Source organism: Clavelina lepadiformis, chromosome 1 (assembly GCF_947623445.1).
Source record: "Clavelina lepadiformis chromosome 1, kaClaLepa1.1, whole genome shotgun sequence".
NCBI classification, from domain to species: Eukaryota; Metazoa; Chordata; class Ascidiacea; order Aplousobranchia; family Clavelinidae; genus Clavelina; species Clavelina lepadiformis.
Window position 1 is genome coordinate 25,400,024 of NC_135240.1, and position 272,952 is coordinate 25,672,975.

Here is a 272,952-nt window from a genome sequence, read left to right on the forward strand (position 1 = left end):
TACCTTACAGCTTGACCACTTTGTTGAAGGTCCTCCTCAGAGACACTGAGTAAGTTTCCAATTGTGGCCACAACAGCAGATGAAATCTGAAAACAAAAATGAAAGTTAAATAAACACATGTGCTTAGAGAAACCGACATTTCAGATCACCTATTTTGTGAACAAAGAATGTCATAAAATGCCAAACCTCAGCATTCAATGTCCCGACATTAACAACATTATTTAAAACTTCCACAGTTAAAGAAATCTCATTTGAGGTTATACTGTCTGGATTTGAAGTTAAAACTTCAAGATTATCAGCAGCCTCTTGTTGTTCCATCGTTGAAATGAAAATTGCATTGATATAATTCTAAAAGTATATTTTGAAACAGACTGTAATATTTACCTTTGTTGGATTTTAGAAATTATAGCTTTAGTTGCATATGTAATGTTACCTCAGCAGTTGTGTTACATGAGGAAAGCCATTTTGGTTGATTCCATGTTCCACTTACACTGCATGACCTAGTTCCATATGGTTTTCCCGCTGGGACAAAATCATTTTTATTGTTGTTATCTAAAATATTTAATTCTGGCTTTTCGCTTATATTGAGTTTACATTAAACTTTATCAATTTTTCTCATTTCAAAATATATTTACAATTTGATGTATTTATGGGACATTTCTCTGCAGAAGAATTTCGAAATCCAGATTGAGTTTGAGGAAATGTCACATTTATGAGATATGAATCGTTGGGATACATCATAGTGCTTTGTGGACAGAAAACTAAAATAATAGTCGAAGACATGAACATGAGTCTCACAATAAGCTAAATGCTGTTACACTTTTACTTATGGCAAAGTTTTTGTTATCATACAAAATTTTGCAAAAACAGCATTTTATGCAACTATTACAAGAATTGAAAACACTCACCAGGATCACACTTTCCGTCTGTCGTAGGCTGGTATCCAACAATACATTCACAAGCACATTCACTTATGTTGTTATAATCACAACCGGCACAACCATCACAGCTTTGGTCACATGGTTCTTAAAAAAAATAAGAAATTTGTTTCTTCAGACACAAGATATATCACCTATTGATTAATCTAGGGCATCATAAATTAATAATAATCAACACATGCAATGTATGATATTAAAACAAATTACAAATGCTTACCAGTAAGTGTTGCTTGTGTTGACAAAGTTATGGAAGTTGTTAAGTTATCTTTAATTGCAATTTGCATAATTAACTGTACCACTTAGTACTTTTAAAATAACAAATATAAATATTACAAATTTTAGGGATGCTGAAGTTCATTTAATTCATATATTAATTATTATCAAAGCCTGCTGCATGTTTAATATCATATCCAGTCATAAGACCATGCAATGTGACTTAATAAATAACATAGCAATTAGTGTAATCAATCAGATGAATATACTTTCAGTTAAATGTTAAATGCTGTAAAGAAAAAAATTTTCTAAAAATACTTTGAGTGCCAGCACAAAAGTACATATGACATGGCAATACTACTTAATAAACATTCTTGAAATTAAACTTACATCAACATAAGCATTAGAAAATCATCCCACCTGTTTCAGTTGTGGCACCAATAGTGGTCGCATTTATAGTGTTTGAATCTAAAAACAGTGATAATAGGTTTTACAAAACCAACCAGCGTAATAAATTAAGTTTCTAGTCAAACCAGCAAAAACTTATAATAGTCAAATCGGTAGTTAAGTTTTCGGAAATAGTAGATTCTGTATTATGTGCAGTACATAAGAAACAAATAACATGGAAAAGTGCATGGACAAATTGCAACAAAATACAAATAAATGGTCACTGTTTTGTAAAAGATGTCAAGTATTGGTAAGAGCGATCAGATTTGTAGTGTTTAGACATAAAATCAGTGAAAAATGAAATTTATGAAACTAATACAAAAAATAAAAATTTTACCAGCAGATGTTGAGATTACAGTTGTAAATTCTTGAGTTGTTGTATCTGAAAAATAATACACAAAAAGTAAACTATTCTGTAAAATTTGTCAAGTATTGGCAAGAGTGGTCATAATTGTAGTGGTTAGACTTTCAAACAGTAGTGATTTTTCAGACACAATATTGCTACTATTTTTTTATTTTTAAGCAAACCAGTCCATACTTAATGTGGTCACATCGGTAGTTAAGTCTTCGGAAACACTGGGTTCTGTATTATATTCTGGAGAAAAATGCAAATAATAAGGTAAAGTTAATGTGTAAAATTCAAAATGACCATAAAGTAACACATTGTTGAAGAAATGCTGTCCACAAGCAAAGTATTAAAACACTTTTATTTTGAAGTAGTATATCTTGTAATTTAGATTACAAAACCCATTTGTAACAGAAGTTTCAATAAAGTAAAAGTTTATTTGAACTTTTAAGTAACTTCATCACGTGCAAATTGACGACTACTGGTATATAAACAGATATGAACAAATATGAGAAAACTGAACTAAATATCAATGTTTGTCAGTCATTAATTTAATCTATATTGTAATATAAAATATGAAGCTCCTACCAGCAGATGTTGAAGTAACAGTTGTATATTCCTGAGTTGTTGTATCTTAAAAAGAATACAAAAAAATGTACACTGTTTTGTAAAATTTGTAAATTGTTGGTAAGAGTGGTCAGGTTTGTAGTGTTTAGACATAAAATCAGTTGAAAAATGTATTTACGAAAAGACATTGCTACAATTTTTAAGGAAACCAGTACATACTGATAATGGTCAAACCTGTGCTTGAGCCTTCAAAAACATTGGATTCTGTATTATAGGCTGTACATGAAAATCAAATAACATGGTAAAGTTAATGTGTAAAATTCAATACGATCTTAAAGTAGCACAAACTTGAAGAAGTGTTGCTCAAATTCGAAATAATAAAAGTGTTTTAATTTGGAATGGTTCATTTTGCAATTTGGATTACAGACACAGTTGCAGCAGTAATTGAAACAAAGTGAAAGTTTATTTGAAATTTGAGTAAGTTTTCCTATCGCAGGTTTTTGACTGTATAAACAGATATGAAAATTTGAAATCAAGCAGTAAATTAATCTGAATTATAATATAAAAAATAACATATTTACCAGCAGATGTTGAGATTACAGTTGTAAATTCTTGAGTTGTTGTATCTGAAAAATAATACACAAAAAGTAAACTAATCTGTAAAATTTGTCAAGTATTGGCAAGAGTGGTCATAATTGAAGTGGTTAGACTTTCAAACAGTAGTGATTTTACAGACACAATATTGCTACTATTTTTTTATTTTTCAGCAAACCAGTCCATACTTAATGTGGTCAAATCGGTAGTTAAGTCTTCGGAAACACTGGGTTCTGTATTATATGCTGGAGAAAAATGCAAATAATAAGGTAAAGTTAATGTGTAAAATTCAAGATGACCATAAAGTAACACATTGTTGAAGAAATGCTGTCCACAAGCAAAGTATTAAAACACTTTTTTTTGAAGTAGTATATCTTGTAATTTAGATTAGCAAACTCATTTGTAACAGAAGTTTCAATAAAGTAAAAGTTTATTTGAAATTTTGAGTAACTTCATCACGTGCAAATTGACGACTACTGGTATATAAACAGATATGAACAAATATGAGAAAACTGAACTAAATATCAATGTTTGTCAGTCATTAATTTAATCTATATTGTAATATAAAATATGAAGCTCCTACCAGCAGATGTTGAAGTAACAGTTGTATATTCCTGAGTTGTTGTATCTTAAAAAGAATACAAAAAAATGTACACTGTTTTGTAAAATTTGTAAATTGTTGGTAAGAGTGGTCAGGTTTGTAGTGTTTAGACATAAAATCAGTTGAAAAATGTATTTACGAAAAGACATTGCTACAATTTTTAAGGAAACCAGTACATACTGATAATGGTCAAACCTGTGCTTGAGCCTTCAAAAACATTGGATTCTGTATTATAGGCTGTACATGAAAATCAAATAACATGGTAAAGTAAATGTGTAAAATTCAATACGATCTTAAAGTAGCACAAACTTGAGGAAGTGTTGCTCAAATTCGAAACAATAAAAGTGTTTTAATTTGGAATGGTTCATTTTGCAATTTGGATTACAGACACAGTTGCAGCAGTAATTGAAACAAAGTGAAAGTTTATTTGAAATTTGAGTAAGTTTTCCTATCGCAGGTTTTTGACTGTATAAACAGATATGAAAAATTGAAATCAAGCAGTAAATTAATCTGAATTATAATATAAAAAATAACATATTTACCAGCAGATGTTGAGATTACAGTTGTAAATTCTTGAGTTGTTGTATCTGAAAAATAATACACAAAAAGTAAACTAATCTGTAAAATTTGTCAAGTATTGGCAAGAGTGGTCATAATTGAAGTGGTTAGACTTTCAAACAGTAGTGATTTTACAGACACAATATTGCTACTATTTTTTTATTTTTCAGCAAACCAGTCCATACTTAATGTGGTCAAATCGGTAGTTAAGTCTTCGGAAACACTGGGTTCTGTATTATATGCTGGAGAAAAATGCAAATAATAAGGTAAAGTTAATGTGTAAAATTCAAGATGACCATAAAGTAACACATTGTTGAAGAAATGCTGTCCACAAGCAAAGTATTAAAACACTTTTTTTTGAAGTAGTATATCTTGTAATTTAGATTACCAAACTCATTTGTAACAGAAGTTTCAATAAAGTAAAAGTTTATTTGAAATTTTGAGTAACTTCATCACGTGCAAATTGACGACTACTGGTATATAAACAGATATGAACAAATATGAGAAAACTGAACTAAATATCAATGTTTGTCAGTCATTAATTTAATCTATATTGTAATATAAAATATGAAGCTCCTACCAGCAGATGTTGAAGTAACAGTTGTATATTCCTGAGTTGTTGTATCTTAAAAAGAATACAAAAAAATGTACACTGTTTTGTAAAATTTGTAAATTGTTGGTAAGAGTGGTCAGGTTGTAGTGTTTAGACATAAAATCAGTTGAAAAATGTATTTACGAAAAGATATTGCTACAATTTTTAAGAAAACCAGGACATACTGATAATGGTCAAACCTGTACTTGAGCCTTCAAAAACATTGGATTCTGTATTATAGGCTGTACATGAAAATCAAATAACATGGTAAAGTTAATGTGTAAAAGTCAATACGATCTTAAAGTAGCACAAACTTGAGGAAGTGTTGCTCAAATTCGAAATAATAAAAGTGTTTTAATTTGGAATGGTTCATTTTGCAATTTGGATTACAGACACAGTTGCAGCAGTAATTGAAACAAAGTGAAAGTTTATTTGAAGTTTTGAGTAAGTTTTCCTATCGCAGGTTTTTGACTGTATAAACAGATATGAAAATTTGAAATCAAGCAGTAAATTAATCTGAATTATAATATAAAAAATAACATATTTACCAGCAGATGTTGAGATTACAGTTGTAAATTCTTGAGTTGTTGTATCTGAAAAATAATACACAAAAAGTAAACTAATCTGTAAAATTTGTCAAGTATTGGCAAGAGTGGTCATAATTGAAGTGGTTAGACTTAAAAACAGTAGTAAATGATTTTACAGACACAATATTGCTACTATTTTTTTATTTTTAAGCAAACCAGTCCATACTTAATGTGGTCAAATCAGTAGTTAAGTCTTCGGAAACACTGGGTTCTGTATTATATTCTGGAGAACAATGCAAATAATAATGTAAAGTTAATGTGTAAAATTCAAAATGACCATAAAGTAACACATTGTTGAAGAAATGCTGACCACAAGCAAAGCATTAAAACACTTTTATTTTGAAGTAGTATAGGCTATTTTGTAATTTAGATTACAAAACCCATTTGTAACAGAAGTTTCAATAAAGTAAAAGTTTATTTGAAATTTTGAATAACTTCATCACGTGCAAATTGACGACTACTGGTATATAAACAGATATGAACAAATATGAGAAAAATGAACTAAATATCAGTCTTTGTCAGTCATTAATTTAATCTATATTGTAATATAAAATATGAAGCTCCTACCAGCAGATGTTGAAGTAACAGTTGTATATTCCTGAGTTGTTGTATCTTAAAAAGAATACAAAAAAATGTACACTGTTTTGTAAAATTTGTTAATTGTTGGTAAAAGTGGTCAGATTTTTAGTGTTTAGACATAAAATCAGTGGGAAAATGTATTTACGAAAAGACATTGCTACAATTTTTAAGAAAACCAGTACATACTGATAATGGTCAAACCTGTGCTTGAGCCTTCAAAAACATTGGATTCTGTATTATAGGCTGTACATGAAAATCAAATAACATGGTAAAGTTAATGTGTAAAATTCAATACGATCTTAAAGTAGCACAAACTTGAGGAAGTGTTGCTCAAATTTGAAATAATAAAAGTGTTCTAATTTGGAATGGTTCATTTTGCAATTTGGATTACAGACACAGTTGCAGCAGTAATTGTAACAAAATGAAAGTTTATTTGAAATTTGAGTAAGTTTTCCTATCGCAGGTTTTTGACTGTATAAACAGATATGAAATTTTGAAATCAAGCAGTAAATTAATCTGAAATATAATATAAAAAATAACATATTTACCAGCAGATGTTGAGATTACAGTTGTAAATTCTTGAGTTGTTGTATCTGAAAAATAATACACAAAAAGTAAACTAATCTGTAAAATTTGTCAAGTATTGGCAAGAGTGGTCATAATTGTAGTGTTTAGACTTAAAAACAGTAGTAAATGATTTTACAGACACAATATTGCTACTATTTTTTTATTTTTAAGCAAACCAGTCCATACTTAATGTGGTCAAATCGGTAGTTAAGTCTTCGGAAACACTGGGTTCTGTATTATATTTTGGAGAAAAATGCAAATAATAAGGTAAAGTTAATGTGTAAAATTCAAGATGACCATAAAGTAACACATTGTTGAAGAAATGCTGTCCACAAGCAAAGTATTAAAACACTTTTATTTTGAAGTAGTATATCTTGTAATTTAGATTACAAAACTCATTTGTAACAGAAGTTTCAATAAAGTAAAAGTTTATTTGAAATTTTGAGTAACTTCATCACGTGCAAATTGACGACTACCGGTATATAAACAGATATGAACAGATATGAGAAAAATGAACTAAATATCAATCTTTGTCAGTCATTAATTTAATCTATATTGTAATATAAAAAATGAAGCTCCTACCAGCAGATGTTGAAGTAACAGTTGTATATTCCTGAGTTGTTGTATCTTAAAAAGAATACAAAAAAATGTACACTGTTTTGTAAAATTTGTAAATTGTTGGTAAGAGTGGTCAGGTTTGTAGTGTTTAGACAAAAAATCAGTTGAAAAATGTATTTACGAAAAGACATTGCTACAATTTTTAAGGAAACCAGTACATACTGATAATGGTCAAACCTGTGCTTGAGCCTTCAAAAACATTGGATTCTGTATTATAGGCTGTACATGAAAATCAAATAACATGGTAAAGTTAATGTGTAAAATTCAATACGATCTTAAAGTAGCACAAACTTGAGGAAGTGTTGCTCAAATTCGAAATAATAAAAGTGTTCTAATTTGGAATGGTTCATTTTGCAATTTGGATTACAGACACAGTTGCAGCAGTAATTGTAACAAAGTGAAAGTTTATTTGAAGTTTTGAGTAAGTTTTCCTATCGCAGGTTTTTGACTGTATAAACAGATATGAAAAATTGAAATCAAGCAGTAAATCAATCTGAATTATAATACAAAAAATTATTTTTTTACCAGCAGATGTTGAGATTACAGTTGTAAATTCTTGAGTTGTTGTATCTGAAAAATAATAAGCAAAAAGTAAACTAATCTGTAAAATTTGTCAAGTATTGGCAAGAGTGGTCATAATTGAAGTGGTTAGACTTAAAAACAGTAGTAAATTATTTTACAGACACAATATTGCTACTATTTTTTTATTTTTCAGCAAACCAGTCCATACTTAATGTGGTCAAATCAGTAGTTAAGTCTTCGGAAACACTGGGTTCTGTATTATATTCTGGAGAACAATGCAAATAATAATGTAAAGTTAATGTGTAAAATTCAAATTGACCATAAAGTAACACATTGTTGAAGAAATGCTGACCACAAGCAAAGTATTAAAACACTTTTATTTTGAAGTAGTATAGGCTATTTTGTAATTTAGATTACAAAACCCATTTGTAACAGAAGTTTCAATAAAGTAAAAGTTTATTTGAAATTTTGAGTAACTTCATCACGTGCAAATTGACGACTACTGGTATATAAACAGATATGAACAAATATGAGAAAAATGAACTAAATATCAGTCTTTGTCAGTCATTAATTTAATCTATATTGTAATATAAAATATGAAGCTCCTACCAGCAGATGTTGAAGTAACAGTTGTATATTCCTGAGTTGTTGTATCTTAAAAAGAATACAAAAAAATGTACACTGTTTTGTAAAATTTGTTAATTGTTGGTAAAAGTGTTCAGATTTTTAGTGTTTAGACATAAAATCAGTGGGAAAATGTATTTACGAAAAGACATTGCTACAATTTTTAAAAAAACCAGTACATACTGATAATGGTCAAACCTGTGCTTGAGCCTTCAAAAACATTGGATTCTGTATTATAGGCTGTACATGAAAATCAAATAACATGGTAAAGTTAATGTGTAAAATTCAATACGATCTTAAAGTAGCACAAACTTGAGGAAGTGTTGCTCAAATTTGAAATAATAAAAGTGTTCTAATTTGGAATGGTTCATTTTGCAATTTGGATTACAGACACAGTTGCAGCAGTAATTGTAACAAAATGAAAGTTTATTTGAAATTTGAGTAAGTTTTCCTATCGCAGGTTTTTGACTGTATAAACAGATATGAAATTTTGAAATCAAGCAGTAAATTAATCTGAAATATAATATAAAAAATAACATATTTACCAGCAGATGTTGAGATTACAGTTGTAAATTCTTGAGTTGTTGTATCTGAAAAATAATACACAAAAAGTAAACTAATCTGTAAAATTTGTCAAGTATTGGCAAGAGTGGTCATAATTGTAGTGTTTAGACTTAAAAACAGTAGTAAATGATTTTACAGACACAATATTGCTACTAATTTTTTATTTTTAAGCAAACCAGTCCATACTTAATGTGGTCAAATCGGTAGTTAAGTCTTCGGAAACACTGGGTTCTGTATTATATTTTGGAGAAAAATGCAAATAATAAGGTAAAGTTAATGTGTAAAATTCAAGATGACCATAAAGTAACACATTGTTGAAGAAATGCTGTCCACAAGCAAAGTATTAAAACACTTTTATTTTGAAGTAGTATATCTTGTAATTTAGATTACAAAACTCATTTGTAACAGAAGTTTCAATAAAGTAAAAGTTTATTTGAAATTTTGAGTAACTTCATCACGTGCAAATTGACGACTACCGGTATATAAACAGATATGAACAGATATGAGAAAAATGAACTAAATATCAATCTTTGTCAGTCATTAATTTAATCTATATTGTAATATAAAAAATGAAGCTCCTACCAGCAGATGTTGAAGTAACAGTTGTATATTCCTGAGTTGTTGTATCTTAAAAAGAATACAAAAAAATGTACACTGTTTTGTAAAATTTGTAAATTGTTGGTAAGAGTGGTCAGGTTTGTAGTGTTTAGACAAAAAATCAGTTGAAAAATGTATTTACGAAAAGACATTGCTACAATTTTTAAGGAAACCAGTACATACTGATAATGGTCAAACCTGTGCTTGAGCCTTCAAAAACATTGGATTCTGTATTATAGGCTGTACATGAAAATCAAATAACATGGTAAAGTTAATGTGTAAAATTCAATACGATCTTAAAGTAGCACAAACTTGAGGAAGTGTTGCTCAAATTCGAAATAATAAAAGTGTTCTAATTTGGAATGGTTCATTTTGCAATTTGGATTACAGACACAGTTGCAGCAGTAATTGTAACAAAGTGAAAGTTTATTTGAAGTTTTGAGTAAGTTTTCCTATCGCAGGTTTTTGACTGTATAAACAGATATGAAAAATTGAAATCAAGCAGTAAATCAATCTGAATTATAATACAAAAAATTATTTTTTTACCAGCAGATGTTGAGATTACAGTTGTAAATTCTTGAGTTGTTGTATCTGAAAAATAATAAGCAAAAAGTAAACTAATCTGTAAAATTTGTCAAGTATTGGCAAGAGTGGTCATAATTGAAGTGGTTAGACTTAAAAACAGTAGTAAATGATTTTACAGACACAATATTGCTACTATTTTTTTATTTTTCAGCAAACCAGTCCATACTTAATGTGGTCAAATCGGTAGTTAAGTCTTCGGAAACACTGGGTTCTGTATTATATTCTGGAGAACAATGCAAATAATAATGTAAAGTTAATGTGTAAAATTCAAATTGACCATAAAGTAACACATTGTTGAAGAAATGCTGACCACAAGCAAAGTATTAAAACACTTTTATTTTGAAGTAGTATAGGCTATTTTGTAATTTAGATTACAAAACCCATTTGTAACAGAAGTTTCAATAAAGTAAAAGTTTATTTGAAATTTTGAGTAACTTCATCACGTGCAAATTGACGACTACTGGTATATAAACAGATATGAACAAATATGAGAAAAATGAACTAAATATCAGTCTTTGTCAGTCATTAATTTAATCTATATTGTAATATAAAATATGAAGCTCCTACCAGCAGATGTTGAAGTAACAGTTGTATATTCCTGAGTTGTTGTATCTTAAAAAGAATACAAAAAAATGTACACTGTTTTGTAAAATTTGTTAATTGTTGGTAAAAGTGTTCAGATTTTTAGTGTTTAGACATAAAATCAGTGGGAAAATGTATTTACGAAAAGACATTGCTACAATTTTTAAAAAAACCAGTACATACTGATAATGGTCAAACCTGTGCTTGAGCCTTCAAAAACATTGGATTCTGTATTATAGGCTGTACATGAAAATCAAATAACATGGTAAAGTTAATGTGTAAAATTCAATACGATCTTAAAGTAGCACAAACTTGAGGAAGTGTTGCTCAAATTTGAAATAATAAAAGTGTTCTAATTTGGAATGGTTCATTTTGCAATTTGGATTACAGACACAGTTGCAGCAGTAATTGTAACAAAATGAAAGTTTATTTGAAATTTGAGTAAGTTTTCCTATCGCAGGTTTTTGACTCTATAAACAGATATGAAATTTTGAAATCAAGCAGTAAATTAATCTGAAATATAATATAAAAAATAACATATTTACCAGCAGATGTTGAGATTACAGTTGTAAATTCTTGAGTTGTTGTATCTGAAAAATATTACACAAAAAGTAAACTAATCTGTAAAATTTGTCAAGTATTGGCAAGAGTGGTCATAATTGTAGTGTTTAGACTTAAAAACAGTAGTAAATGATTTTACAGACACAATATTGCTACTATTTTTTTATTTTTAAGCAAACCAGTCCATACTTAATGTGGTCAAATCGGTAGTTAAGTCTTCGGAAACACTGGGTTCTGTATTATATTTTGGAGAAAAATGCAAATAATAAGGTAAAGTTAATGTGTTAATTTCAAGATGACCATAAAGTAACACATTGTTGAAGAAATGCTGTCCACAAGCAAAGTATTAAAACACTTTTTTTTGAAGTAGTATATCTTGTAATTTAGATTACAAAACTCATTTGTAACAGAAGTTTCAAAAAAGTAAAAGTTTATTTGAAATTTTGAGTAACTTCATCACGTGCAAATTGACGACTACCGGTATATAAACAGATATGAACAGATATGAGTAAAATGAACTAAATATCAATCTTTGTCAGTCATTAATTTAATCTATATTGTAATATAAAAAATGAAGCTCCTACCAGCAGATGTTGAAGTAACAGTTGTATATTCCTGAGTTGTTGTATCTTAAAAAGAATACAAAAAAATGTACACTGTTTTGTAAAATTTGTAAATTGTTGGTAAGAGTGGTCAGGTTTGTAGTGTTTAGACATAAAATCAGTTGAAAAATGTATTTACGAAAACATATTGCTACAATTTTTAAGGAAACCAGTACATACTGATAATGGTCAAACCTGTGCTTGAGCCTTCAAAAACATTGGATTCTGTATTATAGGCTGTACATGAAAATCAAATAACATGGTAAAGTTAATGTGTAAAATTCAATACGATCTTAAAGTAGCACAAACTTGAGGAAGTGTTGCTCAAATTCGAAATAATAAAAGTGTTTTAATTTGGAATGGTTCATTTTGCAATTTGGATTACAGACACAGTTGCAGCAGTAATTTAAACAAAGTGAAAGTTTATTTGAAGTTTTGAGTAAGTTTTCCTATCGCAGGTTTTTGACTGTATAAACAGATATGAAAAATTGAAATCAAGCAGTAAATCAATCTGAATTATAATACAAAAAATTATTTTTTTACCAGCAGATGTTGAGATTACAGTTGTAAATTCTTGAGTTGTTGTATCTGAAAAATAATAAGCAAAAAGTAAACTAATCTGTAAAATTTGTCAAGTATTGGCAAGAGTGGTCATAATTGAAGTGGTTAGACTTAAAAACAGTAGTAAATGATTTTACAGACACAATATTGCTACTTTTTTTTTATTTTTAAGCAAACCAGTCCATACTTAATGTGGTCAAGTCAGTAGTTAAGTCTTCGGAAACACTGGGTTCTGTATTATATTCTGGAGAACAATACAAATAATAATGTAAAGTTAATGTGTAAAATTCAAAATGACCATAAAGTAACACATTGTTGAAGAAATGCTGACCACAAGCAAAATATTAAAACACTTTTATTTTGAAGTAGTATAGGCTATTTTGTAATTTAGATTACAAAACCCATTTGTAACAGAAGTTTCAATAAAGTAAAAGTTTATTTGAAATTTTGAGTAACTTCATCACGTGCAAATTGACGACTACTGGTATATAAACAGATATGAACAAATATGAGAAAAATGAACTAAATATCAGTCTTTGTCAGTCGTTAATTTAATCTATATTGTAATATAAAATATGAAGCTCCTACCAGCAGATGTTGAAGTAACAGTTGTATATTCCTGAGTTGTTGTATCTTAAAAAGAATACAAAAAAATGTACACTGTTTTGTAAAATTTGTTAATTGTTGGTAAAAGTGTTCAGGTTTTTAGTTTTTAGACATAAAATCAGTGGGAAAATGTATTTACGAAAAGACATTGCTACAATTTTTAAGAAAACCAGTACATACTGATAATGGTCAAACCTGTGCTTGAGCCTTCAAAAACATTGGATTCTGTATTATAGGCTGTACATGAAAATCAAATAACATGGTAAAGTTAATGTGTAAAATTCAATACGATCTTAAAGTAGCACAAACTTGAGGAAGTGTTGCTCAAATTTGAAATAATAAAAGTGTTCTAATTTGGAATGGTTCATTTTGCAATTTGGATTACAGACACAGTTGCAGCAGTAATTGTAACAAAATGAAAGTTTATTTGAAATTTGAGTAAGTTTTCCTATCGCAGGTTTTTGACTCTATAAACAGATATGAAATTTTGAAATCAAGCAGTAAATTAATCTGAAATATAATATAAAAAATAACATATTTACCAGCAGATGTTGAGATTACAGTTGTAAATTCTTGAGTTGTTGTATCTGAAAAATAATACACAAAAAGTAAACTAATCTGTAAAATTTGTCAAGTATTGGCAAGAGTGGTCATAATTGTAGTGTTTAGACTTAAAAACAGTAGTAAATGATTTTACAGACACAATATTGCTACTATTTTTTTTATTTTTAAGCAAACCAGTCCATACTTAATGTGGTCAAATCGGTAGTTAAGTCTTCGGAAACACTGGGTTCTGTATTATATTTTGGAGAAAAATGCAAATAATAAGGTAAAGTTAATGTGTAAAATTCAAAATGACTATAAAGTAACACATTGTTGAAGAAATGCTGTCCACAAGCAAAGTATTAAAACACTTTTATTTTGAAGTAGTATATCTTGTAATTTAGATTACAAAACTCATTTGTAACAGAAGTTTCAATAAAGTAAAAGTTTATTTGAAATTTTGAGTAACTTCATCACGTGCAAATTGACGACTACTGGTATATAAACAGATATGAAAAATTGAAATCAAGCAGTAAATCAATCTGAATTATAATACAAAAAATTATTTTTTTACCAGCAGATGTTGAGATTACAGTTGTAAATTCTTGAGTTGTTGTATCTGAAAAATAATAAGCAAAAAGTAAACTAATCTGTAAAATTTGTCAAGTATTGGCAAGAGTGGTCATAATTGAAGTGGTTAGACTTAAAAACAGTAGTAAATGATTTTACAGACACAATATTGCTACTTTTTTTTATTTTTAGGCAAACCAGTCCATACTTAATGTGGTCAAATCAGTAGTTAAGTCTTCGGAAACACTGGGTTCTGTATTATATTCTGGAGAACAATGCAAATAATAATGTAAAGTTAATGTGTAAAATTCAAAATGACCATAAAGTAACACATTGTTGAAGAAATGCTGACCACAAGCAAAGTATTAAAACACTTTTATTTTGAAGTAGTATAGGCTGATTTGTAATTTAGATTACAAAACCCATTTGTAACAGAAGTTTCAATAAAGTAAAAGTTTATTTGAAATTTTGAGTAACTTCATCACGTGCAAATTGACGACTACTGGTATATAAACAGATATGAACAAATATGAGAAAAATGAACTAAATATCAGTCTTTGTCAGTCATTAATTTAATCTATATTGTAATATAAAATATGAAGCTCCTACCAGCAGATGTTGAAGTAACAGTTGTATATTCCTGAGTTGTTGTATCTTAAAAAGAATACAAAAAAATGTACACTGTTTTGTAAAATTTGTAAATTGTTGGTAAGAGTGGTCAGGTTTGTAGTGTTTAGACATAAAATCAGTTGAAAAATGTATTTACGAAAAGATATTGCTAAAATTTTTAAGAAAACCAGTACATACTGATAATGGTCAAACCTGTGCTTGAGCCTTCAAAAACATTGGATTCTGTATTATAGGCTGTACATGAAAATCAAATAACATGGTAAAGTTAATGTGTAAAAGTCAATACGATCTTAAAGTAGCACAAACTTGAGGAAGTGTTGCTCAAATTCGAAATAATAAAAGTGTTTTAATTTGGAATGGTTCATTTTGCAATTTGGATTACAGACACAGTTGCAGCAGTAATTGTAACAAAATGAAAGTTTATTTGAAATTTGAGTAAGTTTTCCTATCGCAGGTTTTTGACTGTATAAACAGATATGAAAATTTGAAATCAAGCAGTAAATTAATCTGAATTATAATATAAAAAATAACATATTAACCAGCAGATGTTGAGATTACAGTTGTAAATTCTTGAGTTGTTGTATCTGAACAATAATACACAAAAAGTAAACTAATCTGTAAACTTTGTCAAGTATTGGCAAGAGTGGTCATAATTGTAGTGTTTAGACTTAAAAACAGTAGTAAATGATTTTACAGACACAATATTGCTACTATTTTTTTATTTTTAAGCAAACCAGTCCATACTTAATGTGGTCAAATCGGTAGTTAAGTCTTCGGAAACACTGGGTTCTGTATTATATTTTGGAGAAAAATGCAAATAATAAGGTAAAGTTAATGTGTAAAATTCAAAATGACTATAAAGTAACACATTGTTGAAGAAATGCTGTCCACAAGCAAAGTATTAAAACACTTTTATTTTGAAGTAGTATATCTTGTAATTTAGATTACAAAACTCATTTGTAACAGAAGTTTCAATAAAGTAAAAGTTTATTTGAAATTTTGAGTAACTTCATCACGTGCAAATTGACGACTACTGGTATATAAACAGATATGAAAAATTGAAATCAAGCAGTAAATCAATCTGAATTATAATACAAAAAATTATTTTTTTACCAGCAGATGTTGAGATTACAGTTGTAAATTCTTGAGTTGTTGTATCTGAAAAATAATAAGCAAAAAGTAAACTAATCTGTAAAATTTGTCAAGTATTGGCAAGAGTGGTCATAATTGAAGTGGTTAGACTTAAAAACAGTAGTAAATGATTTTACAGACACAATATTGCTACTTTTTTTTATTTTTAGGCAAACCAGTCCATACTTAATGTGGTCAAATCAGTAGTTAAGTCTTCGGAAACACTGGGTTCTGTATTATATTCTGGAGAACAATGCAAATAATAATGTAAAGTTAATGTGTAAAATTCAAAATGACCATAAAGTAACACATTGTTGAAGAAATGCTGACCACAAGCAAAGTATTAAAACACTTTTATTTTGAAGTAGTATAGGCTGATTTGTAATTTAGATTACAAAACCCATTTGTAACAGAAGTTTCAATAAAGTAAAAGTTTATTTGAAATTTTGAGTAACTTCATCACGTGCAAATTGACGACTACTGGTATATAAACAGATATGAACAAATATGAGAAAAATGAACTAAATATCAGTCTTTGTCAGTCATTAATTTAATCTATATTGTAATATAAAATATGAAGCTCCTACCAGCAGATGTTGAAGTAACAGTTGTATATTCCTGAGTTGTTGTATCTTAAAAAGAATACAAAAAAATGTACACTGTTTTGTAAAATTTGTAAATTGTTGGTAAGAGTGGTCAGGTTTGTAGTGTTTAGACATAAAATCAGTTGAAAAATGTATTTACGAAAAGATATTGCTAAAATTTTTAAGAAAACCAGTACATACTGATAATGGTCAAACCTGTGCTTGAGCCTTCAAAAACATTGGATTCTGTATTATAGGCTGTACATGAAAATCAAATAACATGGTAAAGTTAATGTGTAAAAGTCAATACGATCTTAAAGTAGCACAAACTTGAGGAAGTGTTGCTCAAATTCGAAATAATAAAAGTGTTTTAATTTGGAATGGTTCATTTTGCAATTTGGATTACAGACACAGTTGCAGCAGTAATTGTAACAAAATGAAAGTTTATTTGAAATTTGAGTAAGTTTTCCTATCGCAGGTTTTTGACTGTATAAACAGATATGAAAATTTGAAATCAAGCAGTAAATTAATCTGAATTATAATATAAAAAATAACATATTAACCAGCAGATGTTGAGATTACAGTTGTAAATTCTTGAGTTGTTGTATCTGAACAATAATACACAAAAAGTAAACTAATCTGTAAACTTTGTCAAGTATTGGCAAGAGTGGTCATAATTGTAGTGTTTAGACTTAAAAACAGTAGTAAATGATTTTACAGACACAATATTGCTACTATTTTTTTATTTTTAAGCAAACCAGTCCATACTTAATGTGGTCAAATCGGTAGTTAAGTCTTCGGAAACACTGGGTTCTGTATTATATTTTGGAGAAAAATGCAAATAATAAGGTAAAGTTAATGTGTAAAATTCAAGATGACCAGAAAGTAACACATTGTTGAAGAAATGCTGTCCACAAGCAAAGTACTAAAAAACTTTTTTTTGAAGTAGTATATCTTGTAATTTAGATTACCAAACTCATTTGTAACAGAAGTTTCAATAAAGTAAAAGTTTATTTGAAATTTTGAGTAACTTCATCACGTGCAAATTGACGACTACTGGTATATAAACAGATATGAACAAATATGAGAAAACTGAACTAAATATCAATCTTTGTCAGTCATTAATTTAATCTATATTGTAATATAAAATATGAAGCTCCTACCAGCAGATGTTGAAGTAACAGTTGTATATTCCTGAGTTGTTGTATCTTAAAAAGAATACAAAAAAATGTACACTGTTTTGTAAAATTTGTAAATTGTTGGTAAGAGTGGTCAGGTTTGTAGTGTTTAGACATAAAATCAGTTGAAAAATGTATTTACGAAAAGACATTGCTACAATTTTTAAGGAAACCAGTACATACTGATAATGGTCAAACCTGTGCTTGAGCCTTCAAAAACATTGGATTCTGTATTATAGGCTGTACATGAAAATCAAATAACATGGTAAAGTTAATGTGTAAAATTCAATACGATCTTAAAGTAGCACAAACTTGAGGAAGTGTTGCTCAAATTCGAAAAAATAAAAGTGTTTTAATTTGGAATGGTTCATTTTGCAATTTGGATTACAGACACAGTTGCAGCAGTAATTTAAACAAAGTGAAAGTTTATTTGAAATTTGAGTAAGTTTTCCTATCGCAGGTTTTTGACTGTATAAACAGATATGAAAATTTGAAATCAAGCAGTAAATTAATCTGAATTATAATATAAAAAATAACATATTTACCAGCAGATGTTGAGATTACAGTTGTAAATTCTTGAGTTGTTGTATCTGAAAAATAATACACAAAAAGTAAACTAATCTGTAAAATTTGTCAAGTATTGGCAAGAGTGGTCATAATTGAAGTGGTTAGACTTTCAAACAGTAGTGATTTTACAGACACAATATTGCTACTATTTTTTTATTTTTCAGCAAACCAGTCCATACTTAATGTGGTCAAATCGGTAGTTAAGTCTTCGGAAACACTGGGTTCTGTATTATATTCTGGAGAAAAATGCAAATAATAAGGTAAAGTTAATGTGTAAAATTCAAGATGACCATAAAGTAACACATTGTTGAAGAAATGCTGTCCACAAGCAAAGTATTAAAACACTTTTTTTTGAAGTAGTATATCTTGTAATTTAGATTACCAAACTCATTTGTAACAGAAGTTTCAATAAAGTAAAAGTTTATTTGAAATTTTGAGTAACTTCATCACGTGCAAATTGACGACTACTGGTATATAAACAGATATGAACAAATATGAGAAAACTGAACTAAATATCAATGTTTGTCAGTCATTAATTTAATCTATATTGTAATATAAAATATGAAGCTCCTACCAGCAGATGTTGAAGTAACAGTTGTATATTCCTGAGTTGTTGTATCTTAAAAAGAATACAAAAAAATGTACACTGTTTTGTAAAATTTGTAAATTGTTGGTAAGAGTGGTCAGGTTTGTAGTGTTTAGACATAAAATCAGTTGAAAAATGTATTTACGAAAAGATATTGCTACAATTTTTAAGAAAACCAGGACATACTGATAATGGTCAAACCTGTGCTTGAGCCTTCAAAAACATTGGATTCTGTATTATAGGCTGTACATGAAAATCAAATAACATGGTAAAGTTAATGTGTAAAATTCAATACGATCTTAAAGTAGCACAAACTTGAGGAAGTGTTGCTCAAATTCGAAATAATAAAAGTGTTTTAATTTGGAATGGTTCATTTTGCAATTTGGATTACAGACACAGTTGCAGCAGTAATTGAAACAAAGTGAAAGTTTATTTGAAATTTGAGTAAGTTTTCCTATCGCAGGATTTTGACTGTATAAACAGATATGAAAATTTGAAATCAAGCAGTAAATTAATCTGAATTATAATATAAAAAATAACATATTTACCAGCAGATGTTGAGATTACAGTTGTAAATTCTTGAGTTGTTGTATCTGAAAAATAATACACAAAAAGTAAACTAATCTGTAAAATTTGTCAAGTATTGGCAAGAGTGGTCATAATTGAAGTGGTTAGACTTTCAAACAGTAGTGATTTTACAGACACAATATTGCTACTTTTTTTTTATTTTTCAGCAAACCAGTCCATACTTAATGTGGTCAAATCGGTAGTTAAGTCTTCGGAAACACTGGGTTCTGTATTATATTTTGGAGAAAAATGCAAATAATAAGGTAAAGTTAATGTGTAAAATTCAAGATGACCATAAAGTAACACATTGTTGAAGAAATGCTGTCCACAAGCAAAGTATTAAAACACTTTTTTTGAAGTAGTATATCTTGTAATTTAGATTACCAAATTCATTTGTAACAGAAGTTTCAATAAAGTAAAAGTTTATTTGAAATTTTGAGTAACTTCATCACGTGCAAATTGACGACTACTGGTATATAAACAGATATGAACAAATATGAGAAAACTGAACTAAATATCAATGTTTGTCAGTCATTAATTTAATCTATATTGTAATATAAAATATGAAGCTCCTACCAGCAGATGTTGAAGTAACAGTTGTATATTCCTGAGTTGTTGTATCTTAAAAAGAATACAAAAAAATGTACACTGTTTTGTAAAATTTGTAAATTGTTGGTAAGAGTGGTCAGGTTTGTAGTGTTTAGACATAAAATCAGTTGAAAAAGGTATTTACGAAAAGATATTGCTACAATTTTTAAGAAAACCAGTACATACTGATAATGGTCAAACCTGTGCTTGAGCCTTCAAAAACATTGGATTCTGTATTATAGGCTGTACATGAAAATCAAATAACATGGTAAAGTTAATGTGTAAAAGTCAATACAATCTTAAAGTAGCACAAACTTGAGGAAGTGTTGCTCAAATTCGAAATAATAAAAGTGTTTTAATTTGGAATGGTTCATTTTGCAATTTGGATTACAGACACAGTTGCAGCAGTAATTGTAACAAAATGAAAATTATTTGAAATTTGAGTAAGTTTTCCTATCGCAGGTTTTTGACTGTATAAACAGATATGAAAATTTGAAATCAAGCAGTAAATTAATCTGAATTATAATATAAAAAATAACATATTTACCAGCAGATGTTGAGATTACAGTTGTAAATTCTTGAGTTGTTGTATCTGAAAAATAATACACAAAAAATAAACTAATCTGTAAAATTTGTCAAGTATTGGCAAGAGTGGTCATAATTGAAGTGGTTAGACTTTCAAACAGTAGTGATTTTACAGACACAATATTGCTACTATTTTTTTATTTTTCAGCAAACCAGTCCATACTTAATGTGGTCAAATCGGTAGTTAAGTCTTCGGAAACACTGGGTTCTGTATTATATGCTGGAGAAAAATGCAAATAATAAGGTAAAGTTAATGTGTAAAATTCAAGATGACCATAAAGTAACACATTGTTGAAGAAATGCTGTCCACAAGCAAAGTATTAAAACACTTTTTTTGAAGTAGTATATCTTGTAATTTAGATTACCAAATTCATTTGTAACAGAAGTTTCAATAAAGTAAAAGTTTATTTGAAATTTTGAGTAACTTCATCACGTGCAAATTGACGACTACTGGTATATAAACAGATATGAACAAATATGAGAAAACTGAACTAAATATCAATGTTTGTCAGTCATTAATTTAATCTATATTGTAATATAAAATATGAAGCTCCTACCAGCAGATGTTGAAGTAACAGTTGTATATTCCTGAGTTGTTGTATCTTAAAAAGAATACAAAAAAATGTACACTGTTTTGTAAAATTTGTAAATTGTTGGTAAGAGTGGTCAGGTTTGTAGTGTTTAGACATAAAATCAGTTGAAAAAGGTATTTACGAAAAGATATTGCTACAATTTTTAAGAAAACCAGTACATACTGATAATGGTCAAACCTGTGCTTGAGCCTTCAAAAACATTGGATTCTGTATTATAGGCTGTACATGAAAATCAAATAACATGGTAAAGTTAATGTGTAAAAGTCAATACAATCTTAAAGTAGCACAAACTTGAGGAAGTGTTGCTCAAATTCGAAATAATAAAAGTGTTTTAATTTGGAATGGTTCATTTTGCAATTTGGATTACAGACACAGTTGCAGCAGTAATTGTAACAAAATGAAAATTATTTGAAATTTGAGTAAGTTTTCCTATCGCAGGTTTTTGACTGTATAAACAGATATGAAAATTTGAAATCAAGCAGTAAATTAATCTGAATTATAATATAAAAAATAACATATTTACCAGCAGATGTTGAGATTACAGTTGTAAATTCTTGAGTTGTTGTATCTGAAAAATAATACACAAAAAATAAACTAATCTGTAAAATTTGTCAAGTATTGGCAAGAGTGGTCATAATTGAAGTGGTTAGACTTTCAAACAGTAGTGATTTTACAGACACAATATTACTACTATTTTTTTATTTTTAAGCAAACCAGTCCATACTTAATGTGGTCAAATCGGTAGTTAAGTCTTCGGAAACACTGGGTTCTGTATTATATTCTGGAGAAAAATGCAAATAATAAGGTAAAGTTAATGTGTAAAATTCAAGATGACCATAAAGTAACACATTGTTGAAGAAATGCTGTCCACAAGCAAAGTATTAAAACACTTTTTTTTGAAGTAGTATATCTTGTAATTTAGATTACCAAACTCATTTGTAACAGAAGTTTCAATAAAGTAAAAGTTTATTTGAAATTTTGAGTAACTTCATCACGTGCAAATTGACGACTACTGGTATATAAACAGATATGAACAAATATGAGAAAACTGAACTAAATATCAATGTTTGTCAGTCATTAATTTAATCTATATTGTAATATAAAATATGAAGCTCCTACCAGCAGATGTTGAAGTAACAGTTGTATATTCCTGAGCTGTAGTATCTTAAAAAGAATACAAAAAAATTTACACTGTTTTGTAAAATTTGTAAATTGTTGGTAAGAGTGGTCAGGTTTGTAGTGTTTAGACATAAAATCAGTTGAAAAATGTATTTACGAAAAGACATTGCTACAATTTTTAAGGAAACCAGTACATACTGATAATGGTCAAACCTGTGCTTGAGCCTTCAAAAACATTGGATTCTGTATTATAGGCTGTACATGAAAATCAAATAACATGGTAAAGTTAATGTGTAAAATTCAATACGATCTTAAAGTAGCACAAACTTGAGGAAGTGTTGCTCAAATTCGAAATAATAAAAGTGTTTTAATTTGGAATGGTTCATTTTGCAATTTGGATTACAGACACAGTTGCAGCAGTAATTGAAACAAAGTGAAAGTTTATTTGAAATTTGAGTAAGTTTTCCTATCGCAGGATTTTGACTGTATAAACAGATATGAAAATTTGAAATCAAGCAGTAAATTAATCTGAATTATAATATAAAAAATAACATATTTACCAGCAGATGTTGAGATTACAGTTGTAAATTCTTGAGTTGTTGTATCTGAAAAATAATACACAAAAAGTAAACTAATCTGTAAAATTTGTCAAGTATTGGCAAGAGTGGTCATAATTGAAGTGGTTAGACTTTCAAACAGTAGTGATTTTACAGACACAATATTGCTACTATTTTTTTATTTTTCAGCAAACCAGTCCATACTTAATGTGGTCAAATCGGTAGTTAAGTCTTCGGAAACACTGGGTTCTGTATTATATTTTGGAGAAAAATGCAAATAATAAGGTAAAGTTAATGTGTAAAATTCAAGATGACCATAAAGTAACACATTGTTGAAGAAATGCTGTCCACAAGCAAAGTATTAAAACACTTTTTTTGAAGTAGTATATCTTGTAATTTAGATTACCAAATTCATTTGTAACAGAAGTTTCAATAAAGTAAAAGTTTATTTGAAATTTTGAGTAACTTCATCACGTGCAAATTGACGACTACTGGTATATAAACAGATATGAACAAATATGAGAAAACTGAACTAAATATCAATGTTTGTCAGTCATTAATTTAATCTATATTGTAATATAAAATATGAAGCTCCTACCAGCAGATGTTGAAGTAACAGTTGTATATTCCTGAGTTGTTGTATCTTAAAAAGAATACAAAAAAATGTACACTGTTTTGTAAAATTTGTAAATTGTTGGTAAGAGTGGTCAGGTTTGTAGTGTTTAGACATAAAATCAGTTGAAAAAGGTATTTACGAAAAGACATTGCTACAATTTTTAAGAAAACCAGTACATACTGATAATGGTCAAACCTGTGCTTGAGCCTTCAAAAACATTGGATTCTGTATTATAGGCTGTACATGAAAATCAAATAACATGGTAAAGTTAATGTGTAAAAGTCAATACAATCTTAAAGTAGCACAAACTTGAGGAAGTGTTGCTCAAATTCGAAATAATAAAAGTGTTTTAATTTGGAATGGTTCATTTTGCAATTTGGATTACAGACACAGTTGCAGCAGTAATTGTAACAAAATGAAAATTATTTGAAATTTGAGTAAGTTTTCCTATCGCAGGTTTTTGACTGTATAAACAGATATGAAAATTTGAAATCAAGCAGTAAATTAATCTGAATTATAATATAAAAAATAACATATTTACCAGCAGATGTTGAGATTACAGTTGTAAATTCTTGAGTTGTTGTATCTGAAAAATAATACACAAAAAATAAACTAATCTGTAAAATTTGTCAAGTATTGGCAAGAGTGGTCATAATTGAAGTGGTTAGACTTTCAAACAGTAGTGATTTTACAGACACAATATTACTACTATTTTTTTATTTTTAAGCAAACCAGTCCATACTTAATGTGGTCAAATCGGTAGTTAAGTCTTCGGAAACACTGGGTTCTGTATTATATTCTGGAGAAAAATGCAAATAATAAGGTAAAGTTAATGTGTAAAATTCAAGATGACCATAAAGTAACACATTGTTGAAGAAATGCTGTCCACAAGCAAAGTATTAAAACACTTTTTTTTGAAGTAGTATATCTTGTAATTTAGATTACCAAACTCATTTGTAACAGAAGTTTCAATAAAGTAAAAGTTTATTTGAAATTTTGAGTAACTTCATCACGTGCAAATTGACGACTACTGGTATATAAACAGATATGAACAAATATGAGAAAACTGAACTAAATATCAATGTTTGTCAGTCATTAATTTAATCTATATTGTAATATAAAATATGAAGCTCCTACCAGCAGATGTTGAAGTAACAGTTGTATATTCCTGAGTTGTTGTATCTTAAAAAGAATACAAAAAAATGTACACTGTTTTGTAAAATTTGTAAATTGTTGGTAAGAGTGGTCAGGTTTGTAGTGTTTAGACATAAAATCAGTTGAAAAATGTATTTACGAAAAGATATTGCTACAATTTTTAAGAAAACCAGTACATACTGATAATGGTCAAACCTGTGCTTGAGCCTTCAAAAACATTGGATTCTGTATTATAGGCTGTACATGAAAATCAAATAACATGGTAAAGTTAATGTGTAAAAGTCAATACAATCTTAAAGTAGCACAAACTTGAGGAAGTGTTGCTCAAATTCGAAATAATAAAAGTGTTTTAATTTGGAATGGTTCATTTTGCAATTTGGATTACAGACACAGTTGCAGCAGTAATTGTAACAAAATGAAAATTATTTGAAATTTGAGTAAGTTTTCCTATCGCAGGTTTTTGACTGTATAAACAGATATGAAAATTTGAAATCAAGCAGTAAATTAATCTGAATTATAATATAAAAAATAACATATTTACCAGCAGATGTTGAGATTACAGTTGTAAATTCTTGAGTTGTTGTATCTAAAAAATAATACACAAAAAGTAAACTAATTTGTAAAATCTCTCAGGTATTGGCAAGTTTGGTCATAATTGAAGTGGTTAGACTTTCAAACAGTAGTGATTTTACAGACACAATATTGCTACTATTTTTTTATTTTTAAGCAAACCAGTCCATACTTAATGTGGTCAAATCGGTAGTTAAGTCTTCAGAAACACTGGGTTCTGTATTATATTTTGGAGAAAAATGCAAATAATAAGGTAAAGTTAATGTGTAAAATTCAAAATGACCATAAAGTAACACATTGTTGAAGAAATGCTGTCCACAAGCAAAGTACTAAAACACTTTTATTTTGAAGTAGTATATCTTGTAATTTAGATTACAAAACTCATTTGTAACAGAAGTTTCAATAAAGTAAAAATTTATTTGAAATTTTGAGTAACTTCATCACGTGCAAATTGACGACTACCGGTATATAAACAGATATGAACAAATATGAGAAAACTGAACTAAATATCAATGTTTGTCAGTCATTAATTTAATCTATATTGTAATATAAAATATGAAGCTCCTACCAGCAGATGTTGAAGTAACAGTTGTATATTCCTGAGTTGTTGTATCTTAAAAAGAATACAAAAAAATGTACACTGTTTTGTAAAATTTGTAAATTGTTGGTAAGAGTGGTCAGGTTTGTAGTGTTTAGACATAAAATCAGTTGAAAAATGTATTTACGAAAAGACATTGCTACAATTTTTAAGGAAACCAGTACATACTGATAATGGTCAAACCTGTGCTTGAGCCTTCAAAAACATTGGATTCTGTATTATAGGCTGTACATGAAAATCAAATAACATGGTAAAGTTAATGTGTAAAATTCAATACGATCTTAAAGTAGCACAAACTTGAGGAAGTGTTGCTCAAATTCGAAATAATAAAAGTGTTTTAATTTGGAATGGTTCATTTTGCAATTTGGATTACAGACACAGTTGCAGCAGTAATTGAAACAAAGTGAAAGTTTATTTGAAATTTGAGTAAGTTTTCCTATCGCAGGTTTTTGACTGTATAAACAGATATGAAAAATTGAAATCAAGCAGTAAATTAATGTGAATTATAATATAAAAAATAACATATTTACCAGCAGATGTTGAGATTACAGTTGTAAATTCTTGAGTTGTTGTATCTGAAAAATAATACACAAAAAGTAAACTAATCTGTAAAATTTGTCAAGTATTGGCAAGAGTGGTCATAATTGAAGTGGTTAGACTTTCAAACAGTAGTGATTTTACAGACACAATATTGCTACTATTTTTTTATTTTTCAGCAAACCAGTCCATACTTAATGTGGTCAAATCGGTAGTTAAGTCTTCGGAAACACTGGGTTCTGTATTATATGCTGGAGAAAAATGCAAATAATAAGGTAAAGTTAATGTGTAAAATTCAAGATGACCATAAAGTAACACATTGTTGAAGAAATGCTGTCCACAAGCAAAGTATTAAAACACTTTTTTTTGAAGTAGTATATCTTGTAATTTAGATTACCAAACTCATTTGTAACAGAAGTTTCAATAAAGTAAAAGTTTATTTGAAATTTTGAGTAACTTCATCACGTGCAAATTGACGACTACTGGTATATAAACAGATATGAACAAATATGAGAAAACTGAACTAAATATCAATGTTTGTCAGTCATTAATTTAATCTATATTGTAATATAAAATATGAAGCTCCTACCAGCAGATGTTGAAGTAACAGTTGTATATTCCTGAGTTGTTGTATCTTAAAAAGAATACAAAAAAATGTACACTGTTTTGTAAAATTTGTAAATTGTTGGTAAGAGTGGTCAGGTTTGTAGTGTTTAGACATAAAATCAGTTGAAAAATGTATTTACGAAAAGACATTGCTACAATTTTTAAGGAAACCAGTACATACTGATAATGGTCAAACCTGTGCTTGAGCCTTCAAAAACATTGGATTCTGTATTATAGGCTGTACATGAAAATCAAATAACATGGTAAAGTTAATGTGTAAAATTCAATACGATCTTAAAGTAGCACAAACTTGAGGAAGTGTTGCTCAAATTCGAAATAATAAAAGTGTTTTAATTTGGAATGGTTCATTTTGCAATTTGGATTACAGACACAGTTGCAGCAGTAATTGAAACAAAGTGAAAGTTTATTTGAAATTTGAGTAAGTTTTCCTATCGCAGGTTTTTGACTGTATAAACAGATATGAAAATTTGAAATCAAGCAGTAAATTAATCTGAATTATAATATAAAAAATAACATATTTACCAGCAGATGTTGAGATTACAGTTGTAAATTCTTGAGTTGTTGTATCTGAAAAATAATACACAAAAAGTAAACTAATCTGTAAAATTTGTCAAGTATTGGCAAGAGTGGTCATAATTGAAGTGGTTAGACTTTCAAACAGTAGTGATTTTACAGACACAATATTGCTACTATTTTTTTATTTTTCAGCAAACCAGTCCATACTTAATGTGGTCAAATCGGTAGTTAAGTCTTCGGAAACACTGGGTTCTGTATTATATGCTGGAGAAAAATGCAAATAATAAGGTAAAGTTAATGTGTAAAATTCAAGATGACCATAAAGTAACACATTGTTGAAGAAATGCTGTCCACAAGCAAAGTACTAAAACACTTTTATTTTGAAGTAGTATATCTTGTAATTTAGATTACAAAACTCATTTGTAACAGAAGTTTCAATAAAGTAAAAGTTTATTTGAAATTTTGAGTAACTTCATCACGTGCAAATTGACGACTACCGGTATATAAACAGATATGAACAAATATGAGAAAACTGAACTAAATATCAATGTTTGTCAGTCATTAATTTAATCTATATTGTAATATAAAATATGAAGCTCCTACCAGCAGATGTTGAAGTAACAGTTGTATATTCCTGAGTTGTTGTATCTTAAAAAGAATACAAAAAAATGTACACTGTTTTGTAAAATTTGTAAATTGTTGGTAAGAGTGGTCAGGTTTGTAGTGATTAGACATAAAATCAGTTGAAAAATGTATTTACGAAAAGACATTGCTACAATTTTTAAGGAAACCAGTACATACTGATAATGGTCAAACCTGTGCTTGAGCCTTCAAAAACATTGGATTCTGTATTATAGGCTGTACATGAAAATCAAATAACATGGTAAAGTTAATGTGTAAAATTCAATACGATCTTAAAGTAGCACAAACTTGAGGAAGTGTTGCTCGAATTTGAAATAATAAAAGTGTTCTAACTTGGAATGGTTCATTTTGCAATTTGGATTACAGACACAGTTGCAGCAGTAATTGAAACAAAATGAAAGTCTATTTGAAATTTGAGTAAGTTTTCCTATCGCAGGTTTTTGACTGTATAAACAGATATGAAAATTTGAAATCAAGCAGTAAATTAATCTGAATTATAATATAAAAAATAACATATTTACCAGCAGATGTTGAGATTACAGTTGTAAATTCTTGAGTTGTTGTATCTAAAAAATAATACACAAAAAGTAAACTAATTTGTAAAATCTCTCAGGTATTGGCAAGTTTGGTCATAATTGAAGTGGTTAGACTTTCAAACAGTAGTGATTTTACAGACACAATATTGCTACTATTTTTTTATTTTTAAGCAAACCAGTCCATACTTAATGTGGTCAAATCGGTAGTTAAGTCTTCGGAAACACTGGGTTCTGTATTATATTTTGGAGAAAAATGCAAATAATAAGGTAAAGTTAATGTGTAAAATTCAAGATGACCATAAAGTAACACATTGTTGAAGAAATGCTGTCCACAAGCAAAGTATTAAAACACTTTTTTTGAAGTAGTATATCTTGTAATTTAGATTACCAAATTCATTTGTAACAGAAGTTTCAATAAAGTAAAAGTTTATTTGAAATTTTGAGTAACTTCATCACGTGCAAATTGACGACTACTGGTATATAAACAGATATGAACAAATATGAGAAAACTGAACTAAATATCAATGTTTGTCAGTCATTAATTTAATCTATATTGTAATATAAAATATGAAGCTCCTACCAGCAGATGTTGAAGTAACAGTTGTATATTCCTGAGTTGTTGTATCTGAAAAAGAATACAAAAAAATGTACACTGTTTTGTAAAATTTGTAAATTGTTGGTAAGAGTGGTCAGGTTTGTAGTGTTTAGACATAAAATCAGTTGAAAAATGTATTTACGAAAAGATATTGCTACAATTTTTAAGAAAACCAGTACATACTGATAATGGTCAAACCTGTGCTTGAGCCTTCAAAAACATTGGATTCTGTATTATAGGCTGTACATGAAAATCAAATAACATGGTAAAGTTAATGTGTAAAAGTCAATACAATCTTAAAGTAGCACAAACTTGAGGAAGTGTTGCTCAAATTCGAAATAATAAAAGTGTTTTAATTTGGAATGGTTCATTTTGCAATTTGGATTACAGACACAGTTGCAGCAGTAATTGTAACAAAGTGAAAGTTTATTTGAAATTTGAGTAAGTTTTCCTATCGCAGGTTTTTGACTGTATAAACAGATATGAAAAATTGAAATCAAGCAGTAAATTAATGTGAATTATAATATAAAAAATAACATATTTACCAGCAGATGTTGAGATTACAGTTGTAAATTCTTGAGTTGTTGTATCTGAAAAATAATACACAAAAAGTAAACTAATCTGTAAAATTTGTCAAGTATTGGCAAGAGTGGTCATAATTGAAGTGGTTAGACTTTCAAACAGTAGTGATTTTACAGACACAATATTACTACTATTTTTTTATTTTTAAGCAAACCAGTCCATACTTAATGTGGTCAAATCGGTAGTTAAGTCTTCGGAAACACTGGGTTCTGTATTATATTCTGGAGAAAAATGCAAATAATAAGGTAAAGTTAATGTGTAAAATTCAAGATGACCATAAAGTAATACATTGTTGAAGAAATGCTGTCCACAAGCAAAGTATTAAAACACTTTTTTTTGAAGTAGTATATCTTGTAATTTAGATTACCAAACTCATTTGTAACAGAAGTTTCAATAAAGTAAAAGTTTATTTGAAATTTTGAGTAACTTCATCACGTGCAAATTGACGACTACCGGTATATAAACAGATATGAACAAATATGAGAAAACTGAACTAAATATCAATCTTTGTCAGTCATTAATTTAATCTATATTGTAATATAAAATATGAAGCTCCTACCAGCAGATGTTGAAGTAACAGTTGTATATTCCTGAGCTGTAGTATCTTAAAAAGAATACAAAAAAATTTACACTGTTTTGTAAAATTTGTAAATTGTTGGTAAGAGTGGTCAGGTTTGTAGTGTTTAGACATAAAATCAGTTGAAAAATGTATTTACGAAAAGACATTGCTACAATTTTTAAGAAAACCAGTACATACTGATAATGGTCAAACCTGTGCTTGAGCCTTCAAAAACATTGGATTCTGTATTATAGGCTGTACATGAAAATCAAATAACATGGTAAAGTTAATGTGTAAAAGTCAATACCATCTTAAAGTAGCACAAACTTGAGGAAGTGTTGCTCAAATTCGAAATAATAAAAGTGTTTTAATTTGGAATGGTTCATTTTGCAATTTGGATTACAGACACAGTTGCAGCAGTAATTGTAACAAAATGAAAATTATTTGAAATTTGAGTAAGTTTTCCTATCGCAGGTTTTTGACTGTATAAACAGATATGAAAATTTGAAATCAAGCAGTAAATTAATCTGAATTATAATATAAAAAATAACATATTTACCAGCAGATGTTGAGATTACAGTTGTAAATTCTTGAGTTGTTGTATCTGAAAAATAATACACAAAAAATAAACTAATCTGTAAAATTTGTCAAGTATTGGCAAGAGTGGTCATAATTGAAGTGGTTAGACTTTCAAACAGTAGTGATTTTACAGACACAATATTACTACTATTTTTTTATTTTTAAGCAAACCAGTCCATACTTAATGTGGTCAAATCGGTAGTTAAGTCTTCGGAAACACTGGGTTCTGTATTATATTCTGGAGAAAAATGCAAATAATAAGGTAAAGTTAATGTGTAAAATTCAAGATGACCATAAAGTAACACATTGTTGAAGAAATGCTGTCCACAAGCAAAGTATTAAAACACTTTTTTTTGAAGTAGTATATCTTGTAATTTAGATTACCAAACTCATTTGTAACAGAAGTTTCAATAAAGTAAAAGTTTATTTGAAATTTTGAGTAACTTCATCACGTGCAAATTGACGACTACTGGTATATAAACAGATATGAACAAATATGAGAAAACTGAACTAAATATCAATGTTTGTCAGTCATTAATTTAATCTATATTGTAATATAAAATATGAAGCTCCTACCAGCAGATGTTGAAGTAACAGTTGTATATTCCTGAGTTGTTGTATCTTAAAAAGAATACAAAAAAATGTACACTGTTTTGTAAAATTTGTAAATTGTTGGTAAGAGTGGTCAGGTTTGTAGTGTTTAGACATAAAATCAGTTGAAAAATGTATTTACGAAAAGATATTGCTACAATTTTTAAGAAAACCAGTACATACTGATAATGGTCAAACCTGTGCTTGAGCCTTCAAAAACATTGGATTCTGTATTATAGGCTGTACATGAAAATCAAATAACATGGTAAAGTTAATGTGTAAAAGTCAATACAATCTTAAAGTAGCACAAACTTGAGGAAGTGTTGCTCAAATTCGAAATAATAAAAGTGTTTTAATTTGGAATGGTTCATTTTGCAATTTGGATTACAGACACAGTTGCAGCAGTAATTGTAACAAAATGAAAATTATTTGAAATTTGAGTAAGTTTTCCTATCGCAGGTTTTTGACTGTATAAACAGATATGAAAATTTGAAATCAAGCAGTAAATTAATCTGAATTATAACATAAAAAATAACATATTTACCAGCAGATGTTGAGATTACAGTTGTAAATTCTTGAGTTGTTGTATCTGAAAAATAATACACAAAAAATAAACTAATCTGTAAAATTTGTCAAGTATTGGCAAGAGTGGTCATAATTGAAGTGGTTAGACTTTCAAACAGTAGTGATTTTACAGACACAATATTACTACTATTTTTTTATTTTTAAGCAAACCAGTCCATACTTAATGTGGTCAAATCGGTAGTTAAGTCTTCGGAAACACTGGGTTCTGTATTATATTCTGGAGAAAAATGCAAATAATAAGGTAAAGTTAATGTGTAAAATTCAAGATGACCATAAAGTAACACATTGTTGAAGAAATGCTGTCCACAAGCAAAGTATTAAAACACTTTTTTTTGAAGTAGTATATCTTGTAATTTAGATTACCAAACTCATTTGTAACAGAAGTTTCAATAAAGTAAAAGTTTATTTGAAATTTTGAGTAACTTCATCACGTGCAAATTGACGACTACTGGTATATAAACAGATATGAACAAATATGAGAAAACTGAACTAAATATCAATGTTTGTCAGTCATTAATTTAATCTATATTGTAATATAAAATATGAAGCTCCTACCAGCAGATGTTGAAGTAACAGTTGTATATTCCTGAGTTGTTGTATCTTAAAAAGAATACAAAAAAATGTACACTGTTTTGTAAAATTTGTAAATTGTTGGTAAGAGTGGTCAGGTTTGTAGTGTTTAGACATAAAATCAGTTGAAAAATGTATTTACGAAAAGACATTGCTACAATTTTTAAGAAAACCAAGACATACTGATAATGGTCAAACCTGTGCTTGAGCCTTCAAAAACATTGGATTCTGTATTATAGGCTGTACATGAAAATCAAATAACATGGTAAAGTTAATGTGTAAAAGTCAATACGATCTTAAAGTAGCACAAACTTGAGGAAGTGTTGCTCAAATTCGAAATAATAAAAGTGTTTTAATTTGGAATGGTTCATTTTGCAATTTGGATTACAGACACAGTTGCAGCAGTAATTGTAACAAAATGAAAATTATTTGAAATTTGAGTAAGTTTTCCTATCGCAGGATTTTGACTGTATAAACAGATATGAAAATTTGAAATCAAGCAGTAAATTAATCTGAATTATAATATAAAAAATAACATATTTACCAGCAGATGTTGAGATTACAGTTGTAAATTCTTGAGTTGTTGTATCTGAAAAATAATACACAAAAAATAAACTAATCTGTAAAATTTGTCAAGTATTGGCAAGAGTGGTCATAATTGAAGTGGTTAGACTTTCAAACAGTAGTGATTTTACAGACACAATATTGCTACTATTTTTTTATTTTTCAGCAAACCAGTCCATACTTAATGTGGTCAAATCGGTAGTTAAGTCTTCGGAAACACTGGGTTCTGTATTATATTCTGGAGAAAAATGCAAATAATAAGGTAAAGTTAATGTGTAAAATTCAAGATGACCATAAAGTAACACATTGTTGAAGAAATGCTGTCCACAAGCAAAGTATTAAAACACTTTTTTTTGAAGTAGTATATCTTGTAATTTAGATTACCAAACTCATTTGTAACAGAAGTTTCAATAAAGTAAAAGTTTATTTGAAATTTTGAGTAACTTCATCACGTGCAAATTGACGACTACCAATATATAAACAGATATGAACAAATATGAGAAAACTGAACTAAATATCAATGTTTGTCAGTCATTAATTTAATCTATATTGTAATATAAAATATGAAGCTCCTACCAGCAGATGTTGAAGTAACAGTTGTATATTCCTGAGTTGTTGTATCTTAAAAAGAATACAAAAAAATGTACACTGTTTTGTAAAATTTGTAAATTGTTGGTAAGAGTGGTCAGGTTTGTAGTGTTTAGACATAAAATCAGTTGAAAAATGTATTTACGAAAAGACATTGCTACAATTTTTAAGGAAACCAGTACATACTGATAATGGTCAAACCTGTGCTTGAGCCTTCAAAAACATTGGATTCTGTATTATAGGCTGTACATGAAAATCAAATAACATGGTAAAGTTAATGTGTAAAATTCAATACGATCTTAAAGTAGCACAAACTTGAGGAAGTGTTGCTCGAATTTGAAATAATAAAAGTGTTCTAACTTGGAATGGTTCATTTTGCAATTTGGATTACAGACACAGTTGCAGCAGTAATTGTAACAAAATGAAAGTTTATTTGAAATTTGAGTAAGTTTTCCTATCGCAGGTTTTTGACTGTATAAACAGATATGAAAATTTGAAATCAAGCAGTAAATTAATCTGAATTATAATATAAAAAATAACATATTTACCAGCAGATGTTGAGATTACAGTTGTAAATTCTTGAGTTGTTGTATCTAAAAAATAATACACAAAAAGTAAACTAATTTGTAAAATCTCTCAGGTATTGGCAAGTTTGGTCATAATTGAAGTGGTTAGACTTTCAAACAGTAGTGATTTTACAGACACAATATTGCTACTATTTTTTTATTTTTAAGCAAACCAGTCCATACTTAATGTGGTCAAATCGGTAGTTAAGTCTTCAGAAACACTGGGTTCTGTATTATATTTTGGAGAAAAATGCAAATAATAAGGTAAAGTTAATGTGTAAAATTCAAAATGACCATAAAGTAACACATTGTTGAAGAAATGCTGTCCACAAGCAAAGTACTAAAACACTTTTATTTTGAAGTAGTATATCTTGTAATTTAGATTACAAAACTCATTTGTAACAGAAGTTTCAATAAAGTAAAAATTTATTTGAAATTTTGAGTAACTTCATCACGTGCAAATTGACGACTACCGGTATATAAACAGATATGAACAAATATGAGAAAACTGAACTAAATATCAATGTTTGTCAGTCATTAATTTAATCTATATTGTAATATAAAATATGAAGCTCCTACCAGCAGATGTTGAAGTAACAGTTGTATATTCCTGAGTTGTTGTATCTTAAAAAGAATACAAAAAAATGTACACTGTTTTGTAAAATTTGTAAATTGTTGGTAAGAGTGGTCAGGTTTGTAGTGTTTAGACATAAAATCAGTTGAAAAATGTATTTACGAAAAGACATTGCTACAATTTTTAAGGAAACCAGTACATACTGATAATGGTCAAACCTGTGCTTGAGCCTTCAAAAACATTGGATTCTGTATTATAGGCTGTACATGAAAATCAAATAACATGGTAAAGTTAATGTGTAAAATTCAATACGATCTTAAAGTAGCACAAACTTGAGGAAGTGTTGCTCAAATTCGAAATAATAAAAGTGTTTTAATTTGGAATGGTTCATTTTGCAATTTGGATTACAGACACAGTTGCAGCAGTAATTGAAACAAAGTGAAAGTTTATTTGAAATTTGAGTAAGTTTTCCTATCGCAGGTTTTTGACTGTATAAACAGATATGAAAAATTGAAATCAAGCAGTAAATTAATGTGAATTATAATATAAAAAATAACATATTTACCAGCAGATGTTGAGATTACAGTTGTAAATTCTTGAGTTGTTGTATCTGAAAAATAATACACAAAAAGTAAACTAATCTGTAAAATTTGTCAAGTATTGGCAAGAGTGGTCATAATTGAAGTGGTTAGACTTTCAAACAGTAGTGATTTTACAGACACAATATTGCTACTATTTTTTTATTTTTCAGCAAACCAGTCCATACTTAATGTGGTCAAATCGGTAGTTAAGTCTTCGGAAACACTGGGTTCTGTATTATATGCTGGAGAAAAATGCAAATAATAAGGTAAAGTTAATGTGTAAAATTCAAGATGACCATAAAGTAACACATTGTTGAAGAAATGCTGTCCACAAGCAAAGTATTAAAACACTTTTTTTTGAAGTAGTATATCTTGTAATTTAGATTACCAAACTCATTTGTAACAGAAGTTTCAATAAAGTAAAAGTTTATTTGAAATTTTGAGTAACTTCATCACGTGCAAATTGACGACTACTGGTATATAAACAGATATGAACAAATATGAGAAAACTGAACTAAATATCAATGTTTGTCAGTCATTAATTTAATCTATATTGTAATATAAAATATGAAGCTCCTACCAGCAGATGTTGAAGTAACAGTTGTATATTCCTGAGTTGTTGTATCTTAAAAAGAATACAAAAAAATGTACACTGTTTTGTAAAATTTGTAAATTGTTGGTAAGAGTGGTCAGGTTTGTAGTGTTTAGACATAAAATCAGTTGAAAAATGTATTTACGAAAAGACATTGCTACAATTTTTAAGGAAACCAGTACATACTGATAATGGTCAAACCTGTGCTTGAGCCTTCAAAAACATTGGATTCTGTATTATAGGCTGTACATGAAAATCAAATAACATGGTAAAGTTAATGTGTAAAATTCAATACGATCTTAAAGTAGCACAAACTTGAGGAAGTGTTGCTCGAATTTGAAATAATAAAAGTGTTCTAACTTGGAATGGTTCATTTTGCAATTTGGATTACAGACACAGTTGCAGCAGTAATTGTAACAAAATGAAAGTTTATTTGAAATTTGAGTAAGTTTTCCTATCGCAGGTTTTTGACTGTATAAACAGATATGAAAATTTGAAATCAAGCAGTAAATTAATCTGAATTATAATATAAAAAATAACATATTTACCAGCAGATGTTGAGATTACAGTTGTAAATTCTTGAGTTGTTGTATCTAAAAAATAATACACAAAAAGTAAACTAATTTGTAAAATCTCTCAGGTATTGGCAAGTTTGGTCATAATTGAAGTGGTTAGACTTTCAAACAGTAGTGATTTTACAGACACAATATTGCTACTATTTTTTTATTTTTAAGCAAACCAGTCCATACTTAATGTGGTCAAATCGGTAGTTAAGTCTTCAGAAACACTGGGTTCTGTATTATATTTTGGAGAAAAATGCAAATAATAAGGTAAAGTTAATGTGTAAAATTCAAAATGACCATAAAGTAACACATTGTTGAAGAAATGCTGTCCACAAGCAAAGTACTAAAACACTTTTATTTTGAAGTAGTATATCTTGTAATTTAGATTACAAAACTCATTTGTAACAGAAGTTTCAATAAAGTAAAAATTTATTTGAAATTTTGAGTAACTTCATCACGTGCAAATTGACGACTACCGGTATATAAACAGATATGAACAAATATGAGAAAACTGAACTAAATATCAATGTTTGTCAGTCATTAATTTAATCTATATTGTAATATAAAATATGAAGCTCCTACCAGCAGATGTTGAAGTAACAGTTGTATATTCCTGAGTTGTTGTATCTTAAAAAGAATACAAAAAAATGTACACTGTTTTGTAAAATTTGTAAATTGTTGGTAAGAGTGGTCAGGTTTGTAGTGTTTAGACATAAAATCAGTTGAAAAATGTATTTACGAAAAGACATTGCTACAATTTTTAAGGAAACCAGTACATACTGATAATGGTCAAACCTGTGCTTGAGCCTTCAAAAACATTGGATTCTGTATTATAGGCTGTACATGAAAATCAAATAACATGGTAAAGTTAATGTGTAAAATTCAATACGATCTTAAAGTAGCACAAACTTGAGGAAGTGTTGCTCAAATTCGAAATAATAAAAGTGTTTTAATTTGGAATGGTTCATTTTGCAATTTGGATTACAGACACAGTTGCAGCAGTAATTGAAACAAAGTGAAAGTTTATTTGAAATTTGAGTAAGTTTTCCTATCGCAGGTTTTTGACTGTATAAACAGATATGAAAAATTGAAATCAAGCAGTAAATTAATGTGAATTATAATATAAAAAATAACATATTTACCAGCAGATGTTGAGATTACAGTTGTAAATTCTTGAGTTGTTGTATCTGAAAAATAATACACAAAAAGTAAACTAATCTGTAAAATTTGTCAAGTATTGGCAAGAGTGGTCATAATTGAAGTGGTTAGACTTTCAAACAGTAGTGATTTTACAGACACAATATTGCTACTATTTTTTTATTTTTCAGCAAACCAGTCCATACTTAATGTGGTCAAATCGGTAGTTAAGTCTTCGGAAACACTGGGTTCTGTATTATATGCTGGAGAAAAATGCAAATAATAAGGTAAAGTTAATGTGTAAAATTCAAGATGACCATAAAGTAACACATTGTTGAAGAAATGCTGTCCACAAGCAAAGTATTAAAACACTTTTTTTTGAAGTAGTATATCTTGTAATTTAGATTACCAAACTCATTTGTAACAGAAGTTTCAATAAAGTAAAAGTTTATTTGAAATTTTGAGTAACTTCATCACGTGCAAATTGACGACTACCGGTATATAAACAGATATGAACAAATATGAGAAAACTGAACTAAATATCAATGTTTGTCAGTCATTAATTTAATCTATATTGTAATATAAAATATGAAGCTCCTACCAGCAGATGTTGAAGTAACAGTTGTATATTCCTGAGTTGTTGTATCTTAAAAAGAATACAAAAAAATGTACACTGTTTTGTAAAATTTGTAAATTGTTGGTAAGAGTGGTCAGGTTTGTAGTGTTTAGACATAAAATCAGTTGAAAAATGTATTTACGAAAAGACATTGCTACAATTTTTAAGGAAACCAGTACATACTGATAATGGTCAAACCTGTGCTTGAGCCTTCAAAAACATTGGATTCTGTATTATAGGCTGTACATGAAAATCAAATAACATGGTAAAGTTAATGTGTAAAATTCAATACGATCTTAAAGTAGCACAAACTTGAGGAAGTGTTGCTCAAATTCGAAATAATAAAAGTTTTTTAATTTGGAATGGTTCATTTTGCAATTTGGATTACAGACACAGTTGCAGCAGTAATTGAAACAAAGTGAAAGTTTATTTGAAATTTGAGTAAGTTTTCCTATCGCAGGTTTTTGACTGTATAAACAGATATGAAAATTTGAAATCAAGCAGTAAATTAATCTGAATTATAATATAAAAAATAACATATTTACCAGCAGATGTTGAGATTACAGTTGTAAATTCTTGAGTTGTTGTATCTGAAAAATAATACACAAAAAGTAAACTAATCTGTAAAATTTGTCAAGTATTGGCAAGAGTGGTCATAATTGAAGTGGTTAGACTTTCAAACAGTAGTGATTTTACAGACACAATATTGCTACTATTTTTTTATTTTTCAGCAATCCAGTCCATACTTAATGTGGTCAAATCGGTAGTTAAGTCTTCGGAAACACTGGGTTCTGTATTATATGCTGGAGAAAAATGCAAATAATAAGGTAAAGTTAATGTGTAAAATTCAAGATGACCATAAAGTAACACATTGTTGAAGAAATGCTGTCCACAAGCAAAGTATTAAGACACTTTTTTTTGAAGTAGTATATCTTGTAATTTAGATTACCAAACTCATTTGTAACAGAAGTTTCAATAAAGTAAAAGTTTATTTGAAATTTTGAGTAACTTCATCACGTGCAAATTGACGACTACTGGTATATAAACAGATATGAACAAATATGAGAAAACTGAACTAAATATCAATGTTTGTCAGTCATTAATTTAATCTATATTGTAATATAAAATATGAAGCTCCTACCAGCAGATGTTGAAGTAACAGTTGTATATTCCTGAGTTGTTGTATCTTAAAAAGAATACAAAAAAATGTACACTGTTTTGTAAAATTTGTAAATTGTTGGTAAGAGTGGTCAGGTTTGTAGTGTTTAGACATAAAATCAGTTGAAAAATGTATTTACGAAAAGATATTGCTACAATTTTTAAGAAAACCAGTACATACTGATAATGGTCAAACCTGTGCTTGAGCCTTCAAAAACATTGGATTCTGTATTATAGGCTGTACATGAAAATCAAATAACATGGTAAAGTTAATGTGAAAAAGTCAATACAATCTTAAAGTAGCACAAACTTGAGGAAGTGTTGCTCAAATTCGAAATAATAAAAGTGTTTTAATTTGGAATGGTTCATTTTGCAATTTGGATTACAGACACAGTTGCAGCAGTAATTGAAACAAAGTGAAAGTTTATTTGAAATTTGAGTAAGTTTTCCTATCGCAGGTTTTTGACTGTATAAACAGATATGAAAATTTGAAATCAAGCAGTAAATTAATCTGAATTATAATATAAAAAATAACATATTTACCAGCAGATGTTGAGATTACAGTTGTAAATTCTTGAGTTGTTGTATCTGAAAAATAATACACAAAAAGTAAACTAATTTGTAAAATCTCTCAGGTATTGGCAAGTTTGGTCATAATTGAAGTGGTTAGACTTTCAAACAGTAGTGATTTTACAGACACAATATTGCTACTATTTTTTTATTTTTAAGCAAACCAGTCCATACTTAATGTGGTCAAATCGGTAGTTAAGTCTTCAGAAACACTGGGTTCTGTATTATATTTTGGAGAAAAATGCAAATAATAAGGTAAAGTTAATGTGTAAAATTCAAAATGACCATAAAGTAACACATTGTTGAAGAAATGCTGTCCACAAGCAAAGTACTAAAACACTTTTATTTTGAAGTAGTATATCTTGTAATTTAGATTACAAAACTCATTTGTAACAGAAGTTTCAATAAAGTAAAAATTTATTTGAAATTTTGAGTAACTTCATCACGTGCAAATTGACGACTACCGGTATATAAACAGATATGAACAAATATGAGAAAACTGAACTAAATATCAATGTTTGTCAGTCATTAATTTAATCTATATTGTAATATAAAATATGAAGCTCCTACCAGCAGATGTTGAAGTAACAGTTGTATATTCCTGAGTTGTTGTATCTTAAAAAGAATACAAAAAAATGTACACTGTTTTGTAAAATTTGTAAATTGTTGGTAAGAGTGGTCAGGTTTGTAGTGTTTAGACATAAAATCAGTTGAAAAATGTATTTACGAAAAGACATTGCTACAATTTTTAAGGAAACCAGTACATACTGATAATGGTCAAACCTGTGCTTGAGCCTTCAAAAACATTGGATTCTGTATTATAGGCTGTACATGAAAATCAAATAACATGGTAAAGTTAATGTGTAAAATTCAATACGATCTTAAAGTAGCACAAACTTGAGGAAGTGTTGCTCAAATTCGAAATAATAAAAGTGTTTTAATTTGGAATGGTTCATTTTGCAATTTGGATTACAGACACAGTTGCAGCAGTAATTGAAACAAAGTGAAAGTTTATTTGAAATTTGAGTAAGTTTTCCTATCGCAGGTTTTTGACTGTATAAACAGATATGAAAAATTGAAATCAAGCAGTAAATTAATGTGAATTATAATATAAAAAATAACATATTTACCAGCAGATGTTGAGATTACAGTTGTAAATTCTTGAGTTGTTGTATCTGAAAAATAATACACAAAAAGTAAACTAATCTGTAAAATTTGTCAAGTATTGGCAAGAGTGGTCATAATTGAAGTGGTTAGACTTTCAAACAGTAGTGATTTTACAGACACAATATTGCTACTATTTTTTTATTTTTCAGCAAACCAGTCCATACTTAATGTGGTCAAATCGGTAGTTAAGTCTTCGGAAACACTGGGTTCTGTATTATATGCTGGAGAAAAATGCAAATAATAAGGTAAAGTTAATGTGTAAAATTCAAGATGACCATAAAGTAACACATTGTTGAAGAAATGCTGTCCACAAGCAAAGTATTAAAACACTTTTTTTTGAAGTAGTATATCTTGTAATTTAGATTACCAAACTCATTTGTAACAGAAGTTTCAATAAAGTAAAAGTTTATTTGAAATTTTGAGTAACTTCATCACGTGCAAATTGACGACTACCGGTATATAAACAGATATGAACAAATATGAGAAAACTGAACTAAATATCAATGTTTGTCAGTCATTAATTTAATCTATATTGTAATATAAAATATGAAGCTCCTACCAGCAGATGTTGAAGTAACAGTTGTATATTCCTGAGTTGTTGTATCTTAAAAAGAATACAAAAAAATGTACACTGTTTTGTAAAATTTGTAAATTGTTGGTAAGAGTGGTCAGGTTTGTAGTGTTTAGACATAAAATCAGTTGAAAAATGTATTTACGAAAAGACATTGCTACAATTTTTAAGGAAACCAGTACATACTGATAATGGTCAAACCTGTGCTTGAGCCTTCAAAAACATTGGATTTTGTATTATAGGCTGTACATGAAAATCAAATAACATGGTAAAGTTAATGTGTAAAATTCAATACGATCTTAAAGTAGCACAAACTTGAGGAAGTGTTGCTCAAATTCGAAATAATAAAAGTTTTTTAATTTGGAATGGTTCATTTTGCAATTTGGATTACAGACACAGTTGCAGCAGTAATTGAAACAAAGTGAAAGTTTATTTGAAATTTGAGTAAGTTTTCCTATCGCAGGTTTTTGACTGTATAAACAGATATGAAAATTTGAAATCAAGCAGTAAATTAATCTGAATTATAATATAAAAAATAACATATTTACCAGCAGATGTTGAGATTACAGTTGTAAATTCTTGAGTTGTTGTATCTGAAAAATAATACACAAAAAGTAAACTAATCTGTAAAATTTGTCAAGTATTGGCAAGAGTGGTCATAATTGAAGTGGTTAGACTTTCAAACAGTAGTGATTTTACAGACACAATATTGCTACTATTTTTTTATTTTTCAGCAATCCAGTCCATACTTAATGTGGTCAAATCGGTAGTTAAGTCTTCGGAAACACTGGGTTCTGTATTATATGCTGGAGAAAAATGCAAATAATAAGGTAAAGTTAATGTGTAAAATTCAAGATGACCATAAAGTAACACATTGTTGAAGAAATGCTGTCCACAAGCAAAGTATTAAGACACTTTTTTTTGAAGTAGTATATCTTGTAATTTAGATTACCAAACTCATTTGTAACAGAAGTTTCAATAAAGTAAAAGTTTATTTGAAATTTTGAGTAACTTCATCACGTGCAAATTGACGACTACTGGTATATAAACAGATATGAACAAATATGAGAAAACTGAACTAAATATCAATGTTTGTCAGTCATTAATTTAATCTATATTGTAATATAAAATATGAAGCTCCTACCAGCAGATGTTGAAGTAACAGTTGTATATTCCTGAGTTGTTGTATCTTAAAAAGAATACAAAAAAATGTACACTGTTTTGTAAAATTTGTAAATTGTTGGTAAGAGTGGTCAGGTTTGTAGTGTTTAGACATAAAATCAGTTGAAAAATGTATTTACGAAAAGATATTGCTACAATTTTTAAGAAAACCAGTACATACTGATAATGGTCAAACCTGTGCTTGAGCCTTCAAAAACATTGGATTCTGTATTATAGGCTGTACATGAAAATCAAATAACATGGTAAAGTTAATGTGAAAAAGTCAATACAATCTTAAAGTAGCACAAACTTGAGGAAGTGTTGCTCAAATTCGAAATAATAAAAGTGTTTTAATTTGGAATGGTTCATTTTGCAATTTGGATTACAGACACAGTTGCAGCAGTAATTGAAACAAAGTGAAAGTTTATTTGAAATTTGAGTAAGTTTTCCTATCGCAGGTTTTTGACTGTATAAACAGATATGAAAATTTGAAATCAAGCAGTAAATTAATCTGAATTATAATATCAAAAATAACATATTTACCAGCAGATGTTGAGATTACAGTTGTAAATTCTTGAGTTGTTGTATCTGAAAAATAATACACAAAAAGTAAACTAATTTGTAAAATCTCTCAGGTATTGGCAAGTTTGGTCATAATTGAAGTGGTTAGACTTTCAAACAGTAGTGATTTTACAGACACAATATTGCTACTATTTTTTTATTTTTAAGCAAACCAGTCCATACTTAATGTGGTCAAATCGGTAGTTAAGTCTTCAGAAACACTGGGTTCTGTATTATATTTTGGAGAAAAATGCAAATAATAAGGTAAAGTTAATGTGTAAAATTCAAAATGACCATAAAGTAACACATTGTTGAAGAAATGCTGTCCACAAGCAAAGTATTAAAACACTTTTTTTTGAAGTAGTATATCTTGTAATTTAGATTACCAAACTCATTTGTAACAGAAGTTTCAATAAAGTAAAAGTTTATTTGAAATTTTGAGTAACTTCATCACGTGCAAATTGACGACTACTGGTATATAAACAGATATGAACAAATATGAGAAAACTGAACTAAATATCAATGTTTGTCAGTCATTAATTTAATCTATATTGTAATATAAAATATGAAGCTCCTACCAGCAGATGTTGAAGTAACAGTTGTATATTCCTGAGTTGTTGTATCTTAAAAAGAATACAAAAAAATGTACACTGTTTTGTAAAATTTGTAAATTGTTGGTAAGAGTGGTCAGGTTGTAGTGTTTAGACATAAAATCAGTTGAAAAATGTATTTACGAAAAGATATTGCTACAATTTTTAAGAAAACCAGGACATACTGATAATGGTCAAACCTGTACTTGAGCCTTCAAAAACATTGGATTCTGTATTATAGGCTGTACATGAAAATCAAATAACATGGTAAAGTTAATGTGTAAAAGTCAATACGATCTTAAAGTAGCACAAACTTGAGGAAGTGTTGCTCAAATTCGAAATAATAAAAGTGTTTTAATTTGGAATGGTTCATTTTGCAATTTGGATTACAGACACAGTTGCAGCAGTAATTGAAACAAAGTGAAAGTTTATTTGAAATTTGAGTAAGTTTTCCTATCGCAGGTTTTTGACTGTATAAACAGATATGAAAATTTGAAATCAAGCAGTAAATTAATCTGAATTATAATATAAAAAATAACATATTTACCAGCAGATGTTGAGATTACAGTTGTAAATTCTTGAGTTGTTGTATCTGAAAAATAATACACAAAAAGTAAACTAATCTGTAAAATTTGTCAAGTATTGGCAAGAGTGGTCATAATTGAAGTGGTTAGACTTTCAAACAGTAGTGATTTTACAGACACAATATTGCTACTATTTTTTTATTTTTCAGCAAACCAGTCCATACTTAATGTGGTCAAATCGGTAGTTAAGTCTTCGGAAACACTGGGTTCTGTATTATATTCTGGAGAAAAATGCAAATAATAAGGTAAAGTTAATGTGTAAAATTCAAGATGACCATAAAGTAACACATTGTTGAAGAAATGCTGTCCACAAGCAAAGTATTAAAACACTTTTTTTTGAAGTAGTATATCTTGTAATTTAGATTACCAAACTCATTTGTAACAGAAGTTTCAATAAAGTAAAAGTTTATTTGAAATTTTGAGTAACTTCATCACGTGCAAATTGACGACTACTGGTATATAAACAGATATGAACAAATATGAGAAAACTGAACTAAATATCAATGTTTGTCAGTCATTAATTTAATCTATATTGTAATATAAAATATGAAGCTCCTACCAGCAGATGTTGAAGTAACAGTTGTATATTCCTGAGTTGTTGTATCTTAAAAAGAATACAAAAAAATGTACACTGTTTTGTAAAATTTGTAAATTGTTGGTAAGAGTGGTCAGGTTTGTAGTGTTTAGACATAAAATCAGTTGAAAAATGTATTTACGAAAAGACATTGCTACAATTTTTAAGGAAACCAGTACATACTGATAATGGTCAAACCTGTGCTTGAGCCTTCAAAAACATTGGATTCTGTATTATAGGCTGTACATGAAAATCAAATAACATGGTAAAGTTAATGTGTAAAAGTCAATACGATCTTAAAGTAGCACAAACTTGAGGAAGTGTTGCTCAAATTCGAAATAATAAAAGTGTTTTAATTTGGAATGGTTCATTTTGCAATTTGGATTACAGACACAGTTGCAGCAGTAATTGTAACAAAATGAAAATTATTTGAAATTTGAGTAAGTTTTCCTATCGCAGGTTTTTGACTGTATAAACAGATATGAAAATTTGAAATCAAGCAGTAAATTAATCTGAATTATAATATAAAAAATAACATATTTACCAGCAGATGTTGAGATTACAGTTGTAAATTCTTGAGTTGTTGTATCTGAAAAATAATACACAAAAAGTAAACTAATCTGTAAAATTTGTCAAGTATTGGCAAGAGTGGTCATAATTGAAGTGGTTAGACTTTCAAACAGTAGTGATTTTACAGACACAATATTGCTACTATTTTTTTATTTTTCAGCAAACCAGTCCATACTTAATGTGGTCAAATCGGTAGTTAAGTCTTCGGAAACACTGGGTTCTGTATTATATTCTGGAGAAAAATGCAAATAATAAGGTAAAGTTAATGTGTAAAATTCAAGATGACCATAAAGTAACACATTGTTGAAGAAATGCTGTCCACAAGCAAAGTACTAAAACACTTTTTTTTGAAGTAGTATATCTTGTAATTTAGATTACCAAACTCATTTGTAACAGAAGTTTCAATAAAGTAAAAGTTTATTTGAAATTTTGAGTAACTTCATCACGTGCAAATTGACGACTACTGGTATATAAACAGATATGAACAAATATGAGAAAACTGAACTAAATATCAATCTTTGTCAGTCATTAATTTAATCTATATTGTAATATAAAATATGAAGCTCCTACCAGCAGATGTTGAAGTAACAGTTGTATATTCCTGAGTTGTTGTATCTTAAAAAGAATACAAAAAAATGTACACTGTTTTGTAAAATTTGTAAATTGTTGGTAAGAGTGGTCAGGTTTGTAGTGTTTAGACATAAAATCAGTTGAAAAATGTATTTACGAAAAGACATTGCTACAATTTTTAAGAAAACCAGTACATACTGATAATGGTCAAACCTGTGCTTGAGCCTTCAAAAACATTGGATTCTGTATTATAGGCTGTACATGAAAATCAAATAACATGGTAAAGTTAATGTGTAAAATTCAATACGATCTTAAAGTAGCACAAACTTGAGGAAGTGTTGCTCAAATTCGAAAAAATAAAAGTGTTTTAATTTGGAATGGTTCATTTTGCAATTTGGATTACAGACACAGTTGCAGCAGTAATTTAAACAAAGTGAAAGTTTATTTGAAATTTGAGTAAGTTTTCCTATCGCAGGTTTTTGACTGTATAAACAGATATGAAAATTTGAAATCAAGCAGTAAATTAATCTGAATTATAATATAAAAAATAACATATTTACCAGCAGATGTTGAGATTACAGCTGTAAATTCTTGAGTTGTTGTATCTGAAAAATAATACACAAAAAGTAAACTAATCTGTAAAATTTGTCAAGTATTGGCAAGAGTGGTCATAATTGAAGTGGTTAGACTTTCAAACAGTAGTGATTTTACAGACACAATATTGCTACTATTTTTTTATTTTTCAGCAAACCAGTCCATACTTAATGTGGTCAAATCGGTAGTTAAGTCTTCGGAAACACTGGGTTCTGTATTATATTCTGGAGAAAAATGCAAATAATAAGGTAAAGTTAATGTGTAAAATTCAAGATGACCATAAAGTAACACATTGTTGAAGAAATGCTGTCCACAAGCAAAGTACTAAAACACTTTTTTTTGAAGTAGTATATCTTGTAATTTAGATTACCAAACTCATTTGTAACAGAAGTTTCAATAAAGTAAAAGTTTATTTGAAATTTTGAGTAACTTCATCACGTGCAAATTGACGACTACCGGTATATAAACAGATATGAACAAATATGAGAAAACTGAACTAAATATCAATGTTTGTCAGTCATTAATTTAATCTATATTGTAATATAAAATATGAAGCTCCTACCAGCAGATGTTGAAGTAACAGTTGTATATTCCTGAGTTGTTGTATCTTAAAAAGAATACAAAAAAATGTACACTGTTTTGTAAAATTTGTAAATTGTTGGTAAGAGTGGTCAGGTTTGTAGTGTTTAGACATAAAATCAGTTGAAAAATGTATTTACGAAAAGACATTGCTACAATTTTTAAGGAAACCAGTACATACTGATAATGGTCAAACCTGTGCTTGAGCCTTCAAAAACATTGGATTCTGTATTATAGGCTGTACATGAAAATCAAATAACATGGTAAAGTTAATGTGTAAAATTCAATACGATCTTAAAGTAGCACAAACTTGAGGAAGTGTTGCTCAAATTCGAAATAATAAAAGTGTTTTAATTTGGAATGGTTCATTTTGCAATTTGGATTACAGACACAGTTGCAGCAGTAATTGAAACAAAGTGAAAGTTTATTTGAAATTTGAATAAGTTTTCCTATCGCAGGTTTTTGACTGTATAAACAGATATGAAAATTTGAAATCAAGCAGTAAATTTATCTGAATTATAATATAAAAAATAACATATTTACCAGCAGATGTTGAGATTACAGTTGTAAATTCTTGAGTTGTTGTATCTAAAAAATAAATACACAAAAAGTAAACTAATTTGTAAAATCTCTCAGGTATTGGCAAGTTTGGTCATAATTGAAGTGGTTAGACTTTCAAACAGTAGTGATTTTACAGACACAATATTGCTACTATTTTTTTATTTTTAAGCAAACCAGTCCATACTTAATGTGGTCAAATCGGTAGTTAAGTCTTCAGAAACACTGGGTTCTGTATTATATTTTGGAGAAAAATGCAAATAATAAGGTAAAGTTAATGTGTAAAATTCAAAATGACCATAAAGTAACACATTGTTGAAGAAATGCTGTCCACAAGCAAAGTACTAAAACTCTTTTATTTTGAAGTAGTATATCTTGTAATTTAGATTACAAAACTCATTTGTAACAGAAGTTTCAACAAAGTAAAAATTTATTTGAAATTTTGAGTAACTTCATCACGTGCAAATTGACGACTACTGGTATATAAACAGATATGAACAAATATGAGAAAACTGAACTAAATATCAATGTTTGTCAGTCATTAATTTAATCTATATTGTAATATAAAATATGAAGCTCCTACCAGCAGATGTTGAAGTAACAGTTGTATATTCCTGAGTTGTTGTATCTTAAAAAGAATACAAAAAAATGTACACTGTTTTGTAAAATTTGTAAATTGTTGGTAAGAGTGGTCAGGTTTGTAGTGTTTAGACATAAAATCAGTTGAAAAATGTATTTACGAAAAGACATTGCTACAATTTTTAAGGAAACCAGTACATACTGATAATGGTCAAACCTGTGCTTGAGCCTTCAAAAACATTGGATTCTGTATTATAGGCTGTACATGAAAATCAAATAACATGGTAAAGTTAATGTGTAAAATTCAATACGATCTTAAAGTAGCACAAACTTGAGGAAGTGTTGCTCAAATTCAAAATAATAAAAGTGTTTTAATTTGGAATGGTTCATTTTGCAATTTGGATTACAGACACAGTTGCAGCAGTAATTGAAACAAAGTGAAAGTTTATTTGAAATTTGAGTAAGTTTTCCTATCGCAGGTTTTTGACTGTATAAACAGATATGAAAAATTGAAATCAAGCAGTAAATTAATCTGAATTATAATATAAAAAATAACATATTTACCAGCAGATGTTGAGATTACAGTTGTAAATTCTTGAGTTGTTGTATCTGAAAAATAATACACAAAAAGTAAACTAATCTGTAAAATTTGTCAAGTATTGGCAAGAGTGGTCATAATTGAAGTGGTTAGACTTTCAAACAGTAGTGATTTTACAGACACAATATTGCTACTATTTTTTTATTTTTAAGCAAACCAGTCCATACTTAATGTGGTCAAATCGGTAGTTAAGTCTTCAGAAACACTGGGTTCTGTATTATATTTTGGAGAAAAATGCAAATAATAAGGTAAAGTTAATGTGTAAAATTCAAAATGACCATAAAGTAACACATTGTTGAAGAAATGCTGTCCACAAGCAAAGTACTAAAACACTTTTATTTTGAAGTAGTATATCTTGTAATTTAGATTACAAAACTCATTTGTAACAGAAGTTTCAACAAAGTAAAAATTTATTTGAAATTTTGAGTAACTTCATCACGTGCAAATTGACGACTACTGGTATATAAACAGATATGAACAAATATGAGAAAACTGAACTAAATATCAATGTTTGTCAGTCATTAATTTAATCTATATTGTAATATAAAATATGAAGCTCCTACCAGCAGATGTTGAAGTAACAGTTGTATATTCCTGAGTTGTTGTATCTTAAAAAGAATACAAAAAAATGTACACTGTTTTGTAAAATTTGTAAATTGTTGGTAAGAGTGGTCAGGTTTGTAGTGTTTAGACATAAAATCAGTTGAAAAATGTATTTACGAAAAGACATTGCTACAATTTTTAAGGAAACCAGTACATACTGATAATGGTCAAACCTGTGCTTGAGCCTTCAAAAACATTGGATTCTGTATTATAGGCTGTACATGAAAATCAAATAACATGGTAAAGTTAATGTGTAAAATTCAATACGATCTTAAAGTAGCACAAACTTGAGGAAGTGTTGCTCAAATTCGAAATAATAAAAGTGTTTTAATTTGGAATGGTTCATTTTGCAATTTGGATTACAGACACAGTTGCAGCAGTAATTGAAACAAAGTGAAAGTTTATTTGAAATTTGAGTAAGTTTTCCTATCGCAGGATTTTGACTGTATAAACAGATATGAAAAATTGAAATCAAGCAGTAAATTAATCTGAATTATAATATAAAAAATAACATATTTACCAGCAGATGTTGAGATTACAGTTGTAAATTCTTGAGTTGTTGTATCTGAAAAATAATACACAAAAAGTAAACTAATCTGTAAAATTTGTCAAGTATTGGCAAGAGTGGTCATAATTGAAGTGGTTAGACTTTCAAACAGTAGTGATTTTACAGACACAATATTGCTACTATTTTTTTATTTTTCAGCAATCCAGTCCATACTTAATGTGGTCAAATCGGTAGTTAAGTCTTCGGAAACACTGGGTTCTGTATTATATTCTGGAGAAAAATGCAAATAATAAGGTAAAGTTAATGTGTAAAATTCAAGATGACCATAAAGTAACACATTGTTGAAGAAATGCTGTCCACAAGCAAAGTATTAAAACACTTTTTTTTGAAGTAGTATATCTTGTAATTTAGATTACCAAACTCATTTGTAACAGAAGTTTCAATAAAGTAAAAGTTTATTTGAAATTTTGAGTAACTTCATCACGTGCAAATTGACGACTACTGGTATATAAACAGATATGAACAAATATGAGAAAACTGAACTAAATATCAATCTTTGTCAGTCATTAATTTAATCTATATTGTAATATAAAATATGAAGCTCCTACCAGCAGATGTTGAAGTAACAGTTGTATATTCCTGAGTTGTTGTATCTTAAAAAGAATACAAAAAAATGTACACTGTTTTGTAAAATTTGTAAATTGTTGGTAAGAGTGGTCAGGTTGTAGTGTTTAGACATAAAATCAGTTGAAAAATGTATTTACGAAAAGATATTGCTACAATTTTTAAGAAAACCAGGACATACTGATAATGGTCAAACCTGTGCTTGAGCCTTCAAAAACATTGGATTCTGTATCATAGGCTGTACATGAAAATCAAATAACATGGTAAAGTTAATGTGTAAAAGTCAATACGATCTTAAAGTAGCACAAACTTGAGGAAGTGTTGCTCAAATTCGAAATAATAAAAGTGTTTTAATTTGGAATGGTTCATTTTGCAATTTGGATTACAGACACAGTTGCAGCAGTAATTGAAACAAAGTGAAAGTTTATTTGAAATTTGAGTAAGTTTTCCTATCGCAGGTTTTTGACTGTATAAACAGATATGAAAATTTGAAATCAAGCAGTAAATTAATCTGAATTATAATATCAAAAATAACATATTTACCAGCAGATGTTGAGATTACAGTTGTAAATTCTTGAGTTGTTGTATCTGAAAAATAATACACAAAAAGTAAACTAATTTGTAAAATCTCTCAGGTATTGGCAAGTTTGGTCATAATTGAAGTGGTTAGACTTTCAAACAGTAGTGATTTTACAGACACAATATTGCTACTATTTTTTTATTTTTAAGCAAACCAGTCCATACTTAATGTGGTCAAATCGGTAGTTAAGTCTTCGGAAACACTGGGTTCTGTATTATATTCTGGAGAAAAATGCAAATAATAAGGTAAAGTTAATGTGTAAAATTCAAAATGACCATAAAGTAACACATTGTTGAAGAAATGCTGTCCACAAGCAAAGTACTAAAACACTTTTATTTTGAAGTAGTATATCTTGTAATTTAGATTACAAAACTCATTTGTAACAGAAGTTTCAACAAAGTAAAAATTTATTTGAAATTTTGAGTAACTTCATCACGTGCAAATTGACGACTACTGGTATATAAACAGATATGAACAAATATGAGAAAACTGAACTAAATATCAATGTTTGTCAGTCATTAATTTAATCTATATTGTAATATAAAATATGAAGCTCCTACCAGCAGATGTTGAAGTAACAGTTGTATATTCCTGAGTTGTTGTATCTTAAAAAGAATACAAAAAAATGTACACTGTTTTGTAAAATTTGTAAATTGTTGGTAAGAGTGGTCAGGTTTGTAGTGTTTAGACATAAAATCAGTTGAAAAATGTATTTACGAAAAGACATTGCTACAATTTTTAAGGAAACCAGTACATACTGATAATGGTCAAACCTGTGCTTGAGCCTTCAAAAACATTGGATTCTGTATTATAGGCTGTACATGAAAATCAAATAACATGGTAAAGTTAATGTGTAAAATTCAATACGATCTTAAAGTAGCACAAACTTGAGGAAGTGTTGCTCAAATTCAAAATAATAAAAGTGTTTTAATTTGGAATGGTTCATTTTGCAATTTGGATTACAGACACAGTTGCAGCAGTAATTGAAACAAAGTGAAAGTTTATTTGAAATTTGAGTAAGTTTTCCTATCGCAGGTTTTTGACTGTATAAACAGATATGAAAAATTGAAATCAAGCAGTAAATTAATCTGAATTATAATATAAAAAATAACATATTTACCAGCAGATGTTGAGATTACAGTTGTAAATTCTTGAGTTGTTGTATCTGAAAAATAATACACAAAAAGTAAACTAATCTGTAAAATTTGTCAAGTATTGGCAAGTTTGGTCATAATTGAAGTGGTTAGACTTTCAAACAGTAGTGATTTTACAGACACAATATTGCTACTATTTTTTTATTTTTCAGCAAACCAGTCCATACTTAATGTGGTCAAATCGGTAGTTAAGTCTTCGGAAACACTGGGTTCTGTATTATATTCTGGAGAAAAATGCAAATAATAAGGTAAAGTTAATGTGTAAAATTCAAGATGACCATAAAGTAACACATTGTTGAAGAAATGCTGTCCACAAGCAAAGTATTAAAACACTTTTTTTTGAAGTAGTATATCTTGTAATTTAGATTACCAAACTCATTTGTAACAGAAGTTTCAATAAAGTAAAAGTTTATTTGAAATTTTGAGTAACTTCATCACGTGCAAATTGACGACTACTGGTATATAAACAGATATGAACAAATATGAGAAAACTGAACTAAATATCAATCTTTGTCAGTCATTAATTTAATCTATATTGTAATATAAAATATGAAGCTCCTACCAGCAGATGTTGAAGTAACAGTTGTATATTCCTGAGTTGTTGTATCTTAAAAAGAATACAAAAAAATGTACACTGTTTTGTAAAATTTGTAAATTGTTGGTAAGAGTGGTCAGGTTGTAGTGTTTAGACATAAAATCAGTTGAAAAATGTATTTACGAAAAGATATTGCTACAATTTTTAAGAAAACCAGGACATACTGATAATGGTCAAACCTGTGCTTGAGCCTTCAAAAACATTGGATTCTGTATTATAGGCTGTACATGAAAATCAAATAACATGGTAAAGTTAATGTGTAAAAGTCAATACGATCTTAAAGTAGCACAAACTTGAGGAAGTGTTGCTCAAATTCGAAATAATAAAAGTGTTTTAATTTGGAATGGTTCATTTTGCAATTTGGATTACAGACACAGTTGCAGCAGTAATTGAAACAAAGTGAAAGTTTATTTGAAATTTGAGTAAGTTTTCCTATCGCAGGTTTTTGACTGTATAAACAGATATGAAAATTTGAAATCAAGCAGTAAATTAATCTGAATTATAATATCAAAAATAACATATTTACCAGCAGATGTTGAGATTACAGTTGTAAATTCTTGAGTTGTTGTATCTGAAAAATAATACACAAAAAGTAAACTAATTTGTAAAATCTCTCAGGTATTGGCAAGTTTGGTCATAATTGAAGTGGTTAGACTTTCAAACAGTAGTGATTTTACAGACACAATATTGCTACTATTTTTTTATTTTTAAGCAAACCAGTCCATACTTAATGTGGTCAAATCGGTAGTTAAGTCTTCAGAAACACTGGGTTCTGTATTATATTTTGGAGAAAAATGCAAATAATAAGGTAAAGTTAATGTGTAAAATTCAAAATGACCATAAAGTAACACATTGTTGAAGAAATGCTGTCCACAAGCAAAGTACTAAAACACTTTTATTTTGAAGTAGTATATCTTGTAATTTAGATTACAAAACTCATTTGTAACAGAAGTTTCAATAAAGTAAAAGTTTATTTGAAATTTTGAGTAACTTCATCACGTGCAAATTGACGACTACCGGTATATAAACAGATATGAACAAATATGAGAAAACTGAACTAAATATCAATGTTTGTCAGTCATTAATTTAATCTATATATATTGTAATATAAAATATGAAGCTCCTACCAGCAGATGTTGAAGTAACAGTTGTATATTCCTGAGTTGTTGTATCTTAAAAAGAATACAAAAAAATGTACACTGTTTTGTAAAATTTGTAAATTGTTGGTAAGAGTGGTCAGGTTTGTAGTGTTTAGACATAAAATCAGTTGAAAAATGTATTTACGAAAAGACATTGCTACAATTTTTAAGGAAACCAGTACATACTGATAATGGTCAAACCTGTGCTTGAGCCTTCAAAAACATTGGATTCTGTATTATAGGCTGTACATGAAAATCAAATAACATGGTAAAGTAAATGTGTAAAATTCAATACGATCTTAAAGTAGCACAAACTTGAGGAAGTGTTGCTCAAATTCGAAATAATAAAAGTGTTTTAATTTGGAATGGTTCATTTTGCAATTTGGATTACAGACACAGTTGCAGCAGTAATTGAAACAAAGTGAAAGTTTATTTGAAATTTGAGTAAGTTTTCCTATCGCAGGATTTTGACTGTATAAACAGATATGAAAATTTGAAATCAAGCAGTAAATTAATCTGAATTATAATACAAAAAATGATTTTTTTACCAGCAGATGTTGAGATTACAGTTGTAAATTCTTGAGTTGTTGTATCTGAAAAATAATACACAAAAAGTAAACTATTCTGTAAAATTTGTCAAGTATTGGCAAGAGTGGTCATAATTGTAGTGTTTAGACTTAAAAACAGTAGTAAATGATTTTACAGACACAATATTGCTACTATTTTTTATTTTTAAGCAAACCAGTCCATACTTAATGTGGTCAAATCGGTAGTTAAGTCTTCAGAAACACTGGGTTCTGTATTATATTTTGGAGAAAAATGCAAATAATAAGGTAAAGTTAATGTGTAAAATTCAAAATGACCATAAAGTAACACATTGTTGAAGAAATGCTGTCCACAAGCAAAGTATTAAAACACTTTTATTTTGAAGTAGTATATCTTGTAATTTAGATTACAAAACTCATTTGTAACAGAAGTTTCAATAAAGTAAAAGTTTATTTGAACTTTTGAGTAACTTCATCACGTGCAAATTGACGACTACCGGTATATAAACAGATATGAACAAATATGAGAAAATGAAATAAATATCAATCTTTGTCAGTCATTAATTTAATCTATATTGTAATATAAAATATGAAGCTCCTACCAGCAGATGTTGAAGTAACAGTTGTATATTCCTGAGTTGTTGTATCTTAAAAAGAATCCAAAAAAATGTACACTGTTTTGTAAAATTTGTAAATTGTTGGTAAGAGTGGTCAGATTTGTAGTGTTTAGACATAAAATCAGTGGAAAAATGTATTTACGAAAAGACATCGCTACAATTTTTAAGGAAACCAGTACATACTTATAATGGTCAAATCTGTGATTGAGTCTTCAAAAACATTGGATTCTGTATTATAAGCTTTGAATAAAAAGAGAATAACAACGTAAACTTTATGTGAAAATTTCAATGTGACCATAAAGTAGCACAGTTTTGATGAAATGTTTTCCACATGTGAAGTACTAAAATAGTTTTAGTAGGAAATTAGATTATTTTGAAATTTGGATTACAAAACTCTTTTGTAAAATAATTCTTAATAAAGCGAAAGTTTATTTGAAATTTTGAGTAAGTTTTCCTATCGCAGGTTTTTGACTGTATAATACATAGATATGAAAATTTGAAATCAAACACTAAAAATTATTCTGTATTATTAATATTTTGAAAAGAGAGTGAGCTCACGTAGAAGTTGGTGTTGCGTAATTGATTACTCCAGTCGTTTAAAGTATAAAGTTAAAGCAATTCCAAAAACAAATTTATCTTATATGAAAGAAAACCATTAACTTAACATTCTGGTAAAATATTTTTAAAAAATAATTCGTGGTTAAGTAGTTACCGGCAAAAGGAAATCGCAAGAAGTTTCAGTTTTTTGCCTTCATTGTGGCGTAGATCAATGTTTTTGTTATGTTATGCATTAATGACGTTGTTTGACAACATGCTGTTGTTTTCCTTGCACGGTGGACAACTAAAGTCAGAAATTTATTTCAGTTTACAATTACCTGAAAGAGTTTAGCCTATGTCCAACTAGGCGTCATGTAAACAAATTTGCTAGGGGAAGTATTGTAATTGAATTATATACAATTGTTTTAAACATAAAAAATCCGGTAGTCCAATCTTTTGCGTCCGTTACGTTGCGGTATTCTTTGTACGGGATAGGCTACTAGTCAAACCGGTACCGCAAGCCTACTGGTTCTAACAACTGTAACAGATACATACGTCATATACAGCACGTATTGCTAAATTCATGAATTTGAGAATGTGGTCTGTGATAAAAAATGACATCACAAGAGCCTTCATTTACGTCACAAATAAGGTCTGTTTGAGATTTTCTTTTGTTTGCAATTACCTAACCAAGATATATTTTTGAAAACTATTTGACCAGAATATTCAGGGAGTAGAGTTATTTTAAAGAAGCTCAACTACATTAATAGTTATTAATAATAGGCCACACCACATTAATCTTGTGCCCTAAGTGGGCGGTAAATAATTTTGCTCAAATTTTTTATCCAAAAATCTCTGTTTAAACGCCTTGACTTGTCTGCCAATATCTTATCAAATCTGTTAAATTGTTTACTTCCTTTTTGATAGTGTAAACCAGATTGAATTAATCGGCAACAATTTCAAACAATTAGGTTCAATTATAATTGAACCTAATTGTAATTATATATAATAATATATAATTGTAATAATATATAATTAATATGTAATCAATTATAATTATAGATCGATCACAAAGTGCGACGCTGGTCGAACACTGCAAAAACTTAAGCGTGGGCCGTCCGCGGGCCACACTCTGAGCAGTCTTGAGCTCGGGAGCGAGCCAAATTCTGGAGACAATTCGCATTAAAATTCTTGGTAATCTGGGAATATCAAAGATGTGGCTTGGTGATCGTAACACATGTTACAAGTGTGAGACCATTATTTCCATAAATCATCACACATGTTTTAATATTTGAAAGCATACCATCATAAAGTTCATAAAACATTCTAATAACAATAGGTGGGCAGTGCCGCCGTACTATGACACCGAATTACTATACCGCAGTACTTTTTCAGTACCGTTACCGGTACCGTCGGTGCTTTTGAAAAAAATACCGAATCTCAGTATCGAATTTCTTTTTTCAAGAAATTTACGTCGGTCCCGGTACTCGGTACTTTTCACGTGATAATTTCAAAATTTTAACAAGTATGTTTTCAAATATTCATGTCGATTAATCCTCAATATCAATTTTAGTATCTGTTGATCTTTATTAATCTAGACATGTCAAGTAAAATTTCAAACGAGTAACGTCACACATGTTTTGACTTAGAATAACCTTTTCCGGGGGCATAATAGCGGCAAACATTGCATTTGCAGCAGCATCTTTTACACAAAAAGTACCGGAACCGAGTACCGACAAAGTACCAAAGTACTTTTTTAAAATAGTACCGAATACCGGAACCGTCGGTACAGTTTTTGCCAAGCACCAGTACCGATGATACTCTCAAAGTACCGACTGCCCACCTCGGCTAATAACTAGCATTAAAATGAGATTGATGCTGGCTAATCGGGTGGTGAAGCTTTGAGTACGCATTTTTGCAATGGAAGCTGAGGCGGAAATAAATATGCATTTTATTGCTGGACTTGATTGAAACCGAATGGCGTTTTACATGGCTCTTGCCAAACGAGATTGAGTCTAACATCTTTAAACTGATTTAAAAAAAATTTTAAATTCCTTTAAGTACTGTTGTGAGACGCTTTAAGTGAAAGTTAGGTAGACCACCGAACGTAGGGCGTTAAAAGCTATATAAGAGAAATCAGGACCTCAATCAATAAAATGTTATAGCATACAAGAAAGAACGGTTAAAAGCTAGACAGCATACAATAATTCTCGGTTGTAGTGTATTGTGTTTAAGTTGATAACGGTAACCTAACACCTCCACTCCTGTACTGGTGCTCTGAGGGTACAGTCTACGACAGACAACTCACTAATACCATTTAAATATACATGGTGACAGATGCAATTACAACTCATACCTTATCGTGTTCACTTTCTGATCTTTGCTTTATCAGAAAAGTTGTATCAGTACCGTCCTATTTTGCATTGTTCGCGCGTGTTGCTTAACTTTACGGGGAAAGTAATTTATTAGAATTCACGTTAAGATTAGACACGATTTTCTGCATTAGTCAACATTTTCTAAATTAAATATCAAAAATCATACATTATCAAAACACGTAAACAAAAAGTTTACTTACTTTGTACAGAGCTTTGTGCTAACAAGACAATCAAAAAACAGCAACCTTTAAGATTCGGTTGTATAGAAATCATATTCGGAATTTTTTATAGCAATCAAAGTCCACATAAACCTAAACTAAACGTTACTAGAGCAGTTCCTGTTTGTCTTGCTACAAATACTGATCAGTGTAGGCCTAGAGCTCAGTCGTTTGCTTAAAGTTTAAAATCGTCTTAAAAACTGTGCATTTTCACAATTTCTCCAGTCGGTATCTCAAATCTTGCCATTATTCTGCACACCACTTTCATATTTTCAAATTTTATATTCACCCAGCTCAATTTCAAACCTTTCAGCAAATACTTGAATGTGTTTGTGACACAGTTGTTACGAAGAAAAGCTGACATGGTGTGCGAAAGTATCGGTTTTCATCCACGCTCTGAGAAATGTTGTCTCCTCACCATTCCAAACGGTTTTTCCGAAATTGACTTAAACGCTTTCAACATCATATAGAAAGACGAAAGTTTCCATGTATTTTATTGTCATTGTTTCACCGGTAATAGAGATGGGCTTAGGAAATCGACTCTAAGTTTCGTAACGGCATACGTGCTGGTGTACACATAAGTGGCGACACCCGAAACCATAACCTGTCCTTGTACAACAAATATGTAAAATAATGTGTGCAGATTAGTGGCTGAAAAAGAACAATCAAAGGAAGTAATAAAATTTAACGATTAAATGATATGGAAAACTTTGCAAGCAAGTTTAGACCAAATAAAATTCAAAAGAGAACAATTATCTAAACGAAGATGATAATGTTCAAAACTAACCTTGACTAACGTTTATTATGTGTTGTGTTTTGGCGTGTATAGAAATACTTTTCAAGTGTTGGCGGTGTAAGTAGCATTTATACCAACAATAAGTACGACGTTATGACAACATGTAAAGTATGTACGGTTTTATCGACTGGATACGGGGCAGAAGATACTGGGTTTTTGAACATATTCGAAGTCTACGTTTGCTTGTTCACATTTCTCTGTTAACGTAACCTTGCTGTCAGATTTTCATTGATTTGAAATAATATATTTCTGTGACGCATTACGTTGGTGTCGACTTTTGATTGGTTACGACAACATATAAAATATGTACGGTTTTATCGACTGGACAAGGGCGAGAATATACTGGGTTTTGAAGACATTCGTTATTCGCTAATTGTTTGGAAAACATTTCAAAAATATTTTGAATAAGTTTTTTCTGATACGTATATAAACGCTACATATTGGAGACCTCACCTTTCTTAGAGGAGGAACAACACCGTACTTCGTGAAGACGCAAGTAAGCGACCAGAAATTGCGGAGCAGACAAGCATCGAAAGACAAGTTGTATTTGGCGGTTCGTTCGGAAGCGAGTTACGGCAGAGATCTGCAAAAATTCTCGAGGTATCCAGTGTAAAGGAATTTTCACAACAGAAGAATGAATGAACAATTCACTAAAATGCCACTGGTGCTATGGATTCTGGGTGAAGACAACGCCATCCAATTCAAACAGCCATCACAGGCAAGCATAGCCCGAAAGAAAGAAGGAAAATTGTCAAGATAAATGGCCTCAAATACTGTGCTGCTTGACAGCAAAGTTTACCAGACAATATATATCGTTTTGTTGCCTGTGAAGAAATTATCGCCTAATTACTATGTATAATAGTATGTGTGTTCTTGGGAGCTCAGGTTTGTTTTCGAAAGCAATGCCTGGTTTGTTTTAGTTTAAAAAAATCGTAGTTCATTAATAACTGACTGCTCGATTAATCGCGGTGTATGATCATAAATTAGAATCGCGAAAATGTTAGAAGGGGTAAATTTTGCTAACGTTTATTTACAATATTGTTAAAGTTTTGCACGGTGTTTTAGTTGGCTTGATGAAATCTTGCGATTGTCCAAATTTAGTTTAATAGAGTTTATTCTGCTTGAAAGCTAACATATAACAATTTTAGCAATTATTTTGACGTGAAAAACATCGCTTTACTTGATTGGTTTCATTCGATTAATTACTAAACGAAACCAAGTAAACCTTAAACATGCATAAAATTAATTGATGAAGTTGTCTAAAAGACACAACTTAATTGATTTAATTGACCACAAATTTAGCAAAAATGTTATTCAATCCAACAATGCATAAATGTTTACATAATTATTCCATTTATTTGTAACAATAGTCCATAAATAAAGATTTAAAACCAACTTAACCATTTCAAATTAACGTTCAGTCGATTAATTATTTGCTGATTTTGAAGTAATGATCTTAACACAATCTTAAAGTTAAATTTAAACAAAATGCTTAAATTTCGCAAACTTATTGACTACTGCTATTGTTAACAATATTGATCAAGCATGCTGTTTTTACAGAAAACGTATTTCTTACTGCGTTTTGTAACACTTCCATCCAAGTACATTGCATAAACCTAATTTATGAATAATTAGCACACAACACATTCTCTTTTTCACAAAGTGATGGTGATATTGGAGACAACAACGATATCCGATTGTCCTGCTTGGTTAATATTTCTTCCTTGGTGTCGCTGATGATTTTTCTGCACATAAATCTCTTGAAAGGCTCTATTCATGATTATACCAGGACAAACTTACACCCCAAAAGAGCTGCTTGCTGGCTGGAAAACTGGCAGTTGTCACTTTATTTTGATTCAACTGATGACGCTTCATCGTTTCACTTGTTAATGTATCCGACATCCTTGCATTTAAACTTGTGATTACTCGTTCTGGCACTTTCCCGCTAGATAAGTTATCGGTGCGGTATCACTCTAAAAAAAACTGACTCTTTGGTGACTCAAAGATCCTCCCTCTCTTTGAAAGAGTCGACGTATCTGACTCTTTTGAAAGTAACACTTGCTCACTCGTGATAAGAGTGACGGTCACTCTTATAACAAGTGACACACAACTGACTCTTTGGTGACTCAAAGATCCTCCCTCTCTTTGAAAGAGTGAACGACATCTGACTCTTTTCAAAGTAACAAAACTTCACTAGCACAATAAGTGACGTTCACTCTATATAAAAGGTAAAATAGCATCCAGCTTCCAAATTTTACGCAGTGGAATTTATTGCTCAAGTGAATTTACACTTAAAAATGCACTTTTAAAACTCAATCTACAGTACATGCAGTGTTTTCTACAGCATTTATGGCAGCAAGAACAGTTTTAACTGAGCACACTGGAGTTTTGTTTATAACCAGCACTTCAAGAAGATTGTAGAATGGTGCAAGTCTGGGGTAGTAGGAGATATTACATACCCAAAACGAACAGAACAAGCGGTACAAAGCACGCACCACATCATTTCCAACATAAATGACGGCAAAATCGGCAACAATGTAATATTGATCAGGTTGGCTGCTGTTGCCCACGGCTAAAAGGAATGGCTGAGTCAGTCCAGGATCTTTGTGGACGGCAAAGTTTGTTGGGTCCGTGCCAGCCTAAAATTTAAAGTTCAAAAATTATTTCAATACAGCAAGGTGTTAAAAATTACACGTTGTCATGCGAACACAAACCGCCACTATCACTTACCCCAGCAAATTGAAAAATAGCATGCGATTGTGCTGACTGATAACCCTTTCTGTGGAGGTTCAATGGCGGAAGCAACTTTTCCAACATGTGAATCGTGTGAAGTTTGTCTACATAGAAAATAAAAACTTAAGCCAGCGAAAAAGCAAACAAGTTACTTACACAACAATCAGAAAAGGAAATCAAGTTTAGTGCAGAAGAACATGAGCACAATAAAATTATCAAGGTGGTATAGCTTCATGAATTAATTAATATATAAATAATTGACCATTTGGAATATAATGTAACTACAAACACCAGATGTAAGCAATTTGCAACAACAGCACATGACGTATAGAAAGCCATGACTCCAGAACTGTCATCTTTTTGCTGAGAGTCAGTTTCAAAATCCTAGCACGTTAACCTTACGCCAAAGTAGAAAGTTACTTGCTTACTCTCAGTTATGTTGCTTGATGTTATATTCTTCAGACGTATCTGTGCAACTTTTTCTACTGCTCTACAAAACTTTTCATCTAGTACCAGACTCAGGCTTTTTGCTTCTGGATGCATTAACTCAAACTCTCTTTCAAACTGGAACAAAATTTTAAACAATCAATACTATTATACTGAATGAAAATTTACATTCTCAACCTCAAACTTACCAAAATACCTTCATTAACATCTGAAAATCTTGGATATTCTTTTAGAAATTCCGTCATGGAAAGCTTATCCAACTCAACGTCTTGTCGTCTCAATTGAAATGTTTCATCGGTTAAGGCAAATATTTCCATCTTATTTGCTATAGAAGGAACAAAATTTTGCAGTATCTTCTTCTAAAAAAAAGGAGATGTACCGATATTGTGATAAACTGTACTTAAACCACCAACTGCATAACCTTTCCTTTACTAAATGCCTGAGGCTGGAATTTACTTATTAAGCAAACAAGCATAGAACATAGTAAACAAAAGATTTCCTCAAATACAACCTTTTCTTTTAAATCAGACAGCAACATGCGAATGTCATTGCTTCCACTGGATTCAGACATTCCGCTTGAACTCTCTGTATCTGATTCATTTTTGCGTTTTGTTGCATTTCTTCGTTTTTTGTACGCCTTTCCTTCAGGCGACATTCGTTTTCGCATTGCCAACCATTGTCATTTTCAACCTGTTTTTAAGGTAGCCACCTCCTTTGATAGGGTCATAGAAATGTTCCTGCAAACAAATCAATTTAACAGATCCTTGTGAGTCACCTACACTAGGCAAGCAAGAAGTTAATAAATATTCTTCATATACAATTTATCAACCTCTTTGGTTTTTGATACCACTTCAGTTTATTGCAAGTAAAGAATTATGTTCAAAACCAACCAACTGATACCAACGACAATATTTCAATCATTATATTCTAAATGCTATGATAAAAAACTAAACAGGAAACTTACGAAGCCAGCTGATCCGTCCCTGTTGTATTTCAATTGAGGAAATGATTCGACAATGCTCTCTGCCATCTTTATTTTCATTTCCTTTGTAGGATAACTGCAACATAAATTAAGGATTGTTATAAAGACGATCACCGATTTTGGAACCTTGCCAAAAACATCTTCTATGCAACACTTCACATCTTTCAGCAAAACCTCCAAAAACTGTACACAAAATAGAACAGTTTTCTGATTAATATTAGCTTTGCATCTTAATCCCAAAAAAAATTCCTCAAAGTCATTTCGAATCAGCTCCACAATTGGTAATTGTTTATCCGAACAAACAGGTATTGGTTCAGTGTTAAATACTGATGAAACAGTCTCATCTGCGATGTTACCAGCATCACTAGTACCAATCGGCATATGAAACTTCTTTAAATGCTTAAGGAAGTTATCAAGTCTTTGGAAAGTTCTTTGACAGCCACTTTGCATGCATCTTAATGAACAACTCTGTTGTACTAGGTGAGTTTGTCGAAGATGTCGTGAAAGAGCGTAAAGATCATTGCTTTTCCAGTTACAGTCAAAAGAACAGGAAAACATATCAAATAGCTATAATATAAATCCAACAAATGCAGGAGGTAAGGTGGGTAGGTGATTTTTTCTGGTGAAATAGTGGCAGCCAAAGTAAAATCTACTAACGTGTCAATTATCAGCTAGTCACTTTTTCCACATTACCACCAAATTTAGTACAAAAAGATACATTTATTACCGTACATTGCATTGCAAGCAATAACCCTAGTAGTTAAAACCTATATAAACAGACCAAAATAGACGTAATACAAATTTGCCTACCTTGCAGCAAATGTATAGTTTCTTCAGGAATTTTGAAATTGTTCATTAAGTAGTCACATAGCTCCACAACTGAAAATCGTATATCAAAACCATCAAACTCCATCTAGCAATAAAGTACTGATAAAGATTTTCTTTTAAAACTTTATAGGCCTATATAGCTTTCAAAACCAACAAAAAACTCTGGCTAGCCTAGCTTGTGGCCTTTGCAGCACGATTTCTGGTGAAAAGTTACGGTAGCTTCCTAGGCTATATCTGGTTAGTATAGGGTAGGGTAGCCAATTTGCGAATAACTTCATATAACGCAAAGTAAAACGTAAATAAAACAAGTTCTACTGATCACACAGCCATAATTTTTATATCATTAGAAGCGTATTTTCATTCCTTACGTTATACTTTAAAACCGTAAATTTTTAATAAATATCTTTCATGTGGTAGCAAAAGTTGCACCAGCAAATTTTGCGCCAGAGTGCGAAAATTGCGCCAGTTTGCGAATGGAAGAAACAGGAATTTCACACTTATTCGAGCTAGTTTACTGTATTCCGATTGGTTAATTTTAATTAAATAGACATCAAATATTCATTCTAGCTTAAAACCCTGACGATTATTTGCCATAAAAATGGCATTTTTCGAAAATAAACCTATAGTAAGTTACATATGTTTCGAACAGAAACCATAACCTTTATTCTTTTTTAGATTTGTACCCCGATTCTAAGCAAATGCGTTTTCTAATCGTATCGTTAATTTTTGACATTGACTGTAGGGTTGGAAAATAAAGGTGCTATTCTTGTTAAACTCTTAGACCGTGCCCAAACATGTACCGATAAATGTTTAAAACATAGGACTATACGGTATACCGCATACACCAAAGTATTAAGACCAGTTTAAAATAAAAAGAACCAAATACCAAGAAATCGGAGAAATCAGAAGTAGCGAATCGTTTTATTTACGGCTAACGAACATCGGAAACTTAAGATAAAGGAACATACCAATCCACAACCGTCTTTCAATGTTTAACATCCACGTGCAATCAGAGGCATTGTATTTGTATAAAATGTGTTTTTTTTTTAAAAGACTTCAACGAAAATAGCAAAATCCTTTGCAACGAATGATTTTAAATATCACGCTTGAACGGAATCACAATATGGAAAGCAAACAACTTCAAAATAACAACAGTAAGAATGGCAACCAGAGTTAAAATTCAAATTGTCATCTGAAACTAGCATTCAGATATGCCTTCACTCACAGTTATGACAGAGGTAAGTAAGCTGTTCGACGTCATGCTGGGTGAGATTGGGATCCAAGTGGGTACATTTAACGTGATACCAGCGATCGCAATTATCGCAATCTACCCACCTGGGTTCGTCTTTTCCCCCTGAAAACTGCACAACACAACATTCTGTACAAATATCCTCGGAGATAGTCATCGATCTTTCGTTCGGAGATTGCTTCTTACCTATTCTTTTTTTGTTCTTTCTCTGTGTCTTGGAAAGTCTCAAAATCTTTCTTTCATCCTTTTTTTCTGTTTTTCACGAATATTAGCCTCCTTTTTTTGACGTAATTGGAGCACTATGGGGAAGACGTCAACACATCATTGCAAATGTCGGAGGAGAAAGCCGCCTCCGATCGGTCATTGGAAGTAACGCGTTGCGTGTGTTTGTCACTAAAAATAACTGGCTGTACATTGTCATCTGGAGTTGATGTCTGAATTGCAGTGATAGAAGTTATTGGGTCCTCAGACCCTAAAGAAAATCCTTGTGAAGGAATCGTCTGGGAGTAATCAACAGCATTTTCGTCTATCGGCCATATACCACAAGCTTTGAAAGATTGTTTGATATTCGCGGGCTGTGAACTTTTTTGCAACGCTGTGGTAAGTACTTTACCAAACGTGAATTTTGTCACAGGTGCTTTAGTGTCCCTCACAAAAGTTAAGCAAGCTGATCTCCATTTGGCTTTTAGAGGGCCAAAAAAGCTTTTATCAAGTGGTTGCAATACGTGAGACGTATGTGGGGGCAAGCTAAAAAGTACAACTTTGTGATCTCTGCAGAGGACGATAGTTCTAAAATCCTGTTTGATAAGGTGGCCAGGCATCCTTCACAGATACCAAAGAAACGTCTTGAAATTTTCAAGTACCTTAGAAGAACGTTTATTGAAAAATGTCAAAGCAAAAATTTATAGAGCAATGTGACGCACCTACAGTCCTACACCCATTCACTGAAACTAACCACGTGTGACTCAAACGATTTTACAGTTCTGTGAAATTACATTCGCATATTGGCTACTGCATCAAAGTTGGACCAACGTAGAAAAAGTGATTAAAAAAGTAATTTAAAGATGAAAGAGCTCCACGAAAATTTAAAGAGAGTTAGAAGAGGAACTGCTGCGCAAGTGTGCGAAAAAAGAGCTCTCTAGCTCCTATTATTCGCGAAAAATTAAAAGATTTGTACAGGGAGCAATTTCTTGCCTCAGCAAGAAATTTAGCTTTTTTTGAGTACGGTGTGTTTCTCTATATAAAAAACAAGGATAATTTGTAGGTAGAAACTTGAAAATTTGTATGTTAACAGAGAAGGGCGTTAAAATGTTGCACACGAAATTTTAGTCCAAAATGTACAAAACTTAAAATTTGATTAGCGATTTTTGGCAAAATTTCGCTTACTGGCTACTTTCGCATATTGGCTAGCCTACCCTACTTAATTTCTAGGCTACACACAAATAGGGCTACCTATTTTTCAAATAGCTAGGTTTTCATCAACGCTTGCTGTTAGCTTTAATTTATCTTCAAAGTTAAATGACCTAGCTCAGTCTACTGTAATCATCATGCCCATAGGCTAAACCTATTTGTTCACTACAGTTTAACTTGCACAGGCCCAACGGAATACCATGACACGTGCGACAAACAGACAACCTAGATGTAACAATTTGGTAAAAATTTCCATTGCGTAATACGCCGCAAGCCAACCGTGAAGACACCACTCAAATAAAGTGTTGCACAAGCAAAAAAATACGAGAGAAGGCGGAAAAAGTAGAATCGACTCTTGAAAGAGTCAGAATCCGTTCTCTCTTTCGCACGAGTGGAAAAACTGACTCAAGTTTTTTTAGAGTGTAAACAGACGTTTTGTTTTTGGCGCCCACCAATCCATCTTTGTTGGAATCAGTATTTTTCTCACCGACCGCAACGGGAACATCACATATCGGTACCGGCTCTACTTAATCAGCTGCTGTCTCATCAGTGCGCGACTTGCAGTCATCTTGACCATAAATACGGTTGGTCGATAATTCTCCCGCAGTTTCTTCATGTTGCAAATCGCATGCTAACACAAAATACCGGGCCTCTCTCATTGTTTCTTTCAGACTTTCAGCTTCTTCCGCAAAATAAATTTTTTGTACTGCGTAAGCAAACGAAGGTTTTGCTGTATAGGCAGAGAATTGAGTCCCATTTAATACTCGATAATTGCCACTTTCAGTAGAATAAGTGGGCTTTCTCGCTTTCGTACCTCTTCTCACCAATTCAGCGTACTCTAAGTCGAAAAGCGACGAGTCTCTACCTTGTACGTCCCAGCTTAAATCTTCATCAAAGCTGTTAATCAATAGATGCTTCTTCAAAGCAGAATTTGTTTCAATAATCGTACAATAAGCGTCGAAACGTTTGAAAAAAGCTTCGGAAATCCTCGTTGGACTCACACTTGGGTGGAGGAATAGCGAAGTAGATAGCCACCGTGAAAATTCCACAAGTTTAGACCATTAATTTCAGTGATTGCGGGATCCTGGTGCGCTCGCCAATTGTAACCAAACTTTTCCTTAGCCAGGAAACTTCTCGCTTTACAGCTAGTCAATTAGCTCCTTTTGCTTTACTAACTTTTAATAGCATTTCTTAGATAAAAAAAACCACCCTACTTTTATAAAATCTAAGCGTAGACTGAATTAACACTCGCCCAGCACTTCCCAGCGGAGCGCAACACCACCTCAACACAGATTCCACCGTTGTCACACAATCAGAAAAAAAAAGCGGGACGCTAAATACCAATTAGGCCCTAGGGGTAACGATGTAAGACGTCACAAGGAATAGACTAAAAACATGTGTACATATGAATAGTTAAAATACGGCAGCACGTGAGCAAACATAAGAAAACCTGACGAGCATACATACAAATGACACAATGTGAATAAAAGCAGAAGTTGACCCACACATTTGACTAAATTAACTTATAAGAGTAGTGCGAACAAACAGTGTACAATGTGATGGCTCTAAAACGGGTGCATAAAAATAATCCCGTGAAACCACTATATTAATCAAGTGAAGAATCCTTTTTCTTTTTTGATATCATTTTCACTGTGCCGTTTCAAGAAATAAAAACAAAGTATAGGCACCAAGTTCGAATTCTTGAATGGCGTTTATTCAAAAGTGCCGAGTTAAAGGCATCGCAACGTTGTTCACTGTAAATAATTTCGTTTTTACTGTTTGAATGTAGGGAGTATAATAATAAAACATCTCACAACATGAAAGCACACAAAGAGGATCCACTCTGGTAAAAATTCATGACATATTATACAATCTGGATTGGTTACTTTCAACAATGTTCAATTAAAATACAGAACACCTTATAAACAACTAAGCATGATACCGCAGATATGTCTATGGCAAAAAACATGCAAATACGAAATTTTTGGCGTTAAGCAAAATGTTGTTGCTCGCAGACAGCCAAGCGGTAAAAAGTTATTTTAAAATATTGATAGAAAAGTAAAAATAATATCCCAGTTAAAATATCCTCAACAAGCAGAAACTTATCAACATATGACGATTAATATGAAAACGAACAATTTTGCCTACAAACTGAATTGCTGGTTAATAGAAGTTAACCTATTTACGGCTAAGTGGTCACATTTTAACAACGAATCCAATAGCGACTAAGAATACAGTAAACACATGTTAAAAATGTGCGTACTATAAATTGCTATTCTCTACAACAAACTAAGTTAAAAAACGTCCATGTTTTTACGAAACGACACCAGCAAGAATTGCGAAAGCTGATAATGATGAAAAGCTGAAAAATAGATGTTGGTAGAAATTATGCAAGATTTTTGTGTTAAGCTTCCATCATAAAAGAATTATTGGGTCTTTCTGTCTTGTCTATGGAGCTTAACTATCCGTTGCTGTCGACCTAAAGAACAAATAATCATTTTTACAATACAAATACGAAACTTGGTTTTTTATTCATTGACAAAGATTTCATGAGGAAACTTAATTGTCAATCACAAAACAACAACGATTAAATTTACATCGGAATAAATTCAAGTGAAATAAACAGTTTCTAACCTTTCCAACACAATATCTGGACGTGGAATCTGGTAATTTCTCATGTTCGTATTCAGATTGCTGAAAGTTGAGGTAGATTTCGAAAATGATAGCCTAGCAACAGCTTTAAACAAATCTTTGGTAAAATATTGTCGTACCACGTACAGCAAAAACAAGAAGAAACCTGCAAAAGTTAATAAAATAAATTATTACCCGTAAGGTCGAAAAGAAAAGCATTAGAAAATTAAAAAACGCAAATATTCTTGCTTTTTGATGAATAATGGCAATAGTTTGTTGTGTACCTTGCAGGGCAGTTAGGACGCTAAAAATGTATGCAAATACGATGGAAACGTTATCATCTGCGTGTTGTATTGCTGAAATCGGAAATGCGATCAACCAAGTTCCTCCAAGTGTTATAAACAGAGTTATGGAAAACAACACATTCTTGCGAGTTTCTGAAGTCCGATTCTTAAGTGCATAATATATATACGGTACTTAAATTTTCACCCAACATTCTGAAACTGAAATTACTAAATCCATTGACTACTTTTGTACGTCATTATACACGTGAACTGTGCGATACCACGAGTTTCCAGTTAAAACAACAATAATTTTAAGCATCACGTAAAAAATAATCTAATCTTCTAGCGAACATAGGCCTAATACTGAAAATAGGTAGGCTATAGGTACCATAGTTACCTGGCCTGCAGTCAAATTTCGTCTACAACACACAACACGTGCAACAATTGCAATGTAAAAGAAAAGATTAATGCCCAATATCACTGCAGCCGGGATGACGATCAAATAAATTTCCACGTCCACAGATAACCAACACCTGCAAAACAGTTTTAAAATAACTATAAATTGGTAACGGTAGTAACGATTTTGTCATTGCAGTTGCTTTGATATTTGCAACATACAGAATGAGAAGAATCATTTTCATCATATCTGCTTACTCTGAATCATTTCTCGTGTAGTTGTTTATGTCAACACCAGCGACTATAGCGACAAAGATTGCAGGCATCAACCAACCCCATAGAAGAGAAGGAATGATCACTCGTCGATTGGTGATGTGGATACGAGCGTACATCGTCTGCAATACCATTCAAACAGAATAAAGAAAAAGATTGTTGGATTAATGTTAAGAGTTTACCCTTCACCAACAACAACTGAAAGCATAACACTTAAACACAGTTTTCAAATGTGTAGGCTATCTTGTTGATTACTACGTATGACAGCCAACTTTACTTTAAGTGACTTCGCAACTTCTTTCGTCTATCAATATAATAGTTGGTAAGAATTGATCAAATTTCATTACTTACATGAACAACAACAATGTAAATGTTTACTCCTTCCACCATCATCCAAGCTAATGAAGAAAGCAAAGAAAAGTGAATTAGCACCGCTATCGCTGTGCATCCAGTAGATGGCGTTGGCAATGACGGCGCCTCGCTTATGATCAGTGAAATATTAAGGATCAAAAGCGCCATTCCAAGGTTGACCAAAAGAAATGCCGATCGGAATTTACCTCGAGTTCGCATTTTTCTAAAAATATGTCATGTATATTAAAACTTAAAGTGTCACTTATAGTATATCTGTTGCTTTAACAAATTTCTGTTGTCTTCAAAAATAAAAATGTCTTAAGACAAAGATTGAAAAGCGTCACTTACTTCACAAATGTAAACGTCGCTACCAGCAGAACCAAACTAAAGATTGAAATAGAGGATCCAATAATTGTAACAAGGTCAAGTCCAGGTGTGTCTACGGGTATCGTGGACTTCAACAACACAAAAATGTTACATAGGAGACTTGCAGATACGTTACTTAAAATGTTACATATGTCATTTACATATACCACATCAGTGCACTGTACTTACAAATAACGTGGCAAAGTTGGTGAGGTGATTGAATCGACACTCAGCAAACTCATTACTGATATTCTGGCTAACCAAGCTTTTATTTGACCAGAAACCATTTCCAGTTTCATTCCAGAACACACATTTTCCTTCAAGGGTTATATTTGATGTAATGGTCTGCGAAAATTGCACAAATAGCAAGAAGTACTGTATGTTAGCTGATTGTCAAAACAGTTTCAAACATGCCTCTTGGCATAAACATATATGATAACCAAAAATTACTAAAACGAAATTACAAATATAAGGAAAGTTATTAAAGTGTTTACTTTTAAGGCTTACTGCTTTTTTACCGAATTTAAAAAGAACTGCATTACAACTGGTTCATCAAGATTTACAACAGGTCCTGTAGCATTGACAACTGTAGCTGATAAGATGACCTCCGAAGCAACAAATTCATCTCCAGAATACATGTTGCTCGTGTCGGTGGCTCGAAAAAGTTTATCATCAGGAAAAGCATAGAAGCTCACTCGGTTATCTGTAGTTTACAGCAATGACAAACTTTAAGTAGGGTCAACTATATCTTTCAAAGTGCAGCTAAATTAATTAAAAAACTGCAAGTTGAAACCATGCATGTTTAAACATACAGTAACATGCTATCACCTAGTGTTGTCTGCAGTGCATTTGGTGGTACTTGGATGTAAGATGACGTAGTTAAACTTGGTGCATCAAAAAATAAGCTCAGTTGATCTGACCTTAAGCCAAGTTCTTTTGGAATTCGTAAGGAAGCAAACTGATATCCAATGTTTCCTTGCGCCTCTAAATATTTCCCAACATTTAAAATCTATATCTTCACTAGTCATGAATCTACATACAAAAACTGCAGAAAACGAGATACTTGAAAGCAATATCACAATTGTCATCATTTCACCTGCACTTGTAAGTTGCACTACGACAACTGCCACTGCGGGATTAATTTCTTGAAATATTTCGCCATCATTTAGTTCAACTTTTTCTCCAACTGAATCCAGAGTTTGCATTAAGCTGATTTTAGGAAACAAAAAAAGATGTTTGTATAAAATTATTAAAGGTTAAGCAATTTGATTTTAAAATATGAAGCATGAAATGTTACATTACATTTAAGAAAGTCATTTTACCTTACAGCTTGACCACTTTGCTGAAGGTCCTCCTCAGATACACTGAGTAAGTTTCCAATTGTGGCCACAACAGCAGATGAAATCTGAAAACAAAAATGAAAGTTAAATAAACACATGTGCTTAGAAAAACCGACATTTCAGATCACCTATTTTGTGAACAAAGAATGTCATAAAATGCAAACCTTATCATTCAATGTCCCGACATTAACAACATTATTTAAAGCTTCCACAGTTAAAGAAATCTCATTTGAGGTTAAACTGTCTGGACTTGAAGTTAAAATTTCAAGATTATCAGCTGCCTCTTGTTGTTCCATCGTTGAAATGAAAATTGCATTGATATAATTCTAAAAGTATATTTTGAAACAGACTGTAATATTTACATTTCTTTGGTTTTAGAAATTATAGCTTTAGTTGCATATGTCATGGTACCTCAGCAGTTGTGTTACATGAGGAAAGCCATTTTGGTTGATTCCATGTTCCATTTACACTGCATGACCTAGTTCCATATGGTTTTCCCGCTGGGACAAAATCATTTTTATTGTTGTTATCTAAAATATTTAATTCTGGTTTTCGCTTATATTGAGTTTATATTAAACTTTATCAATTTTTCTCACTTCAAAATATATTTACAATTTGATGTATTTATGGGACATTTCTCTGCAGATGAATTTCGAAATCCAGATTGAGTTTGAGGAAATGTCACATTTATGAGATCTGAACTGTTGGGATACATTACAGTGCTTTGTGGACAGAAAACTGAAACAATAATCTAAGACATGTACATGAGTCTCACAATAAGCTAAATGCCGTTACACTTTTACTTATGGCAAAGTTTTTGTTATCATACACAATTTTGCAAAAACAGTATTTTTTGCAATTAATTGCAAGAATTGAAAGCTCTCACCAGGATCACACTTTCCATCTCTAGTAGGCTGGTATCCAACAATACATTCACAAGCACATTCACTTATGTTGTTATAATCACAACCGGCACAACCATCACAGCTTTGGTCACATGGTTCTTAAAAAAAGAAGAAATTTGTTTCTTGAGACACAAGATATATCACCTATTTATTATTCTAGGGTATCACAAATTAATAATAATCAACACATGCAATGTTTGATATTAAAACAAATTACAAATGCTTACCAGTAAGTGCTGCTTGTGTTGAAAAAGTTATGGAAGTTGTTAAGTTACCTTTAATTGCAATTTGCATAATTAACTCTACCACTCAGTACTTTTAAATTAACAAATATAAATATTACAAATTTTAGGGATGCTGAAGTTCATTTAATTCATATATTAATTATCAAAGCCTGCTGCATGTTAAATATCATATCCAGTCATAAGACCATGCAATGTGACTTAATAAGTAACATAGCAATTAGTGCAGACAATCAGATGATTGTATAATCTTTTGTTAGTGGTAAACTAAATCACTCATTCCAGAGTTTCTTGAATAGAATCAACGAAGGAAATAGGAATCTTGGTAACTAAGTTAACCTAAACTGAGTTTAAGAAAACACAAACATATGACTAATTGTGTTGATATCACCTGAAACAGCTACTGTTAAATCGGTCAGTTAAATGTTAATTACTTTAAACAAAAAAAGTTTTCTAAAGGTACTCCGAGTGCCAGCACGAAAGTACATATGACATGGTAATACTACTTAAAAAACAGTCTTAAAATTAATTTTACATCAACATAAGCATTAAACAATCATCCCACCCAATTCACTTGTGGCACCAACAGTGGTCGTATTTACAATAATTGAACCTAAAAACAGTGATAATAGATTTTACCAAAGCAACCAACCTATATCAAATTTCTAGGCAAACCAGTACATACTTATAGTAGTCAAATCAGTGGTTGAGTTTTCGGAAGTAGTAGATTCTGTATTATATGCTGTACATAAGAAACAAATAACATGGTAACGTGCATGTTTAAATTGCTATATGACCAAAATATACAACAGCGTTAAAGACATCTTTTTCACAAGTGTTATTTAGTTGCAATAAAATTAGTAAAAACGTAAAAATTTCACTTGAAATTCTAAACAACTTAATCACTTGCAAATGTACTATCCCCTAAATAAATATGAAAAAATATGTAAATCAGAAATCAATTTATGTCAGGCAATCAGTTTACTTAAGATAAGTTGAACATAACACAAATAAATTACTGGGAATGTCGATGTCACTTGAAACAGTAGCTGTTAAATCTGTTGAAAAAATACAATTTTTTTAAGTTTCAAGGAATAGTTTTTCTCAAAGAACCATTACTTTGATTAATTATTAGTAGTACAAAGGAATATATAGCATAGCACTAATGCTTGATATACATGTTAAGAATTAACTTAATAATAATTAACACAAGCATTGAAAAAGCATCTCACTTGTTTCACTTGTAGCAGTAAAAGTGGTCAAGTTTGCAATGTTTTGACCTAAAACAGTGTTAATAGAATTAACAGTAACTACATTGACATTATTTTTATTTCTAAGGAAACCAGTATATAGTTAATGTGGTCAAATCAGTGGTCGAAACTTTGGAAACAATAGATTCTGTATTATATGCTGTACAAGAAAAGAAAATAACATAGTAAAGAGAATGTGTAAAATTCAATACTGCTATAAAATAGCACAATGTTGAAGAAATGTCGCTCACAAGAGAAATATTAAAAGTGATTTATTTTCATTTATCAGCTTGGATTATAAAAGTCATTAGTAACAGACATTTTTAACAAACTCAAAGTTATTTTAAAATTCTGAATAACTATATTACGTGCAAATGCACCACTATACTAACAGATAAGAAAAAATAAAAGAAAAAATCAACAATCAATCTTTGTCAGTCAGTAAGTTAATCTATATTGTAGTATGGAAGTATTACCAGCAGATGTTGAGATAACAGTTGTATATTCTTGAGTTGTTGTATCTGAAAATTAATACACAAAAAGTAAACTATTCTGTAAAATTTGTCAAGTATTGGCAAGAGTGGTTATAATTGTAGTGTTTAGACTTAAAAACAGTAGTAAATGATTTTACAGACACAATATTGCTACTATTTTTTATGTTTAAGCAAACCAGTCCATACTTAATGTGGTCAAATCGGTAGTTAAGTCTTCGGAAACACTGGGTTCTGTATTATATGCTGTATAAAAATGCAAATAACAAAGTAAAGTTAATGTGTAAAATTTAATATGACCATAAATTAGCACAATGTTCAAGTAATGTTGTCTACAAGCGAAGTACTAAAACAGTTTTATTTTGAAGTAGTTGATTTTGCAGTTTGGATTACAAAATTTATTTTGTAACAGAATTTTCAATAAAGCGAAAGTTCTTTTCAAATTTTGAGTAACTTTATCGCGTGCAGATTGACGACTATATAAACAGATATGAACATTTATGAGAAAAATGAATCATAAACCAGTCTTTGTCAGTCAGTAAATTAATCTATATTGTGATATAAAATATGAAGCTCCTACCAGCAGATGTTGAATTAACAGTTGTATATATCTGAGTTGTTGTATCTGAAAAATAATACACAGAAACGCTAACTATTCTGTCAATTTTGTGAAATACTGACAAGTTTGATCAGATTTGCAGTGTCTGGATGTAAAAAAAGTGATAAAAAGCTTTTACAAAAACAACATTGCCACTATTTTATCTTTAAGCAAACCAGTATATACTTAATGTAGTCAAATCAGTGGTTGAGTCTTCGGAAACATTAGATTCTGTATTATTTGCTGTACAAGAAAAGAAAATATTGTGTTAAGTAAAAGTGTAAAGTTCAATATGACCAAATAATAGAATGGTTTTGAAAAAATATTGGTCTCATGGCAAGTAATAAAAGTGTTTCTAGTAGTTTATTATGCAGTTTGGATTATAAAAATCATTTGCAACGAAAGTTGTAACCAAGGTTATTTGAATTTCTGAGGAACTTTTTCATGAGCAAATTCACGACTTTACAGACAGATATGTACAGATAAACTATTAAAACATTCCTCCACCAAAACTTTGAAACTGATCATCTCGATAGTCCGGCCACAAGCCTCACGCATGGAGTTTATCTCATTCAAAAATCTTCCTGCATAATTACTTACCAGGTGTGGTTAAGTTGACAAATAAGTCGTCATAAGATACTGGGACTGTACTTGCTGTTGTTTCGTTTAATGTTATAACATCTGTACAAGAAAGCTGTATAAATTCCTGGCATTGCTGCTTTTGTTTATGTGATCATGCTATATATGGTCATGCATGTTTCAAAACATCATGAAACACATGTTTTAAAGCATACTGTTTTAATTAGCAGATAAAAAACCTTATGATTAAACTAAAATAGAAACGATAATTATATTCATAAAGACAATGCTTACAAACTGTGGTCAACTCAGTGCTGGCGTCTTGTGAATTCATTTTCAATGATGATGTTTCCTCCATTAATATATCTATACATAAAACTCATTAATAAACGCTTGCTAGGTAATGTTTTCCATTTGCAACACATACCATAGAAAGATAAATCTGCAGTTGTATTTTCGTGACTGGTTGTACCTGCGAATTAATGTATCAACAATACATTTGATTGTGAAGAATCTATTGAACTAATGTAAAAATGTTTAAGTCTTAAACATTAACATAATATTTCATTAAGAAGTTATTGGTATTATTTTAATAAGTCGTCGATTTTGATAAAATCAACATGTAGCAAGAACACAATTTACAAATTACTTGTTATTGAGCAGTTCACGATTTCAGAATTTGTAATCATATATGATGTGGTGTTTGTAATTGCTGTTGCTAGACCAGAATCTGCATACATGAAATATGAGATGAAACACTATATTTCTTAATCTTGATCCATATTTAACCGCATATTAAACTCATAACCCAAAACTGTTTCACATTCGGAAGCTTTACAAAAAGATAAATGAGTCAATGTCGAACATATAAAGGTCAACAGTCGGTTTAACTTTGGTAATTAGTATTCAGGGTTTTTTGAAATATCAATTCATACGCCGAGCAACTAACATGACAATATGCATTATGGGGTCACAGCAATTACGTCTGTGATTCCGGACATAAAAATACAGTTTAGAGTGTTGCGCTAGTACAGTTACTAATTTAATAAATATCTGAGAGCTTGTGACGGTTACGTCATGAGTCATGAGTTTTTTTGTAAATGCTGAAATTTTATTTTGGGATCTTGCGATTCAATTGCTGACCAATCTTAAATTTGCCTTAATGACGTTCAGATAAATTACCTCGCTTGAACTGGTGTGCCACATATAAATACTGTTGTAATGTTTGCAATCTTTCCTTTTACCCTTTTCCCTTTCACTTGTTGCTACTGCGCAATGTAACATTCAGTAAGTTTTGCCCAAAGGTGAAAGCCTTTGTGTCTGATAATACATAAAAATGGGAACTTTATCATTTAGTAATATGTATAGACAGAATTTAAGCAACTAACAGCATAGTCACGCCGTTTGAGGAATGGGAACTCATACCATCGAGTCAGAAGAAAAACAAGTTATCAGCCATCAATCGTCCTCGCTCATATTGTAACAATAGTCGCCAGTGTACGCGGTCTTTATGGCGAATATGGTTGTTGTGTAATACTTCATACAAGTAATACAATAACGAATTAATATTTCTCTTAAGCTCTACTAATAAAATAAGTCACTCAGATATAGAAACTTGCTTTAAAAAGGTATCACAAAGCAAAGTTTATACAGCTTAGAGGTATATACACTTAAACGTTGGTCATCTTCATGGCGGTGTGAGTCGGCCAAATCTCTTTGATATTACCGAGTGGCAGGCAAACCCAATAGCTACCCAGGGATGACAAACGATCGGCCTAACAACCAAACCGGACCGATGGATAATTTACCAAAATCTGAACAATAACTTAAAAAATCAGAAAATTTTGTAATTTCTTGTCACTGCTTTGCTTACTCAAACCGAAGTAAACAAGACGGAGCGCCATGGCAAGCTTCCGAATATAGTAATTGTTGCTGTGAAATACGTTTATGACGTGTTGTTAATCGATAAGTATAGCCTACTGTATGTATGTATCTTGCAATCATATTTGACATTTTCTGCGTGATTTCAGTTTGTCAAATGTAAAATGCAAAATTACGCTTATTAAACGCTCTAGTTTGGTAAGGCGCCCATCTTCCAAACCAGATGTTCCAAAGTGCTTTGTTTTTGTTCAAGAGCATTAGGTTTTTGAAAAGAGAGCGAGCCAGCGTAGAAGTTGGTGTTGCGTAATTGATCATGCCATTCGGTTTAAGTGAAGGGCAAATCCAAGAAGAAGTTGATATTGTATGAAAGAACACTATTAACTTAACATTCTGGTGAAATATTTTTGAAAAATAATTAATTGGTAGTTAGCTAGTTACCGACAAAAGTAAATCGCAAAAAGTCTCAGTTTTGGCCTTCATTGTGACGTAGATGAAGGTTCTTGATATGTCATAGATTAGTGACGTTGCTTGACAGCATGTTGTTGCTTTCCTTGCGCGGTAGTCAACTGAAGTTAGAAGTGTCTGCCAATACCTTACCAATCCTGTTAAAATTATTTATTTCCTCACTTTTTCATAGTGTAAACTGGAAAACCAGTTTAAACTAACCGGCAACAGTTTCAAACAATTAGGTTTAATTATAGAGTAGACCAACCATAAATTGCGAGGCTGGTCGACGACCGAAAAACTTATGCGTGGGCCGCATTCCGGCCGCGGGCCACACTCTGGGCAGTCTTAAGCAAGATGTTGCTCGCTCAAGAGCCAGCCAAATTCTCGAAACAGTTCGCATTAAAATTCTTGGTAATCTTGGAAGATCAAAGATGTGGTTTGGTGATCGTAACACATGTTACAAGTATGAGACCGTTTTTTCCATAAATCATCACACATGTTTTAAATTTTGAAAACATACCATCATAAAGTTCATAAAAGATTCTAATAATTAGCATTTTAATGAGATTGATGCTGGAAAATCGGGTGGTACAGCTCTGAGTATACTTTCTTGCAACGGAACCTGAGGCTGAAATAAATATGCATTCTATTGCTGGACTCGGTTGAAACCGAATGGCGTTTTACATGGCTCCTGCCGAACGAGATTAAGTCTAACATTTTTAAAGTACAGTAATTAAAAAAATTTGAAAAAAAATCCTTTAAGTACTGTTGTGATACGCTCTAAGTGAAAGTTAGGTAGACCACCGAACGTAGGTCTTTGAAAGCTATATAAGAGAAACCAGAACCTCAATCAATACAATGTTATAGCATACAAGAAAGAACGGTTAAAAGCTAGACAGCATACAATATTTGTCGGGTTGTAGCGTATTGTGTTTAAGTTGATAGCGGTAACCTAACACCTCCACTCTTGTACTGGTGCTCTGAGGGTACAGTCTACGACAGACAACTCACTAATATCATTTAAATATACATGGTGACAGATGCAATTACAACTCATACGTTATCGTGTTCACTTTCTGATTTTGTTTGATTCAAAAACTTGTATCAGCAATGTTCAGTTTTTCATTGCTCGCGCGTGTTGTTTTACTTTATGAGGAAAGTAATTTATTACAATTCACGTTAAAATAAGACACGATTTTCTGCATTAGTCAACATTTTCTAAATTAAATATCAAAAATCATATATAGTCAAAAAACGTAAACAAAAGGCTTACTTACTTTGTACAGAGCTTTGTGCTAACAAGACAATAAAAAAACAGCAACCTTTAAGATCCGGTTGTAAAGAAATCATATTCGGAATTTTTTATAGCATTCAAAGCCTACATAAACCTAAACTAGACGTTACTAGAGCAGTTCCTATTTTTTCTTGCTACAAATACTGATCGGTGTAGGCCTAGAGTTAAATCGTTTTGCTTTAATATTATAATCGTCTTAAAAATTGTGCATTTTCCCAATTGCTACAGTCAGCGTCTCAAATCTCACTATTCGACCTACCACTTTCCTATTTTTAAATTCAATATTCACCCAGCTCAATTTCAAACCTTTCAGCAAATACTTGGCTGTGTTTGTGACACGGCTGTTACGAGGAAAAACTGGCATGGTGTGTGAACGTATCGGTTTTCACCCACGGTCTGAGAAATGTTGTTTGGAATCACAACTCCTCACCATTCCAAACGGTTTATCTGAAATAGACTTCAGCGCCTATAGAATAACGTTTCTATGTATTTTATTGTCATTGTTTTAACGGTAAGAGAGGTGGCCTGAGAATTTGACCCTAAGTTCCGTAAGGACATACGGGTTGGTAAATGACCATACCTACCCATATCGCATACCCATAAATGGCGTAAACCTCGTCGAAACCATATCCTGTCCTTGTCTAACAAATATGTAAAATATTGTGTGAAGATTAGTGGCTGATAAAGAACACGAAAGAAAGTATTAAAATTTAACGATATGGAAAACTTTACGCCATCTACCACCCACAAATGAATTGCACGCTTTTCCTTTTAACAGAATATCGAACTGACCGTAACGAGGCATAAATCTTGTGCTTGAAATTTAAGCGATTTTAGTAGTGAATTGTTATAATTAATTTATAAATTGGCGCATTAATTAAGAAAGTTGTGTTTTCTCCTAGCTGGGAAAAGAGTTATTTGAAATATTCGCATTATGTGTTAAGTATAGCTGTGTTAGTTTGGTGATACAGGAGATCGAGCATTTTAAATATATAAAATAGTTTGCTCAGTTTAACTATGACGCGTGTATAGAAATACTTTTCAAGTGGCTGCGGTGTAATTAGCATTTAAACCAACAATAAGTACGACGTTACCACAACATATAAAATATGTACGGTTTTATCGACTGGATACGGGCCAGAAGATACTGGGTTTTTGATCACAATCGTTATTTGCTAATTGCTTGGAAAACATCTCAAAATTATTTTGAATAAATTTTTGCTGATACGTATATAAACGCTACAGTTTGGAGACTTCACCTTTCTTAGAAGGAGAACAACACCGTACTTCTGAAGACGCAAGTGAACGACCAGAAATTGCAAAGCAGACAAGCATCGAAAGACAAGTTGCATTTGGCGGTTTGTTGCGAAGCGAATTACGGCAGAGATCTACAAAAATTCTTGAAGTATCCAGTTTAAAAAATTCTTACAGCAGGAAAATGAATGAACAATTGACTAAAATGCTAGTGGCGCTATGGATTCCGGGTGAAGACAACGCCATCCAATTCAAGCAGCCAACAAAGGCAAGCAAAGTCCGAAAGAAAGAAGAAAAAATGCGAAGATGAGTGGCCTCTAATACTGTGCTGCTTGACAGCAAAGTTTACCAGACAATATATATCGTTTTGTTGCCTGTGAAGAAATTATCGCCTAATTACTATGTATAATAGTACGTGTGTTCTTGGGAGGTCAGGTTTGTTTTCGAAAGCAATCCGTTGTATATTTAAGTAAAAAAACGTAGTGCATTAATAACTGACTGCTCGATTAATCACGCATCAGTTATTGTTCTAAAATCTAAATGATCTCGTTGATGCATCATAATTAGGTAAATACAGAAAAAGATGTGGTGTATGATCATAAATTAAAATCGCGAAAATGTTAGAAGGGGTAAATTTTGCGAACGTTTATTTACAATATTGTTAAAGTCTTGCACGGTGTTTTAGTTGACTTGATGAAATCCCGTGTTTTTCTAAATTTTATTTAACACAGTTTATGCTACTTAAAAGCTAATCTATAACAATTTTAGCAATTATTTTGGAGTTAAAGCTTTATTTGATTACAGCATGGCTTTACTTGATTGCTTTCATTCGATTAATTTCTAAATGAAACTAAATAGACCATACACATACTGCCATGCATAAAAAAACAATAATCGATTAAGTTGTCTAAAAAGCCCGACTTTAGGCTATTGATTTAATTGACCACAAATTTAGCAAAAATGTTTTTCAATCCAACAATGCATGAATGTTTACATAATTATTCGATTTATTTGAAACAATAGTCTATAATTAAAGATTCAAAATCAAGTTAACAACTTCAAACTAACGTTCATTCGATTACTTGTTGCTTGTGAAGTAATGATCTCAACACTATCTTGAAGTTAAATTTAAACAAAATGCTTAAATTTCGCAAACTTATTTTTTGTATTGACTACTGCTATTGTTTACGGTATTGATCAAGCATGTTGTTTTTACAGAAAACATATTTCTCACTGCGTTTTGTAGCACCTCCAAGTATATTCAATAAACCCAGTTTCAATTAATTAAGTATATTAATTATACATACACCAGTATATTCAATAAATCCGATTTGTGAATAATTAACTCACAACACATTCTCTTTTTCACTAAGGGATGGTGATATTGGAGACAACAACGATATGCATTTATCCATGCATACACTGCTTACGAGTTTTGCCCATATATGGGTTTATATGAAAACTGTGAATACGCCGAAGAACAATAATAATAACGTAGGGCAGCGTATACAAGACACTAGTGTAACATGAAAAATAATTTTCAAAAAACGTGCTGATATACACAAGTAAAAAGTTTTCTAAAAGAAACGTAATTAATTTTGCAAAGGTTTTATACAAACTCGAAGTAACGAAGTTTTTTGTGCAGCAAATTTCAGCCATATTTCACTTTAGATATCACATTTGTGCAAAAAATGTCATTACATTTCATCCCTACGCTGGGTAAGTTCGGCAGTGCAGGTTAAGACATCGAAACCAGAAGACGCGCTTCGTGAGGGCGCTCCACGTGCTGCGTTGACTGACTTTCTTGACCTTCCTCCATTGCTGTTGTCAACCGTAGAACTACACCAAGATTTTACAGTGATAGAAGAAGTGAATTAGCTTGTAACGCTACGTACAGACTATCACCATGCGTGAGCACCAATTAAGATGTAACGTGGGTTTTTTTCGAAAACTACATTTCCCCGCGTTAAAGGTGTCAAGCAGAAATGTAAAAACTAATATAAAAAATAGACCTAGCATTTATCTGCAAGATTATGCGAATTAACTGTTCACAATAATAGTCGACGACAGTTGCAGACATGTTGGCGTTAATCTAAGATCAACACTTATTTCAAATACCAAGCTGATGTTGTCTGAACCGTGTTAACCAAATTTTAAAGTAAAATAAAAAAAGGATATAGTTTGGCACTCTGAAGGTGAGGTGTCATTAGGTGGAAGACTACGACGGATGGCCTGTAGACCTTCCGAGTTCCAAACTATATCCTGTGTTTTATTTTACTTCAAATACCAAGTGGGCATGTACACAACTCTCGAGATAAAGCAAGCATTTTCCGGCCACTGTGGCAAGGTATCATGAAACTAAGTTAAAAGCATGGAATACTGCCACAAAGATACCAGACAAAAACCTTTGTTTTTGCGCAGCGAACAGTGAAGTTCAAGATGCTTTCTTTACTCATAAGTTATTCGCAATCGCAAACATGTTTATTTCCTGCCCAGTAAATTGCGAAATTAGGGAGGGCTTGTTACCCTTGAAAACAATTGACTAACCTTAGCGTTTTTGCCAATGGTTCAAGCGTTCTGTTTACGACTTGCTTGAACATGTCCACAGTGAAAAGCTGCCTGACCACGTACAGAACGAACAAGAACAATCCTGCAAGAATGTTGTTAATGCAAAAAGAAAAGAACGATACAAAGTATAATATAGCATATAATAAATGCCATTGACCGTTTACATTTTATCTAGTCCCTTTACAATTGTCAAGCACTTTCATCAAGCAAAGTACCTTGCAAAGCATTTAAGATTGTGAAAATATATGCAAACACAACAGAAGCTGTTTGGTCGTAAGTTTCGGTGCCTGGGATTGCAAATCCAAACAACCACGTCCCACCAACAGTCACGAACAAAGTCAGAGACAGGGCGATATTTTTACGAACGTCTGATGACCGTCTCTACAAAATAACCTGTCAATTAAGTAGTAAATCAATGGACATTTCATAACAATTTCATTTGCTCGATGCATAACGTATCTTCATTGAGTTTACTGAAGTTATTGTTGAGCCAAAAAACTGTTCATTACGTTGACTTTAGTAGGTCGACGTCGAAAAAGAATGAACGCAACGGTGGCGATATAAAGTAGCAAGTTAATTCCTAGTATCACTGCAGCTGGGATGACGACCAAGTTGACAACTAAATCTTTGCGCAACCAGCACCTACATGTACAATAATGGTTGCACAGATAGACTGACTGTTTCTGTTTTTAAATGACTTTAAATAAATATAACATCTCAAAAATAGTTTAAATAGTAAAACAAAAAATATGAAAAAGCATTTTCAAATGATAATTACTAATCTTGAAAGAAGAGCGTACTCTGTGTCGTTTCTTGTGTAGTTACTTATGTCAACACCAGCTACAACAGCAACAAAGATAGCAGGCATCAGCCATCCCCATACAAGGGAGAGAACTATCACTTGTCGATCGGTGATGTGAGCATGAGCATATAAAACCTACTCGTAGCAGAAACATAAAGACTTCACCATACAATGTACTGTTGCATGATTAAATAGAATCTGTGACTAATGGTGTTAGGCAACTGATCTAGAAACGGATTTAGACTGTTTTCCAACTTACGTGAACGACTGAGATGTATATAACCACTCCTTCAATCATCATCCAAGCTAAAGAAGCAAGGAGGGAGAAATGGATGAAGACTGCAATTACTTCGCATCCAGACTTCTGCACCGAGGGTTGTTCACTTACGATCAATGAAACGTTGAAAATCAGAAGTGCAATGCCAAGATTGACCAAGAGAAATGCGGAACGAAATTTCCCACTTCCTTTTCTTAATTTTCTACAGAAGTTTCAAAGAAAATATTACGGCAAATTGCTTTGTGTTACCACCACCACCAACCGTACTCATTGTGGAGACTGCAAATACACTTTGTCAAATTTAAGTCCGATGAAAAAGTTAAGCATACCTCTTGAACACAAAAGTGATTACTAAAAGTGCCAAGCAAACGATTGAAATAGATGATCCGATAATGGTTATGAGATCAAGTGCTGGCGTGTTAACAGACGACGTAGACTAAATATAAACCAAAAATGGGTTTAGAAATTGAGAGTTTTCATATTATCTCCTTTCATCCAAATGTTTACAGGTTTGCACGTAGCATACTTACAAATAAAGTCGCAAAATTAGTTAGATGATTAAATTTGCATTCTGCCGTCTCATAGGTGATATTTTGTTCGATCAATCCTTTACTTGACCAAAATCCGTTTCCAGTCTCATCCCAAAAAACGCACATTTTTTCTACATTTTCGGAGTTCGAAGCATTCTACAGAGATATCAAAAGTAATAAATGCCAAATCCTTAGTAACTACCGGGGTACATTGAAAATAATAATAATAGTCATTTAGCAGAAAATAGTGATAATATTTATCTTACAAAAATCATGTATATAGTATACAAAATATATGCGCTCATTACCGTTGTAAAGGAAAGTCGTATTACTACGGGTGTTTCTAGATTTTGAACGTTTGTAGAATTGACAACTGAAGCTGAAAGAACGATCTCCGAACCAATAAAATCATTAAATGCATTCGTGCCTACAGTGGTTGAAGCTCGAAAGAGTTTATCATCAGGAAAAGCATAGAAGCTCACTCGGTTGTCTGTAAAATTAAGATCATCCAATGCACTGTTATAACGACTTACTAGCCTATAAAAAAAAAACAATAAAAAACGACACATGTATCTTTATAGGAGAACTCGAGTTTTAACGACCAATCAATAACACAAACTTAAATTCTATCTACAACCTTGACTTTGCGCAAACGCCTGTTGTGGCAACAGTATGTAAGAGGACGCTTCTCTTTGAGGTTTGCCAGTAAAAGTGCTCAATTGGTCAGACCGGAATCCAAGTTCAGTTGGAGTTGACAAAGATTTGAATTGAAATCCAATTCCGTTTTCTACAACTGAAAATGTTGGTTGATATCAAAATTCATTGCACATTTAAATTTACAAACTGTGCCGATACTTTCTTTCATTTTTTTCATCATACCAGTCAAAGCAGGCTGCACCACTGCTATAGCCAATGTACTGCTAACTTCTTGATATTCTTCTCCTTCGTTCAGCTCGATCTTTTCCCCAACAGAATCCAGAGTTTCCATCAAACTAGTTCAAGTCAACATGCAGTGAATAGACGGGGTTTCTTACAAAATGCTCCATTAAAATAAAACCAGTTTACCTGTCAGCCTGACCACTCTGTTGCAGTTCTTCCTCAGGAACACTGAGTAAATTCCCAACAGTGGCGACAACCGCTGATGAAGTCTAAAATGTTCAGATTATATGATAAAATAAACAAAAATACGAAATAACAGAATGATGTGAGTGCCTCAAGCAAAAACATGTGAATTAAATACCTTTTGATCCAAAGTTTCGGCGTTGACGACATTTTCCAAAGCTTGTGTGGTTGTAGTCACATCATCTGCAGTTAAGGTTTCAGGCTCTGACGTAATTACTTCTAAGTTATTGGCTGCTTCCTGACGCTCGGTAGTTGAGTTGAACGTGACGTTGACGAAACTCTGCATGACAATTATTATTGGTGGTGATCAGATTTGTATGAAAACTAAATCCAGGCTCCGACGCAACGAGAGAAGAAACACGCACTGCGTAGAACCTTGCTGACTTCACCACTATACAGCCACTGGGCATGTGTAGAACATATTATATTTATTAATACTTATATTTTGTATTAAGAAGGACTCAGAGTAGAAACGAAGAAGCACCGCAATTTAATCGGATGAAACCACCTTGAAAGGTGATTTCCACTTTCGCAATGATTAACCTACCTCGGCATTTGCATCACAAGATGACAACCATTTAGGAGCAAGCCAAGTACCATTTAGAGTGCATGCTCTGTTTCCATATGGTAGACCCTCTGGAAAAGTTTGGTAAATGATCACTAAAGGTCTTGATTAGGAAATTTTAAGAACTGTTATACTAAAATGAATTGTTTAAAAATGATTTACGGTTTGCAGTGGCATCTGGACACTTATCCACGGATGCGTTTGAAAATCCGGTTTGTGTTGAAGGAAAAGTGACTTTTATGTCAGGAGCATTCGGGTATTCAACAGCTTCTTGCTGGCATAAAACTTGAAAAAGAAAACATTGAGAAGCTATTGCACGATTATATGCATGTGAAAACGTTTTAAGTATTAAGTAGGTTTGTTTGTGATAAGGAATCCCACTTTTTAGGTTAAAACATGACAATATGTCTTACTGGCTTCACACTGTCCCAATGTAGTTTGTTTATATCCGGTAATGCATTCACATAGACAATTTCCAAATTTGTCATAATCGCAGCTTACGCATCCATAACAAATAGTGTCAATGCAAGAGCCTTCATCAAGAAAAAAGAACCAATTTATTAGGTGTTTTTCGTGAAAAAAAATTTAAGAAAAAATTAATCTACAAATTCATTGTCTCACTATCTGCTGTGGTTGGTCTGGACGATGTAGAAATGAAAGATGTTGCTTCTGTTAAAATAAATTGTTTCCCAAATTCATGATCATTTTAAGTCAAAAATTAAACCACATAGTTAACTTGCCTTTTGTAGAGGTACTTTCAGTCAGTGTGGTAGAAAATTTTGGAGTATCTATCAAAAAAGAAAATAATAATAGAATTTTAATATTGATTAATATGAATTATTGTAAAATATGCTCAGGTCACTATTTAAAAAACAAACAAATCCAAGCATTGGCAAAGCAAACAACATTTCGGCTTTGCAATGACATTAGTGGTAGTGTGCCAGTTGTTAAAGCGAGACAGAAAGCAAAACGGCTTAGCTTTATCTAAAACAACATAGTCCAAGTTTTTTGCATTTTGTTTGCAGAGCAACAATAAATGTAGTAGGAAGGGCATGTAGAGACAACAACAAAAAAAGATTTACCCACAAAGTAACTATGAAAATGATCCTCAAACGATTATTTACAACAACGATTGCAGGAACAACATTACCGATACCTATCGGTTGTCTCTTTCAGAGTGGGTGGAAGAGTGGTAATGATTGTAACAATAAAAAGGTTTTTATTTTTAGCAACAATCAAAACTATCTTTAAACAAACATGTATACATGCAACTTTATTTACATACTGAATAGAAATATGTGGCGGTTTATTTACCTGATGATGACATAGTTGCAGTGCTGGGCCAGATAGTGGTATTTTCAGCTGCAGAAACAAAAAGAGATATAAAACTTTTAAATACAATCTAAAAGAGCTATAAAGTACATAAAACTTTTAAATGCAACGCAAAGTAAACCTATCAATTAAGAAGTGCCAGAAATATATTAGAGGCTAATACAGTGGTTCTCAAACTGTGGTACGCGAGAGATTTTTAAGTGGTACCGCGTACCGCTGAACATGATTTTCGATGTGCTGTGAGTAATGTGTTGCCCCGGATAGACAAGCTTGTGCAGAAGAAACAGTTGCTTCTATCAAATTAAATTGTGTTTTCTTGCTATTCATTGGTGTTATGGTATAGTAATAACGGTAATAACTAATAAATACCGGTACATTTGAGTAAAATAAGTCATTCAGGAGCCAGGTGGTACGCAGTGTAGCAAAAAAAACGAATGAGTGGTACGCGATCGCAAAAAGTTTGAGAAACACTGGGCTAATACTATGTAGTACACAAAATTAACATACCGCCTACAACTGCAGTAAAATTGGATTGAAAAGTAAACGTTTTACACTGCACAAAAAGAAATTTGTTTATTTGAACCATTTCTACATATGAAAACTAACATACCTCTTATAGTTGTGGTTACATCAGTGGTATCAAATACTGCAAATAAACAGAAATTGCCATAAAAACATGCAACACCAGTTGTTGAAATGTAAACTTTCAAGAAGATTAAGGTTGTTTAAACAATGCTGATCAAATTCATATAACCTAAAATTGTTACAATTATATGAATGCTGTATTAGATAAACGTATTAAAAATAATTTTAGACTTCATCTAAAAATACCTGTTGCATTTGTTATGGAAATGGATGCAGTGGTCAAACCTACAAATATTTAAAGTAATAATTAGAAAAATGCATTTCAGTTTTAAAAATTATGGTACATATTAAAAACAGATGATTACCTTTTAAAACGGAACTTTGATAAAAAGCCCCGCAATGTTATTATTAAGCAAATGTCAGCTGTCAAAAATCTAAAAATTCAGTTCTATTTAAAAATGTTTTTTCTTAAAAATGAGCAACTGAAACTTCCCAGTTATATATCTAGGCTACAAGAACTACAAATTAATCATAAATTTGGATGCGGTCAATAATTCTGATACCTACCAGTTGTATAAGTTACAAAGGGGCAAATGTGGAGGTATTGTAAAAGTTCTCAGTTTCACATACTTTGACATTATGAAAGAAAGTGTTAACTAAATCCCACATAAAATTAAAAACTTTAAATTTTATAATAATTTGGTTATAAAGCAATTAGTCTTGCCTAATGATGGTGTAGTGGAAATGTCAGATGAAGTAGTAGTGTTTTGAACTGCAAAAACAAAATATATTGCACGAAATTTATCATACGGTTGACTGCAAACAAAAAAGTAAGAATAAATTGCAAATTTATTTGAGAAAAACTGAAACAGTTTTTGCATAGAGCTCACCTGCAACCGTTGTATTTGTTGCACCTGGCAAAAAAGTGGTCACATCTGCATAATAGAAAAGTATTAATTGTCAAAATATGCTCCATTTCTGTAGTTAGTATCGTTCAAAGGGTTAGACAAAATTTATAGGTGGAAACCTACTCATAACTGCTGCTGTGAAAGTGTTCAATAAATGGATGCTATCAGCCACAAAAATTTTAAATATTTTGTGTTGTCAAACGCGAAATAAAAAGTTTATACACAAACTGTTTATTTATTATGGATTCTGAATAAAACACACTTCACGGTTATGTATTCAAATCAATTTATATATAATAGGTTACATAAAAAGACAGCTAACATTTGGACAAAATCTATCGACCTAATCGATGTCTTTCAAGACTGTTAGTAATTTCAAGAGCACACTTAAACAATTGAGTTTAAATGCATTCAAAATGATGAGTTTAAAACTTACTGTTTATGTTTGTTCCACTGCCAGTCCCCACATCAGTAACTTCAGGATATTCTACAGAAACATTACAACATGATATTTAGGAATTTCAATTCCTTCAACAAAAGTTCAAGTACCTTGATGAAATATTATCGCTATACAGAATGTTTACAAAATAATAAAATAAGTTTTGTGACGCTTACCAGTTGTATCTGTTAAAGATGATGCAATCGAGCTAAAACCTGAAAAACAGTTTTGTTAAACTTTCCATGCATGTCGTTGTATCACTGTGTAGCAACTAAGGTAATTATCCAACACTGTTAAGAACTAAATAAATGTAATAAGAAATAGTCATCATAAAACTAATATAATTATAAATAATTAATCAAATTCAATAAAAATCAATTATCTTATTTTATGTAAAATGATTTGATTTACAGTGTTTAGGAAGTAATAAAAGAAACTGCACATTATACAACAACTTAATAAAATTTATATGAACAACAATAATGATACCTACCTGTTGTATTTTCTAAAGTTGGCAGAGGAGTGTATGTGGTATCTAAATATTATCAATTTTTGATGTTTTAAACTTGTCAAGGATAACGATAAATTAAAAATAACTGTAAAACATTTGGTAAAGAAGCAAAGGCCACTTACCTAACGATGGCCAAGTGGAAATGTTGGGCAAGGTAGTTGTGTTGTCAATTGCTAAAACAAAATATATTCCAAGATATATTCCTAAAGTTACACAATGGATTTGATAAAAAATAAAGAGGAACAGTTGGAAATGTTAAAAAAGACTTGGAAATGCAAAAAACTGAAACAGTTCAACACCATCTGACGAAAGTTAACATACCGCCAACATTTGTGTCATTGCTAGTGGTGGGATCAGTGATATTAGCATGCACTGTAAAAATGATTTTTGAAGTTAGAGTGAAAAGAAAAATAAAACTTGCAAAATCTTTACAATTTGTTTGCATTCTATACAATAGTTAACATTTATTTTCAAGTTATGTTAGTTAATGCTATTTAAAGAGGAAATTAAAAAAATGCTGTGATGATAGTTTTTTGCATATAGCTCACCTGCAACCGTTGTATTTGTTGCATCTGGCAAAAAAGTGGTCACATCTGCATAATAGAAAAGTATTAATTGTCAAAACATGCTCCATTTTTGTACGTAGTATCGTTCAACAAGTTAGACTAAAGTTATAATTGAAAACCTACCCATAACTGCTGCTGCTGTGGAAGTGTTGAATAAACTGTTACTATCAGCTGCAAACATTTAAAACATTTAATGTTGTCAAATGTGATGTAAAAAGTTAATAACATTAACCACAAACAATTTAATTATTATGGATTTTCAGTAAAAAGCACTTTACCATTATTTATTCAAATCAATTTACATACGATAGCTTACATAACAATATGGTTAAAATTTTGACAAAATATACCAAACCAATCGACGTTCTTTGAGACCATTAGGGATTTCAAGAGCACACTTTGATATTTGAATTTGAATGCATTAAAAATGATCAGTTCTAAACTTACTGTTTACGTTAGTTCCACCAACAGTCCCCACATCAGTAACATCAAGATATTCTACGAAAACATTACAACATACCGTTTAGGGATTTCATTTACTTCAACAAAAGTGCAAGGAACTTAAGAAAATATTTTTGTTACACAGAGTCTTTGCAAAACCATAAAACAAGTTTTGTCAAACTTACCAGTTGTATGTGTTAAAGATGACGCAATTGAACTAAAACCTGAAAAACATTTTTTTTAAATTTTGCATGCCTGTCGTTGTATCACTGTGTACCAATTAAGGCACTTATCCAACATTGTTAAGAATTAAATGACTGTAATAAGAAATATTCATCATTAAACTGATGTAACTATAAATAATCACATTAAATAATCAATTATCTTTCTTTAGTTAAAATGATTTGATTTAAAACGTTTCGGAAGTAATAAAAGAAACTGCACATTATACAACAACTTAATAAAATTTATAGGAACAACAACAATGATACCTACCTGTTGCATTTTCTAAAGTGGGCAGAGGAGTGTATGTGGTATCTAAAATTTATCAATTTTTGATGTTTTGAATTTGTCAAGGATAACGATAAATTAAAAATAATTGTAAAACATTTGGTAAAGAAGCAAAGGCCTCTTACCTAATGATGGCCAAGTGGAAATGTTGGGCAAGGTAGTAGTGTTGTCAACTGCTGAAACAAAATATATTACAAGATATATTCATAGAGTTATACAATAGATTTAATAAAAAATAAAGTGGAACAGTTGGAAAAGTTAAAAAAGACTTGGAAATGCAGAACAACTGAAACAGTTTAACACAACCTAACCAAAGTTAACATACCACCAACATTTGCGTCATTGTTTGTGGTGGGATCAGTGATATTAGCATGCACTGAAAAAAGGTTTTAGATGTTAGAGTGAAAAGAAAAACAAAAGTTGCAAAATCTTTACAATTTTTTGCATTTTATACAATAGTTAACATTTATTTTCAAGTTATGTTAGTTAATGCTATTTAAAGAGGAAATTAAAAAAATGCTGTGATGATAGTTTTTTGCATATAGCTCACCTGCAGCTGTTGTATTTGTTGCATCTGGCAAAAACTTGGTCACATCTGCATAATGAAAAGAATTAACTGTCAAAACATGCTCCAATTTTGTACGTAGTATCATTCAACAAGTTAGACTAAAGTTATAATTGAAAACCTACCCAAAACTGCTGCTGTTGTGGATGTGTTGAATAAAGTGTTGCTATCAGCTGCAAACAGTTTAAACATTCTATGTTGTCAAATGCGATGTAAAAAGTTTATAATTTAATCACAGTATTATGAATTCTGAGTAAAATCACTTCACCATTATTTATTCAAATCAATTTATATGCGATAGCTTACATAACAATATGGCAAACAATTTGACAAAACATACTAAACCAATCGACGTTATTTGAGACCATTAGGGATTTCAAGAGCACACTTTGATATTTGAATTTAAACGCATTAAAAGTGCTCAGTTCTAAACTCAGTTTAAAACTTACTGTTTATGTTTGTTCCGCCAACAGTCCCCACATTAGTAACACCAAGATATTCTACGAATACATTACAACATGTCGTTTAGGGATTTCATTTACTTCAACAAAAGTTCAAGTACCTTGATGAACTATTGTCATTACACAGAGTCTTTGCAAAATAATAAAACAAGTTTTGTCAAACTTACCAGTTGTATCTGTTAAAGATGATGCAATCGAGCTAAAACCTGAAAAGCAGTTTTGTTAAACTTTCCATGCATGTCGTCGTATCACTATATAGCAACTAAGGTAATTATCCGACACTGTTAAGAATTAAATGACTGTAATAAGAAATATTCATCATTAAACTAATATAATTATAAATACTCACATTAAATAATCAATTATCTTTCTTTATTTAAAATGGTTGATTTAAAACGTTTCGGAAGTAGTGAAAGAAACTGCACATTATACAACAACTTAATAAAATTTATAGGAACAACAACAATGATACCTACCTGTTGTATTTTCTAAAGTGGGCAGAGAAGTGTATGTGGTATCTAAAATTTATCAATTTTTGATGTTTTGAATTTGTCAAGGATAACGATAAATTAAAAATAATTGTAAAACACTTAGTAAAGAAGCAAAGGCCTTTTACCTAACCATGGCCAAGTGGAAATTTTAGGCAAGGTAGTTGTGTTGTCAACTGCTAAAACGAAAAATATTCCATGATAAATTCATAGAGTTATACAATGGATTTGATAAAAAATAAAGAGGAACAGTTGGAAAAGTTTGAAAACAGTTCAACACAATCTAACAAAGTTAACATACCGTCAACATTTGTGTCATTGCTTGTGGTGGGATCAGTGTTATTAACATGCACTGCAAAAAAGGTTTTTGATGTTAGAGTGAAAAGAAAAACAAAACTTGCAAAATCTTTACAATTTGTTTGTATTTTATACAATAGTTAACATTTATTTGTTACGTAAGTTAATGCTAATTAAAGAGGAAACTAAAAAACGGCTGTGATGATAGTTTTTTGCATATAGCTCACCTGCAGCTGTTGTATTTGTTGCATCTGGCAAAAAAGTGGTCACATCTGCATAAAAAAAGTATTAATTGTCAAAGGCATCCAGGCAGGATAGCGACTGTTAAAACAGCGACTGTCATGATGGCGACTTCATAATAGCGACGTAATCAAGTGAGCGACATTCCAAACAGCGATTGTCTAAATGCCGACCGCATTAAAACAGCGACTGTTATGATAGCGACTTAACTAGGCTTTCCATTTTTCCAAATTTTTTTGTTGTTTATCATTGCTTTTTGAAATAGGCTTGAACATTTGCTTAATTGCCTATTGTGATGGGACAATACAAAAGCTTATTGAAATTTATCACCCGCAGGGAAGGCCTATTGTGATACACTAGATTGCGGATTATACGAGAAGACAGCTGGATACAGTGATTTTAAGTAAAAATATCCGCATAGTTTGATGTTATTTTGAATGAATAGCGCAGTTGTGCACCAAGACTATTAAGTAAAACTAAGCAAAGAAAAATATTTAAGTGCAGTTTCGGAACCCTTAGTTTGCTTAAACTTCAGGGGTCCCCCACTGCTTTGACAGCAGCAAAAGGGGTCCGCCAAGATCAGAAGGTTGAGAACCACTGTTAGCCGCTAAACAAACCAATCACATCATGCTAATATTCGTGTAGTGTGGGTAAATGTTGTGGGTAGTCAGTAAATGCCAAAGCAGGACTTTTAGTTGACTGATCGGGACGCCAGGACAAAGCCTTTAAAAGCGGGACTGTCCCGGCTAAAACGGGACGTATGGTAAGCCTAGACTTAACTCGTGTTCACTGAGTTGAATTCACTGAGTCGAATGAGGCATTTATAAATGGAAGGCAACACTATGACGTGTCACATTAATTTTAAGGTCGTTTGAAAAATTTCATTAATTTTAAGGTTGTTTGAAAAATTTCATTAATTTTAAGGTTGTTTGAAAAATTTGCCCCAATGGATTTTATAATTTCAAGAAAAGGAAGTGACATGATAAGTTATGAAGGCTTTTTGTACAGGAAAGACAAAACAAAGTTAAATACAATCAATTGGAGATGTGCTAAAACAGGTTGTAAAGGTCGGCTAACGACAAGCCTTCAGTATCGTGAGCAACAACAACCCCCAGTGAGCAGTGGCGTCTACAGGCATCCACCAAACCCTACGGAAGTGGCAGCCAGGAGAGTTGAAAACAGTGTAAAAACAGCTGCAGTATGAACACGGGATCCACCACGAAGAATCGTGCAGGATGCATTGACCGAAGTTAATGAAGAAGTTGCAGCAGGCATTTTTATTTTATTTTATTGCTTTTTAAATCATGTGACTTCATGTGACTATGGATAGTCCAAATAAAATGTTGTTTTAAAGTCCCTTTTGGTTTCAATCTTTCACTACGCAGTATTTGCCTGTTTCTGCGTGCATACGTGTGTAGAGAGGTGTGGGGGATGGAAGTGCGTGTGCGCGTAAGCCTTGGATTTAATAAAAGAAGTGAGGTCGCTGTTGTGGCAGTCGCTGTTTTAAATGAATCGCTGTCGTGTAGTCGCTCTATTGACAGTCGCTGTTTTAAATGAATCGCTGTCGTGTGGTCGCTCTATTGATAGTCGCTGTTCTGACAGTCGCTATTTGGAACCCAAGCCATTGTCAAAACATGCTCCAATTGTGTAGGCAGTATCAGTATCAATTCTTGATGTATTGAATTTGTCAAGGATAACAATAAATTAAAGATAACTATAAAACATTTGATAAAGAGGCAAAGGCCTTTTACCTAACCATGGCCAAGTGGAAATGTTGGGCAAGGTAGTATTGTTTTCAACTGCTAAAACAGAAATTAAATATTAAACAGAAAAAGAAAACTCAAAAATTTTTGCAAGTAGTTTAAATTTTATGTGATACTTAAAACTTATTTATGAGTTAGGTGTATTAATGTTCATTAGAATGAAATTCAAAAATATTATGATAGATGTTTTAAACACAGCTTACCGGCATCTGCTGTGTTTAAAACAGTTGTCGATAAAGTGGTCACATCTGCAAAATACAAAAGTTATAGTTGGCAAAGTGTTTTCTGTTTTTGTGGTTACAATTGCATTTATGATTTTAAACTGTTGTGTCATGCTGTTATATTTCAAGCCTACTGCTTATATCTCTTGCATTTGAAGTTACCACATCAGTAACATTAGGATATCCCACCAAAACAGTACAACATAAAATTTAAACATTTGTTTGATTTCAACAAAAATGCTGAAAACTTGATGAAAAGTTTTTGCAAAACACAACGTTTCCAAATTAATAAATAACCTTTCGTTAAACTTACCTGTAGTATCTGCTAAAGATGTGGCGACAGAGCTACGATCTGAAAAAAAACTTTTGTTAAACTTTGCATGCACGGCAAGGTATCACTATACAGTAGCTGAGGTCATGACCAATACTTTAAAGAAGAAAAAAATGACTATATAGAATTAATAAATATGGGAACTTTAGCACAAAAACTGGTTTTAAATTTTGATGACAAAAACGAATATACAGTTATCAAAATGACATTTAAGGGTTTTATGTAGATCACCTTGCATGTGGAAGTGTGTTGAACAAAACTCGAAAAGTGAAAAAAGCGAATAACTAGTAATATAATGTGATTATCAATACACAGGTATAAGAAATACAATATGCAGTTGATGATGCCACATCATAAATTATGTTTAAACTTAATTTCATGTAAAACAATTTGATTTAAATTCTTGTGTGATGAAAAAGTGCACATACATTAAACCAAAAATTTAATGAAAGTTATGGACACGATAGCACAGGGGCGGGCAACATACGGCCCGCGGGCTGGATCCGGCCCGCGACTGGATTTTGAGCGGCCCGCAGACAGTTTCCGGTTTTACTTGATAATGTGGCCTGAGGCCACATTCAGCCGCAATATCTGTATTGTGTCACTGAATAAGTCCAAGTTTGCCAACCTGAGAAAGATGGCCATGAATCTACTTGTTCTGTTCGGGTCTACATACATTTGTGAGCAAAATTTTTCGACCATGAACATTAATAAGACAACGCTGCATTCCAATCTATTCAGGAATCCGGCCCGCCAAGTACTTCATTTTCTCATATCAGGCCCGCCGACCGAAGAAGTTGCCCGCCCCTGCGATAGCAGCAACAAAAACAATACCTACCAGTTGTATTGGCCAAAATGGACGGATGCGTGTGTGTGGTCTCTAGAAAATGTTTTCAAAATTATGTACATTAGAAATCGCCTATAATGACAGTGGCTATAGTAACATATCATGTATAATGACTTATATTGCAAAGTCCCCTTTGTAAACTATCATATATGCTTAATATGGAAATAAGTTTGCCAATTGGCAATTGACTAATTCTGTTAAGAATTAAATGACTGTAAGATAAAATGTACATCATTAAACTAATAAGTAATAACTATCAAAAATCACATTGAATAATATTTAATCAATAATATCATGACGTCATAATTTAGTAGCTGGAAAGTACAAACACATCCTGTAGTTGTGCACTTCTGCAATAGACCCATAAAACCAAACTAGGTCATGTATAAACACTAGTAAATAAAAATTTTAAATCAGCCTTTCATGATCATATAGGCTTTTAACTGTTGAAATGCTAGGTTTATATAAGTGCATACACTCAGTAAGTTGTACATTATTATGCCACTATTAATTTTTCAGCCCTCGGTTAGACTTTAAATGAAATCACACAACAAACCTGTTAAACATTGCACATTGTCCTGGCCCCTCCATTTTGCTGTGGCCAAGCAAAGTGTGCTGTTAGATGTCAGCTTTGTACCATTTGAATAAAGTAACCCATTTGAGCAAGCAAATTCACCAGTTGAGTTAAATGTTCTACTGCTGTTATACACGGCTACATTGTTTTCAAGAATAGAGGGGCAATCTGCATTAATTTAGACAACATTATCATTATAACAATATGAAATCAAAGCAAAACGTTGTCTTTCTTTCCCAGAGTTAAGGTTTAACAAGTTATCAGACTGCAGAGTATGGCAAGAGCACACCTGAATTTTTTTTATAAAATGGCATTGGACACCAGTGCAAACCAGTGTCTCCAAAAAAAAGAAAAAAGGAGACACTAATTTTTTCTCCGATTTATACTACAAATTTATTGCTTAGAACTGATATCTCTGATAAAGAAAAAAAAGAGAATCACTGATTTCTATCGTATAAAACTGTACCTTGCCTGCACAAACGCTGGGCAGCCATGAGCCACAAGTTGCAGTGCACACCAGCTGTTTCCTTGCATAGGATACCGGGATTTTATTTCTGCACATCAAAGATCTCAGTGAAAACTGCCATACTCTGCAGTTTGGTCATACTGGGCTTCTATGTACATAGGGTATAACCTAGCTTAAATTTAAAAGAATCTTCCAAAACAGCTTAAAATACAAAAAATTTTGATTTCAAAATTGCCAACTGCATGTCTTTTGAACAAGAATACATGTAAAAACAAAATGTCTACCCTTAATTTACCAAGAAAAACACTACTGTCTATCTTTTAGTGCACTTGTGGGCCTTAATATTGTGCCCTCTCTCGGCCATAGAAACGGATTCTGGTACCTAGGATGGAGTTTCTCTTGTGCGGTTTTCTTTAACCATTTATTTGCCTATGTGTTTTTAATGTTAAAGAACATGTCCTCTACATCTTTCAACAGTGTAGTTATTTCATTGTTTGGTCTTAAATTCGTTAAACTTAGAAATTCCTTTGTGGGTTTGGTGGCCATGCTAACCTACCATCTTATAGCACAGTTCTATATTATCGTTATTTTTGCATGTTTCAAGACCTTGGGCTTTGCCACTTTTTCCTGCTCGTTAATTGTTCGTGAGCATGTGTTTTATTGTGCTATAACTACAACGGTTAGCATCCTAACTTTCGTTCCGCACAGCTAATGGAGAAAATTAAGAATACAATACAATACAAAAATAACCATTACGATGACAATGACTCATTATATTCATGGAATTAAAAATTTCATTAAGACGAGTTTAGTTGTTGGGAATTCCCCATTTTTGAGAGGTCTGTCCTGCCATAGATATCGAAAATATGTTTCTATTTTAAATGTCTAGGTCTATATTACATATACAAATATTTATATATTAAATATCTATGATTCACACCAATATTTTTCACTAATTGATTTTCCGTCTGCTAGTTTAGCTGGTTAAATTTAAACAAAGCTAAAATTAGTAGTTAGAAATTTCATTGACGTCTGTTAGCTACAACTGGCTTGATTTTTCGTCCGTACCATGCTTTTCATGAAAAATAAATGATTGATTGAATCTGTGTCGATGAAGTTTCTGCTTAAGCAGGACTAAGGTCTTATTATTATTAGACCTTAGTTTATTATGCCTTGTTATTTGGACTTATTACTTTTATGCAAAAATAATTATGCAATGGATTTAGTACAGGTACTGTCAAGCCTTCTTCAGTCGCAGTGCACCCCATTCGTCTACTATCCGCCCATTAAAATGGGCCAGAGTACGGTAATTTTTTCCCATTGGAATGGTAGGAAGTATGCACTTCTAACTTTAGAGTAAGACGATTTGCATTTGGAATGGGGAAAACTTTACTTCGGCAGAAATATGATTCGTGGGAAACCCCATTGCTGAAAGCAGGTAAGTTCGTTCCGGTACTGTACAGCTTGCAGCGGTGTGTGCCGTATAACTATAGGCGTAGGCGTTTAGCTTAAAGCTTATGCCATATAACTATAGCCTACGCGTAGGCCTTTAGCTTAAGGCTTATACTGTATAATAGCAGTACCTTACAGATTGCAAGGTTTAGATAAAATTGCCGTAATTGCGCGTATAATAGAATTAACCGGCTATTAAATGTCCAACTTCCGGATCCGGGTAACAAAGGACGAACAGCGAACCAGTAAGTGTGTAACCGAAGGAAACAAGCACAAATAATAGCTTGCCGAGCCTATACGTTTCATTCTTTCAGTTTTCTATACTCTCAAGCACACTTACTCGCAAAATCTGGGTACAAGCATGCTCTATTAAAAAGCGTTTTTGGCTACATCTAATCTCACCTCCGGCAGATCCGGACATCCGCCTTTTACTGACTAGGCTATCGTATAAGCATATACTTTGTCACGGTTATCACCATAATAGAATCTTAGTTACCGTACTACCACTACTGCGGCCACTGAATGCTGAGCCTGCTCTGCTGGTCAACATATTTGAGAACCTGTCCGACCTTTGGATTTTGGTTGACTGTACCGTGTTTGGCCTTTTTTACTTAAGGTTTTCTCAAACTTTAGCGGGTTTTTCATGTTTCAGCATTGACTATAGGTTATTCTTGAGACTTTGAGGTATGAGCTATAGCCCCATCCGGAAAGTACGTCGTGCATGCAACTTACGCAAACTTTGGCGTTCACTGAAATCTCAATTCTTTGTTTGTTTATTATGAATGATAGTATGAAGATAACAAAGTTTGGTTTGCACATGAGCGCGTTGATGTCTCTTGCGTATATAGCGTATATACACACTTTTCACTGTGGGTTATAGCCTATTTTGTTTTCTTTGGTATTTTGTCATCTTTATTGGAAAACATGCATTTTAAACAGGGAGACTTACGGCCAAAAATTAGGATGTATGTTTTAGGCCACGCTAGTATTAAAACTCTAATTATTTTTTGTCACAACCACTTCTTATTCTAATAAATGGACTCGTTTCTATAGCTGTGTACATATTAACTAATATATGTAACTAGTGTAAGTATTAACATTGGTGTATATATTTCTTCTTGGTGTTCTTTTCTTTTTTGGTGCTTAGCATTTTGTTTTCTCTTAAACTGCTTGGGTTTAATGGCCGTGCTAACTTTCATTGTTGTAAGGTTCGGTACATTGTTGTACGATAAAGTAAAAATGCAAACTTTTCCGTGCACTGAAATCTCAATCCTTTTTGGTTCATTATGCATGATAGCATGAAGATACCAAATTTCGGCTTGTACGTTGATGTCTCTTGCGTACAGGTGCCACTCTTCCCATTATGGGCTATAACCTATATTGTTTTCTTTGTTTTTGCCTTTATCTTGCTTATCCATGGCTGTATAAGGTTGTATAAGATCATTTTCGAAATATCTGCTAGTAACGGTACAGCACTCGGTATGTAGGCTAGTTGAACATAAATCTCGACACGCCAGTAGCAAGCTGGCTAGATTTTAACACTGTAAAATGTACTCTTGCCCAATTCTGTAGACTGCCTTTTTAAGTTGATTGAAGGTTTTACATAGCGATGTTTAAGTTGACATTCACATGTCAGTAAGCGCAGGAAAAATGCCAAGACTGTTAAATGGAGTGCACCTAGCGCTTGACAGCGGCTTTTTTAAAAAAGTGTTACTCATGTGTTTCGATGGAAAAATGCTTTTGCTTTTTTATACAAAAAGAGCATGATCATTTTTTCACTCCCACTCTTTTTAACAATTCAAAGGTATTTTTATTTTGCCGCATTTTGGAAATCAATGACATTGGTAAATTGCAAAATTGCATTGTGGTATGTGTGTTTAACTGTAGCCCAGAGGTCGGGAACCTATGGCTCGCGAGCCAGATGTGGCTCTTTTGATGACGACATCTGGCTCGCAAATAAATCTGAGCTGGCATTTCTCAGAACGACTGTTACGATCAAAACTTTTTCTGTAATTTTTCATAACGCATTAACAGTAAGAAGCATGATATTAAAGAGTAATTTCAGACATTCATTGTCGCCTAAAATTGTTGGTTTTGCTTAAACATGCACACGTTAGTTGCATTAAGTGTTAAAAAATATTACATGGCTCTGATGGAAATACAATTACAAATATGTAGCTTTCATGGCTCCCTTAGTTAAAAAGGTTCCCGACCCCTGCTGTAGCCTAATACATGTTGTGAGATTTCATGGAAGCCCATATTGAAGAATTTTGTTTTTTGTCACATCTGCCACAAATGATTCACAGATAATTAGAGTAGAACCTTTTACAATTATTATTGATGCCCACATTCTTTCATTAAATCTAAGGCTATTATTCACTTTCAAAGCATTCATCATTTAAGTTATAGAAGTAACAGCAATATTTTAATTGTACAAATATTTGTTAGAGGTCTGCATCATAAATTATGCTGTTTTTACCTATTGGCTTTGTTTGATGAACAACCTTTGCACTTACAAGTTGCCAGTACTTACTACTAACAATTTCAATTGACCTGCAGGATAGTAGTTGATTGTGACTTATAGTTATATGTACTTTATATTTACACACATGTTATGTGTTGATTTTAACGTTGTAAAGTTACCCAATATTGGTACACAAAATTGTCATGGCTCCGAAATCGGTAAGTTGGGCATTTGAATAATGCAAAAAAACTTTTTCTGGCTTTTTAAAATGTGTCATAACAAGATATATCTTTTTATCCATACCCTTACATTTATGTTGTGGCTCATTTTTCCCCAGCACACTTTGGCAGTTTATGGTAATTTAGACAAACCATTGTATGAACTGTATTTATCATTTTTCAAGCACAAGGATAAAACAGTTTTGAATAATATTGTTTTATTTTGGTTTACTGTCAAGCAGAGTACTTTTATGTTAACCTACCGCAGCCAAACATGGTTCTTTGATTCGGATCATTATTATATTGTTTTGTTATAATAAATTATTCACATAATAGTATACACTCATTTAAAGCAGTTGATAAAAGTACTACTTTGGCAAATCCAAACAAAAAATTTGTTTGGATTGTCGCTAATTGAGATTGAGAGTGAAAGTAGAATAGCAAAGTTATTTGGTATGATATATTATCACAATCTTTATCCTCAGAATGAAGAAAGTCTTTGCATGACTTAACTTTCCTCGATTAGGTACCGCGAGCTTGTTTTTTATGCAAGTTCCAATCTACACACACATTTTACATTTGGTTTTTTAATTTGTTTACAAGTTCAGGAGTGTTAAAATTGTTTATGGGCTATGGAGATGGGAAATTTTACAATCGCTTTAAAATGAAAGGTTCACTATGGAAGTAACTTTTGTTTAATTGTGTGAAATCGATCTGCTCTATGAAAAACATGTTATTTAGTTCCTGATAATGACATAATTGTTCTATGGTCCACAGAATATTATTCGTCGACTTAAGGCAAAATACAGTGTTAAGATTAAAGGAAGACGAAAAAGAAGTGTTTCTTTGTTTTGCAAAACCTTTACTCCAGCTCTATCTGCCTCCAATGATAGCCCTTTATTACCCTTAAATACTTCTGAATTAAATGACAGTTCGGCCTCTTACAGTGGATATAATGATTCTTCGGCCATTGGTAGGTGATATTGTTTGTAAATTTTTGCTAAAAATGCAACTAACTGTAATCGTTGTTAACAAATGCACGCTATTGGATTCATTTCTAGAATTTTCAACAAAGAAAAACCTGACATGTAGAGTTTATACTTAATTGCTTAATATGAAGTTAACTGTATTTAGTTACTTTTGTAAATGTATTTTTATTTATTTCATTAGGAAAGCAGTGCTATTCAGAGAAAAGACAAAAACTATCTAAGAATTGGAGGGAGTTGGAAAAAAAATTGCTTGTAATTAAGCGACAATCGTATTTCGTCTACCTGTTGCCATTGCCACAGAGAAGTAGATGAAATAATAAGATGTTCTGATTGTGGACCTGACGAGTACTTTTGTTTGGATTGTTGGCACACTTGTCATGATGCAGTTTGGTTCCATTCACCAGACATTTGGAAGGTATAATATGTATTTTGTGAGTCGTTGTGTTGAATTGAAATTTCTACTTCATAAACGTTTAAGCATATAGTTTATGTACTTTACAATGTACAAAGTTAATAATATTTTATATGTACAGTATGAACCAGACCCACTATGGTACAATTAAGTTTGTTAAATTTACATTTCTACATGATATATAGGGAAAAATGTTTTGTAAGATGCCACTTGAACCACGTACTATGAAGCGCTCTGATAAACATCGGTGTAACAGCCAGTATACCAAGCATTTGACAGTTGCCAACAACCAAGGTGTGTTTTGGCTTCATAATGGAGATTTTTTTTTATAAAACTAGTTACTGAAATTTTTTTAAATGTGTTAGGTTCCCCTTTGTCATAGAGGCCTCAGCTTCATTTTGATGTTTTGCGCCATTGGCACCAAGTGTTTCTTAGCCAAAACTTTACATTAAATGCGATAGGGTGTTCAGGAAAGTTTTCAGTTATTAGTTCGATTTGAAACAAATAAAACAATTTCTGAATTCATTTATTTCATTGTTTTAAATTTTTCTTTTTATGTGTGTTATGCTCATTCTATTGTAAAGACATATGCAGAAAATAATGTTTGTTAAGCTATAAGGCTTTTTAATATACGTTATAAGACGTTTTAATGTGAGTAAGCCCAAGAAGCAATTGTTTCTGTTCCTGTAATATAAAAGCTCTATCCTAAACGTTTAATCGTAATCAAAAATGACAAATATATAAACCACTACCTTGTACTTTTGAAATGTTGTAATGTAGTCCAGTAATTGACATCAATACTTTTGATTTTTTTCTGAAAATTCTAGGCATTCAGCATGATGTTTTAGTTGAATTTTGCGGTTGTGAATCTGAAGGAGAAACCTTGCTTCGATCTAATTTATGGCCTTGTTCTCCTACATCTCCTCAAGTTGCAGTTTCCATAGAACTTTTAGAACTACTTCGAGTGTTGTGTTTGGAAAAACATGTTTCGACAGAGGGGTTTTGTAATGCGTTGGAATATCGATACCATCGAACACCAGGTCAAAAAGCAAAAGTATGTATGATTTTTTTGAATATTTGTTCAAAGAAGGCACTTACCTGACTAAAGGTAATGGGTTCAAGTGCAAATTAAACAGCATATTTTGGCAATAAGGACTTGTTATAAATAAATTTGTACTTGTAGGTTTATTTTGTAATCATTTGGTATTTAAGTTCTAATAGTTTTCACTGTTTTTGAAGGTGAAAAAACTTTCAAGGATACTGTTGCAAGAAGTGTTTGAAGCATACAGACATCATGTTTATCAATTGCAGCATATGCAGGACTTAAATGCGGGTTACTGTATATCAGGAATTGATTCAGGGGCAGTTTGTCCAGCATGTGAAGTGGTTTGTTTGACTCTGATATTTATCAGCTTAAGTTCCTGCTATTAATAATTGAAAAAACACATTTTTTGTGCGTAATGTATGTTTGTTGCATTGTGCAGAGTGTTGCAAACAACAACTTATACTGTTTCGATGGAAACTTTGGCTTGGTGAGGCGCAAAACTGCCGGCATACAGAGTGCCTTCCCTCGGCACCAGGAACGATTTTTTTGCAACCAAGTTGAAGTTGACAAATTTATGAATGATTACAGTGAACAAGAGACAAAATTGTTTGTATGTATTTACAGCACAAAATTGAGTCTTAAACGGTTCATTATTGCTAAGATTAAGCCTTGGTTTGGTATTATATATCAGGTGATAACAATTTGCCCATATTGAATGGAATGGAATTCCATGGAATATTTACAAAAGTGTATTTGATAGTTTTAGTTCCTAAAATGCTATTCAAAGGATTGTAGTAACTTTCAAGCTGGGAGTTTGATTCGTTCCAAGAAAAAAAGTACGAAATTGGATGTAAAAGGGGTGTTTGGTGCTTGTTGCCGACATGAGTTTCCTAAAATGTTCTTGGATATGAAACATGGAGAAAGGTGGTTAAAGTTGCAATAATTATATATGATAATTTAAAATGTACTAAGTTTGATACATGTTTTGCTGGTGTACATTATCTGATGCACCGTTAAGAAGGCATATGGTTCAAAAAATAAGATTTCTCTGATTTTATTATGATGTTAGGTTGGGTTATGCAGTATGGATTCTAAATCAGCTGTTGTCTTCCAATAAAAATCTCAAGATTTGTTATGACATTGCTTGCAAACTGAGATCACACTTACAGGTTGATTTAAAAAGTTTACCTTTAAAGTAAATGAATTTGTTATGAAAATCTCTCGATCTAAAAAATTACTACAAACGCATGTAAGTATCTATGCGCTACCAAGTTCGTCCCAAAAGGTGTTAATTTAAAAACATATCAACCTTTTAGAGATCTTGTAAACAACATCACTGACAGCGAAAACGACCTAACAGAGCACCAAAGTGCAATTGCGAAGTACGTTTGCTTTATTGATTTGCTACTGTGGGTTATGAATATTGAAACGTCGTCAAATATATGTCTCTTGCTATTATATGTGCAGACTTGATAAGGAGCTAACTATTGTGGAGAGAAAGCTTGGCATATCGCGTTGGGATGCTTCGGATGAAATCTTTATTCAAACTATTACTGTTGCCGCTGAAAACAAGCGGCAGGAAATAACCCAAAAAATTTTAAACTTCAATGTGGAAAAAACGTTTTTGAGTAGCTTGGTCAAAAAATATCCAGGTGGATGATTATTGTTATCTGTTTTTGATCATAGTTTGAAATTGTAAGTAAGCCTTTGCTGTTGCATTTTAATTGTTCAAATAAATTTTTTCAATGTGTGTTAAACAACGCCTTTTTTACTGTTTGTTTATACTTTATAGTCGGACAAGCAATCGTTAACCGGTTGATGACAAACATCCAAAAAATTAATCGAAATCTCCGCAAACTGATTGTACAATACAATGAAATGTAAGACTATCCAGTATTACACCAGCCTAGGACACGGACTTTAGAAGATTTTGGAAAATCCAATTCTTGTCCAACCTCACTGGACAAGCAAAGGACGGATTGCTACAATTTGCTTCAACGATGTAAAGAGGAAATTGAGCTTGTCAAGCAAGATATGCTGGGCACGTTATTTTATTATCAACGACAGGTTGACATTCTACATGGCACTGTTTGTAAAATCCCAGTTGAACTGAACCCAGTTGGTGTGCATTCTTGCTGTACTAACTCGGGCTAATCAACAACGCCCTTCTTCAGTGCTACGGCCACCTAAAACCAGGCTCTTGCCCTGGATGGGGTTTCTTTTCCCATCCACTGATGTACAGCAATGAAGCAATTTTCATTCATCAGTTGCTTGAACACACCACCTGCTCGTCTGCTTAACTTCGCTTTTTCAACTTATGTTTTATGGATTTAACTAATTATAGGTTTAGTGGCCGGCCGTGCCCTAGTTGTTACCAGAATATATTTCTCTTGGGCACGTTTTAAGCCTTTTCGGCTTTGTCACTTTCCTGTTCATTGATGCGTGTTAGTAACAACTGGCTTGATTTTTCGTCCCCACCCCGCTTTTGGCGAAAAATAAAATGATTGATTGATTGATAGCCTCGGAATTACCCTAGCAGTTGGCGTGTTTGGATTTCCTATGTCGCTTGCATAATTAAACTAAAAATTGCGATAAAAATCGGAGTTTTAGCCAAAAAATTGCAGTGTCAATTTTAAGCTTAGCTATGTCAAAAAAGTTTGAATCATAGTTTTTTGATGGCATTCTATGGAATGAATGAAGGCAAAATTTCAGAGAGCCCCATGGAGGACTTTTCGAGTAATCAGTTTTTTAGTAAATACGCTGTATAACAAAACAAACAGGAATTTTATAGCATTTTTGTGTTAGACGCCTCCTTAACCTACTCTCGCATAAGATTTGCCTTGATGGGTACCATATACTGAAGGGGATCCATATTGGAAGAAATTTCATCACAGTATTTAATAAACAAAAGCTTTCAGTTAGCACAGGTCATGCAAACAATGTAGACAATAACAAACTCTATGACAATACCCTATATCAGCGTGGTCCAACTGCAGGCCCGCGGGCTAACTTTGGCCCGCGAGCACCGATTTTTTGGCCCGCGAACTGATAGTCAACTTTGATAGTCGCTATTGTCGAGGAAGAACCTCGACCGCAGATGTCACATTGATCAGCATTAACAGCTAAAAATTTTGAACTATTCTAATTTCAGTTTTAATTAAAAAAGAGAACTTTTTTCAGTTCTAATATCAATGTCACATTGTTCTTCAGTTCTAATTTCACATTTCTTCAGTTCTGATTTAAAAACATTGGCCCGCAAGATAAAATTTTTTTTTGATTTTGGCCCGCGATGAAAAGAAGTTGGACCACGCTGCCCTATATGTAAGCGAATAAATTTATAAATTATCGCTATAAGTTTATTATTATTTCTTCAAATAAATTATCGGGTTCGATCAGGCCCGTTTACAATTCTGGGGCCAATTATTATAATTATTTGCAAACTATATTTATTCTCATGTTTCGATAAAGGAAGCATACATAGTCGGTATTAAGAATCGGTATAGTAAGTATTGCTTACGGTGTGCATGAATAACATCTGCATAGTGTGTAAATTTTGCAATTGGCTTCTTTCCGATCAATAATTGGTAGGGATGGGCCAACACGAACCCAAACCCGCCATAGATTCGCCGAATATCTCCTGTGTAGGAGATTCTGGCGAACACGAATCCTAATGATGGCTAACCCAATTACTATGCTACTTAAAAATCTATCGACTTGCAATGATCTATTTTCCTGGCTCAACCAGAGTCAACATTTCTTACCAAAAATCATTTTCTTAAGAAATTTACTTTTCAAATCGCCATTTAATCATTAATTTTTAGTAATTACGTCACGTTACAAGCAAGATTTGGCGACTTTTTGATGGAATTTTATCATTTGGTGCTGATAGGAACAGATTCGGGATTCGAATGACAATGACAATGACGTACTAATGACAAGGTCCCCTAGAATTGGTGACGGTACGTTTTTGAGCATATACTGCGTTGTGAAATAAATTTTCAACACAACCATACACAACTGCTATTTCGTGTAGTCCCATCTGTCACGAGACCATGAACAGTTAGCTGTTATGTGTTGCACCAACTATGACAGAATCAAGGAAACTTTTCCGATTCACATTTACAAACAAAGCAAAACTTTTAATTTTCAAGTCTTAACCAAAAATATGGGCTGCTAAGAACAGGGATTACGGTCAAGTGTTTATGTGACGTCCATCACTGCGCGTCCGGCAAACAGAAAAATCGAGGCGGAAAAGGTTAGCTATTTGTTACATTGGTCAGGACGTCAGAAATATTTACAATTCCTGGGGTTTGAATGACGAACATAAAGGCATCATGAAAACCTTGCTAGGTAAGCTGGAATAGTATTGTAGCCTGAAACGCAACATCACAGTGGAAAGGCACACATTTTCCACAAGTAACCCCACGAATCTGTGGGCGAGTACGCTACAGACCTAATGCTCCTAGCACGTTCTTGCGAGTTTAGCACACTGTGCAGCGCCATCATAATAGACAGAATAACATGCCGGATTACTCCAACGTCTCTTGAGGGAAAAGCTGTTACGAGAACCAAACTTAAATCTGGAGTTCGCTGTCTACTCCTTGTTCGCGCAAACAAAATGTCCAAACGTCAACTAAAATCGATGGCCTAAAGTGATCAAACGACGAGCGTCGAAGCTTTCTAGGTTAAGAGACAAAACAAAGCTGTCAAGTTTAGGGAGAAACGTTAAGTTAAGTTTCAAATTGTCATATGCAACGTGACGCTTAAAAACACGAAAAATTACCTGCATTGATCGGGGCAAACATGGTTTAGCTGCTACAAGCTTACATTCACGTGTTACTATATGATGTGTCGTAGAATGACCTCTTTATGACGATGTCGTTGCCTATACAGCAAACATAACTTGGTGGAAATTCCAACGTATGCAATACCACGCACAGCGCGTGACGTCATGATAAATACGTAATTGCTAATGATGGAATAGTTACTGGAGAGGTTATAATTTTGTTAAACAGCCACAGAATAACTGATTCCCAGATAACTGCAATGTAGTATTTGAAAACTTTCCCACCCCTGCTCTATTTCTTCTGCAAAGTATACAGTTACAGTATTACAGTTGTTTCGAGTCACCAGTTTTACAAAAATATTTGTTAAGAAGATACCAATTGGTCAGCAACACACACCAAAAACACCACAGTACTTTGTTTATTTGGAACTAGACAGCGAACGTTGAAAGTGCAAGAAAGAAAGCTGCGATAACGAATTTTTCAAACGACCTACAGAAAATACAGCTGCAAAACTGGCAACAAATTTAGGCAAAGGCACTATTACAAAAGAACTGAAGACGTGTAGCAACAAAAAACACTAAACGCACATTAACAGCAAAATATTGCATAACAACATGAGGCAAAGCGGACATCATTAATTTATCAGCAAAGTTCGCTACTATATTCCATGCAACTGGTAGACAGCGAATAATACAGTAAAAGAAAGTAAAGCAAAAAATGAATAAAAAAATACAATAAATGAGAATGAGAATATGGCAGCCGCTGGTTGTTTTTTTTCACAGCTTCTGCTAAAGAATTTAATAAATAACACTACAATTATTTCATAATAACTGTAAAACTAAAACAATACAAAAGAAAAAACTTACAATATTTCTCATTAAATATTGCTCTGACTTCTTTTTTTAGGATTTTCAAACTTCTAGAAGTGGATGGTTTGTCTAAAATATCCCAAAAAAAATTGAACACAATTATTAATGACAACACAGCAATCGCAGCTATGTAAAATCTGTCTGATAAAAATGCTCCAAAAATGCAATAAGTTCACTTCACAGTTGAAATATGGTTTTAATATATACTATAAATGAGACTAAAAACAGACTGAAACTGTCAATAACTGCCATAGTTAAGCAAGTAATTTCTGAAAGTCTTTCATTTTTTCAAATTTTTTCTGTAGATACGATCAATTTTTAGTACCGCAAATATCTCAGTTCCTGAACAGTGACCTTTCATTTTTAAGCTTCAATTTTAAATCAAAATGTCAAATGTAATAATGCAATTGCAGTAGAGCAATGTTAAGTTGCTAATATAGTTGGTTAAACCTGCTTTAACAGAAAATCATCGATCAAAGTAATGGTATCATCCTGGTAATAAGCTTTCCTAATATTTGTTGATCCTAATAGTTAAATTACAAAAAGTACATATTTCATACATACCACTTAGAAAGGTAGCAAGATGGTTTTCATTTATGAAAGCCTCTTGAAAAGATGTACCACTAAAAAAATGAGTGGCTGTTTTGCAACCAAAAACATCAAACAACCCATCCTTGTAAATAGCACCACCAGCTACATAACCAACTTGTTCCAACTTTAAACACTACACAAAATAAACTAATATGCATGTAACTTTTGAATATTTTGTTAGAAAACAAACATATATATAATTTATATTTCTACTTCTTTACCCATTTTTGTTATAACAAGAACTGAAGTACTTTGCAGTAGTGTTTACTCACAGCATTATCTATAATTTTTAACTGCCTGTTTTTTAGATGCTTGATTCGTTTTTCGGTGATTGGAGCAAGCCTTTCTGCCAAAGTTGCTTTCTGACCTTCTTTTTCCCAAAACTTCTTTTTCTCATCACTCAGTTGTTTCCATTTTGTTGCCCATTGTCTAAAACCTTAAATTAAACTGCAAATAAACTTTTGCAAAGAAAACCAGACAGAGTAATTAAACAATTGAAACAAGAAACACTATTCTGGAGAAAAATGGCAAGCCAAACTATTCAGGGGGGATGAAAACTAGAAAAATTGCCAGCAGTTGTTTTTTTTCAATACCATGTAGCTGTGACGCTACTTAGAAGAAATAGCACATGCAAATGTTAAATCATAATTGATAAGCAACACAATTACGAAATATATGCTGTTCATTAGTTATAGACTACACAATTATGCAAATTTTTCTATTTCTGTTGCAATTTTTAACACAATCTAAAGAAAACAATGTACCAATTCCGTCCTTTTTAAGAGAAGAAGAATACAGGTTATACCCTGACACTCTTCTTTTGCAAGAGATATTTGTAAGTTTTCCTACGGTACTAGCGCTGGTGGAATTTTTTGTCCACGTATCTTTTATCCAGACCTAAAATACAAAAAAATGTTCTTCCAAATTGAACGATGATTTATTAAACCTTTCTAGGTTTTACTAAGATTAACCTTTTTGTACCTTCACTTGATTCTCCGTTAAATGTGCTGAAACAGCGGCTTCAGAAACCCTGGGATCTGAAAGATCTCGCATTCCTTGTTGCCAATACTCAGTCAGTAGCTCTACCTGAGTAGCCAGCAGATCGAGTCTATTACAATATCATACAACCTTAACCAAAGAAAACGTTGGATGACTGGACTACAAATTCAAACTACTCTGCAAATGTAATTCTTGCTTACGTGTATACAAGTTACGCTAAAACATATAAGAATACATTTGTGTGAGCATCATGCTTACCTCTGTCTTTTAGGCATTTCACTTTTGAAAAACTAAGTAAAACCTAAAAATTAAATTAAATACAGCATACACCTAAAACATTCACATTATTATTAAATTCAGTTTTTTTAGAAGTTAACACTTTAAATACTGCACAGCAGGGTCTCATGACTAATTTATTTTCTTCAGAGTGTATACACTTATATAGTATACATTGTTAGTGTTACAATTTGTAGCAAACAACATGGTTTCATCTGGCAAACACACTAACTATTCACTGTGTAAGTATTCCGAATGTAATACCTCCAAAGCTACAGTAATGATGGGAGTTTCTAATACTACCAAATTCTACCATTTGTAGTTTAAGGCATGGAGAATTTTAAACAATCTTACTGCTTGTCAGCTCAATCCCCTGTATGCGTAAATTATGGGTAAACTTCTGCAAAGACGGTAATAATGTTAAGATGGAATGAAAACACTGATATACTGCCATGCAGACAAGAGACTGACATTCTTGTCACCATTATAGTAGAATACGTAGGCTCAGCAAGACACCTACGGGCCCCTTAGGCAACTTTCTGTGATAGGCCCATGTAAGGAAAATATCCCTTTTAAAACTAGTGTTTCTTTATTACCTGATATCATACTAATTTCAAAAGCAAATTAAAAAACACATCAATTGTATTGAAGCACATATCACAAAATGTATCATGAAATGTATGACAAAATGTATCATCAAAAAATCATTAAATGTAATTGAAACACACATCACAAAAAGCAACACACTGCAAGGTCAATTTTAACATGGTACCGGACTATCAATCCTAGGACCCAGAAGTCTTCATATCACTTACACTAGACAATGATTTCTACTGGCTCGGCTACCTTACTATTCTGCGTACACTGTTATATTTTGACTTGCTATTTGTTCTGCCCAAATTCGAAACTATTCACCAGAATCACTGCAAATGAGAAAACATTTTTTTTTATGCCTTGCTCAGGAACATTTCAACAGTAGAGTCACTACGAATAAAGCAGGGATTCACACCATTGCAAGGTTGGCGCTCTAATCACTCAGCTACTGTGTCAACATAGCCTACAACGGGGGGTTCAAATGGCGGATCTCGATCTGGATCTTTTCAACTTTTTGTGTGGATCTTCCAATGTAGTCTTGAAAAAAATTAACTTTTTACAGTATTTTCATGTGGATACCAATTGTCAGCGTTGAAACTAATTTTTGGAATTTTTAATAGCATAAAATTATATGTATTCTCATACTTTTAGTGTAAATAAATATTGAACAAAAAAAAGATTTTTAAGCACCGGCAACTAAGGAACTTTCTAGATCAGCATAACGCTGAATTTTGTGACGTACTCACGCATAATAACAAGAGATGGCTAAGTAAGGGCAATGCTTTGAAAAGCTGTGGGAAATTCGTAAAGAGTTGGTCATGTTTTTGAATGACAAGGGTCAAACTAGTACTCTGCTTGAAGGTACCAATCTATGTAACTTTGCTTTTCTCGCTGACCGTTTTACCCATCTAAATACTCTGAACTTGAAGCTCCAGGGCAAGGGGCATACTATCATTCAACTGTGGCCAGAAATCTTTCAAGCAACAGCTGTTGCTATTCGTTTCAACTATCACCAAAGACATGCTCCACTTTCCATGCTTGAAAGTGACTCTACAAGAAGTTAGCTGTGATAATGATTTGTCATGTTTTGTCAAATTTGGACACTGAGTTTTGTAACAGGAATTTTATGAAATCAGTTCAGTTATAGAGCTAATCTCTCATCCACTGTCTGCTGATGTTGATGACACTTGGAAAACCCAACTTTCCACTGAATATGCATTGGTGGTGTCTAAAATGCAGGTAGAACTAAGTAATCTTATAGGAGATGAGATTTGTATCGCAGATCCAAATGTGTTTTGGTTATCACTTGAAACCTTGGAAAGGTACCCAGTTATAACCAGGCTGGCTAGAAGGGTCCTTACTTGCTTCGCTTCTACGTACCTTTGCAAGCATAGAACGAGGCTCACAAATGCTCATCTTCATGAGCTTTTGAGGATATCAGTAAGTGACAGAAAGCCCCCATTCGATGCTATTGTGAGATCTAAACCAACTCTTCATTTTTCTCAATGAACAAATCTTGCAACTGTAGCACACTTCACTTTTGATTTTTACAAAGTTATTAATATGTTGTAGGGTTAATTTACATAAATAAAACACCATAAAAATTTAAGCATGTCCAATATGTTTACTATTCGTATTTAGTGAAGCATCATGTTGTCAGGTTTGGCTGTGGTGGATCATGGCAGAAATCATTTGAACACCCCTCGCCAACAACATTTCGTTCTACATCTACAGTATTTCTTGCTAAGTTTACGCATTACTTATTCTATTACAGAGCCTATGGATGATAGCAACATTTATCTGAAACCAAAATACAAATATGAAATCAAATTACAGATACTGCATTTTCAGTAGGTCAAAACAGTACCACCTTAATTACTATAAAAAATTATAATTTTTTATCAACCTGCCTTGTACTAATCTAACATTATTAATTAACAACATAACTTAGCGTTGAAACAAGAAACGGAAGTTGGGTTGAGCATTTAAAAAGTGTCGGTCGGGTTTTAGGACAAAGTATTTAAAAGAGAATCATAAGCTTACTACACGTAAGTACAGTAGGACCTCGTTAATCCGGACCACATTGTTTCGTCATAAAATGTCGGGTTAGCGGGGTCTCCGGATTATAGGAAACTGTAAAACCAATCAATCTTGCAAATGTACCATCGTGTTCCAGAATGCGGCAAAATGAAAATACCTTTAAATTGTTAAAAAGAGTGGGAGTGAAAAATTGATCACATTTTTTTGTATAAAAAAGCAAAAGCATTTTTTCATCGAAACGCATGAGTAACATTTTTTTAAAAAAGCCGCTGTCAAGCGCTAGGTGCACTCCATTTATCAGTCTTGGCATTTTTCCTGCGCTTACTGACATGTGAATGTCAACTTAAACATCGCTATGTAAAACCTTCAATCAACTTAAAAAGGCAGTCTACAGAATTGGGCAAGAGTACACTGAAGTGCGGTTATCATTATATTCAGTAGTACACTTCAGGTATGTTGAACACATTTATATGAACTTAGCTGAATTTTCAAAGCATTTAATCATTTGTGAACACCGTTTTTATGCATTTTTACAGGATTTATTGCTATTTTTTTTCTCGCAGACACGGGCCAGCTAAAGCATCAACAAGAACGCCTGGCAGCCTAAAAGTGCGCACGATTGCAAAGTTTGGATTTGCACTGATTTGAGATTTCAGTGTACAAAAATTTTTTTTTTATCTTATCATACTATTTATATTTCACCATTGACTGTGGGGAGCAAAGAATATTGTGCTAACTTCGTTGTAGACTGGTCAAACAAGAATATGCTCACAAATAAACAACAAACGGAAAAACGTGGCAAAGCCCCGAGAGCTTGAAATACGCCACAAGTAAACTACAGTGGTGATACAACAATGAAACGTTAGCACGGCCATTAAACCCAAGCAGTTTAAGAGAAAACAAAATGCTAAGCACCAAAAAAGAAAAGAACACCAAGAAGAAATATATACACCAATGTTAATACTTACACTAGTTACATATATTAGTTAATATGTACACAGCTATAGAAACGAGTCCATTTATTAGAATAAGAAGTGGTTGTGACAAAAAATAATTAGAGTTTTAATACTAGCGTGGCCTAAAACATACATCCTAATTTTTGGCCGTAAGTCTCCCTGTTTAAAATGCATGTTTTCCAATAAAGATGACAAAATACCAAAGAAAACAAAATAGGCTATAACCCACAGTGAAAAGTGTGTATATACGCTATATACGCAAGAGACATCAACGCGCTCATGTGCAAACCAAACTTTGTTATCTTCATACTATCATTCATAATAAACAAACAAAGAATTGAGATTTCAGTGAACGCCAAAGTTTGCGTAAGTTGCATGCACGACGTACTTTCCGGATGGGGCTATAGCTCATACCTCAAAGTCTCAAGAATAACCTATAGTCAATGCTGAAACATGAAAAACCCGCTAAAGTTTGAGAAAACCTTAAGTAAAAAAGGCCAAACACGGTACAGTCAACCAAAATCCAAAGGTCGGACAGGTTCTCAAATATGTTGACCAGCAGAGCAGGCTCAGCATTCAGTGGCCGCAGTAGTGGTAGTACGGTAACTAAGATTCTATTATGGTGATAACCGTGACAAAGTATATGCTTATACGATAGCCTAGTCAGTAAAAGGCGGATGTCCGGATCTGCCGGAGGTGAGATTAGATGTAGCCAAAAACGCTTTTTAATAGAGCATGCTTGTACCCAGATTTTGCGAGTAAGTGTGCTTGAGAGTATAGAAAACTGAAAGAATGAAACGTATAGGCTCGGCAAGCTATTATTTGTGCTTGTTTCCTTCGGTTACACACTTACTGGTTCGCTGTTCGTCCTTTGTTACCCGGATCCGGAAGTTGGACATTTAATAGCCGGTTAATTCTATTATACGCGCAATTACGGCAATTTTATCTAAACCTTGCAATCTGTAAGGTACTGCTATTATACAGTATAAGCCTTAAGCTAAAGGCCTACGCGTAGGCTATAGTTATATGGCATAAGCTTTAAGCTAAACGCCTACGCCTATAGTTATACGGCACACACCGCTGCAAGCTGTACAGTACCGGAACGAACTTACCTGCTTTCAGCAATGGGGTTTCCCACGAATCATATTTCTGCCGAAGTAAAGTTTTCCCCATTCCAAATGCAAATCGTCTTACTCTAAAGTTAGAAGTGCATACTTCCTACCATTCCAATGGGAAAAAATTACCGTACTCTGGCCCATTTTAATGGGCGTAAAGCAGACGAATGGGGTGCGCAGTGACATGATTGTTGCTAGAGTCCAGTGCTCTTCAACAGGGGTTCCGCGGAACCCTAGGGTTCCGCGCAACATGTAGTGGGGTTCCGTGAGTTTTAAGGGTTCCGCGAGGGTTCCTCGTTTATTTAGGGAAATTGATTTCTTACTTCAGCATTTTGATGCGTCATTCCGTTTATTTTTCGATCACTGCACAGCATTCATACTCCAAGTAGGCAAGTTTGTTAAACAAGAAGTTGAGTGCAGTCAACAATCAAACAAAACATTAATATAATTGTTGCGTCACTTGCTGTTAACAAGAACGTTATTGTTGCATCACAATCATAAACAGAACAAAAACAGAAGTTGCTTGAAGGGTGTCGATATGTGTATGACAATTGCATTAAGCAACGTTGAGCCTCGATTTAAGAAGATTGTAAAAGAAAAGCAACAATAACAGAGTCATTAAATGTCTGACTTTATAACTTTTGTAATAACTGTTTATGTTTTGAAATGTGTAATTATTTTTTGAAGTGTAACAGTGTAATAACGAAATATTTTATTTTCTGACCAAGCAATTCGTAATTTCTAAGCTTTTGTTAGTGGGGTTCCGTGACAAACGCGAAAGTACAAGAGGGGTTCCGCGTTGACAAAAAGGTTGAAGAGCACTGTGCTAGACCCTAAATTTGATTTACTGTTAACGTCATATTGTTAGTAACAACCGGACATTTTTAGCGGCTTCCAACTTCGGACTGTATCGTTAAATCGGAAATTTCTTAATTGAACATATTCTTTACGTTACGCCTAAACCAACAATTTTTAGTAGATTAGTAATCTACCTTTGTTTTCAGTAGCAGAAACATTTTAGATCAAACGACAAATATTCTACACTGCATTTACACATTATGAATAGGGACTAACTTACGTTTAGCCTAAGCCTCCATAAAAATACTTAAAAAAATTACCTATATTGTTTATTAAAGGTTTTTGCCTATACAGCTCGTTATTATCTAGTAGGACCATATTTTCTAATTTTATTAGGCATTTTTATCGTGATTATTATTTTGTGGACTACTTGCAAAAATTTCTCACTCATCAAAAGGAATTTTCTGACACGCCCTTTAAGCTTGCCACTGGACGGGATCTTTCATGAAACAAGTATATGCATTAAACAAAAACTAAATACTCCCCTTGCACAGTTGTACTGATAGGACCTGTGTTGTTTGCAATATCGCACCTCACTTCAAAATTAATATTTCCAGGGGCCAGTGGCTGGGTGGTCGTCAGCACTGTTATTATGTGAGAGGTTCCAGCAATTGTTTGGTTGGTGCAGCTAATACTGTCATATATGCCTGATGGTGCAAGATCACAGTCACCAAGTGAGTAAAACTGAAAACTATCTAACTCTCCTCCATAGAACCAAGAACATGTATCACCGGATTCGGTCGGCTTGGGAAACAGAGCTCTTACAGTAACATTGTTAAAACCCGTTACTAATGGATTATATGGCGGTTCAATGATGAATGTGGTTACAGCTTGTACGTCTGAAACATAATATTGTTCATCAATAAAATCATCTAATCAATTGCACACTGTGTAGTAACCAAAACAAGCATACTGTTTAAATTGTAACACACATCGTAAAGTTATTACAGTATGGTGTTTTTGCGTGACTTTACTTTGAGAAGTGTTTGTAAACATGGGAGATGAGTTATCAGGATAATTACAACTTTCGTATGAAACTTATATTGCACAGTAGTTTGCTAATCTTCAGTTTTATTTATTTTGCAAAATATAAGTTAACTGGTTATAATGTATCGGAAACTTTGCAATAATTATATTCAACCATGATGCAAATTGCCGTATGTGTGTTGGCTGACATAGCTGACTCATCCATGAGAAACCATGGTGCGATGTCAAATGGCATAAAAACTAAACATGGTAGGCCTACCAAGAACTTAGCTATATTCGATTCCAACATGTTTAGCAGAAACGTGTCGAGGGGAGAAAACACGACACAATGTTGAGGGTAAAAACTCACAGCAAAAAAAAAAGCGGAGGCACTAATTAAAGTCATAGAATAAAGCAATAGGTCATTAAGTTGCATTGCACTAATTGTCAACGGCGGGAGTGGGTAACGTTGTGTGGTCTTAATTTTTGAGGACCATCTGCTAAGCTGTATCAGTAGGTGACTTTTTCTCAATACGAATATACAAAAGGCGAAAAAATTAATTATTGCGCATAAACGGAGTTACGTGGAAATTTATTACTAGAAAGAACACTTCACATCGATAATAACGGACCAAATGTCTAGGCATATAAACCTGCCTTTCGCTGTAATAAGACTACATAAAGATAGATGCAGAATAACAGGCGTTCTTATCGCAACAATGTTGTGGAAAGTAAACAGGGAATGAAAGTACGGCATCGATTAGTTGAAGAGTCATACCCGGCCCAAGAGCCATATTAGGCACGCTCAATCATAAATGTTTTGATTTACGATTGTTGTAAAACGGCTTGAAATTTGACAAGACACAAGTCTGTGACTTTTTAATCATTCAAAATGCATTAATTGTGACTTTTCCTGTGATATTTTAGCGAAAATCGTGACTGTTTAGTGACTCAAATACCCATCCATAGTAATTTACATCCAATTTAATTGACTTGTTGCGTTATGTAAGGTGAATATTGAAGTTACAAACAACGAACCATAAACCTTTAATTTGATAAAAAATCAACTTGGAATTTCCATTTTTCCTGTCAATATATATTAAACGACACTTTTCCTTTGCTCGATATACGCCTATATGTAATTGTTTTCCCTTTCTTGTGTTTACTTTTTCAGTGGGAGTTTCTTGTCATAAACTGTTTGCGGAATCTTTCACATTAAAAGCACTAACATTTTGAAGTCGCATTTTAAAATGGATTAATCAATTCTATTCATTTAAATTTATCTAAAGCGTCGCCGTCGTGTATAATTGCTTCTATGAATCTTTTGTTTTTTTAACTCGCTACCTTCAGCCTAAAACGCTGCAGTGGTTGTCGTGATTATAAAAAAACTTTCCAGTTAACTCATTAAACGTAACTGCTAGACGCAGAAGAGAACTGCGTTTATAATTTTTTGGAGGTTCTTCCAGGCTTGCTCGGTAAAATGTTTTATTCCAAGTTATTTCTGTCATCACTTTTTATTTAGTAACCGCCAAAGGCTTGTGGATCTATGTATTGAGAACTTTGCTATAAATGAATTTTCAACCATAAATGAAATCGTACGCCTAAATAGCATAAAAACATGTTTCTAAGTTTCATTTTTTACTCAATTCTTACTGAAATACCGTCCTAAAACGCTTTAATATCTTGATATACTTCTATAGAAACGCATCATGCAAATGTAAAACATTTGAACTTACCTGTCATAAAACCTGTAGTTAGTAGCAAGGTCAAAACAAGAGTGCAGAACGTCATATCCGTTTCATGAGAGGTCTTTTTACACTTACAGGATCCAAAAAAAAACATATAATTCCTTGAAGAAATTTGCGTATCACTTGTTAAAACTACAAACAGAAAATAAACGTTGAATCAGCTTTCATTCGATGTTTTCCAGGTACACGTAAATCCTCTATAGTTAATAACTAACCACGATAACTTCAAAGAACATGCCGGATTTATGAGCACAAACCCAAGGCGAACAATAGCTAGATACTTGCCAATAAAATCGTGTGACAACAAAGAAAACATCGCTATAATGTTAAACGACGTTGCGGTTTGGCTTGTGTGTTACCACATCTATTTCAAGATCTTTTCCAAATTTTGTTGCACCATCACGGCGTGTTTTCAATCTTCAGCAAGCATTCCTTATCTTTATACTTTTGTATATTTACAACTGTATATCATCGCCTTGTAAATGTTTCAATTTTCAAGTAGATAGCTTCCTTTAAACATGAAAAATGTGTTATATAAAAACATTTGCACGTATGACCGGATAAAACTACCAACTACTTACCGTCATTAATTGGACTTTAATGGAAGCTTTGCATTACGTCATTGCTCTCATCATATGGTTGATGGCAAAAGGTTTACGATTGTATATAAACCACCGACCGACCTATTAAAATCACATTTGGAAATGTGATATGACATTCAGCATTAATATGAATAATTTTCGCTGAGATCTAAAGCTGGGAAGACAGAAAAGTAAGTAAATAGCGTTTCAAAATCCAAACAACAACAATCCGAAAATCTGCATGGTGAAATTCGTACAAACAATAGTTACTTACTCCTATACATTTGTATCTAACCTTTGGAGTATAGCATTTTGTAATCGTTATTCATCAATAATTATGTAAGTAACTGCTCTATAACGACGCATTTTTGCATCAATGAAAGAATGTAATATCATCGCTGGAAAGTTTAAAGTTTAAAGTCACTTGTATAATTCAATTTAAGTATTAACTTTTCGTCTCTTTTCCGTGCTTAATTACACTATTGGTCTTATTCTATCCAGTTATTGCTTTATCCCAATCTTTCATGATTTTTTCTTGACTAAATCTTGTGGCGACCAGCCCACGCCATTGGCAATTTTAGTTTAAGTTTTCGTCTTTCACGCTTGTTTGACATTCTTTTTTTCAATACCTTTCTTAAAAAAATTCTTGCGTTTTGGGCTTTGATGACAATATGAGTATATCAGGGCTATTTCGTTTTCTGAGTGTGATCCTGTCAATAACGTTTTTCAATTTATAGCTGCGTCGACATGTTATTAGCGTGAGGAAAAAGTGTTAAGTTGTGCAAATTGAAATCTACGGAAAAGTAAAAGAATTTTACCACAATAAAATATCTGTGGTGAGTTAAATCTAGTTGACTGTACTGCATTGCTAGGATACCGTAAGCATTGCGTTCTTGTGCAGGAACAGTAAATTTCAGATGGTACTGTAAGCATGTAGATATGTAACGAAAATTATGTCACGCGTTATTCACAGTATTTTGTATTTTACCGTTTTTGTGAGTTTGTTCTCTAGTGCGTTGATTGGTTGCAATTACCGTTGTTTGTCTCACGTTTTGTGCACTTTTATCTTATCACTAATTTGGCGCCTTGCCTTTTGTACCCTATAAAAGCCGTTCGTTAAGTGATTTGAGCAGGTCGGTTTTGGTTTTGGGTCGTAGAGGCCGTTGAATAAAATGAGTTGATTTCTTGGGTTTTACTGTTGGTGTCGCGGTTCACCGTGAATGTGGAAATTGAGCCTGGCTACACGAAAGAAAAAGTTCTGTTACAGATACAGCTCCGTTATTGTTGCCTACAACTAAGCATGTCCGCCTCCATGGATGTAGCTTATAGACAAGATATCTTCAGAGCGCCCAGGATATTAAAGAATTAGAGTGTAAATTGAGGGCCGACAGAGGGTCATTGATACTGGCTGAAAAATGTGGTTTGAAGAGTGTTTTAACTATTTTTTGTAGGAAACAGAAAAGAGTCTATGTCATAGACTGTAAAAATCTATTAACTTGAAACTAGGGCTAAGAAATAATGAAAATGCAACAAATTGCATCATTCATCATTAAAGACAAGTGCACGGATCTAAAGTGTTTATCACCGTCGAAGTATTATTCCGGATTTGGAAGATTTTGCGTAGGCCTAAATTAACCTCAAGTTATTGAATGTTCATGTGTGCAGTTTTACGGACGAATAATAACTGTTTCACAGAGCCTATTAACTAATTTGTTGTTGTTAAGCTGATGATGTTGCCTAACGTTTGTTTGGTTTTTAGAAAATGGAAGCAAACTAATTACTATAAAAAGTGACGATTGCTTTTTTATTTTACGACACAAAGCGTTACTTCAGTCGTGTGTCCAACGGGCGTCAAAGCAACTCTGATGAGTATGAATCCTAACTGGCGAAATCTGGACTTCCAGCGTCTGTAGTTGTAAAATAGCAAACTCTATATGAAGGTATATAAATATAATTCATGAACTGATATCAAGAATTCACAGCAATTCTGTTCAAAGTGAAGATCTTAAAAACTTATTCACTATATGGGTAGCTTCGATTTTATTAACGCAATAGCACAACTGACCGCAAATTACACTTCGTGGAGATCGTATACGTAAATTTGTACACATTCCTTTGTACAACGATGAAAGCGAGACAAAAATTTATGATAAAAAGATAAATCAAAAAGCTCAAAAGCACGAACACAGAAGAACAAAATATACTGCAAGGATATTGGAAGCAGACAGTAGAATGAACTGACTCAAAAGAATGATGTTTAATATATTCCACTTTATAACGCGTTGTTTACTTATTGTAAGTATCGCGGTAAGCAAAATCAGTAAGCTTACACTGCAAATCAATTCCATCGTTTATGTGGCTTGCTTTTTGCTGCTTTTCTGTTCCACTGAAATGATCATCGTTTCGCCTACATAGAAATACTTATTTTCAAAAACCGAATCGTACTAAAAACTGCATAGGAGATTTAGTTTTATATAATGTATTGGTAGGTCAACCAAATATTTTTACAGCATAATCTTATCTGAGTGCTACAGTACTGTATGTTGGTTACTTTGGATATTTTGAAATCGGATAAAATGTTTTGTTAATGACTTGCTTGAAGATATCCACTGTAAAATGTTGCCTGACAACGTAAAGAACGAACAAGAAAAATCCTAAACGGAAAATATTTGCGAAAAATAAACAAAACAACAGGAACAAAACATGCACGTATAAGTTGCTTTTTGTTAACAAGGAAATGTTGTACTGTTATTGGTCTGATAAGGTGTAACTATGCTCGAAGCGTGAGCACATAGAGTCATAGACATAATCTAACAGTAAGCATACCTTGTAAAGCGTTTGATATTGTAAAAATGTATGCAAAAATATTAGAAGCATTTTCATCGTATGTCCTAGTGCCTGGGATGGCAAATCCAAACAGCCACGTTCCACCGACGGTTACAAACAAAGTCACAGAAAGAACAACGTTCTTGCAAACGTCAGATTTCCGATTCTAAACAAATAACAATGGTTCAAATTGCATTTTACCGCTCGTGTTTGCCTTGGCCTTCTCGTAAATTTCATTTAATTACTAATATAACATATAATCCAGCACTGTAGACAAAAATCATCATTACGCTTGATCTTGGCCGTGGTCGAAACAGGATAAATGTAAGAATGGAAATGTAAAGAATCAAGTTGATTCCCAGGATCAACGCAGCAGGGATGACGACCAAGAACACAACTAAATCTTGGCGCAACCAGCATCTATTTGCAATACATTTGTATTAAGTTCTACTTTGTACTGTATATATAATTATCTATTGTAGATATACAATCTAATCTTTGAATATGTGAAATACTCTGCATCTTCTCTAGAATAGTTATCCATATCGACACCGGCTACTACAGCAACAAAAATCAAAGGCATCAGCCATCCCCATAGAAGTGAAGAAGTTATCATTTTTCTGTCGGTGACGTGAACACGCGCGTAAATACCCTGCGTAGTGCACATATTGACCAATAAGCAGTCAAACTAATTTATAAAAATCCAAGTTTTAACCTTCCCTTTATAACTAGCTTGTTATAAAATCAATAAAATAGTGTAGCTTTGGAAAGTTGAAACAGATTGTTGCAAGAAATTGCTACAACTATAGTAAAATGAAAGCAGATTTCTCAAAAATGTTTATTCCGATACATCAGACATTCCGAAACATGTTAGTCTCTGAATAAATATTATGAATAAATCTAGTTTCGCTTTGTTAATTGTAGCAATTTGGTATAAAAATCAATGAGTTGCTTTGAGCATCTTTTAAAGCATTTTTCACTCACGTGAACAACGTTTATGTAGATAACCACTCCTTCCACCATCATCCAAGCTAAAGAAGCAAGGAGGGAGAAATGGATGAAGACTGCAATTACTTCGCATCCAGACTTCTGCACCGAGGGTTGTTCGCTTACGATCATTGAAACGTTGAAAATCAGAAGTGCAATGCCAAGATTGACCAAGAGAAATGCGGAACGAAATTTTTTCCCTGCTTTTAACTTCCTGCAATTTCAATAAAATGTATAGCAATGGTTAATTTCATCGACGTTGGTCAAACATTTTTCATCTATTTCTCCTATTTGTATAGTACGAACTATAATCTATGTTTATACATAAGTCTACTGGGGTTACCTGCTGAATGTGAAAATGATCACCAAAAGAATCAAACAAGCAGCTGATATAGACGATCCAACAATGGTGATAAGATCGCTACCCGGTAAGGAAATAGAAGTCGTGGACTGCAGATAATAATTCCCAATTAGGAACAATTCGAAGGCACAAAGTTATTAAATAATTAAATTCGTATAGATATACTGACAAACAATGTAGCAAAATCTGTGAGATGATTGAAATGACATTCTGCTGTCTCATTGGTGATATTTTGCTGAATCAATCCTTCACTTGACCAAAATCCGTTTTCATTTTCATTCCAAAACGCGCACATCCTTTCAACGTTTGTAAGATTGCATGCGTTCTAACACGGCCACACAAAGGAGTACTGTTATATGCATTTACTTGCTTTCAAAATAACAATAAGTTGCATTATGATTTTTCTGTAGCAGAGATGGGTAGTCAGTACTTTGAAAGTCCCGTCGGTAACGGTACCAATACTTGGCATTCTTGGCACTTGGCTACTCATTCTTTGCGCCTTTATCGGACATTTGTGGATTAAAAAAAATAAAAAACGCTAAAATTGGCATTAAGTTTTAAATAAAATGAAGTTTTAAAAAACATACTTGTCAAAACCTTGAAGTAATCATTTTAAAAGTATACTTTTACTGAGTATCGGGGCCGACTTATTTTTCTTGAAAAAAGTAATTCGGTACAGAGATCCGGTACTTTTTTCTAAAAGTGCCAACGGTATTGGTATTAGTACGACAAAAGTATCGCGGTACAGTACTTTGGTACAGTAGTTCCGCGTTACTGCCCACCTCTGTCAAGTAGTATGCTCTAAAATGATAATATTTCCGATATAAAATAACGACCCATACCGGTGTGAATGTAAACTTCAATACAACTGGAGTTTCAAGATTTTGAGCCTTGGTTGCATTGACTACTGATGCTGAAAGGATAACTTCAGAACCAATATAGTCATTTCCAGAATAGGTTCCTGTGGCGGTTGACGCTCGAAAAAGCTTATCGTCAAGAAATGCATAGAAGCTCGTTCGATTTCCTACAAATTATCACAGCAATGGAACAAAACCGATTTTGGATGAGATCGAGACGCAGTGGGTGTCCGAAACGTGCCCAACATTAACTTAGGTGGCTGATTAACACCTGGCCCACACAACGACGGCAATCACAGCAATTTAAAAAAATCTATTTGTTCAATTAATACATTTTTGAACGAAAAATAGGCGACTAAGTTAATTTCGATCACTGTACATGAAGCCAAGTTCACCGTTGTAGTAAAATGTATACTGTAATAATAGAACCTTCACTTTGCATGAGCACTTCAAAAGGCAAAACGATGTAAGAGGACGCTTGTTCATCAGGTTTGCTGGAGTAGAATGTACCGAGTTGATCTGATCGAAATCCAAGTTCTGTTGGTGTTGATAAAGAGTAGAACTTGTATCCAATTCCGCTATTGAAGCCTGCAATTAAATTATCCTAATTTGTTAAAAGAAAATCAATGATTGTTTCGTTTTATTTTTTCCACACATACCAGTTGAATTACCCTGTACCACCCCAATGGCTACTGTGCTGCTAACAGTCTGGAATTCTTCTCCTGCATTAAGTTCGACTTTTTCTCCAACAGAATCCAAAGTTTGCATCAAACTAATTGAAATTGAAGTATAGTCATCGTTGGATGTTATAGTCTCAAAGAACAGAGGAGGTTTGTAATAAACTAAGGATTTAAACCAGGTTATACTTGACAGCTTGACCACTCTGTTGAAGTTCCTTCTCGGAGACACCGAGCAAGTTTCCAATTGTGGCCACAACTGAAGACGAAGTCTACAATAATCAAAGATTTTGATAAAGTATCAATTACAAGAATATGTGAACATCGAAACATCTATAGTATACAATACATTTTTATCCAAGTTTTCCGCATCCATCACATTATCTAAAGCTTGCACGGTTGTTGTGATATCATCTGCATTTAAGGATGACGGGTCTGACGTAATTATATTTAAATCATCTGCCGCAACTTGACGTTCTTCTGTCGTATTAAACGTTAAACCGATGTAACTCTGCAAAAAAATAAACACATAAAGTTTTCGGTTTCACATAGTGATAGTTCACCATCAGAGAGAAATTATCTGCAGTGACGTAACAAAGAATATACCTGGGCATTCGTGTCGCAAGATGAGAGCCAATTAGGCGCAAGCCAAAGACCGCTTAGGGTACATACTCTGCTACCATAAGGCAAACCATCTGAAAAATTTTTAACGTTCATAACAGCTTCAAACATCAAAAGTTTTTGTTACTTTTTATAGATTTAAGAAATGTTTTAATACAATCGCTTATAACTTTTACCGTTTGAAGTTTTATCTGGACATGTGTCTACCGATGCATTTGAATATCCTGCTTGCGTAAAAGGAAAAGTGACCACAATGCCAGGTGTATTGGGGTAATTTAACATTTCTTCAGGGCACAAAACTGTTATAAAAACAAAGTAATTCCTCTCTCGTGAAAATGACCTATATTTAGTTGTTTGTCTAGACTAGATTGTTAAAAATATTCAACAAACAGCAGGATAAATGTAATCATTTTTTTCTCGATAAACTGTAAACAACAAATTGTTACCGGCTTCACACTGTCCCAATGTGTTTTGTTTATATCCAGAAATGCATTTGCAAACACATATTTTGGCCTTGTCGTAAACGCAATTACTGCATCCATCACAGATTACGTCAACGCAGGAAGCTTTAATAATATATTTAAGAAATTTTGATCAACCGTAATATATGTATAGAAAAAATTGAAATCCAAACATTTATGTCTAAGTCATAATTTTTCAAAGTTGGTGTAGTTGAGTTAGAGAGGAAATTCCTTGCATCTAAATAAATCTGAGTACACTTGAATACGTGAGTATAATTCTAGTACAAAAAAAGCACTTTTTCAATTTTTAATATGGAAACATAATACAGAATAAATTTTTGCAAAAGATTTGGTAACCGTAGATGTTCAAAATTATAGGTTTACAATGAATTTTGACATGTATACCTGATGTCACCTTCGCTGTTGTTGTAGAAGGATAGACTGTTGGATCTGCAAGGAACAAAAGGGGTAATATAATAGTTAGGCTGATTTACTCTACTGCCATTGTCTTCAATGTGCAAGTAAGTATGACGTGACATAAAACGACGCAAAACGAGATTGCCAAGCCTATAAGCAACGTAAAACATTGCACAGAAAATTTATGAATTTCACTCATTTTATCAGTGCGAGAAACACTTTACCTGTTGTGTATATTGCAGCTGCAAATGTTGATGTAACTGTGGCATTTTCTGTAAAAATAGACATACAAGCTATTAATGAAACCTTTTTAATTACAGAAAGTTGTCGATTTTGTTGAATTAACAATTATAGCCTGCAAGCGTGATAAAATTATGTAAAACGAACGTATCAGGATTATACTGCATCTAGCCAAGCCTTCCTTAGTCAGTTTGTATAAATGATCTAGAATGCACTGCATTATCCTGTGTGCGACCAGCTATATTAAAAGGATTATTTGTACCCCGTCACTAAGAACAAGCTGATGTGGATTAACTTTTGCTGTAAATTCATGAAGCAATTGTGGTGAGAGCAATAATAATCATACCGAATTTTTTATAACTGCGAGAAAACGTTATAAAACTGAAAGATAGTTTCAAAGCTGTGCAACTTTTGTTCTTGCAGGAATAACATAATTTAGTGTAAAAAAAACATTTTAGGTTGAATTTCTGGCTGAAATGTAATATTTATTTATTGGTGAGACAAATTTTATTTACCCAAGGATAACGTCGCAAAATCTCCTGAAAATGCATCGTTTCTTGCATCTGCGCAACAGATTACCCGCTATTAAATTTTACACGCATAAAAAGTAAGCATCAAATAAAACAATTATGAAAATGGAATTTCACTTGAGATTTATAAAAATTTGCAGGCAATTTAATTCCAAGTAATTAAACGTAAACGTCGTAAACGCAATTAGTACATCCGCCACATATTGCATCAACGCGGGTAGGCTAAACAATATATTTCAAAATTTTAAAAATATTGTTATAGATGTATAGAAACAATTGAAATGCAAACATTTATGTCAAAATAAGTCACAATTTGTAATGGTTGGTGTAGTTGACTTAGAGATATAAAACCTTGTATCTAATAAAATTTGAGTATACTTGTAGTATAAAACGTGCACTTTTTCAATTATAATATGGAAACATCATACAGAATAATCTTTCGCAAAACATTTCGTTACCGTAGATTTTCATATTTAGAAATATTACAACGAATTTTGACAAGTATACCTGACGTCAACTTCGTTGTCGTTGTAGAAGGATAGACTGTTGGATCTGCAAGGAAACAAAGAGATAATATATTAGTTAGGCTGATTTACTCTACTGCCATTGTCTTCAACGTGTGAGTAAGTATGACGTGACAGAAAACAACGCTACACGAAAATGCCAAGCCTAAGCAAGGTAAAACATTGCACAGAAAATTTATGAATTTCACTCATTTTATCAGTGCAAGAAACACTTTACCTGTTGTGTATATTTCAGCTGCAAATGTTGATGTAACTGTGGTATTTTCTGTAAAAATAGACATAGAACCATTTCATAGAACCCCTTTAATTAGAAAAGTTGTCAATTTTGTTGAATAAAAAATTATAGCCTGCAAGCGTGATAAAATTATGTAAAACAAACGTATCAGGATTATACTGCGTCTAGCCAAGCCTTCCTCAGTCAGTTAGCATAAATGATATAGAATGGAATACCATATCCTGTGTGCAATCAGCCATTATAAAAAGATTATTTGTACCCCGTCACTAAGAACAAGCAGATATGTATTAACGTTTGGTATAAATTCATGAAGCAATTGTGGTGAGAGCAATAATCATACCGAATTTTTTATAACTGCGAGAAATTGTTATAAAATTGAAAGACAGTTTCAAAAATGTGCACCTTTTTTTTTGCAGGAATGACATAATTTACTGTAAAAAATACTTTAGGCTAAATGTCTGACTCAAATGTAATATTTATTTATTGGTGGGACAAATTTTATTTACCCAAGAATGACGTCACAAACTATACTGAAAATGCATCGTTTCTTGCATCTGCTCAACAGATTAACCGCTATTAAATTTTACACACACAAAAAAAATAAGCATCATATAAAAAAATTATTAAATGTGATTTTTATTTGGTATTTCCAACGTTTGCAGGCTATTTAATTCCACGTATTTAAACGTAAACGTCGTAAACGCAACTAGTACATCCGCCACATATTACGTCAACGCGGGTAGGTTTAACAATATATTTCAGAATTCTAAAAATATTGTAATTGATGAATAGAAACATTTGAAATGCAAACATTTATGTCGAAATGAATCACAATTTGTAATGGTAGGTGTAGTTGTCTTACAGACATAAAACCTTGTATCTAATAAAATCTGAGTATACTCGTAGTAGAAAAATGGCACATTTTCAAATTGTTTTATGGAAACATAATACAGAATAATCTTTTGCAAAAGATTTGGTAAACTTAGATGTTCATATTTAGAGGTTTTACAATGAATTTTGACATGTATACCTGACGTCATCTTCGCTGTCGTTGTAGAAGGATAGACTGCTGGATCTGCAAGGAAGCAAAGAGATAATATATTAGTTAGGCTGATTTACTCTACTGCCATTGTCATCAACGTGCAATTAAGTATGACGTGACATAAAACGACGCAAAACGAGATTGCCAAGCCTATAAGCAACGTAAAACATTGCACAGAAAATTTATGAATTTCACTCATTTTATCAGTGCAAGAAACACTTTACCTGTTGTGTATATTGCAGCTGCAAATGTTGATGTAACTGTGGTATTTTCTGTAAAAATAAACATACAAGGTTTTAATTAAACTCCTTTAATTACAAAAAGTTGTCGATTTTGTTGAATTAACAATTATAGCCTGCAAGCGTGATAAAATTATGTAAAACGAGCGTATCAGGATTATACTGCGTCTAGCCAAGCCTTCCTCAGTCAGTTAGCATAAATGATTTAGAATAGAAAACCATATCCCGTGTTCGACCAGCTATATTAAAAGGATTCTTTATACCCCGTAACTAAGAACAAGCAGATGTGGATTGACGTTTGCCCTCAATTCATGAAGCATTTGCGGTGAGAGCAATAATAATACCGACTTTATTATTACTGCGAGAAATCGTTATAAAACTGAAAGATAGTTTCAAAAATGTGCACCTTTTTTTGCAGGAATAACATAATTTAGTGTAAAAAAAACATTTTAGGTTGAATTTCTGGCTGAAATGTAATAATTATTTATTGGTGAGACAAATTTATTTACCCAAGGATAACGTCGCAAAATCTCCTGAAAATGCATCGTTTCTTGCATCTGCTCAACAGATTCACCGCTATTAAATTTTACACGCATAAAAAGTAAGCATCAAATAAAACAATTATCAAAATGGAATTTCACTTGAGATTTATAAAAATTTGCAGGCAGTTTAATACCAAGCAATTAAACGTAAATGTCGTAAACGCAATTAGTACATCCGCCACATATTACGTCAACGCAGGAAGGTTTAATAATATACTTCAGAATTTTAAAAATATTGTTATAGATGTATAGAAACAATTGAAATGCAAACATTTATGTCAAAATAAGTCACAATTTGTAATGGTTGGTGTAGTTGACTTAGAGATATAAAACCTTGTATCTAATAAAATTTGAGTATACTTGTAATACAAGAAGGGCACTTTTTTCAATTGTAATATGGAAACATCATACAGAATTAACTTTCGCGAAAGATTTGGTTACCGTAGATGTTGATATTTAAGGGATTTACAATGAATTTTGACAAGTATACCTGACGTCACCTTCGCTGTTGTTGTAGAAGGATAGACTGTTGGATCTGCGAGGAACGAAAGAGGTAATATAAAAGCTAGGCTGATTTACTCTACTGCCATTGTCTTCAACGTGCAAGTCAGTATGACGTGACATAAAACGATGCAAATCGAGATTGCCAAGCCTAAGCAAGGTAAAGAAGTGCACAGAACAATTTTGTATTTCACTTATCTTATTTGTGCGAACAACACTTTACCTGTTGTGTATATTTCAGCTGCAAATGTTGATTCAACTGTGGTATTTTCTGTAGAAATAGACAGAAAAGCTTTGACATACAAGCTTTGTTCACATTATCAGGATTATACTGCGACTAGCCAAGCCTTCCTCTGTCAGTTAGCATAAATGATCTAGAACGAATTACCATATCCTGTGTTCAACCGGCTATATTAAAAGGATAATTTGTACCCAGTTACTAAGAACAAGCAGATTTGGATTTACGTTTGTTGTAAAAGTTGAAATGTTTAGTTTTTTAACTGAAAATTCATTTTTAAGTCTAATTTTGGAGCTACCATACGTTTAATAATTATGTTATTAAAATGTTCACAATAGTTAGTAACGGATAAATGTAATACATCACTGCACCTGTGCAAGGATAATTACATGTTCATAATTAGGAAATATGTTTTTTTATAAAAAAAAAGTAAAATTTAATTTAAAAAAAAAATACTATCATCATGCTGATCATTTTGAGACAACGTTGAATAAAAAATTACACTTGCAAATGTTTGTTTCAAAAAATGTTAATTTGTTGAGTCTGCTTTCATTTTGAGTTACGACGTCGTGGAAACATCTGTTTTCCTTTACGTCACTTAAATAGATGTATTTGTTCTTTAAACTGAAAGTAAATAAGGAAACGATTTATGTCAACATTAGCAACTACAGGGAATTTTCCACATCTTTGTTCGATTCTATTTTTATCAACGGTCTTAATTACTCGAACTTTAAGGTGGTAAAGCCATACCTCTTGCTGTTCATGTTTACTACCGCTTTATATTTTACAATATGTCTAAACTACGCTAAGGCATACACAGAATGTGATGCAACATTTTAATCAAGTTACTACAACATATACCGCAAACATCGATCAAAATTTAACAGACATTTGTTTATTAGCTAGCTCTAGACTTTAACTATCACCCATGCCTTGGCTGTACCTAGCTTCATTAGAAGACAACTCATCTCTTGGCTTTCATCATGTACTCATAAATTGCTCGGTAAAATTGATACATTTAGCCGGTGTTTGTCGTTTCTATGGTCTTTTTAAACTGGCTTAAGTTAGAATAACATTATGGCCTTGAATTTTAATTGCTCTATACATTATTCATTTTCTATGCAGTAAAACAATTTTGCAATAAAATTGACGAGTGTAGGGCAGTCATAATTATGTCCAACGCTAAGCTAAAACCTTCTACATAACAATGTTCATTTAGTCTACCTCAAATGATCTGTTAAGTCATACACATTCAACTTACGTATTGCAGTAGATAGTGTTGCAAGCAAGAACACAATAAGAATAGAACTCCCAACTTTAACCTTGAAAAAACTAGTCTTCAAAGAACGGGTGTCAATAAACATGGTTTTCATCAGAGCATTCACGTCCATCTTAAGAAAGGCTATAACTTCGTTGAAGCAGAAATATGCGACATATGTGTACATCGATTGCGATCACTCCGCATAATAAGTGCCCCAGTAGTTAATGATTAACTAAGGCTGTCTTGAAGAAATCTTAACTATCAATTATTTATGTACAGCAAACAACTCACTTGAAATATTTACGTTTAAAAGGAACTAATTTACCATAAAATATCGACCGACATTCCGTCATGCATTATTCTACTGAATTGCCTGTTGAGCTATTTCATAGTGCTGTGGATGGTTTCTCAATTTTTTTGATCTACTACATCGTAGCTTCTACATCTATGACTTGTTAACTGTATAAAAAAATTGTTTAAAGCATCTACATACAAGCAGGGCCGGATTAAGACGAAACTGGGCCTGATGCTGCAGCGCAAAAACAGGCCTATTTTTTCTAGGCATTGGTACATATGCATTCGACACTCTGACTCCACCGTACACGCGTAATCAGACCGACCAAAGAGCCTTTATTGCTTTCGACGCAGTCAGCCAAATTTTAATGAACATGAACAATAATAACGACGTGTTATCGTAAAAACTCGAGAGTAACATCAGGCTATGTAACACCAACACAATTCAATACCAATATTGCCTGAAAAGCGGAGTTAATGAAGAAAAGGCTAATCCAGATCAACTTAACGTTGGCATATTGTCAATGCTGCGCTAGTGCTGCTTACTTATACTACTGTTTTTCGAGCCTTAGCAAGCGCGAAATCTTCGATCATGTCAGTGCAGTCAAGGCTGCTCAGCACCTCATGTTCAATGCTCATAAGCGCCAGCATGTTTAGCCTTTCCTCCCTCATCGAGGACCGCAGCTCTCCTTTGACTATTCCCAGTTTTGAGAAGCTCCGCTCGCCGGAGGCATTAGACACCATCAAGCACAGATAGATGCGCAAAGCAATCTCGACGTTTGGAAATGTTTGAGAAAGGTTCAACGACGACAAAAGCTTGTACATGGTAAGCTCTGCTGACTCGTTCACACTCACCGATTTCTGGGTGCGCATAAATGCAGCAAACTGTATGAGCTCAGCCACCAGCGTGTCTTCCAAGTCATCTGGATACGAGGAAACGAGATTTTGAGCTTTATTCTCGATCTGCTTTATGCTCAATGACGTTAGCTCCGAAAGAAATCCGAATGTTGTAGATATATCCTCATACGCCTTCATTCGCTTTTCCAGTTCAGCTAACAGTCTGTCGATCATGACCAGATATATATGGGTTTTGAATGTTTCCCTAGGGGTGAGGTTTTCTTCGTTTGCAGCTCCTTCATCAGGCATTCGCTTTCGCTTACGGCCTCGACGTTCTTCAGCCTTGTATTCGCCGTGAGGAACCTTTTCGATCGCCATCTGCTCATACACGTCAAATCTGTCCCGTGCAAATTGAATCGTGTCGACCATTGATGCCAATAAACTAGTTGCCGTATTCAGACTGACTGTAGGGTCTTGGAGGCTAATGCTCGTACTCTTGAGACGGCATAGGATATCGTTCCAGGCAGTCGCCATAACTGCTGTCTCAAGTTCGTCCATCCTGCGCGAAAATCCGTCGGCCTGGTTTCTCGTATCGGCCTTCTGCTCCTTATCTGCCGCAAGCTCATCCAGGACTTCTTGAATGCTCTTCCACCCTTCTACTAGCGCTTTGACAGCATCTGCACGTTCACACCATCGGGTTCCAGACAAACCTTTGAGCGTTAATGTGCAGCGATTCTTCAGTTTCTGCCAGCGATATGTCGATTCAGACAGGAAAACGTATAGTCCATTGACAAAATGAAAAAACCTGGTACAGCCAGCGCAGCTATTAACAGCCTGGTCTCCTACCAGGTTTAAACTGTGGTTGCAGCATGGAATAAAAGCAGCATATTTACATTCTCGCTTCACAATTGCCTGGACACCGTTGTACCGTCCTGACATGTTTGACGCATTGTCATACGACTGGCCTCTGCAGTTAGTAACATCCAAGCCATTTTCCTTCAGAAAGTTCAGAAGTATGCTAGCCATGTGCGTAGCGGTGTGTCTCATCATAGGCAAGAATGTCAGGAACCGTTCAACTGGACCCAACGGCAGAACATATCGAATAACAATCGTTAGCTGGTCGAGGTGTGATACGTCAGGTGTAGAGTCAATCGAGACAGAGAAATACTTCGCCTTCTTGGCTTCTTTCAGGATGGTGTCCTGCACCTTTTGTCCCATGAGCTGCACCAGCTCCTCGCAAATTGTGGATGACAAATAAGAAATGTGACCTTTCCCGCAGTTCGCATATTTTCTAATATGGCTAGCCAGCAGAGTATCGTACTCCGCCAACAACTCAATGATGCCAAGGTAGTTACCATTATGAGGGGAACCTATGATCTCATCCGCGCCCCTTATAGCAAGGCCACGCTTAGCTAGGAATATCAGAACGTCGATGAGCCGCTTTACAATCTGGCGCCAGTAACACCGCTCTTCCTCGACCTGTTTAGCGGCTAGGTAGTCAACACGACCGGCCTCCCTCTGTCGGCTCGCAAAAGACAACATAGCCTTGCGATGACCATCGCTGCTTTCATGCATTTTTATTCTGGATTCGCCTGTCCTCCAATTGTCGAAACCGCCGGATACGAACTTGGTTGCTTGAACAGCATTACCACCGAACAACTTGCATGCAAAGCAGAACACCTTCCCGGTCGAAGGCGAGTAGCACAACCATTGTCTATAGGATTTTTCACCATTGAGCGGATGCGTACGCACGAAGAAGGTCTTAGTGCATCGACGTTGGAATGATTCACCTAGGTATTGTCTGGCGCTCTCTTCAAACATCGATTCAGTGTGTTGGCAGTGTTTTGAACCTTTCTTGGCCCAATATTCTCGAGTGTCAGCGTTGATTTTACCCCACTGTCCTAAATCATTGGTGATATCCTCCAGCGTTTGCGCCAGTGCTTCGCCAGTGATAGCGTCTCCTTTCACCTCTGCTCTCTCCGCTGAACTTTCCCGCTCTTTATCCTCTCTTTCCTCATCAGGTTCATCTTGCTTGGCCTGGTCTTCAGGAGCGCTCGAATTCGCAATCGCATCCGACGCAGGCAATTGAGACGAAGCTGCTCGCATTCCAAAGTATGAACTCAGTTTTGGAATTTTCGCCAGAAGCTTTTCTTGTTCTGCTGCTTCTTTCCTTTTCTTTTTCGCTTTATCCCATCCACTGAGTTGAGACGCCATAGCAAGCGTGCACAAAACGCAGCTAAATTTGTAAATTGTGGAACCGTAAAATTTATCGCATTAACTTGAAATCTTCCGTTACAATAAACACAACGCCGTATATTTAGCCTACGTCACAGTGCAAAAAAAAAACATTAGCAATTGTCTTAGAATTAAGGCAGTCGCTAGCGTCCAAGTGAACCCCAATGCTTTCCGTCATTTTTTGTTATAAACTGACACTGGTTTCCATCATTTTTTGTTGTGAACCGGCAGTTGTTTGCACGGTGTTAGCTTGTGAATCGGCAATGAAACAACATTGAACTCAACAATAATGATTGCTAACTCTTTTCCCAACCATAATGAGTACTAATCTTACTGCCTTAACCTAATCTATTCCTAAGGCTTAGCCTAACTCAGTGGTTCTCAACCGCCGGTCCGCGAAGTACCGTATCTTACTTTCTGCCAAGCTAATTTTAATCTGGAATCATAAGCATTGCAAAGTTGATACTTCCTGTAAAACTCATTTTACGCTTGGCCGATTCACAGCAGTAGGCTAAAACTGGCATAGCCTATCTCTCCTTCGTTGATACAGCAGAACTGTTTAATAATAAAGGTTAACCTTCCGATGACCTAGATTTTGTGCCGTTTATGATTGTTTCGTCATAAACTGCGTCTAGCTTTCAAAAAGTTTTGTAATACAAGGTCATTCTTCACTTTTCAGATGCTGCAATAGCTTGTCCTGTTAAACTACAGAAGGATTAATATGGAATCAACGAACCAACAAGTGTATTTTAACAAGAAGGAAAAAACTAAGACTTCTGAAACAAATAATTCTCAAAATGGAAATGAACCAAGTATCAGTAGGTGCAAATGTAAACTACGAAAAGGGCATATGCAGATAAGTTGAGTGTCACAGAGGGAAGTAAGAAACGAAAAGGGGAATTTGTCAGGCAATACAATAAAAATACTTGGAGCTTGGTTTTACAATAGTTCCGGGTAGTGAACAATCGTCACGGCCCTAATGTTTGGTGTGCTCCCAAATTCTGCCAAATGACGTTATGAAACCTTCTAAAGTTGTTCGTCACTTTCATTCAAAGCACAACAATCTTGAAGGCAAGCCACTTGAATATTTTGGACGAATATTCTCTGATATGAACGATTAAAAAAAGCAAATGAAAAGATGACGACTACCGAAAAATCCTTTCTTCATGAATCCTATCTAGTTTCTCTACGAATAGTTAAAACCAAAAAAAGCATACACGATTGGGGAAGAGTTAATAAAGCCGTGCATCTTATCTGCGGCTGAAGTAATGAAGGGCCCTGAAACAGCTCGAAAAGTGTTATAATTTTTCATCTTAAATAAGTAGTCTATGCCAAAATCTTGCTTTATCTTACGTGCCTAGGCGTAACACCGTGCCTAGGCGTGCGAAAGTCGGACTACAAATTTCATAATAAGAATTATTTGTGGGTTAATTAAGCAAAGGAAAACTGTTCAGCGTCCGGAAAATTCACGTCTGTTTTCGTCTGGGCCTATTTCAGGAATGGGCCTAATGCTGCAGCATCAATAGCATCCACCTTAATCCTGCACTGCATACAAGTCAACTTTTTGTAAAACAAGTTGGTTTTCTGTCGTAGATCCGAAAAGGGAATTTCGGGATAAAGTGTCCGATGTTACCTGCACCTCCTCTTTCATATATAAAATTTTAATATTATTAGTGCTGTATTAGTGCTATTAGTGCGCGCTGTTTTACTCTTAAACGCTGTTATATTTTGGGCCTTGTTTAATGCAAGTTTCGTTTGAATTACTTCCGGGATTAGGAAATTCTGTTACCACAGCGCACATTACAATTCTCTCTGATTCAGTAAAGTTTGGAAGTGATATTGAAAGCATATTTTTGGAGTATTTATATGTAAGCAGAATGCGTTTTGACTTCTCTCTCAACAACACTGTTGACTTTGTTAAAGCACTTAGATGTACGCAGAGAACGCGTGCAATTACGGAGTCAGATCAACAATCATGATGCAAAGAAGCAAAGCATTCCGTATGAAGTTCACCACAACAGAGACACCACAAAGTCTGGACAAAAAAATATAATCAACATCTTTGCCCTATATTGTTAACAACACAGCTTGAGATTGACTCTTAGTTAGGAAATGAGAATTTGAAAAAACTGATATTCGAAAATGAGCGAATGATAAACTTACTAATTTACTCATGACGTCATTGTTTTTTATGTATGTCGTTGCACTAACTCTAATTTTGGGAACTGTTTTTACAAAATATTCCGACTTCGTTAACCATTTCCATCAATAAGTACAAAAGCATTGTTATAAAGAATATAAACAAAAATATTGAAATGATAAATTGCTATAATACTGTATGGCATGAAAAAATTGCAGATAGCTTAAGCTGAATACAATAAATGCAAACAAAACGGCAATAGTTATGGTGTAACTAACTGATTTTCTTTTCCACGACTGGAACTTTTTATTACGTCCACTCAAAAATAAGTCACACACACACACAAACATTTACTTTAACTCGTTCAAACATGATAAATTGTATCACGGAGGCGTTAACTTTAAGAAGCATCGTATTCATTTTATTCTTATCGACCTCGAAGTATTGACTTTGCTTTTTTGCCGAGCCAAAGTTACGATGTTAGCAGTCAAAGCACAACAAAGAACACAAAGAAAAACTTAGATAATTGAGCCTTTAGCATCAACTGTGCAATTACGGAACAAAGGAACAAAGTCAACACAAGTCATCACGTAAGGAACAACGTCAACACAGCCAATAATGGTAAGCAACCAAGAAAATGTTTAACGCTTTAATGAATAATTTAAGCTTTAACTGTACCCAACGATTTATTCCAGTACAATATAAACGATTTCGAAACAACAACAGCCGAAATATTAACCCAACAATGATATACAGTACGCGATAAAACACCATTGTAAAATCAGCATTAAACTTGGTAAAAATATACATCTTGTATTAAATTCAAGTTTCCTTTGATAGCGATGTTGTATTAGTTTCAATGACCTTTACGCTGGAATGCATTTGTTGACTTGAATTCTCGTCATTTCTAGAATTAGGGACCATGTCTTGAACTTTCAGCTGCCTCAAGTAGCCGGGTCTGAAAATGTTCACGATTTCATTCCAAAATTCTCCTTCTCTCGCTCTGTACACGACCAACCTTTGACCAAGGTTGTACACGACCAGCCTTTGACCTTTTACCAAGCTTTGCAAAAGACAGAAGTTGTCAACAAACAGAGATTGATAAGGGCAAACACTTACAAAATCATCCAAAACTTTTTTAAACATGACCAGACCTGTTTGTCATGCTGAAATAAAAGCAAATAAACTAAGACAGGTTGCGCAATGTTGGTGCAATCCAAGCGTTGAGTGTAGAATAGAGAACTCGAGACGACCATTGGAACCAAACCAAATAAAAATAATGTACAAAAAAATTAAAACTAAAATGATTTCGATCAATAATTTGAGATAAAGTCCATGAATGCCTAAAATGTAAAACAGTTTTTATTTTAAGAGTCGAGTTACCGTGAGGAAACTCACTCAAAGTAACAGTGAATCTGTTCTGCATAATTGCAATCGTTTTCAAGACTGAAAGTTTTCGTTTGTCCCTGCGTTTGTTGGAAGATTGTGATGGTTCTGTGCCAGTGTTCCTTGTATTTTGCTTACCAGCTTTATACACGAAAATTGCAGTTCAAAAGCAGGATGCAGTCGGAAAACACGAAACAAAAGGCCATAAGTAATATTCGTAAATGTACATTAGCTAATTTTGTGAAATCCTATAATTACTTTGACAATAAAGTATGATTTACTTTGATGAAAGCTATCGTGTTGCAATTACTTTAGTGCAGTAATTGACTTTAAAAGTATTGAGGCCATACTGTTCATCTATCCACAAAATTTACAAACATCAAAAAAGCAATTGCAGCCTAGTAATCTACGTTTGATGAAAACCTCGCGATGGCAGTATAATAAAGAAAAGTGGGTGCCAAATAAGTGAAATGCAATTGATTGGGAAGCCAGGCTGACATAAAAATAACAAAAACATGAAGATAACAAATGCTTGCTATAGAAAGTTCAACAAAAGTTTCCCCCAGAGCATTTAGAATACATGCTCTTGAAACATGAAACTTCTAAGAACATTGATAAATTACTTATCTGGTACCGTTGCGCTTACCAATGATAGGATCCACACTACACCGATACCGACGTAAACATACGTTTTCGTTTGCCATCTATAACGTATTGGTTTTGCGATCTACATATAATAATCTTTCTCCTCCCATGTAGACCAAATGAAATAAAGATGATGTGAGAGTGAAAATAAAAATATTACCCCCAAATAGACATTGAGATCATACGGCTGGTCTCCTACTATATCGCCACCAGGCAGAGGAAGGGGATTTCCGCATCCTGTATGTTACATCCCATTTCCAATTTTGACATTTCCAATACTTTATTCATTCGAACTTTACTGTGGATTTGACTTGAACGACACTGCTATCAACATCAAAGGTAGTTAGAATATTGGGACCAAGTGGCGGTAGAAAACAATATACAAAGGAATTGGACGGTTCGGGTTCAGAATAGCAATAACAACGTTTGTGAAAACCGCAATTTCAATACAGCGAATTTATCAAAATAACGATCGTAAAATTTGCGTCTTCTCTTTTACGCAAAATAACAACTTATATGGCAACTTTAAAAAGGTAACTTTACTACAATATCGTCTTACAAAATAAGGATTAAAACGTGTCACCCAACCACTTTTCGAATTACATTTTTGAAGCACTAAAGCGTTAAAAAGTTCTTGGACTTTACTTTAATTCAGATTGTGCAGTTAAGAGATCCAAAAAAACGTGTAATAAGACATCATGCAGTAAATGTTCGAATAGCAAATGCGATCCAATATCAGGAAATATTTCTCGATATTCAACAATTCTTACAAGCAATTTCTTTTTTTCAATATTATGTTTCAAAATAAACTTAAAAACATCGTTTTATAGCAATTTATCGGTTAACGATTTATTTATTTTCTATTACCATATATTGACTTTATTGGTTACTCTGCAGGTAATAAAAAAGGTTCATTATTAACAAAAAAGTTATTTACATTAATGCAAGTAACAGCGTGAAGCAGGCTATCAGCAATTGAGGAGTAGAGTATAGTTCGGTAATGATTAATAACTTTGGTTTCTACAAAAAGAAAATTCCCTTCACAGTTCAAAAATATGATGCTTACTGAACTACGCGGATAGGCGGTTAGCGTAGCACACAGAAGTCTAATGGCTTAATCGACGCAGGTCACGTATTGGCTGCTCTTTTCCACTTATTTTACGTGACTTACTTCCCTGACGGAAGAGATCGCCCTATCGTAAATGTTACATAAACTCGAGCAGAAACTCAAGGAAGTTGTAGTCAAATAAAAATATGACTTTTTTGTACTTTACAGAAATTTCAACAATATCTGTTTGGTCGCATATTTGATGTAGTAAAAGATCATAACCCATTGCTTGCATTATTTGCACCGTCGAAACCTAAAAGTTTTCAGCATTAGCTGAAAATTTGTTGGACAGGTGGGACTTTATACTAAGCTAACACAATTACAACATTACATATATCGTAAAACAAGCAATAATACAAATACTAATGCTCCGAGAAGATGTGTGCTGAGACATTTCCTTTAATAAAGCAGAAGATAAAAGCGAAGGTTAAAGTTAAAGTTGGTGTAATTAAGATGAAAAAAAAATAATCAAATAATCTTTTACACCATACATTTCATAGGCGGTATACACTTAATAGGCGGCAGACGTTCCCCAGCATTCAGTTGCGAAAATTTATGGATTATAAAATTCAAATAACGACACACGAATTTTAAGTGTAAAAAAGATGAAACATAAATAATGAAATATTTATTTACACTATATGCATGCTTAATAGACGACAGCTTATTTCCACAAAAAGATGGCGAAAAGTTGTGGATAATACAATTTAAAAGCACTGTGTATTCATAATGTATACCAACAAAATATATATATTATATATAAACCAACAAAAATTAGCAACAAAAGTTTCAAAATACTTATAGTGTTGTTTTCTATTTGCTACATGATGAGATATTTTTGGAAAGTCCAATCAAACAAAAGTTACATCTACATACAAAACACTTCGCTGTAATACGAACACTCAACGACATTCATGTAGGTGAATCAGGTTAAGAGAAATAGATCAAGAAAAACGATTGGGATCAAAACAAACTTTGTGTTTTTCTGTATGGTACAGACGAACAGTCAGAGAAACTTAAAAAAAAGCCGAATTAAGTGAATATGTGCTAACAGTACTTGCTTCTTCCCTGTCAGAGAGATATCAAACAATAACCGAAATGTTTACACAGTAGTGCTACTGTACAATGAACCCGGTATAATAACATGGTGAACAAATTATTTAAGAACGGTCAGAAAAGTTTTTTTCTTTCTTAAATAGAAATTTACTTTGGCTGTTGTCTTTTATAAGTTTCAATAACGGTCCTGCAGGAATCCATCTTTTTACTCAAGTTTTTACCCTTCCTTGGTGATTGAGCAGCAGAGTGAACACTCAGCTCCTTCAAGTAGCCAGGTCTGAAAATGTCCACAACCTCGTTCCAAAAATCACGCTCCCTTGCGCTATACACGACGAAGTTGACCAAACTTTGAACGAAACAGTAGTTGTCAAAGGGTTGAGCTGGAGAATTATAAACTCTCAAAATACTTTTAAAAACTTGTATGGTTAGCTACTAATACCTGTTTGTCATGCTGAGATAAAAGCAAACAATGTAGGGTTGAGCAATGTTGTCGCAATCCAAGCAATCGGCATAGAACAGAGAACTTACAATGACTAATGGAACTGAATCAAACAAACATGTATCAAACAACAAAAGCTTTGTAAAAATGAAACCGTTTGAAATTTAAACAGTTTAAACAGAGCCAGAAACAATAGTGCTAGTATATCTTCAAAAAGACTTACGCAGCGTAGTTGTGAATCCGATCTGCATAATTGCTATCGTTTTCAGAACTGCCAATTTTGGATTGTCTCTGCGTTTGTTTGGAGAATGTGATTGATCTGCATTTGTAATATTCGTTCTTCGCTTTACAGCTTTATACATAAAAACTGCCGTCGCCAAACAAGACGCAGTCTAATAAAACAAAAGAAAATCGCAAAATATATTATCAAAAGTTTATTATCCTCCACTATTAAAAATGCCAAAAAATAGCCTGGTAATGAAGGGTTTTACAATTCTAGTATATAATATACGACAAAAATAAGGCAGTACGATTTAGATATCATTGCTAACACAGAAGACAAAGACAATATATGTTTATAGAAATAGAATAACACAGATATATCCAAGCACTCTAACTTACGAGCAACATAAATGGTAAAAGGTAAAATATTATCATAAAGGCAATAGCAACTGAGTAATCCATGTTTGAAGCAGTGCTCGTGATGGCAGGTTGATACAGAAAAATTGGTGTCAAATAGGTGAAATGCAAATGAGTGGGGAACCAAGCTGAAGAATAAATAACAAAGAAAAGAGGATAAAATAACGACACAAAAATAAAACCTGTAATATTCTGCGATACCTTTAAAAATAAAAATTTCTTGAAACATTGATAAGTTACCTGGAGCCGTTGCGCTTAACAATGACAGGATCCACACTACACCAAGGCCGACATAAACAGACGTTTTCTCTTGCCATTTATAACGTATTGGTTTTGCGATTGCATATAATCTTTCTCCACCCAGATAGACCAAATGAAATAGAGATGATGTGAGAGTGAAAAGAAAAAATATTCCTCCCACATAAGCTTGTGGTGATCCCCGCAATATTGAATGCTGTTAATTAAGTTCTTTTGGTGTTGAATTCATTGACCAACTAAAGTTGTAAGTCACTACAACCAGAATTTGTACTCCTGAAAAAGAAAAAAAAGCTTAACAAGCATTTTAATATTGAAAAGCAATAAAACTATCGAGACGAATTATACTTATTTTTAAAATACTCGGTTGTGATACATACAGATAGAGGGGGGAGAAATGTGCAATTTCAGGTAATTAAAATAACCAGAATAAAATAATTAAGTAAGGCATTTCTTCATTACCTGTTAAAATATCAGCTACTGCCAGAGAAGTTTTGCAGATGTCCATTTTGTTTGCTTTTCCTCGATTAAAGCGTTTGTAGCCTACCCAGATTACTAATGCATTGCCAACAAAGATTGCCAAACCAAAAAGCAAAACAAAAAAGAGGAAAGACGCTGCACGGCCTACACCACAAGCTTCACATTCGAACAAAGTTTGGTTTAAACAGTTGAAATATATGTCAGGAGGAGATCCAACGCAAAATCCTGGATATCCACAAACACTTATGATGGGAACAAAATCTGAATCGTTCGTTCTGTCGCCAGCGGTATTGTTGACGATGATAGGGAAAATAGGAAAATCATGTTGAATGAAGTCGTTGGTTTGAACAACATCCAGCGCTCTCCGCGGCCCGTAAAAGACGTAAGTGTCCGGAATAAACATGCCGAATGCAGCTTAGTTCAAAACGTATAAAATCAAAACTGATGCTACATTTACTCTGTATAGTATCTTCTCATATTGTACAATAAAATGCTTACCAGAAAAACAATGTATCTGATGTATATCTGGAAACCACTCATTTTCAGTACATGTACTGGCCGCCGGCCCATTCAGGTCTTTGTACTCTTTGCAACCATACACAATTGTGGAACCTTTTGAGTAGGATCCATTATTATCTGCAACGGGCTCACTTAAAGTGATCACACTGCCGTCAGGCCTTGTTGGTTTAGTTTTGCAACCTGAAAGAAAATTTTGTTAATGCAAAGAAAATGTTGAAAGTACAATATCTTTCGTAAAGTAGTCTAAAGCAAATTAGTAGCACGTAGGATTTCTTTGGTTTCACACTTTTACTTTTCAACCGGCTTAATATACCACCATATAACTTAGACATGCACGGTTTTGCTTCTGAAGTCCCATGTTATTTCTTCTTATTTGCTGTAGGCTTATGGTTGCATACCGCTTTGACATTCGGGAAAATGGCCCGGAGACACTTCTAGACTCCATTTGTTATCAGTTTGGCAAGTGCTCACAGAACTATTTGGAGCCACCATCTTAAAGTCATCTTTGCACCGATAAATTACTGAGCCACCTTCTGCAAATGGAGCTTCACCAAAATACTTACCATTTTGCAAAGGCGATGGATTTCCACAACCTGCGTTAATATATTATTAGTGGCTACAACATGATTTTAGTGCATAATGTTTTAATTGTGCAGTATAGCAATAGCAGGTTAGAAACAATATCAAGAAGCAAATAGCACGTTAATATATAGGCTATATGCCTACTTGACAAACTGCAGCATATTACAGCACTTTAAAGAAATGGATTATTTATCTATAAATAAACAACCAGGAATATGTTAAAACGTGTATCAAAAAATGTTAAAGGTATATTCACCTCTTTTAGGGGCTTTGCATTTGGGAAGTCTGTTTAAACTCCAAGTTCCATTAACAAGGCAAATAGTTATTCTTAAATCGTTAGTATAAAACCCTGGATCGCAAACATACTCATAACTTTGTGCATCAGAACCGGATAATGGTTTAATTTTTGAGTTCGCTACTGGCGGTGGGGCTCTACAGTCTGAACAAAAAATGTATTTAGCTTTGCCTTTGCTGACAACTAAGGAAAAACCTATAACTAGTGCAGAAATAATATGTTTAAACTCGCGCAGAACAATTATACAAAATGCATCAACGTAAGTATTATGCCATTTTAAAACCCACGCGCTTTACTAAAACGTACACGTACTTCGCACACATGTAGGCAAGCCAGGGAGCCACATTCCATTCTTACAAGTCAGAGTGGGACTCCCAATAAGAGTAGAGCCTTTATCGCAACCGTACGTTGTCATTGACCCAAATCCATAACCAAACATACCTCTTAAAGTATTAAATACAATTTCCAAACCGCCTGTTGCTTCTGGCGGTGGTTGAACACAACCTATAGAACATACGAACATAAAACTAAAACAGATAAAAAAGATAAAAAAAACTAGATGATTAATTATCCTATTATTAGCGAGGACATCTTAGTAATTACCGGTGTTGCAAGTAGGAAAGTTTGCTAACTCTGGAGAAAGGCTCCAGGTATTCCCTGGCTTGCAAGTGCTGGTAGTTCCATTGGGAGCCCTAATCTCAAAGCCGAAGTTGCATTGGTAGGTCACGGTGTCATTATAATGTGGACCCTCGAAGTAATACTCGCCTTCTTTGAGAAAGGGTGGATCTCCGCAACCTGTAATATTGTAAATAGAAAAAAAGGTAAATTTCAGTTAATCATTGCGTTGATTCCAAATAACTTATTTAGCAGATGACTATAAAAACTTAAAAGTGTGCTTCTATACCTTACCTAAAGATGGAATACTGCATGTTGGCAAAGACCCACCAACATCTTCGAACAAAGAAACCCATTTTCCGCTGCTATCGCGTTTGATTGTGTTTTGATCGGAAGCGGAAAGGCATGGATTACAGATATAACTTACAGTCCACGTTTCCACTGTCGCCAAAGCGTCGACAGTTGCATTTGCTACCTTCGGTGGTGGACCGCAATCTAAGTAAAACTTATGAAACTGAAGCTTCATAACTTATTTGGATGGAATTGCAATGCGTGCGAACAATTTCAAAACTTAACTCACCAAAATGAACAGATTAATTTATGCAAAATCGCATGTTAGATTGTCATATGAACTTCAATCTTTGACGATAAAGTTTACGTTATCAAAATACCTCGGTAACACAAAGGTTCGTCAGCTGGTTTTCCATTGGCAATCCATTTCCAATCTCCTTCATCACAAGTCAACGTTGCTGCATCACTCACCAAACGATATCCCGGTTGACAACCAAAACCATGTTCTACTCCGTTGGAAAATGATATTCTGTCTTTGTTGCGAAAAGTTTCATCCACCAGTACTACACCACCCGGAGGTAAAATGGGCAGTGATAAGCAAACTATAAGAAAAAAATCGAAGTTTCGAAATTTTTCAAAATTTATTACGGAAAGCAAGACCTTATATCGTCTAGCATAGCTGACAAAAGCAATAACGCTATAATCATATTGTAAATAACAAATACCAGTTTAGACAGTTTTGTTGCAAGAGCACGTTATTCGATACATGTTTATTTACCACGACGACAAAAAGGAAGCATTGGTGATTCCGACTCATTAATCCATTCATTTTGACGACAAACGACATAAGAACCACCAGGAGCATCCAACTCATAACCTTGGAAGCAATCATACATCACAATGTCGCCTTCATTATATGGAGGAATTCTCACAGCAAATCCATTATTGATCATTGGAGGATTGCCACATCCTGGTTAAAATTAAGTTTTGTAAGTTTTAGTTGTACTCACATAAATCATACATTTAGTTACTATAAATAAAATATGAGTTTATATGGGGAAATGTACTGTAAGCTTAGTATGTATATATTCAATGGTTCATGCATCGTTTTACACATTTAAGTCAATCTAAAATGAACTGGTTAAAACTGTAATTTGACCAGATGTCAAAAGCCAACAAAACGCGACCCGAAAGCATAAAAGCAGTCGCTGTCTCATCGCCTTTCCTTTCAGATAGCAATATTATCAAAAAATATGCAAAGCAAATACACCAGAGTCTACACTGGTTTCAGGCTGGGACTGCTACTCCACGTATTGCATCTCTGACGTCAGACTTCTCAAATGCTGAACACTACTCGCCTGCAAGTTGTCTCAGTATACTCACTAAACCTAACCAGTAATAAACAGTCTTTTGAATATTGTGACTGGTGGTTTGCCTCCTACCTCACTGGACAACCTCCATATAGGCCATATAACCTTGAAGAATCAAACAGGCAAGGCATTGCCACGATAAACGTTTTATATTTACCGCCGGGCATCGAGACTTCGATTTACCCTAACAATTTTTTAAAACTACTTTTTTAAAGTTATTTTTTGTCAGCAAATAGGCATAACTGAGGTGTAAAACCAATGCACTTAATTGTGACGGCCGCAATGCAGTAGTTAAAACACGCATAGAATGGATTCATTACGGTTTGTCGGGCGAACTTCAAACTGAACACAGAGTGGTACAAAAACTTTATCACACTTTAAACTTTCAGCCCCAACGTCGATTTATACCCAATAAGATCTCTACAACATTACTGCCCAGGATAGACTGCAACGGTACGGTTTAACCACATGAGGGCCAAACTGCAGACTACAACTTTTGAGAATAGCGAGAAGTAGCAAATCATATAGATCACGTCCTATTTACCCATCATATCCTATCTACGATGTTACCTACGAAATGCATGGTTCGTTAGCTTTGGACGACAAACGACCCATGCAGCTGCTCGACTTCTGCTTCAAAATCTAACTGTGGTTGCAGAAGGACTGCTCGCACGACAACGATGACGACACGACACAACATTTCATCGTGTAGGTTCTAATCGCAAAGTTCCGTAAAGTGAATGCAAGATCTTTTTACCGTTTTTGGAGATCCTACATCGTGGAAGTTGAACAAGGTCCCATGAAACAACATTTCCGTTTCTTCTGCAAGTGGATGTTGTTACATCATTTGTGGACAATCCTTCGTCGCAAATGTAGTGAGCAACAGATCCTTCAGTTGTTGAGAACACTCTAACTGTAGCGTTTGTTGCTCTAGCAGGACTTCCACAATCTAAAAAACAAGTGGAAACAATTTCGTATTATAGTTACCAACTTACCAAAAAAAAAATATTGATAAACAAAAAGATTAATTTGATAAATCAATCAACCATTTTGGTGTACCGACACTTAATCACGCAACACTTAATCACTAGGACACTTAATCACGCGACACATAATCACTGGGACATTTAATCACGCGACACATAATCACTAGGACATTTAATCACGCGACCTTGATACTTAATCACGCGACATTTAATCACGCGACACATAATCACTTCGATGTCGGAAAAGCGTGAGGAAAATTCAGTGATTCAAGCTCGTGTGCATCTCTCTGTGGAGTCTAATCACGAATTAAGAAGTGATTATGTGTCGCGTGATTAAATGTCCTAGTGATTATGTGTCGCGTGATTAAGTGTCGCGTGATTAAATGTCCTAGTGATTATGTGTCGGTAATTAAGCGTCGCGTGATTAAGTGTCGCGTGATTAAGTGTCACCAAACCAACCATTTTAACCAACAGTAACTTTAATGAACCGGTTCGAATTCAACTACAGAAAAAAAATTGATCATTTTACAAATGAGGAATAAATATTATACGTGATTACCCGGTAACTGCAAATTCCTTGCTATGGTAACATAAAATACAGCTAAAAGTACTATGTAGGCTTATATACAGATCATTGTAACTTTTAACAACTTTCAGCAAAAGTCTAAAAACCAATAATTCACCTGGTTCACACATAGGAAAATTCGAAGCACTTTCGTTCAAACTCCAGCGGTTTCCAGCAAGACAAGTGCTTTTTGCTCCCGCTGGTGCGTTTAAATAATATCCACTGATGCAGAAGTAAGTAATGGTCTCGTGAATATAATGTTGTTGATTGGGTTCACTTTCAGCTTTATATGCTCCATTTATTAAAAGCGGAGGGTTCCCGCATCCTGGTCAATTTAAAGCACTCAATTGATTTCTTAAGCAATATGATATGATATAGAAGATATAAGTTCTGTAAAGATCGTACCGTTAGCTGACTCAATGCAAGTTGGAAAATTGAACACGCGCTGAGGTTCAAGAAACCGGGGATGTTCAACTAAAATCCTCCATTCTCCTTCAATGCATTGGGTGAGTGTAGCGTCCGAAGTATGAAGTCCAGAATCACAGATGTACCGCGCTTGTGAACCCTCTCTTGTCGAGGTGGGAAAAATGCTTGCGTTTGCTACAGACGGGGGATTATAGCAACCTGAATTACAAAAATATGAACATAGATAAATAAACTTTTTAAATTAAAACAATATTTTGTAAACGTTTGAACGTGGTTTGCAAACAGGGGTTTTTTGTACAAAGGAAAATAAAGATTGTATAACGTTTTTCTTTCTGCTAGAATAACGGCTTTTCCAAATTTGTAATTTTAAGATATTCTCCTTAAATTTCCAGGATATTTTTTGTAAGTTCACACAGCAACGAAGACAGAAAGCATTTATATAAGCGCCATATGATCAAAAACCACCACCCAATGCATCGCTATTTTACCCGCATAACTGCTAAACTTATATGTATATCATTGTTGGCTTCCGCCTATAAATTTGACTGTATATTTTCACGATAAAGCAATTACGATAAAGAAGCTGGCTGTCATGGAATGACTGGTTGGAAAAAAATGGGTTACTCATTTCAAAAAACGATTTCTATGCAAACACCACCCGAAAGGTGACGTACTCTGATGTGTAGCTAATCACGCCTATCTTTCCTACAAGGCTGGTGCTGTTAAACATAGAACTATTACGCACCATAAGCGGTGTCACGCACATTTACACATCTACAGCAATCGACGAATGGGGTATGTCACGTTTTTGCCTTTCTGCTTATTTAAGAATTGATTACAATATGTAACCTTTATCGGCCCAAAGTACAAAATATCCTTTTTTGCGGTTTGGCGTTGAACTACTGTATAGAACAAGCCGCTTGTAAAACTAAGCCAACAGAACATCAGATCCAAGTGTAAATGTACTTTTGAGTTGACTATTTTCAATAAATTTCCTAAAGTCTAAAATATTTATTCGTCAACTCACTTAAAAGACAATAAGGAAATTCTCCTAGCCAACCAGAATAAGTACAAGTGAATGTGCTTTTCACTTGAGCTGAACATGGATCTTCGCAACCAAATGTCACTTCTGTACCCAGTGAAAAAGTGTCTCTGTTGAAGATTTCTTCACTAGATAACAGCATTGTGCCATCAGGCGGTGGTGGGGGAACAAAACAAACTAAAACGGTATAATGATGAAAATTGTATATTTTTAATTTACAGTAAGACAATAAATAAAATATTTCCTAGTTTAGAAAAAACTTTTCATTGTTTATCGTTGCTCATAAAGAGCTGGCATTTTATTTTCTGGTATAGGAGTTGCAGAATAGCTATTTGCTCACCTGGAAGACATACTGGAAATTTTTCGTCGTTTGTTTTCAAGCTCCATTGGTTACCAGGCTCACATCGATTAGTGGAAGAAGCATTTGAGTTGCCTAGTTCAAACCCTTCTAAACAACGATAGGATATTGTATCATTGAGATCATATGGCGGGTCACCTATTATATCGCCACCTGGTAGAAAAGGAGGATTTCCGCATCCTGCGTAGAAATCAAGAGTTTAAACAAAAGTTGGACGCAACGGTTAGTTTGTGGAAATGTTTTACAAACCTGTTTTGGGAATCGTGCAGTTTGGAATTCGAAGTTCAATATCCCAAGTACCATTTTGGCATGAAAATCGGGTTGGGCCAGTAGCAGAGAAGCCAGGATAGCAATTATACTTTACTGTTTTGACTGACTGGATTGACACTGCTATCAACATCAATAGAAAAGTAACTGTTTGGTCCAGGTAATGGTCGAGAACAATCTAAATATTTATTGCACTTTAGTGCCAAACTACATCGAAAAACATTGCCGTTGTTGTTTACAGTTTAGAGTTTACGGTGTAAAGAATAAGAATATTGTTTTTAGTTATTGTTCGCAAAAGGTGTTAATTATATTCCGTTATCATGTAGACCTATTCACATTTGGTATATTATCCTGTCAAGAGAATAGATATAGAACTATTTAGCTTACCTGAACTGGGTTTACTGACCGAGTCACTTTCTGCATTCATTAAAAAAATACATAAAAATTGATTAAGGCTGTTCATTGTTAAGTATAATTATTTTAATTTCAGAAAACTACAATTTACCAAATTATTCAGTTTAATTACATGGTCCTTATCCTAACATTCTTATCGATTCAATCTTGAGACTGATAGTAACTTGAAATGAAAAGAAAGCGTTACCTATATTATAGCGAGGATCTTCCTTGAAGTCGAGAGGTTCATTGAAGATGACGGGAAGAGGGACAAGTTGATCTGGTTCCAGCAGGCAATGATCAATGGGAATGGGAGTAGCTAGACTATGTGGGGGATTTTCTTGTCCTAACAGAGCAAATTAAAAAGTAATGGCCGCTTGAAAAATATCATATTAGTACTAGAACTGTAATAATTTGTATACACACAATACATGCGAAAAACACGTCCTTCTACTTTTATTGCGTGTGGATTTTCCGGAAATTTAAAACCTCTCCTGCTCCAAATCAATGATAGAAATTGCAAAGCATTTCATTTTTACCGACCATTACTAGGTATAAGCATTTTTCAACATTTTATTTGGAAAATTTGTCGCAGAATAAAACGATCCTTAATTTTATTTTTGTAATAAATAATTAACGATTTAGGAAATTTCTTGATGATTTTTGAAAATTGTGCCTGACATAAAAAAGCAAAACTATAGTGGTCGTTTTAGTTGTCATTATGGTTATTACTACAAAATTATTTCAATGCACCGTTTTCGCAGAATTACGCAAAAGGTCTAAATTACTTAGACACGGAATGACGGAGATAATATGTTTGCAATATCATAAACGAAACTACTACAAAACTACCTTTATTGTTATTAATGAAGCCCGTTCCTCATTGCATCGCAATATTTTAGCGGTTCAAGAGGCGTCTTTCCTTTTTCTGATAAATTTGCAAGTATTTTTGACAAGTATTTTTGACCGTAATTCTACGATAAATTCTATGCTAACGTTGATGTAATTATCCAGTGACAAGTTGGAGATAAAGGGGACTCACTTTAAGCAACGGTTGCAATACAAACAAGCTTTTTTGCACAGCCAAAATCATGATCCTAAAACTGCTCGTAAAACCACATGGATATAAAGATGATCACGTCTTTCTTTTTTAAAAGGTTTATGCAGATAAACGTGGAATTATATTACGCCTTGTAGGACATATCAAGCAACTTTAATGATAAAACGACGCATGAAGCATATCACGTAGTTATCTTTCTGCTTTTTAGACTTTTGTTTTTTATTTAATTATAATATATGTAACCCTTCCGTTTCCTAGAGTGTACAAAGTTAAAATCATTTCTTTAAACGTTTCTTTTTCTTTATTATAACTATGCAAACAAAAACACAGAAGATTAGTCTTGGCGAAAATCAGCCGAGTCAACAAATGAAAGCAAACTGAAAGTGATTAGAAATTCCTATGTTTGTTTCATCATATGACCTTAAAAACTTCTTTCATTTGCTCTTGCTACTAACTCTGGTGCCGATGGAATCGTTGCCTATCACCAATATTAAATTCTAACAATGCTAACCAGATCGGCAAAAACAGTTCTACCATCATAGCAAGTGTGGTGATTCCAAGCACGTTCAACAAAACCATTCAAACACGTATCAACAAAAAAGGACGACAATTTTGGAGAATGCAGTAAGCCATACTTATTCCTAATTGACCTATATTCAATTAAGAATTGTATTGCAGTATAGTGAAATATGTAAAATACAATTTTTGAATGCCCAAATTATCAGTCCTGGATGCATGGAAAAAACTTTATTTATTTGACGTTTGTAGGACGCTTTATGATAAAACAGCAAGCAACTTAAACAACCGGCCTTATGTTTAACGTTGATTTCAACCTGCCTCAACTAAATATACTGCAACTTAGTATATGTTCGAAACGAGCATTTTAAAAAATATACGGCTTTTTAATTATTTTCAGTCGTCGCTAGTTCTTTCAATTACCATAAAAATGCACCGTTGAAGTAGTCTTTCTGCCTTTCACATTTTGCAATGTAAATTCAAGCATTCATTTTAAGAAATTTCGTATTCTTATCGTAAGTTTTATGGAAGGCCTGGATAAAACTTTAAATTAATTTCGTTGAAGTTTTCTACTTTCGACATTCAGGTATCTATGAATCTTACCTTGTCCTTTAGTGAGTGATGACACCCATATCAAGAGAAACAAATAAGTTTGCCAATTTGAAGACATGTAAAGGATTTTTTCACACAAACATCAGGTATATAACAACATTTATATAGAAACACAATATCTAAAAAGTAAACTTGAACGTTTTACAAAATATTCGATAAAAATTAGTTCCTATAACGGCTTTAAAAAACCGGCAGTTATATAACTTTAAGTCTTGTTGTTAGAAACTCACCGCACAACCAACATCCATTTCAACTGCTGGTTTATCTATATCTGTGTGTGATATAACTTACTGCATATTTTGTTATGATGAACAGTATCTTGTAGAATTTCAATAAAGATATTTAATCAAAGTTACTGCATCGGGAACATTTGCCGATACATAATTTAGGCTCTTTTGCTTATTTTTAGTATGAACCTCAACATTTTGTCTCAGCTTAGCTGTAACATATTTCTATGAAACTTTGAACCTTGATAACTTTGGCCGACCTCGCAGCACGACCACGTAACTTCGCGGTCCTAAATGTAACCGCTTATACACGAAAGCAATCAAATAACGGATGCAACTATAATATCAACAAAAAGAAAAAGATAAGCCAGAAACGCTTTGAGTTGATGAACTAACTGACTGCCTTAATACAGATGACAATGGTTGCCCTATAATGGGGTCTTCAGTAAGTAAACTTAATTTTTGACACCAATAAAATCAACCGGTTGTTGAGTTTCTACAACATTTAAATTACTTACACAAAGAATAATTGAGATAGTACAGTATGTTGCAATTTCATAGCTGTAATAGCTGTAAACTTTCTTCTATCTGATACAAATAAAGACCGCTTCTCAATGCATCGCTGATTTTCTAGTATAGCAAACTTCTCTCCTTATTCCACTGAACGTCTGCAAAAGGTTCTGTTCTGTGATTAAGTTTTATGCTCATGTTGCATTTGTTTTGCGTTGTGTCTGCCCTGCCGCGTTCTCTCTTGAGGCTACTGCGTTTTCCGTGCTTGATTAAGCACACGTGTCTTTTCATTTGACGTATTCCAGCCAAGTATTCGTAGAGTCAGTCCTGATTTAAGCTCCTGGAATGAGCTGCTGTAAATGACAATTTAACTGAGCTGCTTTTAATAAAAGATGTGCCTACTGTGTATCTAAGACTGAGGACAGTAAAACCGTAACACTGGCGAGCACGGCAGGACCTCTTAGATACACAGAAGATTTTATGAAGTTTTACTGAAGAAGCATGAATTTTTTTTATTCTCCGCCTCGTTACCAACGTGGCAATAGTTTTTTATCTTTCCTACAAGAATTTGAATCCTTCTGCGACAGCGTCAGAGCATCGGATGCGGCAAAGAAACATGCATTTCTACAAAGTTTGCCGGAAGATATGAAATTCTCCATGACCGATGGTCGTAAAGAAATCTACGATCTCAGTTATGACGAACTCATTCAACAAGCAAAAGACACGGCTTCAGGTCTATCTTCACAAAAGCATGCCATGCAACAACTCTTTCAGCGCACTCAAGGTTTTGACGAATCCGTAAGAAACTTTCTTGAAGCTATAGCTCAATTGGGAAAAATGGCTTATCCAAACGACGAACAGCATGAAATGCGCAACAGTGTGCTGTACAACCTACTTGTTCGAGGACTGAGAGATCGTCAACAAGCCTCTCAAATCTTACGCGATAACTCTAAAAATGTGCAACCGGATTTTTACGCAACAGCAAAGAACATTATTGAAAACGCAAAACGGACGCATCATGAACCACGTATAATGACGTCAGAAGTAGCAGCGGTGGCGGGAGATCACCAGGACGTATCCCAATTAAAACTAACTGTCGAAAAACTTCGCGACGAAATTTCCCAGCTGCGAAACGAAATGAAGACAGCAAGAGAACCTCGGCAAGAGAGAAGAAGACTTCAGTGTTTTTACTGTGGGGGGTATGGTCACATTGCTCGGCGCTGTCACAGGCAACGTGCAAGAAACCTTCGACGTGCTTCTGACGTACATGGAACTAACGGCAATCCACCACGGGACATCTACCAGGTGTGTTTGATGGATTTTTCAGAAGCATCTGGATGGTCAACCGAAAACACTATTAAGGCGCAGCAAAATGATCCTGTGTTGAAAAGACTGTTTCAGTGGATGAGCCAGGAAAGCCGACCATCATTCAAAAAAGTGAAAAATGACAGCAAAGCCCTGCGTCACTATTGGAATATATTTGGTGAGATTTTTCTACATAATGGTATGCTATGTCGAAGAATCGAGAATTCTGTGGAAGAAGTTTATGCTCAGTTGCTGGTGCCCTCAACAATGAAGAATGATGTGTTGAAGTCTGTTCACGATTTGATCCACGGAGGTGGACACATGGGTGTCAAAAGGACGTTTGTCAGGTTAAAGGAGCGTTTTTTCTGGCCATTTTGCCACAAAGATGTCGAAACATACTGCAAAGAGTGTTGCTTGTGCGATTTAAGAAAAGTGCCAAGGCGAACTGTTCGTGCCCCATTAGTTCCGTCAGAAGAAAATACACCTATGCAGAAAGTTGAAATCGACGTATTAAGCGGTCTACCCGAAACACGAAACGGCAACCGTTATATTCTTGTCGTTTGTGACACCTACACGAAATACATGCAGTGTTGGCCAATGAAATTTCAAAATGCCAAAGATACTGCTTATTTGCTTTACCACCGTTGGGTGACGATACATGGCGTCCCAGAAACAATTCACTCCGACCAGGGCCGGAATTTCGAAAGTATTCTTTTTCAAGAGCTCTCACGCTTAATGGGCTGCAACAAGACAAGAACCAGCCCGTATCACGCAATGGGAAACGGTGGTGTGGAAAGAAACAATCAGACCATAATTGCGATTTTAAAAAATTACGTTCAGGTTGACCCAACTTCTTGGGATGATGCGCTCTCATCGGTTAGCGCTACTTACAATGCAAGTGTTCACGAGGAAACTGGAGTTTCTCCTCATTACTTACTCACCGGAAGGAATCTGAGGTTGCCTGCAGATCTTATTAGTAAAGCACCAATTTTTACCCCAAAGTGTGAAGACATCCTTCATCTGCAAGACAGAATGAAATTGGTTCACCAAAAAGTTCAATCAAGGTTGGGAAAACGTAGGTTGCAAATGAAGAAACGATACGACGAAAAGGCGTCTGACGATCGGTATGAAGAGGGTGATGCGGTCCTGTTGCGAGACGAGGCTCTTCAAAAACATGAAACAAGAAAGTTTCACTTTCCTTATAAAGGCCCTTACGTGGTTAAAAAAGTTATTCCTCCTGTAAACTATATGATAGAAAATCGCGAAGGTAAAACCTGTACGGTACATTTTAATCGACTGAAAAGAAGTTTTGGCAAATTTTACAGACCGGTGGACAATCCTGCTTCAGAAGGTGTGAGCGAGAGTGAAGGGCAAAATTCTCGCTCAACAAATCCGACAAACAACAGCCATCACTTTCGTGCATGCTGCAGCCCGGAACCAGAAATAACGTCTACTAATTATAACCAGCTGCGACCAGGGGTGTACATAGTGCCGGAAAATATTCAGAACGCAGTTCAGAATAACAGTTTAGTAACCGACGATGTTTTACATTCTCCAACCCGTCCACAACGCATTACACGGAGACCTTGTTTTTACCCAGATGTCGAAGGTAGTATACGATAATCGACGCATCTTTTCTCATCACTCACGCACGTTTATATAGAGTTATGAATAGTAAATTTTTGTGTTTTGTTTTCGTGCTTTTATACGTGTTTTATTTTGAGATTATATATTTTTATATTGTTATATTATTTTGTTTATACTACGATTTTACAGGCGATTTATGTATTAGTTGTTTGGGTGTCTATTTGGGTGATCGTTTTTTTGCACGTCATTTTTGTATTGTTCACTTCCTGGTTTTCACTTGGTTTGTTTTTGTAGGACATGCGTTGTATTTCGGGACAAGCATTTGTTTAGTGTTTGCAATTTTGTGGGTGGGGGGAGAGTGTTGCATTTGTTTTGCGTTGTGTCTGCCCTGCCGCGTTCTCTCTTGAGGCTACTGCGTTTTCCGTGCTTGATTAAGCACACGTGTCTTTTCATTTGACGTATTCCAGCCAAGTATTCGTAGAGTCAGTCCTGATTTAAGCTCCTGGAATGAGCTGCTGTAAATGACAATTTAACTGAGCTGCTTTTAATAAAAGATGTGCCTACTGTGTATCTAAGACTGAGGACAGTAAAACCGTAACACTCACGTGCAATTACGATAATAAGAAGCTGGCCCTCATCAAATAACGAGTTGGAGACAAATGAGCTCCTCACTTTCAGAAACGGCTTATATAGGAGCGAGTGCCTTTCCCCAGTCAAAACAATTTGATCCTAAAACCGAACCACAAGAATATGCAGCTAATCACATCTTTCTTCCTTATAAAGCTTTTGCGGATAAACATGAAGATGTTACTCACAAATGGAGGATATTGTGAATATTAAAACCTAAACGAAACATGACGCATTTCACGTGATAGCTTTTCCATTTATATTAGAAAATTTGTGTTATTACAGTCTGTCACTCTTTCCGTTTCCTTACAGTAAATTTCCAAACGTTTTTGTTACTCCCACACCTATAGGGAACGTTTAATGTGTTATGACATTCCTTACGTCAGTAATACGTCAGATAGTGATAACTTACGTTATATAATCGTATGACGTTGCAAACTCCGCACACGTAATTGGAAAAAAATTTTTAAATAGTCGCTTACCTGAAAAGCAGGTGCGAACGGCGTACAACGGATGACGTATTTACCGTATATTTAACTTTAAATATGTGAAGAATTCAAGATAAATCAACCATATAATCTGTAGGACATTGCACGACAACGAGTACATGCAAGGAATGCAAGAGATACGAATGCGACATCAAGTTCGTCAAAGATCGGTTGAGATGCTTGCGGTATAATGAAAATACTATTTCAACTGTACTAAATGTATATAAATGATATATAAAATATAATGTACATGTTGTACAAATCTACGTATTTTGAACTTAGATGTTTTGCTCAAGTATGTGCACATGCAGAATTTAGCAGCAGCACCTATTTCTGTGTTTCATCGTGCTGACAAACTTTACACAAATGTACTTGTATTTGTCCCAATAAATGTGTTCGCCGGAAAGTTTCCATTAGTTTAGTTTACAAAAGATGAGGTCAATGGACCAAAAAATCACTTATGGTTAGGATTTTCTATGTAGAGAGACATAGTTTTTCTTTGGTTGAATGAGCCATCGGCAGAATCATGCAATTAAATTTAAAATGAATGTACGGCAAGCAAACAATGCGGAAAGTAATATTTACTTATATGAAAATATCAAAACAGCTAATTGTCGTGCGGCCATTTAATTTACACTTGCACAAGATCATAACTTATATAGCCAATAATATTTTTCGACCATTTTGAGAACTATTTCGCTCTTTTTAACGTAAAAACATTCTCCGCGATTAATTAAAAATAGACAGCAGTTTTATGATGTCAGAAAGGGAAGAGTAGCATATGGTATAGCGAACTAGCAAGCGAAAGCTGTTACAGAATAAAGGAGAGCATTTTATACACAGTATGTGAATGAGTGTGTAAATACCCACGTTGGACTACGATGGATGGACACGATTGGCTCTCATAACAAAAAGTGAGTCAGAAAATGGTATAGTCGTAAAGCCAGATAAATACAAAACTGAAATACAAATAATAACAAAGACAATGGCAAGTGTTAAATATTAACCCTAGAATGGCCGGAAAAACTTTATAGCGTCTCTTACCATAATGGTCCAATGGACCCGTAGTGTGGCAATTCTTGCTAAACACGCAATTGCTTAGTCCACAAAGTTGCAATTTTGGGGATACAGGCTGGGATACCGGTAGAGCAAGGTTACTACACAGAACTGACCTGCAAAACAATGAAGGTCAGCCCATGCCTTGACTGAAGGCTAGGGTTATAAGATGAAAGAACTAGGGATAGATTTTGCATAAAACAAACTACATTGATTAAACAGGTCTCTCAGGTTTACGAATAGGCTAAGAACGTCAAACTACTATGGGTTTACGCAAATACCAAGGTAGAATTTAAGATGTAATAGACGCTTAATCATACAATGGCTAGTATACAATTGCAAATGTTTCAGGTTTAAATGGAAAACTGATCAAGTTTAAATGGGAAATTTGTATACGGTTCCATTGGACCCGGATGTTCAGAGATGCTATATTCTTTTTTTCTAAGTTATTGAAAACATTTCAGAATAAACAATCAGACTAGTTTTAACATCTTTCCTAGCTCTAGGAATACAAGGAGCCTTGGTCCGCCAAACTCTACAAGCAAAACGTAACAGTACGTCATAGTTGCTGATCGGGTCCAATGGACCCGTATGGCCATTCTAGGGTTAAACTACTGTACCATGGTTTGTACATTGGTGTAGCAACTTAGATACAGAAAGCGTGGATTTAGGAAAATGTTAGGATACGCAAAGCATAAAGATAACCAAAAAGTAGCAAATACGACCTAACGACATAAGTTAGACATACCAACTACAACATGAAATCAATAATGGCTTTATCAAGTGAATAAAAAGCGTCTAAAATCACATTCAATCAAGTAGAAAAATCAAAGTAGCAAAATTGAAGCAGTTTGTTATATTGTTAATATGATTACCCAATAAATTTAATAGAAGAGGATCATTTGAAGAAAACACAAAAGAAACAACATTGGGGCAAAACACAAAATATGGTTCAATGGTTCACCAAATACGGTTCTATATAAAATGTTCTTTAAGTACAGCATATATTAGTTTTAAGCTGTATCAAAAACGTTTTTGAAAACTGATACGGCATATAGTTAAAATAGTGCGTATTTTTATAGATTTACTTGCAATTCCTTTTAAAAATGACTGAAATGTTACAAGCATTTAGCCTAGATAAGTAAATTATAACATTTTTGAATGAAAAAGTTTTTCACTTGGAGTCAACATAAAAGTAACTTGTGCCAAGCCGGTGACAACTGCCTGTACATGTTAAGATTGATTTAAAAACTGAAAAAACAAGTCTATATTCTTTGCTAAAGCGACGTTTGGTTTGATTGTTGTGTGTTACCAGCTTCAATAACGTTCTCGCTAGAATCCACTTTTTTACTTGAGTTTTCACTCTTTCTCGGTGTTTGGGCATTAGATGAAAAACTCAGCTGCTTCAAGTAGCCAGGTCTGAAAATATCGACGATCTCATTCCGAAAATCTTGATCTCTCGCGCTGTACACGATGAAGTTGACCAAGCTATGCAAAAGGCGAAAGTTGTCAGATCTAATTGATCCATAGTATTGCAAACAAAACAAAACGTTAAAGCATTTTGAACGATACCTGTTTGTCATGTAGAGATAAAAGCAAACCATGTAGGGTTGAGCGAAGTTGTAGCAATCCAAGTGATTAGAGTAGAGCAGAGAACCGGCAACAGCTAATGGGACTAAACATGAAATAAACAAAACAAATCCAAGTAAAAAAAGAATGCACGTAAAATTTGAAACAACGTGGAAAACAATAAAATTGTTGTTGCTATTGTCACTTACTCAACGTTACTGTGAAGCTGATCTGCATAATTGTAATTGTTTTCAGGACTGCTAATTTTCTTTTGTTTCTGCGTTTGTTCGAAGAACTTGTGAAAATGAGAATTGACATCGCCAAACAAGATACAGTCTAAGAAATCATACCAAAAATTTTAAAAATAGCTAATGCTTGTAATCCAATATATTGGTTTATTGGTCTGAAATTACAATTTTATAATAAAAAGTGTCCAAAGTCTTAGTGTGTTCTTAATGTACTATAAGACTAAACCCTATACGTTTTGAAACAGTTTGTTATGATTTAAAAGATTAGACTGCAACCCATAGCTTTTCAATCCAAACAGCTTACAAGCAATAAAAAAGGCAGGATGTAAAATATAATCATAACAACAATAGGAGCTGAGTAATCCACGTTCGAGGCTGTATCTTTGATGGCAGGGTAGAACAAAAGTGTCGGTACCAAACAGGTGAAAACCAATTGATTGGGAAACCAGGCTAAAATGAAAATAACGTAGAAAATAAAACAAAATCCTATTAACATTACTTTTTCTTTAAAACTTTAAAAGCAGAAACATCTTCGAACATAGCTGGATTACCTGGAACCGTTGCGCTTAACAACGATAGGATCCACACAACGCCAAGACCGACATAAACAGATGTTTTCTTTTGCCATTTGTAACGTATTGGTTTTGCAATGGCATATAATCTTTCTCCACCCATATAGACTAAATGGAATAAAGATGATGTGACGGTAAAAACAAAAAGGATTCCTCCCACATAAGCTTGTGGCGATCCCCGCAATGTTGAATGTTGTTGGTTGAGCTCTTCTGGGTTTGAGTTCATTGTCCAACTGAAGTTGTAACTCACCACAACCAAGATTTGTATTCCTTAAACATGAAAACAAATACTATGACCACAGTATTTGAAAATTAAAAAGCATTACAGCTTACACATTTATGTTTTACATATTTAAAGCTTTAATTTTAATTAGTGTATTTACAATTTTATTTATTAAAAAAAAAAGATTTATAAACCAAAATTAAGAAATTTGAAATTCTGTTAGTACCTGTCAAACAATCAGCCACTGCCAGAGAGGTTTTGCAGATGTCCATTTTGTTTCCTTTTCCTCGATTGAAGCGTTTGTAGCCTACCCAAATAACTAAAACGTTGCAGAAGAATATGGCCAAACCAAAAAGCAAAACAAAAAACAAAAAAACTGCTGCTCGGCCCACACCACACATTTCACATTCGAACAAAGTTTGGCTGAAACATTTGAAATATATGTCAGGAGGAGATCCAACGCAAAATCCTGGATATCCACAAACACTTGTGATGGGAATTAAATCTGAACCGTTCGTTCTGCTCGCAGCTGTATAGTTGGTCATATTGGTAGAAATAAAAAAGTTTGATTGAATGAAGTCATTGGTTTTAGCGACATCCAACGCTCTCCTTGGTCCATAAAATTGGAATGTGTCCTGAGGAATCACCTGTGATGGCGCTTCAACGTAAAAAAGGTTTAGTAAAAACTCTGCTACTCATTTCTTGAAGTACGGTATCATAATTCACAACAGGACGTACCAATTATGCAATCTATATGGTCCACATTGGGAAACCACTCAATTCCAAAACATTTGCTAAAAGATGGTCCAATCACGTATTCGTCATAATCGCAACCAAAAGCAATTGCAGAACCAATTGCATACAACCCATTTATATCTGGAACAGGCTCATTTAAAATAAGCACACCATTGTCAGGTCTTGGTGGTTTAGTCTTGCATCCTGCAAAAAATTTGGTAGAGGCAAGAGTAATGTTGAAAGTTTAAGCTTGTTTTAAGCATTTAACTTTATATGGTATGTTGGATTTTTTGTGTTTGCGTGTTTTTTTAACTAATTCCACTGCCAATAAATCTTAGATGGATATGTATTTATAGGTATTTAAATATTTTGTTTTCGATTGCCTGTGCCATTTCCAGTATGTTTTAAAACTCCATGAAATTACACACCCAGCTGACATGCTGGAAAGTTCTTCTGATTTATCTCGAGACTCCATGTATTACCAGGTTGGCAAGTGCTTACAGCACCACTTGGCGCGACCATCCGAAAACCATCTTTGCATTGGTAAGTTACGGTGGCTCCTTCTGGAAATGGAGCCTCACCAGAATATTTGCCATTTTGTAAAGGTGATGGATTTCCACAACCTGCATTGACATATTTTAAGTTGATGTAATGTCATTTTAACTCACAAAGCTTTCATGTGAAATTCATGAAAGCTATGCATTGCAGTAAAATTTGTTAACAAAATGCAGCAGTGCTGTACGCAATTCGCTAGCTGAAAATTCAGAAATTTACAATTACAAACAAAAGGTTCTAAAAACATACCCAAAATAGAGACTTTTACCTGTTCTAGGCACTGTGCACTGGGGAAGTTTGGTTAAACTCCATGTTCCATCATCAAGGCAAATGTTTACTGTAAAATCAGTGGTAAAAAAACCTGGATCGCACGCATACTCATAACTTTGTGCTCTTGAATTTGATGTCCGTCTGAATTTTGAGTTTGGTACTGTTGGTGGCGCACTGCAGTCTATATGAAAATTTATAAACATAACCTTGGTTAAACTGAAGCCGTAAAAATACATTCTATTCAGAAAAAAACTTGAGATCTATCAGCCCAAAAGGCTGGTGATTTACAAAATAGCATCAGTTTAATTGTTAGGTGTTTTCGAAAATTACAATCTTTATTAAATAGTATTCTCACATTGCACACAAGTGGGTAAGTCAGGTAGCCACATTCCATTGCTGCAACTCAATGTCGTACTTCCAATAAGAGTGGACCCTTCTTTACAACCGTAAGTTACCATGGATTGAAATCCAAATCCAATATCGTTGTCTGTTGTGTCTTTATTTACAATTTCTAAACCACCTATTGGTTCTGGCGGTGGTTGAACGCAATCTTCAAAACAATTAACTTTATTTTCAACAACTACAGTTAGAAAAACATGAAGAATGAGTTGACAACTGTTAGTAATTACCGGCGTTGCAAGTAGGAAAGTTTGCTGATCCTGGTATAAGACTCCACCTATTCTTCGATATGCAAGTGCTGGTAGTTCCATTGGGAGCATGAATGCCAAAACCATAATCGCAAAAATACCTCACGGTATTTTCATTATCTGGATCAACGAAGTAAGACGAACCATTTTTCAAAAATGGAGGATTTCCGCAACCTTAGTTTTAAAGCAAAAATTTTTACGGTGTCCAGTGAAGTTTTCCAAAATCTTAAGAAGGTTAAAATAAAGAAAACAATTTAAAGATATGTTTGTAGTTTTATACCCGAAGATGACATAGTGCATGTTGGTAAAGTATTCGTCTCCTGATACCAAACAACCCATTTTCCGCTGCTATCACATTCTATTCTTCTTGTATCAACCGTAGAAAAACCTGGATTGCAGACATAATTTTCAATCCACGTTTCAACCGTCGCCAGGGCGTTGACTGTTGCATTTGCCACTTCTGGTGGTGGACCGCAATCTACACACAAGTATAATAAGCTTATTATATTTTATTGATGATAGATACTATACTACAAGTGAAAACAAAGCTGTGATTAAGCCGTAATTAAGGAATACCTACAGAAATATGTAGTGCAAAATGTCTTGTGTTGATTGGTTAATAAACAAAATATAAGTTTCTCAAAATGTAGTTACAATATTACGGTTATCAGCACACCTCGGTAGCAGAGCGGCGCCTTAGCCGGTTTCCCAATGACTGTCCAATTCCAATTCCCTTCAACACAAGTGAGCGTTGCATCTCTAACCAAACGATATCCCGGTTGACAACTAAATTCTTGTTCTACTCCGTTGGAAAATGATACTCCGTCTTTGTTGCGACGAGTTTCATCCACTAGTAGTACACCACCAGAAGGCAATGTGGGCAGTGCTAAACAAACTAAGAAAACGAAATTTGATGTTCAGAAATATTGAAAAAAATTTGAAACTTTGCAGGAAAGCAATACGTCAATTAGCCCAGGCGAAAATGGTAAAGGTTAAAATTAATCAAAGTTGTTTCTGACAACAAATATTGACTAACTGTATGTAGAAAAATTGGTTTAGTAACTTTAGTTAATGAATAAGTTGGTATATTTTTATTTACCACGGCGACAAAAAGGAAAATTCCGTGATTCCCTCATATTGATCCATAAATCTTGACGGCACAAGAGGTAAAATCCATCAGTGGCAATAAGCTCATATCCCGGGAAGCAATCATACGTCACAGCATCACCTTCATTATATGGAGGAGGTCTCACAACAAATCCGTTGTTAATCAAAGGTGGATTGCCACATCCTGGTTTTGAAAAATCAAATTTTGGATTTTTTTACTTAGATTTGCATAAATTATGTTTGTAATCAAACAAAATAACTGTAAAGTTTTAAATCATATACAATAACATACAAAAAGAAAAATATTGTAGCACATCGTTTCACCCATAAATTTCTATTTTCTTTCAACCGAAATTGAAATGACTGAAATATTAATTTGACCTGACATCTAACGGTCAGAAAGCGTGATACAATAATAGACCATTTTTTGGCAAATTTTATCAACTTTACCATGCATGGGGATCGTACACCGTGGAAGTTGAACAAGGTCCCATAAAACGACATTTCCATTCCTTCTACAAGTGGATGTTGTTACATCATTTGTGGATAATCCTTCGTCGCAAATGTAGTGAGCAACTGATCCTTCAGTTGTTGAAAATACTCTCATCGTTGCGTTTGTTGCTTTTGAAGGATTTCCACAATCTGAAAAAGAAATGAAAAACAACTTGTACCTTGCAAAACAAGAAATATACAAGTTAAATAAATAAACAAAAATTTTACACGTAAACACAAGTAAACACGTACACAATTAAACATTAAAACCAACAGATCATACGAATAATCGTAAATCAATTTTATGTCTTCTTTGTTGTTTTGGTAATTTTGTATATCATATGTTAAGCATGGGAGACACCAAAACAACAACATATATTATCAACATTCATATAATTTTGATAAATGTTTGCAACACTCTAAAAATCATTAGTTTACCTGGTTCACACATAGGGAAGTTGGAAGCACTTTTGTTCAAGCTCCATCGGTTTCCAGCAAGACAAGTACTTACTGATCCCGCTGGTGCGTTTAAGTAATATCCATCGATACAGAAGTAAGTAATTTTATTGTAAGTATCATATTTCTGAATGAGTTGACTCTGTGTTCTCCAATTAAATGTTCTATATATGCTTCTCTCAAATGCGCCATTAATTAACAGTGGAGGACTCCCGCATCCTGGTCAATTTAAAATGAATATATCACTTTCTTACGAGTTTAAATAATGGAAAATATACATGTTGGAAAACATACCGTCAGTCGGCTCAGTGCAATTTGGAAGAATCAATTTGAATTGTGATACAAGAGACCAAGATTGTTCCTCTAAACTTATCCATTCTCCATGAATGCATTGTATGAGTGTAACATCTGAAGTGTAATATCCAGGATCACAGAAGTACCGAGCTTGTGATTCTTCTCTTGTCGAAGTCGGAAAAATGCTTGCGTTTGCTACAGACGGTGGATTGTTGCAATCTGCATTATGACATTGGTGCATCAGAAGGTGTGTGCAAGTATGATAAACCAAAGTTTTTACAGTCACAATATTTGCAGACAGAGGTTGTTCCAAAAAATAAAGAAATCTGATTTTTACATTATTTATTCAATTTAGGGTCTTAAACGAATCACTTTTATTTGCAATGAATTGTTTGTCAACTCACTTAAAGGACAAGAAGAAAACGTTCCTGACCAACCCCTTGGAGTACAAGTGAATGTGTCTTTCACGTGCGTTGAACACGGATCTTTGCAACCATATGTCACTTCTGTTCCCAGTGAAAACGTTTCTTTGTTTAATATTTCGTCAGCGGAGAGCAATACTGCGCCATCAGGCGGTGATAGCGGAGCATGACAAGCTAAAACAAATTAATGAAATTTCTAAAATGATACATTATGCAGTAAGTTAAATAGGGTTTTACATGATGTTGCACCTGACCTAATAACTGAAAAAACGTAAGTTAGTTTTAGAACCTTAAATATTTGCTCACTTGGAAGACATGTTGGAAAGTTTTCGTCGTGTTTTTGCAAGCTCCATTGGTTACCAGGCTCACATCGACTGATGGAAGACGCATTTAAGTTTCCCAGTTCAAACCCTTCTGAGCAACGATAGGATATTTTTTCATCGAGATAATACGGCGGGTCTCCAACTATATCGCCCCCGGGCAGAAAGGGGGGGTTTCCACACCCTGCAGCAAAATTAAAAATTGAAACAAAAGTTTGGTGCAACAGTCACTTTTTGAAAATGTTTGACAAACCAGTTTCAGGAATCGTGCAGTTTGGTATCCTAAGTTCAACATTCCACATTCCATATTGACATGAAAACTGGGTTGGACCTGTAGAAGAGAAGCCAGGATCACAAAGATACTTAACTGTGGTTTTGGATGGATTGAAGCGGCTGTCAACATCGAATGAAGCTACACTATTTGGTCCGGGTTGTGGTGGAAAACAACCTAAAAACATATTCTATCATTGCCTAATTGAAAGGAATGTTGAAAAAAATTTTACGTGTTCATGATTCCAATTTAAATTAAAAACATCGCTGATATAACTATTTATCACCCAATGTAAAGTATTCTGTATTAATATGTGTACATGTAAGCCACTATTTAGTCAAGACAACAAAACAGAAATAATTTGCCTACCTGGACTAGGTAAATTGTTTGAAACCCTTTCTGCATTCGTTTACGATGAGTAATATAGAGAAAAAAGCTCAGATTAAATTTTTTCCATTACAGACAATGATTTTAAAATTATACAAAACACCACTACAGCCGGTTTGACTACATTTGATGTTATTCTAGATTAGTATTATCGACATAAATAAAAATTTATATAAAACAAAACGTTACACTAGCTCGGAATGATTTATGAAATTTTAAGTCTACAAGCTTAAAGTAAAAACCAAAGCTCACCTATAGGGGCATTTTCAAAGAAATCGTTAATAATGGGAAACGGCACAAGTTGATCTGGATCTTGAAGACAAGGATCATTTGGAATGGGAGCGATTGAAATATGTGGATCATTTTCGGGTTCTAGCAGACCAAATAAAACAGGTATTGGTCGAATAATGAACATTATATAAAATAGAATTGCATTAAATTATTATGCTTCATACATATGTGGGTACAAAAGGTATTATTTTATATGTTTATTGTGTGTGGATTTCCCAGAAAATTTAACCTTTCTTGCACACACCAAAATACTTGCTCAATTTGACGAGTCATGTGTTTATCGTCAATTATTTGCTAATACCTTTTATGCAATTAACGTATTGGTCACCATCAAGGAACATACAAAATGAAATTTTTAAGTGGTCATTTTGTCAATCCAATGTATATGGTCTAGTTGTATGTCGTTTTCCCAAGTAATAGATTTGAATTCAGTAGTGTTTATATTGGATAATTAATTATTAGAACTAATAGCGCTGGTTTGTCCAACGTTTTGCTAAACGAATGTAAGCATTTGTGAGGATGCTTAGTTCTTTTTATTTTTATCCAAAGCGTAGATAAAGCTTTAAATTTTGGTTTTGTTAAAGTTAGCAGGTCTCGACAGTCAGCTTTACATGAATCTTACCTTGTGCTTTGGTGAGTGACGACACCCATATCAAGAGAAACAAATAAGTTCGCCAATTCGAAGACATCCAAATGTTTTTTTGTGATCACAGCAACTCAGTTAAAAACAAAATACAGTTTACTGCAGCGGGTTATCTAGTAAATAAACTTTAACGGTATATAAAGCTTTACAGAATAAGCCTCACGTAGCAACAAAGAAGTGTTGGAAACTATTTAAGGTTTAAAATCACCAACTTTACTCTAAAAACGGAAACGTTTAGTCACGACTACATAACATAAAAGAAAGTGTGTAGACGACTTTCTGCTGCACTCTACGTCATCGCGACCATCCCGTTTAAATGGAGAATCACGTTAATGTGCAACAAAATTTGTTATGGAATAACTTTGTATACTGAATAAATTTAGAGATAATTTTATTACCAATTAGCATATACTGAATAAAAACGCCAATAGATTCAAAAATTGTGCACAATTTAAGTCTAAGAAATATACTTTTTAATACCAACTAGAGTATGTTTTCGGTATTTAGAGCTTCAAACGTTTACAGTTTAAATTTCAAAAATGTGATTTCTGTCTGATTGTACGTAACATATAACATTTGTTAACAGTTGTTTTATAGTAGTGTATGGTAGTACAGTATAGTTGTGTATACTGTGGATGGGTATAACCAGTAAACAAAAAGAAATAATGCGACACCTACTTGGTTATTATCATTTGTTCACCAAATATCTCAGGCAGCCTAATTTTTCTTGTTACGTAATTAAATGTCTTCAGCGGTTAAACTTTAGCTAGGGCATGGACGCTACAGTAGTGCACTATGTCAAACAGCAATAGTACAGACCGTTTTATCTAGGCTATATGTAAAAGAACGTTACTTATTTTGTACAAGAAATAAATAAACTACCACCTTATTGTACCGTTTCAACATCTCCTACTAAATATTCACCCTCGCTTTACGCTGCGTTAATTTACTATTCTTACCTCTGTTTCTTCACAAATATGTTGGTTGTTGGCAGGGCCGGATTAAGACGAAACTGGGCCTGATGCTGCAGCGCAAAAACAGGCCTATTTTTTCTAGGCATTGGTACATATGCATTCGACACTCTGACTCCACCGTACACGCGTAATCAGACCGACCAAAGAGCCTTTATTGCTTTCGACGCAGTCAGCCAAATTTTAATGAACATGAACAATAATAACGACGTGTTATCGTAAAAACTCGAGAGTAACATCAGGCTATGTAACACCAACACAATTCAATACCAATATTGCCTGAAAAGCGGAGTTAATGAAGAAAAGGCTAATCCAGATCAACTTAACGTTGGCATATTGTCAATGCTGCGCTAGTGCTGCTTACTTATACTACTGTTTTTCGAGCCTTAGCAAGCGCGAAATCTTCGATCATGTCAGTGCAGTCAAGGCTGCTCAGCACCTCATGTTCAATGCTCATAAGCGCCAGCATGTTTAGCCTTTCCTCCCTCATCGAGGACCGCAGCTCTCCTTTGACTATTCCCAGTTTTGAGAAGCTCCGCTCGCCGGAGGCATTAGACACCATCAAGCACAGATAGATGCGCAAAGCAATCTCGACGTTTGGAAATGTTTGAGAAAGGTTCAACGACGACAAAAGCTTGTACATGGTAAGCTCTGCTGACTCGTTCACACTCACCGATTTCTGGGTGCGCATAAATGCAGCAAACTGTATGAGCTCAGCCACCAGCGTGTCTTCCAAGTCATCTGGATACGAGGAAACGAGATTTTGAGCTTTATTCTCGATCTGCTTTATGCTCAATGACGTTAGCTCCGAAAGAAATCCGAATGTTGTAGATATATCCTCATACGCCTTCATTCGCTTTTCCAGTTCAGCTAACAGTCTGTCGATCATGACCAGATATATATGGGTTTTGAATGTTTCCCTAGGGGTGAGGTTTTCTTCGTTTGCAGCTCCTTCATCAGGCATTCGCTTTCGCTTACGGCCTCGACGTTCTTCAGCCTTGTATTCGCCGTGAGGAACCTTTTCGATCGCCATCTGCTCATACACGTCAAATCTGTCCCGTGCAAATTGAATCGTGTCGACCATTGATGCCAATAAACTAGTTGCCGTATTCAGACTGACTGTAGGGTCTTGGAGGCTAATGCTCGTACTCTTGAGACGGCATAGGATATCGTTCCAGGCAGTCGCCATAACTGCTGTCTCAAGTTCGTCCATCCTGCGCGAAAATCCGTCGGCCTGGTTTCTCGTATCGGCCTTCTGCTCCTTATCTGCCGCAAGCTCATCCAGGACTTCTTGAATGCTCTTCCACCCTTCTACTAGCGCTTTGACAGCATCTGCACGTTCACACCATCGGGTTCCAGACAAACCTTTGAGCGTTAATGTGCAGCGATTCTTCAGTTTCTGCCAGCGATATGTCGATTCAGACAGGAAAACGTATAGTCCATTGACAAAATGAAAAAACCTGGTACAGCCAGCGCAGCTATTAACAGCCTGGTCTCCTACCAGGTTTAAACTGTGGTTGCAGCATGGAATAAAAGCAGCATATTTACATTCTCGCTTCACAATTGCCTGGACACCGTTGTACCGTCCTGACATGTTTGACGCATTGTCATACGACTGGCCTCTGCAGTTAGTAACATCCAAGCCATTTTCCTTCAGAAAGTTCAGAAGTATGCTAGCCATGTGCGTAGCGGTGTGTCTCATCATAGGCAAGAATGTCAGGAACCGTTCAACTGGACCCAACGGCAGAACATATCGAATAACAATCGTTAGCTGGTCGAGGTGTGATACGTCAGGTGTAGAGTCAATCGAGACAGAGAAATACTTCGCCTTCTTGGCTTCTTTCAGGATGGTGTCCTGCACCTTTTGTCCCATGAGCTGCACCAGCTCCTCGCAAATTGTGGATGACAAATAAGAAATGTGACCTTTCCCGCAGTTCGCATATTTTCTAATATGGCTAGCCAGCAGAGTATCGTACTCCGCCAACAACTCAATGATGCCAAGGTAGTTACCATTATGAGGGGAACCTATGATCTCATCCGCGCCCCTTATAGCAAGGCCACGCTTAGCTAGGAATATCAGAACGTCGATGAGCCGCTTTACAATCTGGCGCCAGTAACACCGCTCTTCCTCGACCTGTTTAGCGGCTAGGTAGTCAACACGACCGGCCTCCCTCTGTCGGCTCGCAAAAGACAACATAGCCTTGCGATGACCATCGCTGCTTTCATGCATTTTTATTCTGGATTCGCCTGTCCTCCAATTGTCGAAACCGCCGGATACGAACTTGGTTGCTTGAACAGCATTACCACCGAACAACTTGCATGCAAAGCAGAACACCTTCCCGGTCGAAGGCGAGTAGCACAACCATTGTCTATAGGATTTTTCACCATTGAGCGGATGCGTACGCACGAAGAAGGTCTTAGTGCATCGACGTTGGAATGATTCACCTAGGTATTGTCTGGCGCTCTCTTCAAACATCGATTCAGTGTGTTGGCAGTGTTTTGAACCTTTCTTGGCCCAATATTCTCGAGTGTCAGCGTTGATTTTACCCCACTGTCCTAAATCATTGGTGATATCCTCCAGCGTTTGCGCCAGTGCTTCGCCAGTGATAGCGTCTCCTTTCACCTCTGCTCTCTCCGCTGAACTTTCCCGCTCTTTATCCTCTCTTTCCTCATCAGGTTCATCTTGCTTGGCCTGGTCTTCAGGAGCGCTCGAATTCGCAATCGCATCCGACGCAGGCAATTGAGACGAAGCTGCTCGCATTCCAAAGTATGAACTCAGTTTTGGAATTTTCGCCAGAAGCTTTTCTTGTTCTGCTGCTTCTTTCCTTTTCTTTTTCGCTTTATCCCATCCACTGAGTTGAGACGCCATAGCAAGCGTGCACAAAACGCAGCTAAATTTGTAAATTGTGGAACCGTAAAATTTATCGCATTAACTTGAAATCTTCCGTTACAATAAACACAACGCCGTATATTTAGCCTACGTCACAGTGCAAAAAAAAAACATTAGCAATTGTCTTAGAATTAAGGCAGTCGCTAGCGTCCAAGTGAACCCCAATGCTTTCCGTCATTTTTTGTTATAAACTGACACTGGTTTCCATCATTTTTTGTTGTGAACCGGCAGTTGTTTGCACGGTGTTAGCTTGTGAATCGGCAATGAAACAACATTGAACTCAACAATAATGATTGCTAACTCTTTTCCCAACCATAATGAGTACTAATCTTACTGCCTTAACCTAATCTATTCCTAAGGCTTAGCCTAACTCAGTGGTTCTCAACCGCCGGTCCGCGAAGTACCGTATCTTACTTTCTGCCAAGCTAATTTTAATCTGGAATCATAAGCATTGCAAAGTTGATACTTCCTGTAAAACTCATTTTACGCTTGGCCGATTCACAGCAGTAGGCTAAAACTGGCATAGCCTATCTCTCCTTCGTTGATACAGCAGAACTGTTTAATAATAAAGGTTAACCTTCCGATGACCTAGATTTTGTGCCGTTTATGATTGTTTCGTCATAAACTGCGTCTAGCTTTCAAAAAGTTTTGTAATACAAGGTCATTCTTCACTTTTCAGATGCTGCAATAGCTTGTCCTGTTAAACTACAGAAGGATTAATATGGAATCAACGAACCAACAAGTGTATTTTAACAAGAAGGAAAAAACTAAGACTTCTGAAACAAATAATTCTCAAAATGGAAATGAACCAAGTATCAGTAGGTGCAAATGTAAACTACGAAAAGGGCATATGCAGATAAGTTGAGTGTCACAGAGGGAAGTAAGAAACGAAAAGGGGAATTTGTCAGGCAATACAATAAAAATACTTGGAGCTTGGTTTTACAATAGTTCCGGGTAGTGAACAATCGTCACGGCCCTAATGTTTGGTGTGCTCCCAAATTCTGCCAAATGACGTTATGAAACCTTCTAAAGTTGTTCGTCACTTTCATTCAAAGCACAACAATCTTGAAGGCAAGCCACTTGAATATTTTGGACGAATATTCTCTGATATGAACGATTAAAAAAAGCAAATGAAAAGATGACGACTACCGAAAAATCCTTTCTTCATGAATCCTATCTAGTTTCTCTACGAATAGTTAAAACCAAAAAAAGCATACACGATTGGGGAAGAGTTAATAAAGCCGTGCATCTTATCTGCGGCTGAAGTAATGAAGGGCCCTGAAACAGCTCGAAAAGTGTTATAATTTTTCATCTTAAATAAGTAGTCTATGCCAAAATCTTGCTTTATCTTACGTGCCTAGGCGTAACACCGTGCCTAGGCGTGCGAAAGTCGGACTACAAATTTCATAATAAGAATTATTTGTGGGTTAATTAAGCAAAGGAAAACTGTTCAGCGTCCGGAAAATTCACGTCTGTTTTCGTCTGGGCCTATTTCAGGAATGGGCCTAATGCTGCAGCATCAATAGCATCCACCTTAATCCTGCACTGGTTGTTGGTAATGCCCTGAGAATATGAAGTCAAACTAACTTTCCTGACTTGGCAAGTTGGACCTTACTTGACCAACTACTGCTAGGAAGGTTTCTATTTCAACAAAGGTCTCTTCTCTGCCAAATGCGACGCTAAATCTAAGTTATGTCCGGATATGTGCCTAATCACGTTTTTCTTCATAAAAACTTTTATAGCGCTAGAACTATCTCTTTGCGGGCCACTTCCTTAGCGTAAAAGACGCATGGCGCCTGTCATACTATTGTTGTCGCTTTTCTGCTTTTCATAACTTTTATTAACTTTAATATTTCCAAACTGTATAATTGTATACTATAATAAAATTTTGTTTCTTTATATAGGCTACTGTAGGTACAATGCTACACAGCTAAATCAATACGTTTTAAGATTAATGGTCAAACTAATACAAAACGAACCACCGATGAAACTAAGCTAGCAGAAAGACAGAAGCTTACCCTTGGCATAAATCACGTGAGTGACGAGTAAAGAACAAGCAGCTTTAGTGTTAAAAAATCCATTTCTATATATAGTCATGTGACTTAAAAAACGTCTGTTATAGAAAGTTCTGAACTTTTGTGAACTATTTTACAGAACAAAATCATACTTACGTCTGTCCGGAATTGAAGTAAATCAAACCGTTGAACACTTTAACGACAAATTGCCTAACTTTGCTTTTCGTATTAAAGTTGACCATATTTTACCTGAATTTATTGCAATCAGTAGTTAGCATAAGAATATAGCGTATATAGGTGAAATCTTTAAAAAAGAATGAGCCGATACACCGCATGTGTAATGAGATATTACGATATTCAGAGTAACTGCAACTACAAGCCACTGTATTGTCCGTTCAAAGCTCTGAGGTTGTTTAGTATGACAAGGCGTGTTGTTGCTCTCGTCATGTTTTGCGGAAGCAAGCACATGCACATTATTGACGGATCCTTTGTTCTACGTGTCAGCCATCTTGGGCTGACAAACAGTAGACGAATGTTACTTGTCGCAATAGAAACGTCTCCTTTGTAGGTTAATACACATCGTCTATCCCTTCTTAACTGCAGACGTCATAACTTCTTTCTCAAAAGAGGAGCAACAAGTAATAGGAAATAAGTCTGATTAATTCCATTAAATGTATACGCTAATCACAGATAGTCCTATAAACAGATGTATGATATACTAGTTTTGCTCTAAACTTTGCGTACACTGCATCAGCAATAAAGACCATTTCTCGTTTTCATTTCTTTTTCTAAATACAAACATACAATTCATCATTGCTAATATAGCTACAATATTTGTTTGAAAAAGGTCTAAAAAAGGAAATGTTTCAACGGTTTTATGCCGACTTGAAATGATTCCATGAAACAACGGTCAGGGCGCTGATGACTTATTAAGCTGAAAATATGGGAAGCCAATTGACAAGAGAAAAACGGAAAAACTAACGATTTGAATAGTTCATCAACACAGGCGTACAGTAGCTTTCCAGTTTCTTGAATGATACATGGGTAGAATCTATAATCAAAATCCGAAATACTACAAGTGGATAATCGTTTGTTATATAAGAATATCAAAACAGCTGATTGTCGTGCGACAATTTAATGACATACATTTGCATAAAATCGTAACTTATATAGCCAATAATAACTTTTGCCCATTTGAAAACTATTTTACTGTTTTTAACCTAAAAACGTTTTTCCAAGACGAATAAGGAAAAACATAAAAACAAGCACTTTTATGATGTCATAATGGGAGGAGTAATATATTGCATAGCGAACTATATTAAGCCAACGATGTTGCAAAATGAACAGTATTTTATATACAGAATATAAACGAGTATATAAACGCGCATGTATGAATACGATGGTTGGGCACGATTGATTCTAAGAACAGGAAGCGAGTCGAAAAAATCGTGTGGCCATGAAGTCTTGAAAATACGAAAATAACAAGCAAATATTAACAAAGACACTGGCAATCAAGTCGGTATAATTGCGTTGTTTAGGCAAGAGACATACGGTACCAAGCACCAAGTACGTAACTGGATATATAGTTAAAAGAGTGTTTATTTTCAAACGTCTACTTGCAAAGTTTTTTAAGATAGTAGGAAGTTTTTATAGGTATCGCCTATAGGTAAATAAATAACTGTATCGTTAAACGAAAAAGGTTTCTCAGGTCAAGCCAGGTCGGTGACAACCGCTTGTATAGGTTAACGTAGGTTTAAAAACTGAAATAAAACAACCTTTTACACTTTTGCTAAAGCGAAGTTTGTTTTGCTTGTTGTGCGTTACCAGCTTCAATAATGTTCTCGCTAGAATCGTTTTTACTTGAGTTTTCACTCTTCTTCGGTGTTTGGGCATTGGATGGAACACTTAGCTGCTTCAAGTAGCCAGGTTTGAAAATATCGACGATCTCATTCCGAAAATCTTGATCTCTCGCGCTGTACACGATGAAGTTGACCAAGCTATGCAAAAGGCGAAAGTTGTCAGATCTAATTGATCCATGGTATTGCAAACAAAACAAAACGTTAAAGCATTTTGAACGATACCTGTTTGTCATGTTGAGATAAAAGCAAACCATGTAGGGTTGAGCAAAGTTGTAGCAATCCAAGTGATTAGAGTAGAGCAGAGAACCAGCAACAGCTAATGGAACTAAATCAAAAACAAAAATGAAAATAAAACAAAGAAAACCCACGATCTTTTGAAATTTAAAAAATCCAATGACATATACTTACCCAACGTTACTGTGAAGCTGATCTGCATAATTGCAATTGTCTTCAGGACTGCTAATTTTCTTTTGTTTCTGCGTTTATTTGAAGAAAGTGATCGTTCAACATTTGCCGTCTTCATTCCATCCTTACCGGCGTTATACACAAAAATTATCGTGGCCAAACAAGATGCAGTCTGCAAAAAGTAATACAGCGCAAAAAAATACTTGTAAACCGATATTGGTCTTCAATTTTACGTGTTTTACATTTTCTAAAATAATGTTTGGAAGTTTTAGTGCATTATTACGGTAAAGCATACGGTTGCTATAACTTTATACAGTTTAAAAGATAAAACTGCAACCCATAAACTTTCAATTCAAACAACTTACAAGCAATATAAAAGGCAGGAGGTAAAATATAATCATAACAACAATAGGAGCTGAGTAATCCACATTTGAAGCAGTATTCCCGATGGCAGGGTAATACAAAAGTGTCGGTACCAAATAAGCGAAAACCAATTGATTAGGAAACCAGGCTGATATGAAATTAACGGAAAAAATAAAACAAAAATCCTACTATGAGCATTACTTTTTTCCTTTCATTTTCAAAAAAGAAGAAATTATTTCAACACATGAATATTGCTAAGTTACCTGGAACCGTTGCGCTTAACAATGACAGGATCCAGACCACGCCAAGACCTACATTAACTGATGTTTTCTTTTGCCATTTATAACGTATTGGTTTTGCAATGGCATATAATCTTTCTCCTCCCATATAGACCAAATGAAATAAAGATGAGGTGAGAGTGAAAAGAAAAAAGATTCCTCCCACATAAGCTTGTGGTGATCCTTGCAATATTGAATATTGTTGATTAAGTTCTTCTGGAGTTGAGTTCATTGTCCAGCTGAAGTTGAAGCTCACTACAACCAGGATTTGTATTCCTTGCAAAAAAGCAAGTATTCTTTAGAATAATTTTAAAATTAAAAAGCATTACAGCTTACAACTTTAATGTAATCATAGCAAAAATATTAATAAACCAAAAATATGTTTGTTATTCATAATTAGAATAAATCTGTTATTTATTTGTATAAAACACATTCATCTATGAAAATTAAAATCAAAAATTTTTTTATTCTTTTGTACCTGTCAAGATATCAGCTACTGCAAGAGAGGTTTTGCAAATGTCCATTTTGTTTGCTTTTCTTCGAGTTAAGCGTTTGTAGCCTACCCAGATTACTAAAGCATTGCCAAAAAAGATTGCCAAGCCAAAAAGCAAAACAAAAAACAAAAAAACTGCTGCTCGGTCCACACCACACATATCACACTCGAACAAAGTTTGGTTTAAACATTTGAAATATATTTCAGGAGGAGATCCAACGCAAAACCCTGGATATCCACAAACACTTGTGATGGGAATTATATCTGAACCATTCGTTCTGCTCGCAGCCGTATAGTTGGTCATATTGGTAGAAATAGAGAAGTTTGATTGAATGAAGTTGTTGCTTTGAGCGTCATCCAACGCTCTCCTTGGTCCATAAAAGACGAATGAGCCCCGAGGTACCACGTGGAATGGAACTTCAATGTCAAATATGTTTAGTCAACTACTGTACACCTCTACTTACCTGTATTTCTTGAAGTATCTTTTCGTTTTAAACAACAGAAAACTTACTAGATCTGCAATATGTCTCGCCTACATCTGGAAACCACTCATTTCCAAAACATTCGCTGAAAGATGCTCCATCAATAATCTTGTTTTTGTCGCAACCAAAGACAATTCTAGAACCAATTGCGTATATGCCAGTAATTTCTGGATAAGGTTCTTTTAGAATAAGTACACTTTCTTCAGGATCAGTGTCAGGTATTGGTGGTTCAGTTTTGCAACCTGGAAAGAAATTCGTTGAAGCAAATGCAATGTCGAATTTCTGATATTTTGAATTCTCGTTTCAGTTACTCACCAAGCTGACATTCTGGAAAGTTGTTTTGGTTGACTTCAAAGCTCCATTTGTTACCAATCTGGCAAATGCTTACAGCACCACTTGGCGCGAACATCTGAAAGCCATCTTTGCATTGGTAAGTTATGATGGCTCCTTCTGGAAATGGAGCCTCACCTGAATATTTGCCATTTTGTAAAGGTGACGGATTTCCACAACCTGCGTTTACATATTTTAAGTTGATGTAATCTCATTTTAATTCACAAAGCTTTCATGTGAAAACCTTTGTGAGTCTCTGTAACTGCAATGTAGTATTTGATCAAACAAATGTCGCGCTGTTGAACTCTACCGTGGTCGTTTATAAATTTGAAATTTGCAATTATATACAAAAGGTTTAAATAAATTAGTGTAAGTAGAATCCAAAGTAGTTAAAGATATTCACCTCTTCTAGGCACTGTACATCGGGGAAGTCTGGTTAAGCTCCATGTTCCATCTTCAAGGCAATTGGTTATTGTGACATCGGCGGTGGAGAAGCCTTGATCGCACACATACTCATAACTTTGTGCTTCAAAATTCAGTATAGTTTTAATCTTTGAGTTTGGTACTGGCGGTAACGCGCTGCAATCTATATAAAGAAATTGCCCATGGTTTTAGATACTAAAAAAAAGGAACGAGATCGAGAACTTTTACATATTTACTAACAAACTCACCTGTTTAACTGTTACTTGAATTCAAAACATTAAGTTACATGTAGGTATTAAAAGTAATCCCTACTTTGCACACATGTGGGTAAGTTAGGGACCCACAGTCTATTGTTGCATTTCAAAATCGAACTCCCAATAAGAGTGGACCCTTCTTTATAACCATAAGTTACTGTTGATCCAAATCGAAATCCAACGTAATTTTTAAATAGGTTTTCACCAACAATTTCCAAACCACCTGTTGCTTTTGGCGGTGCTTGAAGACAACCTTTAAAATAATTAAGTTTCGATTTCAATAAAACAGTTAAAAAAGTAAGAACACCAGAAGAATATTATTAGTAGCCTATAACTACCGGTGTTGCAAGCACACAACAAAATCGTTAAAAAGATGACTTCAGTTTTCAACATTCCCTGAGAAATTTACCTTGAAGATTAAGTTAACAACTAAAAGTTTAGTTACCGGGGTTGCAAGTAGGAAAGCTTGCAGACTCTGGAGGAAGACTCCACGTGTTTCTAGGCGTGCAAGTGCTGGTAGTTCCATTGGGAGCAGTAATATCAAAACCGAAGTTGCATCGGTATGTCACGGTATTATTATAATATGGACCAATGAAGAAAAACCAACCGTTCTTCAGAAGAGGTGGATTTCCACAGCCTTATTTTCAGAACAATATTTATAACATACATCTGTTATCCCAGTATTATTTTCAAAATATCTACAATAATTAGAAATCAAGGAAAACATTTGTAACTTAATACCTGAAGGTGAAATAGTGCATGTTGGTAAAGTATCATTTTTTTGTAACTGAACAATCCATTTGCCGTTGCTATCACACTCTATTCTTTTTGAATCAACAGTAAAAAAGCCTGGGTTGCAAACATAATCTGCACTATGCCTTTCTACCGTCACCAGGGCGTTGACAGTTGCATTTGCTACTTCCGGTGGTGGACCGCAATCTAATACGGAAAATTTGATTCTTTCACAAATAAAATATAATTGTTCAAAATGTAGTTAATGTTATCAAAATACCTCGGTAGCAAAGCGGTGCCTTAGCCGGTCTTCCATTGACTGTCCAATTCCAATTCCCTTCAACACAAGTGAGCGTTGCATCCCTAACCAAACGATATCCCGGTTGACAACCGAAACCATGTTCTACTCCGTTGGAAAATGATACTCCGTCTTTGTTACGAAGAGTTTCATCCACGAGTAATGTTCCCGCCTGGGGCAGCGTCGTGGGCAGTGAAAAGCAAACTATAACAGAGGTAACATGTAACGATCAGGAACTATTTTTAAACCTTCAAACTTTCACCAAAAGCAAGAATATTTATTTGCACAACCTAAAAGATGTAATGGCTAAATCTACAAGCAAGTGTGTTGAAACTGACAACATATAAATATTCTGATAATTTTATTTGTAAACTGAGTGAGTTGAAACATGTTTATTTACCACGGCGACAAAAAGGAAAGTTTTGTGATTCCGACTCATTGGTCCATTCATTTTGACGACAAACAACAAAAAAACCGCCAGGGTCAACCAGTTCATAACCATGGAAACAATCATACGTCACAGCATCGCCTTCATTATATGGAGGATGTTTCACAGCAAATCCATTGTTGATCATTGGAGGATTGCCACATCCTGGTTTGCCAAATCAACGTTTGGGTTATTTTACTTCGATTCACATAACTCATGTTTGCAATCAAAATGAATGCTTGTGTATAGTGTTAATTCATACACAAAAAAATATACAGCGGGAAATATATTTTACCGTGACCCGACACCTTATCGAAAGACACTTTATCGAACGACACTTAATCGAACGACACTTTATCGAAAGACACTTAATCGAACGACACCTGATCGAAACGACACCTGATCGAAACGACAGTTGATCGAAAGACACTTTATCGAACCGAAAGTTGATCAAACGACACTTTATCGAACCGACAGTTAATCAAAACGACAGTTGATCGAACGACACTTTATCGAACCGACAGTTCAAGCAAGATTTTTGCGTGTTTCTCAAACATTGAAACAATGGGTCATTGTGATGTTCAGCTATCTGTCCATGTTTGTTTGATAAAGTTAGATTTTGTAATTTTTGAGATATTGTGATATTTATATAATTTTGCTCTCTCTCCGCATTGAAACGTATTACTCATTTACGCACCAATAACTTGACTAACTATTCTTTTTCGTTCTCTTTTCACAGCGGGGGCGCGGCGTAACAAGAAGAATTTATAGAAATGTGTCACTTTTAGAAATACCTAATTTACACTAAATTCACTTTCTTTAGTTTTACAATTATGATGTATACAGGAAGCCAGATGATGTTTCTACTAACCTGTAATAATCTCATCGTCTACGACGCATAGGTTTCTAGTAATTAACGATTGCAAATGTGTGTGCGGGGTTGGCCACACCTAGTTTTTTTAGTAAACTCGCGAGCCTGGTTAGGATAGGGTTAAAAGATCCACAATTTATTGAAACAACTGACGATATGCACTGTTAAAAGAACGACAATTTATTAAAAGAACTGACAACATGCACTGTTAAAAGCACGACAACTGACGAAGTGCACATTTCAATCGCATTCATTTAATCACAAGTTGTGTGCAATTGCTCGAAGATAACTTTTTATGTCCATATTTGTTGAGTCATAATTTTCAACTATGCTCCTCAGACGTTGGTTGACAGCGTCGTAGCGCTTCTTCCGTGGTGGGCCATCGATTCCAGCACTCAATTGTTCAATTAACAATTCGTCGGAACCTTGTTCCTGCTTAATTTTTTTGACGAGTCTGCGAAGCGTCGGATGGGATATTGAGACACGCTTGCTGAACGCATTGTGCCATCCTTCAATGCTATTATTCGTTCTTGGAAGGTCATCTTGAACCCGGTGGAAGACATTCCAACATCGGATAGGAAATAGAGGTTGACGACGATTCCTGCGACACAATCGTCCAATCCAAGTATTTTCAAAATAGTCAATGTATTCAGACAAGTGCTGCTCATCGTCGTCACTGAACGTGGCCAGGAAGTCCTCGAACCGTTGTACAACGTCTTCAGGCGGAACGAATGCCAGTGCCTGGAAGCATTTTATGCGAAGGGCGTGCTCTGCATCTTCATTGAACCACCGCTGCAGAGAGAGAGCCTGAATTTTCCGGAAGCTACATTGGCCAAAATGGAAAAGGCAGCCGAGAATTTCTGCCCGAGGGAAGCTGGAAGAAAGAGCATTATATGCTGCCATTTCAAAGTCTATTGTTACGGTTTCTGGGGCTATTCCTGGTCGCTGTTGTTCCAATAAACCAAAGATGCGATTGTACACAGCTTCAGATTTGTTCTCGGTAACGGTGTATACGAGTGGCACCGTGCGATTTTCATCGACCAGCGCGTGTATCGTGTACAGCTGGTATCCAAGTGGGGCAACATCGAATGTACCGTCACAAAACCAATTAGCGCATTTGTTCAGTATATCCAGATTCTTTTGAGACGCAAACATATAGAATTCGTTCTCATCGTCTTCCTCGATAACGAAGGCTTCTCCCCTCGGTGTCACGCGGAGTTCATCCATCAAGCCGATTCCTTCTGGACATACGCGCTTTCGCTGTATCATCCGCTTTAATGATGTTGCTTTAGGGAGAGCACCAGCGGTGGCTAAGGATATATCCTGCGTTTCCCTCTGAATAATGTTTGAGGTACGTTCATCTGAATTGATTGCTCGATCTCGCATGCTGGCTTGTGCTCTTGCAACTATAACACGTGCAGGGTTTGGTGGATGACTGTGTTCAGATGGTGCTCTCTTGAGGCTGTCGTCCTCGGCTGTGGATAGACGGCTTTTGCATTTGAGGTAGTCCTCACATCTCCAGTAAGTTACGCCATTTGTTGTTTTGTCACGAACGTACAAGAAACCGTCCAAGGCCAACTTTCGTTTGCCTTTATCACTTAAAATGAATTCCATTTCGATATGTATACAATCGTTATTAACGTGGAAAAAATTACAAGAATTCTTAAGATGTCTAAAATCAAATAGTGTGGAAATGTAAGTATACACAATATGATCAAATAATGTAATTATAATAGTCATATAACTCATAAATAGGGCAACCAGTTTTTTGACCCAAAAATTTTTAACTTTGACCTTAAAATTTGCAAAGTTTGACCTTTATTTTGCAACTTGCCTCATTGACAACTTGATGCCTCATTAATTACCTGATGCCTCATTAATACTATAATTCACACTCACTTCAGTATATTACACCACATTGCTGCAATCTCAATCGTACCAATCACAAAAAGAGCAAAATATTTGTGTTCACACTTCAACAACACAGCATTAAAGTGACACTTGATGCTGCTTGCTTTGTGAAAGTTTTTCAACATCTGGTGGCAAGTCATATGAAGCAAGAGCCAGAACATTTTCTAAATAGGCGTCGGAAATGCGTGATCTTAGCTTGCTTTTCGTGAATTTCATTGTTGAAAACATTTGTTCACATGTGTACGTGCTACCAAGCATCGAAGCCATTTATTTTGCGCTGTCGGTCAAGCTGGGATAAAGACCACTTTCAAGAAGCTACTTTGTGTAAAAGTCAGACAGCGACATGCCCCTTGCTATTAAATTTTGCCTTCAATTCCTTACTCTTTGTATCTATAATGACTAGTCTAGTCTACTGTACAGACAATCTCGTACTTAGTAATTCTCGTGCGTATTCTTGTGATATCTTATTAATATGTGGGCGGGCCGGCCGCCATGCGAAATCGTACACTTTATGATACAAATATAAAATATAGATATAAAATATAAATCGTCAACTTTATGATATATACATCACAATTCATTAATGCACACCATTACAAAGACCGCACATCACAATGGCTCATTTTTCCAATGTTTGAGAAACACGCTAAAATCTTGCTTGAACTGTCGGTTCGATAAAGTGTCGTTCGATCAACTGTCGTTTTGATTAACTGTCGGTTCGATAAAATGTCGTTCGATCAGCTGTCGTTTCGATAAAGTGTCTTTCGATCAACTGTCGGCTCGATTAACTGTCGTTCGATAAAGTGTCTTTCGATCAGCTGTCGTTTCGATCAGGTGTCGTTCGATAAAGTGTCTTTCGATAAAGTGTCTTTCGATAAGGTGTCGTAGTACCATATTTTACACATCGTTTCATGTAAAAATATATCTTTCTTTTCAACCCAATTTGAAATAATTAAAATGTTTATTTGACTTGATATCCAAAGCTGACAATAATGAGCCAGTTTTACTGAATATTATTATCATTACCATTTTCAGGAATCCTACACCGTGGAAGCTGAACAAGATCCCACGAAACGACGGTTCCATTTCTTCTGCAAGTAGATGTTTTAATATCAATTGTGGATAATCCTTCATCGCAAATGTAGTGAGCAACAGATCCTTCAGTTGTTGAAAAAATTATTACTGTAGCGTTTGCTGATTGTGGAGGATTTTCGCAGTCTGAAAAACAATTGGAAATATGTTTGCATATTGCAGAACATGAAAACTTATATAAAGGGTGCATAAATACACGTAAATAAATTAATCATTTTAAAATCTATAAATCAATGTTTAAGACTATACTGCAGTAATTTGTGGTAATTTCGAATTTTGTATGCTTGATAAGAGCAAAAATATAATTTTTTCTGAGTAATCGTTATCTGTACACGATTGCGCAACTCTCTGAAACTATTGATTCACCTGGTTCACATATGGGAAAGTTGGAAGCACTTTCGTTCAAGCTCCATCGGTTTCCATCAAGACAAGTACTTTCTGCTCCCGCTGATGCATTTAAATAATATCCATCGATGCAAGAGTAAGTAATTTTATCATCAAAATCGTGTTTCTGATTGAATTTATTTTCACTTTCATGTGCTCCGTTTATTAAGAGTGGAGGATTTCCACATCCTGTTCAATTTGAAATGGATATATTGATTCCTTATAGATGTGGAACGTGGAAGATGAGAATGTTGTAAAAATCTTACCGTCAGTTGGCTCTATGCAAGTTGGAAGAATCAACTTGAACTGAGATACAAGGTACTACGACACCTTATCGAAAGACACTTTATCGAAAGACACTTTATCGAACGACACCTGATCGAAACGACAGTTGATCGAAAGACACTTTATCGAACGACAGTTAATCGAGCCGACAGTTGATCGAACGACACTTTATCGAAACGACAGCTGATCGAACGACACTTTATCGAACCGACAGTTAATCAAAACGACAGTTGATCGAACGACACTTTATCGAACCGACAGTTCAAGCAAGATTTTTGCGTGTTTCTCAAACATTGAAACAATGAGCCATTGTGATGTGCGGTCTTTGTAATGGTGTGCATTAATGAATTGTGATGTATATATCATAAAGTTGACGATTTATATTTTATATCTATATTTTATATTTGTATCATAAAGTGTACGATTTCGCATGGCGGCCGGCCCGCCCACATATTAATAAGATATCACAAGAATACGCACGAGAATTACTAAGTACGAGATTGTCTGTACAGTAGACTAGACTAGTCATTATAGATACAAAGAGTAAGGAATTGAAGGCAAAATTTTATAGCAAGGGGCATGTCGCTGCCTGACTTTTACACAAAGTAGCTTCTTGAAAGTAGTCTTTATCCCAGCTTGACCGACAGCGCAAAATAAATGGCTTCGATGCTTGGTAGCACGTACACATGTGAAAAATATTTTCAACAATGAAATTCACGAAAAGCAAGCTAAGATCACGCTCAGCTAATACACCGAGGGGAGAAGCCTTCGTTATCGAGGAAGACGATGAGAACGAATTCTATATGTTTGCATCTCAAAAGAATCTGGATATACTGAACAACTGCGCTAATTGGTTTTGTGACGGTACATTTGATGTTGCCCCACTTGGATACCAGTTGTACACGATACACGCGCTGGTCGATGAAAATCGCACGGTGCCACTCGTATACACCATTACCGAGAACAAATCTGAAGCTGTGTACAATCGCATCTTTTGTTTATTGGAACAACAGCGACCAGGAATAGCCCCAGAAACCGTAACAATAGACTTTGAAATGGCAGCATATAATGCTCTTTCTTCCAGCTTCCCTCGGGCAGAAATTCTCGGCTGCCTTTTCCATTTTGGCCAATGGCTAATTCCGCTTCCTTCCAAGAACGAATAATAGCATTGAAGGATGGCACAATGCGTTCAGCAAGCGTGTCTCATTATCCCATCCGACGCTTCGAAGACTCGTCAAAAAAATTAAGCGGGAACAAGGTTCCAACGAAATGTTAATTGAGCAATTGAGTGCTGGAATCGATGGCCCACCTCGGAAGAAGCGCTACGACGCTGTCAACCAACGGCTGAAGAGCATAGTTGAAAATTATGACTCAACAAATATGGACATAAAAAGTTATCTTCGAGCAATTGCACACAACTTGTAATTAAATGAATGCGATTGAAATGTGCACTTCGTCAGTTGTCGTGCTTTTAACAGTGCATGTTGTCAGTTCTTTTAATAAATTGTCGTTCTTTTAACAGTGCATATCGTCAGTTGTTTCAATAAATTGTGGATCTTTTAACCCTATCCTAACCAGGCTCGCGAGTTTACTAAAAAAACTAGGTGTGGCCAACCCCGCACACACATTTGCAATCGTTAATTACTAGAAACCTATGCGTCGTAGACGATGAGATTATTACAGGTTAGTAGAAACATCATCTGGCTTCCTGTATACATCATAATTGTAAAACTAAAGAAAGTGAATTTAGTGTAAATTAGGTATTTCTAAAAGTGACACATTTCTATAAATTCTTCTTGTTACGCCGCGCCCCCGCCGTGAAAAGAGAACGAAAAAGAATAGTTAGTCAAGTTATTGGTGCGTAAATGAGTAATACGTTTCAATGCGGAGAGAGAGCAAAATTATATAATTATCACAATATCTCAAAAATTACAAAATCCAACTTTATCAAACAAACATGGACAGATAGCTGAACATCACAATGACCCATTGTTTCAATGTTTGAGAAACACGCAAAAATCTTGCTTGAACTGTCGTTTCGATAAAGTGTCGTTCGATCAACTGTCGTTTTGATTAACTGTCGGTTCGATAAAGTGTCGTTTGATCAACTTTCGGTTCGATAAAGTGTCGTTCGATCAACTGTCGTTTCGATCAGGTGTCGTTTCGATCAGGTGTCGTTCGATTAAGTGTCTTTCGATAAAGTGTCGTTCGATTAAGTGTCGTTCGATAAAGTGTCTTTCGATAAGGTGTCGCGTCACGGAGATACAAGATACTGGAAAGTTTCCCTTAAACTTATCCATTTTCCTTGAATGCATTGGATGAGTGTAAGATTTGATGTAAAATATCCAGGATCACAGAAGTATCGTGTTTGTGAATCTTCTCTTTTTGAAATGAAAGATCTTCCAGCGTGTGCTACTTTCGGGGGATTATTGCAATCTGCATTACGAAATAAGAGAACATAAAGATATGTGTACACATTATAAACTAAGATTTGATACCGTTACACGGTTTTCTGGGTTTTCTCAGCCAACAATGAAAATTAGAACGGCTTTCCAAAGTTTCTAATTAATTTGGATCACTTTATAGTTGCAATGATGCATTTGTCAGCTCACGTAATGGACAAGAAGAAAATTCTCCAATCCAACCCCAAAGAGTACAAGTGAATGTGTCTTTCACGTGCGTTGAACACGGATCTTTACAACCATACGTCACTTTCGTTCCCAGTGAAAAAGTGATTTCCGTCAAAATTTCGTTAGCAGAAAGTAACACTGAGCCATCAGGCGCTGGTGGCGGAGCAAGACAAACTAAAACATGTTGTACATTTTATGCATATGCATCATCAGCAATAGTTTTGCAAAGACTGTCATAGACTCTTTTTGGCATAAAAAATCATTAGAAACTTATAGTATAAATTTAGAACAACAGCTATTTGCGCACTTGGAAGACATACTGGAAATTTTTCGTCGTGTATTTTTAAGTTCCATTGGTTACCAGGCTCGCATCGCAACTTAATCAGTTTATTTATTTATTCAAGAGCACAAAATGAGAATTAATTTACTCACCTAGTCTGGGTAAACCGTTGCCGGACCTTTCTGCATTTGTTTACGATCGGCAATAAATAGAAAAAAGCAATGGTTATTCAAAAATTATTCTTTGTCCATTATTACCAAACATTTTCATGCCACCGAAAACACCATTATAACCTATTCTGGTTGACTACGTTTGCTGTTAACCTATATAATTATTATCGAAACAAATACGACTTTATAGAAAAATTATTCGGGCAAGCTAAGGGTGCTTTACCAGACTTTTGGGCTACGAAGTTGAAGTAAAAAGTAGTTTACCTGAAGGAGGATTTGGTTTGAAGAAGGGGACGACGGAAAGAGAGACCAGTCGAACTGGATCTTGAAGACAAGGCTCAATTAAAGTTGTATTAGCTGGACTATGTGGGTAATCTTCAAGTTCTAGCAGACCAAATAAAACAAATGATGGACGCTCGAAAAGCATCACATTAAAACTAAAAGTTCAATAAACCAAACCTATGATACCCAGAGAAACAAATATCATCTTTTATTTTCCAACAACAGATTATAATTTCTAAAACGTACCAAAATGATTGCTAAAAAAACAAATCAAAAGTTCATGGACCATTAGTTTGTAAATGTATGCGATTTATACAAGGATCAATTATTTTATCATATTGCAAGGACTTGTAAATTACCTTGCAATATGATAAACCACTAACAACATTCCCTGAATATTCTGGACAAACTATGTCAAGAAAAAACTAAGCATAACCGACAGAAGGGACGTGTGTGGGTCGTAACGACATTTCAAAAATATACCTAATGCTTGGGTAAGTCGTTTAGACTCTAAACGACTCTAAACTTTAGAACACTTGATGGTGTTTAACCGATTTTAACAAGTTCGGCAAACATACGGTAAGATGAATTTGTTGGTTCCAAGCGGGCTTAACAACGCAGCTCAAACGACTATTACCAATATTCAGTGTGTATGGATAATTATTTTTCAGTATATAGTTAGCTTGTTGTTAGTTAGTTAGTTAAGATTAGTTAAGATTTAGAGCACATAATTACATGGAACTAGTAAAACCAAGTTTATGTGTCCAATTTGTGAGCTCAATTAATATAGTCCAGTTGCATGGGTTCATATTTTATTTATATAAAAACTATTTGACGCTTTTTTTGCTCGCAGCAGAGATAGATTCGAGCACTGTTTAAGTCAGAACTTATGACTTATCATTATGCCGTAACTATGCAGCTTTTGCGATTACCAAAAAAACTTACCCCAAATCAAAGCGCTGGTATCCCCTACGTGTTACAAGTTGAATGGAAGCATTTATATAAAATAATGTTAATTTTGTTTTATGATTAAGTAAAGCCTTAATAAACCTTTAAATCTTTGTTTTGTTAAACTTAGCAGCTCTCTACAGTCAGCTTTAGATGAATCTTACCTTGTTATTTGGTGAGTGACGACACCCATATAAATAGAAACAAATATGTTCGCCAATTCGAAGACATCCAAATGTTTGTTTTGCAATTACAGCAACTCAGTTAAAAATAGTAATGTACTGCACCAAGTTACCTATAAAATAACTATAACGGTATAGGCCTATGAAGATTTACAATACGTTAGATTAAGTTCCAACAAATTAAGTCCGATATCGCTACAAAGAAGCTTTAGGCGACTTAGAAAGCTCTAGAAAGCTACAAGGAAGCTTAGGAAACGATCTAAGCCTTAAAGCTATCGATCTTTCATGAAAGACAGAAACGTTTAGTCACGATTACCTAACATGAAAGCAATCATACACTCTCTGTATATTATACATCATCGCAACCATCCGATTCAAATGCTGATTAATATTAATATTTACGCAAAAACTTCTTATGGCATAACTTAGTATGCTGAATAAAATATAAACACACTTTCAAGCAATTGTGCCATGGTAGAAAATGATAAACAAAAACGTTTGCAACTCTAGAGGATTGTTGAAAATAAATTGGAACGGGTATGCTTTTTTATATTGCATAATTAAAATGTGTTATTCTGTTCTGGTTATCTTTGCTTCATCTGAGTGCGTTAGTTTTATACTTTTACTTTACTTCGTTGCTAGGTCCGATAACAAAAGTTTAAATACATTTCAAATAAAATTAGCAAACGTTGAAAAGCTTACAAAGTTCATACACAGACCAGCAGAGCTAAGATATAAATTCTGTTAATACACAGGCAGGCTACATAAAACGAATTAATAGGACCAAAACAATAAAAAAAAATTTTCATAACAAATATTTCAGTGAAAATTTACTGTGTAGTCTACCACAAGCATAAAAGCTATGCTGTAGATTTTGGTTCTGTAAAATCAGGAAAAGAAAACCGTATACTACCCATGTTTTCGTATAGTATATTAGGAATACAAAATTTATTTTAGTCAAAAGTAGAGCCCTGGAAACCACTTTCCATATTTTCTACTTTTTTGTGTAGTTCATAGAAGTCTCAATAATATTTTCTCAGTATTTACATTTAACTTGTTTCTGTTAATTGTTTGTACCTTGGTAATTTGGCAAGACCTGGTACCAGTATACAGCATACCATCGCGGTCCAAGATATGGGCTTACGAAGGTAATCTTTCAAAAGATACGTATTTAATTATTAAAGAGAAACAAGGGGCACCTACCACGAACATCGATTTCATCAGTTAGTTATCAAATATCACAACAAACAACCTAAGATATCTTAGTAGGTAAGTAATCGTCTTCAGCGATGAAAGGTGATAATGGCTTGATCATTAGAGCTACAGTCAAACTATGTCACACTATGTCAAACGACAATAGACCTAACAGCTTTAATTCTCTCGGCTATGCGCAAGAACGTCATCTATACATTAGCATGTCGTAAAAAGCTAGAAGAGCGACAACAACAGCTTGACATGCGCCATCATGTGTCGTGTAAGTCATGAAATTTACGTGTGGTCCCAAATAACACGTAATAGTTCTTTGTTTAGCGATGTGTTAAACTTTTATTCAGATTTTACTATGTAGCTCATTTTACCATGTTTTAATTGTCTTTGCCTGATCTGTGCGTGTGTTGTAGTTTTATCACTTTGCATGTTTTTTCTTATCTTATCAAGCATTCTTACGTCTTAGCTGGAGCCCGGTAACCTATCATAAGCCCTGTTTATGTTAATCATGAGGAGCGGTTCACTCTTGAAGAAGAATCGGTCTGCTAGGAACGAATGCAATAAAAACGTTACGTTTCGCTTTCAGCGACTTCAGATTGTCCAGGAAGAAAACGTGATTAGCCACATATCCGAGCATAGGTCAAGTTTAACGTCATATTTCGCATGGGAAAGATTTCCTTTTGGGTCTTTCTTAAAGTAATTAATCAAGTTATTTCCAACTAGTCATTTCAAGAAATTCAGCTTTACTTCGGTAATTGCGTAATATGGGCAAAAAAGTGGTTATAATCTGACTAGTACGTGCACTATTAACTTGACACGGAACTATACTTTTCAATGCAAGGACGTTCTTCAGGTAAGAGTCTTCATTTATTAACCACAGATCGCCGACTGTTTGCAAAAAAATTCATTGATTACACTGCCCAACAAAAAAACATTTTTTTTGAAGTGCCAGCGATGTTTCAACGGATTTAGGGTAATTTGAGGTCGCTGATTCCGAATTTGGCATTGGTTTTGCTGAATTGGTTCTAGTTTTCGAGATATGGTTATTTTCTTTATTTCAGCATTTTTCACTATTTCTGGCATTAGTGACAGTGTTTTAGCTATCACGTCATCGTTTGTGTTTAGGTTAAAACCTCAGAATAGACTCAATTGTGATTCTCATCAAATAGACCTGCCTTATTTGTCAATGTACTGATAAAAATGCGTTAATTTCTCATGATTTCTTGAAATATTTAATGCACTGAAGGAAAGAATCGCTGACCTTGATCAAGTTTGCTTCTTTTGAGTTGCAAGTGAATAAAACGTTAATCTTCTTAAAACTAGTTAGTAAGGCGACCGGTTGAGCACTGCAAAAGCATTCCCTTACATGCGTTTACATCAGTACCAGATTTACAAGAAACAGATATTGAGGAAAAGCATGAAATGAAACATTTACGAAGAAAGCTCTTTCACTGCGGAACAGTTCACACAAAAGGAGCTTAATGATCTTATCAGAGACTTTAACTTATCAAAAGAAGCATCTAAGGTTTTACCTTTCAGACTGAAGGAGAAGAACTGGCTAAAGGCGGATACAAAGATAACAGCTTACTGGACTGGAGAAGAGGAACTCTTTCCCTTCTTCAGTCAAGATGCAGACCTTGAATATTGAAATGATACAACTGGACTTCTCCTCAAAATGAAAGTCCTAGACTACAAACAAGAAGACTGGCGATTGTTTATAGACAGCTCTACCAGAAGTTTAAAATGCATTCTGTTGCATAATGGCAACTGTTATTCATCTCTGCCAATTGCTCATTCAACAAAACTGTAAGAAGAGTATGAAAATGTGAAATTAGTTTTACGGAAGATCTGCTATGCCGAGCACCAGTGGTCAATTTGTGTTGACTTAAAGATGGTGAACTTTTTGCTTGGACAGCAAAGTGGATACACTAAGTATCCCTGCTTTATGTGCTTGTAAGACAGCAGGGCAAAGACCCAGCACAGGGTAAAAAAGGCATGGCTCACAAGAGATAATGTGGAAGTAGGCAAAGCAAATGTGATTAAGGAACCTTTGTTTCAAAGAAAGAAGATCATTTTACCACCTCTCTATGTCAGGCTGGGGCTCATGAAACAATTTGTAAAGTCTTTATATAAAGATGGTGATTGTTTTAAATATTTTTGTAGATGTTTTCCAAAACTGACAACCAAAAATTGAAAGCAGGCATTTTTGATGGGCCTCAAATTCGCAAATTAATCAATGACTCAAATTTGGAACAAGCATGAACAATGTGGAATTCCAAGCTTGGTCTTGTTTTGTTTCTGTGGTGAAGAACTTTTTTGGAAACCACAAGGCAGAAAACTATGCAGAGCTGGTAGAAAATATGCTCGAGACCTACCAACAGGTAGGGGCAAATATGAGCATTTAAGTGCACTATCTCCACAGCTATTTGGAAAAATTTCCTGACAAATTGGGAGATTTTTCTGAAGAACAAGGGGAGAGATTTCATCAGGACATAAAGGTGATGGAAGAATGATACCAGGGCAAATGGGAGAAAAACTTGATGGAAGACTAATGTTGGTTTTTCAGCACGATTGTACTGACGTCCGCCATAAAAGAAAGTCATACAAAAAGCGATTCGCCATCAACTATATATAAAAACAGACTTATTACGCACTGATTGATTTAGTATTGTGATATTTATGCATTTGACTATATTACTGACTATTGTCCAAGTGTATTACAGTTGCCTGAGACCTGAAACCTAGTATTGCGTTATGTGTGACATGAGTGGAATTTCCGAAAGTGAAAAAACTAAATATCTCGAAAACTAGAGCCAATTGAGAAAAATGATTGTCATTTTCGAAATCAGCGACCCCAAATTAGCCTAAAATCGTTGTCAAATCCTTGGCACAAAAAATCGTGTTGACCAGTGTTATAAATCATTTTAATTTTTTAGTTTTTTCTAATTTTTCTGTAAACCGTTTTGTGCTTTGATGAAGTTCACCGATATAGGCTTAACTCAGCGATTATATTAAAGTCTCTCCTATAAAAAGATAATTTATCCTTCGTTAGCGACATTGTATGGTATGCTTGGCGGAAAGGAAAAGTTTCCCAGAAGTTTAGCAAAATCTGAAATCCGTGTAACACGAGTTGTGATCAAAAACGTAGTTACTGAATGATTAATTGACAACAAGCTGGCTAAAAGCCTACCGGAAATTAGTGTCGGCTTCATCCTAGACAAACTCAACAATATGCTAATTTGTGTTGGGATTTGCGTAATCTGGACTTTGCACAATATTCCAGTAAGCAGAGAATTTCTAAAACATTCTCTTGGCTTTGAGATCTAGTTTTGTGGTAAAGTTCGATCACTGGGATTATTATCATTTGAATGACTTAAAAATTGAAAATTATACTTAATTAGCAACAAGTTTCAGCAATTTGTGGGAAATTTTCAGAATACCGCAACAGACATCTCATTACCCACAGATGTTACAAAACTGCATGGTAATATGGAGTTATATGGTAGTTGAATGAGAATTTCCTTAAATAATTCATAAATTCATTTGGGTAACAAAATAGTGGCTGTTGCTTCGTGTTACATTGCAGTTTTTAATTGTATTTACCATATGCTTAGCCTATAGCCAGTTATACTATTTGATGTCGTTCAAACAATGCCGAAACGAAATTTATTGGTTGGGGAGGAATGTTACGTTGTTTTCTGATTGGTTTGTCCTGCCTTTGTATTTTCTACCTTCCATAAGCACTGCAAAATGTGATTACGCTTTGCCCGTTGTCAAACGAATGATGATTCTACCGACACTGTACTGCTGTGTAGATGTGCTTAGTTTTTACTGTTTTGAAATACAATCTGATATAATTAACTGCAGGTCACTTAGAACCAGCAACAAAAAAGGACGGTAACACACGCACTCTGTATTGCAAGTTATGGGGTAATTTTCACAACTTAAGCGAGTTAGCAAGGCCCAGCATATATAACCGACGCCATCCATGGGTGGTTTTACACTGCTGTCAAATTTTGAAACTACCTCGAGTGCATCAGACGTGTTACCTGGTGTTATTAACCCCTTGTAAAGAAATAATAGGTTTTGTATAATGTGTTTTCTATCTTCATAATGATTAATTTTGGAAGTTTACTCATGACAAAGTCCTTCACAAACAACATTTCGCTAGAGTATGATCATCCAAAACTATCATGTCGTCGGCTCATACCATAGAATATAAACCTAGAAAACTATATATGAGCTCAAAACAACAGGTATTGAATTTTTGCACATAATATAAGATGGTTCACAAGCAAGTTAAACAAAATAACACGGTTGTCAAAAGTAGAAGAAGAAAAATAATGCAATTGTGTCTTCAACGGTTTTTGATTCTTTGAAAAGTTAATATCAAAACAAAAATCAAAATACAATACTAAAATAAGCCATACTAGACAGCTGTCAAAATATATTTCCAAGTTTAAAGAGACTAAACGTAGTTCAAAACGAAGTCGAAGTTTGCTTAGTTTGTGGTGTTTTAGAGGTTTCAATAACGTTTTCACTAGAATCCACGTTTTTACTTGAATTCTCGTCTTTCCGTGGTTTTTGTGCAGTAGATTGAACACTCAGCTGCTTTAAGTACCCGGGTTTAAAAATATCAACCATCTCATTCCGAAAATCCCGTTCTCTCGCGCTGTAAACGATGAAGTTGACCAAGCTATGGAAGAGACAATTGATCATGAGAATGTCGAATACTCGTAACAAATTGCCCATATTATTTCTAGCTACGCCAAAGTTACCTGTTTGTCATGCTAAAGTAAAAGCAAACCATGTAGGGTTGTGCAATGTCGTCGCAATCCAAGTGACCAGAATAGAATAAAGAAGCCGCCACGACGATTGGAACTAGATGAAATAAAAATGTAATATACAACAACAAAAAAATTAAATCTGTTTAAAACAGGGTAGAACTAATTAAAAAAACGATGCTATATCGTTACACACTTACGCAGCGTAGCTGTGAACCCGATCTGCATAATTGCAATTGTTTTTAGGACTGTCAATTTTCGTTTGTTTCTGCGTTTGTTGGAAGATTGTGATTGTTTGGTACCAGTGTTATTCGACCTTTGATTACCAGCTGCATATACGAAAAATGCCGTGAACAAACAAGATGCTGTCTACAAAAAAGCAGAAACAAATTAGAAAAATATTTAATTTTTGTAAAACGGTATTGTTTTTGTAATTATTTTAAACGCTTAGTGTTATTTGTTTAATAGATGTTTTTAAAGATTAACACCAGCGGTATAGCAAATAAATAAGCATGTACGATCGAAATATTGTTTTTATCACTTCGTCATCAGAAGATAAAGCATGTTCATAAATGTCCATGCTAAAAGAAAAACATACATTTATCCAAGTAACTTACAAGCAACATAAATGGTAAAAGGTAAAATATTATCATAAACGTAATAGCAACTGAGTAATCCATGTTTGAAACAGTGCTTGTGATGGCAGGTTGATACAGAAACGTCGGTGCCAAATATGTGAAATGCAACTGAGTGGGAAACCAAGCTGACAAATAAATAACAAAGAAAAGAGGATAAAAGAAATCGTAGTTGCCTAAATTTTTGTTTAATCCTTAAAACGATTTAAAGTTCTTCAAATACTCTATGTTTACCTGGAACCGTTGCGCTTAAAAATGATAGGATCCACACTGCACCAAGACCGACATAAACAGATGTTTTCTTTTGCCATTTGTAACGTATTGGCTTAGCAATGGCATATAATCTTTCTCCTCCCATATAGACCAAATGAAACAGAGATGATGTGAGAGTGAAAAGAAAAAATATTCCTCCCACATAAGCTTGCGGTGATCCCTGCAATGCTGACTGTTGTTGGATAAGTTCTACTGGGGTTGAGTTCATTGTCCAAGTGAAGTTGAAGCTCACCACAACCAGGATTTGTATTCCTTGAGAAACAAAGCAAGTTCTATTTGAAAAGTTTTAGTAACTGAAAGCCATAAAACGTATTTTTTTCTCTGTTATGTATTTATTTACAAAATAATATGACAAGATTAAAATCAATTGTTCCGGCCATTTACAGTACCTGTCAAAATATCAGCTACTGCAAGGGAAAGTTTGCAAATGTCCATTTTGTTTGCTTTTTTCCGATTGAAGCGTTTGTAGCCCACCCATATAACCAAAGCATTGCCAAAAAAGATTGTCAAAGCAAAAAGCAAAACAAAAAAGAGGAAAGACACTGCTCGGCCCACACCACACGCTTCACATTCGAACAAAGTATGGTTGGAACATTTGAAATATATGTCAGGAGGAGATCCAACGCAAAATCCTGGATATCCACAAACACTTGTGATGGGAATTAAATCTGAACCGTTCGTTCTGCTCGCTGCCGTATAGTTGGTCATATTGGTAGAAATAGAGAAGTTTGGTTGAATGAAGTCGTTGGTTTTAGCGACATCCAACCTTCTCCGTGGTCCGTAAAATACGTACGTGTCGGGAATAAACAGGCTGAATGAAGCTTAATTTAAAAACATTAAGTCAAATAAACTACTACAAAATTCTTCTTGTGTTTTATCATACGTCTCAACACAAAACATACCATAAACACAACGTAAATCGAGGATATCTGGAAACCACCCATTTCCAAGACAGATACTGACAGGCGATCCAGTAAGACTTCCAGAAAAATCGCAACCATAGACTATGGCAGAGCCTTTTGCATAGAAACCATCATTGTCCGGAACAGGCTCATTTAAAATTAGTACATCGTTGTTTGGCCTTGGCGGTGCAGTTTTGCAATCTGGAGATAAGTTGGATTAAAATACATTTTTATGACTAGCAACAAGTGCAACTATATAAAACACTAGATTATTATGCGGCAAAATGTATTGATTTTTTATGAAGGGAAACTTTTATTTCTCATAATTGTTAACATACCAAGTCTACATTCTGGAAAGTTGCCTCGGTTCAACTCGAGACTCCATTTGTTACCAGCCTGGCACGTGCTCACAGCACCATTTGGCGCAACCATCCGCAAGTCATCTTTGCATTGGTATTTTATAGAGGCACCTTCTGCAAATGGAGCCTCACCAGAGTATTTTCCATTTTGTAAGGAAGCTGGGCTTCCACAACCTGGACTCAGAGCACATTTATTAGATGCCATAGTATATATGATCATAGTAGCCTGCACAGCGTTTTTCTGTCTGCATGAACTCGTACCACATAACAAACAGAGAGAAGAATGAACTTGTAGCTCTTAACTAAACGCAGCAGTTTAGTACTTTCCTCTAAGTTTTAAATTCTAATTTAAAAAATTTAGATAAGTTACATTAAGTAAACAATCATAAAGCAATTACTGATGTATCGATAAATAGCAGTAGGTATTCTTCAGTATTCACCTTGTTTTGGTGCTGTACATCGGGGAAGTCTGTTTAAGCTCCAAGTTCCATCATCAAGGCAAATGGTTATTGTAAAATCAGTGGTAGAAAAACCCGGATCGCACATATACTCAAAACTTTGTGATTCTGAATTTAGTGCTCGTCTAATTTGTGCGTTTTGTACTCGTGGGGGCGTGCTGCAGTCTACATGAAAATATACGTCTATGCCATTGAAAACATAATCACAGCCTAACGATAAACAATATCTACTGTAAACTTAATGCAGGACATAATAAACAAAATGCATCCATTAAGAATTTTTTTCTATTTGAAAGCAAAATTTTTGTTTAAAGTAATCCCTACTTTGCACACATGTGGGTAAATCAGGTAGCCACATCCCATTACTGCAATTTAATGTTGTACTCCCAATAAGTGTGGACCCTTCTTTACAACGGTAAGTTACGATGGATCCAAATCCAAATCCAAATGTATATCTAAATGGTTCATCTACAATTTCCAAACCATATGTTGCTTCTGGCGGTGATTGAACGCAACCTTTAAACATACATGCTTTTAGTTTTCGGCTTTGTGACCGTGCTGTTGAGGGGACTCACAACAATGCGGCCTGTGTTCGATATCTATAAGTGACGCTACCGGTGTTATGTCCTTGGGAAAGGTATTAACTATGTGTGTTCCTGTCCAGTGAGCTTGGTGAAAAGTTCTAAGACCGGACAATACGACATAAAAAAAAGAAAAATAAACGAATAAAAATATGAATGTCAATCGAAACTTGCACATAGGCGAGCTCGGTATCCAGCGCGTGAGTGATGAAAAACCATGGTCAAGTTTCAGTCGTGTAAACACTTTCGTCAGTTCGATGATAAAATTATCATACCACAAGCGCAACCATAACAGAGAGAAATTAAGTCAAGGTAAACTGAAAGAAGATGATTACTACACTGTAGTATTAATATTCACCACTGTTGCATATCGGAAAGATCTCTGACCCAGGAGTAAGACTCCACGTATTTTCTGGCAAGCAAGTGCTCATAGCTCCATTGGGAGCACTAATTTCATAGCCAAAATCGCATCGGTATGTCACGGTGTCATTATAATGTGGACCGACGAAGAAAAACCAACCGTTTTTCAGAACCGGTGGGTCCCCGCAACCTGCATTATTGTTAAAACAATTAAAACTTGTGTTTTTCACTGTTTGTTGAAGGGAATTTGTTTGACATTTGGCAAAATAATTTAAAAATTTTTCCATTTTCTACCTGAAGATGGAAGAGTACATGTTGGGAAAGACTCAGCCTCTTGAGCCCGAGAAACCCATTTTCCGTTGCTATCGCATACTATTGTTTTTGAAGGAGAAGTGGAAAGGCCTGGATTGCAGACATAATCTACGGCCCATGTTTCTACAGTTGCCAGAGCGTCGACAGTTGCATTTGCTACCTTCGGTGGTGGACCGCAATCTACATGAAATATAGAAAAACGAAACATTTACAAAGCAAAGTAAGTCGCAAAGATTGCAATCTGAGAAACAGACTTTAAGAAAGCAGTACTCAGGTAATGCAAGGTTTTTTCTCGGATGGGCAAGTGCAACATAAATGTTGACAACAATGTCCGAGTTATCAAAATACCTCGGTAGCAAAGCGGTGGCTCAGCCGATTTTCTATTGACCCTCCAATACCAATCTCCTTCAACACAAGTGAGCGTTGCATCCCTAACCAAACGATATCCCGGTTGACATCCAAAACCATGTTCGACTCCGTTGGAAAATGATATTCCGTCTTTGTTGCGAAGAGTTTCATCCACCAGTACTACGCCACCCCGAGGCAAAGTGGGCAGTGATAAGCAAACTATAACAAAAAATATGAATTTCAGAAAAGTTTCAAAATCATAAAATTATACAAGTAAGCAATTATGGTTTTATAGAATTCAAATTGTGCAGGCAAAAGAGAAAAATTATACAAGTATGGTATACAGACAAAAAATAACAGTTTACATGATTATATGCGTTAATTGAGTTAATTGATTGACTACATGCTTGTTTACCACGACGACAAAAAGGAAGCATTGGTGATTCCAACTCATTAATCCATTCATTTTGACGACAAACCACATAAGAACCACCAGGAGCAACCAACTCATAACCTTGGAAGCAATCATATGTCACAATGTTGCCTTCCTTATATGGAGGAATACTCACAGCAAATCCATTATTGATCATTGGAGGATTGCCACATCCTGGTAAAAGTTAATTTTAACCAGTTTTTTATACTCATATAAATGATGAATATACCGTAGGTATAGCACAATATTTCTAATTGAACCATAGTTAGTTATTGTACTTATAATGCAAATTCATCCATTTCGAGAAAATTTACGTGTATACAAAAAAAAGTATTTCTTCTTCTATCACCCTTAAGTATACAAGGCTGCCTATTGGCCAGTTTGTATCATCTCAAATAGAACTGATTGAGAAACTGATTTGACTTGATGTCTAATGTTGACAAAACGTTATTTAGAAATATGCTCAACTACTCTTACCGTTTTCGGGGATCCTACACAGTGGAAGTTGAACAAGGTCCCATGAAACGACATTTCCATTCCTTCTACAAGTGGATGTTGTTACATCATTTGTGGACAATCCTTCGTCGCAAATGTAATGAGCAATTGATCCTTCAATTGTTGAAAATACTCTCACCGTTGCGTTTGTTGCTTGTGGAGGATTTCCACAATCTGAGAAACAAGTAGAAGTAAAATATGAACTCTATACATACGATGCATATATATATATATATCTATGAATTAACTTATGATCAACATTGGTAAATGAACGATCAATGGTTCACCTGGTTCACATATGGGAAAGCTGGATGCACTTTCGTTCAAACTCCAGCGGTTTCCAGCAAGACAAGTGCTTTTTGATCCCGCAGGTGCGTTTAAATAATATCCACTGATGCAGAAGTAAGTAATGGTCTCGTGAATATAATGTACTTGATTGGGTTCACTTACAGCTTCATATGCTCCATTTATTAAAAGTGGAGGGTTCCCGCATCCTGGTCAATTTGAAGGGGGTGATTACTTATACACAAAAGCATCTCGTTGAAGAAAAAAACTTTTGTAATCATTTTACCTTCAGATGGTTCGATGCAAATGGGAAGCGTCAAATTGCCTTGAGGTTCAAAAGAGTGAAAACGTTCAGGTGCAATCTTCCATTCTCCTCCAATGCAGTAGATAAGTGTTGCATTCGACGTGAAAAGTCCGGGATCACAGAAAAACCGAGCTTGCGAGAATTCTCTTGTCGAGATTGGAAAAATGCTCGCGTTTGTCGTAGACGGAGGATTATCGCAATCTGTATCACAAAATGTAAGTTTGGAGGGTATATGGACGCATTTCAAACCAGACTGTTATGACGTTGCATGAATTACAAAAAAGCGGTTCATCTGCACACGTAATAGCAGCCAGAGTTTTCTTTTACAACTCAACCTACGCAATGGACAGAAAGGAAATCCACCAAGCCATCCAGAAGTTGTACAAGTGAATGTGTTTTGTACGTGCTTTGAAAATGGATCTTCGCAACCATATATCACTTCCGTTCCCAGTGGAAAAGTGTCTCTGTTAAAGATGTTTTCACTAGAAAGCAGTAATACGTCCTCAGGTGGTGATGGAGGAACAGAACAAACTAAAAAAATATATGAGATAACATTTTACGACTTTCATCCGAAGTAAAGCATTAATTAAACCTTGAACACTTAAAAAGATATATTGCCATTTGCGTTTTGCATGGCCCGTAATTTAAATACCGCCATTTACCTATACTGACTTTAACAATACTTATTTACTCACCTGGAAAACATGTTGGAAAGTTTTCGTCGTGGGTTTGCAAGCTCCATTGGTTACCAGGCTCACATCGACTGATAGAAGAAGCATTTGGGTTGATACATTCAAACCCCTCTAAGCAACGATAGGATATTGTTTCATTGATATCATACGGGGGGTCTCCTACTATATCGCCATCTAGCAGGAAAGGAGGATTTCCACATCCTACATCGAAATTAAAATTAAAACCAATGCTTGATGCATCAGCTAAATGTTGAAAATAATTTCACAAACCAGAATCAGGAATCGTGCAATTTGGAATGAATAGTTCAATATCCCACGACCCATTTTGACAAGAAAATTGGGTTGGGCCAGTAGCAGAGAAGCCTGGATGGCATTCATACTTTACTTTGGTTTTGACTGGAATGACACTGCTATTCACATCGAAAGACAGTTCACTGTTTGGTCCAGGTGGCGGTGGAAAACAGTCTAAAAACATATTCCAATTATTCTACGATTAAGAAAAAATTTGTTTTTGATTTTCATGTCTTTGTGTTTTCAATCTAATTAAAAGATGCCACTTTGTGTCATGCTTTGCTGGGCGTGTTTAACATCTTTTATCATCAGGTATTTTTATCTCAGCAATTATTCAATAAGAAAAATATAAAGTATTTGCTTACCTGCACTGGGAAAGGCGATTGGAGCAAAATCTGCGTTCATTCAAGGTGAGCAATAAAAATAGAAATAGAATTTAGATAGATTAATTCTTGTTCATTACAATAACTAAACATGTTTAGAAAAAACACATGGCCAACATATTATTGTATGCTGACTTTTTATATGTACCGCTCTTTTGAAAGTATTTTTTATTGGAACTTACAGCCCAAGACCCTTAACAAAACTAAAAATGTTTTTTAGATTTTTAAGTATACTTCAAGTTGAAGCAAAGTTATTATACCTATAGGAAGAACTGGCTGGATCCTTGGAGGTGGAACAGGGAAAAAGGAGAAAGGCTCGGCTGGAATAAGATCTAGTGGAAAGGGATTTGGAGGAATACGATCCAATGGTATTGAAGAAGCTGGAAAAGGTGAGCCGTTTTGAAGTTCTAGAGGGGAAACAAACAAGCGACTGCAAGTTGAAAAATGAAAACATAAAGCTAAATTGAAAGTTTTCTTTTTATTGTATACGTACATAAGAAATATCTTTGAATACGTCTAAGCAATTCATAAAAGGCTTAAGTAAAAGTAGGGAGCTTGTAAAAGATTTTTTTTCAAATCTAATGAATTGAATTAAAACTTGTGAACTTGCTTCTTTGTGAACGCCCGATAGACAGTAATATGCCGGCATGACAGATAATTATCTGTGCGATTATAATCGCAACTAAATGGGCTTATTTAGATGTGACATGTAAAATACAATGTGTAAGACCCATCGTAATGTATAATGTTACCTATCAATTTTATCTATGAAAGTGGGAAAAATGGTTCTTGATAGTTTTTATAAGCAAATCACTTTGAAAAACGGAATTGCAAGTAATTGAATACGATAGATCAAGTGTGTTTCGAGTAAGTTATTTTGTTTTTGAATGCAGAAGTTAATTAAATTTACCCCAAAACGTTTTGACAAGTTGTTGCAAAAATGTCACTGCCCATAATGCACTGCTCAGTCAAACACAAAGTTACGGGCACGTTATGAGTAGAAATTATTAAAACATTCTATCCACTACTAAATAGGAAAAATATCGCTGAAAGAACTTCTGAAATGTGAACACGAATGGGCCTGATGTTGTCGGTTTTCATGAACAATTTAATGCACCAAAAATCTATTTGTGTTTAAGCAGTTTTGGTTTTTCGATGTGGACCTATTTCTCGGAATTATCAACGTTTCTGCGTCAGAACAAAACATGACTGATAAGCATGACAACAAATCTCCTGTTAATCCACCATCTGTCTGTAAACTTTGCTTCTATACGAATCATCTTGAAAACATTTCTTAAAAATAAAATGATGGTGATTTCTCTTGTTGTAATGCCTAAATGCTTAGCGATTAATCCCAATTGTTGTGGAGAATTGAAATCATATAGCACAGTACAGATAACACAATTTGCAAACTGATGTCAAGCGCATACTTGAAGGAACTGTTCCTTCTCTCCGAATCTCCCAATTTTTATTTTATAAAGTCTCGATAAAAATTTAAGCAAATTCTTTCGCAGCTTTTGACATTCAGCTTTAGATAATTCTTACCTTGTGCTTTTGCGAGTGAAATCAATAATATGTAAAATAAGTACATTTTCCAAACAGAAAACGTACTAGTCTTTTTCTTCCCGTAAACACAGCCTATAAAATCAAATAACTTAATACAACAAACTTTAACACCGTATCTAGAAAGTAATTTGAATCGTTATGAAAACTTTAACAAGTTTTTTTATGCACCATAAAGTCTGTGGTTATAAACTAGCGGTAGACGAAAACTGTGCTCAAGCTTTATTTTTACAAGCGCTAAGGTACACGGAAATAACTTCGATAACTTGATACAAAAATTAGTAGATTACCCACGTCAGCGCACATCAGCATCCGGTTTAATTTACTGTGCTTTAATGTTTACATAAAACTTTGCAAGGTATAACTCGGCCGTGTTTTAGAAAACATTTAAAATAACGCTCTGTTGGGCGGTCGACATATAGAAGCGATTGTTGATAAATGCATATATATTATATGTATAATTATAAATTCTATCGAATCAGCCAAAAACGCCTATATAACAATTGAAAATTTTTTAAGTGTATGAAACGTACAAGGCATGCTCTTTTGTACCTATTTATAACTAGTTAAATAAGTTATATTTATCCGAGTTTGTGCTTGGGTAAATAACGTTTCAAACATTTGCAGAATGAAAATAGTTCAAACGTTTTGTCTATTATTTTCTTGTTCTGAGTATTAGTCATTTAGTCGTGCTACCAAATACGTTCTCATTTTTAGATATGTCTGGCGAGTACAGCCTCGCTACAGCAATTTGAAATCATAAAAGGAGATCGTGGAAAACATATGGAGAAAGCTTGCACAGGCAAACCGGCATACGGTCACAGATATAGGAACCGCCTGCCATTGTAGATACCACTAAATCACAGAATTGTTGGTAGCGCTAAGCGCTGATCTCTGCATGTTTACACATTGTATAAAAAGTGAGATTCGAACCCACGCCTTCATTCGGAGATTTCACGTGGGATTTCGATGTGAGCTCTAACACAGATATCAACAAATTATAGAATTTCAGTTAACTCTACGAACGCTTCTGGTTCGTTACGAATGGTTACGAACTGCACAATAACATACAAAACAACCTTATAGAGATTCAACGTTTGCTTTCTGCTCATCTTCAACAGTTTTTAATCAAAGTTTTAATTAAAGACTTGAAAGCTTTAGACCTACCAAGCAGCAGATCGTTTAATTGTAATCTTGAAGTTTTTTATGAACGTACGTAGTTTAATGCACAGAGGTTGAAAGTCCTGTAGTCAACGACAAAAAAGTTTAATTCATTTAAACTAATTGTCATGATGCCGGACTCCTCAGACTGCTCTACATTGTCTATCTTGTTTTGTTTGCCTCGATTTAAAAACACAAATACTTTTTAATACTTATACTGTAGAACATAATACTCATACTTTAATGCTTTAATACTACATACGTTAAACTACACGCTAAGCAAACAACTCAAAAACCAGTTTAACTGGTGAAAAACGTGAAATCCATCGTATAATGTAGAGGCCGCATTGTACCGATATAAGATGTAATATCGGTCGAACTCTGCGCAGAGACCTCACTGATGTTTTTAAACAAACCTTAAAGTATTTTCGGTGCTCTACTGTACACTCTCTGACTAGTTTTCCGCTTTTCAAGCATTTACGGAAGTGAACCACAGTCATCGAATGGATTCTTATAGAAAAATAAACTCAGATTTATAAATAGACTACACAAATTCAAATTAATAAAACTTGACGTAAAAACTGCGCTTCGTGAACATGCGCCTGATCACGTTTTTCTTTAGAAGTCTTTTATTTATAAACATATAACCATTACGCAGCATTGCATGAGGTCAGATAGCAGATAACGTGACATATGCCAATAACGTGTGACATGTGACCGCTTTTGCTCTTTACGCGCTTTTAGAATTTTTAAAACTTTTTTGTGCTTTTTTATAATATATAGCGTACAAATCAAACACCAACCATTTTACGGTCAACCATCGATAATTGTATAGGTAAAATAGTATTATAGAACTGTAATATATAACATCAAACTATAAATCGGGCAGTAACAAATGCTTACGTTTTGCATAACTCACATGAGCCAAAAAAAACTTCTAAAAGCTAAATTGTAAGAAGTTTGTTTGTGTATTTGATCGACGTCAGAATTTTCTATGAGTCTATCACAAGGAGTGTCGATTTCTGCGTAAAACTGTATCAAATAGAACACATTTTTATTTGTCATGGCTTGAAGTTTTTATTAACACAATTTTATTTGTCATGGCCTACAGCCCCTAAAGGAAAATTATAGCAATTGCAAGGCGAAATGTTAAACTCTTTCAAACTGCTAGTCTGCTTTTAGCCTAGCTTACTGACCCTTGCTGTAGTGCTTCCTAGTAAAACAACCTGGAAAGAAGAAGGTTTCCGTGACTAGACGTGATTAATTTCTTTTTTGTTTATTATATTACCTTTGGTTTGGTAAAACAAAGCCCTGCTGTTGCATTGAGTGTTTTTTACAGCAATTGTGGACAAGTTTTGGAGCGTACAGCTTTAAATCGGAATAACCAGACACTTTAGAACAAATAACTCTGTATTTTAATGTACGATGCAGGTAATGGAAAACGCGATTGAATATTTACGATGTAATAGAGTTCGGTTAGCTCCAAACGCTTGCTGCCTTAGCAGGATTGGGCCGAAAACCGGTGATGGCTACGGATGCATAAACTTTGGCGGTAGGCGATATGGCGCACACCGGCTTGCTTATATGCTACTGGTGAATCAGTCGCCCATACCGCTTACCGGCAAACTTCACGTAAGTTTTGTGCAGAACATTATAAGCCTTCCTTACCTGATGGCCTTTTCCATTTCAATTTCGACTCAGCTGAGCTACGTGGAACTGACTCCTTTCTTTCATAAAAGCGGTGACCCTTGGAGAACCTATGTCGCTTAGGATTTTTCTGAAATGGCATTTTGACCCTCGCTTGTAAGTGAAATTTTGATATAAAACATTTTGTGCGAAATGGTTGTTTTATAAGGGACGCATTTTCTGGCCCCATGGCGATAATTGCTTGTATTTGCTTCCCTGGCTATCAGCTCGTGCGTGATCTCGACTCAATTAAAGTGGGAGTAGCTGGACTATGTGGACTATCTTCAAGTTCTAGCAGACCAAATAAAACAAATGATGGACGCTTGAAAAGCATCACATCAAAACTAAAAGTTCAATAAACCTTACCCATCATACCCAGAGTAACAACTATCATTTTTATTTTTCAATAGCAGATTATAATTACTAAAACCTACCAAAATGATTGCTAAAAAAACAAATCAAAGGTTTATGGACCATTAGTTTGTAAATGTATACGATTTATACATAGATCAATTAATTATTTTTTTTATCATATTGCAAGGACTTCAGTTCAGAGTTATTATTCAGTTAAGTTATTCAGTTAAGAGTTATAGCACATAACTACATGGAACCAGTAAAAAAAGTCTTTAAGAGACCATTTTGTAAGCCCAATTAATATAGTCCATTTGCATGGGTTCATATTTTATTTATATAACAACTGTTTGACGCTTTCTTCGCTCGCCGCAGAGATAGATTCGAGCACTGTTTAAGTCAGAGCTTATGGCTTATCATTATGCCGTCACCAGCTATTGCGATTACCAAAAAAGGGTTACCCCAAATCAGGGCGCTGGTATCACCTACGTTTTACAAGTTGAATGGAAGCATTTATATAAAATAATGTTATTTCGTTTTATGCTTATGTAAAGCCTTAATAAAGCTTTAACTCTTTGTTTTGTTAAACTTAACAGCTCTCGACAGTCAGTTTTAGATGAATATTACCTTGTGCTTTGGTGAGAGATGACATCCATATCAAGAGACACAAATATGTTTGCCAATTCGAAGACATCCAAATGTTTGTTTTGCAATCACAGAAACTCAGTTAAAAATAGTAATATACTGCATCAGGTTACCTATAAAATAACTATAGAGGTATGTAAAGATTTACGATACGTTAGATTAAGTTCCAACAAATTAAGTCCCATATCACTACAAAGCAGCTTTAGGCAACTTAAAAAGCTAAAGGAAACTGAGGAAACGATCTAAGCCTTAAAGTTATCAATCTTTCATGAAATACAGAAACGTTTAGTCACGATTACCTAACATGAAAGCAAGTATACACTCTCTGTATATTATACGTCATCGCAACCATCCGATTTAAATGCTGATTGACATAAATGTTTACGCTAAAACTTCTTATGGCATAACTTAGTATACTGAATAAATATTAACACACTTTCAAGCAATTGTGCGATGAGAGCAAATGATGAACAAAAACGTTTACAACTCCAGAGGAATGTAGAAAATAAATTGGAACGGTTATGCTTTTTATGTGAATATGTTATTTCGCATAATTAAAATGTGTTATTTCGTTCTGGTTATCTTTGCTTCATCTGGCTGCGTTAGGTTTATACTTTTACTTTACTTCATTGCTGGGTCAGATAACAAAAGTTTAAATACATTTCAAATGAAATTAGGAAAGGTTGAAAAGCTTACAAAGTTCATACACAGACTAGCAGAATTAGAGATAAGTTTTGTTAATACACAGGCTACATAAAACGAACTAATTGGACACAAACAATAGAAAATAATTTTTTATAACAAATATTTTAGTGAAAATTTACTGTATAGTCTACCACAAGCATAAAAACTATGATGTTGATTTTGGTTTTGTAAAATCAGGAAAAGAAAATCATATACTATCCATGTTTAGGTGTAGTATATATTAGGAATATAATATTTATTTTAGTCAAAAGTAGAGCCCTGGAAAACCTTTTCTTTATGTTACGCTTTTTTGTGTAGCTGATAGGCAACGAAAAGTTTCCGACAAGTTTAGCAAAATCTGAAATCCTGAAAGTTGTGATCAAAAACGTAGGCAAAGTTACTGAAGGATTAATTGACGACAATGTGGCTAAAAGCCTACCGGAAATTAGTATCGGCTTCATCCTAGACTATACACAAACTCAACAATTTGTGAATTTTTGTTGGGATTTGCGGAAACTGGGCTTTGCACAATATTCCAGTTAGTAGAGAATTTCTAAAACATTCTTTTGGCTTTGCGATCTAGTTTTGTGGTAAATTCGATCACTGGGATTATTATCTTTTGATTGTCTTTAAAATTGAAAATTATACATTACCCACAGATGTTACAAAGCTGCATCGTAATATGGAGTTATATGGTAGTTGAAATAGTTTCCTTAAATAATTCATAAATTAATTTGGGTAACAAAATAGTGGCTGTTGGTTCGTGATTACATTGCAGTTTGTCAATGTATTTACCATATGCTTGGCCTGTAACCAGTTATGTTATTTGATGTCGTTCAAACAATGCCGAATCGAAATTTATTGGTTGGGGAGAAATGTTACGTTGTTTTCTGATTGGTTTGTCCTGCCTTTGTATGTTCTACCTTCCATAAGCACTGAAAAATGTGATTACGTTTTGCCCGTTGTCAAACGAATGATGATTCTACCGACACTGTACTGCTGTGTAGATGTGCTTAGTTTTTACTGTTTTGAAATACAATCTGATATAATTAACTGCAGGTCACTTCGAACCAGCAACAAAAAAGGCCGGTAACACACGCACTCTGTAGTGCAAGTTATGGGGTACTTTTCATAACTTAAGCGAGGTAGCGAAGCCCAGCATAGATAGCCGACGCCATCCACGGATGGTTTTACACTGCTGTAAAAATTTAAAACCGCCTCGAGTGCATCAGACGTGTTACCTGGTGTTATTACCCTCTTGTAAAGAAATAATAGGTTTTGTATAATGTGTTTTTCTATCTTCAAAATGATTACTTTTCGAAGTTTACTCATGTCAAAGTCATTCACAAATAACATTTCGCTAGAGTATGATCATCCAAAACTATCATGTCGGCGGCTCATACCATAGAACAGGCATGTGCAACCTTTTTCACTGGAGGGCCAAATACAAAATTTTGAATGACAACGCGGGCCACATGATTTTTTCAGAAAAAATTAGTATCATAAAACGACTTTCCTATGCAGTTTATATAGTTAAGAAATAGATTTAATGTAGTCCACGACACGAAAATGCGAAAATTTCGAAAATTTCCATTGCTTTGATGTAAACTGCATCAAATAGTGATGGCTAGTATGAACTTCTAACATTTTGCTGAGCACCACGCGGGCCGCGGTCCACTGGTTGCACATGTCTGCCATAGAATATAAACCTAGAAAACTATATATGAGCTCAAAACAACAGGTATTGAATTTTTGCACATAATATAACACGGTTGTCAAAACTAGAAGAAGAAAAATAACACAATTGTGTCTTCAGCGGTTTATGATTCTTTGAAAAGTTAATATCGAAACAAAAATCAAAATACAATACTAAAATAAGCCATACTACACAGCTGTCAAAATATATTTCTAAGTTTAAAGAGACTAAATGTAGTTCAAAACGAAGTCGAAGTTTGCTTAGTTTGTTGTGTTTTAGAGGTTTCAATAACGTTTTCACTAGAATCCACGTTTTTACTTGAATTCTCGTCTTTCCGTGGTGTTTGTGCAGTAGATTGAACACTCAGCTGCTTTAAGTAACCGGGTTTAAAAATATCAACCATCTCATTCCGAAAATCCCGTTCTCTCGCGCTGTAAACGATGAAGTTGACCAAGCTATGGAAGAGACAATAATGATCATGAGAATGTCGAATACTCATAACAAATTGCCCATATTATTTCTAGCTACGCCAAAGTTACCTGTTTGTCATGCTAAAGTAAAAGCAAATCATGTAAGGTTGTGCGATGTCGTTGCAATCCAAGTGACCAGAATAGAATAAAGAAGCCGCGACGACGATTGGAACTAGATGAAATAAAAATGTAATAAGCTTATACAAAAAATATTAAAAAAAATTAAATCTGTTTAAAACAGGTTAGAACCAATCAAAAAAAACGATGCTATATCGTTACACACTTACGCAACGTAGCTGTGAAACCAAACTGCATAATTGCAATTGTTTTTAGGACGGACAGTTTTCGTTTGTTTCTGCGATTGTTCGAAGATTGTGATTGTTTGGTACCAGTGTTATTCGACCTTGGGTTACCTGCTGCATATACGAAAACTGCCGTGAACAAACAAGACGCTGTCTAAAAAAAGCAAAAAGAAATTAGAAAAATATTCAATTTTTGTAACACGGTATCGTTTTTATAATTATTTTAAACGCTTTGTGTGAGTTGTTTAATAGATGTTTTTAAAGATTAACACCAGCGGTATAGTAAAAAATAAGCAGGTACGATCGAAATATCGATTTTATCACTTCATCATCAGAAGATAAAGCAAGTTAACTAGTGTCCATACAAACAGAAGTATCCAAGTAACTTACAAGCAACATAAATGGTAAAAGGTAAAATATTATCATAAAAGCAATAGCAACTGAGTAATCCATGTTTGAAGCAGTGCTTGTGATGGCAGGTTGATACAGAAACGTCGGTGCCAAATATGTGAAATGCAACTGAGTGGGGAACCAAGCTGACAAATAAATAACAAAGAAAAGAGGATAAAAGAAATAGTAATTGCTTAAATTTCTGTTTAATCTTTAAAACGACTGAAAGCTCTTCAAATATTCTATGTTTACCTGGAACCGTTGCGCTTAAAAATGACAGGAACCACACTGCACCAAGACCGACATAAACAGATGTTTTCTTTTGCCATTTGTAACGTATTGGCTTAACAATGGCATATAATCTTTCTCCTCCCATATAGACCAAATGAAATAGAGATGATGTGAGAGTGAAAAGAAAAAAGATTCCTCCCACATAAGCTTGCGTGGATCCTTGCAATGCTGACTGTTGTTGGATAAGTTCTACTGGGGTTGAGTTCATTGTCCAAGTGAAGTTGAAGCTCACCACAACCAGGATTTGTATTCCTTGAAAAACAAAGTAAGTTCTGTTTTAAAAGTTTTAGTAACTGAAAGCCATAAAACGTATGTTTTCTCTGTTATGTATTTATTTACAAAATAATATGACAAGATTAAAATCAATTGTTTAGGGCTTTAGGCCATTTACAGTACCTGTCAAAATATCAGCTACTGCAAGGGAAAGCTTGCAAATGTCCATTTTGTTTGCTTTTTTCCGATTGAAGCGTTTGTAGCCTACCCATATAACCAAAGCATTGCCAAAAAATATTGTCAAAGCAAAAAGCAAAACAAAAAAGAGGAAAGACGCTGCACGGCCTACACCACAAGCTTCACATTCGAACAAAGTTTGGCTGAAACATTTGAAATATATGTCAGGAGGAGATCCAACGCAAAATCCTGGATATCCACAAACACTTGTGATGGGAATTAAATCTGAACCGTTCGTTCTGCTCGCAGCCGTATAGTTGGTCATATTGGTAGTATCAGAGAAGTCTGGTTGAATGAAGTCGTTGGTTTTAGCGACATCCAACCTTCTCCGTGGTCCGTAAAATACGTACGTGTCGGGAATAAACAGGCTGAATGAAGCTTAATTTAAAAACATTAAATCAAATAAACTACTACAAAATTCTTCTTGTGTTTTATCATACGTCTCAACACAAAACATACCATAAACACAACGTAAATCGAGGATATCTGGAAACCACCCATTTCCAAGACAGATACTGACAGGCGATCCAGTAAGACTTCCAGGAAAATCGCAACCATAGACTATGGCAGAGCCTTTTGCATAGAACCCATCATTGTCCGGAACAGGCTCATTTAAAATTAGTACATCGTTGTTTGGCCTTGGCGGTGCAGTTTTGCAATCTGGAGATAAGTTGGATTAAACTAGTTTATGATGACTAGCAACAAGTGCAACTATATAAAACACTAGATTATTATGCAGCAAAATGTATTGATTTTTTATGAAGACCAACATTTATTTCTCATAATTGTTAATATACCAAGTCTACATTCTGGAAAGTTGCCTGGGTTCAACTCGAGACTCCATTTGTTACCAGCCTGGCACGTGCTCGCAGCACCATTTGGCGCAACAATCCTAAAGCCATCTTTGCATTGGTATGTTATAGAGGCACCTTCTGCAAATGGAGCTTCACCAGAGTATTTTCCATTTTGTAAGGGAGCTGGACTTCCACAACCTGGACTCAGAGCACATTTATTAGATGCCATAGTATATATGATCATAGTAGCCCGCACAGCGTTTTTGTGTTTGCATGAACTCGTAACACATAACAAACAGAGAGAAGAATGAACTCGTAGCTCTTAACTAAACGCAGCAGTTTAGTACTTTCCTCTAAATTTTGTAAATTTAGATAAGTTGCATTAAGTAAACAATCACAAAGCAATTATTAATATATCGATAATAGCAGTAGGTATTCCTCAGTATTCACCTTGTTTTGGTGCTGTACATCGGGGAAGTCTCGTTAAGCTCCATGTTCCATCATCAAGGCAAATAGTTATTGTAAAATCAGTGGTAGAAAAACCTTGTTCGCACACATATTCATAACTTTGTGATTGTGAATTTAGTGTTCGTCTAATTTGTGCGTTTGGTACTGGTGGTGGCGCGCTGCAGTCTAAATGAAAATATATGTCTATGCCATTGAAAAGATAATAACAGCCTAAAGATAAAAAATATATACTGTAGACTTAATGCAGGACATAATAAACAAAAAGCATCCATTAAGAACTTTTGTCTATTTGAAAACAAAATTTTTGTTTAAAGTAATCCCTACTTTGTGCACATGTGGGTATGTCAGGTAGCCACATTCCATTACTGCAACTTAATGTTGTACTCCCAATAAGTGTGGACCCTTCTTTACAACGGTAAGTTACCATGGATCCAAATCCAAATCCAAATGCATATCTAAACGGTTCATCTTCAACTTCCAAACCAAATGTTGCTTCTGGCGGTGGTTGAACACAACCTTTAAACATACGAGGTTTTATTTTTCGGCTTTGTAGACGTGCGGTTGAGCGCTGGACTCGCAACATTGCGGACTGTGTTCGATATCTAGTGACGCTACCGGTGTTTTGCCCTTGGGAAAGGTATTAACTATGTATGCTCCTGTACGGTGAACTTGGTGAACAATTCTATGACCGGACAATACGACAAGAAAAATAGAAAAAAAAACGAATAAAAATGTGAATGTCAATCGAAACTTGCACAAAAGCGAGCTCGGTATCCTGCGCTTGAGCGATGAGAAACCATAGTCAAGTTTCAGTCGTGCAAACACTTTCGTCAGTTCGATGATAAAAAGTATCATACCACAGGCGCAACCATAACAGAGAGAAATAACGCAAGTTAAACTGAAAGAAGGTGATTACTACACTGTAGTATTTATATTCACCACTGTTGCACGTCGGAAAGTTCTCTAACCCAGGAGTAAGTCTCCACGTATTTCCTGGCAAGCAAGTGCTAGTAGTTCCATTGGGAGCACTTATTTCAAAGCCAAAATCGCACCCGTATGTCACGGTGTCATTATAATGTGGACCGACGAAGAAAAACCAACCGTTTTTCAGAACCGGTGGATCTCCGCAACCTGCATTATTGTTAAAACAAATTAACTTTGTGTTTTTCACTGTTGGTTGAAGATAAGTTGTTTGATATTTGGCAAAATAATTTAAAAGCCTTTCGATTTACTACCTGAAGATGGAAGAGTACATGTTGGGAAAGACTCAGCCTCTTGTGCCCGAGAAACCCATTTTCCGTTGCTATCGCATACTATTGTTTTTGAAGGAGAAGTGGAAAGGCCTGGATTGCAGACATAATCTACGGCCCATGTTTCTACAGTTGCCAGAGCGTCGACAGTTGCATTTGCCACTTCTGGTGGTGGACCGCAATCTACATGAAATATAGAAAAACGAAACATTTACAAAGCACTGTAATTCGCAAAGATTGCAATCTGAGAAACAGTCTTTAGGAAAGCAGTACTTAGGTAATACAAGGTTTTTTTTCTCGGATGGGCAAGTGCAACATAAATGTTAACAACAATGTCCGAGTTATCAAAATACCTCGGTAGCAGAGCGGTGGCTCAGCCGATTTTCTATTGACCCTCCAATACCAATCTCCTTCAACACAAGTGAGCGTTGCATCTCTAACCAAACGATATCCCGGTTGACATCCAAAACCATGTTCCACTCCGTTGGAAAATGATATTCCGTCTTTGTTGCGTAGAGTTTCATCCACTAGTACTACACCACCCCGAGGCAAAGTGGGCAAGGATAAGCAAACTGAAAAGAAAAAATATGAATTTCAGAAAAGTTTCAGAATCATAAAATTATACAAGTAAGCAATTATGGTTTTATAGAATTCAAATTGTGCAGACAAAAGAGAAAAATTATACAAGTATGGTATACGGACAACAAATAACAGTTGACATGATTATATGCATTGATTGAGTTAATTGATTGACTACATGCTTGTTTACCACGGCGACAAAAAGGAAGAGTTTGTGATTCCGACTCATTAGTCCAATCATTTTGACGACAAACGACAAAAAAACCACCAGGAGCAACCAGCTCATAACCCTGGAAGCAATTATACGTCACAATGTCGCCTTCCTTATATGGAGGAATTCTCACAGCAAATCCATTATTGATCATTGGAGGATTGCCACATCCTGGTAAAAGTTAATTTTAACCAGTTTTTTATACTCATATAAATGATGAATATACAGTAGGTATAGCACAATATTTCTAATTGAACCATAGTTAGTTATTGTACTTATAATGCAAATTAATCCTTTTCGAGAAAATTTACGTGTATACAAAAAAAAAAATTTCTTCGTTCTATCACCCTTAAATATACAAGGCTGCCTATTGGCCAGTTTGTGTCATCTCAAATAGAATTGACTGAGAAACTGATTTGACCTGATGTCTAATGTTGACAAAACGCTGTTCAGAAATATGCTCAACTACTCTTACCGTTTTCGGGGATCCTACACAGTGGAAGTTGAACAAGGTCCCATGAAACGACATTTTCATTCCTTCTACAAGTGGATGTTGTTACATCATTTGTGGACAATCCTTCGTCGCAAATGTAGTGAATAATTGATCCTTCAATTGTTGAAAATACTCTTATCGTTGCGTTTGTTGCTTGTGGAGGATTTCCACAATCTGAGAAACAAGTAGAAGTAAAATATGAACTCTATACATACGATGCATATATATATATATCTATGAATTAACTTATGATCAACATTGGTAAATGAACGATCAATGGTTCACCTGGTTCACATATGGGAAAGCTGGAAGCACTTTTGTTCAAACTCCAGCGGTTTCCAGCAAGACAAGTGCTTTTTGATCCCGCAGGTGCGTTTAAATAATATCCACTGATGCAGAAGTAAGTAATGGTATCGTGAATATAATGTTCTTGATTGGGTTCACTTACAGCTTCATATGCTCCATTTATTAAAAGTGGAGGGTTCCCGCATCCTGGTCAATTTGAAGGGATAAGTGATTCCTTATACACAAAAGCATCTCGTTGAAGAAAAAACTTTTGTAAACATTTTACCTTCAGATGGTTCGATGCAAATGGGAAGCGTCAAATTGCCTTGAGGTTCAAAAGAGTGAAAACGTTCAGGTGCAATCTTCCATTCTCCTCCAATGCAGTAGATAAGTGTTGCACTCGACGTGAAAAGTCCGGGATCACAGAAAAACCGAGCTTGCGAGAATTCTCTTGTCGAGATTGGAAAAATGCTCGCGTTTATCGCAGACGGAGGATTATCGCAATCTGTATCACAAAATGTAAGTTTAGTGGATATATGGACGCATTTTAAACCAAGTTGTTATGACATTGCATGAATTTCAAAAAGCGGTTCATCTGCACACGTAATAGCAGCCAGAGTTTTCTTTTACAACTCAACCTACGCAATGGACAGGAAGGAAATCCACCAAGCCATCCAGAAGGTGTACAAGTGAATGTGTTTTGTACGTGCTTTGAAAATGGATCTTCGCAACCATATATCACTTCTGTTCCCAGTGAAAAAGTGTCTCTGTTAAAGATTTCTTCACTAGATAGCAGTAATACGTCCTCAGGTGGTGATGGAGGAACAGAACAAACTAAAAAAATATATGAGATAACATTATACGACTTTCATCCGAAGTAAAGCATTAATTAAACCTTGAACACTTAAAAAGATATATTGCCATTTGCCTTTTGCATGGCCCGTAATTTAAATACCGCCATTTACCTATACTGACTTCAACAATACTTATTTACTCACCTGGAAAACATGTTGGAAAGTTTTCGTCGTGGGTTTGCAAGCTCCATTGGTTACCAGGCTCACATCGACTGATAGAAGAAGCATTTGGGTTGATAAATTCAAACCCCTCTAAGCAACGATAGGATATTGTTTCATTGATATCATACGGGGGGTCTCCTACTCTATCGCCATCAAGCAGGAAAGGAGGATTTCCACATCCTGCATCGAAATTAAAATTAAAACCAATGCTTGATGCATCAGCTAAATGTTGAAAATAATTTCACAAACCAGAATCAGGAATCGTGCAATTTGGAATGAATAGTTCAATATCCCACGACCCATTTTGACAAGAAAATTGGGTTGGGCCAGTAGCAGAGAAGCCTGGATGGCATTCATACTTTACTGTGGTTTTGACTGGAATGACACTGCTATTCACATCGAAAGACAGTTCACTGTTTGGTCCAGGTGGCGGTGGAAAACAGTCTAAAAACATATTCCAATTATTCTACGATTAAGAAAAAATTTGTTTTTGATTTTCACGTCTTTGTGTTTTCAATCCAATTAAAAGATGCCACTTTGTGTCATAGTTTGCTGGGCGTGTTTAACATCTTTTATCATCAGGTATTTTTATCTCAGCAATTATTCAATAAGAAAAATATAAAGTATTTGCTTACCTGCACTGGGAAAGGCGATTGGAGCAAAATCTGCATTCATTCAGGGTGAGCAATAGACATAGAAATAGAATTTAGTTAGATTAATTCTTGTTCATTACAGAAACAAAGCACCATTGAACAGAACAAAAGACCAACATATTATTGTATGCTGATTTGTTATATGTACCGTAATTTGGAAAGTATTTTTTATTGGAACTTACAGCCCAAGACCCTTAACAAAACTAAAAATATATTTCAGACTTTTACGTATACCTCAAGATGAAGCAAAGTTAATATACCTATAGGATGACCTGGCTGGATCCTTGGAGGTGGATCAGGGAAAAAGGGGAAAGACTCGGCTGGAATAGGGTCTAGTGGAAAGGGATTTGGAGGAATACGATCCAATGGTATTGGAGAAGCTGGAAAAGGTGAGCCGTTTTGAAGTTCTAGAGGGGAAACAAACAAGCGACTGCAAGTTGAAAAATGAAAACATAAAGCTAAATTGAAAGTTTTCTTTTTATTATATACGTACATAAGAAATATCTTTGAATACGTCTAAGCAATTTATAAAAGGCTTAAGTAAAAATAGGGAGCTTGTAAAAGATTTTTTTTCAAATCTAATGAATTGAATTAAAACTTGCCAAAAATGGTTAATTGCTTCTTTGTGAACGCCCGATAGACAGTAATATGCCGGCATGACAGATAATTATCTGTGCGATTATAATCGCAACTAAATGCGCTTATTTAGATGTGACATGTAAAATACAATGTGTAAGACCCATCGTAACGTATAATGTTACCCATCAATTTTATTTATGAAAGTGGGAAAAATGGTTCTTGATAGTTTTTATAGACAAATCACTTTGAAAAACGGAATTGCAAGTAATTGAATACGATAGATCAAGTGTGTTTCGAGTAAGTTATTTTGTTTTTGAATGCAGAAGTTAATTAAATTTACCCCAAAACGTTTTGACAAGTTGTTGCAAAAATGTCACTGCCCATAATGCACTGCTCAGTCAAACACAAAGTTACGGGCACGTTATGAGTAGAAATTATTGAAACATTCTATCCACTACTAAATAGGAAAACTATCGCTGAAAGAACTTCTGAAATGTGAACACGAATGGGCCTGATGTTGTCGGTTTTCATGAATAATTTAATGCACCAAAAATCTATTTGTGTTTGAGCAGTTTTGGTTTTTCGATGTGGACCTATTTCTCGGAATTATCAACGTTTCTGCGTCAGAACAAAACATGACTGATAAGCATGACAACAAATCTCCTGTTAATCGAACATCGGTCTGTAAACTTTGCTTCTATACGAATCATCTTGAAAACATTTCTTAAAAATAAAATAATGGTGATCTCTCTTGTTGTAATACCTAAATGCTTAGCGATTAATCCCAATCGTTGTGGAGAATTGAAATCATATAGCACAGTACAGATAACACAATTTGCAAACTGATGTCAAGCGCATACTTGAAGTAACTGTTCCTTCTCTCCGAATCTCCCAATTTTTATTTCATAAAGTCTCGATAAAATTTTAAGCAAATTCTTTCGCAGCTTTTGACATTCAGCTTTAGATAATTCTTACCTTGTGCTTTTGCGAGTGAAATCAATAATATGTAAAATAAGTACATTTTTCAAACAGAAAACGTACTAGTCTTTTTCTTCCCGTAAACACAGCCTATAAAATCAAATAACTTAATACAACAAACTTTAACACCGTATCTAGAAAATAATTTGAATCGTTATGAAAACTTTAACAAGTTTTTTTATGCACCATAAAGTCTGTGGTTATAAACTAGCGGTAGACGAAAACTGTGCTCAAGCTTTATTTTTACAAGCGCTAAGGTACACGGAAATAACTTCGATAACTTGATACAAAAATGAGTAGATTACCCACGTCAGCGCACATCAGCATCCGGTTTAATTTACTGTGCTTTAATGTTTACATAAAAGTTTGCAAGGTATAAATCAACCGTGTTTTAGAAAACATTTAAAATAACGCTATGTTGGGCGGTCGACATATAGGTGCGATTGTTGATAAATGCATATATATTATATGTATAATTATAAATTCTATCGAATCACCAAAAACGCCTATATAACAATTGAAAATTTTTTAAGTGTATGAAACGTACAAGGCATGCTCTTTTGTACCTATTTATAACTAGTTAAATAAGTTATATTTATCCGAGTTTGTGCTTGGGTAAATAACGTTTCAAACATTTGCAGAATGAAAATAGTTCAAACGTTTTGTCTATTATTTTCTTGTTCTGAGTATTAGTCCTTTAGTCGTGCTTTCAAATACGTTCTCATTTCTTGGTATGTCTGGCGATTACAGCCTAGCTACAGCAATTTGAAATCAAAAAAGGAGATCGTGGAAAACATATCGAGAAAGCTTGGACAGGCAAACCAGCTTTCGGTTACATGTATAAGAACCGCCTACCATTGTAAATAACACTAAATCACAGAATTGTTGGAAGCGCTAAACGTTGATCTCTGCATGTTTATACATCGTATAAAAAGTGGTATTCGAGCCCACGCCTTCATTCGGAGGTTTCACTTCGGATTTCGGTGTGAGCTCTAACAGAGTTATCAACAAATTATAGAATTTTAGGTAACCCTACGAGCGCTTTTGGTTCGTTACGAACTGCACAATAACATACAAAACAAACTGATAGAGATTCAACGTTTGCTCTCTGCTTATCTTCAATATTTTTTGATCAAAGTTTTTATTAACAACTTGAAAGCTTTAGACCTACCAAGCGGCAGATCATTTACTTGTAATTTCGCTGTTTTATAGGAACGTGTGTAGTTTAACGAAAAGAGGACGGAGTTCCTATAGTCAACGAAAAAAAATTTAATTCATTTAAACTACTTGTCATGATGCTGGATGCTCCAGGTTGCTCTACATTGTCTATTTTCTTTTATATTTGCCCTGATGTAAAAAAAGTACTTATTAATACTTATGCTGTAGAACATAATACTCATACTTAAATTACTAAAGTCTTAAAGTTTAATACTGCATACGTTGAACTACACGGTAAGCAAACAGCTCAAAAACCAGCTAAAACCTCAAATTCATTCCATAATATAGAGGCCACATTTTACCGATATAACATGTAGGCTAATATTGGTCAAAATCTGCACAGAGATCTCACTGATGTTTTTAAATTTTTTTTTATAGTATTCACGGTGTTTTACACTCTCTGACTAAGCATTTACAGAAGTGAAACCACAGTCATCGAATGAATTCTTTCCAAGCATTTACAGAAGTGAAAACACAGTCATCGAATGAATTCTTAGAGAAAAAAAATCCCTTGTATAAATAGACTTCACGTATTTAAGCTAATAAACCCTGACGTAAAAACTGCGATACGTGAACATGCGACTGATCACGTTTTTCTTTAGAAGTCTTTTATTTATAAACGTATGATTATTACGTAGCTTTGTATGACGTCTGAAAGCATATCAAGTGACTTATGCCAATAACGTATGACATATGACCCTTTTTGCTCTTTACGCGGTTTTGAAATTTTTCTAATTTTTGGTGTTTTTAATATATAGCGTACAAAACAAACATCAACCTTTTTCATGGTCAACCATCAATAATTTTCCAGGTAAAATAATATTATAAAACTATAATATATAGTATCAAACTATAAATCGGGCAGAAAAAAAATGCTTAGGTTTTACATAACTCACATGAGCCAAAAAAATTTCAAATGAAAACTTCAAACTTTGATCTTATGGTCAACAAAACGTTTATTCGGATAAAAGCTTTTCACAGAAAGGAAATCCTTAGTTCATGAATCAGTTTCCTTTTGGCAAGCAGGCGAAATAGTTGTGACCAAAATTGCAGTAGTATGGCATATAGCGCACCATATGCTCGCAAACTCACACGAGTGGTCTAAACATCCACATTGACGAAGATATCCGAAGACGTGTGGATGAGACTCATTACGTTTATCGATCATTATCAAATACTGTAGTTGATTCTCGCATAGGCATGGAAAGTGTAAAATAACGATCTAACAACACAAAATGTCTCGTACAACAATGCAAAAGTTCTCATGTATCTGTTTATGTACTGTGGAAAGCTATATCTGCAAAATTCTAGCCGCAAACTGTTTCTCCCTCCAATCACTTGTTGTTTAAATTGTGGCCTGATTACTTTTAAATGTGCCGCGTTTGCGGCGCGTATCTTGTAATTAGGACGTGTGTGATTTGATTACGCACATGATTTGTTGTGGCTATTTCCTAAGTCTGTTGAAATATTACCGGCTGTTCGGCAGCTACGAAATATTAGTTTTTCTCCTTTTGTGTTGGGTTGGTTCCTGCTGTTGTACTAAATCTTTGTCATCAAGGGGTTTCAATGAAGACGAGAGAGGTTACGTTGCTTTCTGTTTGGTTTGTCCTGCCTTCGGCCAGAAGCAACGATAAATGTGATTACAACTTGTCCCTTGTCGAACGAGTGATGATTCTACCGACACTGTACTGCTGTGCAGACGTGCTTAGTTTTTACAGTTTGAAATACAATCTGACATAGTTTACTGCAAGTCTCTTCGAACCAGCAATAGGAGAAGGCCGGTACCATTGGGCGAGCACGGCGAACCTGTAGTTTCAAAACGTGCATAAAGATAATGATTTGGGTCAGGTTTTATCCTCGATTGATTGTCTTTATCCTTCTATGAAATTTGAACTTGCAGAAAAGTTTAGCTCGTTTTTATTCACATTTTAAAAGTTTCTGCGACAATGTGGACGCAACAGCAGCTGGTCGAAAACATGTTTCTATGCTGAGTTTACCGGAAGAGTTTAAGTTGGAAATGGAATGCAATGGTGCAGAAGTAGGTACCATGAACTATGAAGAACTAAAGTCCAAAGCTGAGGAAGTTGCTTGTTGCTCACTACGATGTAACAAGGCTAAACAACAGCTTATACAAAGAACCCAAGCTTTAGGTGAAACGAATCGAAGTTAAGTCAACGCTCTTGTCAATTTGGGAGCAATTGCATACCCGAAATCGGAAGATGAAGGCACAACAAATGATGTCTTGTATAACGCTTTGATAGCTGAACTGCGTAACAAACACGAAGCAGAAAGGCTGGTCAAGCGAAACATTGAGGTACAGACATCGGCGTTTCTTGATGCTGTCAAAAAGCTATTACGTTTCCACAAAACAACCCGTAAAGCAAGTCCCATCAGCTTGCGAAAGGATGAGAGAAATATTCCAAGATCTGCGGCACGAAGTTGACTCCTTGCCTGAGTCACTATCAGAGATATCGCGGATGACTCGTCTTAACTACAATCATCCCTTTCGTCCAATGGAATCATGCACGTGTTTTGCAAGCGGGAAAATAGGACACATCAGGTGATATTGTCCTCAACATACCCGCCAGGGAAACGCCAACGAAGCAAGCACACGTGTCCACCCCTGAATCTATCACCACAACGTGAACGATAATTGGTTACTTACAAGATCACCGTCTCTGTAGAAAAATATAGTACGTTAACGACGTCTATAATGGTAAGTCCTCATTTTCGATTGTTGACACTGGTGCATCAATTACAGTCATATCACATTTCGCTTTCCAGCAATGTTCCGCTCAAGATTTAAAAGACTAGCTGCCCTTCAAATGTTCGATTTCTTTGGGCAAGCGGAACCGTTATCGCGATGGCAGGAAAAGCAAAGCTAAACTTCGCCGTTGCCGGATTAGAGACCACTCGCGCCGTTTTTGTCGGGGAGAATTTGTCGGAGTCTTGCATTCTGGGTTTGGATTTCCTTCAAGGCCATTGTTGCATCATTAACTGTGATGTGAAGACTCTCAAGGCTGGTGGAGGAATATTACCGCTATCGAGAAAACATGGTATTTTGCACTGTTCCTCGATTGCATTAATTGAGTCACCGCGTATCCACGCGTTTACTGAAGTTTTGTTGCCCTGTAATGTTAAACGCCCGACGAAGTCCAAGTCTTACGACGTTTTTATACAGTGTTCTGCATTCCTACTAGACAAATACGAATTTTTAGGCGCAAATTACGTAACAAAAGACAATTTGTTTCCAGTTAGACTTGCCAATTTAACGAATAAAAGCAAATGTATTCGGGCTGGGACGACTGTTGCGGATTTAATACCAGTTGTAAGAGAAAATGTTTCGTACATTAATGCCTACTCATTATGTTGTATATTGGAAGAGATTGACGAGTCAGCAACCGAGGATGACGTGTCGTCTCTCATTGAACAATTGCATCTAAATGATCTTAATTTGTCAGATATTGAGCGGGAAACTGTGGTCGAAGTGATTCGAAGACGGCTAGCTGCTTTTTCACTCCCTAAACGTGGTCTTGGCAAAACCAATATTCTTACTCACAATATCGACACATGAAACGAATCACCTATGAGCTAACACCTGAATAGAATATCAGATGAAAACAAACGAAAAGAAGATGAACTGCTAAAGGATATGTTAAATGATAACGTTATTAGTCACTCACAGTCGCCTTGATCTAGCCCAGTTGTGTTTGTTAGATATGAAGGACGGCAATGTAAGGTTTTGCATTGACTACAGGACTGTCAACGATTGCGCTAAAAAGCGCAGTTTTTCTTTGCCACAGATCGATAACAGTTTGGATCAACTTTCAGGGTGCAAATATTTTACCACACTGGACCTTAAATCTGGTTACTGGCAAATACTGATGAGTGAAGATGAATGTGGAAAGACAGCGTTTACGTGCCATCGAAGGTTTTTTAATTTTAATGTGATGCCTTTTGGACTATCCAACGCACCTGCCACGTTCAAGCACTTGATGCGGATAGTTCTCGATAAAGTTGAATAGAATAATGCATTGGCTTACCTGGACGACATCATTATATATGTACGCACCTTTCAAAATCATCTGCACAGTTTGGACGACGTTTTTTTCCGACTAATTGCAGGTGGCATCAAACTTAAACCATCTAAATACAATTTATTCAAAGAAGTTAGGTTCTTGGGTCATGTTGTTTCAAAATCTGGTGTATCCTGCATGCCGGAGAAAATATTTCCGGTTTCCATTTGGCCTGTGCTCTCTTCGATAAAGGATGTAAGGCATTTTTTGGGACTCGCGTCATACTATCGCAAGTTTGTCAGACATTTGCCAAATTTTCGGCCCCACTGTACGATGTGACGTAGTCTCAAAAACACTTTTGCTGGAATTGTAAATGTTTACACTCATTCAACTTGTTGAGAGACGTACTTGTAACAAGCCCTGTATTGAGATACCCGGACTTTACGCAGAAGTTCATCCTCGATAGAGATGCTTCAAATTTTTCACTTGGCTGTGTTTTGTTACAGATTGTGGATTGTGAAGAGCACCCAGTTTCGTACTCAAGTAGATTTCTAACGAAAGCAGAAAGAAATTTTTCCACCACGCCGAAGGAACTCTTGCCAATTTTTATGGTGTGCAGAAATTTCGTTTTTGACTTGGCACACCTGTTCATCTTCGCACGGACCACACTTCGTTACGGTGGCTGTGGACAGCAAAAGAAACATACGGTCATTGTCCGCGCTGGTTTGAGATATTGGTTGATTTTGATTTTAAAATAATACGTCGCATTGGATCAAAGAACTCCAATGCAGACGCACTTAGTAGAAGGCCACAGAGCAGAAAAAGGAGTGATTCAAATAGCGTCGAATCGAATCTTGATAAGTATCCGTTTGAAGTTGACGAAAACTTTAAACCGGTGAGGACTCGACAGAAAGTGTTTATCATCATGAGGGTTTTGTTTGGTTGGTTGGTTGGTTTCATGACAAAACTTCACAAGCTCAAAAGTCCGACGGACATCTTTTCGAAGTACTGGGTTGGATTAGAGCCGGCGCAAGGCCACCTTTTAAGAAATTTATGAAATTGAGCAGTAAGGTTCGACATTACTGGTCTTTGTTTGGAGAGCCTTTATTAATACACCAGTGCTTGTACCGCAGTCTGGAAGACGCACTGGCAGGAACACGCCTTCAGTTACTTGTTCCTAAAGAAATGCGTCCCAGAGTCTTGAATGAGCTACATGACGCATCGCATGGATGAGGACACATGGGTTTCGACACAGCAGCTGAAAGAGTTTCAAGACGATTCTACTAGCCACGCTGGAAAACGGATGTCCGTGAGTACTGTGAGAGTTGCACACTATGTGATTTACATAAAGCTCCTTCTAGAACACCAAAGCCGTCCTTGGTACCTTCTGAAGAGTGTGAGCTGATGAAAAGAATAGAGATTGATATCCGGGAAGGATTTTCAGTGAAACATTCAGGTAACCGTTACATACCGGTAGCCACTGACATATGTATACTAAATACATGCAGGCTTGGTCAATAGCCTCACATACAGCGCAAGAAACGGCATTTGTTCTCTTTCACAACTGGATGAAGATTCATTGTATTTCGGAGCGTATTCACAGCAACCGATGAGGAAACTTTGATAGCCAGTTGTTTAAGGAGCTTATTGATCTTCTCGGCTGCAACAAATCAAGAACCACAACATACCACCCTCCTGGGAACGGCGCTTTGGAAAGAGCCAACAGAACAATCTTTTCCATCATGTAGAATTAAGTCCAGCGTGATCCACTATCCTGGGATGAATCCCTCTCCTCAATTTGTGCAAAATATAACGCCTGTCGACACTAAGAGGCAGTTGTTTCTCCACATTTCCTTCTGACAAGACCGATTTACAAAACCGCATCCGGATTGTCCACGAAGTCGTGAAAACAGGACTGGATCAACGTCGGCAATCCATGAAAGCACTTTACGACAAGTCGGTGTCGAGACAAACAAAGTTTCAGGTAGGAGACAAGGTCATGCTGCGAACAACTGTCATGTCAAAAGATGAAAAGCGAAAGTTTCATCTCTCTTATTCAGGTCCCTACGAAGTTGTTGAAGCTTTGCCGCCCGTAAATTATCTCATTCGCAATCAGGAACGGACGTTAAGCATAGATTTTAACAGGCAAAAGCTAACCAGAAGAGACTATCATAAAGGGATGCCTTCCCATAGTCAAGCTATAGTCGCCCAGAAGATGTCCTCCGGCAATTGGAAATGCCCTTGACTGGAGCTTACTTGTTTAATAACCAATCAAATACAAATCGCTACAAGATAACGATTTTAATAGCTTAAGTAACTCCCGAAATAACGATCGACTTTGCCGAAGCCCACGTCGCCCAATTCGTTACTCAGACGTCGAAATGTATTAATTGTTTGTTTGTGTTATGCTGATGTTACGTCTATGACTACTTTGCTATGACTGGCGTTTTAAAAATCACAGTTTCAAGTATGGTTGTATTTTATTTCGGATCGGTTTATTTAAGGCCTATCTTAGCCATCAATCTCATGTTTTAATACCTTTTGTAGTGTTATTGGCATGAAGTTTGATTTGTAACTCACCGATATTCTTTATTGTGTTTATGTTATTGTGTTAATATAGTCATGCTGCCTAAATTTATCCTGTAACAAATTAATTTTAAGTATATTGTAGTTTGTAAAGTAATGTTGTGTTTACATTATTTGTATAGAAATACTGTACCTTGTTAAATTTGCGTTTTTATTGTTAGGGTGATAATTGCAGTTTCTGTCACTAGTGCACCAATTTGCCGTGTGTAATGAATCGTTTTTGTAAACCTTTGTTCCGTGGCCCATTATGGTATACGTAGTCGAAAGTGCTCCTTAAATAATTTATAAACTCATTTGGGTAACAAAATAGTGGTTGTTGCTTCGTGATTACATTGCAGCTTGTCATTGTATTTACCATATGCTTAGCCTATAGGTAATTATACTATTTAATGTCGTTCAAACAATGCGGAATCGAAATTTATTGGTTGGGGAGGAGTGTTAAGGCCTATGTTGTTTTATGCTTGGTTTGTCGTGTCTTTGTATTTTCTGACTTCGGCCAGAAGCACTGATAAATGTGATTACAGCTTGACCGTTGTCGAACGAGTGATGATTCTACCGACACTGTACTGCTGTGTAGGTGTGCTTAGTTTTTACAGTTTGAAATACAATCTGATATAATTAACTGCAGATCTCTTCGAACCAGCAATAGAAAAAGGCGGGTAACACACGCACTCTGTAAGGCAAGTTATGGGGTACTTTTTATAGCCTAAGCAAGGTAAAAAGGGCACAGCATAGATAGCCGACGCCATCCACGGGTGGTTTTACACTGCTGTCAAATTTTGAAACTACCTCGAGTGCATCAGACGTGTTACATGGCGTTATTACTTCTATGTAAAAAAAAAAAAACGTTTTGTATAATGTGTTTTTCTATCTTCATAATGATTAATTTTGGAAGTTTACTCATGTCAAAGTCATTCACAAATAACATTTCGCTAGAGTTTGATCATCCAAAACTATCATGTTGGCTGCTCATACCATAAAATATAAACCTAAATAACTATATTTGAGCTCAAAACAACAAGTATTTAATTTTTGCACTTAATATAAGATGGTTCACAAGCAAGTTAAACAAAATAACACGGTTGTCAAAAGTAGAGGAAGAAATATAACACAATTGTGTCTTCACTGGTTTTTGTATCTTTGAAAAGATCATATCGAAACAAAAATCAAAATGCAATGCTAAAATAAACGATACTACACAGCTGTCAAAATATTTTTCTAAATTTAAAGAGATTAAATCTTGTTCAAAATGAAGTCGAAGTTTGCTTGGTTTGTTGTGTTTTAGAGGTTTCAATAACGTTTTTACTTGAATGGTCGCCTTTCCCAGGTGTTTGTGCTGTAGATTGAACACTCAGCTGCTTTAAGTAACCGGGTTTGAAAATTTCAACTATCTCATTCCGAAAATCTCGTTCTCTCGCGCTGTAAACGATGAAGTTGACCAAGCTATGGAAGAGACAATTGATCAGGAGAATGTCGAATACTCGTAACAAATTACCCATAATATTTCTAGCTATGTTAAAGATACCTGTTTGTCATGCTAAAGTAAAAGCAAATCATGTAAGGTTGTGCGATGTCGTCGCAATCCAAGTGACCAGAATAGAACAAAGAAGCCGCCACGACGATTGGAACTAGATCAAATAAAAATGTAATAAACGAAAAAATAACATAAAAATTAAATCTGTTTAAACCAAAGAAAAAACAATGAAAACAAACGATGCTATATCGACACACACTTACGCAGCGTCGCTGTGAACCCGAACTGCATAATTGCAATTGTTTTTAGGACGGACAGTTTTCGTTTGTTTCTGCGATTGTTGGAAGATTGTGATTGTTCAGTACCAGTGTTATTCGATCTTGGGTTACCAGCTGCATATACGAAAACTGCCGTAATCAAACAAGACGCTGTCTACAAAAAAGCAGAAGAAAATTAGAAAAATGTTTAATTTTGTAACACGGTATTGTTTTTATAGTTATGTTAAATGCTTGAGGTGTTTTGATTAATGTATGTGTTTAAAGATTAGCCACAGTGGTATAGGACAAAAACTAAGCAGGTATACGATTGAAATATTGTTTTTTATCACTTCGTCATCAAATGATAAAGAAAGTTAATAAATGTCCATTCAAACAGAAGTACATAAATCTATCCAAGTAACTTACAAGCAACATAAATGGTAAAAGGTAAAATATTATCATAAAGGCAATAGCAACTGAGTAATCCATGTTTGAAGCAGCGCTTGTGATGGCAGGTTGATACAGAAACGTCGGTGCCAAATAAGTGAAATGCAACTGAGTGGGGAACCAACCTGAAAAAAAATAACAAAGAAAAGAGGATAAAAGAAATCGTAGTTGCTTAAATTTTTGTTTAATCTTTTAAACAATTAAAAGTTCTTCAAATATTCTATGTTTACCTGGAACCGTTGCGCTTAAAAATGATAGGAACCACACTACACCGAGACCGACATAAACAGATGTTTTCTTTTGCCATTTGTAGTGTATTGGCTTTACAATGGCGTATAATCTTTCTCCTCCCATATAGACCAAATGAAATAGAGATGATGTGAGAGTGAAAAGAAAAAAGATTCCTCCCACATAAGCTTGCGGTGATCCCTGCAATGCTGACTGTTGTTGGATAAGTTCTACTGCGGTTGAGTTCATTGTCCAAGTGAAGTTGAAGCTCACCACAACCAGGATTTGTATTCCTTGAGAAACAAAGCAAGTTCTGTTTTAAAAGTTTTAGTAACTGAAAGCCATAAAACGTATTTTTTCTCTGTTATGTATTTATTTACAAAATAATATGACAAGATTAAAATCAATTGTTCAGGCCATTTACAGTACCTGTCAAAATATCAGCTACTGCAAGGGAAAGTTTGCAAATGTCCATTTTGTTTGCTTTTTTCCGATTGAAGCGTTTGTAGCCTACCCATATAACCAAAGCATTGCCAAAAAAAATTGTCAAAGCAAAAAGCAAAACAAAAAAGAGGAAAGACACTGCTCGGCCCACACCACACATTTCACACTCGAACAAAGTTTGGTTGAAGCAGTTGAAATATATGTCAGGAGGAGATCCAACGCAAAATCCTGGATATCCACAAACACTTGTGATGGGAATTAAATCTGAACCGTTCGTTCTGCTCGCAGCCGTATAGTTGGTCATATTGGTAGTAACAGAGGAGTTTGGTTGAATGAAGTCGTTGGTTTTAGCGACATCCAACCTTCTCCGTGGTCCGTAAAATACGTACGTGTCCGGAATAAACACGGCGGAATCAGCTTAATGCAAAAACATTAATTCAAATAAACTACTGCTAAATCCTTTTTGTATCTTGTCATACTTCTCAACACAAAACATACCATAAACACAACGTAAATCGAGGATATCTGGAAACCACCCATTTCCAAGACAAAAACTGACAGGCGATCCAGTCAGACTTCCAGGATAATCGCAACCATAGACTATAGCAGAGCCTTTTGCATAGAAACCATTATTGTCCGGAACAGGCTCATTTAAAATTAGTACATCGTTGTTTGGCCTTGGCGGTGCAGTTTTGCAATCTGGAGATAAGTTGGATTAAACTACATTATGATGACTAGCAACAAGTGCAACTATATAAAACAGTAGATTATTATGCAGCAAAATGTATTGAGTTTTTATGAAGGCCAACTTTTATTTCTCATAATTCTTAACATACCAAGTCTACATTCTGGAAAGTTGCCTGGGTTCAACTCGAGACTCCATTTGTTACCAGCCTGGCAAGTGCTCGCAGCACCATTTGGCGCAACAATCCTAAAGCCATCTTTGCATTGGTATGTTATAGAGGCACCTTCTGCAAATGGAGCTTCACCAGAGTATTTTCCATTTTGTAAGGGAGCTGGACCTCCACAACCTGGATTCAGAGAATATTTCACTAGATGCCATATAGTATATATGATCATAGTAGCCTGCACAGCGTTTTTGTGTCTGCATGAACTCGCAACTCATAACAAACAGAGAGAAGAATGAAATTGTAAATGTTATCTGAACACAGCAGTTTAGTACTTTCCTCTAAGTTTTGTATATTTAGATAAGTTACATTAAGTAAACAACCACAACGCAATTACTAATGTATCGATAATAGCAGTAGGTATTCTTCAGTATTCACCTTGTTTGGGTGCTGTACATCGGGGAAGCCTGTTTAAGCTCCAAGTTCCATCATCAAGGCAATTTGTTATTGTAACATCGTTGGTAGAAAAACCTTGATCGCACACATATTCATAACTTTGTGATTGTGAGTTTAGTGTTCGTCTAATTTGTGCGTTTGGTACTGGTGGTGGCGCGCTGCAGTCTAAATGAAAATATATGTCTATGCCATTGAAAAGATAATAACAGCCTAAAGATAAAAAATATATATTGTAGACTTAATGCAGGACATAATAAACAAAATGCATTCATTAAGAAATTTTGTAAATTTGAAAACAACATTTTTGTTTAAAGTAATCCCTACTTTGCACACATGTGGGTAAGTCAGGTAGCCACATTCCACTACCGCAACTTAATGTTGTACTCCCAATAAGTGTGGACCCTTCTTTACAACTGTAAGTTACGATGGATCCAAATCCAAATCCAAATGTATCTCTAAACGGTTCATCTACAATTTCCAAATCAAATGTTGCTTCTGGCGGTGGTTGAACACAACCTTTAAATACACAAGCTATTATTTTTAGGCTTTGTAGACGTTTGGTTTAGCGCTGGACTCGCAACAATGCGGACCGTATCGGATATCTCGTGACGCTACCGGTGTTATGTCCTTGGGAAAGGTATTAACTATGTATGCTCCTGTCCAATAAACTTATTGAACAGTTCAAAGATCGGACAATGCGACAGCAAAAATAGAAAAATAAACTAATAAAAATATGAGTGTCAATCGAAACTATAGCATAAATGCGAGCTCGGTATCCGGCGCTTGAGCGATGAAAAACCATATTCAAGTATAAGTCGTGCAAAAACTTTTGTCAGTACCATGATAAAAATGATCTTACCTTAGGTGAAACCATAAAATAGAGAAACTAAATGAAGTTAAACTGAAAGAAGGTGATTATTACACTGTAGTATTAATAGTCACCAGTGTTGCACGTCGGAAAGTTCTCTGACCCAGGAGTAAGTCTCCACGTTTTTCCTGGCAAGCAAGTACTCGTAGTTCCATTGGGAGCACTGATTTCAAAGCCAAAATCGCATCGGTATATCACGGTGTCATTATAATGTGGACCGACGAAGAAAAACCAACCGTTTTTCAGAACCGGTGGGTCCCCGCAACCTGCATTATTGTTAAAACAATTTAACTTTGTATTCGTCAGTGTTGGTTCCAGATAATCTGTTTGGCATTTGGCAAAATAATTTAAAAACCTTATGATTTACTACCTAAAGATGGAAGAGTACATGTTGGGAAAGACTCAGCTTCTTGGGACCAAGAAACCCATTTGCCATTGCTATCGCATACTATTGTTTTTGAAAGAGAACTGGAAAGGCCTGGATTGCAAATGTAATCAACTGCCCATGTTTCTACAGTTGCCAGAGCGTCGACAGTTGCATTTGCCACTTCTGGTGGTGGACCGCAATCTACATAAAAATTTAGAAAAAAAAACATTTATAAAGCACTTAAGTCGCAAAGATTGCAATGTGAGAAACAGATTTTAAGAATGCAGTACGTAAGTAAGTTTTTTTCCGGATGTACAAGTGCAACAGAGTGGTACCTCGGTAACAGAGTGGTGGCTTAGCCGGTTTTCCATTGAACCTCCAATACCAACCTCTTCCAACACAAGTGAGCGTTGCATCTCTAATCAAACGATATCCCGGTTGACATCCAAAACCATGTTCGACTCCGTTGGAAAATGATATTCCGTCTTTGTTGCGTAGAGTTTCATCCACTAGTACTACACCACCCCGAGGCAAAGTGGGCAGTGATAAGCAAACTGAAAAGAAAAAATATGAATTTAAGAAAAATTTCAAAATCATACATTTATACAAGTATGGTATACGGACAACAAATTACAGTTTACATGATTTTATGTGTTAATTGAAATAAATGATAGACTACATGCATATTTACCACGGCGACAGAAAGGAAATATTGGTGATTCCGACTCATTGGCCCATTCCTTTTGACGACAAACGACATAAGAACCACCAGGGGCAACCAGCTCATAACCCTGGAAGCAATCATACATCACAATGTCGCCTTCCTTATATGGAGGAAGTCTCGCAGCATATCCATTGTTGATCATTGGAGGATTGCCACATCCTGGTAACAGTTAATTTTGAGCAGTTTTTTGTATTCATATAAATGATGATTACGCAGTAGGTATAGCGCAATATTTCTAAAAGAACCGTAACTCAGCAAAGTTATTGTACTTATAATGCAAATCCACCAATTTCGAGAAAATATACATGTATACAAGACAACTATTTCTTCGTTCTATAATCCTTAATTATACAAGGCTACCTATAGGTTAGTGTTTGTCATTTCAAATGAAAATGACTGAGAAACTGATTTGACCTGATATTTAATGTTGACAAAACGCTATTCAGTAATACGCCCAACTACTCTTACCGTTTTCGGGGATCGTACATCGTGGAAGTTGAACGAGGTCCCATGAAACGACAGTTCCATTCCTTCTACAAGTGGATGTTGTTTCATCATTTGTGAATAATCCTTCATCGCAAATGTAGTGAGCAACCGATCCTTCAATTGTTGAAAATACTCTCACCGTTGCGTTTGTTGCTTGTGGAGGATTTCCACAATCTGAGAAGCAAGTAGATGTAAAATATGAATACTATATATATGAGGCATGTATATATACATGAATTAACATATGATCAACATTTGTAAAGGAATTATAATTATCAATGGTTCACCTGGTTCACATATGGGAAAGTTGGAAGCACTTTCGTTCAAACTCCAGCGGTTTCCAGCAAGACAAGTGCTTTTTGCTCCCGCTGGTGCGTTTAAATAATATCCACTGATACAGAAGTAAGTAATGGTCTCGTGAATATAATGTTCTTGATTGGGTTCACTTTCAGCTTTATATGCTCCATTTATTAAAAGTGGAGGGTTCCCGCATCCTGGTCAATTTGAAGGGGGTGATTACTTATACACAAAATTATCTCGTTGAAGAAATAACTTTTGTAAACATTTTACCTTCAGATGGCTCGACGCAAATGGGAAGCGTCAAATCGCCTTCAGGTTCAAAAGAGTGAAAACGTTCATGTGCAATCTTCCATTCTCCTCCGATGCAGTAGATAAATGTTGCATTCGACGTGAAAAGTCCGGGATCACAGAAAAACCGAGCTTGCGAGAATTCTCTTGTCGAGATTGGAAAAATGCTCGCGTTTATCGCAGACGGAGGATTATCGCAAACTGTTTAACAAAACGTAAGTTAGGTGGATATATGGACGCATTTCAAACCAAGCTGTTATGACGTTGCATGAATTACAAAAAAGCGGTTCATCTGCACACGTAATAGCAGCCAGAGTTTTCTTTTACAAATTAACCTACGCAATGGACAGGAAGGAAATCCACCAAGCCATCCAGAAGGTGTACAAGTGAATGTGTTTAGTACTTGCTTTGAAAATTGATCTTCGCAACCATACCTCACTTCCGTTCCCAGTGGAAAAGTGTCTCTGTTAAAGATGTTTTCACTAGATAGCAGTACTGCGCCAACAGGCGGTGGTGGAGGAACAGAACAAACTAAAACAATATATCAGATGAAATTTTACAGTCTTCGTCTAAAGTAAAGCATTAATTAAACCTTGAGCACTTAAATGGATTTATTGCCTTTCGCCTGTCACGTAATTTAACTATTGCCAACTACTTATACTAAGTACAACAATACATATTTTCTCACCTGGAAAACATGTTGGAAAGTTCTCATCGTGTGTTTGCAAGCCCCATTGGTTACCAGGCTCACATCGACTGATGGAAGAAGCCTTTGAGTTGCCAAATTCAAACCCTTTTAAGCAACGATAGGATATTGTTTCGTTGAGATCATACGGTGGGTCTCCAATTATATCGCCATGAAGCAGAAAAGGAGGATTTCCGCATCCTGCATCGAAATTAAAATTAAAACCAAAGCTTGATACAGCAGCCAAATGTTTAAAATAATTTAACAAACCAGTTTCAGGAATCGTGCAATTTGGAATGTTTAGTTCAATATCCCACGACCCATTTTGACAAGAAAATTGGGTTGGGCCAGTAGCAGAGAAGCCTGGATGGCATTCATACTTTACTGTGGTTTTGACTGGAATGACACTGCTATTTACATCAATGTTAATCACACCGTTTGGTCCAGGTGGTGGTGGAAAACAATCTAAAAACATATTCCTATTATTGCACGATTAAGAAAAATTTGTTTTTTTATTTTCACATCTTTGTGTTTTCAGTCTAATTACAAATTGCCGCTTTGTGTCATGCTTTGCTGGGCGTGTTTAACATCTTTTATCATCAGGTATTTTCATCTCAGCAATTATTCAATAAGAAAAATTCAAAGTATTTGCTTACCTGGACTAGGAAAAGCGATTGGAGCAAAATCTGCATTCATTCAGGGTGAGCAATAGACATGGTAATAGAATTTAGTAAGATTAATTCTTGTTCATTACAGAAACAAAGCACCGTTGAACAGAACAAAAGACCAACATATTATTGTATGCTGATTTTTTATATGTAACGTAATTTGGAAAGTATTTTTTATTGGAACTTACAGCCCAAGACCCTTAACAAAACTAAAAATGTTTTTTAGACTTTTACGTATACCTCAAGATGAAGCAAAGTTAATATACCTGTAGGATGACCTGGCTGGATCCTTGGAGGCGGATCAGGGAAAAAGGGGAAAGACTCGGCTGGAATAGGGTCTAGTGGAAAGGAATTTGGAGAAATACGATCCAATGGTATTGGAGCAGCTGGAAAAGGTGAGCCAATTTCAAGTTCTAGAAGGGAAACCAGACAAGCAACTGCCAGTTGAAAATGATAACAAAAAGCTAAATTGAAAGTTTTCTTTTTATTATATACATACATTTGAAATATCTTTGAATGCGTCTAAGCATTTTATAAAAGACTTAATTAAAAGTAGGGAGCTTGTAAAAGATTTTTTTTCAACTCTCATGAATTCGATTAAAACTTGCCAAGAATGGTTAAGTGCTTGTTTGTGAACGCCCGATTGACAGTAATATGCCGGCAAGACAGATAATTATCTGCGCGATTATAATCGCAACTAAATGTACTTATTTAGATGTGACATACAAAAACCAAAGTGTAAGACCTATCGTAATGTATCATGTTGCCTATCAGCTTAAATTTATTCATGAAAGCGGGAAAAATGGTTCTTGATAGTTTTTATAAACAAATCACTTTGAAAAACGGAATTGCAAGTAATTGAATACGATAGATCAAGTGTATTTTGAGTAAGTTATTTTGTTTTTGAATGAAAAGGTTAATTAAGTTTAAACCAAAAGTTTTGACAAGTTGTTGCAAAAAATGTTACTGACCATAGTACACTTTTTAGTTTATCGTCAATTTTCAGTCAGCCACAATGTTACCGGCACATTCTTGTTATGAATAGAAATTATTGAAACATTCCTTCCGCTACTAAATAGGAAAAATGTTGCAGAAAGAACTTCTGAAAAGTGCCTACGAATGGGCCTGATGTTGTCGGTTTTCATGAACAATATCATCGCTTCTGCGTCAGAACAAAACATGACTGATAAATATGACAACAAATCTCTTGTTAATCGACCATCGGTCTGTAAACTTTACTTCTATACGAATCATCTTGAAAACATTTCTTAAAAATAAAATTATGGTGATCTCTCTTGTTGTAATGCCTAAATGCTTAGCGATTAATCCCAATCGTTGTAGAGAATTGAGATCATATAGCACAGCTAACACAATTTACAAACTGACGAAAAACGCATATTTGAAGAAATTAATTGTTTATCTCTCAATTTTCATTTCATAAAGTCTCGATAAAACTTAAGCAAATTATTTCACTAAAGTTTGCAACTCTCGACATTCAGCTTTAGATGATTCTTACCTTGTGCTTTGGTGAGTGAATTCCATAATATATAAAACAAGTAAATTTTCCAAACAGAAAACATATTACTCTTTTTCTTCCCGTAAACACAGCCTATAAAATCAAATAACTTAATACAACAAACTTTAACACCGTATCTAGAAAATAATTTGAATCGTTAAGAAAACTTTTACAAATTTTTTATGCAACATACGCTCTGTGGCTAGAAACCAGCGTTAGACGAAAACTATGACCAAGCTTCATCCTTACAAGCGCTAATGTACACGGAAATAACTTGATACAAATATGAGTAGTATGCCCTCGTCAGCGCACATCAACATCCGGTTTAATTTACTGTGCTTTAATGTTTACGTAAAACTGTGAAAAGTATAACTCGACCGTGTTTAAGAAAACATTTAAAATAACGCTATGTTGGGCGGTCGACATATAGGTGCGATTGTTGATAAATGCATATATATTATATGTGTAATTATAAATTCTATCGAATCACCAAAAACGCCTATATAACAATTAAAAGAGTTTTTAAGTGTATGAAACGTACAAGGCATGCTCTTTTTTACTTATTTATAACTAGTTAAGTAAGTTATATTTATCGGTAGTTTGCTTTGGGGTAAATAACTCTTCCAACATTTGCAGAATTAAAATAGTTTAAACGTTTTGTCTATTATTTTCTTCTTCAGGGTATTAGTCCTCACAGTCGTGCTTCCAAATACGTTCTCATTTTTAGGTATGTCTGGCGATTACAGCCTAGCTACAGAAACTTGAAATGAAAAAAGGAGATCGTGGAAGACATATGAAGAAAGCTTGCACAGGCAAACCGGCATACGGTTACAGATACAGGAACCGCCTACCATTGTAGATACCACTAAATCACAGAATTGTTGGTAGCGCTAAGCGCTGATCTCTGCATGTTTATACATCGTATAAAAAGTGAGATTCGAACCCACGCCTTCATTCGGAGATTTCACGTGGGATTTCGATGTGAGCTCTAACAGAGATATCAACAAATTGTAGAATTTCAGGTAACGCTACGAGCGCTTCTGGTTCGTTACGAATGGTTACGAACTGCACAATAACATACAAAACAAACTGATAGAGATTCAACGTTTGCTTTCTGCTCATCTTCAACAGTTTTTAATCACAGTTTTAATTAAAGAATTGAAAGCTTTAGACCTACCAAGCAGCAGATCGTTTAATTGCAATCTTGGGGTTTTTATGAACGTGCGTAGTTTAATGCACAGAGGACGGAATTCCTGTAGTCAACGAAAAAAAAGTTTAATTCATTTAAACTACTTGTCATGATGCCGGATTCCTCAGGCTGCTCTACATTGTCTATCTTGTTTTGTTTGCCTCGATTTAAAAACACATTTACTTTTTAATACTTATGCTGTAGAACATAATACTCATACTTTAATGCTTTAATACTACATACGTTGAACTACACGGTAAGCAAACAACTCAAAAACCAGCTTAACTGGTGAAAAACGTGAAATCCATCTCATAATGTAGAGGCCGCATTGTACCGATATAAGATGTAATATCGGTCGAACTCTGCGCAGAGACCTCACTGATGTGTTTAAACAGAACTTAAAGTATTTTCGGTGCTCTACACTCTCTGACTAGTTTTCCGCTTTTCAAGCATTTACGGAAGTGAACCACAGTCATCGAATGAATTCTTAGAGAAAAAAAACTCATTTTTATAAATAGACTACACAAATTTAAATTAATAAAACTTGACGAAAAAACTGCGCTTCGTGAACATGCGACTGATCACGTTTTTCTTTAGAAGTCTTTTATTTATAAACGTATGATTATTACGTAGCATTGCATGAGGTCTGAAAGCAGATCAAGTGACTTTTGCCAATAACGTGTGACTTGTGACCTTTATTGCTCTTTATGCGGTTTTAGAATTTTTCTAACTTTTTTGTGTTTTTTTTTATATAGCGTACAAAAAAGCACCAACCCTTTTACGGTCAACCATCGATAATTGTATAGGTAAAATAATATTTTAGAACTGTAATATATAACATCAAACTATAAATCGGGTATAAACAAATGCTTAGGTTTTGCATAACTCACATGAACCAAAAAAATCTTCTAAAAACTAAATTGTAAGACATTTGTTTGTGTACTTGATCGACGATAAAACTTTCGATAAGTCGATCACAAGGAGTTTCGATTTCTGCGTGAAATAGTATCAAATAGAACATATTTTTATTTGTCATGGCTTGAAATAAATTAGATATTTGGAAACTTTAAACGCAACGGAAAAGTTCAAGTGAACCTCGTTTATTTATTTATATCTTTTTTTTTACCTAAATTTATCTCAGTATCCAGTACAAGTTTACTCGTAATAAGCATTAGGCATAATTGGGATGCATCACTCAAATTTATTGCAACCAGCAATTCTGCAACTACCTCATTGCCAAACACACTTAGTCAGTTGTGGAAAACATAGTGGCTCGTTACCAGAAAGATTATATTTCTTACTGCGTTTTACCGAGATTATAGAAATTGTAAAACGACTGAAACGTGTGTTTTTCAAGCTACACCAAACAAGACGCTTTTCCAATGAAAGATATGGTAAACGTTTGACTGCATGACGTTTTGATGACTGAAACGGGTGAGCTAACTGTACAATGCATCATAGCAGTAAAATAATAACAGGTTTGATCTTTTGGGTCAACAAAACGTTGATTCGATTTAAAGCTTTTCGCAGAAAGGAAATCCTTAATTCATGACTCTGTTACCTTTTGGCAAGCAGGCGAAATAGTTTGGCCTAAAATTGCAGTAGTATGGCACATAGCGCACCATATGCTCGCAAACTCACACAAGTAATCAAAATATCCCGAGTTCGCTTTACGCAATACTACATATAGTATGAGGGTATGAGAATAGTTTAACTGCGTGACTTTATAGATAATTGAAAAGCAGAAATTGAATATTTATTTTATTCTTCATGTTTTATATATGTACGAATAATCTTATAAACTTTTATAACCGGGATCATTATCATCATCATCATCATTAAAAATTCTAAAGTCAATATTATTATTAAATAGTATATCATAATATGGAGATTCAATTACATAATTAACAATATCCTAATTATTTTCTAAAAAATCTTCTACAATATCTAATTTATGTCTAGGTAAATATGTCTCATACTAGAATATTGTTGGACAATCTTCATTATCTTTTTCGTATATTTCACAAATATCTGGAAAAATATTTTAAATTGATGGAAAGCCATCTTTTCTTCTGTATCAATTGTATTGTATTGTTGTATTGTATTGTATTGTAGCATCAAACTTTCAATCACAAAATCATTACATTGATTACCTGGATATATTGGAGTTGAATACGTTTTTTGGAAATTTTCAGGGTGTCGCAACCCACATCCTATTACGCACGAATGTTACAAAACTGCATCGTTATATAGAATTTTACAGAATTGAAGACATGATGAAAGAAGTGTGGCTGAGACTCAGTACGTACATCATTACGAAATACTGTAGTTGATCCTCGCATAAGCATGGAAAGCGTAAAATAACGATATGAGTATAACAATGCACAAACTTTTCATGTATCTTTTTATGCACTTTAGAAAGATATTCAGTAAAATTGTAGCCGCAAACTGTTTTCCCCGCATATCACTTGTTGTTTAAATTATGTCCTGATTTTCTTTAAGTGTGCCGCGTTTGTGGCGCGCATGGTATATTTAGCATGTTCGTAATTACGCACATGATTTGTTGATTTTATGCTGAGTTTACCAGAAGAGTTTAAGTTGGAAATGAAATGCAATGGTGCAGAAGTAGGTACCATGAACTATGAAGAAATAACGTCCAAAGCTGAAGAAGTTGCTTGTTGCTCACTTCGATGTAACAAGGCCGAACAACAGCTTATACAAAGAACCCAAGCATTAGTTGAAACGAATGGGAGTTACGTCAAAGCTCTTGTCAATTTCGGAGCAATTGCATACCCGAAACCGGAAGATGAAGGCACGAAGAATGACGTCTTGTATAACACTTTGTAAGTTGAATTGCGTAACAACCATTAAGCAGAAAGGCTGGTCACGTGCAACATTAAGATAGAGTGACCGGCGTTTCTTGATGCTGTCAAAAAGCTATTAATGATGGAACCTACGCAAGTGCAACAGCACGTTTCCACAATACATACCATAAAGCAAGTTTTATCAACTTGCGAAGAGATAAAACAAATGATCTAGGATCTGCGGCACGATGTTGACATCTTGCATAAGTCACGGACGTGTTTTGCATGGATAGAAATAGGACACAGCAAGCGATGTTGTCCTCAAAATAACCGGATGGGAAACTCCAACGGGGCAGGCACGGGTGAACGCCCCTGAACCCATCATCACAACGTGAACGATAATTGGTTACTTACAAGATGCAGACCGTTTCTGCAGAACAATATGGTACGTTAACGACGTCTTGTAAACTGGTAAACTCATGGTAAACTCTTATTTGCGCTTGTTGACACAGGTGCATCAATTACCGTCATATCACATTTGGTTTTCCAAGAATGTTCCGCTTAAGATTTAAAAGATTGCCCTTCAAGTGTTCGATTTCTTTGGCCAAGCGGAACCGTTATCGCGATGGCAGGTAAAGCAAAGCTAAACTTCACCGTTGCCGGGTTAGAGACCACTCGCGCCGTCTTTGTCGAAGAGAATTTATCGGAGTCTTGCATTCTGGGTTTGGATTTCCTTCAAGGCCATGTTTGCATCATTGACTGTGATGTGAAAACTCATGAGGCTGGTGGAGGAATATTACCGCTATTGAGAGAACCAGCTATTTTGAACAGTTCCTCGATTGCATTAATTGAGTCACTGCTTATCCACGCGTTTACTAAGGTTTTGTTGCCTTGTAATGTTAAATGTCGGATGAAGTCCAAGTCTTACGACGTTTTTATACAGAGGTCTGCATGCCTACTAGACAAATACAAAATTTTAGGCGCAAATTGGAAGAGGTTGACGAATCACCAACCGAAGATGACGTGTCGTCTCTCATTGAACAATTGCATCTAAATGATCTCAAATTGTCAGATGTTGAGCGGGAAGCTGTGGTCGAAGTGATTCGAAGACGGTAAGCTGCTTTTTCACTCCCTAAACGTGATCTTGGCAAAATCAATATTCTTACTCACAATATTCACACGGGAGACGCGTCACCGATACGCTAACACCCGAATAGAATGTTAGAAGAAAACAAACGAAAGGTAGATGAAGTGCTAAAAGATATGCTAAATGATAACGCTATTAGTCACTCACAGTCGCCTTGATCTAGCCCAGTTGTGTTTGTTAATTATGAAGGACGGTAATGTAAGGTTTTGCATTGACTACAAGGCTGTCAACGATTGCGCTAAAAAGCAAAGTTTTTCTTTGCCGCAGATCAATAACAGTTTGGATCAACTTTCAGGGTGCAAATATTCTACCACACTGGACCTTAAATCTGGTTTCTGGCAAATACTGATAGTATTTGAAAAGACAGCGTTTACGTGCCATCAAAGGATTTTCGATTTTAATGTGATGCCTTTGGGACTATCCAACGCACCTGCCACGATCCAGCACTTGATGCGGATAGTTCTCGATAAAGTTGAATAGAATAATGCATTGGCTTACCTGGACGACATCATCATATATGTACGCACCTTTCGAAATCATTTGTACAGCTTGGACGACGTACTTTTCCGACTAATTGCAGGTGGCATCAAATTTAAACCATCTAAATGCAATTTATTCAAAGAAGTTAGGTACTTGGGTCATGTTGTTGCAAAATCTGGTGTGCCCTGCAATCCGGAGAAAATCTTTCCCGAAAGAACGATCGACTTCGCCGAAGCCCACGTCGCCCAATTCGTTACTCACACGTCGAAATGTATTAATTGTTTGTTTGTGTAATGCTGATGTTATGTCTATGACTACTTTCCTATGATTTGCGTTTTAAAAATCACAGTTTCAAGTATGGTTGTATTTTATTTCGGATCCGTTTATATAAGGCCTATCTTAACCATCAATCTTAAGTTTTTATACCTTTTGTAGTGTTATTGGTATGAAGCTTGATTTGTAACCGACCGATATTCTTTATTTTGTTTATGTTATTGTGTTAATATAGTCATGCTGCCTAAATTTATCCTGTAACAAATTAATTTTAATTATAGTGTAGGGGGAAGGTGGGGTAAAGCGGACCAACGGGGTAAAGTGGCACAACCCTCTTATTTTCTTAATAAAGATTTTTAACAGCGCAGATATAACTAAGTTTAGTGAAGCATGACATAACGTGGTTGCACACGCCATTATAAGAGATTATGTGGAAAAGAAGGCAAGAAAAGGCACGGAATTCGTTTTTTGTACTCTCTTTTAATGTTAGTTCAACTAGCATTGACTAGTGTGATGACAGAAATATTGGCTTAGATGCGGCTGGTCTTCCCGAGATGCCTGAATCGTTACCTGCACAGCCAATAGATGTAGCCCAAACGTCCTCTCCTGAAGATGCAAATTCCAGTTTCACAATTATAAGTCCTGTTGAACTGCTTTCTATGCCGAAAGCAGATCACACTCGCCAAAAGAGGAAGTCTAAGACAGGTGAAACTGCTATTTTAACCAGTTCACCATACAAGAAGCAGTTGGCTGCAAGGAATCGTAGCCAGACCGCGGTATCTGGCAACAGCAGTAAAACAAGTTCATCGAAAAAGCGTTCTATGAAGAAAGCTAAAGTTTCCAGGTCATCAATGCAGCAGAAGGACACAGTCCATGAAAGTGATAACAACGTAGATGCAGAATGCTTTTACTGCAACGAAATGTATTCCAAATCATCCGAGAATGATGGGTGGATCCAGTGCTCCAAATGCATGCGATGGGTGTAATGAAGAGGATGACAACTTTATTTGTGAATTATGTTTTTAAAAATTGATGGTGAACTTCGATTACTTTCATAACTACTTCGCTTATGATGACAATTTGTAAATAAATTGATTGTGATGTGGAACAAATTGCCTTCTTTACTCAAAAACTTACGGTGGACTATTGGAGGTGCTTTTACATCAAAAAATTTTTATGTAAGAAAGCAAGCAATCAATAAAAGGGCACTTCAAAAATTAGCGAAATACCTTAGAGTTAACTCTCAAAACAAACAAGTCAAATGTTTTGGTGAAATCAGTGAATTGTAACGATTAAGCCTTAGGTGGTCCACTTTACCCCACCCTCCCCTAGTTTCAAAATAATGTTGTGTTTACATTATTTGTATAGAAATACTGTACCTTGTTAAATTCGAGTTTTTATTGCTGGGGTGATAATTGCAGTTTCTGTCACTAGTGCACCATTTTGCTGTGTGTAAAGAATCGTTTTTGTAAACCTTTGTTCTTTGGCCCATTATCGTATACGTAGTCAAAAGAGTTCCCTTAATTAGTTAAATTTATAAATTCTATTGGGTAACAAAATAGCGGTTGTTGCTTCGTGATTACATTCCAATTTATCATTGTATTTACCATATGCTTAGCCTATAGCCAGTTATACTATTTGATGTCGTTCAAACAATGCCGAAGCGATTGGTTGGTTGGGGAGGAGTGTTAAGTTGTTTTCTGCTTGGTTTGTCGTGCCTTTGTATTTTCTGACTTCGGCCAGAAGCACTGATAAATGTGATTACGCCTAGCCTGTGGTGGAACAGACATTCGACCGAAGCCTGTACTGCTTTGTACAATCCGATAGTTAACTGCAGGTCTCTGTTCACTGGTCCCCCAATCTTGCCCGTTTCGAACGAGTGATGATTCTACCGACACTGTACTGCTGTAGGCCTACTTAGTTTTTACCGTTTTAAAATACAATTTGATATACTTACAGTAACTGCAGATATTTTCGAACCAGCAATAGGAAAAAGCCGGTAACACACGCACGCTGTAGTGCAAGTTATGGGGTTCTTTTTACAGCTTAAGCGAGGTAAAAGGGCACAACATAGATAGCCGACGCCATCTACGGGTGGTTTTACACTGCTGTTAAAATTTATAACTACCTCGAGTGCATCAGACGTGCTACCTGGCGTTGTTGCTCCCTATTAAAGAAATAATAGGTTTTGTATAATGTGTTTGTCAATCTTCATAATGATTAATTTTGGAAGTTTACTCATGTCAAAGTCATTCACAAATAACATTTCGCTCGAGTATGATCATCCAAAACTATCATGTCGACGGCTCATACCATACAATATAAATCTAGGTAATTAGTTTAATTACATATGAGTTCAAAACAACAGGTATTGAATATTTGCACATAATATAAGATGGTTCACAAGCAAGTTAAACAGAATAACACGGTTGTCAAAAGAAGAGGAAGGGAAAATAACATAGTTGTATTGTAACGATTATTTTCTCGTTCATGTTGCCTGGCTTCACTTCACATTTACAGTGAACAACAACACCCTTAACTGCCAGTAACTGTATACAGTGTAGCGTTATCACGTTAATATAACATACCGATGATTTTTGAAAAGCTATCTGTAATCGCTCACAGCAAGACACCGGCTAAAAGACAACCTCCCTAAAAAGCGCACAATCTTTATACATAACAAGGGTGACACATCACGTGACTAAAATAGTTAACAAACACGTAAAAGGTGCTGATTGGTAAAAACGCTTCAAACGAAAACACGATAAACAACAACACAACATGTGAGGAACAAAGTCCGTTACAGTATGCTGTTTTTTTTATTTTTCTCTGAAAAGATAATATCGAAACAAAAATCAAAGTGCAATGCTAAAATATGCGATACAACACAGCTGTCAATGCTAGAATATGCGATTAATGAAAATATATTTTTAAGTTTAAAGAGATTAAATCTTATTCACAACGAAGTCGATGTTTGTTTGGTTTGTTGTGTTTTAGAGGTTTCAATAACGTTTTCACTGGAATCCACGTTTTTACTTGAATTCTCGCCCTTTCTAGGGGTCTGTGCTATAGACTGAACACTCAGCTGCTTTAAATATCCGGGTCGGAAAATCTCCACGATCTCATTCCGAAAACCTTGTTCTCTCGCGCTGTAAACGATGAAGTTGACCAAGCTATGAAAGAGACAGCAGTTGTCAGATAGCAATTAATAGACCATGGGAATGTATAATACTCAGAACAAATTGTCCCTAATATATTTCTAGCTATGTCAAAGATACCTGTTTGTCATGCTAAAGTAAAAGCAAATCATGTAGGGTTGTGCGATGTTGTCGCAATCCAAGTGACCAGAATAGAATAAAGAAGCCGCGACGACGATTGGAACTAAATCATATAAAAATTTAATAACCAAAAAATAACAAAAAAAATTAAATCTGTTTAAAACAAAAAAGAAACATTTAAAACAAACGATGCTATACCGTCACAGACTTACGCAGCGTAGCTGTGAACCCGAACTGCATAATTGCAACTGTTTTCAGGACTGCCAATTTTCGTTTGTTTCTGCGATTGTTGGAAGAAATTGATTGTCCAGTACCAGTGTTATTCGATCTAGGCTTACCACCATTATAAACAAAAATTGCCGTAATCAAACAAGAGGCAGTCTACAAAAAAGCAAAAACAAATTAGAGAAATACTTTATTTTTGTAACACGGTATCGTTTTTATAATTATTTTAAATGGTTAGTGTGATTTGTTTAATAGATGTTTTTAAAGATTAACGCCAGCGCATTAGGACAAAGATAAGCAGGTACGATCGAAATATTGTTTTATCACTTCATCATCAGAAGATGAACCAAACAGAAATACATAAATCTATCCAAGTAACTTACGAGCAACATAAATGGTAAAAGGTAAAATATTATCATAAAAGCAATAGCAACTGAGTAATCCATGTTTGAAGCAGAGCTTGTGATGGCAGGTTGATACAGAAACGTCGGTGACAAATATGTGAAATGCAACTGAGTGGGAAACCAAGCTGACAGATAAATAACGACACAAAGATAGCAAAAACCTGTAATATTCTTCGATACATTTACAAATTAAAACTTTCTTTGAAACATTGATAAGTTACCTGGGACTGTTGCGCTTAACAATGACAGGATCCACACTATACCATGAGCAACATAAACAGACATCTTCTTTTGCCATTTGTACTTTATTGGCTTAGCTATTGCATATAATCTTTCTCCTCCCATATAGACCAAATGAAATAGAGATGATGTGAGAGTGAAAAGAAAAAATATTCCTCCCACAGAAGCTTGCGGTGATCCCTGCAATGCTGACTGTTGTTGGATAAGTTCTACTGGAGTTGAGTTCATTGTCCAAGTAAAGTTGAAGCTCACCACAACCAGGATTTGTATTCCTTGAAAAACAAAGCAAGTTCTATTTCAAAAATATTTAGTAACTGAACCCCATAAAACGTATTTTTTCTGTTTAATAAAATTATTTACAAAATACCATGACAAGATTAAACTCATTTGTTTAGGCATTTTACAGTACCTGTCAAAATATCAGCTACTGCAAGGGAAAGTTTGCAAATGTCCATTTTGTTAGCTGTTCTTCGATTGAAGCGTTTGTAGCCTACCCATATTACTAAAGCATTGCCAAAAAAGATTGTCAAAGCAAAAAGCAAAACAAAAAAAAGGAAAACTGCTGCTCGGCCCACACCGCACATTTCACACTCGAACAAAGTTTGGTTGAAGCATTTGAAATATATGTCAGGAGGAGATCCAACGCAAAATCCTGGATATCCACAAACACTTGTGATGGGAATTAAATCTGAGCCGTTCGTTCTGCTCGCAGCCGTATAGTTGGTGATATTGGTAGAAATAGAGAAGTTAGGCTGAATGAAGTCGTTGGTTTTAGCGACATCCAACGCTCTCCGTGGTCCGTAAAATTCGTACGTGTCGGGAATAAACAGGCTGAATGTAGCTTAATACAAAAATAATAAGTCAAATAAACTGCTGCTAAATCCTTTTTGTATCTTGTTATACTTCTCAAAACAACAAATACCAGGAAAACATTGTAAATCGAGGATATCTGGTAGCCACTCATTTCCAAAACAGATACTGACGTCCGGTCCAATAAGACTCCCGCCATAATCGCAACCATAGATAAATGTAGAGCCTATTGCATAGAACCCATTATTGTCCGGATCAGGCTCATTTAAAATTATTACATCGTTGTAAAGTCTTGGCGGTGCAGTTTTGCAATCTGTAGAAAATTTGGATTAAACTACATTGTTATGACTAACAACAAGTGCAACTACACAAAACACTAGATTAGCCTATTGATTGTAACATCAAATGTATTGATTTGTTATGAAGACCAACTGTTATTTCTCATAATCTCTAACATTAAATACCAAGTCTACATTCTGGAAAGTTCACTGGGTTCAACTCCAAACTCCATTTGTTACCAGCCTGGCAATTACTCACAGCACCATTTGGCGCAACCATCCGAAATTCATCTTTGCATTGGTATGTTATAGAGGCACCTTCTGCAAATGGAGCCTCACCAGAGTACTTTCCATTGTGTAAGGAAGCTGGACCTCCACAACCTGGATTGGGAATATATTTGATTAGATGCTATATAGTATAACTTATATGATCATAGTAGCCTGCACAGCGTTTTTGTGTCTGCATAGAATGACGTAAGTGTTTAAGCCATCTTTTGTAAATTTGGTTAGGTTACATTAAGTAAACAACCACATAGCTATGGTGAATGTAATAGTAAATTTTAATAGTGAATGTAACATTAGATTGTAATAATTTAGATAATTGACGTTTTTTGTAAGCAATTGCGTGTTCTCGGACTTGGAAAATGTGCCATTTAACATATTCGATTGTTCTATTACGTTGCTATACATAGCTGTCCAGCTTAACTACATGACCCGTATCCATGTGGTAGAGTGACATGCTTTTCAAGTGCTTGTAGTACACTTAGACTTGTACGAATTAAGAAGTATTCTTGTTGACGATATCTCTGTAATGTATAGTGTTGTCAGATTGTTAGTGGTTACAAAGGAGATATTTTGTGACAATAGCATGTGACGTTTAACTGTGGCCTACTCTGATTGGCTATAGCATAAGGTTATGGAAAAAAGGAAATAGTTTTGGATGGAATCTCTTGGTAAAATGTCTCTTCAGAAAATCTGGTTTTATGAAAGGTCTTTGGGAAAATTGTGTTTGTGGAAATGGTACATGATAATTTCTTCTGATGAAAATACTACATCTTTGGAAAATTAAAATTTGAGATTTAAATCGTCTCAAAGCTATTATTAATGTATCGATAAATAGCAGTATGTATGCGATATTCACCTTGTTTTGGAGCTGTGCATTGGGGAAGTCTGGTTAAGCTCCAAGTTCCATCATTAAGACAATTGGTTATTGTGATATTGTTGGTAGAAAAACTTGGATCGCACACATACTCATAACTTTGTGCTTCGGAATTGGATGTTCGTCTAAATTTTGCGTTTGGTACTGTTGGTGGCGCGCTGCAGTCTACATGAAAATTGATGTTTATGCCACTGAAGAAATACTAACAGTCTAAGAATAAACAATATCTTATGTAAATTTACTGCCGCACATATGAAATGAAATGCATCCATTAAGAAATCTACCAAATTTGAAACCAAAATTTTTGTTTAAAGTAATTCCTACTTTGTACACATGTGGGTATGTCAGGTAGCCACATCCCATTACTGCAATTTAATGTTGTACTCCCAATAAGTATGGACCCTTCTTTACAACGGTAAGTTACGATGGATCCAAATCCAAATCCAAATGTATCTCTAAACGGTTCATCTACAATTTCCAAGCCGAATGTTGCCTTTGGCGGTGATTGAGCACAACCTTTAAATACACAAGCTTTTATTTTTCGGCTTTGTGGCCGTGCGGTTGAGCACTGAACTTGCAAAAATGCGGACTGTGTTCGATATCTAGTGACGCTACCGGTGTTATGCCCTTGGGCAATGCATTAACTTCGTATACTCCTGTCCAGTGAACTTGGTGAACAATTCTAAGATCGGACAAACGACATAAAAAATATAAAAATAAATAAATAAACAAGTAAAAATGTTGATCGAAACTCGCACAAAGGCGAGCTCCGTATCCGGCGCTTGAGCGATGAGGAATCATCGTCGAGTTTAAGTCATGCAAAATTTTTCGTCAGTCCCATGATAAAAATCATCATACCACAGGTGAAACCATAACAAAAAGAGACTAAATTAAATTAAACTGAAAGAAGATGATTACTATACGCTGTAGTATTAATAGTCACCCGTGTTGCATGTCAAAATTTTATCTGTACTAAATTTACTACTAAATTTTTTGTCTAAATTTAGAAAAAAAAGCAGTACTTAGGTAATGCAAAGTTTTTTTTCCCGATGGACAAGTGCAACATAAACGTTGCCAATAAGGTCCGAGTTATCAACATACCTCGGTAGCAGAGCGGTGGCAAAGCCGATTTTCCATTGACCCTCCAATACCAACCTCCCCCAACACAAGTGAGCGTTGCATCTCTAATCAAACGATATCCCGGTTGACAACCAAAACTATGTTCTACTCCGTGGGAAAATGATATTCCATCTTTGTTGCGAAGAGTTTCATCCACTAGTACTACACCACCCGGAGGCAAAGTGGGCAGTGATAAGCAAACTGAAAAAAAAATATGAATTTCAGAATGGTTTCCAAATTATAAAATTATACCAGTAACAATTATGGTTTTATAGAATTCAAATTGTACAGGCAAAAGAGAAAAATTATACAAGTATGGTATACGGAACACAAGTAACAGTGTAAATGAATATGTGCGTTAATTGAGTTAATGGATAGACAACATGCTTATTTACCACGGCTACAGAAAGGACGCATTGGTGATTCCGACTCATTAATCCATTCATTTTGACGACAAACGAAATGAAAACCACCAGGGGCATCCAGCTCATAATATTGAAAGCAATTATACGTCACAATGTCACCCTCCTTATATGGAGGAAGTCTCACAACAAATCCATTTCTGATCATTGGAGGATTGCCACATCCTGGTTAAAATTAAGTTTAACCAGTTTTTTGTACTCATATAAATGATATATATACAGTACAGTAGGTGTAGCGCAATATTTCTAAAAGTACAACAACTCAGCATAGTTATTGTACTTACAATGCAAATGCGCTCATTTCGAGCAAATATACGTGTATACAAGAAATCTATTCCTCACTTATATCACCCTTAAATATACAAAGCTACCAATTGGCTACTGTCTGTAATCTCAAATTGAACTGACTGAGAAACTGATTTGTCCTGATATTAAATATTGACAAAACGCTTTACAGTAATGTACCCAACTACTTTTACCGTTTTCGGGGATTGTACAACGTGGAAGTTGAACAAGGTCCCATGAAACGATATTTCCATTCCTTCTACAAGTGGATGTTGTTACATCGTTTGTGGATAATCCTTCATCGCAAATGTAGTGAGCAATTGATCCTTCAGTTGTTGAGAAAACTCTAACTGTTGCATTCATAGCTTCAGGAGGATATCCACAAACTAAAAAACAAGTAGAGGTGAAATATGACTAGGCCCTACTACAGTATATACAGTATACAAGGAAAGTATAAATACATGAATTAACTTATAATCGACATTGGTAAATGAATGATCAATGGTTCACTTGGTTCACATATGGGAAAGTTGGAAGCGCTTTCGTTCAAACTCCAGCGGTTTCCAGCAAGACATGTACTTCTTGCTCCCGCAGGTGCGTTTAAATAATATCCACTGATACAGAAGTAAGTAATGGTCTCGTGAATATAATGTTCCCGATTGGGTTTTTTTGCAGCTTCATATGCTCCATTAATTATAAGTGGAGGGTTCCCGCAGCCTGGTCAATTTGAAGGGAGTGAGTGATTCCTTATACTCAAAAGTATCTCGTTGAAGAAATAAAGTTTGTCAAAATTATACCTTCTTCAGACTCGATGCAAATGGGAAGCGTCAAATCGTCTTGATAAACAAAAGGATGAAAAGGTTCTGGTGCACTCTTCCATTCTCCCCTGATGCAGTAGATAAGTGTTGCTACATCCAAGGTGAATAGTCCAGGATCGCAAAAAACCCGAGCTTGCGAGAATTCTCTTGTCGAGATTGGAAAAATGCTCGCGTTTGTCGCAGACGGAAGATTATCGCAATCTGTATCACAAAATGTTAGTTTTATAGATATATGGATGCAATTCAAATCAAGCTGTTATGAAAGTGCATGAATTACAAAAAAGTTGTTCAACTGCACACGTAATAGCAGCCAGAGTTTTATTGTACAACTCAACCTACGCAATGGACAGAAAGAAAATCTTCCAAGCCATCCTGAAGGTGTACAAGTGAATGTGTTTTGTACGTGCTTTGAAAATGGATCTTCGCAACCATATATCACTTCTGTTCCCAGTGAAAAAGTGTCTCTGTTAAAGATTTCTTCACTAGATAGCAGTACTGCGCCATCAGGCGGTGATGGGGGAACAGAACAAACTAAAACAAGGTATCAGGTGAAATTCTACATTTTTCATCTAAATTAAGGCAGTAATGAAACCTTGAACGCTTGAAGAGGGTTATTGTCTATTTCCTGGTCCGTAATTTAACCATTACCAATTATTTATACAAAGTACACCAATACCTATTTGCTCATTTGGAAGACATGTTGGAAAGTTTTCGTCGTGTATTTGTAAGCTCCATTGGTTACCAAGCTCACATCGACTGATGGAAGACGCATTTAAGTTGCCCAGTTCAAACCCTTCTGAGCAACGATAGGATATTGTTTCATTTAGATTGTACGGCGGGTCTCCAATTATATCGCCACCAGGCAGAGGAAAGGGATTTCCACATCCTGCATCGATATCAAAATTTAAAACATAGTTTGATGTAACCGAAATATTTTAGGGATATTTTAACAAACCAGTGCCAGAAATCGCGCAGTTTGGAATCTTATACAATCTATCTAAATCAAGAATCAAAGCGATCATTTTTAAACATAAAGTATAATCTAGATATCTACAGACGAACCGGTTTTGGGTATCGTGCAGTTTGGAATCTTTAGTTCAATATCCCATTTCCCATTTTGGCAGGTAAACTGGGTTGGGCCAGTAGTAGAGAAGTCAGGATTGCATGCGAAATTCACTATGGTTTTGACTGGAATAACACTTCTATTGACATAGGAGGACAGTTCACTGTTTGGTCCAGGTGGTGGTGGAAAACAATCTAAAAACATATTCCAATTATTGCACCATTAAAAGGAATTTTTTTTTATTTTTACGTCTTTGTGTTTTCAGTCTAATTACAAATTGCCGCTTTGTGTCATGCTTTGCTGGGCGTGTTTAACATCTTTTATCATCAGTTATTTTTGTCGGGCAATTATTCAATCAGAAAAATATAAAGTATTTGCTTACCTGGACTGGGAAAAGCAATTGGACCAAAATCTGTATTCATTCAGGGTGAGCAATAAACATAGAAATAGAATTTAGATAGATTAATTCTTGTTCATTACAATAACTAAACATGCTTAGAAAAAACACATGTCAAACATATTGTTGTATGCTGATTTTTTATATGTACTGTTATTCTGAAATTATTTTTTCATTGGAATTTACAACCCAAAACCCTTAACAAAACTGAAAATATTTTTTTAGACTTTTACGTATACTTCAACTTAAAGCCAAAGTTATTGCGCCTATAAGAAGACCTGGCTGGATCCTTGTAGGTGGAACAGGAAAATAGGGAAAAGGCTCGGCTGGAATAGTATATAGTGGAAAGGGATATGGGGCAGCAGGAAAAGGTGAGCCATTTTCAAATTCTAAAGGGGAAACAAACAAACAAATGTAAGTTGAAAAATGAAAACAAAAAGCTAAATTAAAAATTTTATTTTTGCTATATACGTACATTTAAAATATCTTTGAATACGTCTTAGCAATTTATTGAAGGCACAAGTAATAGTAGGAAGCTTATAAAAGTTTTCTTTCAACTCTAATGAATTCGAGTAAAACTTGCCAAAAATGGTAAATCGTTTCTTTGTAAACACAAAAATGAGAATATTACGCTGGCAAGACAAATAATTGCAACTAAATGTATTATTTAAATGTGACATGCAACAACCAAAATGTAAGACCTAACGTAACGTATCATGTTACTTATCAGCTTTATTTGTGAAAGCGAGAAAAGGTTCTTTGATAGTTTTTGTAAAAAAATCACTTTGAAAAACGGAATTGCAAGTAACTGAATACTATAGATCAAGTGTGCTTCGAATAAGTTATTTTTTTGTGTACGGAAGTTAATTAAATTTATCCCAAAAGTTTTGAAAAGTATTGTAGTTGCAAAAATGTCACTGAACATAAAGTACTTTTCAGTTTATTGTCACTTTTCAGTCCAACACAAAGTTACGGGCACATTATGAGTAGAAATTATTGAAACATTCCTTCCACTACTAAATAGGAATACTATCGCAGAAAGAACTTCTGAAATGTGCACACGAATGGGCCTCATGTTATGGGATTTCATGGACAATTTAATATACCAAAAATCTATTTGTGTTTGAGCCGTTTTGGTTCTTCGATGTAGACCTATTTCTCGGAAATATCAACGTTTCTGCGTCAGAACAAAATATGACTGGTAAGTATGACTACTAATCTCTTGTTAATCGAACATTAATCTGTAAAATTTAATTTAATACGAGCCATCTTGAAAACATTTCTTAAAATTAAAATGATGATGATCTTTCTTGTTGTAATGCCTAAATGCTTAGCGATTAATCTCCATCGTTGTAGAGAATTGAAATCACCCAGCACAGTACAACTAACACAATTTGCAAACTAACGAAAATCGCATATTTGAAGCAACTGTTTATGTTTCAATTTTTATTTCATTAAGTCTCGATAAATCTTTAGCAAATGATGTCGCTAACGTCTGCAACTTTCAACATTCAGCTTCGGATGATTCTTACCTTGTGCTTTTGCGAGTGAAATCCATACTATGTAAAACAAATAACTTTTCCAAACAGAAATCATACTACTGTTTTTCACAGCCAATAGACAGTCTATAAAATCAAATAACTTAGTACAACAAACTTAACAGCGTATCTAGAAAATAATTAGCATCGTTAAGAAAACTTTTACAAATTACTTTATGCAACATAAGCTCTGTGGCTAGAAACTAGCGTTAGACGAAAAATATAATCAATCTTTATCCTTACAAACGCTAATGCAAAAATAAATAACTTGGTCACGATAACTTGATACAAAAATCAGTAGATCGCCCACGTCAGCGCACATCAGCGTCCGGTTTAATTTACTGTGCTTTAATGTTTACATAAAACTTTGAAAAGTATAACTCGACCAGTTTAAGAAAACATTTAAAATAACGCTATGTTGGGCGGTCGGCATATAGGTGCGATTGCGCATACACGCATATAAATTATACGTCTATTAATTCTACTGAATCAGCCAAAACGCTCATATAACAACTAAACGAATTTTTAACTGTAGGAAATGAACAAGGCATGCTCTTTTGTACCTATTTATAACTAGTTAAGTAAGTTATATTTATCCGAGTTTGTTCTTGGGTAAAATAAAGCCTCAAACATTTGCGGAATTAAAATAGTTTAAACGTTTTGTGTATATTTTTCTTGTTCTGAGTATTAGTCCTTTAGTCGTGCTTTCAAATACGTTCTAATTTCTTGGTATGTCTGGCGATTACAGCCTAGCTACAGCAATTTGAAATCAAAGAAAGAGATCGTGTAAAACATATCGAGAAAGCTTGCACAGGCAAACCAACATTCAGTGACACGTATAAGAACCGTCTACCATTGCAGATACCACTAAATCGCAGAATTGTTGGTAGCGCTAAACGGTGATCTCTGCATGTTTTTTACGTGGTATCAAAAACGGGATTCGAACCCAAGCCTTCATTCAGAGATTTCACGTGAAATTTCGATGTGAGCCTATATATACGCCTATATATATATAACTTATACAGTATATATAAACCTGCTGTACCAAGGTGCAGATCTTTTAATTGCAGCCTCGCCGTTTTACATAAACGTGCGTAATTCAATGCACAAAGGACAAACTTCCTGTATTCATCGAAAAACAGGGTTTAATCCATTTAAACTACTTGTCATGATGCCGGATTCCTCAGGCTGCTCTACATTGTCTATCTTGTTTTGTTTTTGCTCCGATTTAAAAAGAAAAACACTCTTTAATAGTCATACTGTAGGACTGTTAGTATAATACTTATACTTTAATAATTTTGTACTACATACGTAAACTACAGTCTAAGCAAACAACTCCAATTTCAGCTTAAGTGGTGAAAAACGTAAAAATCATCCCATAATGTAGAGCCCGCATTGTACCGATATAAGATGGTATATCTGTCGAGCTCTGCGCAGAGATCTCACTGATGTTTTGCAACAAATTCTGAAGTATTCTCGGTGTTCTACACACTCTGACTAGTTTTCCACCTTTCCAAGCAATTACGGAAGTGAACCACAGTCATCGAATGAATTCTTAGAGAAAAAAAACTGATTTTTATACACAGACTACACTCATTTAAACTAATAAAACCTGACGTAAAAATTGCGCCACGTGAATATGCGACTAATCACGTTTTCCTTTAGAAATCTTTTACATATAAACATATAACCATGCATTACACAGCATTGCATAACGTCTGGTAGCATATCAAGCGACGTATGTCAACAACGTAGGCTATGACATGTGACCGCTTTTGCTCTTTACGCGGTTTTAGAATTTTTCTAACTTTTTTGTTATTTCTTTTATATAGCGTGCAAATCAAAAACCAACCTTTTTACGGTCACCATCTATAATTGTATAGGTAAAATAATATTATAGAACTGTAATATATAACATCAAACTATAAATCGGGCAGAAACAAATGCTTAGGTTTTGCATAACTCACAGGAGCCAAAAAACTTTAAAAACTGAATTTTAAGAACTTCGATTGTGTACTTGATCGACGATAAAACTTTCGATAAGTCTATCACAAGGAGTTTCGATTTCTGCGTGAAACTCTATCAAATAGAACATATTTTGATTTGTCAAAGCTTGAAATAAATCAGATATTTGGAAACTTTAAACGTAACGGAAAGGTTCAAGTGGTTATTGATTATATCTTTTTTGTTATCTAAGTTGACCTCAGCCAGTATAGGTTTGCCCATAATAAGCATTAGGCATAATTGGTATGCATCACTCAAATTCATAGGCAACCGGCCATTCTGCAACAATCTCAGAACCAAATGCACTCAGTTTGTTTGGGAAAACATAGCGGTGTATGTCCTCGTTACGAGAAAGTTTATAGTTCTTACTGCGTTTTACCGATACTTAAACGTGTAACTAAAACGTGTAACTAAAACGTGTAACTAAAACGTGTACTTTTCAAGCTACACCAAACAAAACGCTTTTCCAATGAAAGATATGGTAAACGTTTGACTGACGTTTTGATGACTGAAACGAATTAGTTAACTGTACAGTACATCATAGCAGTAAAAGAATAACAGATTTGATGTTACGGTCAACAAACGTTGATTAAATTAAAAGTTTTTCACAGAAAGGAAATCCTTAATTCTTGACTCTGTTACCTTTTAGCAAACAGGCAAAATGGTTGTGACTAAAATTGCCTAAAACAACTAAAACTATAAGAAATTCCTCCGCAGATATTCCCGCGTGCTGTAAAAACTTCTTGTTTTTCTGGTTTTTATTGTTTATTTTTGCATTTTTTTATCTTACAGGTTTTAATAAGACGTCTTATAACATAGAGTTTATGCACAAGTTTTCGTCCACAGTAAAATCATAAGAAACATATGCTTTTTTAACTTTGCTAATGATTCGTACTGGCGTATCTTATATTATAGCCAACAAATATTTTTCGTGAAATGAGTTTTAGTTTTGACAAAAATCACCATGACGCACTTAACATTTTGAAAAAGCAATAAGTTAGCAAATAGTAAAGTGATGGTGTAGATCTTAATAAAAGTAAAAAGTTCGAAACACATCAGTTATAAAGTAATTTTCCTTTTATTAAAGCTTATAGCTTGCTGCTCGGATGGTTTTGTAGTTTGCTTTTAGTGGAACACGTTTCTTGAATCCGGTCCATTACTTGCGGGGGTATGCTTTAGCAGGTGTACGGCCTGCTGAAGACGGTACTGCCAGCTTTTTTAAGTAGCCAGGTCTGAAAATATCCACGACTTCGTCTCGAAAATTGCGATCCCTTGTGCTGTACACGATGAAGTTGACTAAGCTGAAACAAAGCATATCTTCTAAAAAGAGTGTTGTTAGAAATAAGTTCGGCTACAAGATTTGCCAAAACATTTTTTTTAATGTATTGTGCGCAAGATTTGCATTCGATGAATTCACCTGTTTGTCATGCTAAAATAAAAGCAAATCATGTAAGGTTGTGCGATGTTGTTGCAATCCAAGTGACCAGAATAGAAAAGCGAATTTGCGATAAGTATTGGAACTACAGATCGAGAACATATAATGCTTTATAGAGATTAGACAATTCAGCTTAAATTGAATGACGTTACATGGTCAAGCAAGCAAAGTATGACAAAATATATATCCACTCAAATAAGAATATTTGATAGGCTTGTCCATGGGAAATGTCCCATGGGATGGGATGGGATGGAACAGCACGAATTGCAATTCCCATGAGTACCAATGATATGATAATATGAGTACCAATGATAATAAATTGTCATAGATAGACAACTTTTCTGAACTTTAAAGTTAACAAAGTCAATAAATTTTGTCGTTTTGTATCTCTCTTTGTACATGTAGTCAATTCTAATAGACATTAGACTTAAATTTCCATAAATTTAATAACATTTATTGAATTGTATTTTGATGGCCATCCCATGGGATGGGATGGGATGGGACAGGCATGAATTGCTATGGGATAGCATGGGATGGGACAGAAAAAAATGTCCCATGGACAAGCCTGAGATTTGAGTAAACAATCAAGGTTGGAATAAAACTTAGCTCGCATACTTAAAGTAATTGTAAATCCAGTCTGCATGATTGCGATGGTCTTCATAACAGACAACTTGCGTTTGTAATTATGCGAAGCCACACGTTGACCAATGGTTGGCTTGTTTGCTCGTTTACCGGAATTGTACACGAACGCTGCTGTAGTTAAACAGGAAGCTGTCTGAATAATTGAAAAATTTTTCATATACTTTTCATATCACAGCTCGATAAACACGCTCTTCTGTAGTAAATAATGATTTAAAGCAAGATATTTTAAAGTATATAATTACGCCACTACTTAGGAAAACTAACTCACGAGTAAGGCAAAAGGCAGAAAATGAAATATTATCATGAAAGCAATTGCCGATGAATAATCTATATTGGAAGAAGTTTCGCGAAGCGCTGGATAGTAAAGGAAGGTTGATGCCAAGTAGGTGTAAACAAACTGACCAGGAAACCAAGCTGAAATAGAAATCAAGAACCTAAAAAACTAGAAAAACTGTAATTCTTCTGTATTGATCGTACTTTTAGTTAAGAACAAACGAGATTTTTGGATATCACTTGTGCTACCTGGAACTGTTGCGCTCAGCAATGACAGGATCCATACAAAGCTAATGCCTACGTAAACTTTCATTTTTGTTTGCCACTTGTAGCGTATGGGCTTTACAACTGCGTACAATCTTTCGCCGCCCATGTAAACTAGATGATAAAGCGAAGATGAAATTGCAAAAAAGAAAAAGATTCCTCCGACATAAGCCTGTGTTGAAGAGCGCAACGTCGACTGCAGGTCGCTGAGTTCAACTGCAGTTGAATTCATCGACCAATTAAAGTTGTAGGTCACAACTACTAAGATTTGTATACCTGCAATATTTGCACATAAAAAACTTAAGGAAAAATGATATAGAACCTCAAATGAAAATATTAAAAATCTTTTTTTCAGAATCTATAAAATTATTAAATTAACTTTTGTTCAATTTAGAGTTTTATACGAAGATGGTTATATACTATGTTGTCACCAGTTAGAATGTCAGCTATTGCAAGAGAAGTTTTGCAAATGTCCACTTTAGTCGCTTTTCTACGTTTGAGGCGTTTTAATCCTATCCATATCACCAAAGCGTTGCTGAAGCAAATCGCCAAACCAAACAACAGGACAAAACAAAGAAATATGACTGCTTTGTCAACCCCACAGGCTTCACATTCAAACAAGGTTTGGTTTGAACAGTTTTGATAAATTTCGAAAGGAGTTCCAACACAAAATCCTGGATATCCACAGACACTTGTAATAGGAACAAAACTGGTTTCGTTGAAGGCACGGTTGGTTATGTTTGTAGCAGAAAAATTTCTTTCCGGTGGAATTGCTTTTCCCGACTCACCTAACTTTGTTCGTGGTCCGTAAAATGTGTATCGGTCTGGAATGAGTGCGTACGTTTCTCCTTGCAAAACAAATTCAACTATTATAAACAACACGGTATTCTTTGTTTTTTTTTAAATAACTTTAAAGAAGTAAATGTGGACTAAAATTTCCAGAAAAAGTATATACCTTTCAGACAACGAAACGGTCCTGTATCGGGATACCAGCCATATCCAATGCATGTGCGGACACGAGCGTCAAAAAAAGGACTTTCAGACCCTCTTTCGCAACCATAAATTATTGTGGATCCCCAAGAGAAAAACCCGTTTTTACTTGAAACGGGTTGATTCAAGATAAGGACACTTTCGTCCGCTACTGGAGGTTTACTTTTGCAAACTAACAACAGAGAAATGGGTAAAAACAAAATTAATGTGGTTGCGTCGTTTTCACGGCAAAAAAGTATGTGGCAGAAAAAATGCTTGGGGTGTGGTACTTGAATATTACAGCCGTCAAATGCACAAAAATTCCTTTAAATGTCATCTAAACGCATTGACTCTTTTCAACTATATATACCCCACATTTTAAACATGATGAACACATAAAAACCTGGTCGACATTCCGGTACACTGCTTGGAGAATGTAACTCCAGACTCCACTTGTTACCAGCTTGGCAAATACTCACTGGACCATTTGGAGCAACCATCTCAAAGTCATCATTGCATCGGTATGTTATAGAAGTGCCTTGGTCAAAGGGGGCTTCCCCAGAGAAAACACCATTGTGTAAAGTCTGTGGGTTCCCGCATCCTGCATTTACATTGTTGCGATTAGTTGCAAACTAGAATAACACGTGGCCTAGGATCATTTGGGATATGTTACTTATAGCAATGGAAATAACTTATTAGCAAAGTCATAGCTTTAACTGGAGATCAAGAGTGTCCAATGACGTTAATCGAAAACGGTACCACCAAGTTCGATGCTGTTTAACCAATAACGGAAATATTTGAAAGAAGCAAAAATGATAGAATTAGTTTTACTTGATGTCGGCTTGTTGCATGTGGGAAGTCTGCTCAAACTCCAGGACCCATTTTCCAAGCAAGTCATTGTAGTTGAGTTGTTGGTAAAATATCCTGGTTCACACACATACTCATAACTTTGTGCTTCTGAAATTGACATTGGCCTGATGTTTGCGTTGGATACAAGTGGTGGCGCCCGACAGTCTATATACATGCATACATATTGCCAAAGCTGAGACTAATCCCTTAATATCTGTAGTTGACGTTAGTAAGGTTGTCGTACGTAAATCATTGCTAAGTCATTTCCTGAAGTCATTGGATCGATTGCAAATAAAGTTTAGTCAATATCAAGCCATTGCTTTAAGCACAACTAACGCAAAAAAGGTTTTTCTTTATTTGTATAACTAAAAACTAATATGTTTAAAATAATGGAATACATCAATAGTTTTTCATCAAAAGGTTGTAACATAACCACCACACGGAAAATTTATTATCACGTGACTCTGGTTTTTTAACGATCATGTATTTTCTTTTCTCAGTGGGTTTTGCCAAATATATTTATATTATTGACATTCTATCATTCAAATATTACACTCCACAAGAAGAAGAACAGTCCTGTTTGAAAAAAATTATTTTTTCAGTTATACCAATCAAACTATGAATATCTCTTTGTTAACTGTGCTTATCACAAACGTTTGGCATATTTAGTTAACTTCCACCATTCCAAAGTTGAATTTAGTCATACGTAACCGAATAACAAAGCTTCAAATGAAAAAGAACAGTAACGTTATTACGATATAAGTAAAATTCTTATTTAACTTATGCATAACTTTTAGTAAAATTTGCACCATACATTTAACACTAATTTTTAAATACATTGCACACAAGTGGGAAGTTCAGGGATCCACAATCCATCATTGCAAGTTAGGTTTGAATTCCCAACAAGAATCCCTTTGCTGCAATGATACGTTGCGAATACCCCAAATGTGTAACCAAAATAATTCCGGATCGGTCTGCTAATAATTTCCAAAGGAAAAATTGGTTCTGGAGGCGATTGTACACATCCTGAGCATAGGCAGAATTTCATTTTATACAGTATATGCTATACACTTTAGCAACTAAAGCAAATCACAAGGAAACCTACCGCGAAAATTTGTGTGAAGTAAACTACAGCAATTACCTCTCCTGCAAATAGGAAAGTCTTCAGAACCTGGTTTCAAACTCCAAGTATTGTTTGCCATGCAATTGCTAATGGCCCCACTAGGAGCAAACAATGCAAAAGAAACACTGCAATAATACGTGATGGTATTGTTGGTACGTGGGTCGTCAAAAAATAACTCACCATTTACCAAAGAAGGTGGATCGCCGCAGCCTATATAGGTATATAGGTATATATGTTATAGACAAGCAAATGCGATGATCAGAGTTTTAACTAGTATAAGTTGTTCTTCAGTTGTAAGAGAAATGAACCTTTCAAGGTTTGTAGAACCAATCATTTACCTGAATGTGTATTGATACATATTGGAAATGATTCTTGTTGCCCATTTGGGTTCCATTTACCACTACTGTTACACACTACGGACGAAGAACCGAATAGAGTGAATCTAGGTTCACAGACATATCTAGCCACCCATGTTTCCACCGTTGCCAGAGCGATAACAGAGGCATTTGAAACTTTTGGCGGTGGACCGCAATCTACAAATGTAATTGAAAACTTATTGAAAACTTTTAGTTTTAACAATTATTTTTGCGATGTGGTTTTCAATAAAGTCAAATAAACATTCATTACGAATATACTGTATGTTGTTTTAAATATTAACAAGAAACGTTGCCTTGTCTTTGTACCTCGGTAGCATAGTGGCACTATTTTCGTCAATTTTCCTTTCACTGTCCAACTCCAAACTCCATCAACACATGTAAGAGTGGCATCTCTTACCACGCGATATCCAGTCTGACATTTAAAGAAGATGGTTGTTCCATTTGAGTAAGATATTCCGTCTTTGTTCCGAACAGTTTCATCGATAATAAACAACCCGTTAGCTGGTGGTCTTCGCACAGAAAAGCAAACTACAGAAGAAAACATTATACTCTGGAGCGAACGGCAGAATCTGGAAGACATCCTGGTAAAATTATAAACTACAGAGATTGAATTCATACATCCGGCTGCATACGTTGTATAAAAACCTAGTACTTGAACTGATGTATGAATTGATGTAATGTCTCCAATTATTCCATATATCTCACATTTTGCTCTTAAATTAATATATGTTTTTATACCGGGTCGACAGTAAGGAAACTTCCGTGATCCCGACGCAGTGATCCATGACCCACGGCATATAATTTGAGAACTGTCAACCACAATCAGTTCATATCCGTGAAAGCATTGGTACGTCACAACCTCGCCTTCGTTAAATGGAGGACTTTGTTCGGCGTACCCATGTTTGATAAACGGTGGGTTGCCGCAACCTATAATTTGAATTATGCGCGTTAAAAGAGGTAAAATATAGACAAAATATGGTCCAAACAATTTGCTTTTCCAAAGAATTGCCCTATCTTTACAATATAGTTTGTGAAGCTTCTCTTGGCGGCTGGATTACAACTGACAGATTTACTGCTTGTGTCAATACCATACAAAACGACACCATACTGCACAAAGTTGACCTGTTTCTGAAACATTACATTCCGGCACTTGCGTTATGTTCCAGGACGCAATAATTCCATTTCTGCTGCAAGTAAACGTTGTTATGTCGTTGGTGGATAATCCTTCATCGCAAATATATTGAGCAATTGATTGTTCAGTTGTTGGAAATACTCGAACTGTTGCGTTTCTTGCTTTGGGAGGATGTTCGCAAACTGAGAACAACGCGGAAATAACTTATTGTTGATTTATAATATGCGATTAAACTATAGTATGTAGTTCAATTTCCTTCTTCGTCATAATTTAAGTGTTTAAACATTAACCTGGTTCACATATAGGAAAACTTTCTGAGTCAGTTTGGTTTAAACTCCATCTGTTTCCACCTAGACAAATGCTTTCTGCCCCCTCAGGCGCGTTGAGATGAAAACCATCAATACAAATGTAAGTAATCTTTGCGCCAAGAACATGTTTAAAATTCGGTGGATTTTCAGCCACATGTGCTCCATTTGTTAAAAGTGGCGGATTCCCGCATCCTGATCGAATACTTGTGGATTTTAATTTGTATGACTTTGATTTATGATGACTTTCAATGACAATATTTTAAAACCACATATTTTGAGTATAAACTTCACCGGCAATTGGTTTCGCGCAAGTAGGTAGAAACAACTTTCCTTCTACTTCAGATAAAGGCAAAATCAACCATGTCTGGCTGCGCAATATTGAATTTCTCCATTCTCCTTGAAAGCAGATGATTGACGTTGAATCGAAAGTATAAAATCCAGGATCACAAAAGTAATCCGCCTGGGCACCGTCTTTTGTTGAAGTTGGAAAGATGTTGGCGTTTTTCACAGGCGGGGGGAATTTGCAATCTGGAATGAATAACAATAGTTTTTATTAAACTGATAATAATAAAACACTTGTTTTAAAAGAATTAACCGGAAAAGCAAACGACCATCTTAGATATCAAAATATTTCAGAGAACAACGGCAAAGATAACCATTTCAACTGAAGCACGCATGGGTGAAGAAATCTTTTGCGTTTTTAAACTCGAAGAATATTTTACCACTTTGCTAAAGAAAAACTTTTATTGTTGTAAGCATAAAAACAATGACTACAGATGACTACATATGTGGGTGGGTCTGGACCTCGCCTCGTCTTCACCCAAAGAGAATCGTAAAAATGACAATCAGGCAAGATGACAACGTGAGACAAGACTCGTCACCATTGTGGCATCGTATATTATTTGGTACAGTTTTACGTGCAGCCGCTTGCTTCTACCTTTCGTTTACAATTAAGGTTTGAACGTTTTTAGTAGTTGACTGTAACAGATTCGAATAGGCGAATCATCAGTGAAACTTCGTACCACCAGCAGATAGTGATAAAAGACTAAAGCATAAACTCATATGTTATAATTTGATGAAGCATAGAACTTTATAAATGATGATAAACGATACAAGATTAATGAAAGTATGCTGAGCGCAATTAGTCTCGTCATTAACAATAAAATGCTGCTTCATAAATAATTAATCAGTAATGCAGTAAAATCATAAGCGCAAACAATCTTGTAAAATAATATCTCTTAACTTTTGTCACCAAACAAATTACATGCATTTACAGCTTTTTTATACGCTTTAGTAAAGAGGTCGAGTTTAATAAGCTGGATGTTAAATGAAGCAGCAAATTTTGTGAACTACGGTAAAGATAAATATACTTTTTTGAAAATACAATGGCTAGAAACGAACTAAACCATATTTTTTTGATTATTTTTTGGGTTATATCACCCTCTCTGAAAACATTACATCAACATCTAATTTCAAGTTTTCAACTTTCATCTTAAAATACTTTTTCAGCATAATAATAATGATAATATTATATTATTTATTATAATAATTATAACAACGAATTGTGAAATAAAATAAATTTGCAACATGAATGAGAGACGAATGCTGATACATTCTATTGGCACATCTGGTGATTAATGAACATACGTTGTCTGACATGGCTACCGAAAACAGTCTGCTTATATTGTGATTAACTAAGCCATTGCAGAGAACGTTGTTTGCTACACGAATTCTCTATTCAACAATTTCGTCATTATGTTGCAATCTAAAGCAAGCATATTAAAAAAATGAGCAACCTTGGCTGTTTCTTTGTGACTTACCTTGAGCTTGGGTGAGTGTAAACCACACACAGACAAACAAGTCCCTTCTCCAGAAAAATGACATGAACGTTTTGATTTTTAAACAAGGCAGGTTTATATAAAAATATATAACAAATTCTGTACCGATAATATACCTTTATTGGAGAGAAACTCTTACGTTTCAAGTAACATTGCGTTAAATGTTGTGTGAGACACTAAGTTTTACTTGAATTTATTTGAAAGTGACTTGTTACTTTCGGAATATTTCTTTTGTGACACGACTTGGCCGTCCCAAACCACATGATACATGACACGACGGTACGACCTGGATGTTAAAAGTTAATGAAAATGAAAAGTGCCCCAACGCCTTTTGAAAAAGGAAAGGGTAATACTAGCAGCATGCCTCATCACAAACTATAGATACCTTCCGATGATTCAAATATTTACTTTTGAAATCTACATGACATATATTTCGTTTCCTGCGTTCTGAACACTAGATAAATTTTGAACTTAGAATGAATTCCTATAACCGTAAAGTCTTCCTGACTAACTTTGTCACAAGTGTAGCGATGTACCTGAAATGTTATATTGTGCTGACCACTTGAAATCTTTCAAACTGCTGGCAGCTAAATATAGCCACCTGCTGCATAGGTAGATATTGATGATATTATAAAGTTCCATTGCGTTATATTCCTCTATTTTCAAACTGATGTTTTCTGTTGCTCTGAATTTCAAAACTGTTTTTGTCAAATACAGTACCATACTGTACTTTATGTACCTGCTATGGTCGCAATCAAGCTGACGTTACTTTTGAATGATCGTAAAGATAAGTATAACAGGGTTTCATTCAAATAAGTTAGGTGAGAGGCAGATACTTTTCTTCGTATACTTCCAATCTTACTTTGCTGATTTTTTGTGAAAAATTTCCACTCGTTAAACTTCGCGTATATACGCTTTAGGTACTGTATATACGCATATATGGTAGGCAATGTAAGCATATATACGGTAAGCACGCACTTCATCACCGCATTTACACATATACCAGGTAGTCTGCTGTTTCTGATCAATTAATCAAAGCATTTGTGCTCTGCAAACAATTACGTTTGTACAAGAGTCAACGTCGGCTGCATCAATGATAAAAACTTGCCATAATTCCTCTTTTTAATGTGTGCTTAATGTTTAGTAATATTGAACATATAAATCAAATTTTTTTTTAAACCTAGTAATGATTGATTTAAACAAAGACATATAATTTCCGTTGTCAAAGATTAATTGAGTTTGAAAATACAAACATTCCACAAGTTTTTACGCCAGACGAACACGATTAATGACCGTGCTCAACACGTTTTACAATATATCATCCAACAAAACCGTTAAAGCATGAATTAAAAAGGTAAACCATGAAAGCAAGGCCAGCTGGTCATGTTTCAATCCGGTACCATCTGAACTCCGTTCAGCTGAACTTAAGAATAGCATCCGTTCCAAAGCAGCGTGTAGTAAAATCGTTGCTTTGAAAACTGAAAAATATGTAAAAACAATTAACTTCACCAATCACACAAAATTTCAGTTTGGCAATTTTCTTAGGCATGGATACGCTTGACAATCAAAAGAAAAAATATTTTTTATTTCACAATGTGGCCTTATAAAATACATACGATAACGCTAGTGTAGCGTTTTAACTTTCGACTGTTGCAAGTTTTTCTTGATACTTACTGAACACAACTGATCAAGATAAGCTTGTCATGTTGGACCTTTTCAATAAACAAGTTACTGGACAGGCCGCACATGCCAGGGTTACGTTTGATCTTGAAGTTCTACATAGCATATAGCCTATTGTGTTAAATGTTTGAAATTAATCGTTTGAAGAGACCTGTTATATTTCTTAAATTCAAACTTTGGAAATTTTTAAAATGAATTCTTGTATTGTCAAAAGTTTGGCGTTTGCTTCAGTCCCTCCATATTACTAATGTGTGTTACTGAATATGATATGTCTTTATTTGATTGTCCAAACTACATATAAAGTTTGAGGGCAACATAAACTTTGCCAGGCATCAAGGAAAATCAAGCCAATGGTGAAAAGGTTTGTTGATAACGAGGTTCCGAACTAAAAAGATTGAAACAAAAAGACTTTGTCATAACCTGTTAAAAACAATTTGGGATGGTGACATCCAGGTTTCTGAAATTTTTCTCCACAATATATTGCTTTGTGCATATCATCTGGTGTTTTCACGCAAACATGCCGTAATCTTTTTACCGAATCCAAATATCCATTTAGTTCGACAACGTTTCTGACCGATCAATCATCAACTGTTTTCCATTGTTACTGGCTTTTCTGCTACAGCCTTTTGAAGCACTTCACTCATGTCAACGAAGGTAACTGGTGTATGGCGAAGGCTGGAGGCTTCGCGTTGGTAAGTTTGTATTATTAACAGTTGCAGTTGGCTACTCAAGATATGGCTACGCAAGCACTCTTTCCAGGTCTAAAGTTGCAATTAATAACAATTGTCTAGTATAGTTTTTGCTATGGTATTATTCCAGTTATTGTTATTGATAACTATAAGCATATAGCCTACTTTAGAAAATAATTGTTGCAAGTAAGCAAACGTTTGATTTTATTTGCCAGTTTTTGATTATCAACTATGTCCAGACGAGAAAATTGGTAGGAATCAATAAAATCTCCCAACATAATTGGTTGAATGAATTCCAATTTTAACATTCAATTTTACCAACCACCATGGTTGTTTGAACCTACAAAATCGACCAAAAATACACTTAAGATTGTACTTCGTACACTCCTCATTGATCGTTTTAACCAATCGCCATGGTCTCAACTGCCTGAGTAAATCTAAGCTTCAAATCTAAATAGAACAAATAATGTAATTTAAAATTACACTCTTCTTTTTTGAACCCTCTTCCACTGTGCAGTAAAATTCAAAATTTGTTGTTTAAACCTAAAATGGCTTTCGATATGGGAAAAAATTATTGTATGCTATATGAGTTACGATTTTATTCAAGTGCATGTCATT

The 272,952-nt window shown here is 34.4% G+C and overlaps 19 protein-coding genes and 3 long non-coding RNA genes across 63 annotated transcripts; 3 read left to right on the forward strand and 19 right to left on the reverse strand.

The window, feature by feature from the left end:
- Nucleotides 1-55,783: 55,783 nt before the first annotated feature.
- Nucleotides 55,784-56,950, reverse strand: LOC143461927 (uncharacterized). The gene is made up of 3 exons (XR_013118107.1): nucleotides 56,510-56,950; nucleotides 55,981-56,037; nucleotides 55,784-55,827 (listed from the first exon to the last, which is right to left on the reverse strand). It is a non-coding gene; the product is annotated as an uncharacterized LOC143461927 (long non-coding RNA).
- Nucleotides 56,951-61,954: 5,004 nt separating this feature from the next.
- On the reverse strand, nucleotides 61,955-65,077 carry LOC143465517 (uncharacterized). Its single transcript, XM_076963854.1, has 7 exons — nucleotides 64,696-65,077; nucleotides 63,868-63,961; nucleotides 63,415-63,640; nucleotides 63,092-63,262; nucleotides 62,885-63,020; nucleotides 62,454-62,560; nucleotides 61,955-62,362 (listed from the first exon to the last, which is right to left on the reverse strand). The coding sequence occupies exons 3-7, from the start codon at nucleotides 63,568-63,570 to the stop codon at nucleotides 62,036-62,038; spliced, it is 897 nt and encodes a 298-aa protein (XP_076819969.1). The 5' UTR covers nucleotides 63,571-63,640; nucleotides 63,868-63,961; nucleotides 64,696-65,077; the 3' UTR covers nucleotides 61,955-62,035.
- Nucleotides 65,078-69,070: 3,993 nt separating this feature from the next.
- On the reverse strand, nucleotides 69,071-81,026 carry LOC143445520 (adhesion G-protein coupled receptor G7-like). 14 transcript variants are annotated; one of them, XM_076944728.1, is made up of 32 exons: nucleotides 78,747-79,370; nucleotides 78,504-78,614; nucleotides 78,261-78,398; nucleotides 77,728-77,808; nucleotides 77,506-77,550; nucleotides 77,373-77,444; nucleotides 77,100-77,180; nucleotides 76,686-76,742; nucleotides 76,482-76,526; nucleotides 76,091-76,147; nucleotides 75,887-75,931; nucleotides 75,393-75,440; nucleotides 75,180-75,218; nucleotides 74,846-74,902; nucleotides 74,726-74,773; nucleotides 74,146-74,193; nucleotides 73,900-74,016; nucleotides 73,626-73,751; nucleotides 73,425-73,513; nucleotides 73,178-73,339; nucleotides 72,996-73,078; nucleotides 72,770-72,882; nucleotides 72,502-72,657; nucleotides 72,192-72,376; nucleotides 71,863-72,018; nucleotides 71,656-71,762; nucleotides 71,308-71,530; nucleotides 70,942-71,078; nucleotides 70,685-70,820; nucleotides 70,288-70,453; nucleotides 70,007-70,169; nucleotides 69,071-69,851 (listed from the first exon to the last, which is right to left on the reverse strand). In XM_076944728.1, the coding sequence occupies exons 4-32, from the start codon at nucleotides 77,765-77,767 to the stop codon at nucleotides 69,830-69,832; spliced, it is 2,823 nt and encodes a 940-aa protein (XP_076800843.1). In that variant the 5' UTR covers nucleotides 77,768-77,808; nucleotides 78,261-78,398; nucleotides 78,504-78,614; nucleotides 78,747-79,370; the 3' UTR covers nucleotides 69,071-69,829. The 14 variants fall into 14 exon arrangements, with proteins under 14 accessions (XP_076800843.1, XP_076800853.1, XP_076800867.1 ...); XM_076944738.1 differs by having other exon boundaries at nucleotides 78,467-78,614; XM_076944752.1 differs by having other exon boundaries at nucleotides 78,261-78,346; nucleotides 78,504-79,370.
- Nucleotides 81,027-82,912: 1,886 nt separating this feature from the next.
- Nucleotides 82,913-99,561, reverse strand: LOC143445448 (adhesion G-protein coupled receptor G7-like). 14 transcript variants are annotated; one of them, XM_076944582.1, is made up of 49 exons: nucleotides 99,364-99,561; nucleotides 98,880-99,065; nucleotides 98,315-98,356; nucleotides 97,459-97,497; nucleotides 97,128-97,172; nucleotides 96,913-96,960; nucleotides 95,149-95,193; nucleotides 94,926-94,976; nucleotides 94,753-94,803; nucleotides 94,613-94,654; nucleotides 94,304-94,342; nucleotides 94,125-94,175; nucleotides 93,801-93,848; nucleotides 93,661-93,705; nucleotides 93,436-93,486; nucleotides 93,236-93,286; nucleotides 93,096-93,137; nucleotides 92,786-92,824; nucleotides 92,607-92,657; nucleotides 92,283-92,330; nucleotides 92,142-92,186; nucleotides 91,915-91,965; nucleotides 91,716-91,766; nucleotides 91,576-91,617; nucleotides 91,259-91,297; nucleotides 91,080-91,130; nucleotides 90,626-90,670; nucleotides 90,460-90,507; nucleotides 89,982-90,020; nucleotides 89,761-89,796; nucleotides 89,133-89,180; nucleotides 88,559-88,606; nucleotides 88,440-88,487; nucleotides 88,232-88,351; nucleotides 87,981-88,103; nucleotides 87,801-87,889; nucleotides 87,372-87,533; nucleotides 87,197-87,279; nucleotides 87,011-87,123; nucleotides 86,769-86,924; nucleotides 86,440-86,621; nucleotides 86,132-86,287; nucleotides 85,931-86,037; nucleotides 85,584-85,803; nucleotides 85,323-85,459; nucleotides 85,032-85,164; nucleotides 84,738-84,903; nucleotides 84,502-84,604; nucleotides 82,913-83,793 (listed from the first exon to the last, which is right to left on the reverse strand). In XM_076944582.1, exons 1-49 carry the CDS (start codon nucleotides 99,389-99,391, stop codon nucleotides 83,652-83,654), a joined length of 3,825 nt encoding a protein of 1,274 aa, XP_076800697.1. In that variant the 5' UTR covers nucleotides 99,392-99,561; the 3' UTR covers nucleotides 82,913-83,651. The 14 variants fall into 14 exon arrangements, with proteins under 14 accessions (XP_076800697.1, XP_076800689.1, XP_076800705.1 ...); XM_076944574.1 differs by having other exon boundaries at nucleotides 94,753-94,800; nucleotides 96,913-96,963; XM_076944590.1 differs by having other exon boundaries at nucleotides 88,232-88,354; nucleotides 88,446-88,487; nucleotides 96,913-96,963.
- Nucleotides 99,562-100,539: 978 nt separating this feature from the next.
- LOC143454864 (uncharacterized) lies at nucleotides 100,540-108,459 on the forward strand. Of its 3 annotated transcripts, none has more exons than XM_076955044.1 (11): nucleotides 100,540-100,801; nucleotides 104,668-104,901; nucleotides 105,084-105,192; nucleotides 105,726-105,952; nucleotides 106,138-106,284; nucleotides 106,383-106,553; nucleotides 106,731-106,867; nucleotides 107,013-107,192; nucleotides 107,260-107,325; nucleotides 107,411-107,638; nucleotides 107,736-108,459. In XM_076955044.1, the coding sequence occupies exons 3-8, from the start codon at nucleotides 105,090-105,092 to the stop codon at nucleotides 107,140-107,142; spliced, it is 915 nt and encodes a 304-aa protein (XP_076811159.1). In that variant the 5' UTR covers nucleotides 100,540-100,801; nucleotides 104,668-104,901; nucleotides 105,084-105,089; the 3' UTR covers nucleotides 107,143-107,192; nucleotides 107,260-107,325; nucleotides 107,411-107,638; nucleotides 107,736-108,459. The 3 variants fall into 3 exon arrangements, with proteins under 3 accessions (XP_076811159.1, XP_076811157.1, XP_076811160.1); XM_076955042.1 differs by having other exon boundaries at nucleotides 107,411-107,595; XM_076955045.1 differs by having other exon boundaries at nucleotides 100,554-100,801; nucleotides 107,013-107,112; nucleotides 107,411-107,595.
- Nucleotides 100,816-105,049, forward strand: LOC143449690 (uncharacterized). Its single transcript, XM_076950000.1, has 5 exons — nucleotides 100,816-103,497; nucleotides 104,275-104,474; nucleotides 104,559-104,585; nucleotides 104,787-104,901; nucleotides 105,020-105,049. The coding sequence occupies exons 1-5, from the start codon at nucleotides 103,483-103,485 to the stop codon at nucleotides 105,047-105,049; spliced, it is 387 nt and encodes a 128-aa protein (XP_076806115.1). The 5' UTR covers nucleotides 100,816-103,482.
- Nucleotides 108,460-111,132: 2,673 nt separating the features above from the next.
- LOC143460289 (uncharacterized) lies at nucleotides 111,133-113,611 on the reverse strand. Of its 3 annotated transcripts, none has more exons than XM_076957744.1 (7): nucleotides 113,448-113,611; nucleotides 113,172-113,298; nucleotides 112,955-113,087; nucleotides 112,463-112,626; nucleotides 112,164-112,323; nucleotides 111,597-111,668; nucleotides 111,133-111,518 (listed from the first exon to the last, which is right to left on the reverse strand). In XM_076957744.1, exons 1-7 carry the CDS (start codon nucleotides 113,462-113,464, stop codon nucleotides 111,373-111,375), a joined length of 819 nt encoding a protein of 272 aa, XP_076813859.1. In that variant the 5' UTR covers nucleotides 113,465-113,611; the 3' UTR covers nucleotides 111,133-111,372. The 3 variants fall into 3 exon arrangements, with proteins under 3 accessions (XP_076813859.1, XP_076813868.1, XP_076813873.1); XM_076957753.1 differs by having other exon boundaries at nucleotides 113,172-113,276; nucleotides 113,448-113,528; XM_076957758.1 differs by having other exon boundaries at nucleotides 111,389-111,515.
- A 4,649-nt stretch (nucleotides 113,612-118,260) lies between these two features.
- On the reverse strand, nucleotides 118,261-121,868 carry LOC143460308 (uncharacterized). Its single transcript, XM_076957769.1, has 2 exons — nucleotides 121,731-121,868; nucleotides 118,261-119,867 (listed from the first exon to the last, which is right to left on the reverse strand). The coding sequence occupies exons 1-2, from the start codon at nucleotides 121,834-121,836 to the stop codon at nucleotides 119,491-119,493; spliced, it is 483 nt and encodes a 160-aa protein (XP_076813884.1). The 5' UTR covers nucleotides 121,837-121,868; the 3' UTR covers nucleotides 118,261-119,490.
- A 2,459-nt stretch (nucleotides 121,869-124,327) lies between these two features.
- On the reverse strand, nucleotides 124,328-135,372 carry LOC143455338 (adhesion G-protein coupled receptor G7-like). Of its 6 annotated transcripts, none has more exons than XM_076955081.1 (27): nucleotides 134,883-135,372; nucleotides 133,607-133,654; nucleotides 133,373-133,417; nucleotides 132,850-132,897; nucleotides 132,326-132,373; nucleotides 132,090-132,134; nucleotides 131,042-131,089; nucleotides 130,808-130,852; nucleotides 130,286-130,333; nucleotides 129,755-129,802; nucleotides 129,519-129,563; nucleotides 129,099-129,218; nucleotides 128,829-128,951; nucleotides 128,638-128,726; nucleotides 128,381-128,542; nucleotides 128,221-128,303; nucleotides 128,014-128,126; nucleotides 127,790-127,942; nucleotides 127,340-127,521; nucleotides 126,667-126,822; nucleotides 126,480-126,586; nucleotides 126,134-126,350; nucleotides 125,638-125,801; nucleotides 125,440-125,569; nucleotides 125,150-125,315; nucleotides 124,875-124,977; nucleotides 124,328-124,730 (listed from the first exon to the last, which is right to left on the reverse strand). In XM_076955081.1, exons 1-27 carry the CDS (start codon nucleotides 135,064-135,066, stop codon nucleotides 124,610-124,612), a joined length of 2,841 nt encoding a protein of 946 aa, XP_076811196.1. In that variant the 5' UTR covers nucleotides 135,067-135,372; the 3' UTR covers nucleotides 124,328-124,609. The 6 variants fall into 6 exon arrangements, with proteins under 6 accessions (XP_076811196.1, XP_076811200.1, XP_076811197.1 ...); XM_076955082.1 differs by having other exon boundaries at nucleotides 124,329-124,730; nucleotides 125,665-125,801; nucleotides 127,784-127,942; XM_076955080.1 differs by having other exon boundaries at nucleotides 124,329-124,730; nucleotides 127,784-127,942.
- A 350-nt stretch (nucleotides 135,373-135,722) lies between these two features.
- LOC143449700 (zinc finger MYM-type protein 1-like) lies at nucleotides 135,723-138,227 on the reverse strand. Its single transcript, XM_076950011.1, has one exon. It carries the CDS (start codon nucleotides 138,225-138,227, stop codon nucleotides 135,723-135,725), a length of 2,505 nt encoding a protein of 834 aa, XP_076806126.1.
- Nucleotides 138,228-143,474: 5,247 nt separating this feature from the next.
- On the reverse strand, nucleotides 143,475-146,109 carry LOC143467237 (uncharacterized). Of its 2 annotated transcripts, none has more exons than XM_076965026.1 (5): nucleotides 145,902-146,106; nucleotides 145,644-145,789; nucleotides 145,246-145,414; nucleotides 145,023-145,125; nucleotides 143,475-144,929 (listed from the first exon to the last, which is right to left on the reverse strand). In XM_076965026.1, the coding sequence occupies exons 2-5, from the start codon at nucleotides 145,704-145,706 to the stop codon at nucleotides 144,731-144,733; spliced, it is 534 nt and encodes a 177-aa protein (XP_076821141.1). In that variant the 5' UTR covers nucleotides 145,707-145,789; nucleotides 145,902-146,106; the 3' UTR covers nucleotides 143,475-144,730. The 2 variants fall into 2 exon arrangements, with proteins under 2 accessions (XP_076821141.1, XP_076821149.1); XM_076965034.1 differs by having other exon boundaries at nucleotides 144,793-144,963; nucleotides 145,902-146,109.
- On the reverse strand, nucleotides 146,060-156,404 carry LOC143449710 (sushi, von Willebrand factor type A, EGF and pentraxin domain-containing protein 1-like). The gene is made up of 19 exons (XM_076950022.1): nucleotides 156,285-156,404; nucleotides 154,314-154,451; nucleotides 154,100-154,129; nucleotides 153,695-153,835; nucleotides 153,428-153,625; nucleotides 153,073-153,264; nucleotides 152,025-152,243; nucleotides 151,738-151,944; nucleotides 150,826-151,017; nucleotides 149,477-149,668; nucleotides 149,079-149,300; nucleotides 148,702-148,902; nucleotides 148,396-148,587; nucleotides 148,105-148,296; nucleotides 147,754-147,936; nucleotides 147,314-147,508; nucleotides 146,895-147,095; nucleotides 146,379-146,810; nucleotides 146,060-146,192 (listed from the first exon to the last, which is right to left on the reverse strand). The coding sequence occupies exons 1-19, from the start codon at nucleotides 156,349-156,351 to the stop codon at nucleotides 146,119-146,121; spliced, it is 3,468 nt and encodes a 1,155-aa protein (XP_076806137.1). The 5' UTR covers nucleotides 156,352-156,404; the 3' UTR covers nucleotides 146,060-146,118.
- Nucleotides 156,405-161,391: 4,987 nt separating this feature from the next.
- Nucleotides 161,392-172,561, reverse strand: LOC143467501 (complement receptor type 2-like). The gene is made up of 23 exons (XM_076965046.1): nucleotides 171,575-172,561; nucleotides 170,914-171,033; nucleotides 170,644-170,673; nucleotides 170,257-170,451; nucleotides 169,990-170,187; nucleotides 169,666-169,857; nucleotides 169,262-169,480; nucleotides 168,950-169,186; nucleotides 168,470-168,661; nucleotides 168,012-168,203; nucleotides 167,589-167,807; nucleotides 167,193-167,390; nucleotides 166,895-167,086; nucleotides 166,621-166,815; nucleotides 166,264-166,446; nucleotides 165,869-166,063; nucleotides 165,444-165,644; nucleotides 164,932-165,363; nucleotides 164,462-164,752; nucleotides 164,215-164,360; nucleotides 163,872-163,998; nucleotides 163,666-163,768; nucleotides 161,392-163,581 (listed from the first exon to the last, which is right to left on the reverse strand). Exons 1-23 carry the CDS (start codon nucleotides 171,639-171,641, stop codon nucleotides 163,371-163,373), a joined length of 4,335 nt encoding a protein of 1,444 aa, XP_076821161.1. The 5' UTR covers nucleotides 171,642-172,561; the 3' UTR covers nucleotides 161,392-163,370.
- Nucleotides 172,562-172,930: 369 nt separating this feature from the next.
- LOC143449719 (zinc finger MYM-type protein 1-like) lies at nucleotides 172,931-175,435 on the reverse strand. The gene has a single exon (XM_076950033.1). It carries the CDS (start codon nucleotides 175,433-175,435, stop codon nucleotides 172,931-172,933), a length of 2,505 nt encoding a protein of 834 aa, XP_076806148.1.
- A 2,914-nt stretch (nucleotides 175,436-178,349) lies between these two features.
- On the reverse strand, nucleotides 178,350-188,259 carry LOC143467659 (uncharacterized). Its single transcript, XM_076965060.1, has 16 exons — nucleotides 188,056-188,259; nucleotides 187,624-187,815; nucleotides 183,789-183,980; nucleotides 183,371-183,592; nucleotides 183,100-183,297; nucleotides 182,804-182,995; nucleotides 182,417-182,611; nucleotides 182,085-182,267; nucleotides 181,667-181,861; nucleotides 181,381-181,593; nucleotides 180,855-181,286; nucleotides 180,362-180,652; nucleotides 180,101-180,246; nucleotides 179,739-179,907; nucleotides 179,553-179,655; nucleotides 178,350-179,468 (listed from the first exon to the last, which is right to left on the reverse strand). The coding sequence occupies exons 3-16, from the start codon at nucleotides 183,961-183,963 to the stop codon at nucleotides 179,261-179,263; spliced, it is 2,922 nt and encodes a 973-aa protein (XP_076821175.1). The 5' UTR covers nucleotides 183,964-183,980; nucleotides 187,624-187,815; nucleotides 188,056-188,259; the 3' UTR covers nucleotides 178,350-179,260.
- A 476-nt stretch (nucleotides 188,260-188,735) lies between these two features.
- LOC143467817 (uncharacterized) lies at nucleotides 188,736-192,999 on the reverse strand. Of its 2 annotated transcripts, XR_013118948.1 has the most exons (5): nucleotides 192,833-192,999; nucleotides 191,703-191,822; nucleotides 191,421-191,450; nucleotides 190,971-191,162; nucleotides 188,736-190,794 (listed from the first exon to the last, which is right to left on the reverse strand). It is a non-coding gene; the product is annotated as an uncharacterized LOC143467817 (long non-coding RNA). The 2 variants fall into 2 exon arrangements; XR_013118947.1 differs by having other exon boundaries at nucleotides 188,736-191,162.
- A 5,012-nt stretch (nucleotides 193,000-198,011) lies between these two features.
- Nucleotides 198,012-211,885, reverse strand: LOC143467977 (sushi, von Willebrand factor type A, EGF and pentraxin domain-containing protein 1-like). Of its 3 annotated transcripts, none has more exons than XM_076965082.1 (23): nucleotides 211,340-211,873; nucleotides 206,212-206,358; nucleotides 205,934-205,963; nucleotides 205,548-205,742; nucleotides 205,281-205,478; nucleotides 204,925-205,116; nucleotides 204,568-204,786; nucleotides 204,284-204,490; nucleotides 203,979-204,170; nucleotides 203,484-203,675; nucleotides 203,069-203,287; nucleotides 202,703-202,900; nucleotides 202,407-202,598; nucleotides 201,792-201,983; nucleotides 201,450-201,632; nucleotides 200,989-201,183; nucleotides 200,651-200,851; nucleotides 200,138-200,569; nucleotides 199,710-200,000; nucleotides 199,458-199,603; nucleotides 199,041-199,209; nucleotides 198,835-198,937; nucleotides 198,012-198,752 (listed from the first exon to the last, which is right to left on the reverse strand). In XM_076965082.1, exons 1-23 carry the CDS (start codon nucleotides 211,404-211,406, stop codon nucleotides 198,536-198,538), a joined length of 4,377 nt encoding a protein of 1,458 aa, XP_076821197.1. In that variant the 5' UTR covers nucleotides 211,407-211,873; the 3' UTR covers nucleotides 198,012-198,535. The 3 variants fall into 3 exon arrangements, 2 of the variants coding, with proteins under 2 accessions (XP_076821197.1, XP_076821227.1); XM_076965112.1 differs by lacking the exon at nucleotides 211,340-211,873 and adding an exon at nucleotides 207,497-207,629 and having other exon boundaries at nucleotides 198,013-198,752; XR_013118967.1 differs by lacking the exon at nucleotides 198,012-198,752 and having other exon boundaries at nucleotides 199,041-199,169; nucleotides 211,340-211,885.
- A 1,466-nt stretch (nucleotides 211,886-213,351) lies between these two features.
- On the reverse strand, nucleotides 213,352-223,075 carry LOC143468260 (sushi, von Willebrand factor type A, EGF and pentraxin domain-containing protein 1-like). Its single transcript, XM_076965399.1, has 23 exons — nucleotides 222,944-223,075; nucleotides 221,650-221,796; nucleotides 221,372-221,401; nucleotides 220,986-221,180; nucleotides 220,719-220,916; nucleotides 220,363-220,554; nucleotides 220,007-220,225; nucleotides 219,721-219,927; nucleotides 219,418-219,609; nucleotides 218,922-219,113; nucleotides 218,506-218,724; nucleotides 218,138-218,335; nucleotides 217,842-218,033; nucleotides 217,227-217,418; nucleotides 216,885-217,067; nucleotides 216,438-216,632; nucleotides 216,100-216,300; nucleotides 215,587-216,018; nucleotides 215,152-215,442; nucleotides 214,900-215,045; nucleotides 214,495-214,663; nucleotides 214,277-214,379; nucleotides 213,352-214,192 (listed from the first exon to the last, which is right to left on the reverse strand). Exons 1-23 carry the CDS (start codon nucleotides 222,987-222,989, stop codon nucleotides 213,976-213,978), a joined length of 4,356 nt encoding a protein of 1,451 aa, XP_076821514.1. The 5' UTR covers nucleotides 222,990-223,075; the 3' UTR covers nucleotides 213,352-213,975.
- An 8,675-nt stretch (nucleotides 223,076-231,750) lies between these two features.
- Nucleotides 231,751-240,955, reverse strand: LOC143468198 (sushi, von Willebrand factor type A, EGF and pentraxin domain-containing protein 1-like). Its single transcript, XM_076965273.1, has 23 exons — nucleotides 240,823-240,955; nucleotides 239,573-239,719; nucleotides 239,295-239,324; nucleotides 238,909-239,103; nucleotides 238,642-238,839; nucleotides 238,293-238,484; nucleotides 237,936-238,154; nucleotides 237,653-237,859; nucleotides 237,348-237,539; nucleotides 236,847-237,038; nucleotides 236,491-236,709; nucleotides 236,159-236,356; nucleotides 235,863-236,054; nucleotides 235,245-235,436; nucleotides 234,903-235,085; nucleotides 234,453-234,647; nucleotides 234,115-234,315; nucleotides 233,602-234,033; nucleotides 233,175-233,465; nucleotides 232,924-233,069; nucleotides 232,504-232,672; nucleotides 232,292-232,394; nucleotides 231,751-232,209 (listed from the first exon to the last, which is right to left on the reverse strand). Exons 1-23 carry the CDS (start codon nucleotides 240,884-240,886, stop codon nucleotides 232,011-232,013), a joined length of 4,356 nt encoding a protein of 1,451 aa, XP_076821388.1. The 5' UTR covers nucleotides 240,887-240,955; the 3' UTR covers nucleotides 231,751-232,010.
- Nucleotides 240,956-244,354: 3,399 nt separating this feature from the next.
- Nucleotides 244,355-246,958, forward strand: LOC143460761 (uncharacterized). Of its 2 annotated transcripts, none has more exons than XR_013117958.1 (2): nucleotides 244,355-245,927; nucleotides 246,230-246,958. It is a non-coding gene; the product is annotated as an uncharacterized LOC143460761 (long non-coding RNA). The 2 variants fall into 2 exon arrangements; XR_013117961.1 differs by having other exon boundaries at nucleotides 246,258-246,958.
- A 2,083-nt stretch (nucleotides 246,959-249,041) lies between these two features.
- Nucleotides 249,042-258,884, reverse strand: LOC143468337 (sushi, von Willebrand factor type A, EGF and pentraxin domain-containing protein 1-like). 2 transcript variants are annotated; one of them, XM_076965524.1, is made up of 21 exons: nucleotides 258,746-258,884; nucleotides 257,492-257,602; nucleotides 257,199-257,228; nucleotides 256,816-257,010; nucleotides 256,430-256,639; nucleotides 256,093-256,284; nucleotides 255,733-255,954; nucleotides 255,446-255,652; nucleotides 255,130-255,321; nucleotides 254,624-254,815; nucleotides 254,211-254,429; nucleotides 253,434-253,625; nucleotides 253,092-253,274; nucleotides 252,137-252,331; nucleotides 251,785-251,985; nucleotides 251,272-251,703; nucleotides 250,844-251,134; nucleotides 250,602-250,747; nucleotides 250,206-250,374; nucleotides 249,994-250,096; nucleotides 249,042-249,888 (listed from the first exon to the last, which is right to left on the reverse strand). In XM_076965524.1, exons 1-21 carry the CDS (start codon nucleotides 258,807-258,809, stop codon nucleotides 249,672-249,674), a joined length of 3,963 nt encoding a protein of 1,320 aa, XP_076821639.1. In that variant the 5' UTR covers nucleotides 258,810-258,884; the 3' UTR covers nucleotides 249,042-249,671. The 2 variants fall into 2 exon arrangements, with proteins under 2 accessions (XP_076821639.1, XP_076821723.1); XM_076965608.1 differs by lacking the exons at nucleotides 249,042-249,888; nucleotides 249,994-250,096; nucleotides 250,602-250,747.
- A 2,517-nt stretch (nucleotides 258,885-261,401) lies between these two features.
- On the reverse strand, nucleotides 261,402-270,080 carry LOC143468463 (sushi, von Willebrand factor type A, EGF and pentraxin domain-containing protein 1-like). The gene is made up of 18 exons (XM_076965737.1): nucleotides 269,948-270,080; nucleotides 268,419-268,655; nucleotides 268,110-268,319; nucleotides 267,810-268,001; nucleotides 267,426-267,614; nucleotides 266,994-267,215; nucleotides 266,649-266,843; nucleotides 266,329-266,520; nucleotides 266,025-266,213; nucleotides 265,170-265,352; nucleotides 264,742-264,939; nucleotides 264,325-264,531; nucleotides 263,801-264,217; nucleotides 263,355-263,645; nucleotides 263,101-263,246; nucleotides 262,806-262,965; nucleotides 262,173-262,275; nucleotides 261,402-262,056 (listed from the first exon to the last, which is right to left on the reverse strand). Exons 1-18 carry the CDS (start codon nucleotides 270,009-270,011, stop codon nucleotides 261,912-261,914), a joined length of 3,540 nt encoding a protein of 1,179 aa, XP_076821852.1. The 5' UTR covers nucleotides 270,012-270,080; the 3' UTR covers nucleotides 261,402-261,911.
- Nucleotides 270,081-272,952: the final 2,872 nt, after the last annotated feature.

Coding starts and splice junctions, on each gene's coding strand:
- LOC143465517 (XM_076963854.1), bottom strand. CDS start 63,570: ATGCGAAAACGAATGTCGCCTGAAGGAAAGGCGTACAAAAAACGAAGA. Junction 63,263..63,414: donor TGTCTGATTTAAAAGAAAAG/GTTGTATTTGAG, acceptor CCTTTTTTTTAG/AAGAAGATACTGCAAAATTT. Junction 63,021..63,091: donor ATGTTAATGAAGGTATTTTG/GTAAGTTTGAGG, acceptor ATTTTGTTCCAG/TTTGAAAGAGAGTTTGAGTT.
- LOC143445520 (XM_076944680.1), bottom strand. CDS start 80,756: ATGATTTCTTTACAACCGGATCTTAAAGGTTGCTGTTTTTTTATTGTC. Junction 77,445..77,505: donor TGCAGATTTATCTTTCTATG/GTATGTGTTGCA, acceptor TTTTATGTATAG/ATATATTAATGGAGGAAACA. Junction 70,170..70,287: donor CGTCCTAACTGCCCTGCAAG/GTACACAACAAA, acceptor TAACTTTTGCAG/GTTTCTTCTTGTTTTTGCTG.
- LOC143445448 (XM_076944557.1), bottom strand. CDS start 99,391: ATGGCTGCCCAGCGTTTGTGCAGGCAAG. Junction 93,849..94,124: donor TGGCGGAACAAACATAAACA/GTAAGTTTTAAA, acceptor AACTGTTTGCAG/CTGATAGCAACACTTTATTC. Junction 88,607..89,132: donor TGCAACTATGTCATCATCAG/GTAAATAAACCG, acceptor CTTTTTTGATAG/ATACTCCAAAATTTTCTACC.
- LOC143449690 (XM_076950000.1), top strand. Junction 104,475..104,558: donor GATTCTTCGGCCATTGGTAG/GTGATATTGTTT, acceptor ATTCATTTCTAG/AATTTTCAACAAAGAAAAAC. Junction 104,586..104,786: donor AACAAAGAAAAACCTGACAT/GTAGAGTTTATA, acceptor CCATTGCCACAG/AGAAGTAGATGAAATAATAA.
- LOC143454864 (XM_076955044.1), top strand. CDS start 105,090: ATGTTTTGTAAGATGCCACTTGAACCACGTACTATGAAGCGCTCTGAT. Junction 106,285..106,382: donor TTTGTCCAGCATGTGAAGTG/GTTTGTTTGACT, acceptor TGCATTGTGCAG/AGTGTTGCAAACAACAACTT. Junction 106,554..106,730: donor AACAAGAGACAAAATTGTTT/GTATGTATTTAC, acceptor TGCTATTCAAAG/GATTGTAGTAACTTTCAAGC.
- LOC143460289 (XM_076957744.1), bottom strand. Junction 112,627..112,954: donor TCTTAAAAAGGACGGAATTG/GTACATTGTTTT, acceptor GTTTAATTTAAG/GTTTTAGACAATGGGCAACA. Junction 112,324..112,462: donor TAAAAATTATAGATAATGCT/GTGAGTAAACAC, acceptor TATTTTGTGTAG/TGTTTAAAGTTGGAACAAGT.
- LOC143460308 (XM_076957769.1), bottom strand. CDS start 121,836: ATGTTTTTTTTTGGATCCTGTAAGTGTAAAAAGACCTCTCATGAAACG. Junction 119,868..121,730: donor AACTACAGGTTTTATGACAG/GTAAGTTCAAAT, acceptor ATTATGTTTCAG/ACGTACAAGCTGTAACCACA.
- LOC143455338 (XM_076955080.1), bottom strand. CDS start 135,066: ATGTACACATATGTCGCATATTTCTGCTTCAACGAAGTTATAGCCTTT. Junction 133,418..133,606: donor AGCTGAAATATACACAACAG/GTAAAGTGTTGT, acceptor CGTTCCTCGCAG/ATCCAACAGTCTATCCTTCT. Junction 129,564..129,754: donor AGCTGCAATATACACAACAG/GTAAAGTGTTTC, acceptor TGTTCCTTGCAG/ATCCAACAGTCTATCCTTCT.
- LOC143449700 (XM_076950011.1), bottom strand. CDS start 138,227: ATGGCGTCTCAACTCAGTGGATGGGATAAAGCGAAAAAGAAAAGGAAA.
- LOC143467237 (XM_076965026.1), bottom strand. CDS start 145,706: ATGGATTACTCAGTTGCTATTGCCTTTATGATAATATTTTACCTTTTA. Junction 145,415..145,643: donor TTTTACCATTTATGTTGCTC/GTAAGTTAGAGT, acceptor TTGTTTTATTAG/ACTGCGTCTTGTTTGGCGAC. Junction 145,126..145,245: donor CGGATTCACAACTACGCTGC/GTAAGTCTTTTT, acceptor TGTTTGATTCAG/TTCCATTAGTCATTGTAAGT.
- LOC143449710 (XM_076950022.1), bottom strand. CDS start 156,351: ATGTCTTCAAATTGGCAAACTTATTTGTTTCTCTTGATATGGGTGTCA. Junction 153,265..153,427: donor ATTTCCAGTATGTCTTCCAG/GTGAGCAAATAG, acceptor ATACCGTTTTAG/TTTGTTTTGTTCCCCCACCA. Junction 148,588..148,701: donor ATGCAGTATTCCATCTTTAG/GTAAGGTATAGA, acceptor ACAATATTACAG/GTTGCGGAGATCCACCCTTT.
- LOC143467501 (XM_076965046.1), bottom strand. CDS start 171,641: ATGTCTTCGAATTGGCGAACTTATTTGTTTCTCTTGATATGGGTGTCG. Junction 167,391..167,588: donor GGCGCCGCTCTGCTACCGAG/GTGTGCTGATAA, acceptor ACTTGTGTGTAG/ATTGCGGTCCACCACCAGAA. Junction 163,769..163,871: donor CAGCTTCACAGTAACGTTGA/GTAAGTGACAAT, acceptor TTTCATGTTTAG/TCCCATTAGCTGTTGCCGGT.
- LOC143449719 (XM_076950033.1), bottom strand. CDS start 175,435: ATGGCGTCTCAACTCAGTGGATGGGATAAAGCGAAAAAGAAAAGGAAA.
- LOC143467659 (XM_076965060.1), bottom strand. CDS start 183,963: ATGATCAACAATGGATTTGCTGTGAAACATCCTCCATATAATGAAGGC. Junction 183,593..183,788: donor CTTTCCTTTTTGTCGCCGTG/GTAAATAAACAT, acceptor CCTCTGTTATAG/TTTGCTTTTCACTGCCCACG. Junction 181,594..181,666: donor CTTTCCAGAATGTCAGCTTG/GTGAGTAACTGA, acceptor ATTTCTTTCCAG/GTTGCAAAACTGAACCACCA.
- LOC143467977 (XM_076965082.1), bottom strand. CDS start 211,406: ATGTCTTCGAATTGGCAAACATATTTGTGTCTCTTGATATGGATGTCA. Junction 203,288..203,483: donor GCTTCCTTTTTGTCGTCGTG/GTAAACAAGCAT, acceptor TTTTTGTTATAG/TTTGCTTATCACTGCCCACT. Junction 198,753..198,834: donor TACTTTAGCATGACAAACAG/GTAACTTTGGCG, acceptor TCTCTTCCATAG/CTTGGTCAACTTCATCGTTT.
- LOC143468260 (XM_076965399.1), bottom strand. CDS start 222,989: ATGTACTTATTTTACATATTATTGATTTCACTCGCAAAAGCACAAG. Junction 217,419..217,841: donor CTTTCCGACGTGCAACAGTG/GTGAATATAAAT, acceptor GTATGTTTAAAG/GTTGTGTTCAACCACCGCCA. Junction 214,380..214,494: donor TGGTTTCACAGCTACGTTGC/GTAAGTGTGTAA, acceptor TATTTCATCTAG/TTCCAATCGTCGTCGCGGCT.
- LOC143468198 (XM_076965273.1), bottom strand. CDS start 240,886: ATGTTTTCTGTTTGGAAAATTTACTTGTTTTATATATTATGGAATTCA. Junction 237,860..237,935: donor TTGCGTCGAGCCATCTGAAG/GTAAAATGTTTA, acceptor CAAATTGACCAG/GATGCGGGAACCCTCCACTT. Junction 233,070..233,174: donor TTTAAGCGCAACGGTTCCAG/GTAAACATAGAA, acceptor ATTTTTTTTCAG/GTTGGTTCCCCACTCAGTTG.
- LOC143468337 (XM_076965524.1), bottom strand. CDS start 258,809: ATGATTTCTGTTTGGAAAAGTTATTTGTTTTACATAGTATGGATTTCA. Junction 255,653..255,732: donor TTGCATCGAGTCTGAAGAAG/GTATAATTTTGA, acceptor CAAATTGACCAG/GCTGCGGGAACCCTCCACTT. Junction 251,704..251,784: donor CGATTTACAATGTTTTCCTG/GTATTTGTTGTT, acceptor TTTTGTATTAAG/CTACATTCAGCCTGTTTATT.
- LOC143468463 (XM_076965737.1), bottom strand. CDS start 270,011: ATGTCATTTTTCTGGAGAAGGGACTTGTTTGTCTGTGTGTGGTTTACA. Junction 267,216..267,425: donor GTTTCCTTACTGTCGACCCG/GTATAAAAACAT, acceptor TTTCTTCTGTAG/TTTGCTTTTCTGTGCGAAGA. Junction 262,966..263,100: donor TTCTGCCTTTTGCCTTACTC/GTGAGTTAGTTT, acceptor TCAATTATTCAG/ACAGCTTCCTGTTTAACTAC.